We start from the raw sequence: 268,648 nt of genomic DNA on the forward strand, positions 1-268,648 counted from the left end.
AATCTGCTTAAGATTCTTTTTCTCTCACTGCTCCTCCCCCCTTTCCCTCTCTTAATTTTTTTTTAAATTGGTGAATTCAATGTGCTAGTATTTTGTTGAGTATTTTTGTGTCTATATTTGTAAGAGATAATTGCTTCTAGGACTTTTTCTATGTGATGCCTTTGTATGGTTTTGTTCTCAGTGGCCTCATAAATTAATGAGGAAGTGTTCTATTCTTTTTTTTTAAAGTTTTGTGAATAATTAGTATTAATTCTTCTTTAATCATCCTGGGCGTTTCTTTGTTGGGAGAGTTTTTAACAAAATTGTTGCTAATCCAATCTCTTCATTTGTTATAGGTTTAGTCAGATTTTTATATTTATTCTTGACTTAATTTTGGTATTTTGCATATTTCTAGGAATTTTTCCATTTACCTGCATATCCATTTTGTTGGACTACAGCTCTTCATAGTATAAACTCTCATTCTTTTTTTTTCTTCCAGGTTTTTATTTAAATTCTAGTTAGATAACATACAGTGTAATATTAGTTTCTGGTGCAGGGCTTAGTAATTCATCACATATATACAACAGCTCGTGCTCATCAAACAAGTGCCCTTCTTCATACCCATCACACATTTAATCAATCCTCCCCTGCTCCCCTCCAATAGTCCTTAGTTTTTTCTCTATATTTAGGAGTCTATTTTATGGTTTGCCTTTTTCTCTTCTTTCCCCCTATGTTCATATGGGTTCCTTAAAGACTTTATTTATTTATTTATTTATTTATTTATTTATTTATTTATGAGTAAGAGAGCATGAGTAGAGAAGGAGCAGAGGGAGAGTGAAAAGCAGACTTCACGCTGAGCATGGAGCCAGACATCGGGCCCAAACCCACAATCATGAGATCATGACCTGAACTGAAATCCAGAGTTGGATGTCTAACTGAATTAGCTATGCAGGTGCCCCATGTTCATCTATTTTGTTTCTTAAATTCCATATATGAGTGAAATCATATGGTATTTGTCTTTTTATTTCTTTTTAAAACTTATTTTTTTATTTGAGAGAGAGGGAGATATAGAGAACAAGTGTGGGAAGGAACAGAGTGGAAGGGAGAGAATATCTCAAGCACACTCTGTGCTAAGCTTGGAGCCCAATGAGAGGCTCAATCTAAGGACCTGATATCATGATCTGAGTTGAAATCAAGGGTTGGATGCTCAACTGACTGAGCCACCCAGCCGTCCCTGTTTTTTTATTTTTATAACATTAGTGGTAATGTCTCCTTCATTTCTGATTTTAGTAGTTTCATTAGTATCTCTTCCTTTTTTTGGTAATTTTAGCTAAAGGTTTGTCAATCTTATTGATCTTTTCAAAGAAGTATATTTTGGTTTCATTGATATTTATTCTTCTTCTGTACTCTTTGTCATCAGTGTCCACTCTAATCTACGTTATTTCATTCCTTCTATTTTCTTCTGTTTGCTCATCTTTTTTTCCTCCAGGACTATAAGGTGGACGTTTAGTGTATTGACTTAAGATTATTCCTCTTTTTAAATCTAAGAATTTACAGCTCTAAGTTTCCACTTGTCTTTCACACATTTTGGTATGTTGTGCTTGCTATATTTTTACTTATTTCAGACTATCTTCATATTATTTCTTCTCTTGCCCATTGATTTTTTTGGTAGCATATTGTTTAGTTTTTAGACAAGTTTTTGCATTTCCCAAATTTCTTTCCATTATTAATTTCCATTAAAGAGAAGCATCCTTTTATCAGTTCATTCCTTTTAAATTGATTGAGGCTTGCCTTATGAACCAGCATGTGGTCTAACCTAGAGAATGTTCCATGTGTACTTGAAAAGAGTGTATTTATTCTAAATAAAATTTTTTTTAAAAAAACGTATTCTGATGTTGTTGGATGGAGTTCTTTGTAGAGTTGTGTTAGATATAGTATGTATAGAATGTATAGACTGCTGTTTAAGTCTTATATTTCCTCGTTGATCTTCTGCATAATTGTTTTATACAGTATTGATAATGGGGTGTTTGTCTATTGTTGAATTATTTATTTGTCTCCTCAGTTCTATCAGACTTTGCTCCATGTATTTGGGGATTCTCTTGTTAAATGGATATGTGCTTGTAATTTATAAGATAATTTTTATAATATAAAACATCAGTCTTTAGTTCTAGTAATATTTTTACTTTATAGTCTATTTTATCTTATATAAGTAGCCACTATAATTTTCATATGTCTTTTCCCCAATTCTTTATTTTCAATCTACTTGTATCTTTGAATCTAAAGTGTATCTCCTGTAGGAGGCAGAGAATTGGATCATATTTTAAAAAATCAATTCTGAGGGCACCTGCATGGCTCAATCAGTTAAGTGTCTGCCTTTGGCTCAGGTAATGATCTTAAGGTTCTGGGATCAAGCCCCACATTGGGCTCTCTGCTCCATGGGGAGTCTGCTTCTCCTTCTCACTCTCCCTCTGTGCTCTCTCTCTCTCTCTCACTAAAATAAGTAAAAATAAATAAAATATTTTAAAATCAATTCTGCCAATCTCTGCTCTTTGAATGGAGAATGTGATCCATTTACTTTTAGAATAATGGTATGCTACAAAGATACATTTATCTCCAGTATTTTATTTGTTTTATGTGTGTTGCATAGCTTTTTTATTTTGGTCCCTCATTTTTCTATTACCACCTTCTTTTGTGTTTAGTTGATTTTTTGAACTCATATGTATTAAGTCCCTTATTCCATTTGTGTTTTTCTATAGATATCTCTGTAATTGTAAGGAGATTACATGCAACATTCTAAAGTGATAATGATCTCATCTGAATTGATATCAAGTTAACTTTAATTACATATAAGAACTCTACTCAAAAAAAAAAAACTCTACTCATGTGTAGTTCCATCTCCCCTGCTGTATGTTTGGTGTCACATATTTCATTTTAATACATGTGTGTCCAAAACATAGATTAAAATTATTTTAAAAAAATAAAATTATTTTTATGCATTGTCATTTAAATTATGTAGAAAACAAAAAGTAGAGTTAGTAGCCAAAATAACAATAGTATTGACTTTTATATATGGCCATTATTTTCATTTGCTGGATCTTCATTCAAATTCAAGTTACTGTCTAGCATCCTTTGATTTCAACCTGAAGGACTCTATTTAGTATTTCTTGTAGGGTAGGTTTAGTGTAATTAACTCGCCTGATTTTGTTTACCTTGGAATGTATTAATTTTCCCCTCACTTTTGAGGAACAATTTTGCCAGATACAGAATTCTTGGTTGGCAGATATTTCTTCCAAGGTTTCTGATAAGAAGTCAGTTGATAATTTTATTGAGCACCCTTTGTACCTGCTGACTAGCTTCTTTTTGTTTATTTCAAGACTCATTCTTTGTCTTTCAGCAGTTCAGTTAAAATGTACCTTAGTTTGGTTTCTTTTATTTTATCTTTCTTGGAGTACATTAAGATTCTTGGATTTGTAGATACATGTGTTTCATGAAATTTGGGAAATTTTTGGATATTAATTTTTTCTTTTAAAATTTATTATTTTATTTTAATTCCAGTATAGTTAACATACTGTCTTACATTAGTTGCAGGCATACAGTCACTTGACAATTCTAAACAATAATTAGTGATCATTGAGGTTAAATGTACTTTTAATGTATTTCACTCATCTCCCTGCCCTTCTCACCTCTGGCAACCACCTGTTTGTTCTCTATAGTTAAGAGTCTTTCTTTGGGGGTTGTCTCCTTTTCCCCCTTCATTTATTTGGTTTCTTAAATTCCACAGCGAGTGAGATCATATGGTATGTGTCTTTTTCTGACCGACTTTGGTTAGCATTATACTCTCTAGCTCTATGTTATTACAAATGTTATTCTTTTTATGGCTAAATAATATTCCATTGCATATACATACCACATCTTTTTTTCTCCCATTTTTGTTGTTGTTGTCTTTCAGTTTTGTTGATTGTTTCCTTTGCTGTGCAGAAGGTTTTTATTTTGATTTAGGCCTAATACTTTATTGTTGCTTTTATTCTCCTTGCCTCAGGAGATATATCTAGAAAATATATTTTTCTATATCTAGAAAAATGTTGCTATGGCCAATGTTAGAGGAATTACTGCTTGTCCTCTCTTATAGGATTTTTATGTTTCAGGTCTCACATTTACCTCTTTTTTTAAAATTTTTATTTATTTATGATAGTCACACACACAGAGAGAGAGAGAGGCAGAGACATAGGCAGAGGGAGAAGCAGGCCCCATGCACCAGGAGCCCAACATGGGACTTGATCCCAGGTCTCCAGGATCGTGCCCTGGGCCAAAGGCAGGTGCCAAACCGCTGTGCCACCCAGGGATCCCTCACATTTACCTCTTTAATCTGTTTTCCATCCTGGGATGCTGGATGGCTCAGTGGTTAAGCTCTGCTTTTAGCTCAGGGCCTGATCCTGGAGTTCAGGGATCACATCCCACATCCCAGCCTTCCTGAGGGGAGCCTGATTCTCCCTTTGCCTATGTCTCTGCCTCTTTCTCTCTCTGTGTCTCTCATGAATAAATAAATAAAATCTTTTTTAAACATTCACTTTCCATCCTTAATCCATTTTGAGTTTATTTTTGTGTATGATGTAAGAGTGGTCCAGTTTAATTCTTTTGCATGTAGCTGTCCAGTTTTCCCAAAACAATTTGTTGAAGAGACTTTTTCCCATCAAATATTCTTGCCTCTTCTGTCAAAGATTAATGACCATATAATCATGGGTTTGTTTCTGGGCATTCTATCCTGTTCTATTGAACTGTTTTGATAAAACAGCTTAAATAGCTTTGGCTATTTGTAGTCGTTTGTGGCTCTATACAAGTTTCAGGATTGTTTGTTCTAGATCTGTGAAAACTTCTGTTGGTATTTTGATATGGATTACCCTAAATCTGTAGATTGCTTTGGGTAGTATAGACATTTTTCAGTATTTGCTCTTCCAACACATGAGCATGGACTATTTTTCCATTTGTTTGTGTAATCTTCAATTTCTTTCATCAATGTCTTATAGTTTTCAGAATACAGGTCTTTCACCTCCTTGTTTAAGACTATTCCTAGGTATTTCATTATTTTGGATGGAGCTGTAAATGGGATTATTTTCTTAATTTCTCTTTCTGTTGCTTCATTATTGGTGTATAGAAATGTGATGGATTTCTGTACATTGATTTTGTATCCTGCCACCTTACTGAATTCATTTATCAGTTCTGGTAAATTTTTTTGAGGAGTCTTTAATGTTTTCTATATATGGCTTCATGTCTTGTGCAATTAGTGAAGGTTTTACTTCTACCTTACCAATTTGGATGTCTGTTATTCCCTATTCTTGTCTTATTGCTGTGGCTAGTATTTTTAGTACTTTGTTAAATAAAAGTTGTGAAAAAAAATAAAATAAAAGTTGTGAGAGTGGACATACTTGTTTTGTTCCTGACTTTAGGGGAAAAGCTCTTAGATTTCACTATTGAGTATGATGGTAGCTCTGGGTTTCTCATATATTGCCTTTATCATTTTGAAGTATGTTCCCTCTAAACCTACTTTGTTGAAGGTTTTTAAAAAAATCATGAATGGACATAATACTTTGTCAAATACTCTTTCTGCACCTATTGAAATGATCATGTTTTTAAAATATTTTTTTCTTATTGATGTGATATATTATGTTGCTTGATTTGCAAATATTGAGCAACTCTTCCATCTTGGAATAAGTCCCAATTGATCATGGTGAATGATTTCTTTTATGTATTGTTGGATTTAGATTGCTAATATTTTGCTGAGAATTTTTGCTTCTATTTTCATCAGAGATATTGACCTATAGTTCTTTTTTGGTAGTGCCTTTTTCTGGTTTTACAGTCAGGATAATGCTGGCCTAATAGAATGAGTTGGAAGCTTTCCTTCATCTTGTATTTTTTGGAACAGTTTTAGAAAAAGTACTAGCTTTTCTTTGAATATTTGGTAGAATTCACTTGTTAAGCCATCTAGATGGTCCTGGACTTTTGTTTTTTGGGAGTTTTGTGATTACTGATTCTATTTCACTGCTGTTAAGTGGACTGTTAAATTTTTCTTTCTTCCTTTTTTTATGTTTCAACTTTTTATATAAATTCTAGTTAGTTAATATATGTGTAATATTGGCTTCAGGAGTGGAATTTAGTGACTCATCATTTATATATAATATTCAGTGATCATCGCAAGTGCCCTCAATACTCATCACCCATTTAGCTCATCCTCCACCTCTTCCCCACCAGCAACCCTCAGTTATTATTATTACTATATGACTCTGTAGTAATAGTCTCTTATGGTTTGCCTCTCTCACTTTTATTATATTCCTTCCCTTTTGTTCATCTGTTTTGTTTCTTAAATTCCACTATGAGTGAAATCATTTGGCATTTATCTTTCTCTGCTTGACTTATTTCTCTCAGGATAATATATTCTAGATCCATCCACATTGTTACAAATGACAGATTTCATTCCTTTTGATGGTTGGTTAATTTCCATTGTATATATATATACCACATCTTCTTTATTCATTCATCAGTTGATGGACATTTGGGCTTTTTAAAAGAATTTTATTTATTTATTCAAGATAGACACACAGAGAGAGACAGAGACATAGTTATAGGGAGGAGCAGGCTCCCTGCTGGATAAACCTGATGCCGGACTCAATCCCAGGACTCCAGGATCATGACCTGAGGCAAAGGCAGAAGCTCAACCACTGAGTCACCCAGGTACCCCAACATTTGTGCTTTTTCCATAATTTTCTGTTTTGTTTTTGTTTTAGTTCATGTTTTGTTAATGTTTTGACAGCGATTTCCTTGAATGCAAGAAGCTAAAGTAAACTAAGAAAGAAAACAAAATTTTTTAAAGAGAGAGAAAAAGAACAGCCACCTCTCCCAGTATTGGCAGTTTGGCTCTTTGTTGAGTCACTTCTTCATCACTCAGCTGGGCTTGTTCTCTACATAGGGATCAGCCCAAGATTTTAGCTTAAGGTCTTCTCAGGACATTTCTGATTATGCATCTTGCCTGGGTATGCACATGGCTTTCTAAAGTTTCCCATATGAGAAACTGTTTTTCAGTGTCTTCCTTTCCAAAAAAAAAAAAATAGGTTCACCCCAGCTTCTCTTTCAGGTCCAGATGGTCTATTGTATGACACCATGCATAATCCTTTTACCCCAGGTGTCTGTGGGTTTGTGGTTCATCTTGCAACTTTTGTAAACCAGTGTCTACCACTTTTCCAACCTGCACTCTCTGTTATATTAAAGATATGATCAGGGATCCCTGGGTGGCACAGTGGTTTGGCGCCTGCCTTTGGCCCAGGGTGCGATCCTGGAGACCAGGGATCGAATTCCACATCGGGCTCCTGGTGCATGGAGCCTACTTCTCCCTCTGCCTGTGTCTCTGCCTCTCTCTCTCTCTCTCTCTGTGTGACTATCATAAATTTAAAGAATAAAGATATGATCACCTTACTTTAGTCCTTTTGGCATCCCCTAGACAGGTTAAAAAAAGACAAACCCAATAATTTCCAAATAAGGTCTATCATGCTTTCTCTGGTTCAAGGGGGGCAATTGGGAAGTGGTCTGCCATCTGTTCATGACTAAGATTGATGACCTTTCAGGGAGGAGGTGAGAAAAAGATGAGTAAAAACACAAAACTTTTCTACCATTTTGAGGATGGCTTTATTTTTTACTGATGAGGTATCCACTTGATTTCTATAAACCTTTGAGTATTTTCCAGAGCTCCTACAAAGTTGACCCAGACAGCTTCTGGTTATTTGTTTCTTTATTTATGATGTTTCTGTGGAGAAATGAGAACTTGAAGCCTTAAGGCTACCATTTTGCTGACATCACTTCTGATTTTTCAATTAAACTTTGTATTTGAGATAACAGTAAATTCACATGCAGCTGTAAGAAATAATAATCCTCTCTAGCCTTTACCCACGTTCCCCCATTGGCAAGATCTTGCAAAACTATAGTACATAACATACAATGATATTGACATTGATGTAACCAAAATACAGAACATTTTCATCATCATCAGGATCCCTCATATTGCCATTTTATACCCACACCCACTTCTTCCTTCACTCTTGCAATCAATAATCTGTTATCTAGGGACACCTGGGTGGCTCAGTGGTTGAGGGTCTGCCTTCAGCTCAGGGTGTGATCCTGGAGTCCAGGGATCAAGTCCCACATTGAGCTCCTTGCATGGAACCTGCTTCTCCCTCTGCCTATGTCTCTGCCTCTCTCTCTCTCTGTCTCTTGTGAATAAATAAATAAAATATTTTAAAAATCTGTTATCTATTTCTAAAATGTTGTCATTTCAAGAATAATATATAAATGGAATCATGACATATGTAACCTTTTATGACTGTTTTTTTCCTTTACTTGGCATAATTCTTTGGAAAATCATTCTTGTTTTTGCATGTATCAATAGTTAGTTCCAACAATGCCATGATGTGGTTGTATTATGTTTGCTTTATTATTCTCCCATTGAAGAACATCTGGGTTGTTTTCAGTTTTTTGAATACTATAAATAATATTACTAACAACATTTTTGTAAAGGTTTTTGTGTGAACATGTTTTCATGTTCATGTTCTCTGGGATAAATGCTCAGAAGTGCATTTACATGTCTATGTTTCTTTTTTAAAAATCTGCCAAACTAAAAAAAGTAAACAAAAATCTGCCAAACTGTTCTCCAGAGTGGCTGTAGCATTTTACATTCCCACTAGCCATGTATGGGTTAGCTACTTTCTCTACATTCTGCTTCCATTCAATGTCACAATTTTCTTTTCTTTCCTTTTTAGTTTAATTTTTAAAAAGATTTTATTTGTTTGTTCATGAGAGACAGAGAGAGAGAGAGAGAGAGACAGAGAGAGAGAGAGAGAGAATCAGAGACATAGGCAGAGGGAGAAGCAGGCTCCATGCAGGGAGCATCATATAGGACTCGATTCCAGGCCTCCAGGATCACTCCCTGAGTCGAAAGCAAACACTCAACCACTGAGCCACCCAGGCATCCCTCTTTTTTAAAATTTTAAACAAGAAGTTTATTTAAACAAGGCACTTGACTTGAAGAAAAAGCTACCTCGGATTCATTTCTTTTAGCGTAATTTATCTCTACTTAAAGACACTTTGTCCAACACGTAATAGCTATGTACAAAAATTTTTATAAAATTGTCCTCAGTTTTACAATGATAAAAGAGAAAAATTAAAGTTTTCCAATTTGAACTAAATATGCAAGCATTTTTATATTGTTCTTTTTTTGTTAAACAGTGAGAGCAAAATAACTTACTAAAATATAAAGTTAAGAGCCAAATGAGAGTGCCACTAATGGAGAAAGGGGGTATTTTCAAAGAACCAGTATTTTTCCCTATCCCATCTTTATTTGATGTTGATGAAGACATATCATTGGCCATTTAGGTTTTTTTTAAAAGAAGGCAATGTGTTTGTGCCCACACACAGTTACTTTGTGTACAATAAAGGAATGGGGAGAGGAAAATGAAAAATTAGAGAAAACTGTACTGTAGTAGTCAGGATATAGTGGAATCAAATTGCAGTTTTCTTTTTCTTTTTTCTTTTTTAAAGATTTTATTTATTTATTCATGAGAGACACACAGAGAAAGGCAGAGACATGGGCAGAGGGAGAAGCAGGCTCCATGCAGGGAGCCCAATGTGAAACTTGATCCGGAACTCTGGGATCAGGCCCTGAGCCAAAGGCAGACGCTCAACCGCTTAACCACCCCAGGCGTCCCTCAAACTGCAGTTTTCTAATTGAGAATGGCTTCTTGGTCTGGAGGAAGAGAGTTCTGAAGTAAAGTAGCAGATTCCCTTTTTAATAGATCCCTCCTGTCTGTCTGCTACTGGACCACATCAGTTGTATCTTCATCCTCCATTTCCAACTGTGTAGGTGTGTCTGTTTCATTGATTGGCTGCCCATCAAATCGGAATCTGATCCATCTCACTGACAAACTCTGTCATTCACAATATGCTTTCAATAGTTCATTGAGTGGTGTATGCCTATTAATCTTAATTAATAGGCACAGAATCATCCTACCCCACCACCTTCAAATTAATATGATTGCTGCTTGCTGCTCTTTCTCTTTTTAAAAGATTTTATTTATTTATTCATACGAGACAGAGAGGCAGAGATATAGGCAGAGGGAGAAGCAAGCTCCTCACAGGAAGCTCGATGTGGGACTCGATCCCGGATCAGGATCACGCCCTGAGCCAAACGTAGACGCTCAACCGCTGAGCCACCCAGGCGTCTCTGCTTGCTGTTCTCAATCTTGACTCCTTCCTTGGGCTTTTCATCAGCCATATCAAGTGCCAGAATCCTCTCAGTTGCTGCTTCCCAACAGAGAGGTACCAGGTCACACCAATTGAGAACACAAGCAATACCAGGGAGCAGTAGAAGCAATACCAGGGAGCAGTAGAAGAATGAGGCAGCAGCAGTGGAGGAGCTAATGTTACAGTTTTCATTTCAGCTATTCTGATAGATGTGTAATGATACTGCATTGTAGTTTTATTTATTTATTTTTTTAAATTTTTTTTATTTATGATAGTCACACAGAGAGAGAGAGAGAGAGAGAGAGAGAGGCAGAGACATAGGCAGAGGGAGAAGCAGGCTCCATGCACCAGGAGCCCGACGTGGGATTTGATCCCGGGTCTCCAGGATCGCGCCCTGGGCCAAAGGCAGGCGCCAAACCACTGCGCCACCCAGGGATCCCTGCATTGTAGTTTTAATTTACATTTCCCCAATAGCTACTGGTGTTGAAAATATTTCCATGTATTTATTTGCCCTCTGTGTACCTTTGGTTAAATGTCTCTTTATGTCTTTGCCCAGGTTGTCATTGGGCTGTTTGATTTTCTGCTATTGAGTTTTGTCTGTTATATATTCTAGATACAAGCTGTATGTCAGATATGTGCTTGCAATAATTTCTCCAAAATTTGTAGCTTTTCTTTTCATACTTTATTTATTTTTAATGTTTTCTTCCTGTATTTTTTTTAGAGATTTTACTCATTTATTCATGAGACACACACATACACACACAGAGAGAGAGAGAGAGAGAGACACGGGCAGAGGGAGAAGCAGGCTCCATGTAGGGAGCCCGACGTGGGACTCGATCCTGGGTCTCCAGGATCACGCCCCAGGCTGAAGGTGGCACTAAACCACTGTGCCACCGGGGCTGCCCTCTTTCATACTTTAAATGTGATATTTCACAGAGTAAAAGTTTTCTTAAGTTTTTTCATTTATTTTTATTTTTAAATTCAAATTCAATTAGCCAACATCTTAGTTTCAGATGTATAGTTCAGTAATTCTTTAGTTACATATAATACCCAGTGCTCATCACATCATGTGCCCTCCTTGATGCCCATCACCCAATTATAGCTCACCCCCAACATATTATCACCCCTAACATATCTCCCCTCCAGCAACCCTTAGTTTGCTTCCTATAGTTAAGAGTCTCTCGTGGCTTTTCTCTCTCTGATTACTTCCCATTCAGTTTTCCTTCCCTTACCCTGTGATCCTCTGTGCTGTTTCTTATATTCCGCATAAGTGTGGAAACATTTTTTAGTTTTAATGAAGTTCAGTTTATCAATTATTCCTCTTCTAGATTGCTTTTGGTATCATATCTAAGAATTCTTTGCCTTCCCTTAGAGCTTGAAGATTATATGTATATTTAAGTCTTAGAGTTTTATGTTTTTCTTTGAAGTTCATGATCCATTTTGGGTTTTTTTATTTTTTCAGATTTTGATCCACTATATTTTTGACATTTTGTACCTTTCATCTTGTGACTTATTCATTCCATGGCTGGAAGCCTGTATACCTCCTACTCCTCAAATGATCCATTTTGGATTAATTTTAAGATGTGAGACTTAGGTCAAGCAAGTTCTTTTTTTTCTTGTTTTTGTTGTTGTTGTTCTTCTCCTCCTCCTCCTCTTCCTAGTCTTCCTTCTCTTCTTCCTCCTCCTCTTTCTCCTGCTTCTTCTTCTCCTCCGTCTTCTGCTCCTCCCCCTTCCCTCCTCCTTCCCTTCCCTCACTTCTTCTCCTCCTTCTTCTCTCTTCCTCCTCCTTCCTCTTCTTCTTCCCCTCTCCCCTCCTCTTCCTTTTTCTTCTAATGCTCTTTGTAAACCTTTTCTCCTTCTCCTCCTCCTTCTTTTTCTACTTCTTTTTCCTCTTCTTCTTCTTCCACTTCTGCTTGTTCTTTGCCTAACAAAGTCCAGTTGCTCCAGCACTGCTTATTATCTTTTCTGCATTTGTGTTTGCATTTTTGTCAAAATTCAGTTAGTTTGACATATTTTCATGGGTCTATTTTTAGATTCTTTATTTTGTTGCATTGATCTACAGGTCTATTAATCTGTCAATAACACAGTCTTGATTTCTGTAATAAATCTTAATCTAGAGTACACTGAGTACTCTAGAGTACACTACTTTTTCCTTTTTTTTTTTTTTTTAAAAAAAGACACATTTATTCAGCGTCATGATCAGACTATTACATTTAGCAATCAACAGCATGGGTGCAAAAAAAAAATCTACATTAAAACCCTTTGTTGGAATGCTTTACACTTTCCACAGAACAGAAACTAAAATAACCTGTTATACAATTAGTCACAAATACAGTCCTCGAGTTTTTTGCCCATACACATGAGTATTGTCTAAAACATGTCTTCTTTGTAGCAGCTAGGCCCTGCCACCACTGTGCTTGGCTGAGTTCACAAATCTGTTGTAACCTGTAGCTTCCCTGTCACTTCTCTGGCTCTCCTCTCCTGCTAAGCTTTGTTTCCTGGCAGTAATTAAAACCTTCTGCCACTGCCATAGCTGCTGCTGCTGCTGGAACCGCCATAGCCACCTTGGTTTCGTGGTTTGGCAAAGTATTGGCCTCCACCACCATAGGGGCCAGAGCTTCTGCCTCCAAAATTTCCTCCTTTCATGGGTCCAAAATTTGAGGATTGATTGTTGTAATTGCCAAAATCGTTATAGCTTCCCCCACCTCCAAAGTTGCTTCCGTCGTTACCAAATCCGTTATAGCCATCCCCACTGCCACCGTATCCACCACCACCTCGACTGCCACCGAAGCCACCTCGACCACTGAAGTTCCCTCCACGACCAAAGTTGTCATTCCCACCAAAACCACCTCCACGACCACCACCAAAGTTTCCAGAACCACTTCGGCCTCTTTGGCTGGATGAAGCACTAGCCATCTCTTGCTTTGATAGGGCTTTCCTTACTTCACAGTTGTGGCCATTCACAGTATGGTATTTTTGAATGACAATCTTGTCTACAGAGTCGTGGTCGTCAAAGGTCACAAAAGCAAAACCTCTCTTTTTGCCACTGCCTCGGTCAGTCATGATCTCAATCACTTCAATTTTCCCATACTGTTCAAAATAATCTCTTAGATGATGTTCTTCAGTGTCTTCTTTAATGCCACCGAGAAAAATCTTTTTCACAGTTAAGTGGGCACCGGGTCTTTGAGAATCCTCTCGGGAGACAGCCCTCTTTGGTTCCACGACTCTTCCGTCCACCTTGTGCGGCCAGGCGTTCATGGCCGCGTCCACCTCCTCCACGGTGGCGGACGTGACCAACCCAAAGCCTCTGGAGCGCTTGGTGTTGGGGTCTCTCATTACCACACAGTCTGTAAGCGTCCCCCATTGCTCAAAATGGCTCCTCAGACTCTCATCGGTCGTTTCGAAGCTCAAACCTCCGATGAAGAGCTTCCGCAGCTGCTCGGGCTCTTTGGGAGACTCTGACTTAGACATGACGGCGGTGGGAGGGGAGACTTTAACGATGCTTACTCAGCGGCGTCCAGGGGCAGAAAGTACTTTTTCCTTTTTAAAGTTGCCTTAGGTATTGCAGTTCCTTTGCCATTCTAATTTTGCTGGAATTTTGGTAGTAATTGTGTCGTCTTTATATTAATTTGTGGGAAATGAACATTTCCTTATGATATGTTGAGTCATCCAATTCATGAATAGAGTATATCTCTACTCTGTTATTTGGAATTTCTTCAATTTCTTTTATCAGTGTTGTGTAGTTTTCCAAATACAAGTCCTGTATATATTTTGTTACATTTACATCTAAATATGTTTTCTGAGCTAATGTAAATATATTATATTTTAAATTTAATTTTGGTGTTTGTATTTTCATTATTAGTATGTAGGAATAATTAATTTTTTTGTATGTTTATCTTGTTTTCTTTTTTGTATGTTTTTGCTTTTTGTGATGTTGCTGAACTCACTTATTCTAGGAGTTTTTATTTATTTATTTATTTTGATTCCTTGGGATTTTAACGTGCACATCTGTGTCATCTCTAAGTAGGGAGAGTTTTATTTATTTCTCATCTGTATACCTCTTTTTTTAAAAAGGTTTTTAAATTCATTTATGAAAGACACAGAGAGAAAGGTAGAGACACAGGCAGAGGGAGAAGCAGGCTCCATGCAGGGAACCTGCTGTGGGACTCGATCCTGGGACTCAGATCACGCCTTGGGCTGAAGGCAGAAGCTTAACCACTGAGCCACCTGGGCTGCCCTGCAAATGGCAAGATTTTATTCCTTTTGATGACTGATTTCCTGTGTGTGTGTGTGTGTGTGTGTGTGTGTGTGTGTGTACCACATCTTCTTTATCCATTTATCAGCTGACAGACATTTGGGCTCTTTCCATAGTTCAGCTATTGTTGATAATGCAGCTATAAACATTGAGGTACATGTGTCCCTTCGAATCAGCATTTTTTAATCCTTTGAGTAAATAACTAGTAGTGCAATTGCTGGGTAGTAGGATAGTTGTATTTTTAACTTTTTGAGGAACCTCCATACCATTTTCTAGAGTGGCTGCCCAAGTTTGCATTCCCACCAACAGTGCAAGAGAGTTCCCCTTTCTCTGTATCATAGCCAACATTTGTTGTTTCTTGTGTTGTTAATTTTAGACATTCTGACAGGTGTGAAGTGATATCGCATCATGGTTTTAAAAAATATTTTATTTAATTAATTGAAAGAGAGAGGGAGAGAGCATAGCAGAGGAGAAAGGCAGAGGCAGAGGGAGAGGAAGAAGCAGACTCCCCACTGGGCAGGGAGCCCTATTTGGAGCTCAATCCCAGGACCTTGAGATCATGACCTGAGCTGAAGGCAGGTACTTAACCAACCAAGCCACCCAGGGGCTTCTCATCATGGCTTTTCAAAAAAAGTATGTATGTATGTATGTATGTATGTATGTATGTATGTGTGTTTGTTTGTTTATTTATTTATTTATTTATTTATTTATTTATTTATTTATTTTATAGAGTAGAGGGTCGGAGCAGAGGAAAAGGGACATAGAATCTCAGTGAGGAGCCTAATACAGGGCTTAATCCCATGACCCTGTGATCACTACCCTGACAGAAACCAAGTGTCAGATGTTTAACCAACTGTGCCACCTAGGCACCCCTCATTGTGGTTTTGATTTGTCTGTTATAATATTTTTTATCTCTAGCTTTTATTTTTGGTTCTTTCCTATTATTTCCATTTCTCTGTTTACATTGCCCACCTGTTCTTACATGCTGTCTGTCTACTTTATTCATTTGAGCCCTTACCATATTATTCATAGTTGTAAATTCTTGGTCTGAAAATTACAATATCCTTGTCATGTTGAGTTCTGATGTTCACTCTGTCTCTTCAAAATGTGGAGTTGTGTTTTTGTTTTTGGCTTTTGGTATCACGTGTACTTTTTTTTGATAGCTGAACAGATGTATCTGGTACAAGGAACTGATCTAAATGGGCCTGCAATAATATGGTGGTGAGGTGTGCAGAGAGGGAAAACATTCTATATTTCTATGATCAGGTTTCAATATTTTAGTGAGCATATGCTTCTGGGTTGTGAACTATGTAACTTTTCTCACCATCTCCAACCTTTAGGTAAAATGGAATAGCTACAATGCACTGGGGTTGGATATTTTCCTTTTTCCTCATGGAAAACTAGAGCCTGCTGGAGTTGGGTATTTTTCTTCCTGTAGGACAGATAAGCTCTGATAATAACCCAACAGGTTAGCATCTCACTGAAGTTTTCCCTGAGGGAAGGTTTTTTAAAGAACAGAATGCTCTGGATACTTCAAAATGGTTCCTTTTGCCTTCCTACTGCCAGAAGCATAAGGGGATTTTTCTCTGTTAATTACTGTGGGAATCTGGTCATGTTCCGGGAGATAAATCTCATAATTTTGTTGGAGTCCTCCATGACTGCTTTTCCCTGGAGTTTGCAACTGTCAGACTTCTCCACACTGAGCTTCCAGTGACTCATCAATTACACTTCAAATTTTCCTATTCCAGCACTGATTACCACAGTGGTTTTTGCTCTTGAGTCTCTATACCAGTAAGCTATACTCTCTGTATCCCCCCGTAATTCTCTAATCTTGAGGTCACTGATTTGCTCTGTATCCTCCCATCCTCCCATCTTTTACACATCCCAAAGAATTGACTTTCCAGTCTGTTCATCTTTTTATTTAAGGTGGAGCAGTGATTTCCAAGCTCCTTACATTCACAACTAAAAACTGGAAATCCTTGCAGTATCTTTTAATAGAAAATATTTTCAATTTTAATGAAGTATAATTTGTCTTTTATTTGGTTATTTAATTTTTTAAGATTATTTATCTAAGAAAAAGAGCGTAAGCAAAAAAGAGCATGAGTGGGGGAGGGACAGAAGGAGAGGGAGAAGCAGACCCCTCCACTGAGTAGGGAGCCCAATGCAGTCTCAATCCCAAGACACTGGAATCATAACCTGAGCCAAAGGCAGTTGCCTAAATGACTGAGCTGCCCAGGTGCCCTCTTTTATTGTTTATGCCTTTAATATATCCAAGAAATCACTGCCAAACCCAGTGTTATGCAGTTTTTCCCTTATGTTTTATTCTAAAAATTTTATAATTTTAGGTCTTATATTTACATCATGGATCCATTTTTTAAAAGATTTTATTTATTTATTTGAAAAAGAGAGAGAGAGAGAGAGAGGGAGAGAGAGAGAGATCATGAGCAGAGGGGAAGGACAGAGGGAGAAGAAGATTCCCTGCTGAGCAGGCAGTCCAATAAAGGACTCAATCCCAGGACCCTGGGATCATGACCCGAGCCAAAGGCAGGTGTTTGGCTGAGCCACCAGGGTGCCCATTATAGATCCATTTTGAGTTCATTTATGTATGTAATGTTAGGTAAGGATATAACTTCATTCCTTTGCATACTGTTTTACTAGCACCATTTGTTGAAAGACTCTTTTCTGCCACCAAATGGTCTTGACACCCTTGTTGAAAACCATTTGACCTTATATATGAAGACTTATTTCAGAATCTCTATTCTATTCCATTGGTCTATATGTTTGTCTTTATGGCAATACCACACTATTTCAATCACTGCAGCTTTGTAATAAGTTTTGAAATTAGCACGTGTGAGTCCTCCAACTTTGTTCTTGTTCAAAATTGGTTTGTCTCTTTCTTTCAAAAAATATTTTATTTATCTATTTGAGAGAGAGAGAACAAGCAGTGGGGCAGGGCAGAGAGAAAGAGAGAGAGAGAAGCAGACTCCCTGCTGAGCAGGAAGCCCAATGTGGGGCTGCATCCCAGGACCTGGAGATCATTACCTGAACCTAAGGCAGACCACCCAGGTGCCCCTGTTTTGTCTGTTTGAAGTCTCTTGAGAGTCCATATGAATTTTAGAATGAAATTTTCTATTTCAGCAGAAAGCATCATTAGGATTTTGGTAGGGATTACTTTAAACCTGTAGATCACTTTGTGTTGTACTGACATCTTTTGTTTGTGTGTGTGTGTTGTACTGACATCTTAACAATAATGCCATTCTTTGTTTCTTTGTTTCATATTCTCTCTCTCTCTCTGTATCTCTCTCTCTCTTTTACAGAGAGTAAGATGGGAGGGGGAGAGACAGTGGGAGAGGGAGAAAAAGAATACTTTTTTTAATGGAGCTTGTTTTTATTTTATTATTTATTTTTTAAAAAGATTTTATTTATTTATTCATGAGAGGCAGAGGCATAGGGAGAGGGAGAAGCAGGCTCCTCAAAGGGGGCTCAATGTGGGACTTGATCCCGGGAGTCCAGGATCACGCCCTAAGCCAAAGGCAGACACTCAACCACTGAGCCACCCAGGCATCCTGAGCTTATTTTTTATTTTTATTTTTTTATAATAAATTTATTTCTTATTGGTGTTCAATTTACCAACATACAGATAACACCCAGTGCTCATCCCGTCAAGTGCCCCCCTCAGTGCCCGTCACCCATTCACCCCTACCCCCCGCCCTCCTCCCCTTCCACCACCCCTAGTTTGTTTCCCAGAGTTAGGAGTCTTTATGTTCTGTCTCCCTTTCTGATATTTCCCACACATTTCTTCTCCCTTCCCTTATATCCCCTTTCACTATTATTTATATTCCCCGATAGGCACACAGTGAGAGAGAGAGAGAGAGAGGCAGAGACACAGGCAGAGGGAGAAGCAGGCTCCCTTATGGGAGCCTGATTCAGGACTAGATCCCAGGACCCTGGGATCATGGCCTGAGCCAAAGGCAGATGCTCAATCACTGAGCCACCCAGCTGCCCCTATTCAGATTTTTTTTTTAAAAAAAGACTGATTTATTTTAGAGAGAGAGAAAGAGTGTGTACATGAGTGAGGGGAGGGGCAAAGGGAGAAAACCTTCAAGCTGACTCCCTGCTGAGCGCCATGCCTGATGCAGGCTCCATCCCACCACCCATGAAATCATGGTCTGGGCTTAACTGACTGAGCTACCTAGGTACCCCAGGTCTATTCAGATTCTATAGTTATCTGCCCTGTGGTTACCATGGGCATTGCATTTAATATCTTAAAGTTATCACACTCTAATTTGAGCTTTTAACAGTTTAACTTCAATAATATACAAATACTCTGCTATTTTAACAGCTCTGATAACAAATTTTCCAGACATTATACTGTTTATTTTTCCCTTGAGGATAGTATTTCATTTTCATAATCACAACCATGATAATGTAATCCATGATTAAGGATTGTTTTAAGATTCAATTAAGTGCCATCTGATCATTGTGAATGACATTTTTCTAATGTTAGGAATATCTTCAAATTGAACAATTTTCATAAAAATAAAGAGGATGAAACATTAAAACATGACTGAAATCATAAAGATCATTGTAGTTTTCAACATTAGAGCTTGATAATTGTGAAGTTTTCAGTTAAATATGGATATGTTATGAAAAGTAAAACAAGGGGAGCCTGGGTAGCACAGTCAGTTGTGTCTGCCTTTGGCTCCCAGGGTCCTGGGATTGAGCTCTGTATCAGGCTCCCTGATCAGCAAGGAACCTGTTTCTCTCTTTCATTCATTCTTCCCATCACTTTTCTCTCTCTCTCTCTCTCTCTCTCTCTAATAAATAAATAAAATCTTAAAAAAATAAAAGGTAAAATAAGCTTTTAACTGTAGAAGACAAAGTATATTTAAACAGTTTTATGTTTGAAATATAGAATGCTAGTAAATTGTGGTTAGCATTTATTCTATGAATTCTTCATAGTAATAAATGCATAAAAGGAAATTTATACCCCATTGAAGTAACTTGCACATTAAAATATTGACAGTATTGTCTAAATCTACTGGTGTCTTTAAAAGTTCCAAATTCTGAATTTACTTCATTTTAAGAATAAGAAGATATTGGTGTATCTTATATTGTTCTACCTTTGTAGTGAAGTAATTACTACATTGGAACTACTATTAAAATTCTAAGCTGTTTTTTTAAAAAAATACTGTCATGTTTCATCTACATTTTAATTATCAAGTTAACAATGACTTGGGCTTTATGATTATGAAAATATATTAATCTTTATTAATATTAATATCCTTAAATATCCATGGTACTTAAAGCAGAAATGTTAAGGCCATTCTTTAAAAATTAACTAGTGGGGGATCCCTGGGTGGCGCAGCGGTTTGGCGCCTGCCTTTGGCCCAGGGCGCGATCCTGGAGACCCTGGATCGAATCCCACATCAGGCTCCCAGTGCATGGAGCCTGCTTCTCCCTCCGCCTGTGTCTCTGGCTCTCTCTCTCTGTGACTATCATAAATAAATAAATAAAAAATTTAAAAATTAACTAGTGATGGTTTATTCAGATCACATTTCTTAGTCAAATTTTGATGTAACTGTGGGGTTCTTTTTTTAAAGATGTTATTTATTCATGAGACACACACACACACACACACACACACACACACACTCACACAGAGGCAGAGACACAGGCAGAGGGAAAAGCAGGTTCCATGCAGGGTGACCGACATGGGACTTGATCTTCGTCTCCAGGATCAGGCCCTGGGCCAAAGGCGGTGCTAAACCGCTGAGCCACCCGGGCTGCCCTAAATATGGGGTATTATAAATTGGACTGAAGTTGAAAGAGAAGTTTACTAATAGGCTATTCTCAAATAGTTTTTTCTGGAAACCTAATCTTCACATTAAATTTATGCTTAAAATTGTGACTACAGATTATTATAAAATTCTCAGACGTGTAATTGATATTGAGTACAAATATTATACTTCCTGAAATATGACGTCTTAATAAGAAAAAAGTATTTTTTTTTCTGAAAATTTAATGTACAAATAAGGATCCAAGGGACACTAACCGAATTTGGAAAAGTGACTTTTGGAGGTCAAAGTTATTATTCAGCACTTAGATGTTATATAAGAAGCAACAAAGGGAAATATCCCAAATATCATCATTCTAGGATTTCAAGTATCAAAAAGTAATATCGTTGTTCATTAACACTGAGAGAATTTTAAATGTATTTATTTGAAATTTGAAAAAAATTCTAAAAATTTCATCTATAAGTTCCTGGTAGTGATATCATTAAAAAAATTAACACCCAGATATCCTAGAATAAGTTGAACTTTAGTGGTCAAAGTGACTTATTTTATTTTATTTTATTTTATTTTTTTAAAGTGACTTATTTTAAAGCTCCAGTATTGTTACAAATATTTATATGAGCTGATAAATTGTTTTAAATAAAAAGATGTGTAAGGTTCTTTGTGCATATCTTGATTTTCCCAAAATCGAATTGTAGTATCTTTGTTATAACAGCTAAAGGACAGTACTGAATTACATACTCTCAAGTGAGATTTGAAGTGTACCAGTCTTCAAAAAAACATAACTGAAAATTATTGCATTGAGTAAATTGCAAATACATAGATTTTGGAAATCAAAGAATGAATCTAAAATCTACACCATTAGCCACATGATGTCGCTGTATACCACAAAGTATGGTCGGCGTTAACGTACAACTCACCAAAAACTAAAGGAGGAAGCTCCATTTTGTCACAGCCTGAGAGACGACAAAACCGGCTGGGAGATACATTATTCAAGATATAAAGTAAAGAAAGTATGATTTTGATGTGAGAGAGCGGTACCAAAGGTGTAGTGGTTTTGCGATGCTGTTTCCTAGGCAAGGAGGCAAGGGATGCCTGCGTCTGCTGCTTTCAGTTCTATTCCTCGAAGCCTGGAAGGCGGGGAGCGGCCAGGTCCGCTACTCAGTCCCGGAGGAGGCCAAACACGGCACCTTCGTGGGCCGCATCGCCCAGGACCTGGGGCTGGAGCTGGCGGAGCTGGTGCCGCGCCTTTTCCGACTGGCGTCCAAAGGCCACGGGGACCTTCTGGAGGTAAATCTGCAGAATGGCATTTTGTTTGTGAATTCTCGGATCGACCGGGAGGAGCTGTGTGGGAGGACTCTGGAGTGTAGCATCCACCTGGAGGTGATCGTGGACAGGCCGCTGCAGGTTTTCCATGTGGAGGTGGAGGTGAAGGACATTAACGACAACCCACCAGTTTTCAGAGCGAGAGAACAAAGGTTATTTATTCCTGAGTCTAGACTGGTGGATTCACGTTTCCCGATAGAGGGCGCTGCTGATGAGGACATTGGTATCAACGCTCTTCTAACTTACACCCTCAGCCCCAGTGATTATTTCTCTTTGGACGTACAAGCAAGTGATGAATTCAGTAAGTCACTTTCACTTGAATTGAGGAAACCTTTGGACAGAGAAGAAACACCAGAACTTCATTTATTATTGACAGCCACTGATGGGGGCAAACCAGAACTAGAAGGTAGAGTTCAACTGCTGATCACAGTGCTGGACGTTAACGATAATGCCCCATTGTTTGCCCAGGCTGTGTACAGAGTCCATTTATTAGAGGGTACAGCAAATGGAACGTTAGTGACTACACTAAATGCCTCTGATGCCGACGAAGGTGTAAATAGCGAAATTGTCTTCTCCTTTGGCAGTCATGTTACAATAAACTTTCAAAAAAACTTCAAAATTGATTCCAGCTCAGGAGAAATTAGGCTAATTGGAAGACTGGATTATGAAGATACAAAATCCTATGAAATTCAGGTAAAAGCAGTTGATAAAGGAAATCCTCCAATGTCGAATCACTGCAAAGTTTTAGTAAAAGTGCTGGATGTAAATGATAATGCTCCACAATTGGCAATCACACCTCTGTCTTTGCCAGTGAGAGAGGACACTCCACTGGGCACCGTCATCGCCTTCGTCTCCGTGTCCGACCGTGACTCTGGCGCCAACGGGCAGGTGACCTGCTCACTAACACCCCAAGTCCCCTTCAAGCTGGTGTCCACCTTCAAGAATTACTATTCGCTGGTGCTGGACAGCGCCCTGGACAGAGAGAGCGTGGCGAACTACGCTCTGGTAGTGACCGCACGCGACGGAGGCTCGCCTTCGCTGTCGGCCACGGCCAGCGTGTCCGTGGAGGTGGCCGACGTGAACGACAACGCGCCGGCATTCGCGCAGCCCGAGTACACGGTGTTCGTGAAGGAGAACAACTCGCCCGGCTGCCACATCTTCACGGTGTCGGCGCGCGACGCCGACGCGCAGGAGAACGCGCTGGTGTCCTACTCGCTGGTGGAGCGGCGCGTGGGCGAGCGCGCGCTGTCGAGCTACGTGTCGGTGCACGCGGAGAGCGGCAAGGTGTACGCGCTGCAGCCGCTGGACCACGAGGAGCTGGAGCTGCTGCAGTTCCAAGTGAGCGCGCGCGACGCGGGCGTGCCTCCCCTGGGCAGCAACGTGACGCTGCAGGTGTTCGTGCTGGACGAGAACGACAACGCGCCCGCGCTGCTGCCGCTGCCCGGGGCGCGCGGCGGGGGCGGCGCGCTGAGCGAGCCGGTGTCGCGGGCGGTGGGCGCGGGCCACGTGGTGGCCAAGGTGCGCGCGGTGGACGCGGACTCGGGCTACAACGCGTGGCTGTCGTACGAGCTGCAGCCGGCGGCGGGGGGCGCGCGCAGCCCGTTCCGCGTGGCGCTGTACACGGGCGAGATCAGCACGACGCGCGCCCTGGACGAGGCGGACGCGCCGCGCCAGCGCCTGCTGGTGCTGGTGAAGGACCACGGCGAGCCGGCGCTGACGGCCACGGCCACTGTGCTGCTGTCGCTGGTGGAGAGCGGCCAGGCGCCCAGGCCGTCGTCGCGGGTGTCGGCGGGCGGCGCGGGCGTGGGCGAGGGCGCGGGCGCGGCGCTGGTGGACGTCAACGTGTACCTGATCGTGGCCATCTGCGCGGTGTCCAGCCTGTTGGTGCTCACGCTGCTGCTGTCCACGGCGCTGCGGTGCTCGGCGCCGCCCAGCGAGGGCGCGTGCGGGCCGGGGAAGCCCACGCTGGTGTGCTCCAGCGCGGTGGGGAGCTGGTCGCACTCGCAGCAGAGGCGGCAGAGGGTGTGCTCTGGGGAGGGCCCGCCCAAGGCCGACCTCATGGCCTTCAGCCCCAGCCTGCCTCAAGTTCCAGGCTCCGCAGAAGAAAGACAACAACCCTCAGAATCAGAACACTTAGGAAAGGTGAGTCTTTCCTGTCAATTCTAGAATTATTCTGTATCCTTTATTTATGATTCTATTATTTTGAATCATAGCTTTGCCCTTTTTTTTAAAAATCATTGTTTTATTGTGCAACATATGGTATGAAATAGAGGTGAATTTCTTGCATTGAGAACAATTGGTTCTCAATGGTTTTCTTATTATCACACTTTGTTTTTTTCATAATTAAGTTAGGTTTTCTTTTCCTTGTATTTGAAAGCAGCCTGAATGGATCTTTTAATGCCAGGACCTCCAAAAGTCTTAGGTCATTAAAATACATGACATCACTCAGGAATAATTTCTAATACTAACTATACCTTTCAGTAGTCAAATAATCTGTTGTTTGGGATTAAGATTTCACACTTGGAAAATCTGTAGATTTTAAGGCACAATAGAGAGTTCATTGATAAAAGAATCCCTTCTCTGCAGCGCCTGGCATAAGCTTGGGATTCTTAATTTCAGCTCAAGTCATGATCTCAGAGTAGTGGGATTCAGCCCTGGATGGGGCTCCACTCAGTGGAGTCTGTTTGTCCCTCTCCCTCTGCTCCTCCCCTCTTCCCAGTCCCTTCTTCCCTATAGGCACTCCCTCAAAATAAATAAATAAATAAATAAATAAATAAATAAATAAAATCTTTAGGAGAAAAGATTAGAATCCTCTTTCAATTTTGTTAAAATATCTTTTTAAAAAAGATTTAATTTATTTACTCATGAGAGATGCAGAAAGAAAGGCAGAGACAGAGGGAGAAGCCGGCTCCCCAGCTAAGAGCTGGATGTGGGACTTGATCCCGGGACCCCGGGATCATGCCGTGAGCAGAAGACAGAAGCTCGACCGCTGAGCCACCCGGGTGCCCCAATTTAAAATATCTATTTTTTTTAAGAGAGAGAGAGAGTAGGGGAGTGGGGAAGAGCAGAGGGAGAAAGAGAATCTTTAAGTGGGCTCCACACCTATTGCAGACCCCAATGTGGGCTGGATCTCACAACCCTGAGATCATGATCTGAGCTGAAATCAAGAGTGGGACATCCAGCAGATGGAGCCACCCAGGCACCCTAAAATATCTTAACATTAAAAAAGATAGGGGCACCTGGGTAAGCATCTGACTTCAGCCCAGGTCCTTGATCTCAAGGTCCTGGAATCATGACCCATATCTGGCTCCCTGCTCAGCGGGGAGTCTGCTTCTCCCTCTGCCTCTGCTCCTCCTCCCCGCTTCTGCTCACTCTGTCTCTCAAATAAATAAATAAATAAATAAATAAATAAATAAATAAATAATCTTTTTTAAAAAGGAAGTGGAAAAACATTTAAAAATGTCTTAAAATAAAAAAAAATACATTGTGGGGTGACCAGTTGGTGGAACTTTTTCCTGTAAAAGTCCTGAGTATTCTAACCTAGTTCTTATGTTAGTGACACATACTATGTTAGTGAGTTGCTTAGTCATCCTTCCCAGTACCTGTATCACCAGACTAATGTGCGCAGGACTCCCACTGTGCAGAAATGGATGACCTGCCTCTGGCACCACACTCTATGCCTGGGATAACATTTTCCACAATTGTGAGCCCACTTGCTTCCTCCTGGAAGCATACATATAACTAATGAAGCTGGAGTTTTCCTAAAAGGTGAAGACTGATATTGAATGACTGCATTTTATTGGGAACTCCTGTATTGGGTAAGTAAAACATAAACTCGGCAAATAAATGTTGCACTTGGAAAAGAATTTTAAGCTTCAAAAGAAGATGTCTTGGTGTGAAAAACTGTCTAAAACTGTCTTCTATTTGGTTCTTAGTTTTTTGCTGTTTTCCCCCCCATATGTATGTATATATATGTGGATATTGAATTGTAGAAATAACTTCCACTAAGAGATCTGACCTAAGCCATTCATTTTCATCTGAGATCTGCTTTTTTTAAAATAATAAATTTATTTTTTATTGGTGTTCAATTTGCCAACATACAGAATAACACCCAGATCTGCTTTTAAAGGAATTGAGAAGTTAGATGGGGAAATCTTCTAAGGATAATATGTTTCTATGGTAAACTTCTTAGCTCCTAACAGTTAATAAGTCTCAAAATACAGAACATATATATTGTCTGGGAATCAGAAAAGTTTATCTGAGGTTTTACAGAGAAAAAGAAGTGACTTGGGCAAATAAGGAAGAATCTCTTTCTTGGGAGGAGTCATCCTACCTTCAGTGTCATAGCTACTCATTACCTGAGTATGCAGAGAGTACGCATGGTTGGGTAGACTCTGTCCTACTAGAAGTCTGGCCACTACATTTGTACTATAGGTAAATGGTTAGCTTTTAAAACTATATCCAGATATACCCAGGCCTCCAGGATTCACAATCTATCACTTAAATTCTTATTGATTTCTTATTCATTATTTAGATTTTAAAATTAAGTTACCTAAGGAGATGTCTAATTGAGAGTAGATATTATTCACTGATACTTTATCCACACAATGGCTCAATCATCTAAATTGGTTGTTCTTTTGATATTACCTTTATTGCCTAATAAAAATTTTGGAGTCTACTCTGTCATAAATTTCCTGTGGCATTCTACTTTGCAATTAGCATACTCTTAAATGTCATGAAATGTATAGTATTATAACTTGTCGAGGTATTCCATTAATATGGTGTCCTTGATGTTTAAAAATTTTAATTGTGTATCTCATTTTATTTTTTAAAATTTATTTATGATAGTCACAGAGAGAGAGAGAGAGACAGAGACAGAGACAGAGACACAGGCAGAGGGAGAAGCATGCTCCATGCACCGGGATGCCCGATGTGGGATACGATCCCAGGCCTCCAGTATCATGCCCTGGGCCAAAGGCAGACGGTAAACCACTGTGCCACTGAGGGACCCTGTGTATCTCATTTTAAAACTAGCCACTACTTTCATGATTCTTCAAAGCACTAACTGACATACGATATCTATAATTATTTCCTTGATCCATGTTTTTCCAAAATAATTCTTAAATGTTTACTTACTTGTTCATGAACTAGTATAATAGAATCAATTAGAAATTATTGTAAGTTGGCTATTAACAAATATTAATATAACTTACCTCTTCTGTTGCATGAGAAAGTTTAAAATATTCATTTATCCATTAAAACATTAATTGATAATTTATTCTATTTTAATGTGAATGATAAAATATGAGTAAGTGGCAATCCTAGCATGCATTCTGTGAGTACATGGGAGAAAAAGATGATATGAAAACTTTTCTCCTAATGCTTAGATCATGTATTTGATTTTATATCAAGAGGCTCTAACACTAAGCAAAACTTTGGACATTCTTTTACCTCTCTACATTCAACCTCTGACTATGAATTTTCTCTGATCAACTTTCAAATATGCAGAGAACTCATTGTATTCTCACTGAATTCAGAGACCTTTAGAATATTACATTGCCTCATCTTTCAGATACTGAATAATGAATTACATTCCAAAGTTACTTTTCTCTTAATTGATTGGTTAAGTCACCAGTACTTTCAAGTAACAACTTTTTAGGGAACTAGAATCCAGAAATTCATCTAGAGTGGAGAGCAATAAAAACATAATTATTTCATATTGTGAACATATTAGGATATGCAGGTAAGTGGAAATGTATAAATGGTGTGGAAATTTGAGAAACAAACTCTGACTTGGTGTCATATGAATGTAACATATCTAAATCACACATTATTGTCATACAGTAAAAAACAAATTTACAAAAGAACTGCACTGTAAAAAAAACTGACTTCTGGAATCCTTATATAAATAACGTTTAAGATAGACAACAAGGGTATAATTATTCAATAAAGGACACAAGAATGGGTCATAGGCAGTCCATTAATTAATTAATTAAATTTATAAATTAACACTTGCCATCATAATATAGAAGTAAATATGTATGTATATACGGATATGTATATATACATATAGATACATTTTGTTTTTGTTAAGTAGGAGCCACATGCAACATGGGGCTTGAACTCAGACCCTGAGATTAAGAGTCACATGCTCTACCAACTGAGCCAAACAGGTACCTTTATATACCCCTACTTTCAATGTCTTGATGTTTTGGTGGTCACGAATATCAAAGGCTTGATTTTTCTATAAAATGAAGACTTTCAGGCCAAATCATAAAAGTTTTGGGTCTTGAATTAGATTGACATCCCACCCAAATACCACCAGTTAATATCATTATGTTACTTAACCAGTATATGTTTTCACTTCCTTGTTTGTAAATAGTGAATCTTTATTTCCCACTTTGGAGAGTTGTGAGCATTTAATGGAAAAAAAGAACTTAATGGGATAACCCCATTAAAACCCCATGCTTGTTACATGGAGAATATTTCCAGTAGATGTCCACTACTGTTATAACGTTAATCACTATTTACTGTATTTTACTGTGTATGGATTGGAATATTTGGAAGTGATGAATTAGCACAAAAGGTATAAGGATAGATTTTTATAAAATATAAAGAATTTGAAAAGTGCTCGAAGGAAATCACAACGAAAATAGAAATTTTGGGAAAGAGGAGACCTAATTGTTTAAGAAGGTAAGTACATTTATTTAATACTTACACTTTTAGCCACATGATGTCGCTGTCCACTACAGGCTGTTTCACCACAAAAGAAATGCGGGATGCCTTTTGCGCTCAGATGCTGTGTTTCCTTACCATTTCTGAAATGCGGGCATGGTAAGGTTATTTAAGAAGAAAATGAGGAATTCAAATTATTTTTTGAAGTTTGGACCGAGGCAAGAACGACACAATATTTGGAAAAGGCTTGCAATAGTATTTTCATGGAGAGAAGAAGGTTCAGGTGCCCGGGGACTACTGCTTTCACTTCTTTTCCTCACAGTCTGGAAGACTGGGAGCGGCCACGTTCACTACTCAGTACTGGAGGAGGCCAAACACGGCACCTTCGTGGGCCGCATCGCCCAGGACCTGGGGCTGGAGCTGGCGGAGCTGGTGCCGCGCCTTTTCCGACTGGCGTCCAAAGGCCACGGGGACCTTCTGGAGGTAAATCTGCAGAATGGCATTTTGTTTGTGAATTCTCGGATCGACCGGGAGGAGCTGTGTGGGAGGACTCTGGAGTGCAGCATCCACCTGGAGGTGATCGTGGACAGGCCCCTGCAGGTTTTCCATGTGGAGGTGGAGGTGAAGGACATTAACGACAACCAGCCGGTTTTTCCAATGGCAGTAAAAAAATTATTTCTTTTTGAATCCCGGCCGCCTGGTTCTCGGATTCCACTAGAGGGCGCATCAGATGCAGATATTGGAGCGAATTCTCTGTTGACCTACAGTCTTAACTCTAACGATTATTTTACCTTGGATATTAAAAGAAATGATGAGAATATTAAATCCCTTGGACTCGTGTTGAAAAAAGTTTTAAATCGTGAAGACACTCCTGAACATCACTTACTAATAACGGCAGTTGATGGTGGGAAACCAGAGCTCACTGGCACTACTCAAGTGAAGATCACCATTCTAGATGTAAACGACAACGCCCCAGAATTTGAGAGGACTGTCTACAAAGTCAGTTTATTTGAAAATGCACCAAACGGTACCCTAGCAGTGATTGTTAATGCCTCTGATTTGGATGAAGGAGTAAATAAGGATGTTGTATATTCTTTCAATACAGACACGTCAGCAGATACTCTTTCGAAATTCTACTTAGACCCAGTGAATGGATACATCAATGTAAAGGGTAATATAGATTTTGAGGAAACTAAGTTATATGAAATCCAGGTAGAAGCGACAGATAAAGGAACCCCCCCAATGTCAGGTCACTGCACGGTTCTGGTGGAAATTTTGGACACCAATGATAATGTACCTGAGTTGGTTATCAAATCACTATCATTACCTGTATTAGAAGATGCTCCCCTCGGCACTGTCGTCGCCCTAATCAGCGTGTCCGACCGTGACTCTGGCGCCAACGGGCAGGTGACCTGCTCACTAACACCCCAAGTCCCCTTCAAGCTGGTGTCCACCTTCAAGAATTACTATTCGCTGGTGCTGGACAGCGCCCTGGACAGGGAGAGCGTGGCGAACTACGCTCTGGTAGTGACCGCACGCGACGGAGGCTCGCCTTCGCTGTCGGCCACGGCCAGCGTGTCCGTGGAGGTGGCCGACGTGAACGACAACGCGCCGGCATTCGCGCAGCCCGAGTACACGGTGTTCGTGAAGGAGAACAACCCGCCCGGCTGCCACATCTTCACGGTGTCGGCGCGCGACGCCGACGCGCAGGAGAACGCGCTGGTGTCCTACTCGCTGGTGGAGCGGCGCGTGGGCGAGCGCGCGCTGTCGAGCTACGTGTCGGTGCACGCGGAGAGCGGCAAGGTGTACGCGCTGCAGCCGCTGGACCACGAGGAGCTGGAGCTGCTGCAGTTCCAAGTGAGCGCGCGCGACGCGGGCGTGCCTCCCCTGGGCAGCAACGTGACGCTGCAGGTGTTCGTGCTGGACGAGAACGACAACGCGCCCGCGCTGCTGCCGCTGCCCGGGGCGCGCGGCGGGGGCGGCGCGCTGAGCGAGCCGGTGTCGCGGGCGGTGGGCGCGGGCCACGTGGTGGCCAAGGTGCGCGCGGTGGACGCGGACTCGGGCTACAACGCGTGGCTGTCGTACGAGCTGCAGCCGGCGGCGGGGGGCGCGCGCAGCCCGTTCCGCGTGGCGCTGTACACGGGCGAGATCAGCACGACGCGCGCCCTGGACGAGGCGGACGCGCCGCGCCAGCGCCTGCTGGTGCTGGTGAAGGACCACGGCGAGCCGGCGCTGACGGCCACGGCCACTGTGCTGCTGTCGCTGGTGGAGAGCGGCCAGGCGCCCAGGCCGTCGTCGCGGGTGTTGGCCGGCGGCGCGGTTGCGGGCGCGGGCACGGCGCTGGTGGACGTCAACGTGTACCTGATCGTGGCCATCTGCGCGGTGTCCAGCCTGTTGGTGCTCACGCTGCTGCTGTCCACGGCGCTGCGGTGCTCGGCGCCGCCCAGCGAGGGCGCGTGCGGGCCGGGGAAGCCCACGCTGGTGTGCTCCAGCGCGGTGGGGAGCTGGTCGCACTCGCAGCAGAGGCGGCAGAGGGTGTGCTCTGGGGAGGGCCCGCCCAAGGCCGACCTCATGGCCTTCAGCCCCAGCCTGCCTCCGTGTCCCATTGGCGGAGACAGAGAACAGCTGAATGTGGAGGTTGATCTTTCTGCTAAAGTAAGTACTTTTTAAAAAATCCTTTCAAAATGTCCTTGTTTTTTAACTCTTCAATGTTTCTATTCTTTTAAGACATGTGGTTTTTGGTAATTAGTTTTCCAGGTTTTTGTAGTTACAATGTTTGAATTTCTTGTGACTAACGTTTTTTAATTGAATCAGCAATAAGTAATAAGAAGCATACTTGTAGTTTTTTGTTGTTGTTAGTAGGTGCAATAGTAGGATTATTTTATTGCTAATGTATGGATAGAAACTAAATATAGTTTCCTTGATGAACTGTACTGTTTAGAATATTTGATTCCAACTGTGGTGTACTAATCTTTGCGCAAGGCTTCAATACCTTTTGCCACTTCTCATTTGGGATTCTTATTAGAAGTTGGTATAAATGTTACTGGCCCAATTTATGAGTTCACCATAAATCTCACCACTTTATAACCTCAGTTTCAAATATTAGTTTATTAAGCCTGTTGTCTCTATGAGGCTTCTTTTACTCACTCATTTATCTGAAGTCTAAGCTCTTTCTTTCTACTTGAGTATAATTTATTTTAGTCTTTGTGTTCACATTTGGTAATACATTGTATTGTTGCTAGTTTTCTAGTTGGGTAAAGAAAACCACACACACCATAATAATAATTTTTTTGCTTTAGAATCATATCTTTATTTGTCTCAAGTTTCTCATTACTTTTATTAGTAAGCATTGAAAAAATCAATAGGAAGTGAAATTTTATATTCCCTTCAGCATATCATTTAGAAAATATTCGTTTTGAAAGTATGTTATTAATTTTATTATGATTATTTTCCATCAGGACAATTTGTTGAGAATATTACTCTATATCTAATTTAAAAGCTGTTAGGGGTTTTGGGTATTGCAGTTGGTTAAGCATCTATCTGACTCTTGGTTTCCACTTAGTCCATGATCTCAGAGTGGTGAGATACAGCCCTGAGTGGGGCTTGGTCTTCAGCCAGGAGTCTACTTAAGATTCTCTCTCCCTCTGCCCCTACCCCTATCCCATGCTTGCTCTCAAAAATAAATAAATAAATATTTAAAAAACAGTTCTACAAGCAAACTTATTAATCAACCTATTTCACAAACAGTATTAAGGATGCTAATGTCCCCAAACTCCAATAAGTTAATATTATTTGCAACTTTCCTCTAAATACCAATCTGTCCATTAATGTTATATAGTACATAAAAGCTCCAAATAACTGGAACCAAATAAAACAAAATGAGATTATTTTGTAGTCATTTCTGTATTTGGCATTTGATAATTTCTCCAAATAGATGTACTTCCATTCAAGTTTCCTTGCCACTAGAAACTGAAACTTAGCCATATTAGAGACTAGAAAACAAGCGATTATTTCTAAACCATGAAAGACAAAAAGAGAATACTAACCTTGTGGGAGGTCATTGGGTTCCAGTGTATACAATTATATGGAATATTTTTCTACACAGATTATAACTAGGACTTCCTACTTCCTGTACAAGCTTACTTTCTGAAACCTGGTTAATGCTCAGTAATATTGTGGTTGAGGCTAACATATACAATAGAGAAATCATCCTCTTTTTTCCCATTTTCATTTCCTTCTCTCTCACTATCCTTTTTTGGCCCCTGCCCATCAAGTGTTAGCCACAGAATGTCCAGCCTGAGTTCACATGTTATTTCAGTAGGCCTCATTTTCATCGTGTTGTAATTGATAGGGTCATCCAAAGTTCTTGTTTCCCAGGATATGGGACTTCAGTCTTTGAATTGAGCTCTTTTTCAAATTCTTGACTAACAAGATATCACATTAATAAGGCATTTTAAAGACTTTTGAGTTTTCTCCTTAGAGACATATTGCTACCACACTAGATGAATACTAATAGTTCTCACATAAATATCCTTTATATTCTGCATTCCTCATCTATACATTTAGTTATTTTCAAAGTAAAGTAAATGGAAAGGGACTCTTTTTTCAGTTTCTTCCAGCATGTTTGACATGTATAATCATTTTGTGCAAATCTACAGTTTGGGTCCTCAATCAGAGAATCTCCTTTGTTTGATGTTTTAATTTAGAAAAGATATTTGTGTGTATGTGAATGTGGGTCTTCATAGAATGGAAGCCTAAAGCTATTTTCAGTAGATTGATCCTTTTTTGTTCTAAACAAGCATGGGGGAAAGAGGTTTATGAATATAAGAGGCAAAGAAAGTTTGAAAATAATTACCATCGTGTCCTTTTATGTTAAGTCTCCTTATGTCAGGAAAATATATTGTGCTATATTTATCGACAATTTTTCATTGATTTTTTATATATAAAAAATTTTATTTACTTATTCACGAGAATACACAGAGAGGAGAGAGAGGAGAGAGAGAAGCAGGCTCCATGCAGGGAGCCCAAAGTGGGACTCGATCCCAGGTCTCCAGGATCAGGCCCTAGGCTGAAGGTGGCGCTAAACCTCTGAGCCACCAGGCTTGCCCTGTTCATTGACTTTTAAAACTCAGGATGTCTCTAAGGTCATGAATACCAAGAACTAGAAGGAAAATTAAGCTCAAGTCTAGGTTTTCAATATGGAAATTGAAATATATCTTAATTAGGGTAATGTCCAAGTAAAATATTTTTGCATCTCTGGAAAATTATAGAAGCTGCTGCTGAGACATAATTATTTTCCTAATTAGATTTGTGACCACCTTAATTGAATACATTTTATTAGGCAATTGAAGAGAACCAAACCATTCTAATATGTAAATATTCAGGAAATACTAGGTATGTATTCTGAGCTCTTAAACTTATAAGACACAGGGAAGCCCCAGTGGCTCAGTGATTTAGTGCCACCTTCAGCCCAGGGTGTGATCCTGGAGACCCGGGATTGAGTCGCACATCGGGCTCCCTGCATGGAGCCTGCTTCTCCTTCTGCCTGTGTCTCTGCCTCTCTCTGTGTGTCTGTCTCTCATGAATAAATAAATAAAATCTTTTAAAAATTAAAAAATATAAGACACAACTATTCTCTTTAAAAGTTTTTATTTCATAAAAGAAGGTTCCAATTATTTGGATCTTTGTACTTATGACATGACACCTATGACATTAGACACATGCCCAAATGACTACAACAGAGATAATTAATGTAAAAATGACCCAAGTGATTCCATCTGTATGCTATAGTATATAAAGGAAGATAAAGGTACCTGCTCAATTGGTTTAATCATGAAAGTCTTCATTTTATGAAAAGGTCAAGAAATTTTTAAATAGGTATAAAATGGGGGAAATTGCTTTATGAAGTATTTGGAAATGGTGAACAGTACTTAGGGGATGAAATGAGTATGTCTTGCTGAGTGAAAAATATTATTGAAAGCAGGAAATTGTCCACTTTCACTAAAATACATGAGCACTATAGAATAAAATAGAAGTTTATACATGTTAGACATTGGAGAACAGGCAAGTATTTATAAATTTAAGATACAAATTAAGAATACCAATCTTGCTTGTGGTATGTGAATGTATTTGTTAATAAAATTATGTGCAATACTTTCCCACACCAATTATATACCACAACATGCTACTTCCTTGATAAAACTCCTTGAACCTTCAGCCCTTAGATGAATTAATGAAGACTTTCAGTTAAATGCTGGTGATTTTTGCTTCCTTTCTCGAACATTGTTTTAAAGATTTAAAAAATTTATTCATGAGAGGGACAGAGGCAGAGACACAGGCAGAGAGAGAAGCAGGCTCCCACTAGGGAGCCCAACGTGGGACTAAATCCTGGGACTCCTGGATCATGCCCCAAGCCAAAATCAAACGCTCAACTGCTGAGCCACCCCGGTATCCCTTTGGAACATTTTTAAAAATTCCCTTTCAATGACTTATTCTTGGTATTGGAGGTTTCCTAGATGGGAGACTTCTCTCAAGTCTTCCACACCAGGAGTATGAAATCCAAAGATGAAGACTGTATCACCATTAATAACTACTTTCCTTGATTCTCAAGAACACATAAAATCTGTAATGAATTTTCCTAATCAACACTTAACAATTCTATGTTTACAAAGTTTATGTTAACTACAGCTGGGTCTCTATAAATACTTAAAACCTGTATGAAAAAATGATTTCCACTGAACTAAAAGCTGCACCTGTGTAAAACTAAGGATCACACTCAATCAACGGTACAAAACATGGACCTTAGCAGTATAAAATGTGTTTTATACTTAGAAGTATAAAATGGGTTTCTTTTTTCTAATGGCGTTAAAGTATGCGGAATGGCTGAGAGAGTAAGACTTACCGGTAGCAGAATCCATTACTTAAGGTTTGGAGCCACATGATGTCGCTCTGTACCATAAAATTGATCTTACAGAGAAAGAAAAAATCTCTTCGGTTCTGATAAAGAAGCTGCATCCAGCATCCAGACACTGAGAAATGGAGAATACAGTGGCATTGGACTGAACAGTTAGATTTTTCTTGATTTTGAAACAAGATCCTTTGATGAAAACAAACCACTGCGGGCTGGAGATGGAGTTTTCCTGGGGAAGCGGCCAGGAATCCCGGCGTCTGTTGCTCTCTCTTCTGTTCCTCGCAGCCTGGAAAGCAGGGAGCGGCCAGGTCCACTACTCGGTCCCGGAGGAGGCCAAGCGCGGCACCTTCGTGGGTCGCATCGCCCAGGACCTGGGGCTGGAGCTGGCGGAGCTGGTGCCGCGCCTTTTCCGACTGGCGTCCAAAGGCCACGGGGACCTTCTGGAGGTAAATCTGCAGAATGGCATTTTGTTTGTGAATTCTCGGATCGACCGGGAGGAGCTGTGCGGGCGGAGCGCGGAGTGCAGCATTCACCTGGAGGTGATCGTGGACAGGCCGTTGCAGGTTTTCCATGTGGAGGTGGAGGTGAAGGACATTAATGACAACCCGCCTCTGTTCCCTGGAACACAAAAGAATCTATTTATGGCGGAATCCAGGCCTGTTAACTCTCGGATTCCACTAGAGGGCGCATCTGATGCAGATATCCAGGCCAACGCTATGCTGACCTACACGTTGAGCCCCAATGAGTATTTCTCGCTTGATAAACCGTCCGAAGACGAGAGGGTGAAACATCTTGGGCTAATGTTAAGGAAGCCTTTAGACAGGGAGCAATCTCCGGAACTTCATTTATTGCTCACGGCCACTGATAGAGGCAAACCTGAGCTGACTGGCACCGTTCAGTTACTCATCAAAGTGCTGGACGCCAATGACAACGCCCCAGCTTTCGACAAAACACTCTATGCCGTGAAATTACCAGAAAATGTTCCTAATGGAACGCTGGTAATGAAACTTAACGCCTCAGATTTAGATGAAGGCTCGAATGCGGACATTATTTATTCATTCTCAACTGATATTTTACCAAATGTGGAATCCAAGTTTTACCTAGATCCAATTACCGGAGAAATTATGGTAAAGGGATATATCGATTTTGAAGAAAGCAAATCCTATGAAATTCTTGTAGAGGGTATTGATAAAGGACAACCCCCACTCTCTGGCCATTGTACAGTTATGGTGGAAGTGGAGGACACCAACGATAATGTCCCAGTAATGGAATTCAAGTCTCTGTCGCTTCCAGTCAGAGAAGACGCTCCATTAGGCACAGTAATCGCGCTAATCAGCGTGTCCGACCGTGACTCTGGCGCCAACGGGCAGGTGACCTGCTCACTAACACCCCAAGTCCCCTTCAAGCTGGTGTCCACCTTCAAGAATTACTATTCGCTGGTGCTGGACAGCGCCCTGGACAGGGAGAGCGTGGCGAACTACGCTCTGGTAGTGACCGCACGCGACGGAGGCTCGCCTTCGCTGTCGGCCACGGCCAGCGTGTCCGTGGAGGTGGCCGACGTGAACGACAACGCGCCGGCATTCGCGCAGCCCGAGTACACGGTGTTCGTGAAGGAGAACAACCCGCCCGGCTGCCACATCTTCACGGTGTCGGCGTGCGACGCCGACGCGCAGGAGAACGCGCTGGTGTCCTACTCGCTGGTGGAGCGGCGCGTGGGCGAGCGCGCGCTGTCGAGCTACGTGTCGGTGCACGCGGAGAGCGGCAAGGTGTACGCGCTGCAGCCGCTGGACCACGAGGAGCTGGAGCTGCTGCAGTTCCAAGTGAGCGCGCGCGACGCGGGCGTGCCTCCCCTGGGCAGCAACGTGACGCTGCAGGTGTTCGTGCTGGACGAGAACGACAACGCGCCCGTGCTGCTGCCGCTGCCCGGGGCGCGCGGCGGGGGCGGCGCGCTGAGCGAGCCGGTGTCGCGGGCGGTGGGCGCGGGCCACGTGGTGGCCAAGGTGCGCGCGGTGGACGCGGACTCGGGCTACAACGCGTGGCTGTCGTACGAGCTGCAGCCGGCGGCGGGGGGCGCGCGCAGCCCGTTCCGCGTGGCGCTGTACACGGGCGAGATCAGCACGACGCGCGCCCTGGACGAGGCGGACGCGCCGCGCCAGCGCCTGCTGGTGCTGGTGAAGGACCACGGCGAGCCGGCGCTGACGGCCACGGCCACTGTGCTGCTGTCGCTGGTGGAGAGCGGCCAGGCGCCCAGGCCGTCGTCGCGGGTGTCGGCGGGCGGCGCGGGCGCGGGCGCGGGCGCGGGCGCGGCGCTGGTGGACGTCAACGTGTACCTGATCGTGGCCATCTGCGCGGTGTCCAGCCTGTTGGTGCTCACGCTGCTGCTGTCCACGGCGCTGCGGTGCTCGGCGCCGCCCAGCGAGGGCGCGTGCGGGCCGGGGAAGCCCACGCTGGTGTGCTCCAGCGCGGTGGGGAGCTGGTCGCACTCGCAGCAGAGGCGGCAGAGGGTGTGCTCTGGGGAGGGCCCGCCCAAGGCCGACCTCATGGCCTTCAGCCCCAGTGTACCTGACTCTAGGGACAAAGAGGATCTGCAGTCAGCAACAGGAGATTCCCTTTCAAAGGTTAGTTTTAAATATTTTTTATTTAATCTGAATTATTTAATCTAAATTTTTATTTTCCTTTTTTTCTATGTTTCTTCCTAATTAAAAGAAAGTTCAGAATGAAATTTCTGATGTGTTTCTTTACGTCTTATATATTAATTTTAGCTAATATCTTTTAGTATTATAGGGCTCCAAGGCAATATATGTTGTTTTAAAAATCTTCATTATTCATTTCATATTTATATAACTAGTATTATAAATTATGTGCGTATCATCTTCACCTATTTATTTTCAGTTGTAATCAACTTTTAAGAGAACATTTTCGTCTTATTTGCCTATATACATCGAAAATTGCTCAAATGTAATAATAGAACTCGGTGAATTATTTGAAAGTGAAAGCTTATGTTACTTCGATTTCTTTAAGAAGGTACTTAAATGCACCTCCAAATCACTCTCCCTTTTTTGTTCTTAAACGTACTGTCTTAATTTTATAGCTGTTATTAATTTTTACTTGTTTCCTAAACTATCTAAATGGAAGTGCACTACATGTGTTAGTGTGTGACGGTGTTTATATGTTCTTTATATTTATCGTTCATCATTCTATGGAATCATCCATATTGCCTTGTGTAGTTGGAGTTCATTTAATTTGTTTTCTCTCCAGTAGTTTTTTATGACCATAGTATGAGTTCATTATCTCACTGTTGAGGATTTTGCATTGTTTGTCCTTACATCTTTTTCAAATAATGTGCCATAAATATATTTTTAAAATGTTCAGTGCCTATGTATGCAGTTTTCTCTACTATTTAATAGGATTGAAATTATAGAACATAAAATATGTACACACATTCATCTTGACTATATCAGCCTTCTCAAGTGTTTTTACCCATTTACACTTGTGTTGGCACTGTACCGCTTTATATCATCTCCAAAATATGCCATTATCAGATTGTTTACATAGTTGCCATTTTACTGGGTATGTTTAGTGTTTCCATTTTATGTTTCCTGATTTATGAATGAAGTTGAGCCCCTTTCTTTATTATCAGCCATTTTTTACATCTTATTTTGTATAACAGCTGTTCAAGTCTATGCCTATTTTTTTTAAAGAAAGATTTTATTTACTTATTCATGAGAGGCAGAGAGAGAGAGACAGAGACACAGGCAGAGGGAGAAGCAGGCTCCATGCAGGGAGCCTGACTTGGGACTTGATCCGATCTGGAGTCTCCATGATCACACCCTGGGCTGAAGGCGGTGCTAAATTGCTGAGCCACCAGGGCTGCCCTATGCCTATTTTTCTATTGTGGTGCATTTTCTATTGTTTTTCAAATTTTCCTTTATTATGGATATAACACCTTTCTTGCTTATATACTCTGCTTGTCTTCATTAGTTTTTTTTTTTTTTTGGTGAATAAAATGTTTAAATTCTAGTTAAGTTCAATGTATCAATCTTTTCATCTTTATTTTGTTTAATGAAGGTAATTTTTTTGGTATTTTTTGTTCATATTCTTGTTACATATACAATCCTTTTCCAATTTTTTTTGTCTTTTATAACATAGGGGTCAAGATTCATTCCTCCTAAGTGACTTTCAACTGAAGCAACACTATTTCTTAAAAATACATTTCGTATGTTTTTACAAAATAATTTTCCATTCTCTAAGTCTGATCTTTTTTGCTGTTCTAATCTACTAGACTTTTTAAAAAACTTTTTATATCAGTGCCATGTTGCCTCTTTCACTTCCACCTAAATTTGTATATAAATTCCATAAGAACAATTTGGTGAGATTTTTATTTGGATTGCATTGAATCTATTTAGAAATGTGCAGCAGGGGGTGCCTGAGTGCCTCAGTCGGTTAAGCATCAGACTCTTGATTTCAGCCCAAGTCAGAATCCTGGGGTCCCGAGATCTGGTCCCACATCAGGCTCTATGCTGAGTGTGGAGCCTGCTTAAGTTTCTGTCTCACTAGCCCCTGTGCCCCTCCCCTACTCACTCCTGCTCTCTCACTCTCTCTCTCTCTCAAAATAAGAAAATGGCGGGATCCCTGGGTGGCGCAGCGGTTTGGCGCCTGCCTTTGGCCCAGGGCGCGATCCTGGAGACCCGGGATCGAATCCCACGTCGGGCTCCCGGTGCATGGAGCCTGCTTCTCCCTCTGCCTGTGTCTCTGCCTCTCTCTCTCTCTCTGTGACTATCATAAGTAAAGAAAGGTTAAAAAAAAAAAGGTACATATTAATATCGTGTGTTTTTGTATTGAAATATTATTCAGCTAACTTGTTAAAATCGCTTTTGATTCTAATAATTTATCTTTAGGTGCTTTGTATTTTTCAATATAGATAATCATGCTGACAATAAATAATGATAGCTGTAGCTTTTTCCTTCCCAATTCTTATTCCCATTATATCTTTTATGTGCTTTAATGGCATTGAATTGGACCACTAGTATTATGGTAAATAGAAATGGCAATAGTAAGCCATTTGTCTACTTATGAAGTCAAAGGAAAAATGGCAATAGTAAGCCACTTGTCTATTTATGAAGTCAAAGGAAAATTTTAAATAATTTATCATTGACATGCCTGAGTGGCTCAGTCCATTAAGTGTTTGCCTTCTGCTCAAGTCATGACCCCAGAGTCCAGGGATCAAGTCCCAAGACCAGCTCTGCTCCTGCTTTTCCCTCTGGCCCTCCCCTTGCTCCTTCTTTCTCTCTCTCTCCCCAACACTCTCCCAAATAAATAGATAAAATCTTGTAAAAAAATAATTTATCACTAATTATGTTTTGTATAGTTTTTAAAAAATCTTAAAAATTCCTATTTCTCTTCCTTTTTTGTTTTTATCTGGGTTAGTATATTTTAATTACTCATTTTCTCTATTATCTTTGCAGTTATACAGTACATTCTTTTGCTAATTTATTTATTGATTTCCTGGATTTTAAAAGCAAGCATCACTGAGTTTTTAGAACTTAAATTAGTGCTTTTACTGCTTTCAGACAATGCTAGGACCTTGAATAATAACTCTATTTCCTACTTTTGTTTGGTGTTATGTTTTTCAGTTTTACATTTATTTTAGGTACAGATTACATTATTATTATGTTTTGTACAGTTACTTTTGTTTTTGTTTCTTTCTGTAATTATTTTTATCCTGAAGAAATTCTTTAATATTTCCTTTAGTGGTTGAAAGAATTCTCCAACTTTTTTGCATATCAGAAATATGCTTATTTCATCATCACTTTTGAAAAGTAGTTTTACAGAGTTATAAAATTCTGGGTTTGAAATATTTTTTCCCAAGCACTTTTAAGATGACATCCCTGGAATGAATGCCATTCTTGAAATAAATGGCTGTTAAGATTATTTTCCAGGTAGTGTGCCTTTTTTTTTCTTTTCTTCCAGCTGTTTTTTATAATCATCTTTGTTTTTGATTTTCAGTTTCTTTATTATATGCTCAGTTTTAGTTTTCTTTGATTTATCTTCTTTGCAGTATTGAAAGCTTCTTGGATATGCGGCTTGGTATCTTTCATCAGTACAGAAAAATATTCAGCAGTTCACCTTCAAATATCACTTCTGCATCATGTTTTTTTACCCTCCTTTTCTGTAACTCAAGGGCTATGTGTGTGAAATATTTTCACCCTAGCTCTCATATCTTCTATGTTCCTTTCTTTTTTTTGAAGGTATTTTTGATCTTTTTATTACATGCTGGATATTTATTCTGACCAATCTTCTAATTTACCATTTTCCTCTTCTTACAGTCTACTATTAATATCATTAATGGAATCAAAACTTCAATTGTGAAAATTTTTAGCTTTAGAATTGTAGTTTTCCTTTTGAAAATAGATTTCAGTTTTCTGGTGAAATTCTTTAATGTATTTATTTCAATGTGTAATAATATGTAATCACAGTTTATTTGTGCTCTATCTAACCATAATAATTAGATAATATGTGTGCCTCTTTTCTTGTGATTTTTTTTCTCATTATGTTCTTGTTGGTAAGCTGGATCATTTTGTAGTGATTTCTGGATATTGTGCTTGAGAAGGTATAGTTGCTGTAGATGTCATTATAGTCCTTAAAAGATAGATAACATAAATATCTCACAGATACAGATTTAGGGCATTTATGGAAAAGTTTTAATTGAAATAAATATGTTTTCTTTTCCTTTCTTATCTATTTTAATGATGCCTATTATTACAAATCTTCTGAATATTTTTTACCACTCACTCTCTGGTTCTATTTTGTAGTATATGAAATACAGTTAGTAGAATAAAAATTTTGTACTTTATCTGAAATTTTGTTTCTTTCTCCTCACCAATAACTCATGAGAACAAAGCTTATTGAAGTTTATTACTGTTTAGTTACCTTTCTTTCTTTCTTTCTTTCTTTCTTTCTTTCTTTCTTTTTCTTTACCCTGGACACTGGCTAATGCTATAAGAATCTTGCACCTCAGCAAGTTTCTACTCACTTGACCTAGGATTTTAAAATTGAATATGACCTAAAAGATCATAATTTCCCACAATTAGATGATGAATAAACTGTGGCTGAGAGACATAAAACAACTTGCTTGAGGCCACATGGATATTAATTTGATAACAGATAATAGAACCAAAAGTATTAAATTTTAGCTTTATTGTCACTTTCTACTTTTAAATGAGCCTATTTGATGGTAATAAAGGCAATAGGATTGTGAGTAAAAACTATATATAATGTACTTTACTTTTTCACTTAGAAGTATTTTGAAATTACTCTCAGATTTTTCTCCCCAGGATGGATATAAATAATGAATATTTTAGCACAGTATTTTATACAGAATATGAACCATTAAAAAAGTAATGTAAAGATATATATTATATGCACCAATATGTTCTCATAATTTTTCATAATTAACTTTTTAGTCAAATTTGATACAGCTACCTAAATTATTTATAAATCTTTAAAAGATTTATAAAAGAATGCTTCAACTTCACCTGTTATTTCTGGGCAGTGTGGTAGACCTATGTAAATTTTTACAGAAAGAAGGGAAATATAACTTCTTAAAAATTAATTCTGGCAGTTTTTAAAAAGATTTTATTTATTTAAGAGAGAGACGGAGAAAGCATGAGTAGGAGATTTGGGGGAGAGGCAGAAGGAAAGGAATAAGCAGACATCCCACTGAGCAGGGAGTCTGACCTGGGCTGTGGACCTGGGCCTTTGGCCCATCCCAGGACCCAAGATCATGACCTGAGCTGAAGGTAGACACTCAACTGGCTGAGGCACCCAGGTGCCCCTATTCTGGAGTTTTGTAGGTAATGAAGGACATCTAGACTCCAATGCAAAATTAAATTTTCTAGTGTAACATTTTGGAATGCTTCCTATTAATTAGAGATGCCTCAAAACTCTATCTGGTTTTTTCAACCTAAATTCATTGTCAGTGAGGGAGTTTAATTTCTGTAACAAGGCTTAAATATAACTAAAATTTATTTATTTATTTATTTATATTTATGATAGTCACACACAGAGAGAAAGAGGCAGAGACACAGGCAGAGGGAGAAGCAGGCTCCATGCACCAGGAGCCCGATGTGGGATTCGATCCCGGGTCTCCAGGATCGCGCCCTGGGCCAAAGGCAGGCGCCAAACCGTTGCGCCACCCAGGGATCCCAAATATAACTAAAATTTTTAAAGAAACAAGCAAGTGAAAAGATCAGTTAAGGTAATATATAATAATTGATTGAAAGAATAGTTTGGAAAAAGATTTAAGGAATATTATCTACCTATGGAGTTGTCTATGGGATCAAGACCAGAGAATTTATAGTTGTTGAGACTTAACCTCCCCCCAAATAGTTGAACATTGAAAGACAAATGCAAGTGATAATTAAAAAACTTAATGTTATCTAACAGATGCGAGGATGGGTCAAATGTCAAGATTCTTGTTTTCTTTTGAAATATCTATATATTTATTAGAAAAAATTACAAACCAAAAGAAGCATGTCATACTGTTGGTGCCATTTTTTCCATTGTGCATATTTTCAAAACGTTGAATTACATACTGAAAATATCCTATAAGTCACCATGCATACATAGTTAACATACACTGTCAGGTTGGTTGTTAAATACTTTTTCCAAAAGTAAATTTATTTATACTGTGGTTTTGGAGTTTCCCATCAGTCGTGGTTCTCTAATAGAAGGCAAATCAACCTTAACTGGTGATATTTTCAACACATTTATTATCATTTTTAAACTGGTGTATATTAGAATGTTTTCAAATTATTATCAGTTGCAGATAATGATACGGATACAGATAATAAGAATCTTGAAAATTTATTAGCATTCAGATTCTTCAGTGTTTGGGTGATCTGAGTGCTGTGGGGGACATCATATTAGTAGGCAGAGTAAGAATCTTAGAAAAACTAAAGGGAATGATAAACGTACTGTTAAATATTATATAAGCAATGAAACAAGTATCATTATTGTACTTCTTTACTACTTTGAATACTGGAAAGCAAATGTATTTCAGTTGATTTTGTACTTTCTAGTAATTTATTCTTTTTCTTCCTGCTATTTATATTACTATTTTTCCACATTTGTTTTATACATTGACACAAAAATGATAATTCAAGTCTCACATACAACTTAAACCAAAATTAAGGGATATATTTGAAGTTTATGTTTTACATGAAAATGTGTCAAGTAATAAAATTATTGATCTCCTAGACCCAGTGTCTTCATAGGTAAGGAGGATTTTGTGATATTTAAGGAATTCTAGGGAGTATATAAACAAACAGAAGGTTAATTTTTTTTTCAGTGGAAAAACTTGGTGACATTTTCTTTTGGGAAATTTTCTTCTGACCATATTATAAGTAAGTCTATGTTGTATCATGCAGTAAATCAAACAATTAAAAAGAGAAAATTAACATAGTCCAGTTAATAATGTGGTTTATTTTCAATGTTTTAATTTTTACTGGAACCCAAACGTTTTATAGAGTAGTACATCTACAAAAAAATTAGTGTTTTGATTTGCTGCATAAAAGCAAAGATCTATACTGTCACAGTTTATATCAAATTTTTAAAAGATTTTATTTATTTATTCATGAGAGACACAGAGAAAGAGGCAGAGACACAGGCACAGGCTCCATGCAGGGAGCCTGATGTGGGACTCGATCCTGTGTCTTCAAGATCACACTCTGGGACGAAGGCAGGTGCCAAACCGTTGAGCCACCCAGGCATCCCTGCTTATATCAATTGTGATTTATCAGTAGTTGTAAGTTGAAAAAATGCTGCCTAGATGCATCTAATTTGAAAAATGGTGTCAAGATACTGACCAAAATTGGATATGCGGCTATTGGATATGATCTTGGCCTCTAGAAAATGTAAATTTCCACATTATCATTTTATAGTCAACATTAAAAGTATGTGATGTAAGGAGAAATTAAAGAATGGAGTTTTAGCCATTAAAATATCAGACTTCAAACCAGTAACTCTGACAAGAATGCTATTCAAATCGTTTGTTATTTTGAAAATAACATCCACAAAAAGCCAATATCAAATGCTTGCAAATAGGACTGTAAATTTGTTTCATGAGTAACACAGTAGTGTACAAACATCCCATGAAAATAATAGAAAATAGTCGAGAAATTGAATAATATATGTCTAAATTTTGCAGTAAATGAAAACTAATACCTTTAATTTCAGTTAGGAATTATATAAAGCCACTCCCTAAATAGAATAGACCAATACAAATTACTCTAATAAAGATCGGTGTGGCATGAACAAAACGTATTGATTTTGCACTGTTTTAATGAAAACTGATGTCTTTATTATAATCTTAGTGGTGTATTTAAATTAGAAATAAGGAAAATAAAGAATACCTAAAAGTCGCTGAAATTTGGGAAATATTTAACTAATGTAAGGTAGGTTAGGCATAACAAAGTAAAAACTCACCTTTTCATCCACATGGTGGCGCTGGAAACCGCAAGTTTGGTGGTTGGCTTTTTTTTTCTTCCCCCAATAAAGGAATACAGTGAGTTTATTTTCCTTAGAAAGGAGAAGGCTACTCCATTTTTTACTCTGCTGCTGAAACTGAAAAGGTGAGCAAATAAAACATTATGGCTAATTGGGAATTAGGTTTCCAAAAGCTATCGTGTGGTAGTGCAACACACATTTGAAAATTGCAACGAATTAGCGATGGTATATTCCCAGAGAAGTCCAGGTTCCTGGCGCCTGCTGCTCTCGCTTCTGCTCCTCGCAGTCCGGGAGTCCGTTAGCGGCCAGGTCCGCTACTCGGTCCCGGAGGAGACCAAACACGGCACCTTCGTGGGCCGCATCGCCCAGGACCTGGGGCTGGAGCTGGCGGAGCTGGTGCCGCGCCTTTTCCGACTGGCGTCCAAAGGCCACGGGAACCTTCTGGAGGTGAATCTGCAGAATGGCATTTTGTTTGTGAATTCTCGGATCGACCGGGAGGAGCTGTGCGGGCGGAGCGCGGAGTGCAGCATCCACCTGGAGGTGATCGTGGACAGGCCGCTGCAGGTTTTCCATGTGGAGGTGGAGGTGAAGGACATTAATGACAATCCGCCCAGGTTCTTCCGACAGGAACAAAGATTATTTATTTTAGAATCAAGAATAGTGGATTCTCGGTTTCCACTTGAGGGCGCATCTGATATGGATGTCGGAGCAAATGCAGAATTGAGATACAAATTAAATCCTAATGAATATTTTGACTTGGATGTTAAAGCAAATGAAGAAGAAACAAACATTTTAGAGCTAGTATTGAAGAAAGCAGTAGATCGAGAAGAGATTCAAGAACATCTTTTATTACTGACTGCAATTGATGGAGGAAAACCTGAACTAACAGGTACAGTTCAATTATTGATCAATGTATTGGATGCGAATGATAACGCCCCAAAATTTGATAAATCAATTTATAATATCCGATTACTAGAAAATGCACCGAATGGGACATTAGTTATTAAGCTGAATGCCTCAGATGCTGATGAGGGCATTAATAAGGAAATAGAGTATCTCTTTAGTAATCTTGTTCTTGACAACGTCAAATCTAAATTTATAATCGATTCGAATAGTGGAGAAATAAGAGTAAAGGGAGAACTGGATTATGAAGATTGTAATTTATATGAAATTAATATTGATGCTGTAGATAGAAGTCCATTCCCATTAACTGGACACTGCAAAGTAATAGTAAAACTCCTGGATGAGAATGATAATACCCCAGAAATGGTCATAACCTCCATATCCCTGCCAGTGCAAGAGGACGCTTCAGTAGGAACCATCATCGCCCTGATCAGTCTGTCTGACCGTGACTCTGGCGCCAACGGGCAGGTGACCTGCTCACTAACACCCCAAGTCCCCTTCAAGCTGGTGTCCACCTTCAAGAATTACTATTCGCTGGTGCTGGACAGCGCCCTGGACAGGGAGAGCGTGGCGAACTACGCTCTGGTAGTGACCGCACGCGACGGAGGCTCGCCTTCGCTGTCGGCCACGGCCAGCGTGTCCGTGGAGGTGGCCGACGTGAACGACAACGCGCCGGTATTCGCGCAGCCCGAGTACACGGTGTTCGTGAAGGAGAACAACTCGCCCGGCTGCCACATCTTCACGGTGTCGGCGCGCGACGCCGACGCGCAGGAGAACGCGCTGGTGTCCTACTCGCTGGTGGAGCGGCGCGTGGGCGAGCGCGCGCTGTCGAGCTACGTGTCGGTGCACGCGGAGAGCGGCAAGGTGTACGCACTGCAGCCGCTGGACCACGAGGAGCTGGAGCTGCTGCAGTTCCAAGTGAGCGCGCGCGACGCGGGCGTGCCTCCCCTGGGCAGCAACGTGACGCTGCAGGTGTTCGTGCTGGACGAGAACGACAACGCGCCCGCGCTGCTGCCGCTGCCCGGGGCGCGCGGCGGGGGCGGCGCGCTGAGCGAGCCGGTGTCGCGGGCGGTGGGCGCGGGCCACGTGGTGGCCAAGGTGCGCGCGGTGGACGCGGACTCGGGCTACAACGCGTGGCTGTCGTACGAGCTGCAGCCGGCGGCGGGGGGCGCGCGCAGCCCGTTCCGCGTGGCGCTGTACACGGGCGAGATCAGCACGACGCGCGCCCTGGACGAGGCGGACGCGCCGCGCCAGCGCCTGCTGGTGCTGGTGAAGGACCACGGCGAGCCGGCGCTGACGGCCACGGCCACTGTGCTGCTGTCGCTGGTGGAGAGCGGCCAGGCGCCCAGGCCGTCGTCGCGGGTGTCGGCGGGCGGCGCGGGCGCGGGCGAGGGTGCGGGCGCGGCGCTGGTGGACGTCAACGTGTACCTGATCGTGGCCATCTGCGCGGTGTCCAGCCTGTTGGTGCTCACGCTGCTGCTGTCCACGGCGCTGCGGTGCTCGGCGCCGCCCAGCGAGGGCGCGTGCGGGCCGGGGAAGCCCACGCTGGTGTGCTCCAGCGCGGTGGGGAGCTGGTCGCACTCGCAGCAGAGGCGGCAGAGGGTGTGCTCCGGGGAGGGCCCGCCCAAGGCCGACCTCATGGCCTTCAGCCCCAGCCTGCCTCATGGACCCAGCTCCGCAGACATTGTGAGTATTAAAAATATTTTTCAAAATAATTTTCGTTATAAATGTTTATTATTTCCTCTATTATTTTCTTCTTTTAAATTATGGTTTTATATATGATTATCGTCTAATCATTTTAGATGTAAATTCTGTATTGGTACTACTTCATTTACTTAAAATTACAGTTATGCATAGAATTCACTTTAATTGGTTGCAGATGATCGCTTTGCAGTAATGAATTTATTTCAGTAACATTCCCACTTTTAGAAGATTTTCTCATTATTTTTTCACATTTTTACATTTAAATTCAATTTGCCAACATTTTTAAACGATTTTAAAAGTTGGTGTGAATGTATTACTTTTCTTTGCACCATAAAAATTGTTTCCTGAATTAAATTTTTAATAAGCATTTTAATTTTCAATCTTTGGGAAATGTAGGGAGATACTTGCATGACATGTTTGGAGTTATTTACTTTCAAATCTCATATTACAACCACAATGAAGTGTTTTAATAACACTATGTCATTTTGCCTTTTCTTTTACATTAAATATCATTTTCTTAGTGTTTTTATTATTACACCAATTTAATTTCCTTTGTAAGTAACATTTGTACACTGAATGATTCTTTTCAGGTTTCTCTTAACGATTGGCTTTTGCATACTTATGATGAATTTGATATTTATGATTTTTTAACTGTAGGGACTTCATTTATCTTTGAATACGAAATACACTTACATGTTATGCGTTGGCTTATCAAAGCCACTTAATATACCTCCTTAACTATTTTTAACGTTCTTATTTTTATTTTATTTTTAAAAAGATTTTATTTATTCATGAGAGACACACACACAGAGAGAGAGAGGCAGAGACACAGGCAGAGGGAGAAGCAGGCTCCATGGAGGAAGCGGGACATGGGACTGGATCCAGGGACTCCAAGATCTCACCCTGGGCTGATGGCAGCGCTAAATCGCCTGGCCACGGGGGCTGCCCTAAGGTTCTTATTTTTAACTAATTTCTACACCCAAGGTCAGAATTTGAACTCACAACCATAAGACAAGAGTCACATGCACTACTGACTGAGTCAGCCTGGTGCCCAGTGTTCCTTCACTATTTCAAACATAGCAATTTCTTGGTTAGTTTTCTACAGTTATTTTTACATACAAATAAACACCTCTCTTCTTTTTTTTTTTTAAATTCCTCTCTTCTATTTTAAAACATAATAGTCATATCACTTTTCCTCTTGTTTTTTTTTACTGAATAGTCATGATATATCAGTATGTGAGGAGGTTTCTCATTCTTTTCCAGATTTATGATGCCCCATTTTGAGATATATCAATTTTTTCACTTACTCTAACATCAGTACTTAGTGAAACAGTGATTAACTTTTCTCTGACTTGTATTTTTTTGATTGACAAATTACTATATTAGAGGCAATTTTGAGCTTGGGATTCTCTCTCTCCCTCTGCCTCATCCTCCCCTTCTTGCCCCACCACGTTCTCTCTAATTTAAAAAATATAGGGTTACTAAGGGACACCTGGCTGGCTCAGTAGGTAGAATGCATGACTCTTGATCTCAGGGTTGTGAGTTTGAGACACACGTTGGGTGTAGAGATTATTTTTAAAATATGGCTACTTGGGCAGCCCGGGTGGCTCAGCGGTTTAGCGCTGTCTTCAGCCCAGGGTGTGGTCCTGGGGATCCAGGATCAAGTCCCACGTCAGGCTCCCTGCATGGAGCCTGCTTCTCTCTCTGCCTGTGTCTCTGACTCTCTCTCTCTCTCTTTGTCTGTGAATAAATAAATAAAATCATTTAAAACAAGTTCTTTCATGAATAAAAAATAAATAAAATAAAATGTGGCTACTTGAAATTCTTAATTGTCCATTGGCTTGCATCATATTTCTTGCAGAGTTTAGCAATGTGTAGGTCTTTCACAAACTTGGCAAAAGTAGACTGCCTGAAATTAAATAAAACCCAGCAATTTATTATACTTAGATAAGACTGAATCATTATCTAATACTGTTCTAAGCTTCAATAACAAAATTCACCAGCAAAAATCTTCTAGACTCTTTTAAAATGGGTCTTGCCTTAGAACCACAATGATGAGTTTATCTATGTGCATATGTATATATGTAATGACAGTGTTATGTTAGTTTCGGATGTACAATATTGTGATTCAGCACTTCTATACATTATTCAGTACTCCTCATGACAAATGTACTCTTAATCCCCTATTTCACCCATCACCTCATCCACCTCCACTCTGGTAACTATCAGTTTGTTCCCTATGGTTAAGAGTCTGTTTTTTGGTTTGTCTCTTTTTTTTTCTTTGTTCATTTGTTTTCTCTCTTAAATTCCACATATAACTGAAATCATATGGTATTTGTCTTTCTCTGACTTATTTCACTTAGTATTATACTCTCTGGATCCATCCGTGTTATTGCTAATAGCAAGATTTTTTTTATGGCTGAGTAATATTTCATTGTGTGTATATATATATATATATATATATATATAAAACATTTTCATTATCTATTCATCTTTTGATAGTCACTTGAGTTGCTTTTGAAATTTGGCTATTGTAAATAATGCTGCAGTAAACACAGGGGTGCATATATCCCTTCAGCATAATGTTCATGTTCTTTGGGTAAATGCCCAGTAGTGAAATTACTGAATCATGTGGTAGTTCTATTTTTAATATTTTGAGGAATATCCATAGAGTCTTCCAAAGTGGCTGCACCAGTTTGCATTCTCACCAACAGTGCATGAGAGTTCCTTTTTATCCATATCCTCACTAACGCCTGTTGTTTTTTGTGTCGATTTTAGGTATTCTGACAGGTATTCTGACAGGTATAATGTGATATCTCATTGTAGCTTTGATTTGCATTTCCCTGATGATGAGTGATGTTGAGCATCTTTTTATGTGTCTGTTGGCCATCTGGATATCTTCTTTGGAGAAATGTCTGTTCATGTTTTCTGCCCAGTTTTAATTGGATTATTTGCTTTTTAGATGTTGACTTGTATAAGTTCTTTATATCTTTGGATACTAACCCTTTATTGGATATGTCGTTTGCAAATACCTTCTCCCATTCAGTTGGTCATCCTTTAGTTTTTTTTGTTTCCTTTGCTAAGCAGAAGCTTTTTATTTTGATGTGGCTCCAGTAGTTTAAATTCACTTTTATTTTCCTGGCCTCAGGAGACATCTAGAAAAAATGTTGCCATAGCCAATGTAAAAGAAATTATTGCCCATGTTCTTTATTGTTTTTTGTTGTTTTTGTTGTTGCTTTTTGTTTTCAGATTTAAAAACCAACACCATGATACATAATCCCCTCTTGGGTGTGTTGTTTACCAAAACAATTCTTTTAAACAAAGCTGTACATTTGATTCTACCAGAGGCAAGATCTCTCTCTGTCTTAAATACACATAATTGTTTTTCTGCACTTCTTCAAAAAACAATGTGGGTCTAGAAGGTAATAAATATTCCACATTTCATACGATAAAATGTTTATTTCCTTTTTATTACTTGGGCTATTTCTTGCATTCTCACATGTATTTAATTTTATAAATATACTTGTGTCATAGTATTTAAGTATTTCTACTGCCCTATTACTTTGAGGAAGTCCTATAAATTGAGAGGGAATTCCCGCCACTAAATTTATAGTTAACACTTGTCAGCTTTTAAAAAAATTAAGTTAATTTACTTGTAAAATATAAATTCTTTGATTTATAACTAAAATATTTATTTGCTGGGAGAGGAAGCTGTCCATAAATTGATTAAAGTTTTTCTCTACACAGTCTTCCTTGATTGGAATGAACTATTTGAGGAAATAAATGAACAAATATGTAAACTGCTTCTTATGAAAAGACCAATATTTTCCTTTTCCATGTTTATTTAACAGGAAGGATTTCAGTAACATTGCATAATTTTCTACCAGGGGCCAATAAATAGGATTATTACAAATATCCCTATTAATTGGATTAGATATCATATCACTCTTCCAGAAATTGCTAGGAACTGCAATAGAGATTTGATAGTTAAATTTAATTAGCTAATTTTAAAGTTGAAATTTGAAGAGACTCTTCACATAGCTCAAAATGTATGAAAATCCTAACCACTATAGAAAACTTTCAACAATAAGACTACAAGCTAGGAGCACCTGGGTGGCTGAGTTGTTTAAGCCTTGGACTCTTGATCTCAGTTCAGGTCTTAATCTCAGGGTCTTGAGTTCAAGCACTGCATTGGGCTTTTTAAAAACTCTGCAAACTAATATATCTTTTTGTTAAGGCTTATCTTCTTGGAAGCAAAGGGAAATTTCATTTGGGGGGATATCATTGGTTAGCACATGAACTATTTATTTACCCAAAATGGCAGCAATTCAGTGATAGAGAGTATTACACAGATCTGGGTTAATTAGTTTAAGATGAAGCTTCTCATAGTATTAGTTGTATTAATACAGCTTCTCTGTATTAGTTGTCTGTGAGGATTTTACAAGTATATCAGAACTTTGGGGGGTGGGCGTTGGCATAAGACCATTTTAAAAGTCTTTCTTTGTGATTTTCATTTTGAGGAAGAGTTTGATCATCTCCAGCTGATGACATTACAGATGAATTTACAGTAAAATTGACATTTGGGCTGAATTTTGATGTCAGGATAACATTTTTACAGGTAAAAATGGAATTAATTTTAGAAACAACTTAAACAAAGGTTGTGCTAGAGAACGAAGACAAGGAAGTGATCTATATTGTCTCAAAACACATTGGAGAGTAGTTAAAAATAAGTAACACTGGAAATGTTGGGTTGTGATTGCATCTCAGGTCATGTAGAAGTGACTCTAATGTCATGGAATTTCTACCTTTAGTTGTTATTCAATAATAGCTGTACTGATGAAGATAAATATGGTGGTATGTGAAAAGACAGATCGACTGTTTGAATTGGGCAGGTAAGGGAGGAGGACTAATAAAAATTTCATATAGGTGACATGCAGAATGTTCATGCCATTAATGAAAAATGAGAATTTGAAGGGTTTGAAATGATGTCTCTTCATAAACTTCAAATTGTAATCAAATTATTTTCTGAGAGTCTCTAGCATGAATGGGGGAAAATGACAATTAGAGGGACACTTGGGTGGCTTAGTAGTTGAGCATCTGCCTTTGGCTTGGGGTATGATCCTGGAGTCTCCAGATCGAGTCCCACATTGGGTTTCCTGCATGGAGCCTGCTTCTCCCTCTGCCTAGGTCTCTGACTCTCTCATGAATAAATAAATAAAATCTTTTTTAAAAAAAGAAAATGACAATTAGAACCATAGAAGGGAGGGTGTCTAGGTGGCTCAGTTGGTTAAGCAACTGCCTTCATTCAGCTCAGGTCATGATCCCAGTGTCCTGGGACAGTCCCATCTCAGGCTCCCTGCTCAGCAGGAAGTCTGTTTCTGCTTCTGCCCCTCACCCCCTGCTGTGATCTCTTTCTCTCAAATAAATGAGATATTTTTAAAAAAGAATATGCACTAAAAATTTCACCTTCCATTATTAAGTAAAAGAAACAGTCTTGGGAGTATTTCATATTCATTGAACAAAGAAAGAATGGACTTTGATAATCTATAAGATTTTAGAAATATGGATAAAATTTGTTAACTTAAAATTATATTCTTGGGGCAACTAGGTATCTCAGTCATTTCAGCATCTGCCTTCAGCTCAACTCATGATCCCCTGGTCTTGACATCAAGCCCCACATCCGGCTGCTTGCTCACTGGGGATCCTACTCCTCCCTCTCCCTTTGCCTGCTGCTCCTCTTCCTTGTGCTCTCTCCCCGTCAAATGAATAAATAAAATCTTTTCAAAAATAAACAAAATTACATTATTTTCCCAGAGCAAAATATAATAGCATGCCCTATAACAGAAATATATGTATGTTCTTCTCTACACAGAGTGTAGTATAGTTTGCACTTTAAATTCCCAGACCTACTTCAGATCACAAATTTTCTGAACTGATTGATAACAGTAATTAAATTATTGGAAGAGAAGTTTTGTGATGAATTATCTGATCCCTCACCCTACTCTACACTAGTAAAAGAAATCAGACGAGATGAAACTGGCTCTGCAAATTGCAAATATAAGGAGATTTATATTAAAGTAAGGCAAAACCGGTTGTTTTTTTTTTTTTAACTTCAAGAACTACAGCTTAGCGCGATTATGTGAATTCATTTCTTACCTTTGTAGCCGCATGATGTCGCTGTCTACCATGAAGTTAATCTACTTATTACAGTATGCAAAATACATTCCTCCGATTACCTCTTGGTTCCACGAGTGCTCAGTAATCGCAGGCGCAGAAGAATTGCATTAACAGACTCGGGATCATACAGTATTTCATATTAATTTCGAGACAAGATCATCTGGTGGAAATAAAACAAATATTTGACATGGTTATTACCCTGGAAGGCCGACTGGGATCTCAGCATCTGCTGCTTTCGCTTCTGATCCTCACAGCCTGGAAGGCGGGGAGCGGCCAGGTCCGCTACTCGGTCCCGGAGGAGGCCAAACACGGCACCTTCGTGGGCCGCATCGCCCAGGACCTGGGGCTGGAGCTGGCGGAGCTGGTGCCGCGCCTTTTCCGACTGGCGTCCAAAGGCCACGGGGACCTTCTGGAGGTAAATCTGCAGAATGGCATTTTGTTTGTGAATTCTCGGATCGACCGGGAGGAGCTGTGCGGGCGGAGCGCGGAGTGCAGCATCCACCTGGAGGTGATCGTGGACAGGCCGCTGCAGGTTTTCCATGTGGAGGTGGAGGTGAAGGACATTAACGACAACGCGCCGGTGTTTCATTTAAAGGAACAAAGAGTGCGGATTTCCGAATCAAGGCTGCCAGACTCTCTGTTTCCACTAGAGGGCGCGTCAGATGCGGATGTTGGCTCAAACTCCATCTTAACCTATAAACTAAGTTCTAGTAAATACTTCGCCCTAGATGTGAAAACAAACAGTGATGACAATACACAGATTGGGCTCGTATTAAGGAAATCCTTGGACAGAGAGGAAGTTCCCGAACATAACTTACTGCTGACAGCCACTGACGAAGGCAAACCTGAGCTCACTGGTACTGTTCAGGTGTTGGTCACTGTGCTGGACGTGAATGACAATGCTCCCAGTTTCGAACAGACTGAATATGAAGTAAGGATCTTCGAAAATTTGGGTAACGGAACAGTAGTAATCAGACTGAATGCTTCTGATCGCGATGAAGGAGTGAATGGGGAGATTTCATATTCTTTTAATAGTCTTGTTCCAGCCATGGTTGGTGACCAGTTTAGAATAGATCCAAATACTGGAGAAATAGTAACTAAAGGGAATTTAGATTTTGAAAAATTAAATTTATACAAAATTCGTGTTGACGCGACAGACAAAGGTCACCCACCCATGGCTGGTCATTGCACTGTTGTATTGAGAGTTTTGGATATAAATGATAATGTCCCTCAGATTGCATTGACCTCCTTATCCTTGCCTATCCGAGAGGACGCTCAATTAGGTACTGTTATTGCCCTAATCAGCGTGTCCGACCGTGACTCTGGCGCCAACGGGCAGGTGACCTGCTCACTAACACCCCAAGTCCCCTTCAAGCTGGTGTCCACCTTCAAGAATTACTATTCGCTGGTGCTGGACAGCGCCCTGGACAGGGAGAGCGTGGCGAACTACGCTCTGGTAGTGACCGCACGCGACGGAGGCTCGCCTTCGCTGTCGGCCACGGCCAGCGTGTCCGTGGAGGTGGCCGACGTGAACGACAACGCGCCGGCATTCGCGCAGCCCGAGTACACGGTGTTCGTGAAGGAGAACAACCCGCCCGGCTGCCACATCTTCACGGTGTCGGCGCGCGACGCCGACGCGCAGGAGAACGCGCTGGTGTCCTACTCGCTGGTGGAGCGGCGCGTGGGCGAGCGCGCGCTGTCGAGCTACGTGTCGGTGCACGCGGAGAGCGGCAAGGTGTACGCGCTGCAGCCGCTGGACCACGAGGAGCTGGAGCTGCTGCAGTTCCAAGTGAGCGCGCGCGACGCGGGCGTGCCTCCCCTGGGCAGCAACGTGACGCTGCAGGTGTTCGTGCTGGACGAGAACGACAACGCGCCCGCGCTGCTGCCGCTGCCCGGGGCGCGCGGCGGGGGCGGCGCGCTGAGCGAGCCGGTGTCGCGGGCGGTGGGCGCGGGCCACGTGGTGGCCAAGGTGCGCGCGGTGGACGCGGACTCGGGCTACAACGCGTGGCTGTCGTACGAGCTGCAGCCGGCGGCGGGGGGCGCGCGCAGCCCGTTCCGCGTGGCGCTGTACACGGGCGAGATCAGCACGACGCGCGCCCTGGACGAGGCGGACGCGCCGCGCCAGCGCCTGCTGGTGCTGGTGAAGGACCACGGCGAGCCGGCGCTGACGGCCACGGCCACTGTGCTGCTGTCGCTGGTGGAGAGCGGCCAGGCGCCCAGGCCGTCGTCGCGGGTGTCGGCGGGCGGCGCGGGCGCGGGCGAGGGCGCGGGCGCGGCGCTGGTGGACGTCAACGTGTACCTGATCGTGGCCATCTGCGCGGTGTCCAGCCTGTTGGTGCTCGCGCTGCTGCTGTCCACGGCGCTGCGGTGCTCGGCGCCGCCCAGCGAGGGCGCGTGCGGGCCTGGGAAGCCCACGCTGGTGTGCTCCAGCGCGGTGGGGAGCTGGTCGCACTCGCAGCAGAGGCGGCAGAGGGTGTGCTCCGGGGAGGGCCCGCCCAAGGCCGACCTCATGGCCTTCAGCCCCAGTCATCCACCCTGCCTAGTAGTGGGTGATATGAATGAGCATCAAGATTTAAATGATGAGCATTGTACCAAGGTGAGTCTGAATTTTCATAATTAACAGTTAATACATACTTGAAATGTTAAATGTGTTTTCCTAGTATTTCTCTTTACATATTTTAATTTTAAAAATTTGAATAAATTTACTTCATATACATCTGTTCATTTTTTCTGTTAACAATTGTTATCTATTTTTGTTTGGTTATTAGTCTTAATATAACCTGGAATCAGACATTATATCTATTTGTGGTACATTTTTATTTATTTATTTATTTATTTTTAATTTTTATTTATTTATGATAGTCACAGAGAGAGAGAGAGAGAGAGGCAGAGACACAGGCAGAGGGAGAAGCGGGCTCCATGCACCGGGAGCCCGATGTGGGATTCGATCCCGGGTCTCCAGGATCACGCCCTGGTCCAAAGGCAGGCGCCAAACCGCTGCGCCACCCAGGGATCCCTGTGGTACATTTTTAAATTGGCATAAGTAGTAGCATTTTTTCTAATTAATTCTGTAGAATTTTCATTTCTTTACATTTGATGCAAATAGCAGTTAAATGGAAATTCAAGGGAATCTGCACTTTGGTCAAGGCAGTTCATAAAAAACCTGCATTCCTCAGGCACTCCAAGTCTCTTACGTTTGAATTTTATTTGGTGTGTTGCTTTTCATGGAGAGATATTTCTTCATCTTTCAAAAAAAAAGTTTTATAATAGAGGTGCCTGGGTGGTTCAGTGGGTTGAGTGTCTGCCTTCAGCTTAGTTCTTGATCTCAAGGTCCTGGGATCCATCTCCACCTCCGGCTCCCTGCTGAGTAGGGAGCCTGCTTTTCTCTCTCTCTCTTTGCCTGCTGCTTCCCCAGATTGTACTCTCTCTCTGTCAAATAAATAAAATAAGATCTTTAAGAAGTTTTTATTTAAATTCCAGTTAGTTAACATACAGTGTTATGTTAGTTTTAGTGATTTAACACTTTCATGCAACACCTGGTACTTGCTACACACAAGTGGACTCCGTAATCCCTGTCATCTATTTAACCCATCTCCCACGTATCTCCCCACTGGTAACCATGTGTTTGTTCTCCATTATTAAGAGTCTGTTTCTTGGTTTGCCTCTCTCTCTTTCTTTTTCCCTTTGCTCATTTGTTTTGTTTCTTAAATTCCAAAATGAGTGAAATCATATAGTATTGGCCTTCTTTGACTTATTTTGAGTAGTAGCATAATACTCTGTAGCTCCATCCACGTTGTTGAAAATGGCAAGATTTCATTCTTTTTTACACTTAGTAATATTCCATTGTGTATACCACACCTTTTTTTAAAAGTTTATTTTATTTATTTATTTTTAAGTAAGCTCTGCACCCAATGTGGGGCCCGAACTCATGACCCCAAGATCAAGAGTCATGTGCTCTACCAACTGAGCCAGCCAGGGGTCCCACATCTTCTTTATCCGTTCAGCAATCAGGGGACAGCTGGGCTGTTTCCATAATTTGACTATTGTGGATTATGCTGCTATAAATATCAGGTCGCATGTATCTCTTTGAATTAGTATCTTTGTGTTCTTGGGTAAATACCCAGTAATGCAATTGCTGAATCATAGGGTGGTTCTATTTTTTACCTTTTTGAAGAAACTCCATACTGTTTTCCAGAAATGGCTGCACCAGTTTGCATTCCTATCTACAGCACAAGAGGGTGCCTTTTTCCATCCTGGCCAAACACCTGTTGTTTCTTGTGTTGCTGATTTTGACAGGTGTGAGGTGATATGTCATTGTAGCTTTGATTTGTATTTCCCTGATGATAAGTGATGTTGAGCATCATTTCTTGTGTCTGTTGGCCATCTAGGTGTCTTCTTTGGACAAATGTCTATTCATGTCTTCCTCCCATTTTTAATGGACTATTTCATTTTTGGGTGTTGAGTTTTATAAGTACTTAATATATTTTGGATACCAATCCTATATCAGATATGACATTTGCAAGTATCTTCTCCTATACTGTAGGTTGCCTTTTCTTTTTGTTGATTGAATTCTTCACCTTCTGGGAGCTTTTTATTTTGATGAAGTCCCAATAGTTTATTTTTGCTTTTGTTTCCCTTGCCTCAGGAGACATATCTAGAAATAAATTGCTATGACCCATGGCAAAGAGGTTACTGCTTGAGTTCTCCTCTAGGGTTTTTATGATTTCAGGTTTCACATTTAGGTCTTTAATCTATTTTGAATTTATTTTTGTGTAAGAAAGTGGTCCCATTTCACTTTTTGCATGTTCTTGTCCAGTTTTTCCAATACTATTTGCACTTGATCTTAGCCAAAAGGCCGAGAAGCTATTCCAATACCATTTGTTGAAGAGATTTATCTTTCCCCCCATTGGATATTCTTTCCTGCTTTGTCAAACATTAATTGACCATACAGTTGTGGGTTACTTTCTGGGTTTTCTATTGTGTTCTGTTGATCTATATGTCTACTTTTGTGCCAGTACCATACTATCTTGATCACCACAACTTTGTAATGTAACTTAAAGTCTGGAATTGTTACCTTTCCAGCTTTTCTTTGTTTTTCAAAGTTGCTTTGGCTATTCAGGGTCTATCGTGGTCCCATACAAATTATAGAGTTATTTGTTCTAGCTCTGTAAAGAATGCTGTTGATATTTTGATAGGGACTGCATTAAATGTGTAGATTGCTTTGGGTAGTATTGACATTGTAATAATATTGTTTCTTCCAATCCATGAGTAGGGGAAATCTTTCCATTTCTTTGTGTCATCTTAAATTTCTTTCATCACTGTATTATAGTTTTCAGAATACAGATTTTTCACTTCTTTGGTTAGGCTTATTCCTAGGTATTGGCCTTCTCGACTGACTTATTTTGAGTATTCTTATTGTTTTTAGTGAAGTTGTAAATGGGATTGATTCCTTAATTTCTTTCTGCTGCTTCATTATTGGTATAAAAACGCAACAGATTTCTGTACATACATTGATTTTGTATTCTGTGATTTTATTGAATTCATGTATCCATTCTAGAAAATATTTTTGGTGGAGTCTTTCAGGTTTTCTATATAGAGTATCATGTCATCTGCAAATAGTGAAAATTTTACTACTTCCTTGCTGATTTGCATGCCTTTTATTCCTTTTTGTTGTCTGCTTACTATGGCCGGGGCTTCCAGTACTACATTAAATGATAGTGGTGAGAGTGGACATCTTCATCTTGTTCTTGACCATAGAGGAAAAGCTCTCACTTTTTCCTCATTGAAGATGATATTAGCTGTGGGTTTTTTCATAAATTACCTTTATTAATTTGAGGTAAGTTCCTTTTAAACCTCCTTTGTTAGGGGTCTTTATCATGAATGGACATTATACTTTGTCAGATGCTTTTTCTCCATCTATTGAAAAAAATCATATGGTTCTTTTTTCTAAGATTTTATTTATTTTTTCATGAGACACACACACACACACACACAGAGATGCAGAGACACAGGCAGAGGGAGATGCATGTTTCCTGCAAGGAGTCGGATGTGGGACTCAATCCAGACCCCGGGATCACACCCTGAGCCAAAGGCAGATGCTCAACTGCTGAGCCACCCAGGCATCCCAAATCACATGATTCTTACCCTTTCTTTTACTCTTGTGGTGTATCATATTGATTGATTTGTAAATATTGAACCACTTTTGCAACCTAGGGATAAATCTTTCTTAATCATCATGGATGATTTTTTTTTTTTTTGTCATGGATGATTTTTTTAATGTACTGTTGGATTTGGTTTGCTAGTATCTTATTGAGAATTTTTACATCAATGTTCATTGAGGATATTGGCTTATAGTTCTCTTTTTTAGTGGAGTTTTGGTATCAGGATAATGCTGGCCTCATGGGATAAGTTTGGAAATTTTCCTTCCTATTCTGTTTTTTGGAATAGTTTGGGAAGAATAGGTATTAACTCTTCTTTACATATTTGGTAGAATTTGCCTTGAAGCCATCTGGCTCTGGACTTCTGCTTTTTGGGAGTTTTTTTGGTTACTGATTCAGTTTCTTTGCTGATTATTTTTCTGTTCAAGTTTTCTATTTCCTCCTGTTTCAGTTTTGGTACATTATATGTTTCTAGGCATTTATCCATCTATTCCAGGTTGTTCAATTTATTGGCGTACAGTTTTTCATAATATTCTCTTATGATTGTATTTCTGTGGTGTTGGTTGTTATTTCTCCTCTCTCATTTGTGATTTTTCTTGTTTGGATCTTTTTCTATTTTCTTTTTAGTAAATCTGGCTAGAAGTTTATCAGTTTTATTAATTTTTTCAAGAAACAGTTTCTGGCTTCATTGATATCTTCTATTTCTTTTTTTTTTTTTTTTAGTTTCTGCTCTAATCTTTATTATTTTCCTGTTTCTTCTGGCTTTAGGCTTAATTTGTTGTTCTTTTCTAGCTCCTTTAGGTTTAAGATTAGGCTATTTATTTGGGATTTTTCTTGCTTCTTGAGGAGGGTGATATTACTATAAAATTCCCTCGTACGACTGCTTTTGCTGCATCCCAAAGGTTTTGGACCATCGTGTTTTCATTTCACCAGTTTCCATATATTTTTTTAAAAAATCTCTTATTTGATTTCCTGATTGACCCATTCACTCTTCAGTAGCATGTTATTTAACCTCCATGTATCTGTGGTCTTTCCAAATGTTTTCTTGTGGTTGACTTATAGTTTCATAGTGCTGTGGTTAGAAAAAGTACATGGTATTACTTCAATCTTTCTGTATCTGTTGAGGACTGATTTGTGACCCAATTTGTGATCTATTCTGGGGAATGTCAAGCCCCACATCAGGCTCCACACTGAGCATGGAGTCTGCCTGAGATTCCCTTTCTATTTTTTAAAAAAGGTTTTATTTATTTATTGATGAGACACAGAGAGAGAGAGAGAGAGAGAGAGAGAGAGAGAGAGAGAGAGGCAGAGACAGGCAGAGGGAGGAGCAGGCTCCATGCAGGGAGCCTGATGTGGGACTCAATCCCAGGTCTCTAGGATTGTGCCCTGGGCTGAAGGTGGAGCTAAACTGCTGAGCCACGTGAGCTGCTCTGAGATTCTCTTTCTAAGCAAATCTTTTTAGAAATGGACAAGTTCCTCTGAGAGAGGAATACTGAACATGATGGGCATTCTTGGGAACAGATGAACTTAAGTAAATGAGTACACAGAAAATTGCAATGCGTCTAGAAACAGAATAGTCTACTTTGGTCAAAACATATGTTTCTTACAGGGAAGAGTATGGGATAAGGCAAGAAAAGTAGTAAGAGAAAAATCTCTTGGATAAGTTAGAATACTAGAGTAAGAAATTTTGACTCACCTCTACAATCTTCTGAAAACTGAAAGTATGAAACAACTGGGATAAAAGGTGTTTTTCAGAAAGATGACTTTCAGGATTTAGAAAAGGATAAATGAGGTTGTGGCAAGATAACACAGTAAGAAGCTATTACAATACTCCAGGATAGCGGCAATATTTAAAACTCATGTGGGCAGAGTCAGAAGGCAGAAGCTCAGAGGAAGACCAGAAGGTTGTAGACTCTACTGTTGGGCTTCCTTTGCTAGCATCTAAGTGGTCATATCCCTTAGAATGCCATCCCACAGCAAGGAAATCCCTCTTATGGCCCTAGTGATTAGTGCTAAATTCATTGCCACTGAAGATAGTTGGAACAGAAAATTGGAACATGTCAGCAAACCCTTCAGGACAAGGTTTTCAAAACAAAAACAGAGTTGCTATCTTGGCAGAACTGGACAATGAGGGAAGAAAATTACTAGTGTAATCAATCTTCAACCAATCATCTTGGAACTAGCAATGCACTCTAAGAGAGAGCTAGACTCTCTCTTAAGAAGGACTTTCAGGGGCACCTGGGTGGCTCAGTGGTTGAGCCTCTACCTTTGGTTCAGGTCCTGGGATCCTGAGATCCTGTCAACGCCTCAAGCTCCCAGAAGGGAGCCTGCTTCTCCCTCCACCAAAGCTCTGTCTCTCTTTGTGTGTCTCATGAATAGATAAATAAAATCTTTTTTAAAAAAGGACTTTCACAGGCACTTGGGTAGCGCATTCAGTTAAGCATCTGACTCTTGATTTCAGGTTAGGTCATGATCTCAGGTTGTAAAATGGAGCACAGTGTGGAGCCTGCTTAAGATTCCCACTCTCCCTGTCCCTCTGTCCTTCTCCCACTTATGCTCGTGTGTGCACATGCTCCCATGCTCTCTCTCTCTCTCTCTTTGGAAAAAAAAGGACTTCCAGGCCATGCCGAGCAGCAGCATATTGCAGCCCAGCAAAAGATAGCTTTGCAGCATGCATATGCACATTCATTTGGATGCTTCACAACTCAAGACTCTGCATTTGGGAATCATATTCTTCCTATTTTACCTCACTTTGACCTAGAATGAATAAAATATGTGTAATGAAAGTGACTGTAATATGAAATGCTAAAACTACTATCATTCGGAATTGATATTATCATTCAGAATTGAATTCAGTGACTTCCAGGATTTTTGGTGAACATTTATATTTTTTGCATATTCAAAAGAAAGGTTATGTGTAAGTCAAAAGTAAAGGAGGGTCACCAGGATGATATGAGCTTTGGAAGCTATATTATCTGAGTGGCTGATTATGTTACCTATGACTGTAACTTTTTTGTAATGTAGTTTGATTTCTTAACTCTAAACCAGGCTCTAATTTGGATGGTCACATAATTCACCCCTGTGGCCCCCAATTAGTTGGACTCATATGTCCACAATAGACTTTCAAGAACCATTTATAGTACTTAATTTTAAACAAATGAGGATGCTTTAAAAAATGTGAACCAGTAAGCTTAAATAAGTTATATTCATATTTACTAATTATAGAATTGTTATCTGTGTACCTTTTGAGTTTATAGTCAACATGCCATCCTGAAATACTATTTAACTCATAACTAGCTCCTCTATTCTCCATTTCAAAAGGACACCTAAGTTAAGACTATCAATCAGTCTTAAACATTTTTATCAACCTATACCACTATGAATTATATGACTAAATGGTATTAAAGACAATTAAGTATGAGAAATGTGGCCTAAAAATTTGTACATGCTCTTAGCATTAGTACATAAATGGTATGCCTATGTGGTTTTATTGTCCATCTTTGTGCTAATTAAAAACATATGCAAGTTGGAAAAAACTCATTTAGGCACATATCAAAATTGGAAAGTAATACATTCAAGAAAATTTGCTCTGTGAAATAAAATTAAAAAGGATAAAACACCCCAAGCTTGATTAAAGACTGCCCTAAGTATGACAGATGGGTACCAATATTTAATGAAATAAATTTGTTATGAAATAAATAATCTAAATTAAATTAAAGGTTGTAAAAAAAGGTAGATGTTCATGAAATGGGATTAGAAAAGATGGAAATAATAAAGAGATAAGTACTATGAACTTTTGGAACGGAGTTTATAAATTCTTTTTTTTTTTAAGATTTCATTTATTTATTCATGGAGAGAGAGAGAGAGAGGCAGAGACACAGAGACACAGGCAGAGGGAGAAGCAGGCTCCACGCAGGGAACTCGATGTGGGACTTGATCCTGAGACCCCAGGATCATGCCCTGAGCCAAAGGCAGATGCTCAACCACTGAGCCACCCAGTGGGTGAATTCTGATGAAAAGAGAAACAGAATACTTTCTCCATGCAAAATTCACTTAATACAAATGATTCCCCTTCAAAGATCTCCCAAACCTTCCCTTACTGCATTCTCTCAGGAAAAGTACATGAATTAGTTGCCTATATCCCTTGCATCCTAAAAACAAACAACTCTTCTGTGTTTTTCTTCCATTAGTAAATAGTTGAGATCTTGGGTCCCTAGAGAGACCAAGCAATTTCTTAACAGAAATCTAACTAAATGGAAATACGTAAACTCCGAAAAAAATTTTAAGACTTAATGTTTCTGCCATGACTCACTTTATTGTCAGATTTTAATTTTTATTTTAAAACTTGGGAAAACGTGTACCTCAAGGCATAAGGAGACCGCAGTTATGGTCACACTAAATATTTAGAAGTTAAGTCTCTTAATGCTTTCAGCAGGCGTGAGAAGTGTTGTCTTCTGCTGTAGCGAAACTGAAGGGGGGGGAATCAGAGGTTAAAATAAAATTTCACATTTATTAAAAAAGTTTGTAGTTATTTGTACTTAGTACTTACTATTTGGCCACATGATGTCGCTCTTTACCGCGAAATTTTCTCATTCAAGCCAAAACTAAGTCGTCCGTATTCATATTGGAAAGACTCCACTCTGTTTTTCTAAGCGGATGTTGAACAATGGCGAGCACTTCAGGATGGTAAGGAAGAGATACGATTCCTCCAAATTGTGAGACAAGTTACGATTTGAATAAAAAAAAAACAATTAATTTGAAATGGTGTGCTCAAATCAAGGCGATCGGGAGCACCGGCATCTACTGCTGTTTTTTATGATGCTCACAGCCTGGGAGCCCGCGAGCGGTCAGATCCACTACTCGGTCCCGGAGGAGGCCAAACACGGCACCTTCGTGGGCCGCATCGCCCAGGACCTGGGGCTGGAGCTGGCGGAGCTGGTGCCGCGCCTTTTCCGACTGGCGTCCAAAGGCCACGGGGACCTTCTGGAGGTAAATCTGCAGAATGGCATTTTGTTTGTGAATTCTCGGATCGACCGGGAGGAGCTGTGTGGGAGGACTCTGGAGTGCAGCATCCACCTGGAGGTGATCGTGGACAGGCCGCTGCAGGTTTTCCATGTGGAGGTGGAGGTGAAGGACATTAACGACAATGCGCCTGTGTTCCCCGAGACACAAAAGAATCTGTTTATAGCCGAATCTAGGATGCTTGACTCTCGGTTTCCACTAGAGGACGCTTCCGACGCAGATATTGAGGAGAATGCGCTGTTGACTTACAGACTGAGCCCCAACGAATTTTTCTCTCTGGACGTGCCAACAAATGACGAACAGGTAAAGCCTCTTGGACTTGTATTACGGAAGCCTTTAGACAGGGAGCAATCTCCGGAACTTCATTTATTGCTCACGGCCACTGATAGAGGCAAACCTGAGCTGACTGGCACCGTTCAGTTACTCGTCAAAGTGCTGGACGCCAATGACAACGCCCCAGCTTTTGATAGAACAGTCTATGCCGTGAAATTACCAGAAAACGTCCCAAATGGGACTTTGGTAATTAAACTTAACGCCTCAGACTTGGATGAAGGCTTGAATGGGGATATTATTTACTCATTCTTTAGTGACATTTCCCCAGATATAAAATCTAAATTCTACATAGATGCCGTAAGTGGAGAAATTATAGCAATAGGACATATCGACTTTGAAGAAAGCAAAACCTACAAACTTCGAGTGGAAGCAATCGATAAAGGCTCCCTACCACTAGCTGGTCATTGTACAGTTCTTGTGCAAGTTTTGGATGCTAATGATAATGCTCCAGAGTTGACTGTTACCTCCCTGTCTCTCCCTATCTTAGAGAATGCTCAGCCCGGCACAGTCATCACCTTGATCAGCGTGTCCGACCGTGACTCTGGCGCCAACGGGCAGGTGACCTGCTCACTAACACCCCAAGTCCCCTTCAAGCTGGTGTCCACCTTCAAGAATTACTATTCGCTGGTGCTGGACAGCGCCCTGGACAGGGAGAGCGTGGCGAACTACGCTCTGGTAGTGACCGCACGCGACGGAGGCTCGCCTTCGCTGTCGGCCACGGCCAGCGTGTCCGTGGAGGTGGCCGACGTGAACGACAACGCGCCGGCATTCGCGCAGCCCGAGTACACGGTGTTCGTGAAGGAGAACAACCCGCCCGGCTGCCACATCTTCACGGTGTCGGCGCGCGACGCCGACGCGCAGGAGAACGCGCTGGTGTCCTACTCGCTGGTGGAGCGGCGCGTGGGCGAGCGCGCGCTGTCGAGCTACGTGTCGGTGCACGCGGAGAGCGGCAAGGTGTACGCGCTGCAGCCGCTGGACCACGAGGAGCTGGAGCTGCTGCAGTTCCAAGTGAGCGCGCGCGACGCGGGCGTGCCTCCCCTGGGCAGCAACGTGACGCTGCAGGTGTTCGTGCTGGACGAGAACGACAACGCGCCCGCGCTGCTGCCGCTGCCCGGGGCGCGCGGCGGGGGCGGCGCGCTGAGCGAGCCGGTGTCGCGGGCGGTGGGCGCGGGCCACGTGGTGGCCAAGGTGCGCGCGGTGGACGCGGACTCGGGCTACAACGCGTGGCTGTCGTACGAGCTGCAGCCGGCGGCGGGGGGCGCGCGCAGCCCGTTCCGCGTGGCGCTGTACACGGGCGAGATCAGCACGACGCGCGCCCTGGACGAGGCGGACGCGCCGCGCCAGCGCCTGCTGGTGCTGGTGAAGGACCACGGCGAGCCGGCGCTGACGGCCACGGCCACTGTGCTGCTGTCGCTGGTGGAGAGCGGCCAGGCGCCCAGGCCGTCGTCGCGGGTGTTGGCCGGCGGCGCGGTTGCGGGCGCGGGCGAGGGCGCGGGCGCGGCGCTGGTGGACGTCAACGTGTACCTGATCGTGGCCATCTGCGCGGTGTCCAGCCTGTTGGTGCTCGCGCTGCTGCTGTCCACGGCGCTGCGGTGCTCGGCGCCGCCCAGCGAGGGCGCGTGCGGGCCGGGGAAGCCCACGCTGGTGTGCTCCAGCGCGGTGGGGAGCTGGTCGCACTCGCAGCAGAGGCGGCAGAGGGTGTGCTCTGGGGAGGGCCCGCCCAAGGCCGACCTCATGGCCTTCAGCCCCAGCCTGCCTCCGTGTCCCGGATCTCTAAATGCAACTGAAGATCCACAAGCTTCTTTGCAGTCCTCTGGAAAGGTGGGTTACTCAAATATTTTATTCTTTTATCTATTTATTTTTGAAGTCTGAAAAAAAATTCTTATTACCTCAGACGGTGCCTTTATAGTTTTTTTTTTCTCATTCTAGAGATCTGCAAGTATTTCTTATTTATTTTTCATAACTTAGCACTTTAAGTTTATAGCTGACTTTAGTGTTCCGTCTTCCAATTGTGAATCATTAAAAACCATACACTGAGGGCAGACCGGGTGGCTCAGCGGTTTAGCGCCGCCTTCGACCCTGGACATGATCTTGTAGACCCGGGATCCAGTCCCACGTGGGGCTTCTGCTATGGAGCCTGCTTCTCCCTCTGCCTCTCTCTCTGTGTGTCTGTCATTGATAAATGGATGGAATCTTGAAAAGAAAAAAAATTTAAATGAAAAATAAAAAAATACACTGAGTACGTATTTATTGGGTGCTGAATCTGAATTAGTTTCATTTAATACTTATCTGAAAAAAAACAAACCTATCTGAAAAGTATTCAGTGAACAATTTAATTGCTACACATTAAATATATTTCAACACCACTCTACCATGTATTCATTTCTGAAGTTTGCATGGTGCTTTAATATAATTCTATTGTTTACAAGAAGTCCCAAAGCAAAATGTGTAGTAACTGTTACTTAAACTTTGTAGTTTTCTACCTTTTTCTATGTGAGGCTGAAGACTTGGTTGGCCAGCCTTACTCAGTGTTTTTTATTTCAATGAGTAAATTTCAGTATACTCTAGAAAACAGTTACTTTACCTTAGGAATAGAATTCTGACAATAAATGTTAGAAATACAACTCTCATTCCAAGTTATGTAAAATATGTTTCTATATGCTTGACAACGTATTGATTGAAAATTTTTTCTATATTTAGAAAGTATTTTGAAATTTATAAAATTAAATTTTTATCTGATATTGGAAAAAAAATACTTCCTTCAGGTACTTTCTTCAGAAGACTTTCTCCTTTTTACTAAATTTTTGTTAGTATATAATGTTTGTGCATTAGAGATGTCTATTCTACACTTTGAATTCTGTTGAATTCATAGTCTATACTTTAAAAAGAGTTACCCCTGTCATTTGAGATGGTTTACTTTTCCCCTCAGTATTCTTTTTTAAAAAAAGATTTTATTTATTTATTTATTTATTTATTTATTTATTTATTTATTTTTTATGAGACACACACACAGAGAGAGAGAGAGAGAGGTAGAGACACAGGTAGAGGAAGAAGCAGGCTCCATGCAGGCAGCCAGATGCGGAGCTCGGTCCCAGGACTCAATCCCAGGACTCCAGGACCATGCCCTGGGCCGAAGGCAGGTGCTAAACTGCTGAGCCACCCAGGGATCCCCTCCTTTCAATATCCTGAAAGACAGAAATCTGGAGATGAGATTGCACCTTCAAATTCATTCCATGTTAAACTTATATTTTCTGAATTGTGGCCTGTGACTATCAGATTGGTATTTCTTCACACTCTGTCTTTAGTTGAAGCTTTTGTTTTCTAATTTATATTGTAGAAATTTCCTTTGTACTTACAGCGAGTTTTTGTTATGTGACTTATTCCAGTCTATTCCAGGATTTTTTATTGTGTTAGATACATTCTTTAATTAAAAACTCAGCAGAGCAAAATCAGAGTAGTTTTGAGAATAGAGCCACAGTATAACCATGAAAGTGCAAGTAAAATTCACTTAAATGATATATTTCAGTAATTTTTCTTTTTCCTTATAGAAGACATGTGTAGTATGTGTTCCAAAGCAATCAATTTTCATTATATTTCTTTTTAAAATTTTATTTATTTATTTATTTATTTATTTATTTATTTATTTATTTATTTATCTAACAGAGAGAGTGAGTAAGCACAGGGAGGGATAGAGGGAGAGGGAGAGAGAAGATTTAGCATACTCTTCACTGAGCCCAAAACCCAATGCAGGGCCAATCTCAAGACCTGAGCCAAAATCAAGAGTTCACCATTTAATCCACTGCACCCCTCAAGGGCCTCGCTTCATTATACTTCTTTCAAAACTTGAGTATTCTCTATGCTCCCGTGATCAATCCTATCTATGTCTGTCAGCATAACTCTTCTTACTTTTTTAAAAAAGATTATTTATTTATTTATTCACGAGAGACACACACACAGAGAGGCAGAGACACAGGCAGAGTGAGAAACAGGCTCCACCCAGGAAGCCCAATGTGGACTGGGTCCTGGGACCCTGGGACCCTGTCCTGAGCCAAAGGCAGAGGCTCAAGTACTGAGCCACCCAGGTGTCCCAGCAAAAGTCCCCTTAAATCCAAACTTATGCCTTCAAATATCTCTGTCCTTGCACTTTTTCAGGTGCAAGGACACCTGAATCAGAATTTGAATGGACTTTAACCTAAGGTCAGTCTAAAGAAGTAGAAAAGTATAAAAACAATTTAGTAGAACAGATGAATCAATGAATTAAATGAATTGAGCCCGGGTATTTGATTGTATGCTGTATGGATTATATGGACTGAAGAGTGCTAGAAATCTAACTCCCCTCCACACTCCCACTAGTTTCTTAGAGCTAGTATTATTTATTAAATACTTAATATATCTCCTATAACTATAAATTTTATTCTTTATTATTGATGGCTGTATTGATATAATTGGTAATTTTGTCCTTATATTAATATTTATTTTCTCATGAATACGGGCTATCATCATATGCAAATTTTCAGAAGATCAGTGAACATCTAACAATGAATTTATCTTTTGCATCATCAGAAAGCATGAGCACACTGGGATCCAGGGAGGTTAGGATTCAAAATAGCTTGGAAGTTCAAAGTAGAGAGGCAAGAGCATGGAAGACACTTCAGTATTTATTTAGTAGCTAGCTCTCTGTGTTTCTGCGGATAACACTCCTCAATTCAAGTAGCAATTAAGAAGCTAATAATGAAACTTCCCTTTATCAGTCCCCAACTTGTAGGCTAAATTCTGATCCTATCTGAAACTTGAGAGTGAAGGGACACTATAAATAAATACACAAGATCACAGACATAAAGGGAGTATATCCTAGGTAACTTGGGGTCGGTCTATGGTGAGCCTATCCTATCCTAGACCTGGTAATGCTAACTGCATTAGCAACACCTGGAGTCCTTAATGAACATTCTGGTTCCCAGACTCCACGACAACATTTTGAAATAAGTAGGACTGGCAAATTTGCAAATTTTAATAAGCACTCTAGGTGGTTCTTACTCAATTGAAGTTTTAGATCCAATAGCCCTATTGGGATGCTTGGCAAAGCAAGTTCCTATTATTTGACAGGATATAATTTAAGTATCCCCTACTTTCTATTCATTATTGAAGATTTAATTGGCACAGCTATGTTATTGCTTGCTATAAAACACACATTAATAGGAATGGAGTTTTGTATGTTTAATTCATGCTTTACAAGAAAAATAATCCTTAAAACCAGAATGTGAATGGACTTTAACCTTTAAGGTCAGTCTAAAGAAGTAGAATAGTGTAAAAACAATTTAGTAGAACAGATGAATCAATTCAATGACTCATTCCTATCTATTTTCTTGTTCATAAATGTTGCTCTTTTTTTTTTTTAGCTCTTAATAACAACTGAAAGGATTAAAAATTTTTTTGGCTCTTTTATAAATCATAATATCATTAAAGTAAATAAATTAACCTTTTGGATAAGACCAAAGGTCCTATTATTAAGTTTTCTCTTCTTGGAAAAAGAGAATTTTCTCTCTTTTTTCTTTCAGTAGTGTAGATATATTAATAGGGAATGTCAGTTGCTGAATATTTGATTCCAAGAACTTTGAGAAAGAGAAAATATTTTTACTGCAGGTGGTGATGAAAGGCTTTATTGATACTGATAAACTATTAGATAATTCCAAAACTGTTCATTTAGGGTACTTGAAAAGATTAAATATAATAAAGATGAAAGCACTTGTCCCTGCCAGTAGAAATCATAAATTTTTGAATTATTTTACTTAGAATAATAACTAAGATTATTTTTGCCCATGTAAGATGCATAGCAAAAAATTAAACTTCTCCCAGTAGTAACAAATTTCTCAATAAAAAGCACTTTTCTATTTTCCTAGACAAGAACCACCAATCAGCCTGTGCAGTAGTAATAGTAAAGGCATTGCAGAGTGATAAAATTCTATAGGCAATAATTTTTACCAAAAAGCCAATTGTGGTCTTGACACAATATGAAAAGAAATGTGGCTAAATTGAGGCCTGAGGATATTGCCATTTGTGAAGCACTTACTCTCCTTAAAGTACTGTCCTAGGCATTTAACTTATCATGATTGATACAATCACCATATTGTTACTTTATGAATGTTATAAAACTGGAAACAGAGGCAGAGAGAGTTTAAATTATTCTCCCCAAGTCACAAAACTAGTAAGTTTAAGAATAGGAATCAGAATGGAGACATTTCTGATGTCAAAGCCAATAATCTTCCCTCAACTATCTAGTGATGACTGAAATTTAGGAGTTTCAAACACCTCACAGAGAACTGATTCTTCGGATTAGTGTCCAGTAAGGCTTATTTAATCTCAAAATAATAAAAAAGAAGTAAATTAAGTGTCAACATTGAAGACATTTAGAGGCACCTACATTGCTCGGTAGGTTAATCCCCTGCATTTAGCTCAGGTCAGGATTCTAGAGTTTCGAGATCAAGTCTTGGCATCCGGCTCCCTGCTCAGTGGCGAGTCTGCTTCTCCCCCTCTCTGCTTCTCTCTGCTGTGGACTCTCTCTTTCTCTCTCAAATAAATAAGATCTTTTAAAAAGTTGAAGACGTCTAAATTTGTTACCCAGTAAAATACTGATACACTCACTATATACAAATACTAAGTATTTTCAAATGTAGCTAATGATAATCATGTTTGGGGAAGAAATTACCTCTCTGAAGTTCTGCACTCAACAAAACGCTGAATTAAGAGTAGATGATAATTACTATTATATATGAAAGAGAAATCACGTGAAGTTTTGAAGATCCATAGAGATACAAATACGTAAAAATAGAATTAAAAGCTATGAATACAAGTTGTTAAACTTATGGAAATGTACTTACACATTCAGCCACCGGATGTCGCTGCCTTCCATAAAATTTTTTACAACAAAGGCATAATCCTGTTTCTCAAGGACTAAAAAGGAGCTACATACTCAGATCTCAGGCATTTCGACAAAATTGGATTTAAGAAATAGAATAGGAAAATCCAGAGAGCATGTTTGTTTTAGACCGCTGATTCATCAATTTGTTAATCGACAAAAAGGTATGATGCTGGTCTACACACCCAGCAGCCTCATAGCCCGACACGGGCTTCTTTTGCTTCTGCTCCTCGCAGCCTGGAAGGCGGGGAGCGGCCAGGTCCGCTACTCGGTCCCGGAGGAGACCAAACACGGCACCTTCGTGGGCCGCATCGCCCAGGACCTGGGGCTGGAGCTGGCGGAGCTGGTGCCGCGCCTTTTCCGACTGGCGTCCAAAGGCCACGGGAACCTTCTGGAGGTGAATCTGCAGAATGGCATTTTGTTTGTGAATTCTCGGATCGACCGGGAGGAGCTGTGCGGGCGGAGCGCGGAGTGCAGCATCCACCTGGAGGTGATCGTGGACAGGCCGCTGCAGGTTTTCCATGTGGAGGTGGAGGTGAAGGACATTAACGACAATGCGCCCATCTTCTCAGTCTCAGAACAAAAGCTTTCGATACCGGAATCTCGACTGCTTGACTCCCGGTTTCCGCTAGAAGGCGCCTCTGATGCGGATGTTGGAGAGAATGCAGTGCTGACTTACAGACTCAGTCCAAATGAGTTTTTCATTCTTGATATTATAAACAAAAAAGACAAAGGCAAATTTCCAGTGCTTGTTCTAGGAAAAATGCTAGATCGTGAAGAAAACCCTCAGCTTCAGTTGTTATTAACGGCAACTGATGGAGGCAAACCGGAATATACAGGATCTGTTACTCTGCTGATCTTGGTGTTGGATGCTAATGATAATGCGCCTATATTTGACCGATCTGTTTATGAAGTAAAGATGTATGAAAATTCAGCGAACCAAACATTAGTAATATGGCTAAATGCGTCTGATGCAGATGAAGGAATAAACAAGGAAATGATATATTCATTTAGTGCTTTGGTTTCTCCCAGCATAAGAAGGAAATTTCTAATGAATGAAAAAACGGGAGAAATAAGAGTAAATGATGCTATTGACTTTGAGGATAGTAACACTTACGAAATTCATGTAGATGTTACAGATAGAGGAAACCCACCCATGGTTAGTCATTGCACCGTCCTAGTGGAAGTTCTGGATGAAAATGATAATCCACCTGAGGTGGTTATCACTTCTTTGGCTCTCCCGGTGCAAGAGGATGCTCAGGTGGGCACCGTCATCGCCTTGATCAGCGTGTCCGACCGTGACTCTGGCGCCAACGGGCAGGTGACCTGCTCACTAACACCCCAAGTCCCCTTCAAGCTGGTGTCCACCTTCAAGAATTACTATTCGCTGGTGCTGGACAGCGCCCTGGACAGGGAGAGCGTGGCGAACTACGCTCTGGTAGTGACCGCACGCGACGGAGGCTCGCCTTCGCTGTCGGCCACGGCCAGCGTGTCCGTGGAGGTGGCCGACGTGAACGACAACGCGCCGGCATTCGCGCAGCCCGAGTACACGGTGTTCGTGAAGGAGAACAACCCGCCCGGCTGCCACATCTTCACGGTGTCGGCGCGCGACGCCGACGCGCAGGAGAACGCGCTGGTGTCCTACTCGCTGGTGGAGCGGCGCGTGGGCGAGCGCGCGCTGTCGAGCTACGTGTCGGTGCACGCGGAGAGCGGCAAGGTGTACGCGCTGCAGCCGCTGGACCACGAGGAGCTGGAGCTGCTGCAGTTCCAAGTGAGCGCGCGCGACGCGGGCGTGCCTCCCCTGGGCAGCAACGTGACGCTGCAGGTGTTCGTGCTGGACGAGAACGACAACGCGCCCGCGCTGCTGCCGCTGCCCGGGGCGCGCGGCGGGGGCGGCGCGCTGAGCGAGCCGGTGTCGCGGGCGGTGGGCGCGGGCCACGTGGTGGCCAAGGTGCGCGCGGTGGACGCGGACTCGGGCTACAACGCGTGGCTGTCGTACGAGCTGCAGCCGGCGGCGGGGGGCGCGCGCAGCCCGTTCCGCGTGGCGCTGTACACGGGCGAGATCAGCACGACGCGCGCCCTGGACGAGGCGGACGCGCCGCGCCAGCGCCTGCTGGTGCTGGTGAAGGACCACGGCGAGCCGGCGCTGACGGCCACGGCCACTGTGCTGCTGTCGCTGGTGGAGAGCGGCCAGGCGCCCAGGCCGTCGTCGCGGGTGTCGGCGGGCGGCGCGGGCGCGGGCGAGGGCGCGGGCGCGGCGCTGGTGGACGTCAACGTGTACCTGATCGTGGCCATCTGCGCGGTGTCCAGCCTGTTGGTGCTCACGCTGCTGCTGTCCACGGCGCTGCGGTGCTCGGCGCCGCCCAGCGAGGGCGCGTGCGGGCCGGGGAAGCCCACGCTGGTGTGCTCCAGCGCGGTGGGGAGCTGGTCGCACTCGCAGCAGAGGCGGCAGAGGGTGTGCTCTGGGGAGGGCCCGCCCAAGGCCGACCTCATGGCCTTCAGCCCCAGTCTGCCTCCGTGTCCAGTACCAGATGTGGAAATGGAAGGAGAGTCTTCTGGAGGGGACTACTCTGGAAAGGTGGGTTATTACTTTTTTAATTTCCATATGTTGCTCTGTGAATAATTTATTAATCGCTTTTTGCCCTCATGCATATGTCTCAGAATATCTTCATCCTTTCTAATATAGCATATTGCTGTAAAATCTCAAATATTTCTACTAATGCTTAATATAATTTATCTAAAAGGTCGTTTTGGGGGTGTCTGTTGGCTCAGACGGTAGAGCATGTGACTCTTGGGGTGGTGAGCTCAAGCCCCATGATGTGCATGCAGCCTACTTTTAAAAATAAAAAAAAGTTCATTTTGTGTTTTGTCTATTGTACTCTGCATCATGTTTTTCTTGATACTTCAATTTTTAAACAGTTCAACTTGTTTTTAAGTATTTCTATTTCCAATCAAATATTTGAAGTCGTTTGTAGGTTTTGGTTTTTTCATAAAGCAGTCTTTTTTATTTTTAGAAGTATTTATTTGAATAGTTCTTTAAGTTTATTTAACTTTCAAATCTAAATTTTGATATGGCCATATTACTTTTAAAGACTGCTCTCAGGGGATCCCTGGGTGGCTCAGCGGTTTAGCACCTGCCTTTGGTCCAGGGCGCGATCCTGGAGTCCCAGGATTGAGTCCCACATCAGGCTCCTGGCATGGAGCCTGCTTCTCCCTCTGCCTGTGTCTCTGCCTCTCTCTCTCTCTCTCTCTCTGTGTGTGTGTCTATCATAAATAAATAAATAAATCTTTAAAAAATCATTAAAGACTGATCTCTGTTCTCTTCAGGATCAAAATGTGCCTTTTCTCCCTTATTAAAGAGTGTTTGGTGCCTGGGTGGCTCTGTAGGTTAAGCCTGGGACTCTTGGTTATATCAGGTCATGATCAGAGTCCTGGGATGGAGACCTGAACTGGGTTCCATCCATGGGGCAAATTGGCTTGAGGATTTCTCTTCCTCTCCCTCTTCGGTCCCTCCTCCCCACTCATGCAGGCTTCCTTGCTCTATCTCTCATAAAGAAATAAACCTTAAGAAATGAATATTATACTGCAGTATAACATAATAATACAATATCCTCAGTATTCCATGTTTACATTTTATTTTTAGTGGTACTCTATGTAGACTTGAAATTCATTCATAAATATCCTAATCTATGAAAATATTTTTAGATTTTAAAATGATTATCATTTTCATTTTAGTAGTGGTGGTACCTGTACTGATGTGTACTATTCACTTTTGTTAGCAGAAGATGAAGTTTTATAGTTATTTACATAATTTTATGCAGTCGCTCTTCATTACCTACTGCTTTGTTAACATAAAACATTGCTTATTATGTTCAAGTAGTAGTTTTTGCACTGTGAAGAAAGAGTATGATTATGTTTAATAATGGAGAACATTTGAAAATCACTTTTAATTTTAGGGAGGTTGGAGACAATTACTTTAGTCCAAATTAACATAAGAAATTTGAAGAGAGAAATGAATTGTTCTCTTAGAACGTTATCTACTGATTTGATATCATAGAGTACAATTTATAGTTTTTCTAGTCCTCTTAAACAGAATTGCGTTGAATGGGGTAGACTGAGAAATGAAGGACAATTAAATTGCAGGGTGCCAATGCTATCCTATTCATTATTCCTTTTTGAGACTGGTTGTTACCTGATACCTATGGTTTCATTTTTGCTTATTTTGTTAGGTCCAGTGTTACCATAATAGCAGTGCATCTAGTTTATCACCTTGACTCTGGTTCTTAGCAATGCTTTTTCCTTTCTGTATGCAGGCTGAATTTCTACTCCGTTTGTATTTCACAAAAATCTTCCAGTAAAACTTGGAATCTCTATCCAAGTAAGGAACATTGAGAAAGACAACTGTGGCAGGAATTTAAGCGTGGCATTGCCTTCTTATGCTAATACTTCCCATGGCCAGTTACAGAAGATAAGTTACACTAGAGTATTTCAACTTGTATATAGAATCCCTTTATCTTATATCTGCCCTCTCTTTCAGCCCTTTATAATGTCACTATGTTCCCCTTGCAGGAAAGTCTTATCCAAAAGCATCTCTTTTTCTGAGCAATTAATGAAATACAGAATTGTGCATTTACCAATTTAGTCCTATTTGTTTTACTTTGCTTTTTGGGGGGACATATTTAAAATACAAGTATTCACCAAAGTTTTAACATAACCAGTTAGCATTTTATCCAGTAATATAATTTTAAAGTCTTTGGAGGAAGCAATGCAGTAGGAGATGAAACGAGGTTGAGATGTCAGGAGTAGTTGAGAACTAGCAAGGACATCTTCCTCTGTCTCTGCTTTAAGATAAATATTTTAAAATAAATTTAATGGACAAAGTTTCTTTCATTCAATTCAGAATTACTGAAATTTAAGAATGAAACCAGAAAAATTTCCAAATCAAGGATTGCTTTTTAACATTCTTGCCAAAAAAGAAATTAGTCAATTTCTCTTAAAAGTATAGCATCTTAGGGGCGCCTGGGTAGCACAGTTGGTTAAGCACCCAATTCATGGTTTTGGCTCAGGTCGTGATCTCATGGGTCATGAGATTGAGCCCCACATTAGGCTTTGCAGTCAGTGCAGTCTGTTTGAGCTACTCTCCCTTTGCCCCTCCTCCCATGTGCTCAGTCTCCCTCTTTCTTTGAAATAAATAAATAAATGTAAAAAAACTATACCATCTTAATTTTATGATCATATTTAATATTCAAATGTGATATTAAAATGAGGCTAATCATGAGTACTCTATAGCTCTTGATGGCATTGTGTTTGTTATTGTCTATTTTAAGATGAGTAACCAACCCATAGCTTTATCAGTACACTGTATTTATTTAGCTAGATGATAACCTTAGAATTTGAGGGCTTTAAAAACTATCTTTAATGTGTACTTAACCAATGAGGCAATTCCTTAAACCAGAAATGGAATGGACCTTCAGCATGGTATATTCTCAAAGGGATTGGATTATTGAAATCAGCAAACACAAGGAAATTTAGTTCTTAGTCATGTCTTTTTCTGCATTTAGTAATCCCTATGTGCTAAAATTATTTTGGTCTTCTTTATGCAACTATGCTAGTCTTGCGTTTAAAGAAGAATTACAATTTAAAGAAGAATTACAAGTAGTTAGAACTATAAATTTTTTTCATAGATTTATAATCATTAAATCACTATTTTTTAAAGTGTTCCAAATGAATACTGAAGCTCACTTTCACATATGACCTAAGATTGGCTTGGATAGCTATTTACAATTTTTTTCATTAGAGAAGTTTGGGATTTTACCAATGGCTGCCATCTTATCAGAAGGATTTCAGATATTGGATTGTTGGCTTCTTAATAGTGTTGAGAATGATTAAAATATTTTTCTCTTTTAATATGACTGATAAGCTTTATTGCAATTGATAATAGTTGCTATGCAAATTTCCACTGGGTTTTTGCATTTGAGATAAGAACAGGAAAATAAAATTGAGTAAATGAATTATATTTAGTATGATTTTTATGCTCTAGTCTCTGGAAACCAATTCTGGCATAAAATGAGTATAAACAAACAGACAAAAATAACTTGAATTCCTGATTCAGTGGTTTTGTTGGGGGTGGGTTAGAAAGAAATTATTTTCAAATAGTAGTGGATATAAAGCAAATGTAAGTTATCCTTCAGGATGGAAACTATGACATTCACTCTGAGCAGACACAATAATTGAGAAAGCTTTAAAATGAGCCAAAGATAAATATGCCTTGTATTTCTAGGAGTCAGTACTTGGTAAATTCATTAACATCAAAGAAAATAAATCTTTGAATAAACTGATAAATAGCTTGCATATCAGCATTGATTTTAAAGACCATTATGTTGAGGCAGTAACTTAGAAAACTTGCATCTTGAGTTGTTCTCTGCACAGTTGAATTAAATGTTTAGAATAATTTAACATTATTAATCCTTATTATTAATAAGGATTATTAATAATGTAACATTATTAATCCCTACAGGATTAAGCAATAGAAATTATAGTGTTAGCAATGGAGTAAACTTAATAAAAGCTCATTCCAAAATGATCAATTTCTGAAAGTCTAAAAACCACAGCATCACTAGTAACCTACAAATATGGATTTTCGTGTTTATATACATGAATATAGTTGGTCCAGTAGTACATTCTTAGATGTCTATGTCCAAGGTAAAAACTCTGCTTAGGATTCTAAATTGTAAGACAGAAACCACCTTTACTTATTTTTTTTAATTTTTATTTATTTATGATAGTCACAGAGAGAGAGAGAGAGAGGCAGAGACATAGGCAGAGGGAGAAGCAGGCTCCATGCACCGGGAGCCTGATGTGGAGCCTGATGTGGGATTCGATCCCGGGTCTCCAGGATCGCGCCCTGGGCCAAAGGCAAGCGCCAAACCACTGCGCCACCCAGGGATCCCAACCTCTACTGTTTTGAAGTGCTACTTCTGAAAGTGAGGTGAGGGACTGTTCTAACTTAGAAACGGACTGCTCTAGTGCCCGTAGATCCTCATCTACAGCTGCCTGGAGTTCTATATGACGTCGTGAGCCCTGGATCAGAGCAGCTCCGCCAGTACCCACCCCAGTTGCGACCCCTAGTCCCAGCATAACGACTAGGGTTAGGGAGACAGGCTCGCGCTGAAAACGGGTGGGATGTCTGTCATACTGATTTTTTAGACAGAAACCACCTTTAAAGAGCTAGTGGTCACACACAAGTAACATATAAAGAATTAAAAGCCTACAAAGTAAAATATGGACCAATATATGAAGGAATTAGGAGAGAATCAATAGAAGTGGAAAAATAGTATACACACAAACGCACTTCCATTTTGAGCCACAGGATGTCGTTGTTCTCCAAGGAGAGGATTCTTTAAACAGAAGAAAATTGCGATTATTCACGGACCAGAAAGAATCTCCACTGTTCCGGTATTTTAAAGACTGTATATATCTATGTTGTTAAGATCAGTCGGGATCTCAGGAACAAAGACTCAAAAGAAAGATCTAAAAGGACTACCCCTTTCCGCTCATGAAATATTGCTTTATTAACCAGAAGCAAAGCAGGATGTTAGCTTCTGGACCAGGTGGCCAGGGAACCAATCATTTGCTGCTCTCGGTTCTGCTCCTTGCAGCGTTGGAGGCCGAGAGCGGCCAGGTCCGCTACTCGGTCCCGGAGGAGGCCAAACACGGCACCTTCGTGGGCCGCATTGCCCAGGACCTGGGGCTGGAGCTGATGGAGCTGGTGCCACGCTTGTTCCGGGTGGCGTCCAAAGGCCACGGGGACCTTCTGGAGGTAAATCTGCAGAATGGCATTTTGTTTGTGAATTCTCGGATCGACCGGGAGGAGCTGTGCGGGCGGAGCGCGGAGTGCAGCATCCACCTGGAGGTGATCGTGGACAGGCCGCTGCAGGTTTTCCATGTGGAGGTGGAGGTGAAGGACATTAACGACAATCCGCCGGTGTTCCCAGCACCACGAAAAAAATTGTTTATTTCTGAAACTACAGCTCTTGACTCTCATTTTTCACTAGAGGGCGCCTCTGATGCAGACATCGGGGCCAATGCTCTTCTGACTTACAGACTGAGCCCCAATGAGTATTTCTCTCTGGAAGTACCCACCAACGATGATCAGGTAAAACCACTCCAACTAGTGCTAAAAAAACCTTTAGACAGGGAGGTCGCTTCAGAGCTTCTCTTGGTGCTCAAAGCAACTGATGGGGGAAAGCCCGAGCTGACAGGTACCACAGAGTTTCACATCACAGTGCTGGATGCAAATGACAACGCCCCAGTGTTTGACAAAGTTGTCGATCGTGTAAAATTATTGGAGAATTCGAGAAACGGTACACTGGTTATTAAACTTAACGCCTCGGATTTGGATGAAGGTTCAAACAGCCATATTCTTTATTCCTTTGCAACTGATGTCTCCTCTAATACAGAAGAATTTTTCCACATAGATTCAGCCAGTGGAGAAATAAAAGTAAACGGAAAAATAGATTTTGAAGAAACCAAATTATGGAAACTTCAAATAGAAGCAGTTGACAAAGGAAATCCCCCGATGTTTGGTCACTGCACGGTCTTGATAGAAATCTTGGATATTAATGATAATGCTCCGGAGTTACTAGTGACGTCACTATCATTGTCTGTTCCAGAGGATGCTACACTAGGGACTGTCATTGCCCTAATAAGTGTAACTGACCGTGACTCTGGCGCCAACGGGCAGGTGACCTGCTCACTAACACCCCAAGTCCCCTTCAAGCTGGTGTCCACCTTCAAGAATTACTATTCGCTGGTGCTGGACAGCGCCCTGGACAGGGAGAGCGTGGCGAACTACGCTCTGGTAGTGACCGCACGCGACGGAGGCTCGCCTTCGCTGTCGGCCACGGCCAGCGTGTCCGTGGAGGTGGCCGACGTGAACGACAACGCGCCGGCATTCGCGCAGCCCCAGTACACGGTGTTCGTGAAGGAGAACAACCCGCCCGGCTGCCACATCTTCACGGTGTCGGCGCGCGACGCCGACGCGCAGGAGAACGCGCTGGTGTCCTACTCGCTGGTGGAGCGGCGCGTGGGCGAGCGCGCGCTGTCGAGCTACGTGTCGGTGCACGCGGAGAGCGGCAAGGTGTACGCGCTGCAGCCGCTGGACCACGAGGAGCTGGAGCTGCTGCAGTTCCAAGTGAGCGCGCGCGACGCGGGCGTGCCTCCCCTGGGCAGCAACGTGACGCTGCAGGTGTTCGTGCTGGACGAGAACGACAACGCGCCCGCGCTGCTGCCGCTGCCCGGGGCGCGCGGCGGGGGCGGCGCGCTGAGCGAGCCGGTGTCGCGGGCGGTGGGCGCGGGCCACGTGGTGGCCAAGGTGCGCGCGGTGGACGCGGACTCGGGCTACAACGCGTGGCTGTCGTACGAGCTGCAGCCGGCGGCGGGGGGCGCGCGCAGCCCGTTCCGCGTGGCGCTGTACACGGGCGAGATCAGCACGACGCGCGCCCTGGACGAGGCGGACGCGCCGCGCCAGCGCCTGCTGGTGCTGGTGAAGGACCACGGCGAGCCGGCGCTGACGGCCACGGCCACTGTGCTGCTGTCGCTGGTGGAGAGCGGCCAGGCGCCCAGGCCGTCGTCGCGGGTGTTGGCCGGCGGCGCGGTTGCGGGCGCGGGCGCGGGCGCGGGCGCGGGCGCGGGCGCGGCGCTGGTGGACGTCAACGTGTACCTGATCGTGGCCATCTGCGCGGTGTCCAGCCTGTTGGTGCTCACGCTGCTGCTGTCCACGGCGCTGCGGTGCTCGGCGCCGCCCAGCGAGGGCGCGTGCGGGCCGGGGAAGCCCACGCTGGTGTGCTCCAGCGCGGTGGGGAGCTGGTCGCACTCGCAGCAGAGGCGGCAGAGGGTGTGCTCTGGGGAGGGCCCGCCCAAGGCCGACCTCATGGCCTTCAGCCCCAGTGTTCCTCCTGCTTCAGGTTCTGGAGATAGTGGAGAACAACAGATTTTCCGGAATGAGGTGAGTACAGTAATTCTGGAATGTATTTCATTCATGTTGAGGTCAATCGCAGAGTATGTTCAGTGATATTACTGTAAGCTGATTGCTCCATTTATTTGTTTTTGCTTTGTTTTCTTGGGATAGCTTATTTTAAAACACAAGAAGTCTAGCCATTTTTATTACTTTTCACTAAAGTCTTCATGAACACACCAGGAACATTATTTATTTGCTGGAAGAAATAATAGTTGTAATAAGAGCAATAATGAAATAGATAGCTAAAGCTTTCTGTAAATGAAGCAGGCTAAGTCATGAGGGAAAGGAGCCAAGGATCACTGATGGGAAATGGAGAATGTAGGCAAAGCTTAAATCTTCTAGTTCTCAATTGTGTAGCAAGTTCATTCTTTTTATTCATATTCTTTTTCTAATGGTGTCCTCTACTCATTATGTTCATGTATTAAAAAATTTCTATAACGTAATGTAGAACTTCATAATTTAGTTATTTTGAGTTTGAAATGTGTTTGAATTATTACCGTCCTATAAACTATAAATTTATTTATTATTAATGGGCATGCGCTGTTGAGGTGGCTTCCTTTTATAAACAATTTTGTTTCTTTACAATCTTCTTTGAGATACTGGATTTAGTTTCAGCCTTACCTTTGGGATAAGGTGCTTCAGATAAACTACGTTTTTCCTTATTTCCTAGCATAATTTCAGCTTTGCTAATTGCGTGTTGAATCTAGTGCTGCTCTCTTTCAGATTAATTCATTGATTTCCTTTTTTTTATTTGGAAGATTTATTTGATATTTGATCATATTTATGTTTCTTCCATTCATGGTACCCATTGTGAGGCTGTATGGAAATATTTTAGGGTCGAGTAGGAAAATTCACTCTTCTTTGTGTTTTGTGTTTAAGAGAATCTTCCCATATATGGGGAAATATGGTCCTGCTGCCTGTGTGTCTACCAAGCCACTATTTCAAGGTCTTTGAAATGGCATTGATGTAAATAGCTTAAGCTAACAACCTTGGAATATCTATAAAGTCATTTCCATTTGGCAGTGGTGATGTTGATGGCATTTCACAATATAATACTGTATACTTTAAATACACTTGATGCAAACTCTTTTTTGCCCCAAAGCTATATGCATGTGAATTGTTTTCTTTAAAGAGATCACAGAGAACTTATATTTAGGGCTATAAGCATGTAAATCAACTAATGTGAACATTCATTTATTTATTATTTACTCCAGTGTACAAGTTAGAAACACTTTACTGTATTACTGCATGGAGAAATAAATTAATATATAATATATTTACATGTGGTGGAGAACCATGTTATGGATAGGGTAAAGTTAATAGGAGTGCTAAGAAGACATTAGTGGCAATTTTCTTTTTTTTTCTTTTTTTCTTTCTCTTTTTCTTTTTTTTAGTGGCAATTTTCTAGCCACAAAAAGAGGATGATTTCCATGAAGATGAACATTAGGAAATTTTCTAAAAAGGAAAACCATGCCCTAGTTTATCATACTGAAATTCTTTTCATCCATATCTACAAAATAAAATAAGAACAGTCACTAACTATAAATAAACCATTACTATTTGAACTATATCTGTTTATTAGACATTGTGTGAAGGACTAAAAATACATAATTTTATTTAACCCTTATATCAACTTGTAAACTACATGTCACTATCCAAATTTTATATTTTTAAAAGATTTTATTTATTTGAGAGAAAGGATGAGTGAGAGGATGAGCATGAACTGGGGGAGGGATAGGAAACAGCAGATTTCCCACTGATCAGGGAGCCTGACATGGGGCTCTATCCTAGGACCTTGGGTTCAGACCTGAGCTGAAGGCAGATATTTAGCTGACTGACTCACCAAGGCGCCCCTCACTATCCAAATGTTAAAGTTGAGCTAAGAGATGGTAAGATATTTTTCTCCTTTGTCTACTGCCATCCATCCAGTCCATGATAAAGATGATATTCAAATATATATCTTTTAGCCCAGAACCATTCTTTTATTCACTGTAAAGTTTTCTACATTAATTGTTTTCTCTGATCAGGCATAGTTCTGGCTAGGAAAACCAAGCAGAAAGTATATACAGGTGAATCCTTCTTTCCGTTTTGCTTAAGAAAAACTCCATGATTATCCTCATAGTTAATTTTGTACAGTGCCATAATTGAGATAAGAATTGAGATTTTTATGTTAAGTGATTTTTTCTCAGTAGAGTTCATGAACATTATTATCATTTGTCTAATGCCGCATTGAAATAGGTATTTACATCATTCAATCAGTATATAATGAAGAGCTGCCATTGTTAAGGACTGTGTATTCATTGTTTGAAAGTAGTATAAGTAAGAAGAATCATTTAATATATGAGAAAACCCAGAACACTGATCTGCAACAATCTACCAGAACACCAAAACCAAGTAACAAATATGAAAATTACCCTGTCCTTTTTATGTTGTGAATAAGGGTAATGTTTTGGGCAAATATAAGTGGTAATATGATTCTTTCCAGGGTCCTGGATATCATCAAAGGATTCAATAAGTGTTTCCAAAGTTGCTTACTTCAAAAACAGCTTTAAAGCTATATATTCCCCATGAAATCTTTTGAGTGTGTGTGTGGCTATTTCAGAATTCAGTCTGCTTCAGTCTTATTGTTGCCTGTGAGATTTGTGCTGACTGGTCAGATGAACTATGATCAAATAACTGTATACTTCAATAAGCTGTGAGAGCAAAGAATAAACATCAATCAATAAGCATATCCTATAATTTTGTTAATACAATGTTGGACGGTACTTCTAACTTAATGATTTTAAAGAACCTCCTGAGTTTCCAAGAATGGTTTCAAGATTTGTTTCTCTGTTTTACATTTCAATAATATTACTAGTCCTGTTATGCTCTATGATGAGGACTAATAGAATATTAAACCATGCACTCTATTATATGACTAGTAGGACTTACAGTTAAAACTAAAAGTAACCAGATTGGGGTGCCTGGGTAGCTGAGTCAGCTCACTGTCTGGCTTTTGGTTTCATCTGTGGTTGGGATCTTCCCCGTCATGGGATCCAGCCTTTTGGGGCCTCTTGTGGAGCCTCTCCTGGAGCCCTATGTTGGGCTCCATGCTCATCATGGAGTCAGTTTGAGATTCTCTCCCTCTATACCTCCCCCTGCACTCTCAAGCTTAAATAAATAAATCTTTTTTAAAAAGACTAACCAGATTTATTTAGTAAAGGTCAGGTACAAAGTTCCTCAGTGTTTCAATCAATTTTACAAAATCAATATTAATTAATGATATTGATGTGGGGCGCCTGGGTGGCTCAGTGGTTGAGCATCTGCCTTTGGCTCAGGTTGTGATCCTGGGGTCCTGGAATTAAGTCCTGCATTGGGCTCCCCACAGTACGTCTGGTTCTCCCTCTGCCTATGTCTCTGCCTCTCTCCGTCTCTCTCAGGAATAAATAAATAAAATATTTAAAAAATAACGGTATTATGTGAACTTCTTGGCATTAGCTTATTGCCAGATCTCAAGTTTATCCCCAAAGATGAGTTCAAAGATAACACAATCTCTCTTATTTGGACTAGTTGATATGGTGGTATCTGAAATATCAGAGCCAAAATGCAGAAGATGGGCCATTGGCTTATACAATATATCAAACTCTTTTATGACTTGGTGTTCATCCAGGTGTCCTTTCATATACTCAAAACATACCATATTACTGGAAAGTAATTGCTAAATTAACATCTAGTTTTAATGCAGACATATAATATTATATGTCTTGGGCAAACTTTCTGATGTTCATCCCTCTGTCTACCTTTGAGGACTCCATACTGCAGGTAACACCTCAATCCCTAATTTCTGTAATGGAGCATTTGGAGATCTCTTCCTTCCTTTTCCTCTAAAATAAATCTGACAGGCTTCAGATAGTATGTTAAGTCTACTGTTAGTGTAATCTAATGTTATATTTTGATTAGAGGACCTTATAACTGATTGTTTCACAGATGCAGAAGATAATTCAGTGTTATAAAAAGTGACAAGTCTGCATACCTTAATAATTTTTTTTAAAGATTTTATTTATTCATTCATGAGAGAGAGAGAGAGAGAGAGGCGTAGAGACACAGGCAGAAGGAAAAGCGGGTTCCGCCCAGGAAGCCCAATGTAGGACTGGATCCACGGACCCCAGGATCACGCCCTGGGCCGAAGGCGGCACTAAAGTGCTGAGCCACCCGGGCTGCCCATCCTTAATAGTTTTTTAAGAAAGAATTTACTAAGGGTTCTAGCAGGATGATAATATGGGGAAAAGAGTAAATTTGAAAAAAAATGGAACAGGATCTGAAATTAACTATTGTGTACGTGTGTGTACTCAAGAAAAGGAAAATACTAACATAATTATACCAGTAATTTTTCATATGCCATTTATATATTTTCAAACTGAAGATGAATAATCAAAATCACACAACTAAATACTCAAGCTAGAGTGATATTTATTCTAAATCACTCTGTACTTCTAACTTCCACTGTATCCTCTTTTGACACTTTGAATCCAAGGCTATGTGAAAAGACAAAGGACATATAACCAAATTACATCTTCAGGCAATAATAATTCATATCAACAATTCCCATTTTCTACTTGATATTTTATGAAATTAAATTTATACAAACATTAAGGTCATTTGCTACTTGGTTGCTTTGTTTTATTATTTTCTTTTTTTAAGTTTTTCCTTTTTTTAAAAAAAGACTTCTTATTTATTTATTCATGAGAGAAAGAGAGAGAGAGAGAGAGAGAGAGAGAGAGAGAGAGAGAGGCAGAGACACAGCAGAAGGAGAAGCAGGCTCCATGCAGGGACCCTGACATGGGACTTTATCTGGGGACTCCAGGGTCACACCCTGGACTTCAGGCGGTGCTAAACCACTGAGCCACCAGGGCTGCCCTGATTATTTTCTATATATATATTTAACACAGTATTAGGCATTTAGAGGAGGTATCATTAGAAATCCTTTCCCCAGTTTTGGATGAACTTATGGTCTCAAACCCAGAATTCTTTCAACAAGAAACAGGATTCAACCATTATTGAGTGCCTACTGTGTCCTGGAAATTCTGCTCTGTGCTAGCCCATCTCAGGTCACACCTACAATGCTACAACAGCTCCCTGCTGGTCTCCTGGCTTCTGGTCTTCTCCCCTTCAAACTGGCCTTGTGTATCTGGCCAGTCTCAGCCCTCTTAAATCTTACCTTACTTTTTTGCTCCAGCACATCTAATGGCTCTCCAGTGCCCTTAAGGTCAACTCCAGGGATACCTGGGTGGCGCAGCGGTTTGGCGCCTGCCTTTAGTTTTGGCCCAGGGCACGATCCTGGAGACTCGGGATCGAATCCCACGTCAGGCTCCCGTGCATGGAGCCTGCTTCTCCCTCTGCCTATGTCTCTGCCTCTCTCTCTCTCTCTCTCTCTCTCTCTCTGTGTGTGTGCGACTATCATGAATAAATAAAAAAAAATTTAAAAAAAGGTCAACTCCAATTCTTTAATATGATAATTAAGCCTTCCCTGCTCAGGCCTTGCTCTCTGTAATGGAATTTCCTATGTATTGTCTCTTTGATCCTCTCCTGTGCCTGGTACTCAGAGGTGCTTAATAAACATTTGTAAGGTGAATGAAAAAGAAAAGTCAGCTATTTTCATGAATATATCTTGACAGATAAACAAAAACCAACATTGATGACTTAGAAAGGCCAATATGGCACATCCATTTTTATGGTGACATTTATTTCATTGAATTGTAATAAAATTTATTTTATAATTGAAAGACACCTTCTTCCATATCATTGACACCACCAAAAAGTATCATTTTGATACCTCATATTATACTGTTAGCAGTGCAACTTACCTGATAAATCATGTGTGCCAAATATACATTTCATCTACATCCAAAACTTTTCCATTGTGAATTCTATGTATTAAAAACTAAGTTTGAAATTTTATTTTTGTTTTTCAGTGGATATAAAATTGCTTGTAACAAAAATGCAATTAAATGTAAATAACAAAAAGAATTAGAACTAAAGAAAATAGATAGGAAAGAAGGCAAATGCACATAGATAACACGCATAACCTAGAGTTGTTATTAAAACCTCAAATGTTGGGCAGCCCTGGTGGCCCAGCGGTTGAGCGCTGCCTTCAGCACAGGGTATGATCCTGGAGACCTGGGATGGAGTCCCACATCGGGCTCCCTGCTTGGAGCCTGCTTCTCCCTCTGCCTCTCTCTCTCTCTCTCTCTCTCTCTCTCTCTCTCTGTCATGAATAAATAAATAAATAATCTTAAAAAAAAAACCCTCAAATGTGTCTTTGAGTTTCCTAGAAGCCAAAGTAACAAGAGAGATTAGAAGTCAAACAATTCAAATTTGGTAGCATTTCAATTTTAGAAACAATATCTTTTTTATAATACTTTATTTTTTAAAAATATTTTATTTATTTATTCATGAGAGACACAGAGAGAGAGGTAGAGACACAGGCAGAGGGAGAAGCAGGCTCCCTACAGGGAGCCCAAAGCGCGACTCAATCCTGGGTCTCCAGGATCAGGCCCTGGGCTGAAGGCGGGGCTAAACCCCTGAGCCACCCGGGCTGCCCCTGGAAACAATATCTTTTTTTTTTTTTTTAGAAACAATATCTTTAGGAAATGTTTAACCCTAGTTTTTCATAAGGCTACCTGCAGAATTAAACTGTATATTATGTGGATATGTAAAAGAAGAATTGTAGAACTTCAAACATAGGAACAAAAATTTCATGTTAAGAATAAAAGATCATTTCCCCCATACCATCAGTTTCAAAATGACTTACAATAAGAGTGTTCCCTCAGTAAGCACTTTGGAAATATTGTTTTTAGTATATAATAAAATGAAATACGTGAAGTTAATTATATTTTTCCTTTAAGTGTACGATGTAGTTAGTGTACAGTACTCACTATTCAGGCGCAAGGTGTCGCTCTTTACTCGGTGGAAATAGTTCTTTCCAGGGTCTGTCTGAACAGCCAGAAACGCCCCAAACGAAAACGACTCAATCACGCCGAATGCTACCATTAAAGGATTCTTTGAAACTTCTCAAAAATTCAGCCAGATTTTCAACCCCAAACCGGAGTCTCTGGTACTGAGAGTGTACAGAACCTTATTTTGGAAGTCAAAGTCTTATGCGATGTTCGGCTTTCAAAGAAGGGGATTGGGCACTCGGCGTCTGCTGCTCTCGGTTCTGCTCCTCGCAGTCTGGGAGCCCGCGAGCAGCCAGGTCCGCTACTCGGTCCCGGAGGAGGCCAAACACGGCACCTTCGTGGGCCGCATCGCCCAGGACCTGGGGCTGGAGCTGGCGGAGCTGGTGCCGCGCCTTTTCCGACTGGCGTCCAAAGGCCACGGGGACCTTCTGGAGGTAAATCTGCAGAATGGCATTTTGTTTGTGAATTCTCGGATCGACCGGGAGGAGCTGTGCGGGCGGAGCGCGGAGTGCAGCATCCACCTGGAGGTGATCGTGGACAGGCCGCTGCAGGTTTTCCATGTGGAGGTGGAGGTGAAGGACATTAACGACAACGCGCCGGTGTTCTCTCTCAGAGAACAAAAACTGCTGATTTCTGAATCTAAGCAACCCGACTCTTATTTTCCTCTAGAGGGAGCTTCTGATGCGGATATAGGAGAAAATGCTCTATTGACCTACAGACTAAGTCATAATGAGTATTTTTCTTTAGAATTACCAACACAAAGTAAGCAGACTAAAAGACTGTCGCTTAAATTAAAGAAATATCTGGATCGAGAGACAACTCCAGAATTTAATTTGCTACTGACCGCTGCAGATGGGGGAAAACCAGAGCTCACTGGCACCATTCAGCTTTTCGTCCACGTCTTGGATATTAACGACAATGATCCGGAATTTGAGCAATCAGAATACAAGGTGAAACTGACGGAAAACGCAGCTAAAGAAACTTTTGTAATAAAGCTAAACGCCACAGATCCAGATGAAGGAGTCAATGGTGAGGTAACCTACTCCTTGATGTCAATTAAGCCCAATGGAAAACTCTTATTTACACTAGATGAAAATAACGGAGAAGTGAGGGTCAATGGAACTTTAGATTATGAAGAAAACAAGTTTTATGAAATTGAAGTACAGGCCACAGATAAAGGGAATCCCTCAATGGCAGGTCATTGTACAGTCTGGATAGAAATCTTAGACGCGAATGATAATGCCCCTGAAGTCACCATAACTTCCCTGTCTCTCCCAGTAAGAGAGGACGCTCAGCCCAGCACCGTCATCGCCCTAATCAGCGTATCCGACCGTGACTCTGGCGCCAACGGGCAGGTGACCTGCTCACTAACACCCCAAGTCCCCTTCAAGCTGGTGTCCACCTTCAAGAATTACTATTCGCTGGTGCTGGACAGCGCCCTGGACAGGGAGAGCGTGGCGAACTACGCTCTGGTAGTGACCGCACGCGACGGAGGCTCGCCTTCGCTGTCGGCCACGGCCAGCGTGTCCGTGGAGGTGGCCGACGTGAACGACAACGCGCCGGCATTCGCGCAGCCCGAGTACACGGTGTTCGTGAAGGAGAACAACCCGCCCGGCTGCCACATCTTCACGGTGTCGGCGCGCGACGCCGACGCGCAGGAGAACGCGCTGGTGTCCTACTCGCTGGTGGAGCGGCGCGTGGGCGAGCGCGCGCTGTCGAGCTACGTGTCGGTGCACGCGGAGAGCGGCAAGGTGTACGCGCTGCAGCCGCTGGACCACGAGGAGCTGGAGCTGCTGCAGTTCCAAGTGAGCGCGCGCGACGCGGGCGTGCCTCCCCTGGGCAGCAACGTGACGCTGCAGGTGTTCGTGCTGGACGAGAACGACAACGCGCCCGCGCTGCTGCCGCTGCCCGGGGCGCGCGGCGGGGGCGGCGCGCTGAGCGAGCCGGTGTCGCGGGCGGTGGGCGCGGGCCACGTGGTGGCCAAGGTGCGCGCGGTGGACGCGGACTCGGGCTACAACGCGTGGCTGTCGTACGAGCTGCAGCCGGCGGCGGGGGGCGCGCGCAGCCCGTTCCGCGTGGCGCTGTACACGGGCGAGATCAGCACGACGCGCGCCCTGGACGAGGCGGACGCGCCGCGCCAGCGCCTGCTGGTGCTGGTGAAGGACCACGGCGAGCCGGCGCTGACGGCCACGGCCACTGTGCTGCTGTCGCTGGTGGAGAGCGGCCAGGCGCCCAGGCCGTCGTCGCGGGTGTCGGCGGGCGGCGCGGGCGCGGGCGCGGCGCTGGTGGACGTCAACGTGTACCTGATCGTGGCCATCTGCGCGGTGTCCAGCCTGTTGGTGCTCACGCTGCTGCTGTCCACGGCGCTGCGGTGCTCGGCGCCGCCCAGCGAGGGCGCGTGCGGGCCGGGGAAGCCCACGCTGGTGTGCTCCAGCGCGGTGGGGAGCTGGTCGCACTCGCAGCAGAGGCGGCAGAGGGTGTGCTCTGGGGAGGGCCCGCCCAAGGCCGACCTCATGGCCTTCAGCCCCAGCCTGCCTCGGGGCCTGGATGGAGAAGTCGGAGGGGAAAGGCAGGAGGCAGGATCAAATCACCCTGGGCAGGTGAGTTCTATAGATTCCTCTTCTTTTGAAGTCTACGTTAAATTTTAAACAATCCATTTTATTTCATTGAATATATTAACGAATACTCTGTATTTTGGGTATTAATGTTTTAAACGAGTATAAATGTTTTAGAGAACAATTCCTGTTAGTGAAATGCGAAAAGATAAAAATCCAAGTTTAATCATGAGGAAAATCAGGTTTTTTAAGCTAACAAATGCCTTATTTCTCCTAATGTTTGGTCGAAAATGTTAAAAGATGAAAGAACCACTCTCCTGTCATCACTTTATTAGGTACAATTTCCAATTTTCCATGAAGTACCTGGATCACTTTATTTCTTCCGTAATCCTCACTATAGATAATTACTATGGATATTTCAATTTATTCATCCTTTTTGTCTTTTAACAGCCTTTTGCTTTAATATTTTCACATTATTAGATCACTTCACTTGTGTTATTTCAGTCTTGTATCGAAGTTTGAACTGTCTCTTCATTAAGTCTGAAAAGATTTGCCTTTTTTTCTGTAGTGTTAAACATGGATTGTACATTTATTGTCCATTAAATAATCTTTAGTTTTGCCTCAACTGATAAAATAAAACCTGTTTTTGGTTTTCTTTTTTATCGTATTTTTTAATTTAAATTCAATTTGTGAACATGTAGTATATCATCTGGTGCTCATCACATATGCCCTCCTTTGTGCTTATCACCCAGTTATCCCATCCCCCAACCACCTCCCTTCTGCAACCCTATGTTTGTTTCCCAGAATCAGGAGTCTCTCATGGTTCATTTTCCTCTCTAATTTTTAATTTAGTTTAACTTAATTTTTAAGTTTCTCCCTTTTCACTTATAGTCCCTTTCTTTACATTCCACATATGAGTGAAACCATATGATAATTGTCTTTCTCTGATTGACTTATTTCACTCAGCCTAATACCCTTCAGTTCCATCCACGTCAATGTAAATGGTAGGTATTCATCCTTTCTGATGGCAGAGTAATATTCCATTGCATATATGTATATATACATCACATCTTTAGTCATTTATCTGTCAAAGGACATCTTGGCCTCTTCCACAGTTTGGCTATTGTGGACCTTGCTGCTATGAACATTGGGGTGCAGGTGTCGTGTTGTTTCACTACATCTGTATCTTTGGGGTAAATATCCAGTAGTGCCATTGTTGGGTCATAGGGTAGCTCCATTTTTAACTTCTTGAGGAACCTCTACACTGTTTTCCAGAGTGGCTGCACCAGCTGGCATTCCCACCAATGGTGCAAGAGGGTTCCCCTTTCTCCATGTCCTCACCAACATCTGTTGTTTCCTGTCTTGTTAGACATTTAACATTGGTATAAAATGGTATCTCATTGTGGTTTTGATTTGTATTTCCCTGATGACAAGTGATGTGGAGCATTTTTTATGTGCTTGTTGGCCATGGGTAGGTCTTCTTTGGAGAAATGTCTGTTCATGTCTTCTGCCCATTTCTGGACTGGACTGTTTGTTTTTTGGGTGTTGAGTCTGATGAATTCTTTATAGATATTGAATGCTAGCCCTTTATCTGATATGTCATTTGCAAATATCTTCCCCCATTCTGAAGGTTGCCTTTTAGTTTTGTTGACTGTTTCCTTTGCTGCTGATAAAAAGCAGGAGCTTTTTATCTTGATGAAAACCCAATAGTTTCTTATTGCTTTCATTTCCCTTGCCTTTATAGACATGTCTAGCAAGAAGTTGCTGTGGCCAAGTTAAAAAAAGTTGTTGCCTATGTTCTCTTCTAGGATTTTGATGGATTCCTGTCTCACATTTAGATCTTTTATCTAGTTTTTATTTATCTTTGTGTAATGGTTCAGTTTCATTCTTCTACATGTGGCTCTCCAATTTTCCCAACACCATTTATTGAAGAAACTGTCCTTTTTCCAAATTGGATATTCTTTCCTGCTTTGTCAAAAGATTAGATGACCATAGAATTGAAAGTCCATTTCTGGATACAAGTTGTTTTCATATTATTCGCAGTTAAAAAATTCAGTCTTGTATTGTTGTATGCTGGTTTCATTGAAATTATGTAACTAAAAGTTTTATTGATTTTATTGCATGTAATGGGTACAGATTTATCTACAACAAACAGAACTCCCAGGTTTATGCTTACATAGTTTACTAGGCAAATAAAGTTATTTATATTACTTACCCAAGTCTTCAAACTTGTTGAAGACAAACATATAGGCTTATAATATCTTCAACATATGCTAGTTGGCAGTCTTCCTTAAGTTTTGTGGGTTCATCTAGAAAGGAAAATGTTAAGTCTATTAAAGTGAACTGAAAATTATCATTTCACTCATCTTGCATTTTAAATTTCCTGTCTTTAAATTCTTTATTCCTGGTGTTTGTGAATTTTTTTTTCCATGTGTTATAATCACATCTGATGATTCTACAAAAGGTCATTTACCCTTAGGTCATTCTTCTAGCTATTTGTATAGTGGCAGAGTCACTTCTTTCAGAATTTGATGAACATTTGTATGTGGCTATTCTCCCCTTAAAATTAGAGGCTAAAATTTCTTTATTCTATAGTAGGCAGCCAAATTAAAATGCAAAATGCTTTAGACGTAAAAGATTAAGCCATCACATCATTTATGAAACTGTAAACATAATAAATGAATGTTAGATAAGGCACACATTATTATCCATCTCCAAATGAAGTTCCTAGAATGACTGAAGACCATCTAGATTTAATAAATAAAGATACTGGAATGTCTTAAGCACATGTGAAAAATTTTGCAGATTATTACTTTTACAGTACATAAGCGGTTGATGCACATTTTTAGATAATTCCAAATTATGTGGGCTATTTTCTGCAGATTTTGTGTCTTTTATACTTAATTTCAGGATTACATTTAATGGTGTAAAATTATAATTTTTTAAAAGATTTTATTTATTTATTCATGAGAGAGGGAGGAGAGGTAAAGACACAGGCAGAGGGAGAAGCGAGAAGCAGGCTCCATGCAGGGAGCCTGCCGTGGGACCCAATCCCAGGACGCCAAGGATCAGGCCCTGGGCTGGAGGTGGCGCTAAACCGCTGAGCCACCCAGGCTGCCCTAAAATGATAATTTCAACCATTTTCTAGTTCAATTGTTTAAGTATTGAGCTAATTTTAGATGTTCCTATCTGTTTAAGTAATTTAATTATGTCTAACAGCATGTGAGGACTACATAGCACATTACTTCTTCAATAAAGTTCCTTAGTAATCATTGTACATTGATTTTTTTTTGAAAACAGATGATAGAAAATGAAGAAGTATGTTAGTGATATCAGACAATTTAAATAGTCCAATAACATCAAAATTCAAATGTTTTTTTGATTACTTAAAAGCCAGTTTTATAGTTGATTCAAGTTAACTTATTTTTAAAAATATTTTATTTATTTATTTATTTATTTATTTATTTATTTATTTATTTATTTAAAGGATTTTATTTATTTATTCATGAGAGACACAGAGAGAGTGAGAGGCAGAGATACAGGCAGAGGGAGAAGCAGGCTCCATGCAGGGAGCCTGACGTGGGACTCAATCCTGGGCCTCCAGGATCAGGCCCTGGGCTGAAGGAGGCGCCAAATCGCTGAGCCACCCAGGCTGCCCCAATTCAAGTTATCTTATACTTGTAGAACCATCATTGGTTATTATGTAATGATTCTATAAAGATTTCTTATCACAGTTCCCCTTGTTATTTTATGCAAAAGGAATGGTGACAAATCGTTGATTTAAAGATTTTGACTTGAATTTTATTTTTTTTAAAGATTATTTATTTATTTATTCCTAGAGACACACAGAGAGAGAGGCAGAGACACAGGCAGAGGGAGAAGCAGGCTCCATGCAGAAAGCCTGACGTGGGACTCGATCCAGGGTCTCCAGGATCTCGGCCTAGGCTGCAGGCAGGGCTAAACCGCTGCGCCACCGGGGCTGCCCTTGACTTGAATTTTAATGAGCTTATAAACTCTGTATTTATAACTAGCTGTGGCACAACTAGCTATGGCATCTTCTCTGTGTTTTGTTTTCCTCTAAAGCTGATCTTAATTAATTAATAAAGATCTGATCATAATTAATAAAATTATGAAATCATAATTAATAAAATTATGAAAAGTCCTTTGATTCTCCCATACCTTAGAGTCACCATTCTGATTTTCTGAAGAGACGCAGATTTTAAGTGACTGCTAACTGGCCTGAAAGGGAAAATTTAAAGGGAAACCAAAGGTTCATTGTGGAGTTTATTTTTTTTTAAGATTTTATTTATTTATTCATAGAGACACACACACACACAGAGAGAGAGGCGAGACACAGGCAGAGGGAGAAGCAGACTCCATGCAGGGAGCCGGAGGTGGGACTTGATCCTGGGTCTCCAGGATCACACCTCAGGCTGCAGGCGGCGCTAAACCGCTGCGCCACGGGGGCTGCCCTCATTGTGAAGTTTATATTCTTTTGATTTTGGTCAGTGACACTGGGCTTCAAAATATCTCACAGAACTATTTTGTATTAGGGCTTCACAGCCACTTTAGAATATTGTGAAATTTAGAGGCTTTGATTCAACATGTTACATGAAAATGCTTTCCTCCTGCAGGATCTGTAGCCAAGCCTCATTTTAACATGTTATAGGAATGAGAGCAATTTTAAGAAAAGTCATCGCATTTAAGCATCAAGGAACCAAAAACAATGACATTCCATATATATGACGTATTTTTATATCCAACAGAAGTATGAATAAAATAATTTGTATGAGTGAAATACTCAGTTAATAGAAATACTTTAGTTGGGTTTTTTGTTTTTCTTTTTTACTAAGTGTGGGAGTTCTTGAGTTTCTCCTAAAGTCCTACAATGAAGTGCTCATGAAGGATAAAAGTGGCAACAAGTGTGAATTGTAAGCAAAATAAGGTCGAGGGTGATGCATATTATTCATTTTATTCTCCATGATAGCCAAAGAGTAGCTTCTGACACCCTGTATTTCAATGATTGTTTTATGATAGACTCTGAAGCAGAATATTTAAAAAACTGCAGCATAATGGAAATGATTGTGCTTTGTTACTAATATTATATACATTAAATAAAAAGGCATTTGCAAACAATCTATGAAAATATCCAAAAGTCAAAAAATTTTAAGTGTTCCAGAAAGTGGCTAAACCAAAAAGAACCTCAGGATCTTTCTTGTACTTACATAATCAGTCACATGATGTCGCTGTACACTCAGAAGGTGAAAAGGAAAAATTTTGTCTCCGCGCCCAGATTCCACCCATTGACAGAATAGGATTGACTCCATACTCATAAAGGTTCGCAGGTGAGCGATCCCTTAAAACTAACAGTCCCACCTCAGAGGTCTTGTTAACTACAATGGTGTTTTCCTGGAGAGGAGGCCCAGGAGCCCCGCGACTGCTGCTCTCGCTTCTGCTCCTCGCAGTTTGGGAACCCGGGAGCAGCCAAGTCCACTACTCGGTCCTGGAGGAGGCTAAACACGGCACCCTTGTGGGCCGCATTGCGCAAGACCTCGGGCTGGAGCTGACCGAGCTGGTGCCCCGCCAATTCCGGGTGGCGTCCAAAGGCCGCCGGCACCTTTTAGAGGTAAATCTGCCAAATGGCATTTTGTTTGTGAATTCTCGGATCGACCGCGAGGAGCTGTGCGGGCGGAGCGCGGAGTGCAGCATCCACCTGGAGGTGATCGTGGACAGGCCGCTGCAGGTTTTCCACGTGGAGGTGGAGGTGAAGGACATTAACGACAACCCGCCGGTGTTCAGAGAAGGAGAACAAAAGGTACTGATTTCTGAATCTGCACCTCTGGATTCTCATTTTCCTCTAGAGGGCGCTTTCGATGCGGATATTGGCGTAAACTCTCTTCTGACCTATACGTTAGGTCTAAATGAATATTTTACTCTTAAAATAATAACGAAAAATGATAAAAGTATATTGCCTGAACTAGTTCTACGGAAGTCATTGGATAGAGAGGAAACTCCAGAACTTAATATATTGCTGACCTCCCAGGATGGCGGTAAACCCGAGCTAACAGGATCTGTTCAAATTAAAATAAGCATTCTGGATGTGAATGACAACGCTCCGGAGTTTGGTAAGCCTGGCTATAAAGTAGCGCTGCTTGAAAATGTCCCAAATGGCACGAGAGTGATTCAGCTAAACGCTTCTGATCTAGACGAAGGGGTGAATAGAGAAATTTCCTATGGAATCAGACTGATTTTGCCAGTGAGTGAGAAATGTACCTTTACGATAAATCCAGAAACAGGTGAAATCAGAATGTACGGGAAGTTGGATTTTGAAGAGAATAATGAGTACGAAATTCAGGTTAACGCCGTTGATAAAGGGATTCCTTCCATGGCAGGTCACTGTACAGTCCTAGTGGAAGTTCTGGACCTGAATGACAATACCCCTGAAGTTATGATCACTTCGTTGTCGCTCCCCATGAGAGAGGATGCTCAGGTGGGCACCGTCATTGCCTTGATCAGCGTGTCCGACCATGACTCTGGCGCCAACGGGCAGGTGACCTGCTCACTAACACCCCAAGTCCCCTTCAAGCTGGTGTCCACCTTCAAGAATTACTATTCGCTGGTGCTGGACAGCGCCCTGGACAGGGAGAGCGTGGCGAACTACGCTCTGGTAGTGACCGCACGCGACGGAGGCTCGCCTTCGCTGTCGGCCACGGCCAGCGTGTCCGTGGAGGTGGCCGACGTGAACGACAACGCGCCGGTATTCGCGCAGCCCGAGTACACGGTGTTCGTGAAGGAGAACAACCCGCCCGGCTGCCACATCTTCACGGTGTCGGCGCGCGACGCCGACGCGCAGGAGAACGCGCTGGTGTCCTACTCGCTGGTGGAGCGGCGCGTGGGCGAGCGCGCGCTGTCGAGCTACGTGTCGGTGCACGCGGAGAGCGGCAAGGTGTACGCGCTGCAGCCGCTGGACCACGAGGAGCTGGAGCTGCTGCAGTTCCAAGTGAGCGCGCGCGACGCGGGCGTGCCTCCCCTGGGCAGCAACGTGACGCTGCAGGTGTTCGTGCTGGACGAGAACGACAACGCGCCCGCGCTGCTGCCGCTGCCCGGGGCGCGCGGCGGGGGCGGCGCGCTGAGCGAGCCGGTGTCGCGGGCGGTGGGCGCGGGCCACGTGGTGGCCAAGGTGCGCGCGGTGGACGCGGACTCGGGCTACAACGCGTGGCTGTCGTACGAGCTGCAGCCGGCGGCGGGGGGGCGCGCGCAGCCCGTTCCGCGTGGCGCTGTACACGGGCGAGATCAGCACGACGCGCGCCCTGGACGAGGCGGACGCGCCGCGCCAGCGCCTGCTGGTGCTGGTGAAGGACCACGGCGAGCCGGCGCTGACGGCCACGGCCACTGTGCTGCTGTCGCTGGTGGAGAGCGGCCAGGCGCCCAGGCCGTCGTCGCGGGTGTTGGCCGGCGGCGCGGTTGCGGGCGCGGGCGAGGGCGCGGGCGCGGCGCTGGTGGACGTCAACGTGTACCTGATCGTGGCCATCTGCGCGGTGTCCAGCCTGTTGGTGCTCACGCTGCTGCTGTCCACGGCGCTGCGGTGCTCGGCGCCGCCCAGCGAGGGCGCGTGCGGGCCGGGGAAGCCCACGCTGGTGTGCTCCAGCGCGGTGGGGAGCTGGTCGCACTCGCAGCAGAGGCGGCAGAGGGTGTGCTCTGGGGAGGGCCCGCCCAAGGCCGACCTCATAGCCTTCAGCCCCAGCCTTCCACAGTCAGAAGTTTGTTTAAATACTTCCAGTGAAGTAAGTCATTCATATCATTTAAATATTTGTTTCCTTTCATAGCTTTTTATTAGGATATAAATACATCCTTTCTTTTTTCTTCCTGTTATCTTTTAAACCAGAGAACATCTTCTGTGGTATGATCATTCTTAGTTATTTTGAACTTTTTGTGTATATCATGTTCATTGAAACTTTCCTTTGAAAGTTCACTTGAACTTTCATGTATTAGTGATATGTGTAGATGAAATGGTGGTTATGGATCACCATATTTTAAACTGTCTTGTTCTATCATTTCTCCTATATGAATTATTAGCCTTGAAAAATATTAGTACATAAGAGTAAAAACTGCATAGGTGTTTGATAACTCTTAAGTTTGAACTTAATATCATGATCAGAGTACAAATAGTTTTCATACACCATGAACTGAATTCCTTTACTGTGCCTTAAATACATAAGCTTGTAAAATATCCTCCTGGTAACCACTTTAATTTCAGCACAATGTCCTTCAGATATTATAATAATAAAAATTATGTTATTAATTCTAAGGAATAATTTTGTTATTGTTCACACGGAGTGCCTTTTTCTTTTAAGTGAGATTGGTTACTTACTATCCTTATTTACATAAAATCAATCTCCTGTTATTTTCTAGGACCTGTGCTAAGATCTTTAATTGCATCATCTCATCTAAACACCAAATTAGCCATGGGGCACCTAGCTGGTTTAGTGAGTGGACTATGCTACTCTTGATCGCAGTGTTGTGAGTAGGAGCCCCATGTTGGATGTAGAGATTACTTAAAAATAAACCTTATAAAAAACCAGCCTTGGGGTGCCTAGGTGGCTCAGTCAGTAAGCAGTTAAGGGTCTGCCTTTGATTCAAGTCCTTATCTAAGGGTCTTAGGATTGAGCCCTGCTCAGTGTCTTCCTCCCCTCCTCCTCCCCCTGCTCATGCTGTGTCTCTCTCTAGCTCAATCTCTTTCTCTCAAATGAATTAAAAATTTTTTTTAAAGGAATGAAGATGAAGATGAAAGATATGGGGGCACCTAGGTGGCTCAGGCGGTAAAGCATATGACTCCATCTCAGTTCAGGTCTTGATCTTGCGGTCATGAGTTCCAAAGTGGAGCCTACTTAGAAAAAAAAACAACTTTCCTTAGTAGGGAAAGAAAAATGTTGGTATTAGAAGAGCTATCAAGTTCATATTTGATTACTTATCTCTCTGGGTAAATTTTCTGAGAATAAAATGGTGGAAATTAGGTTGGGGATTTGAGAAGAGAGAGAAGAAAATATAGAAGAATCTCTGTATGCAGGAGGAAAGAGTTAATTAGGAATTCATTTGAAAGCCCAAATCAAAGTAAATGTGTGAGTAAACTTGTAGAGAATATAGTGATCATGGCAAAGTGACATCCTTAAATGGAGAGGCTCAGTGAGAGAGAGAAAATGAACAGTTATATTGTGTGTTGGAAGCTAAAGAAAATGTTTGAGGAGTAATATAAGTGGGTGAGTACTTTGAGGATGTTTGACATAATTTACATAGTTGACTATGTAGTCTAGATTAGATGGAGAGAAAAGGGAAATAAGGTAGAGCTTGATAGACAAGAACAATCAGAAGGAATCAAGAGTCTGTTCTCAGGTAAGAGTAAAGTTATGTTAATGAAAGTAATGTAACAGGACTGGAAGATGGCGTTAAGAGAATATCAAATACTCAAATTTTCAGAGATGAGCAAAGATGCAGAAACAAACTCAACTATTGTGTCTTGCAGAATTGTGCACAGAACAGGCAAGGTAATTATTGGAGCTATACTGTGTCTTTTATAGCACTATTTTGTCTGGAAATTTGTGGCTTGGTAAAGATAGTTGTAACAATAGGTAAAAGTAATATTCCCTTCTTTTCTTTCTTGTTAAAGATGTGTTAACATCTCTGTTTATCTGTTGATGTTTGGAAAAATCAGAGTCAATTTTTAAATAATAGTAAGGTTTTCCCCAGGGATAGGGAGGAGAAGAGGGAAGTTTAAATTATTGGTATTAATTTAAATTCCATCAGATACATAGGATGTTTTTTCTTGGCATCTTTTATGCAAAGAAAAATGTAAAGCATTGTAATATCTTAGTGGTCTAAATTATCGTGTTTGTGCACAAACATGCTCACATGCAAACTCATACATTGACAGGACACTCCCTTTAAATACAAATATTTTATCTACATTTCAGTCATATTTTGGGGATATTGCACATCTAGTATATCATGTATTAATATTTTCCACAATCATCTGTTTTATTCTTTAATTGATTATGTTTTCATTTGGAGTTAATGGCTGTTGTGTGAATAGTTCTAAATAAATATTGCAGGAAAAAAGATATTCCCAACCGAAACCACCAGAGGTAGGCAGACTGGTTTCCAAAAGTGAATGTAGAATATTCCTCTTTTAAAATTCTGCATGGGGGTGCCTGGCTGGCTCAGTTGGTAGAGCATGTGACTTGATACTGATCTCAGGGTTGTGAGTTTGAGCCACATTGGGTGTAGAGATTACTTAAAAATAAAATATTTTTAAAAATTTCTGCATGAGAGTTTTACACTTGCAAAAATATATTTGTGGAAAATGGAATTCAACCGATTTTCAACTAGCATCCTATACAGACCAGAATACAGTGATTTACTGAGGTATGATCATTCTTAGTTATTTTGAACTTTTTGTGTATTTCATGTTCATTGAAACTTCCCCTTTGAAAGTTCACTTGAAATTTCATGTGTTAATTAGTGATATGTATAGATGAAATGGTGGTTATGGTTATGTTTTTCTGGAAAGAAAGACATTTAATCTTCAATTACGTATTTGCAGTGAAAAACATCACAAAATCTAAGGAAAAAATCCCCTACATCAATGGAAAATGTGAAGACCAAATCTTTTTTACAGTTACACATTCATGCACATGGTGTCGCTCTTCACTGAGAGCATTTCCCAGAAGAAGGTGCTCTGTTCCTTCCTGCAGAAAATTGGGCAGATATTGGAGAACCTCTAGTGACTCTTCCCGCAATAGAAGGCGGTGAGGGTCAGTTTGCGGTAAGGTATTACATATACTTCAGATATATTTGAATCCTTTCGAGTGTACTATGCTGTTTTCCTGGCGAGGAGACCCGGGAGCCCTGAGTTCCTTGCTCTGGCTTCTGCTCCTCGCAGTCCAGGAGCCCGTGAGCGGCCAGGTCCGCTACTCGGTCCTGGAGGAGGCCAAACACGGCACCTTCGTGGGCCGCATCGCCCAGGACCTGGGGCTGGAGCTGGCGGAGCTGGTGCCGCGCCTTTTCCGACTGGCGTCCAAAGGCCATGGGGACCTTCTGGAAGTAAATCTGCAGAATGGCGTTTTGTTTGTGAATTCTCGGATCGACCGGGAGGAGCTGTGCGGGCGGAGCGCGGAGTGCAGCATCCACCTGGAGGTGATCGTGGACAGGCCGCTGCACGTTTTCCATGTGGAAGTGGAAGTTAAAGATATTAACGACAACCCGCCTGTGTTTCCTGAAAGTAAAAAAAGGATTATCATTGCAGAATCTAGACCCCCAGAAACTCGGTTTCCACTAGATGGCGCATCCGATGCAGATATTGGAATAAACTCGGCCTTGACCTACCGAATCAATCCCAACGAGTATTTCGCTTTGGACACACAAAACAACCATCGTGAACAAACGTCATCGTTGTCACTCGTGTTGAAAAAATCATTGGACAGAGAGCAAATTCAGGAGCATAGTTTATTATTGACAGCCAATGATGGGGGTAAACCGGAGCTGACTGGCACAGTTCAGCTGCTGATAACAATTCTGGATGTGAATGACAATGCCCCAGAATTTGACCAATTTATTTATAAAGTGACAGTGTTAGAAGACGCATTTAATGGAACATTAGTGATCAAGCTAAATGCCACGGATCTGGATGATGGTACGAATGGAGACATAATCTACTCATTTAGAAGGCCTGTATCGCCTGCGGTATTATATGCGTTTATGATAAATCCCAACAGTGGAGAAATTAGAACAAAAGGTAAACTAGATTTCGAAGAAAAGAAGTTGTATGAAATATCGGTGGAGGCAACAGACAAGAGTAATATTCCAATGGCAGGTCACTGTACCATTTTGGTGGAAATACTAGATATAAATGACAATACCCCAGAAATTACCATCACTTCTCTGGCACTCCCCGTGCCAGAGGATGCTCAGGTGGGCACCGTCATCGCCTTGATCAGCGTGTCCGACCATGACTCTGGCGCCAACGGGCAGGTGACCTGCTCACTAACACCCCAAGTCCCCTTCAAGCTGGTGTCCACCTTCAAGAATTACTATTCGCTGGTGCTGGACAGCGCCCTGGACAGGGAGAGCGTGGCGAACTACGCTCTGGTAGTGACCGCACGCGACGGAGGCTCGCCTTCGCTGTCGGCCACGGCCAGCGTGTCCGTGGAGGTGGCCGACGTGAACGACAACGCGCCGGCATTCGCGCAGCCCGAGTACACGGTGTTCGTGAAGGAGAACAACCCGCCCGGCTGCCACATCTTCACGGTGTCGGCGCGCGACGCCGACGCGCAGGAGAACGCGCTGGTGTCCTACTCGCTGGTGGAGCGGCGCGTGGGCGAGCGCGCGCTGTCGAGCTACGTGTCGGTGCACGCGGAGAGCGGCAAGGTGTACGCGTTGCAGCCGCTGGACCACGAGGAGCTGGAGCTGCTGCAGTTCCAAGTGAGCGCGCGCGACGCGGGCGTGCCTCCCCTGGGCAGCAACGTGACGCTGCAGGTGTTCGTGCTGGACGAGAACGACAACGCGCCCGCGCTGCTGCCGCTGCCCGGGGCGCGCGGCGGGGGCGGCGCGCTGAGCGAGCCGGTGTCGCGGGCGGTGGGCGCGGGCCACGTGGTGGCCAAGGTGCGCGCGGTGGACGCGGACTCGGGCTACAACGCGTGGCTGTCGTACGAGCTGCAGCCGGCGGCGGGGGGCGCGCGCAGCCCGTTCCGCGTGGCGCTGTACACGGGCGAGATCAGCACGACGCGCGCCCTGGACGAGGCGGACGCGCCGCGCCAGCGCCTGCTGGTGCTGGTGAAGGACCACGGCGAGCCGGCGCTGACGGCCACGGCCACTGTGCTGCTGTCGCTGGTGGAGAGCGGCCAGGCGCCCAGGCCGTCGTCGCGGGTGTTGGCCGGCGGCGCGGTGCGGGCGCGGGCGAGGGCGCGGGCGCGGCGCTGGTGGACGTCAACGTGTACCTGATCGTGGCCATCTGCGCGGTGTCCAGCCTGTTGGTGCTCACGCTGCTGCTGTCCACGGCGCTGCGGTGCTCGGCGCCGCCCAGCGAGGGCGCGTGCGGGCCGGGGAAGCCCACGCTGGTGTGCTCCAGCGCGGTGGGGAGCTGGTCGCACTCGCAGCAGAGGCGGCAGAGGGTGTGCTCTGGGGAGGGCCCGCCCAAGGCCGACCTCATGGCCTTCAGCCCCAGCCTGCCTCCCTGCGTGAGTTCTAAGGGGGAAATAGGTGAAAGAGAAGACTACTCAGAACAGTTGAAAGAGGTGAGTTCGTATCAAAGTCTGCTTTACTCTTTTACCTCATTCACAGATTTATCGTTTAAGATTCTTCGTTTTCAGTGTAGCTTTATTCTTTAATATTGTGCGTCGTCATGGTATTTAATGAGTGTTATTGACCTCTTGGATTGAATTATTGTTCAGATGCTTGTGTCTGGGTGGCTCAGTCAGTTAAGCATTCAACTCTTGATTTCGGCTCAGGTACTGATCTCAGGAACGGGAGATCTAGTCTCCTCCAGTGGGTCTCACTCTGGTCGTTGAGTCTGCTTCAAGATTCTCTCTCTCTGCCACTCGCCGCGCGTGTTCTGTCTCTTTAAACAAACAAATAATTGTTCTGATTGAAATCTTTAAGTTAAAAAAGCATAATAAATTGCCTATAATGGTAGTTCGTGGGGTTTTTATTCGTATTACAGTTTGTAAGTATTTCCTATGTGAGCATTTACAAGAAACCACACTTTATGAATACTTAAGCATTTAGAAAATGTTTTTTTAAAAAAGTTTGCTTTAATGAGGCTAATGAGAATTTTTATACTTTAAATGTCTATTTAAAAAAATTTTTTTATTTAAAAATTTATACGTATGCTCATAGACATCTTTTAGGGAGTCATAACCTTTTACAAGAATGCCATTTAAAAGTTACTTTTCATTTCTTTAACGAAAACCTTTTTTATTTGGTCCCGCCTCATTTTCTTCTAGTCACATCACCATTCATGTCAGGTATCTGATACTAACAAGCTCGTGATTTTCTCTCTCTCTTTTAAAAATTTTCTCTCTTTTAAAATTTTTTTTGTTGGAGTTCAATTTGCCAACATATAGCATAACACCCAGTGGTCATCCCGTCAAGAATTTTCTCTTATTTATTTTCAGTCACTTAATTGCTCCACACGTGCATACATCTGGTGGGTTTTTTGTCATTGTTTATTTTAGAAAGTTTATTAGGATAGATAATGTGTTTTACACTTCTCAATCACCAATGTCTTTGGAAATCCCCACAAATCTGATACTTTTAATTTTTTAATTTATTTATGATAGTCACACACACAAAGAGAGAGAGAGAGAGAGAGAGAGAGAGAGGCAGAGATATAGGCAGAGGGAGAAGCAGGCTCCATGCACCGGGAGCCCGACGTGGGATTCGATCCCGGGTCTCCAGGATCGCGCCCTGGGCCAAAGGCAGGAGCTAAACCGCTGTGCCACCCAGGGATCCCAAATCTGATACTTTTAATAGCTGTATAATACCCCATAATGCTAGGTGAATCCTTTATATATTTAGTTACTCACGTGTTGATTAGCAATTTGTTTCAAGTCTTCTTTTGCCCTGATAAGCCCTGCTGTACTATCATTTACATATTTCTAAAATATTGGTGCTTTTATTTCTGTGAAATTCGCTTTCAGATGTGGAATAGATATATCAAAGGTTATTAATAATTTTTATTTAATTTAATTTTTATTTATTTTAAAAGATTTTATTTATTTATTCATGAGAGACAGAGAGTCAGAGACACAGGCAGAGGGAGAAGCAGGCTCCATGAGGGGAGGGGAGCCCGACATGAGACTGGATCCCAGATCTCCAGGATCACACCCTGGGCCAAAGGCGCTCAGCCACTGATCCCCCCGGGCTGCCCTAATTTTAATTATAAAATGCATTGTTAGAGTACTTTCTGAGAATTTTGTAGTTCTTTTAAATTCCACCAACAATCAGTAATGATCTTATATTCTGCCAGAGTGATATCTCATTGTTAGTTTAATTTTAATTCCATATACCACCACTGAATAGGTGAGCCACTGAGCACATTATTACTTGTATTTGGTTTTCTTTGATTTGTCAATTAAATTCTTTGCCCATTTTTATTTGAAAAAAATTTTGTTTTTCAGTTTACAAAGTTATCTGTAAAATTAGATATTAACTTTAATCTTCTACTTATATCACAAATATTTTTCCTCTTATGCAATTTATATTGATTATAATACATTTTTCCATATAAAAGTATTTTTATATTTTATATTAAATATGTCTATTTTTCTTTTATGGATTTTATAAAAAGTCTCCATAATTAGTTAGGAGGATCTTAATTTTTATATGGAACATCCATTAATTAAATTAACTTAATAGGTATTTATTTCTAATATAAGTATATTTGAAAATTCAAGTATAACTGACATATAAAATTATATTCATTTCAGATATACAATGATTTGATATTTGTATGTATTGGGAAATGATCACCACAATAAGTCTAGTTAACATCCATCACCATATATTGTTACAAGCTTTTTTCTCTTGTAATAAGAACTTTTCGGTCTACTCTTTTAGCAACCTTCAAATATGCAATTTAGTATTATTAACTATAGTAACTGTTCTGTATATTACTTATTTATTTTATAACCAGAAGTTTGTACCTTTTGTCCCCCTTCACCTATTTTGCCTATTCCCATCCACTGCAAATGACAAGCACCAATCTGATGTCTGTATCATTTAGTTTTTAGGGTTTTTTTAGGTTCCACATAAGTGAGATCATTTTTCTTTTTCTTTTTTAAGATTTATTTATTTGAGAGAGAGAGCAAGAAGGAGGGAAGGGCAGGCAGATAGAGTCTTAAGCAGACTCTGCTCTGAGTATGGAGCCCCACCTGGCATGGTCTCACAACACTGAGTGGAAACCAAGAGTCCAACACTTAACTGACTGTGCCACCTCCATGCCCCAACATCATTTTTCTTAATGTAGTTATCTATTGCTATAAATTTCCCTCTTAGCCCTGCTTTTTATGCATCCCTTAAGTTTTGGTACATTGTGTTTCAATTTTCACTGGTTTCAAAGTATTATTTCCCTTTGATTTAATCATTAACCCACTGTTTTTCAGGAATGTTATTTAATTTCCACATATTTGTGAATTTTCTAGTTTTCTTCCAGTTATTAACTTCTAGTTTTGTATGATTGTAGCCAGAAAAGCTACTCTGTATGATTTCAGTCATTTAAAGTTTGCTGAGACTTATGTTGTGACATAGCACATGATCTATCCTGGACAATGTTACTTGTGTGCTTGAGAAGAATGTATATTCTACTGAGGTTGGCAGGTTTGTTCTGTACATATCTGTCAGTTCCACTTAGTTTAAAGTAGAGTTAAACTTCAATATTTTCTTATTTATTATCTGTCTGGATCATCCATCCATAGATGAAAGTGGGGTATTGAAGTCCTCTGCTGTTACTGTAATGTCTGTTACTCCCTTCAGATATGTTAGTATTTGATTTATATATTTATGCGCTCTCATGTTGGGTAGATGTATAATAATTGTTATATCCTCTTGATGAATTGACTCCATTATTTTTACTTAAAGTCAGTTTTATCTGATATAAATATAGCTACTCCGCTCTCTCTTTTCATTTGCCTGGACTGTCTTTTATCTTCTCTTCACTTTAAACCTATGTATGTCCTTGAAACTGAAGTGAATATCTTGGAGGCAGCATATACTTGGGTCTTGTTTTTAATCCATTCAGCTGCTTTATGCCTCTGATTGGAGAATTTAATCCATTTTCATTTAAAATAATTATTGATAGGTAAGGACTTAACTATGTCCAACCTATTGATTGTTTTCTTGCTGTTTTATGGTAATTTTGTTCCCTTTTTCCCCCTCCTCTTGCTGTCTTCCTTTGTGAATTGATGATTTTCCATAGTAGTATAATTTCATTTCCTTTTCTTTATCTGGTGTGTATCTACTCTAGCTTTTTGTTTTATGGTTATCTGTGATTTACTTGAAGCCTCTTATAGATAAAATTCTATTTTAAGCTGACAACAACTTCGCTTTGATCAAATGCAAAACTCTATTCTTTTACTTCTTCCCATTTTATGTTTCTGTTGTCACAGTTTATGTATTTTTTAAAATTTTTATTTATTTATTCATGAGAGACACGGGGAGAGAGGCAGAGACATAGACAGAAGGAGAAGCAGACTCCTTGCAGGAAGCCTGATGTGAGACTTGATCCCAGGACTCTGGGATCCCAGGATCACACCCTGAGTAGATGCTCAACTGCTGAGCCATCTAGGTGTCCCATAATTTATGCCTTTTTATAGGGTGTATCCATTAACACCCTATTTGTAATATTTTTGTTCTATTTTAAATATTTTTGTTCGTTAACCCTTATAGTAAAGTGGTTATCATACTACCATATTACAATGTTGGGATATTGTGAATCTGATTCTACCCTTTACCTTTACTAGCATATGATATATTTTCATGTTCTCATGTTACTAGTTATCATCCTTTCATTTCAGCTTGAAGAACTCCTTTCATCATATCTTGTAAGGGAAGTCTAATGGTGATGAATTTCCCCAAGCTTTTGTGTATTTAAAAAAACCTTTATCTTGCCTTAATTTCTGAAGGATACCTTTGCTGTATAAAGTATTCTTGATTGGTGGTTTATTTTTATTTCAGCACTTTGAATTATATCACCCCATTCTATCCTGGCTTGCAGTGTTTCTGGTGATAGCCTAATGGGAGTTTGTTTGTTCTGAAATGTTTCTCTCTTGTTCTTATTTATTAAAATTCTCTCTTTGTCTTTGGTTTATACAGTTTTATTATAACTCATCCTAGAGAACATTGTTTTGGATTAACATTTTGGGGTAATCTTTTAGCTTTATGAACTTGGATGTCTAGATCTTTCCCCATATTTGAGAAGTTCTCTCCAATTATTTATTTAAATAAGCTTCCTACCCCTTTCCCTCTTCTCCTTCTGAGATTCCAGTGATAGTTTCTTTTAAAGGTGACCCATAAATCCCATATGTCCCATCAGGCTTTCTTCCTTCCTTTTCACTATTTTTTCTTTTTGCTCCTTAAACAGTTTTTTTAATTTAAATTCTATTTAGTTAACATATAGTGCACTATTAGTTTTAGAGATAGAATTTAGAGACTCATCAGTTGCATATAACACCCAGTGCTCATTACATCAAGTGTCCTCCTTCGTGCACATCACCCAGTTACCCTATCCCCCACCAACCACCCCTCCAGCAACCCTCAGTTTGTTTCCTAGAGTGCTCCTTTTGACTGGATAATTTTAAATGATCTTTTTGCTCCCTCTATTGTCTGCTGCATTTCAGTTTTCTGGTTCTACAGCATTGAGCTGTTCTCCCTTGTTCTTGGTGGTCATTAGGCATCCAAAGTATGCTGGTTTCCTGTCAGCACCCCAAGTCAGGTAAAACAGATACCAGTTTCTTAGACAGCTTTCCAAAACCCTAAAAGCCAGACACACCTTCACTTCTCTCCCTCCTTCCTTTTTTTTGTTTTAAAGATTTTATTAAAAAAAAAAAAAAAGATTTTATTTATTCATGAGAGACACAGAGAGAGAGTCAGAGACATAGGCAGAGAGAGAAGCAGGCTCCTCAAAGGGAGCCTGATGTGGGACTCAATCCCTGGACCCCAGGATCATGCCCTGAGCCAAAGGCAGATGTTCAACCGCTGAGCCACCAGATGTCCCTCTCTCCCTCCTTCCCAAAGGAGATGCTCCCTTAGTATTTTTTGTTCTCCATAGCCCCCAGGCATCCAGACTATGCCAGTTCAATCAGTTCTGATTGAGGATAGAAACCAGTCCTTAAGGCAGCCTTCTGAGAAGCTGATACACTGGACACATGCTATACTCTTCTCTCCCTTGAAGGTGAAGTAGCAAGCAGGGTGTTCTTTTCTGGTGCTGAGGTGTGCCAGCATGGGTGAGGGGCTGATGTGAGCAAAGTAAAATTATTCTTTGTATTTGTCCCAGTGCAGCTATTTCAGCTTTGTATTCACCTGGTGAACTTTAGCATCATAACTGGATTCAGGAATCAATTCAATTCAATCAATTCAATTCATAAAGGAATTTTGGCCCACATGTTGTTAATGGTATTTTTGTGGGGGGAATAAGGGCTGGAACTTCCTATTCTGATATTTTGCTGACATCATTTTGATACATTTTGAATTAATATTTGTAGATGGTGTGAGGTACTGGTCCAACTTCATACTTTTGCAAGTGGTTATCCAGTTATCCTGGCATCATTTGTTGAAAGAACTATTATTTCCCTGTTGGGGAACCATTGTTGAAAATCAGTTGATCAAAGGACACCTGGCTGACTCAGTCAGTAGAGCATGAGACTCTTGATCTCTGGCTTGTAAGTTTGAGCCCCAATTTGAGTATAGAAATTACTTAAAATGAAATATTTAAAAAGAAAAAAGAAAATCAATTGATTAATAAATGTGGGAGTTAATTTCTGGAATTCTGTTTCTATTCAATTGATTTATACATCTATCCTTATCTCAGTATCATACTCTCTTTATTGTAGTAGTTTTGTGGCAAGTTTTAGAAACTATTGGTTCTCCAACTTTGTTGTTTTTTCAAGATTGTCTTGGCTGTTCTGGTGACCTGCATTTCCATATGAATTTTTGGATCACTTTGTCAATTTCTGCAAGGAAACTAGCTTACTTTTGAAGGGAGTATGTTAAATCTATAGATCCATTTGGGCAATATTGCCATGTTAACAACATAAGATCTTCTGATCCATGAACATGGTATTTCTCCCCTATTTGTTTAGATCTTTAATTTACTTCAACAATGTTGTGTAGTTTTCAGAGTACACATTTTATATTTATTTTTTTTTAATTTTTATTTATTTATGATAGTCACACACACAGAGAGAGAGAGAGAGAGAGAGAGGCAGAGACACAGGCAGAGGGAGAAGCAGGCTCCATGCACCGGGAGCCGGACGTGGGATTCTATCACGGGTCTCCAGGATCGCGCCCTGGGCCAAAGGCAGGCACCAAACCGCTGCGCCACCCAGGGATCCCTCACATTTTATATTTCTTTTGTTAAATTTATTCCTTAATATTTTAGATTTATGATGCTATTGTAAATGGAATTGTTTTATTTCATTTTTTGTTGGTTCATTTTTACAATGGTTAGTGTGTAAAATATAACAGATGGATTGTTATATTAATCTTTTATCCTATAACCGCACTGATGTCATTTATTTAGCTTTTAGTGGATTCTTTAGGATTTTCAATGTACAAGGGCATGTCATCTGGAAATAAAGATAGTTTTAATCTTACTTTCCATTTCATTTGAATGTCTTAGATTTTGTATTCTTACCTGATTGTGTTAGCTAGAGCCTCTAGTGCAATGTTGAATAGAAATGGTTAGAGAAAACATTCCTGACTTGTTGCTGGCCTTGGAGCAAAAGAACAGTTTTTCACCTGTAACTATAATGTTACTTTTCAGTAGGTCAATAATAATAACCCCTGTTTCATTTTTGGTTTTGGTAATTTTAGTCTTGTGGCTCTTTCTCTTGGTCAATCTTGCTAAAGTTTTGTCAGTTTTGTTGATCTTTCAAGGAACCAGCTTTACCTTCATTGTTTCTCTTCTGTTTTCCATTCTTTGTTTCATGAATGCTCTGATCAGGATGAGGAAATTCCCTTCTGTTCCTAGTCTGTTGGCTGATTCTATTTTTAAGTTGTGTTGGATTTTGTCAAATGATTCGTCTGCATGTATTGAGATGATCATGTAGTTTTTGTATGTTAATCAGATATATCACTGTGGGCTGAATTGTGTCCCTCCAAAATTCATATGCTGGTATCCCAACCCATGTACCTCACAATGTATTTGAAATTACATTTGGAGATATTTTAAAAGAGGTAATTGAGTTAAAATTAAGTCATTAATTAAGTCATTAAGGTGGACCTTAATGCAATATGACTGATGTCCTTTTACAAAATTAGGACTTGGGGATGCCTGGATGGCTCAATGGTTCAGTGTCTGCCTTCAGCTCAGGGCGTGATCCTGTAGTCCTGGGATGGAGTCCCACATCGAGTTCCCTGTGAGGAGTATGCTTCTCTCTCTGCCTATGTCTCTGCCTCTCTCTCTTTGTGTCTCTCATGAATAAATAAATAAGATCTTAAAAAAAGAAATTAGGACTCTACCCCTCCTCCTGCTCACATATACTCTCTCTAAAATCAATCAACCAATCAATCAATCAATCTTTTTGAAAAAGAGGACATTAGATCATCAACATACACAGAGGGAAGATCATGTGAAGACACAGGGAGAAGATGGCCATTTACAAGCCAATGAGAGAAGCCTCAAAAGATGCTAACCCTGGTGACACATTGATCTTGGAATTCTAGCCTTCAGAATTTTTTTAAAGATTTATTTATTTATTTATTCATGATAGATGTAGAGAGAGAAAGAGAGAGGCAGAGACACAGGAGGACGGAGAAGCAGGCTTTACACCAGGAGCCTGATGCGGGACTCAATCCTGGGACTCCAGGATCGCGCCCTGGGCCAAAGGCAGGCGCCAAACCGCTGAGCCACTCAGGGATCCCCTCTAGCCTTCAGAATTATGAAAGAATAAATTTCTGTTTTTTTTTTAAATTTCTGTTGTTAAGTCACCTAGTCTTAGTGACTTAGTTTGTTATAGTAACCCGAGCAAACTAATATGTAAGATATATTATATTTATTTATTTTCAGATGCTAAACCAACTTTGCATTTCTGGGATAACTCTTACTTGGTAATAGTGTATAATTCCTTTTATATATTGCTGAATTTAGTTTTGTCGTATATTGAGTGTTTTTTGTGTTTATATTCATACAAGGTAGTGGTCTGTAGTGTTCTTTTCTGGTGATGTCTTTGGTTTTGGATATCAGTGCAATATTACCCTCAGAATGAACCAGGAAGTATTTGCTTCTCTTCTTAAAAAAGAGTTTATTTATTTATTTATAAGAAAGCAGAGGAGAGGATGAGCAGAAGGAAAAGGACAAGCAGACTTTATGCAAAGTATGGATGTGGGGCTCCATCTCAGGACCCCTGGATCGTGTCCTGAGCTGAAATCAAGAGTCAGATGCTTAACCAGCTGAGCCACCCCGGTGCCCCTTGCTCTTCTTCTGTTCTTTGGAAGAGTTTGTAAAGAACTGCTATTAAGGGCAGCCCAGGTGGCTCAGCGGTTTAGCGCTGCCTTCAGCCCAGGGCCTCCTGATCCTGGGGACCCAGGGTCGAGTCCCATGTCAGAGTCCCTGCATGGAGCCTACTTCTCCCTCTGCCTGTGTCTCTGCCTCTCTCTCTCTCTCTCTCTCTCTCTGTGTGTGTGTGTTTCTCATTAATAAATAAATAAAATCTTTTAAAAAAAGAACTGCTATTAATGGTTATTAAAATGTTTGGTAGAGGGATCCCTGGGTGGCGCAGCGGTTTGGCGCCTGCCTTTGGCCCAGGGCGCGATCCTGGAGACCCGGGATCGAATCCCACGTCGGGCTCCCGGTGCATGGAGCCTGCTTCTCCCTCTGCCTGTGTCTCTGCCTCTCTCTCTCTCTGTGACTATCATAAATAAATAAAAATTAAAAAAAATAAAATACCTTTAAAAAAAAATAAAATGTTTGGTAGAATTCATTCATGATGCCTTTTGGTCCTGTTTTTGTTTTCTGTGTAGTTCTGATGTTACTAATGCAATCTTTTTACTTTTCATAGGTCCATTTAGATTTTCTACTTTTTAAAAAACTCAGTATTTGTGTATTCTAGGAATTTGTTTCATCTAAGTTACTCATTTACTGGCATACAGTTTTTCATAGTATTCTCTTATCTTTTATTTCTTTAAGGTCTGTAGTAATGTCTCCTTTCATTTCTGGTTTTAGTAATTTTCATTTTCTTGCTTTTTGGTTAGTCTAGGTAAAGGTTTGTCAATTATGTTGGTCTTTTCAAAGAACCAGCTTGTGGCTTTGTCATCCTTTTCTCCTATTTTTCTTTTCTTTATCTATTTATGCTTTAATCCTAATCATTTCCCTCCTTCTGTTTGCTTTAGATTTGATTTGCTTTTATTTTTCGGGTGTCTTAAAGTAGCAGACGAGGTTATTGATTTGAGGCATTTCTTCCTTTTCAGTGTCAACATCACAACTATACATTTTCCTCTGAGCACTGCTTTAGTTGCATTCCATAAGTTTTCATATATTGTGTCTTTATTTTCATTCATCTAAGAGTATTTCCTAATTTTCCTTGTTCTTCTTTGACCCATTGATTATTTTGGCATAGGTGATTTAATTTGCACATATTTGTCAATTCCCCAAACTTCATTTTGTTATTGATTTCTAATTTCACTCCATTATGGTCAGAGAACAAATGTTGTATGATATCAGTCCTTTTTAAATTTTTTTTGTTTTTATTTTTTTTTATATCAGTCCTTTTAGATTTATGAAGCTTTTTTTTTTATGGCACAGTGTTGAGAAGGGCACTCTCATGTGCAGTCTTTCAACTTTCACTCAGTCATGTAAGAATGGGCCTTGGGGTTGGGACACTTCCTTACCAAGAAATGGAGTCTACCAGCCTGTGCTAGGCTTATCATCTTGTGTGAGAATATCTTTCCTTGTTTCAGGCTCACTGAAACTCTTTTGTCTCCAGTTGGAGCATGTGAATCAAGTGGCACCTGGCCAACCTCACTGTTTTATCTGTTCTCTGAGAAGAGGGGAAAAGGTCTTTCTACTGTGGCACAAGATGGGTGCACATAGGCGTATTGCTCTGCAACAGCCTCTAGGAGAAACCCATGGCCATGGAGTACTGATGCTCAATACTGAAGCTGATCTTGCTCTGTCTTTTCTCTGTGTAAGTACAATGCTGCTCCATCCTGCCTGACTATATTGTGTTTTTCTTGGCAACTCTGACACCAAGATGCAATGGGCAGCAGTATTAGAGTCCTCTCTTGGTGTTGATAACTAGTGCATAGTTATCTGCTTGACACTTAGTATGTGCCTGTTATGTAGAATGTTCTATGCATACTTGAGAAAAATATATATTGTGCTATAATTGGTTGAGTATTCTGTAGATGTCTTTTAGGTCTAGTTAGTTTACAGTGTTTTTTAAAGCCTTCCATTTCGTTACTGATTATCTACCTACTTGTTATCCATTGCTGGAAGTAAAGTATTAAAATCTCCAGCTATTAGAATTGAATTGTCTGTTTCTCCTTTCATTTATTAGCTTTTGTTTTATGTGTTTGGGTCTCTGTTGTTAACTGTCTATACGTTTATAATTGTTATAATTTCCTAATCAACTCTTTTGTTATTATGAAATATCCCTCTTTTTTCCTCGCAATATTTTTTAAAGATTTATTTATTTATTTATGATAGACACACACACATACACACACACACACACACACACACACACAGAGAGAGAGAGAGAGAGAGAGGGAGAGAGGCAGAGACACAGGCAGAGGGAGAAGCAGGCTCCATGCCGGGAGCCCAACGCGGTACTGGATCCCAGGACTCCAGGAGGCAGGTGCCAAATCGCTGAGCCACCCAGGGATCCCCTCCTCACAATATTTTTGTCTGATATTAGTATAGCCACTGCAGCTCTCTTGTACTTACTATTTTCTTTTTTACGTTTTTTATTTAAATTCGATTTGCCAACATGTAGTATAACACCCAGTGCTCATGCTATTTTCATAATATATGTTTTTCCATCTTTTACTTTCAACTTATCTTTGAATCTAAAGGTGCCTTCTCTAGATGACATAGATGGTTATTTTAACCTCTCGTCCAATAATTCTGCCCAAGAGTAAACCTAGGGATGTAGTAAGGAATCTCACCAAGTTCTCACAGTGAACATCCAAGAAAGATCCCCTTGTGGCTCTGGCAGTGAGATAGATGTACATGTTTATTTTCTAATATTTCTTATAGTATTTATGGAGGTCCTATTTTGACTTATTTTTAATTATTGCTCATTTAAAATTTTTTTGTATGTTTTTTTTATTGGAGTTCAATTTGCCAACATATAGTATAGCACCTACTGCTTGTCCTGTTAAGTGTCCCCCTCAGTGCCCATCACCCAGTCACCCCAGTCCCCACCGACCTCCCCTTCCACTACCCCTTGTTCGTGTCCCAGAGTTAGGAGTCTCTCATGTTCTGTCACCCTCTCTGATATTTCCCATTCATTTTTTAAAAGGAGTTCCTTCAAGATTAGCTGTCTGCAGGTGAAGAATGTAAATGGATGGGCTAGCACTTCTCTGGATTGACATGAACGTTTTCTTATTACTGTTTGGTAGAATGATTTGTGTGTACCTTAGCCTTTACATATCTTCAACTGATGAGAATTGGCAACTGCAGACCAATTTGTTATCCAGAATTTTCTCTTCACTGTGCTACATACATCCTTAGGTTCACTCTTGAAATAAGACTGCCTCTGCTGTCTGTCACATTTAGTCTTGCTTTCTCTTATATTTTGTGCTGACAAAGATGATTATAGGAGAATCCTGCCTGATTCAGCCTATGTGCCTAGATCTTTTTGTTCCGATCTGGGAAGGAAAATTTTTTCTCTATCCTTCAAAGTTGTTTTGGCTGTTCTAAGAATAAAATTAACATGATGCAGATTAACAGGAGAAAATAAAATTTAATTCCATACCTACTGGGAATCCCCATAAACATGAAAGATTCCAAAGTTAGGCAAAATGAAGTACATATATGACTTTCTGAACTAAAGAGACAAGGATAGGGCCTAAGGCTTCAAAGCAGAAGGCAATTAATAGGAAGAATGGAAAGAGTAAATGTTTGGTAAACAAATGTGTCTAAGAAAAAATGACGTAGGGAGGACTTTGATCAAACAGGCCTTGCTAGGTTCTTCCATGTCTAGTTTATATTATGCTGCAGTTATCTATGGTGATAGCTCCCTTCCCAGAGCAGGTCCTCTAAATTATTTTAGGCAGTTAGAGGAGAGACAGAAATGAAAAACTTCCGTTTCTTAAAAAAAAAAACCTAGCCTGTGGAGCACCTGGGTGTCTCAGTCAGTTAAACATCTGTCTTTGGCTCAGGTCATGATCCCAGAGGCCTGGGATTGAGCCCTACATTAGGCTCTCTGCTCACCCAGGAGCCTGCTTCTCCATCTCCCGCTGCCTGCCACCTAGCCTGCTGGTGTGCACGTGTACTCTTTCCCTCTCTTTTCAAGAAATAAATAAATAAAATATTTAAAAAATAACCAGCCTGTGATGAGTGCTGGTTGTCATATATAACTTTGAACTACTGAAGTCTATACATGAAATTAATATTGCACTGTATGCTAACTGGAATTTAGAAAAACTTGGAAAAAAATAACCAGTCCAAAATAATACACTAGCCAAAGAGACATTTTGGGGTGGCATATTTTGCTTCCCTGTAGTTCCAAACAAGGGGATCATTTGTTTTGCATCTCAATATGAAGCACCACTCTGGAAAACTCCAGTCCACCAGCTCTTTCCAAGTCTCCAGTGGCAGGAATTCACTCTTACGTGTTCTCACATCTTGGTCCAATTTTCATGGCACTTGGTAACTTCTCTTCATATATATAATGGTTGAAGTTCTAATGTTTTTACAGAGTTTCATCAAAGATGAAAGCTAATCATGTTACTGAACTCTTTTTAGTTCAAAATATTATTATTTAGATTTTATTTATTTATTTATGAAAGACAGAGAGAGAGAGAAAGAGAGAGAGACATAGACAGAGGGAGAAGCAAGCTCCCTGTGGAGAGCCTGATGTGAGACTTGATCCCAGGACCCTAGAATCATGCCCTGAGCCCAAGGCAAATGCTCAACCACTGAGCCACCCAGATGTTCCTAGTTTAAATTATTTCTTCATAAATTGTCTGGGATATTAGGAGTGGAAAATTATATACCTATAAACCTATCATCTAACAATATATGTTATCCTCCTTTCTAACACACACACACACTTCTTTATCTTGTGTTGTCTAGAATACCCAAGTTAATACTGAATAATAACTATGACATGAAGTGTCTTATTATGCTCATGATTTTTCGTGGAAAGGATTCTGGTGTTTTACTGTTTAAAATGAAAATAGTCATTGTTTTGTGACAGCTGTCAAATTTTTTATCAAATTTCTTTTAAGCATCTATTATAATGATCTAGTAATATTTTGTTTAGCATGTTTTGAAACTATAATGTGAGATTTGTGTAGAGTCCTTTTTAAAGAATGTTAACAGACTGTCAGATTTTTTTTTAAAGGTTTTATTTATTTACTCATGAGAGAGATGGAGAGAAAGAGACTGTCAGATTTTTATTTCAGGTTAAGCTGATGTCAGGAGCATTGGTTGGTAATGGTTGTAGGCCTTCATTTCAGCTACACCTGATGAAAACTTTCATCTGCAGTTCAGACGAAGATCTAGTGTGACTGCTTACCAAATATGTAGCAATACAAAATTTGCACATAGGTAAAATATATTATGTGATTGAACTAGCCTTTAACCCAATGATATTCAGCAAGTTTGAGTAAAAAGAAAAAGTGTAAAAGTCTAGGACTTTTGGATCTGTGGCTTAAGAGCATCTAGAAAAAATGAATTTTAGTTTTCAGTCCATCATGAAAAAAGTATGTGATGTGGGTGTTCAAGATTTAGATGCTGGCAGCCCCGGTGGCGCAGCGGTTTGGTGCCGCCTGCGCCCGAGGTGTGATCCTGGAGACCCGGAATCGAGCCCCGGATCAGGTCCTTGCAGGAAATGCTTTCCCTCTGCCTGTGTCTTCCCTCTCTCTCTCTCTCTTTTTTTCTCTCATAAAAATAAAATTTTATTCATTTATTCATGAGAGACACAGAGAAAGAGAGGCAGAGACACAGGCAGAGGGAGAAGCAGGCTCTCTGCTGGGAGCCTGATGCAGGACTCATCCCAGGACCCCAGGATCAGTACCTGAGCTGAAGGCAGATGCTGAACCACTCAGCCACCCAAGCGTCCCATCAGTGGCAGTTTAGACAGAAATGGGAAAAGGGGGGAAAGCCAGAAGTCTGAGAGGTATGTGAAGGGGGATGGGTTTTTGTCAAGATTTCCTCGTTGATTCTCAGTAAGAGTTTTTCCTTTTCCCAATTTACTAATTCGTACCAACACATACTTCCTCCTAGACAGAGCTCAGAAATTCTAAACCCAGTATCACTGGAAACTTGATCGCAGATCTTAAAATCAGCAGCCTTCCAAAAGTTGAGTGTGTCTCTCCAGATGCATATGCTACTAAGGGAAAAGGGAAAAGTATAAACTTTCATCCCAAACCCGTTAGCTTAGCTGGCAGCATTAAATGAAAATGAGGAAATGCAAATCCTAATCTGTGTTACTGAAGTAGATAATTAGTTTTGGTTTGAAATTTTGTGAATAAATTTAATTTTTATGGGTTATTTCACATCCTAATGAGGAATCCCAATGATGGCTATACTTATGACTCTACCTAACACTTCACTGGACTAACATGTTTTTGCTTTAATTTTTTCCAAGACTTGGTGTCACTGATTTTCTTGGTTCCTTAACTCAGAAAGACAAATTAGTCAAGGACCTTTATTACTTAAATTGCCTTATGTTGCTGCTTGCCCTGCTTCCCTGGGAGAGATAAGGGGTTGGGTTTGTACTGTCCCCAAGGAGGTGATTGGTTCTTACATAATGAATTCACCAATCCCACTTTCAGTCTTAAAACCAGAATGCTGAAACAGCTTGCTTCCCTCTACCCCCATTTTAATCAGCAGTTTTAAAAAGTATAACAATATTCAAACATACAGTAAAGAGACTTGCGTAATTAGCTCCCATGTAGCCAGCATTCAGCTTCAATAATTATCAACACTTGGAGGCAGTTTTCTGACCAGAAAATATATTGCCCTGAAAGCTTCAATTCTTGATCTGTATTCAGCTTTTGTCAAATTTTGGTTCCGAGGCTTTAGACTCTGCAATTGTACTAAAAGAAGTTTAAGGAATTTAGTGTTTAATAGTCATTGAAAGGCAATCTTTTTTCGGCTCGCCTCTCCGGAAAGCCGCAGGTTGTAGGGTGCAAGGCGAAATTTGGAGATGTTTCTTGTAGATGGGCGCTATTTTTCATAGAACTGATCAATATACCGATTTCCCTTCAGGAGACCGGCCTCAAAACGAAGTCGGAGAACATGTAGCCAGTTCCTAGCCAGTTCCTACCCTGTGCTACTTTCTAAATATTTACAGAGTAAATTTACAGAACAGTTTTCCTGGTTACACTCTGGAGAGAATCTCAGTTACTTTCTTCCCACTCCACTTCGCACCTCCTGTTGGGGATGAGTGTCAGTCTGAGTTTCAGGTGCTTGTACTGACTGGTTCCTAACCTCTCTCATCCAGTCAAGGGCCCCTTGCGAGGCACTCCCCCCATAGGGCCTTCCTGGGGTAAGGGGGAACTGCTGACCCACAAAAAGGCAAACGAACAGTTAGCCTTGCGCTCGCCCACCTGGGTGCCTTGAAAAGCCAGGGTCCCGGGGAAGTTTCAGGAGGACCCTACACCCCAATTTGCCCCTCGCTGGTCCCCTCCATTGAAATCTTGGATCCTGGTATATATAAGAAGGTAAAGGAGAGAGACTTTAACCCGCCCCGGAGAGGCTGGCAATCCAGCTGCAATGCGCCTCAGCCCTTAGATTGTCCTGTTTCCTTAAGCTTCGAAGGCATGGTCCTTCCTCGTCCCGAGTCCGCCTCTCTCCGCCTCCGCCCCGCGGTTTCTCTGGGAGTTGCGCCCTCTCCGCGGGCTCTGTAGGGTTCTGTGGGTCCGAGCCCCCGGAACTAGAGGTTGCGCTGCCCAACAGAGGCGAGGGGGAAGCCCAGCCGAGCTCAGCCCTGGTTATGAGCAATCTTCAGGCAGAGGCTGTGGAAGTGAAGACGGGGCGGTCTGAGGGCGTAGCTCTTAGAAACGCCGTTCGACGGAAGATGCGTTGGTTTCTGGGGGCGTCTTCCCTGCCCCGCCCCGCGCCGGCTGCCAGAATTCCCGAGAGATCCCAGCTAGCGGGGCATGGAGACGGTGCCTGCCTAGCCCGAGCGGTTTACCTCGTCTCTGCACCCCTAGGCGGCGCTGCGCCCCTCCGCACCGGCCAGCTTGGCTTTCCCAGACGGCTGCCAAACCTCCAGTCGGGCGAGCGTAGCTTCCAGCCAGCCGGTCCGGGCGATCCCAGTATATTCGGGAGGCCGAAGGTGGGCGGTCAGTGCACCTGTAGCTCGCTGTGGCGGGCGGCTGGCTCTCGCTCTCGTACGGTTCGCGCTCTCCGGGAGTCCGGAGCCTGGTCCTGGGGGAGCGAGGACGCCGAGAGGGAGCATGGTGGGCTGGAGGGTGGCGGTTCTCTGTCTGTGGGTGTCCTGCGGTCCTGACGCCAGACGGCTGGAATACTCAGCGTTGGAGGAGACTGAGCGGGGCGTAGCCGTGGGCAATGTTTCCGCGGACTTGAAGCTGTCAGCGGCCGCTCTGACCGAGAGGAACTTTCGCTTCCTTTCCAACCACCGCGAGCCCTACTTCGGGGTGGATCTGGCCAGCGGTAGCTTGGTAGTCCTAGAGCCCGCGGACTGCGAACGGCTGTGCGGCTGTGCGGCTGTGCGGGACCAAAGCTGCCTGCGTCTTGACCTATGAGCTGGTGCCCGAGGACCCACTGGAGCTACACACGATGCGAGTTCACGTCGTGGACAATGACAAGTCGCCTCTTTTCCCTACCGGCGACGTGCAGCTGCACATCCCCGAGTTCCTAATGCCCGGAGCCTGCTTTACCCTCCCTAATGCCCAAGATGCTGACGAGGGAAGCAACGGGGTCCTAAGCTATAGTCTGAGCCCCAGCCTGCGCTTTCACCTGGTGATGGGATCGCGGGTCGACGGCAGTGAATACCCGGAGTTGGTATTAGAGAAAGCGCTGGATCGGGAGCAGCGCGCCACCCACCAGCTGGTGCTCACCGCTAAGGACGGTGGGCAGCCCGCGCGCTCCGGAGACGCACAATTACCATCATAGTGGTGGAAACAAACGACAATGCGCCGGTATTTAAGCGCACAGTATACCGAGCCACGGTACCACAGACTGCACCCCCGGGACTGTGTTATTACAAGTTCAGGCCTCAGACCGATGAAGGCTCCAAAGGAGAAATCCGGTACTCCTTAAGCAGTAGCACGCAAGCAAGGCTGTGGCACCACTTTCATGTGCACCCTAGAAACGGGGAGGTGCGGGTAGCTGCTTCGCTAGGTTCACCTGAAACCTTGTTGGAGGCATACATTGAGGCGAGGGATAAAGGCACCTTCGCTTTAGCTAGTACAAACTGTTGGTGGAAGTGACATGTGAATGATCATGCCCCTGAGGTCAATCTCCTGAGTCTCTCCAGTTCAGTTTCCGAGGATGCTGTCCCAGCACAGCGATCACTCTTTGCAGTCTAAGGGGTGAGGATCTTGGTCCCAATGATAAGGTCATTTGTAGCATGTCCAGTGGAGGCCCTTTTAAGCTGAAGGCTTCCTTTGATAACTACTACAGCTTGCTGACTGAGGGGCCCCTGGACCGGAAGCAGGTCAGCGAATACCAGGTCCTGATCACTGCGTCAGATAGTGGCTCACCCCCATTGAGCACCCGCAGGACACTAACTGTGTTTGTTGCTAATGTGAATGACAATTGAGCTTTGCTCAACCACAACAGGAACTTTTTGTGGCTGAAAACAATGGTCCTGAGGCCTCTCTAGGCTGACTGTTTGCCCAAGATCCTGACCTGGAGAAGAATGGCCTTGTCTTCTATGAGCTGTTGGATGTTATCTCTGAAAGGCAGACAGCCTCTAGCTTGATGGCAGTAGAACCATCCAGCGGGGTTATCACTGCCAGAACTCCCTTTGACTTTGAGCAGCTCAAGGGGTTTCACTTCCAAGTGGAAGCCCAGGATGGTGGCATTCTTCCCAGAAGTACAACAGTGACTGTGAAGTTGTTTGTGGTAGATAGGAATGACAATGCTCCAGTCCTCTTGTTTCCCTTGCCCAGAAATGGCTCTGTTCCTGTGGAAATTGTGCCCTGCTCTGCCAGAACTGGACACTTGGTCACAAAAGTGGTAGCAGAGGATGCAGACAGAGGTTCTAATGCTTGGCTTTCCTACCATATTTCTCATACCATATTTCTCAGGCTTCTGACTCTAGCCTTTTCAGAGTTTCCTCTAGTATGGGAGAGCTCCATACCGCCCGCTTAATTCTTCCCACTGATGGAATGAAACAGAGAGTGGTGGTAGTAGTTAGGGACCGTGGAGACCCACCACTTTCCTCTTCCATCACATTGGGTATACTATTGAGCAACTGTGCGCCTCAGGTCCTTCCAGACTTTGAAGATACCTGGGAAACAGAAGGCCACCTTTCTACCCAGAACCTGTATTTAGTAATTGCCCTGGCCTGTATTTCCTTTTTATTTCTGGGGTGCTTGCTTTTCTTTGTGTGTATCAAGGTCAATTAGAGCCCAGTTTGTTGTTCTCAAAGCTGCTGTCACTCTCCAGAGGGACTGAGGTATGGGAGGAAGATGGCTTCGAATCCTCCTTGTATGACATCAGTGACAATAGATGTCACTACGGTTGAGAGACTCACTCAGACCTATCTCTATCAGGCATCTCTAGGACTTGGTTCTGATAATAACAGTTTGCTATTGTGTGGGGGAATACAGTGCTGCTGACCTGAGAAATCTGGCTGCTGGGGTAGGACTGAATTTGCCAGTATCCTGCATTCACATTCGGAATAGGAAAGAGGATACCATAAATGTCAATGCCAGGTTAAGCACATTTTGGGGGATTTGATTCCCTTGGCCAGGAGACGACTGCTAGCTATGTTCTGAAGTGCTTCTTAGGTGAGTCTTTCAACATTTAATCCTTTGAATTGGACACTCCTTTTTTTTTTTTTCAAGTGCACAAGGGTTTATTTACAAGCTTGAGCTTGGGTCCAAGTATACCCGACACAGCGGAGCAGGGACTTGGACCCCAAGACTAAGAGGCGTAGCGGCTTTATAGGGGCCAGTGGCCAATGGGATACGCAGAAAGTTGCACAGTCATTTCGGTCCACACGCAGGTGGCCAATTGAATTACATCTTACCCTATAGTATCCATTTGAGCTGGCTTATTACTTTGGTCAGAATCTGCACGCAGTTTTGGTGGGCACAAAGCAGGGTTACATTGTTATGAGCCGATTTCTGATTAGGGTGTGCCCAGCGGCTTGACTAGGGTGGGGCAGCACCTTAAGCAATAAGCAGGTCATGTGGGGTGATACAGGAGGTGGCAGGTGTAGCACAAAATGGAGTTAGTCCTGCTCTGCTTGAGAATTGGACACTCCTGCTAAGGACACTGTGCTAAGAATCCTGGAAGTATATAAATATTAAAAGACTATTCTTTTTTAAAATAAATTTATTTTTTATTGGTGTTCAATTTACCAACATACAGAATAACACCCAGTGCTCATCCCGTCAAGTGCCCCCCTCAGTGCCCGTCACCCATTCACCCCCACCCCCCGCCCTCCTCCTCTTCCACCACCCCTAGTTCGTTTCCCAGAGTTAGGAGTCTTTATGTTCTGTCTCCCTTTCTGATATTTTCCTACCCATTTCTTCTCCCTTCCCTTATATTCCCTTTCACTATTATTTATATTCCCCAAATGAATGAGAACATATGTTTGTCCTTCTCCGATTGACTTACTTCACTCAGCATAATACCCTCCAGTTCCATCCACATTGAAGCTAATGGTGGGTATTTTTCATTTCTAATGGCTGAGTAATATTCCACTGTATACATAGACCACATCTTCTTTATCCATTCATCTTTCGATGGACACTGAGGCTCCTTCCACAGTTTGGCTATTGTGGACATTGCTGCTAGAAACATCGGGGTGCAGGTGTCCCGGCGTTTCATTGCATCTGAATCTTTGGGGTAAATCCCCAACAGTGCAATTGCTGGGTCCTAGGGCAGGTCTATTTTTAACTCTTTGAGGAACCTCCACACAGTTTTCCAGAGTGGCTGCACCAGTTCACATTCCCACCAACAGTGTAAGAGGGTTCCCTTTTCTCCGCATCCTCTCCAACATTTGTGGTTTCCTGCCTTGTTAATTTTCCCCATTCTCACTGGTGTGAGGTGGTATCTCATTGTGGTTTTGATTTGTATTTCCCTGACGGCAAGTGATGCAGAGCATTTTCTCATGTGCTTGTTGGCCATGTCTATGTCTTCCTCTGTGAGATTTCTGTTCATGTCTTTTGCCCATTTCATGATTGGATTGTTTCTTTGCTGTTGAGTTTAATAAGTTCTTTATAGATCTTGGAAACTAGCCCTTTATCTGATACATCATTTGCAAATATCTTCTCCCATTCTGTAGGTTGTCTTTTAGTTTTGTTGACTGTATCCTTTGCTGTGCAAAAGCTTCTTATCTTCATGAAGTCCCAATAGTTCATTTTTGCTTTTGTTTCTTTTGCCTTCGTGGATGTATCTTGCAAGAAGTTACTGTGGCTGAGTTCAAAAAGGGTGTTGCCTGTGTTCTCCTCTAGGATTTTGATGGAATCTTGTCTCACATTTAGATCTTTCATCCATTTTGAGTTTATCTTTGTGTATGGTGAAAAAGAGTGGTCTAGTTTCCTTCTTCTGCATGTGGATGTCCAATTTTCCCAGCACCATTTTTGAAGAGACTGTCTTTCTTCCAATGGATAGTCTTTCCTCCTTTATCGAATATTAGTTGACCATAAAGTTCAGGGTCCACTTCTGGGTTCTCTATTCTGTTCCATTGATCTATGTGTCTGTTTTTGTGCCAGTACCACACTGTAAAAGACTATTCTTGACTTCAAGGAGTTTATAGTTTGTTCTTGAGAAACTCAAACCCATTAAAGAACAATAAAAGTAATATAGTATAATGGTCCAAAATTAGAAGTAAGGCACCAGTTTTTGGTACAGGTAATAAATGACCTTTTAGGAATTTGTTTAAGGAATTATTTAAAGCATAAATCTCTTCATTCAAAAAATATTTTGAGTCACAGATATGTGTAAAGCATTCTGATACCAAAAGTAGGAGTAAAAAATATGCAATACTCTTTGCATAACATAAGCATAGTATCACGGAAGATAGGACATTTGTCCAAACCATTACAATACACAATTTAACGATGATAACCTAAAAAATGTAAAAATTAATTACAGTGGAGAGAAGGGAAAGAGAGACTGTGAGAGAACATCTGGGAAAGGAGGGAGGGAATCAGAGAAGGTGTGGTAGAGAGGGCATTTGAATTTAATCTTGAGTGATACACAATTTGATAAAATGCAACATATTTTCTAGGTCATACGTTAAATAAATGCCATTTTGGGGAGGTAGTCTTTTGTGAGAATTACACTCTAAAACAGAACTAATAGCTCCACACATTATTTGTAAGTATATGGAAATTATAAGCTTGTCTTAGAACACCGATTTGTATTGATAGAAAGAAGATAAAACCATTGGGTATAGGACTTGACAACCTTTAATGTTGTGTTTTTATTGATATATTTCACAAAGAAGAAAGATGAACCATTGTGTTTTTAAGTTTACTTCCAGTTAACATATGGTGTTATATTCAGTTCAGGTGTACAATGTAATGATTCAACAATTCCATGTGTTACTCAGTACTTGAAAGAGGAAAATTATTACATCAGAAATATTAATATATTCAAGGTACATTTGCCATTCAAAGCCCATTCAAGTTGGATTTAATTTTCTTATTATTTTAGAGGGCAGTATACTTTAAAATATGTAAATACCATATCTGAGAGTAATGCATCTAATAGAAGTTAAGTTATTCAAATACTTAAATGTATCCATAGCGGCCCTCTGCATTTCAGAAACTTTTTAAATCAAATGATGACAGTCTTTAGCAGTTTTGCTATCTTTGGTAGTTTTGATCTCTAGAAGAAGACTTCTGACTTCTCATAGAGATCATGGATGCAAGGGAAGGAGGTGTGCAGAGATTAGGGAAGAGAACGGAAGATACCTTGTTTTACTATTCCAGGTAATAAGAGAAAAGCAAGTTATAAGTTATTCTCCTTCAAATAATGATGTTAACTGCAAATAAAATGACTTACATGCATTATAATTTTGCATATTTAATATTCTCACATAACATCACATAACATAATAGATAGTATATAAGATACAATTAGTAAATGTTTGCTGAATGAAATACTGAATACATTTGGCAGTGCATGAATGGTGTGGTATCATAGAGGGAAGAGTTCAACATCAAGGGAAAAGATTTAACTCATTTACCCACTTTACATGTATATATCTTTAACACTTTAAAGATCATTTTCAAATATATTATTTCAATGGTTATTTTCTTCCTCATGTATAATAATGAAACAACACGAAGTGGGATTTTCTGGTCCTAGAGCTTGCTTGAACAACCTCAGTGCTGTGTTCTGGCGCTAAATATGATGGCAGTTTCCATTGATGACAAAGTGATTATCAGGGATGCATGTCTTTGCATTGTGAAAGTTGAAGTGGACACAAAAGAGTGCATTTAATTTTAAGGGAGAAAATTGGTGCTTTATAGTGTTAATATTTCAGGTATCAAAACAGGGGATCCTTGGGTGGCTCAGGGGTTGGTTTGGTGCCTGCCTTTGGCTCAGGCGGTGATCCTGGAGACCGGGGATCGAGTCCCACTTTGGGCTCCCTGCATGGAGCCTGCTTCTCCCTCTGCCTCTCTCCCTGTCTTTCATAAATAAATAAATAAAATCTTAAAAAAAAAGAGTCAGGTATCAAAACACTTAATGTATATACTCTCTTCCTACCAAAAAATTCATAATTTATTTATTCTATTTCATTGCTTTCTATAACAAAGAGAGATGAGAATACCAGTAATGTCTGAAGTTTGGGAGTCGGGTATTGTTTGAAAAACACCTTTTGAGTAGACTTGAAAGGAATTGAATCTGGAAGTTGAAAAATTATTTAAAAGGAAAAATGTAGGGGTACCTGGGTGGCTCAGTCAGTTAAACATCCAACTCTTGATCTCAGTTCAGGTCTTAATCTCAGGGTTGTGAGTTCAAGCCCCACCTTGGGATCCATGTTGGGCATGGAGCCTACTTTAAAAAAAAATCTATCTATATACATATATATATATGGATAAATATAGTTAATAACAAAGAAAAGATCCCCTGCCACCAAATTTTTAAGCTTAAATAAGTGACAGTAGCAAAGATATACTGTTCATACATCCATTTGTGCCATCCCATTTGTCCACTTGAGCAATCTTTTTCCATCAATGTTAAAATTTCACTTTTTAGGTAGTCCATTGTCTGCTAGTAATTTTTGTGGACTGGATATTTCCTTACATTTAAGAAAAGTATGATGTATAAGAGCATGGATAAAATGACTTCTACATAGATAGAGTGTTTGTAATTCACCCAAGCGTTTTATTGTTTTCCTCTTCCTCTCCAATTGCATAGTGATCCAAACTTGATTCTTTAGAAAAGAATGCTTGTCATAGTGTTCACTGAATGCCTGAAACACAACAGAATTCTAGAAATAAAATATTTATTGCTTGAATTTTATAAAACAAAAATCATTTGAAGAGTGCAATTTCCGAACAATTTTAACTGTATGTCTGAGTCATACAGAATCGTGTTGATGTTTATGTGTTTATATTTCATTCAAATACTAAGTTCTTCTTTTAAAAATTAAGCTAAAAATTCAATTCCAGTGTAGTTAGCATATAGTAATGTATTAGTTACAGAAGTACAATATAGTGATTTAACAATTCCATACATTACCCAGTGCTCATCATGACAAGTGCATTCCTTAATCCTCATCACCTATTTCACCCATCCCTCTCACCCATCTCCCCTCTGATAACCATCAGTTCTCTATAGTTGAAAGTCCAATCTTGGTTTGTTTCTCTTTCCTCCCCGCCCCCCATCCTTTGCTCATTTGTTTTGTTTCTTAAATTCTGTATGTGAGCAAAATCGTATGTTATCTGTCTTTCTCTGACTGACGTATTTCACTTAGCATTGTACTCTAAATAATAAGCCCTTCTATCCTGTTTTAGCTTACAGTGTATATTAATGTATTTTACAAACTGGGGCACCTGGGTGGCTCAGTTGGTTAACTGTTTGACTCTTGATCTCCACTGAGGTCTTGATCTCAGGATTGTGAGTTCAAGCCCAACATGGAGCCTACTTAAACAAACAAACATATTTTACAAGTCTACTAGTATTTTACAATACTAAAATCTATCATTTAGGTAATTCAGAAAACATTTTTATTTGTATATCTCCTGTTGATAATATTTTACAGATATAAACAAAATTGATGTACTGAGCAACAAGTAGATAACATGTGTCTCATGTTAATTTTTTCTAAGATTTGTGATGAGCAATTTAATTTTGTTTAGATTGGTATCCAAGATGTTGTCTTATGAAATCTAAATCTCTGCTTACGATTTAAAATTAATTATACTGGCAAATTTTTTGGATAATAAGTATAATAATGTGGCAAAAATGTGCAACAGTGAACCACTGACTTAGGCATGAAAATTTTAGTTTGGACACATCAATGTTATATTATTGTATCGTTCATCTGGAGTTGAAGCAGTTTCCCCTTTGCCAGGATACTTAGGATGTAGAATGTTTCCTCTTTGAAGTGACATTCGTTAACAGTGATAGAATTTTTTTTTTTTTTTTTTACATTCTAGGTGTTTTTGTTTAAATATATGCCATTAGTAGACTTTCCCATTGGTTAATTATCTATTTTGACTTTGAAACTCATAACTGCATTTTGAAAATCATTAAAAGTGCTGTAACTAAGGAAGCTTGCTGAGGGCAGCCCGGGTGGCTCAGCGGTTTAGTGCTGCCTTCAGCCCAGGGTGTGATCCTGGAAACTGGGGATCAAGTCCCACGTCTGGCTCCCTGCATGGAGCCTGCTTCTCCCTCTGCCTGTGTCTCTGCCTCTCTCTCTACCTGTGTCTTTCATGAATAAATAAATAAAATATTTTTTTTAAAAGGAAGCTTGCTGAGCATATGAAATACATTCAGATTAAAAAAAAACCTATGTAGGCAGTACAATAGAATTTGTTGTATAATAGAGAAACCTCAAACTAGTAAAAGGGCAAGAAAAAAGAGCTTAATAACAAGTAGACAGAAGGAAAAAGCAATGCCTGGGAAATGCATGAATGGGAAAATTTTAACAGCATGTCTGATAATGTTAATGATCTGTTGGTTAAAATTTTTTTTTTTAATTTTTGCCTTCAATATTTACATTTAGAGGGAAACAATAATATTCCAGAAACTAAATGCATTTTGCTGGGTTGGGGTGAAGGTGGATTAAATTGCAAAGATGCTTTTACATTGCTCAAATGGATATAATATGAATATCAGAAATAATTAACATTTTGAAAAATGTCAAGTGAATGTGGACCATAGCCTAGGGTTCTGACTGAAGTATTATGGGAAATAAGGAGTTTGTTAGTAAAGATGATTTTTAAAAAAGATTTTATTTATTTATTCATGAGAGACACAGAGAGAGAGAGGCAAAGACATAGGCAGAGGGAGAAGCAGGCTCCATTCATGAAGCCTGAGGGACTCCATCCGGGCCCCCAGGATCATGCCCTGGGCGGAAGGCAGGCACTAAACCGCTGAGTCACCCAGGTATCCCAGTAAAGATTCTTTTTTTTTTTTTTTTTTTACATTCTTTTTTTTAAGAGATTTTATTTATTTATTCCTGAGAGAGAGAGAGACAGAGACAGAGATGCAGAGGGAGAAGCAGGCTCCATGCAGGGAGCCCGATGTGGGACTCGATCCTGGGGCTCCAGGATCACGCCCTGGGCTGAAGGTAGTGGCTACACCGCTGAGCCACCCAGGGATCCCCAAAGATGATTCTTAAAAACAAAAACTAAATCATAAAGGTGGCTACTCACTTTGTTCCCAGTTTTAATTGATAAGATAAAAATGATTCAGAATATAAATAAATTACGTGTCTCTTTTATACTGCATTTATGAGAAAGAAAAGAATTTGGATAACAATTTCCTCCTCAAGCTATAAACACAGGAGGTCATTATATATTCATCTGGAACTTGTCTTTGAATCTAAGAATGAATATGCAATCACATATTCTCTATCCTGCGTTGCAGAGAAAGAGAAAAAACTTTTCTGTCTCATCCTAAATTCTTGGCTGTTCTAGAACCATCTGGTAGCCATCTACATATATACTGTTTTCATAGGAAAACTGTAATGACATAGCCTCAAAAATGTTCTCTGAATTCTTGCACATTATGCTTATTCTTTAGAATCTTTAAGCTAAGATTACAGCTGTTTTATTTAGTCTAAAAATGATGTTCATACAAAATAAAAACAACTAGTTAAGACATCTTTGTAGTGTTTTTTTGCATTTATACTTAACACTCAAGATAGGCTTGTCATTTTCCTTTCTTATAAGTTAGGTGTAAAGTTATGCTGGTGCTATTAAATTCAAAGGGTTTCTTTTCCTTCTCTTGTCTATTCTCGGGACATGTTTATTAAGATTGGTGATATTTCTTTCTTAAATTAGTGGAATTCACTAGTGATGTTCTCTGTGCCTTAGTTTTCTTTGTGGAGAAGTTTAAGGCATGAAAATTAAATTTCTTTATTGGTAAAGAGTTATTTATAGTTTTATTCTTCTTGTTTTGTAAATTGTCTTTTCCAAAAATATGTTAATTTCATATAAACTTTTTTGGTAGAAGGTTTTTTTTTATAATATCCTCTTGTGATCTTTTTAACATCTGTAGGATCTGTAGTGATATTCCCCTTTTAAATCCTGATACTAGTTATTGTCACCATTTTTCCTGACTAGATTGGGAGGTAGTTTATTAGTTATATTAGCCTTCCCAAGAACTAATTTTTTTGGCTTTTAGAATTCTATTTCTTGTATATTTGCTTTCTATTTTATTAATTTCTCCTCTTACTTTATTTTCCTTTCCCCATATTCAGTTTTCCATTTGTTTTCTACCTGCTTTATTTAGCTTACCGATTTTCAGGTTTTATTGTTTCTAATATATAGATTTGAAGCAATAAATTTCTTAGGTGCTTGGGTAGCTCAGTTAGTTAAGCAACTGACTCTTGGTTTCAGCTCAGGTCATGATCTCAGGGTCTTGAAATCAAGCCCCGAGTTGGACCTGAACTCAATACACGGAGCCTGGTAGAGAGTCTCTCCCTCTCCCTGTGCTCTTCCTCTCTCTCTCTTTCTCAAGACAAACAAACAAATAAAGTTTTAAAAAACCTATAAATTTCCACTAAGCATAGTATTAGCTGCTTCACACAAATCTTACTTTAAATTTTTTTAATTGAAGTGTAACATACATAAAAGTTCATATATCATAAGTATACAGCTTCATGAATAATCCAAAGCCAACCAAATCATGTAACAACCACGAAGTAAGGAAGTAGAGAATTACCAGCAACCCACCCCTACCCCACCCATCTATAGTTACTCTCGTCTGAAATATAACCATTATCATGAGTTCTAACATCATAAAAATAGAATCATATAGTATAATTATGTTTTTATGTCTGGTTAATTTCACTCAGTATTGTATACATCTCCTTTTTCCCCTCAACAAAAATCCCAGTTTTCATTTATACCAGTGTAATTACTCATTTGTTACCGCATGCTACTCAAGCAACAGACTTAGAAAACAATACCAGCACTACATCAACAATATGATTATGGTATCGTGCTCACTTCGACAGCACATAAACTAAAATTGGAATGATACAGAGATTAGCATGGTGCATGCGCAAGAATGATTGGCAAATTCGTGAAGTGTTCCATATTTTTAAAAAATTAAAGAGGAAGACAAACCATGAGAGACTCCTAACTAGGAAACAAAGGGCTGCAGAAGGGAAGGTGGGTGGGGGATGGGGTAAATGGGTGATGGGCATTAAGGAGGGCATATGTTGAGATGAGCACTGGGTGTTACACTATATGTTGGCAAATTGAATTTAAATAGAATATTTTTTTAAATATGATTATCGTATCCGTTTAATACTGATACGATATTGTCATTATTATCACTTGTAGCATATTGTCATTATTTTCACTTGTAGCCTATATCCCACTAGGAATGTGCAAATTACTGTGTTTTAAAATATCTTGGAGGGATGCCTGGGTGGCTGGGCGGTTGGGCATCTGCCTTTGGCTCAGGGCGTAGTCCTGGAGTCCTGCATCAGGCTCCCTGCATGGAGCCTGCTTCTCCCTCTGCCTGTGTGTCTCTGCCTCTCTCTCTCTCTCTGTGTCTTTCATGAATAAATAAATAAAATCTTTAAAAAATATCTTGGAATAGTTCATCTCTGTGTAGGTAAGCTGCCAAGTACATACAGAGTTAGTTAGGTTCATTTATTTTAAGTTGCTTTCAAATATAGTCCTGAAACTAATATTCCACTGTATGTTAACTAACTGGAATTTAAATAAAAACTTTTAAAAATCGGACTTGCTTTTTAAAATTTAATTTTTTTAATTATGTAAAATATTACAATGGTTCCCAAATAAATTTATTAAAAAAAGTATATTTAGAAAAGTCTGGTATGTACTATTGCCTGTTCCTCTACTTTAGTCCTTCTTTCCTCTTATAGGTAATCAAATTTTATGGTTTATCCTTTTTACTATTTCTTCTTCTGATAGATATAAGCAAATATGTATGTGTGTATATCTTCTGCTTTTTAAGATAAATTATGACGTATAAAACATATTCTTCTGCACTTTAGTTTTTTTCACTTAAAAATATAAACTTGCAATCACTCCATAGTAGTATATAAAAGTACTCCGTGTTTCTTAATAATGTCTTTTGGTTAACAGGAACTCCTAATTTTTTAAATTTAATTTTATTTATTTATTCATGAGAGACAAACAGGGAGAGGTAGAGACACAGGCAGAGGGAGAAGCAGGCTCCTCGCAGGGAGCCTGATGTGGGACTCGATCCTGCTACCGGGATCATGCCCTGAACAGAAGGCAGACAGACGCTCAACTGCTGAGCCACCCAGGCTCCCAGGAACTCCTAATTTTAATGATATCCAATTTTTGATATTTTCTTTTTACTTAGTATTCTTTCTATCCTTTTAATGAAATGTAGCCTACCTGAAGGTCATGAAGATACACTTCTATATTATCTGCTAGAACATTGCTGTCCAATGGAACTCTGTATGTTGGAAATTTTCTATATCTACGTATATAGGACAGATGGCTACTGAGCACTTGAAATGTGGCTAGTGAAACTGCGGGGCTGAATTTTTAATGTTACTAAATTTAATTCAAGCTTATGTTTAAATAGCCATATCTGATTAGTGGTTGCCATAGTTCCAGCGGCTTTCTTGTTTTAACTTGCACATTAAGAATCTTAATCCATCTGAAATTGTGTATTTGAGTACATGGTGTAATGTCGGAGCTGAGATTGTTTCCATGTGTTAATCAGTTGGATTTTCTACATATACAGGACCATTTAATAAAAGACCACCCTTTTCTTACTACTCTGCAGTGCTACCTTTATCATAAACCAAGTGACTGTATATTTGTGCCTATTTCTAGACTCATTCTGTTTCATTGGGCTAGTCCTCTTCTTTGTGCTAATACCATTGTATATTGATGCGTATTGATATACAGTTGTGTAAGTTCTCCCACTTTGTTCTTCTGCTTCCAGATTAATTTAGCTCTTTTTGACCCTTTGCATTTCTATAGAAATTGTAGAATCAGCTTGTCAATTTCTGCCAAAAAACTCCTGCTCTTATTTCAATTCGTATTGCATTAAATCTGCAGAAAATACGAGGCATATTGACAGTTTGACAAAATTTTACTTGGATTTTTATTTACTGTATAAAAATATGGAATTTATTAACATAATGACTATATATCCATAAACAGCTGGTCTACTAACATGATATATCCTTCTATTTATTTTTTTTCTCTTAGTGCTTATGTGAATTTATGTGCATGTGGAGATATTTTGTGCAATTTCATTAGATGTTTGGTATTTTGATGCTATTATAAATGGCATTTAAAAATTTCATTTTATAATTGTTTTTGTTGCAGGTATGTAGATATAAAACTAATTTTTGTATTAGGTTTGCTTCCAGTGTCCTTAACAAATTTTGTTTTGAAAGCTCACATTTTTTTTTTCACATTTTTTTTTTCACATTTTTATATTATCTTACGTTTTCTACATACACTGTTATGCCATTTCCAATACTCTGTTTTATTTATTTTCTTAACTTTATTTAAAAAAAAAAAGATTTTATTTATTTATTCATGAGAGACACACAGAGAGAGAGGCGGAGACACAGGCAGAGGGAGAAGCAGGCTCCAAGCAGGGAGCCCGACCTGGGACCGGGGTCTCCAGGATCAGGCCCTGGGCTGAAGGCGGCGCTAAACCGCTGAGCCACCCGGGCTGCCTTTAACTTTCTTCATATAGCTTTTGTTTTATGTTTTGTTGCATTGTTGAAGTGATAATAGTCTTGTCTTAGTTCTTATCTAAGAGAGAAAGTTTTTTATATTTAATATGAGATACATTTTTTTTCCCTCAGAAGTCCTTTGTCAGGTTAAGGAAGCTTCCTTTCTTTTCTAATTTACTAAGAGATCTTTAAAAGATTATGAATAGGTATTAAATTTATCATATTATTTCTCTGTTTATTGAAGTGATCATATGATTTTATCCTTTATTTTATTCAAATCATAAGTTACATTAGTTGATTTATTAATAATAAACCAATATTGCATTCTTGGGATAAACCTTGGTTGATTGTAATTTATTATCCTTCTCTATATCACTGGATTTAGTTTTCCAACATCTTGCTTAGAATTTTAAACATATGTGTTTATGATAGAAATTGGCCTGTAATTTTCAATTCTTGTAATGTTTCTGTCAGGGTTTGATATCAAGGCTATGTTGGCTTCATATAGTAAGATAAGAAATTTTACTTCTTTTTTACTTCTTTGGAAAGTTTGTATAAATCAGTGGGTTTTTTTCTTCCATAAATATTTGGGAGAATTCAGAATTAAGCCTTATTGGATTAAAGGTCTTTTCATGAAAATATTTTTTTTTAATTTTTATTTATTTATGATAGTCACAGAGAGATAGAGAGAGGCAGAGACATAGGCAGAGGGAGAAGCAGGCTCCATGCACCGGGAGCCCGACGTGGGATTCGATCCCGGGTCTCCAGGATCGTGCCCTGGGCCAAAGGCAGGCGCCAAACCGCTGCGCCACCCAGGGATCCCATCATGAAAATATTTTTAATTATAAATTCAATATCTGCAAGAGGCACAGAGCTATGGAAATTTTATATTTCTAGTTGTGTCAGTTTGGCAAATTTTTCCCACATATTTGTGCATTTAATTTAAATTTCATAATGTAATATATAGGCTTAAAGTCATTCATTGTATTTCGCATTATTTTAATGTAGTAAGACTATATTTCTTTCTACATTCCTCATATTAGTATTTTTGCTTTCTCTTTGTAAAAAATAAGTTATGCCATAGATTTATTTATTTGAGAGAGAGCACATGAGCAGGGGGAGCAGGAGAAGGTGAAGCAGGCTCCCCGTGAAGTAGGAAGCCCAATGCAGGGCTCCATCCCAATATCCTGGGATCATAACCTGAGCTGAAGGCAGACACCCAACCAGCTGAGCCACCCAGGTACCCCTTGGGTAATCCTGTTTAAAACATTAAAAGAATATGTGGGGCTCCTGAGTGGCTCAGTTGGCTAAGTGTCTGACTTTGGCTCAAGTAATGATCCTTGGGATGGAGTCCTGGTTTGGGGTCCCTGCTGGGTGAGGAATCTGTTTCTCCCTCTCCCTCTGACCCTCCCCCCCTGCTCATGCTCACACATATGTACAAGTGCACTCTCTCTCCCTCTCTTGAATAAATTTAAAAATCTTTAAAAAGAAAGAATATGAGACCAATAAGTTATTAATGGGAGGACAGTAGGATAAAAATATACTTAATCTATAGGAAAGGGGGGGAAAGACAAATTAGAACAGATGCGATTTAAAAAAGTAATGACATTATATAAATTGAAGTATACCAGTAGTTACATTAAATGTAAACTGACAAAAAAATAATAAATAAAAAATAAAAAAATAAATGTAAACAGACTAAATATTCAAATTAATAAAAGATGGTCAGACTGGTTAGAATTAAACAACCATATGTCATTTATTGGAGACATATCTTTATTAAAAGATAAAGTTTGAAAGTAAAAGGATGGATAAAGATTATATCATGCAAACACTTATCAAAAGGAAACTGTATACAGTATTTGCTATACAAATATCACTTGTAGTAGACCTTAAGGCAAGAAACTTAATAGTTATAAGTACAGACATTACGTAATTATAAGAGGATCAGGAAGATAAAATAATTGTAAATTGCATTGTATACATTTGAATAATTATTATTTTATTTGGCTTTAGAACACCTAAGCAACTTGAATGTTTACAGGGGGGAAAATGCTGTGTTTTCTTCCTAAAATTCCTTTTATATTTTATAAGTCTGTTGAAGTTCTTGAAGTGATTTTTGCCTATTTCCTCATAGTTCTGAAATGAGACATTAGAACTGTTTCTACTTCTTTTAATCTTCTATTCCACTGTATAGTTCTTATCACTGCAGAAACATCTGCTCATACTCTCAGCTTCTAATATTGGCTTATTCTTTCTGTTGATGATTGTGATTAAGAATATTGTCTTAACTTCTCTGCTGCTGAATCTGCTTCTGGAATTGTTGTAAGTCATGAATTATTCTCTGAAACATAATTCTCTTTGGTTCCTATTTCTAGCCATAGTTGGGACTATTTTGGAAAATACTAAAAATAGTCCATCAGGTCTAATAATTAATCACAAGTTGTCGACTGAGGTAGATTGTCTCTAGTCTCCAACTTGGTACCTAGAAATAACATAGACACTCAGGAAGTTAGTAACAGGCCTGTTCTGCATTCCTGTTCTTTTGATTTGGAAAATGTCATGTAATAGGAAAAAAAGATTTTATATTTGGTTTCTTCTCTTAAAATGAGCATATTCTACATCTCCATTAAGGCTTCCATAGGATACCTTCCAAAGTTAACAACAGCCTGAGCAAGATAGTTAATTATTAAGGTGTTTAAGATGAAATGCATTTCCCAAGCACCTGTTCTCTACTACCTAAGATTAAAGTATTGGGAAGGTTATAAGGCATGCTGTCTGCATTTTGGTGCATTGTGAATCACAGTTGGTGATTTCGGGTACCTCTCAACTTTTATTCAACTAAAAATCTAATAGGTCTGAGTTATAATGATGCCCCTAGTAGCTCTGTGGAGAGCAAAAGATCTAATTTTGAGAGCTTAAGCATTTGCCTTTGCTTCTTATATAGTGTACTTCATAATCTATGACTCTTAGGCTCACAAAAAGTTTCCTCATACTGATTTTTACTACCAAACAGAATTTACCATCAGTGTAATAAGTGAGGAGTTGAAAGTAGTTTATATTCATATTTGTAGTTATGATATTCTGTATTCAACCTATTTAGATGAGCAGAGGGATAAATTGTGAAAATTTAATCTGTAGTTTAGGCATATTTCAGCTGCCATCTGCCTCCTTAAGGTTTGCCTGTCCTCTGAAGTACACTGTCCATTTTCATTCTATAATTTATTTATAAATTAATCAGTATTTTATCATTTGTTCTCATGAAATGTTCTACTGAAAGTTGTACCCTAGAGTGATTTGACTGAATTTATTTTGAGGCTTTTTTCTCTTTTTTGTCTATATAATGGCTGAATAGTCTCCTATTTAAAAGCTTCCTTGGGGTTTTTAGAAATCCAAGACCAAGAGAAACTTAAATCAGTTTTTGTGAAGATTTTATTTTCTGTTTATAACATCAGTAGAGTTTGTTTTACATCCTAAATAATACAAAAATATTGCACAGAAACTATAAATTCCCAGAATCTCCCCCTAGGTATTAAATAATCTAAATTTAGATATACAACTCTATGCAGTTAAAGAAATGGAATTTTCCCCCATTGTCATTTAAGATTGTTATCAAGTACCTCAAGGTAATTTGATTACGATAACAAACAAAGGGCCAGGATCGTTTTGTGGTTTATGAATCATATTTTTATAGTGATATTCAATGTATTGGGCTTTATTTTTATCAACTTTATTATAGTAGCTAATATAGACTGCATTCATTTAAAGTATATGATTCAGTGAGTTTTTTTTTTTAATTTATTTATTCATGAGAAACACACACACACACACACAGAGACAGAGAGAGAGAGAGAGGCAGAGAGAGAAGCAGGCTTCATGCAGGGAGCCCGACATGGGACTCAGTCCTGGGTCTCCAGGATCAGGCCCTGGGCTGAAGGCGGCGCCAAACCATTGGGCCACCAGGGCTGCCCTGATTCGGTGAGTTTTGATGATTGTATACACTCTTGAAATTACCATGAAGGTACAGAATATTTCCATCACCCCCAAAAGTTTCCTTTTATCCCTTTGCATTCATTCCCCTACCTCTGTCCCAGGCCTCAGAGAACAACTGATCTGCTTTCTCTCACTGATAGATTCATTGCGTTTTCTAGAATAATATATAAATGAAATTGTTCAATAGGGAGTTTTTGTGTCTGCCTTTTTTCACTCAGCCTAATGATTTTGAGATCGATATATGTAGTTGTATATATTCAGTAGTTCATTCCTTTCCATTGTTGAGTAGTATTTCCATTGTAAGGACATATCATATTCTTTTTTTTTTTTAAGGTTTTATTTATCCATGAGAGACACAGAGAGAGAGAGAGAGAGAGACAGAGGCAGAGGGAGAGGCAGGCTCCATGCAAGGAGCCCGATGTGGGATTCAGTCCCTGGGCTCCAGGATCACGCCCTGGGCCGAAGGCAGGCGCTAAACCACTGAGCCACCCAGGGATCCTAGGACATATCATATTCTTATTATCTACTTACTTGTTAATGGATCTTTGAGCTGTTTCTAGGTTTTGGCCTCTGTGAATAAGATTTCTGTGTACAGTTGTATGCAAATCCTTCTTTGAATATATGTTATTTCACTTTCACTTCTCTACTACCTCTGAGTACACTGATTGGGTTTTGTAGTGGTTTTATGTTTTAAGAAACTGACAGACTGTTTCTCAAAATATTCGCATCATTGGGGCACCTGGGTGGCTCAGTCGGTTGGGCGTCTGCCTTCGGCTCAGGTCATGATCCCAGGGTATTGGAATCGAGCCCTGGGTCAGGCTCCCTGGTCAGCAGGGAATCTGCTTCTCCCTCTGCCCCTCCCCTCCACTTGTGCTTGCTCTTTCTCAAATAAATAAATAAAATCTTTAAAAAACAAACAAGGTATTTGCCCCATTTTACACATTCACTAGCAATGTGTAGGAGTTTCAGTTCTATATCCTCACAAACATTTGCTATTGTCAGTCTTTAATATTATCCATTTTAATGGGTGTGAGTCATTACCTCATTGTGGTTTTGATTTGCATTTCCCTGATGACTTATGTTGAGTGTTGTTGTTGTTTTTTAATGTGCTTCTATTTGTATGTCATTTATGGAGTATGTTCAAATTGTTTGCTCTTTTTAATTGGTTTGCATGTCTTGTTATCATTATGTTGTAAAAATCTATGTATAAGTCCTATATCAGATATATTTATAGCAGATCTTTTCTTCTGTGGCTTGCCCATTCATTTTTTTTAAATAGTGTCCATTTAAGACCAAAGTTTTAAATTTCAATAAGGGTAAATAATTTTTTGTTTTATTATTATGTCTTCTGTGTTCTATTTAAGAAACTTTTACTTACCCCAGGTTCAGAGGTTTCCCTCATGTTTTCTTCTGGAAGTTGTGAACATGATTCCATGGGTTTTTTTTTTTTTACTGTATTATGAATAAAGGTAAGAATTTTTTAGACAAATCAAAAGTAAATGAATTGGCTTGTTTACCATTGATTGAGAGTATAAATTGGCTCAAAAATTGAGGGAGGCATTTTGTCCTATCTAGCTAAAAATTAAATGTGCATACTTTTAACACCTCTCAGGATAAACACACAGGCGTACACATGTACAAACTTTCAGAAATGCACCTAAATATTAAATCATGGAGTAAAAATAACTTACAAAATATCCATACATGGTTGGATCCAGTCTTAGCTGTTACTAGGAATCAACAGAATTATAGGCACTGACATGGAAGGGTGTCCATCATATATGTTAAATAAAAATGAAACAGCAAAATTCCATGATAGTGTATAGAGTAATATGGTTACATTTCAGCAAAATATATATCTACATATTTATATATGTATAAATAAAAGTCTGGAGGGACATACAATTACTATCAGAGGCATAGTCTACAGGAGAATAGGATTTGAAAGGACTTTGACTTTTTTGTTTTTTACAATTCTGGATGAAATTAATTTTGTACAAGGATGCATTATTGAACCAGAATTAAATAAACAGAAGACTAAAAAAAACTAAAAATAAATCACATAGGAAGTATAACCAAAGTTTATGCCTTTTAAAAACCTAAAATAGGGATCCCTGGGTGGCGCAGTGGTTTGGCGCCTGCCTTTGGCCCAGGGCGCGATCCTGGAGACCCGGGATCGAATCCCACGTTGGGCTCCCGGTGCATGGAGCCTGCTTCTCCCTCTGCCTATGTCTCTGCCTCTCTCTCTCTCACTGTGTGCCTATCATAAATAAAAAAAAAATTATTAAAAACCTAAAATATATGTATATATTGTATTCACTTATTCAGAAAGCATATATGTATATAATAGAGGCTCTTTTTTATGGCAGTATGGTCGGTCCCCAGATGTTTTTTCCTTTATTAGTTGCTTCTAAGAATATCCAGAACATCAAGTACACTTTGCTTTGGGTAGATCTTCTGTGCAATTTTGTATTTCAGGAAGGGACCTAAATATAAGAAATATGGAGTATTGTTATAACACAATGGGAGCTTAAGGCCATTTGGGTAGCAACTATTAAAGGGTAAAGGATACCTTTGCCACTTTACCCAGTGTCCACTTTCATTTAGAAAATATTTATTAATTTGTAATTTTAAATTCTTCAGCTCAGACCCTTCTGCTGAGTTCCAAACTCTCATATCTGATTGCCTAACTCTGCTTGGCTTTCTCACAGGCAGTTCACACGTGCCTAAAATTGATTTCCAAACCATCTCTTCCTACAGTCTTTTTAGAATCTGGTTCCATTATCCACCCAGTTCTTCACCCCGGAAGCTGGGGAGTCATTCTTGACAGCTTCTCTCCAAAGAGTAGCTTGTCGTTGCTCTTTAATGAATCAGTCCTATAAATTCCGCTGCTGAAACTTAGTTTACTGATATCCATCTTCAACCAGTAGCCATTACTTTCATCCACATCCCATCTTACCTCCCCTGGATGGATGCAATAGCCTTGTAACTGATTTTCCCGCATCCTTACCCCCTATATCTGTTCTCCTTAGATCATTCTCCATGTAGCAATTATGGTAGTATTTTTAAATATATACAGTGGATCATCTCATGAACCTTTCAAAACCTGCCATGACTTAGTACTTTGGAATAAATGGAATAAAATCCAAACTCTTTATGGTAATGTGCAAGACTGTAAGATCCCACCCCTGGTTGTTTCCCATCCATCTTATGCCACTCTCCCATTGCTTCCTATGCTTTAGCCACACTGTCTTTCTAATCCTTAGGCATGCCCTGATTTTTTCTACTTTAGTACCTTCATATCTGCTGATACCCCACCAGGGAATGCTCTCCCCACTAGTCTTTGCATAGATGGCCTCTTCCCATCCTTCAGGTCATGATTTTTAAATATCACCTCTTCAGAAAGGCCTTTGCTTATATCCATATCTAAGTATATTCCTTTGAGTGTCCTTTATTATAATTTCCTGATTGTTTCTTTCATGACATTTTCACTTTTCACCTACTTATTTTTTCACCTGTTTATCATCCAGCAACTTTATTGGACTACTCCATGATCAATACCATGTCTATTTCTTTTGCTATGGCTCCTCCAGTAGCCAGAAGAATGTCTGACACATAATAATCATTCAATATTTGTCACATGAATGAGTAAACTCTGTCCCTTAAACATGTTGAACAGGGGAGATATGTACACACCTAACCCTAATTTAATATATAAATTAAAACTATATATGAGAGGTACCAGGAAAGTGCTACTGAGGTTAAGTATTTAGTTCAGTCCTTGCCACAAAGTTAATGTTCAGTAAATGTTGAATGAATGAGAAGTTCCTGGCATCTAAACGTGGACATGTTTTCGTGTGTGTGTGTGTGTGTGTGCATGCGTGTGTGTCTAAACAAGTATTTAAAGTCATATATTCCAAACATCAGGAGAATAAACTATTGTTTAGAATGATTTTTATTCTATGTAAGAAAATCAAGAATATTACCTATGTGTGCTTATAGAATAAAAGTATTCCAATTCTACTTTAATAATTCATTCCAGTTCATTAACAGATCAGATATCAAGCAAGCTCTTTTTAAAAAAGTAAGCTCTACCCTCAACATGGAGCTCAAACTCACAACCACAAGATCAAGAGTTGTGTGCTCAACAAAATAGAGAATCCAGAAGTGGACCCTCAACTTTATGGTCGACTAATATTCAATAAAGGAGGAAAGACTATCTACTGGAAGAAAGACAGTCTCTTCAATAAATGGTGCCGGGAAAATTGGACATCCACATGCAGAAGAATGAAACTAGAGCACTCTCTTACACCATACACAAAGATAAGCTCAAAATGGATGAAAGATCTAAATGTGAGACAAGATTCCATCAAAATCCTAGAGGAGAACACAGGCAACACCCTTTTTGAACTTGGCCACAGTAACTTCTTGCAGGATACATCCACGAAGGCAAAAGAATCAAAAGCAAAAATGAACTATTGGGACTTCACGAAGATAAGAAGCTTTTGCACAGCAAAGGATACAGTCAACAAAACTAAAAGACAACCTACAGAATGGGAGAAGATATTTGCAAATGATGTATCAGATAAAGGGCTAGTTTCCAAGATCCATAAAGTGTCGCGAGCGTTGGGGGCGACAACCGTCCAGGGATGAGGGTAAGGGAATGAGGAAAGAAAGAAGACAGACAGAATGGGAGCAGGAGGGACATATGGCCGGATTCAGCCACAATGCCAACTTTATTTGTATTATTCACTATTTTATAAAGCAGGGTTGTATAACAAGCAGGATATTTTAAGCTTAGTTCTCCAGACATGTCCCTTCACAATAGATAGCAATAGTATGCGCCCTTGAATAGATAGCAATAGTATGCGTCCTTGAGCCACAAGCCTTTAACAACAAGGGTGAGACAGGTGGGCCACGGTTGGAAGAGTCAACAGAGAGCCATTGCTCGATCCATTAACCCCTTCCTGGCACGTGGCCCCCAACAATAAAGAACTTATTAAACTCAACAGCAAAGAAACAAACAATCCAATCATGAAATGGGCAAAAGACATGAACAGAAATCTCACAGAGGAAGACATGGACATGGCCAACAAGCACATGAGAAAATGCTCTGCATCACTTGCCGTCAGGGAAATACAAATCAAAACCACAATGAGATACTACCTCACACCAATGAGAATGGGGAAAATTAACAAGGCAGGAAACCACAAATGTTGGAGAGGATGCGGAGAAAAGGGAACCCTCTTACACTGTTGGTGGGAATGTGAACTGGTGCAGCCACTCTGGAAAACTGTGTGGAGGTTCCTCAAAGAGTTAAAAATAGACCTGCCCTAGGACCCAGCAATTGCACTGCTGGGGATTTACCCCAAAGATTCAGATGCAATGAAACACCGGGACACCTGCACCCCGATGTTTCTAGCAGCAATGTCCACAATAGCCAAACTGTGGAAGGAGCCTCGGTGTCCATCGAAAGATGAATGGATAAAGAAGATGTGGTCTATGTATACAATGGAATATTACTCAGCCATTAGAAATGACAAATACCCACCATTTGCTTCAACGTGGATGGAACTGGAGGGTATTATGCTGAATGAAATAAGTCAATCGGAGAAGGACAAACAGTGTATGTTCTCATTCATTTGGGGAATATAAATAATAGTGAAAGGGAATATAAGGGAAGGGAGAAGAAATGGGTAGGAAAATATCAGAAAGGGAGACAGAACATAAAGACTCCTAACTCTGGGAAACGAACTAGAGGTGGTGGAAGGGGAGGAGGGCGGGGGGTGGGGGTAAATGGGTGATGGACACTGAGGGGGGCACTTGACAGGATGAGCACTGGGTGTTATTTGTATGTTGGCAAATTGAACACCAATAAAAAATAAATTTATTATTAAAAAAAAAAGGGTTGCGTGCTCTATGGATTAAGCCAGTCGGACACCTGTAGTAAGTTCTTGGATGGAAGATCCACATTGGAGAGACAGCTGGGACATGTTTTCTTTTTTTTTTTTTTTCTTTATAAAAAGATTTTATTTTTACGTAATCTCTACACCTAGCATGAGGCTCAAAACCCACATATATATGGGTCCTATTTAATGTCTATGGATATGAATAGAGGGCACAGGAAGTTTTATTTAGTGACCAGAACAATTGTCTGGGATATCTATTATATGTCTCTACCCCACATAATATTTATTATTATTTTTCTTTTTTTTCTTTTTATTTTTAATTAATTTTTATTGGTGTTCAATTTACCAACATACAGAAAAACACCCAGTGCTCATCCCGTCAAGTGTCTGCCTCAGTGCCCGTCACCCATTCCCCTCCAGCACCCGCCGTCCTCCCCTTCCACCACCCCTAGTTCGTTTCCCAGAGTTAGGAGTCTTTATGTTCTGTCTCCCTTCCTGATATTTCCCAACATTTCTTTTCCCTTCCTTTATATTCCCTTTCACTATTATTTATATTCCCCAAATGAATGAGAACATACACTGTTTGTCCTTCTCCGATTGACTTATTTCACTCAGCATAATACCCTCCAGTTCCATCCACGTTGAAGCAAATGGTGGGTATTTGTCATTTCTAATGGCTGAGTAATATCCCATTTTATACATAAACCACATCTTCTTTATCCATTCATCTTTCGATGGACACCGAGGCTCCTTCCACAGTTTGGCTATTGTAGCCATTGCTGCTAGAAACATCGGGGTGCAGGTGTCCCGACGTTTCATTGCATCTGAATCTTTGGGGTAAATCCCCAACAGTGCAATTGCTGGGTCCTAGGGCAGGTCTATTTTTAACTCTTTGAGGAACCTCCACACAGTTTTCCAGAGTGGCTGCACCATTTCACATTCCCACCAACAGTGTAAGAGGGTTCCCTTTTCTCCGCATCCTCTCCAACATTTGTGGTTTCCTGCCTTGTTAATTTTCCCCATTCTCACTGGTGTGAGGTAGTATCTCATTGTGGTTTTGATTTGTATTTCCCTGACGGCAAGTGATGCAGAGCATTTTCTCATGTGCTTGTTGGCCATGTCTATGTCTTCCTCTGTGAGATTTCTCTTCATGTCTTTTGCCCATTTCATGATTGGATTGTTTATTTCTTTGGTGTTGAGTTTAAGTTCTTTATAGATTTTGGAAACTAGCCCTTTATCTGATATGTCATTTGCAAATATCTTCTCCCATTCTGTAGGTTGTCTTTTAGTTTTGTTGACTGTATCCTTTGCTGTGCAAAAGCTTCTTATCTTGATGAAGTCCCAATAGTTCATTTTTGCTTTTGTTTCTTTTGCCTTCGTGGATGTATCTTGCAAGAAGTTACTGTGGCCAAGTTCAAAAAGGGTGTTGCCTGTGTTCTCTTCTATGATTTTGATGGACTCTTGTCTCACATTTAGATCTCTCATCCATTTTGAGTTTATCTTTGTGTATGGTGAAAGAGAGTGGTCCAGTTTCATTCTTCTGCATGTGGATGTCCAATTTTCCCAGCACCATTTTTGAAGAGACTGTCTTTCTTCCAATGGATAGTCTTTCCTCCTTTATCGAATATTAGATGACCATACATTTCAGGGTCCACTTCTGGGTTCTCTATTCTGTTCCATTGATCTATGTGTCTGTTTTTGTGCCAGTACCACAATGTCTTGATGACCACGGCTTTGTAGTACAACCTAAAATCTGGCATTGTGATGCCCCCAGCTATGGTTTTCTTTTTTAAAATTCCCCTGGCTATTCGGGGTCTTTTCTGATTCCACACAAATCTTAAAATAATTTGTTCTAACTCTCTGAAGAAAGTCCATGGTATTTTGATAGGGATTGCATTAAACGTGTAAATTGCCCTGGGTAACATTGACATTTTTACAATATTAATTCTGCCAATCCATGAGCATGGAATATTTTTCCATCTCTTTGTGTCTTTCTCAATTTCTTTCAGAAGTGTTCTATAGTTTTTAGGGTATAGATCTTTTCCCTCTTTGGTTAGGTTTATTCCTAGGTATCTTATGCTTTTGGGTGCAATTGTATATGGGATTGACTCCTTAATTTCTCTTTCTTCAGTCTCATTGTTAGTGTATAGAAATGCCATTGATTTCTGGGCATTGATTTTGTATCCTGCCACGCTACCAAATTGCTGTATGAGTTCTAGCAATCTTGGGGTGGAGGCTTTTGGGTTTTCTATGTAGAGTATCATGTCATCGGCGAAGAGGGAGAGTTTGACTTCTTTGCCAATTTGAATGCCTTTAATGTCTTTTTGTTGTCTGATTGCTGAGGCGAGGACTTCCAGAACTATGTTGAACAGCAGTGGTGAGAGTGGACATCCCTGTCTTGTTCCTGATCTTAGGGGAAAGGCTCCCAGTGCTTCCCCATTGAGAATGATATTTGCTGTGGGCTTTTCGTAAATGGCTTTTAAGATGTCGAGGAAAGTTCCCTCTATCCCAACACTCTGAAGGGTTTTGATCAGGAATGGATGCTGTATTTTGTCAAATGCTTTCTCTGCATCTAATGAGAGTATCATATGGTTCTTGGTTTTTCTCTTGCTGATATGATGAATCACATTGATGGTTTTACGAGTGTTGAACCAGCCTTGTGTCCCGGAGATAAATCCTACTTGGTCATGGTGAATAATTTTCTTAATGTGTTGTTGGATCCTATTGGCTAGTATCGTGTTGAGAATTTTTGCATCCATGTTCATCAGGGATATTGGTCTGAAATTCTCCTTTTTGGTGGGATCTTTGTCTGGTTTCGGAATTAAGGTGATGCTGGCCTCATAGAACGAATTTGGAAGTACTCCATCTCTTTCTATCTTTCCAAACAGCTTTAGTAGAATAGGTATGATTTCTTCTTTAAAGTTTGATAGAATTCCCCTGGGAAGCCATCTGGCCCTGGACTCTTGTGTCTTGGGAGGTTTTTGATGACTGCTTCAATTTCCTCCCTGATTATTGGCCTGTTCAGGTTTTCTATTTCTTCCTGCTCCAGTTTTGGTAGTTTGTGGCTTTCCAGGAATGCGTCCATTTCTTCTAGATTTCCTAATTTATTGGCGTACAGCTGTTCATAATATGTTTTTAAAATCGTTTGTATTTCCTTGGTGTTGGTAGTGATCTCTCCTTTCTCATTCATGATTTTATTAATTTGAGTCTTCTCTCTCTTCTTTTTAATAAGGTTGGCTAATGGTTTATCTATCTTATTAATTCTTTCAAAGAACCAACTCCTGGTTCTGTTGATCTGTTCCACAGTTCTTTTGGTCTCGATTTCATTTAGTTCTGCTCGAATTTTAATTAACTGTCTTCTTCTGCTGGGGGTGGGGTCCATTTGTTGCTTTTTCTTTAGTTCCTTTATGTTAAGGTGAGCTTTTGAATTTGAGTTCTTTCCAGTTTTTGAATGGATGCTTGTATTGCGATGTATTTCCCCCTCAGGACTGCTTTTGCTGCATCCCAAAGATTTTGAATGGTTGTAGCTTCATTCTCATTAGTTTCCGTGAATCTTTTTAATTCTTCCTTAATTTCCTGGTTGACCTTTTCATCTTTTAGCAGGATGGTCCTTAACCTCCACATGTTTGTGGTCCTTCCAAACTTCTTGTTGTGATTAAGTTCTAATTTCAAGGCATTATGGTCTGAGAATATGCAGGGGACTATCCCGATCTTTTGGTATCGGTTCAGACCCGATTTGTGACCCAGTATGTGGTCTATTCTGGAGAAAGTTCCATGTGCACTTGAGAAGAATGTGTATTCAGTTGAGTTTGGATGTAAAGTTCTGTAGATATCTGTGAAATCCATCTGGTCCAGTGTATCATTTAAAGCTCTCGTTTCTTTGGATATGTTGTGCTTAGAAGACCTATCTAGTATAGAAAGAGCTAGATTGAAGTCACCAAGTATAAGTGTATTATTATCAAAGTATTTCTTCAGTTTGGTTATTAATCGGTTTAAATATTTGGCAGCTCCCACATTCGGGGCATATATATTGAGGATTGTTAAGTCCTCTTGTTGGATAGATCCTTTGAGTATGAGATAGTGTCCCTCTTCATCTCTCACTATAGTCTTCGGGGTAAATTTTAATTTATCTGATATAAGGATGGCTACCCCTGCTTTCTTTTGAGGACCATTTGAATGGTAAATGGTTCTCTAACCTTTTATTTTCAGGTTGTAGGTGTCCTTCTGTCTAAAATGAGTCTCTTGTAGACAGCAAATAGATGGGTCCTGCTTTTTTATCCAGTCTGAAACCCTGCGCCTTTTGATGGGGTCATTAAGCCCGTTCACGTTCAAAGTTACTACTGACAGATATGAGTTTAGTGTCATCGTATCTATTCAGTCCTTGTTTTTGTGGATTGTTCCACTGAACTTCTTCTTAAAGGGGAATTTTAAGAGTTCCCCTTAAAATTTCTTGCAGAGCTGGTTTGGAGGTTACATATTCTTTCAGTTTCCTGCCTGTCTTGGAAGCTCTTTATCTCTCCTTCCATTTTGAATGAGAGCCTTGCTGGATAAAGAATTCTTGGTTGCATGTTCTTCTCATTTAGGACCCTGAATATATCCTGCCAGCCCTTTCTGGCCTGCCAGGTCTCTGTGGAGAGGTCTGCTGTTACCCTAATATTCCTCCCCATAAAAGTCAGGGACTTTTTTTCTCTTGCTGCTTTAAGGATCTTCTCCTTATCTTTGGAATTTGCAAGCTTCACTATTAAATGTCGAGGTGTTGAACGGTTTTTGTTGATTTTAGGGGGGGATCTCTCTATTTCCTGGATCTGAATGCCTGCTTCCCTTCCTAGATTAGGAAAGTTTTCAGCTAGGATTTGTTCAAATACATATTCTGGCCCTCTGTCCCTTTCGGCGCCCTCGGGAACCCCAATTAAACGTAGGTTTTTCTTCCTCAGGCTGTCATTTATTTCCCTTAATCTATCCTCATGGTCTTTTAATTGATGGTCTTTTAATTGCCTGTCTCTTTTTTCCTCAGTTTCCCTCTTTGCCATCAACTTGTCTTCTGTGTCACTCACTCGTTCTTCCACCTCGTTAAGCCTCATCGTTAGGACTTCTAGCTTGGATTGCATCTCATTTAATTGATTTTTAATTTCTGCCTGATTGGATCTAAATTCTGTAGTCATGAAGTCTCTTGAGTCCTTTATGGTTCTTTCTAGAGCCACCAGTAGCTGTATAATAGTGCTTCTGAATTGGCTTTCTGACATTGAATTGTAATCCAGATTTTGTAACTCTGTGGGAGAGAGGGCTGTTTCTGATTCTTTTTTTTGAGGTGAGGTTTTCCTTCTAGTCATTTTGCTCAGTGCAGAGTGGCCAAAAACAAGTTGTATTGGGAAAAGGAGAAAAAGGGAGAGAAGGAAAGAAAAGAGAAAAAGAAAAAAGAGAAAGAAGAAAAAAAAAAGGGGGGGAAAAGAGAAGAAAAAGAGAAAGAAAAAGAAAGAAAGGAGAAGAAAAGGGGGTGGGGTGGGGGAAGCAATCAGAAATCAAGAAGAAAGAAAAAAAAGCACAAAACAAAACAAAAACAAAAACAAAAACAAAAAAAACCACGGGGGAGTATCTTCCGATTCTGTATACTTTAAGTCCCTTGACTTCCCCTGGAACTGGTCCGTGTCGCTGGTCTTCTGGGGGAGGGGCCTGCTGTGCTGATTTTCAGGTGTTAGCACTTGGGGGAGCTGCTCTGCCCCTGCCTGGTGCAGGGTTCAGTGGGGGTTGTTCACCCCGTGAGGCCCCGGGAGGAAGCCACAGTGGCGGGGCGGCAGCTCTGGGACCCTGGAGTCAGCTCCCGCAGTAACTCCGGGGCTCTCCGTCTGCAGGGCCTGGGGGCTCCCGGGCGGGGCGGCTGATCTGCTCAGCTCGGGGCAGGAGTGTCCTTGCTGTCCTGGGCCCTCCCGGCCTCTGCCTGTCCCTGGGGGAGGCCGGATCCTGGGCTGTGTCCCGGCGCCCTGTGCTCCGGGGCCTGCGCTGTTGGATTCGCGCTCCCGTCCTGCAGCCCCCTCCGCGGAGCCGCCGCCCGAGCTGCTCCCCGAGCCGCGCCGCCCCCTCCGCGCGGAGCTTCTTCCTCTGCCCGAGCCGCCGCCGCTGAGCTGCTCTCGGAGCCCCGCAGCCTCCTCCGCGGAGCCGCCGCCCGAGCCCCTCCGAGCTGTTCCCGGAGCCCCGCAGCCCCCTCCGCGGAGCCGCCGCCCGAGCCCCTCCGAGCTGCTCGGGGTCCCGCCGTGCGCGCTGCAGCCCTTAGGGAGCTCGGTGCATCTCCCTGGGGCGCAGTTCCTCTGTTACTGCCCCAGGGAGCCCGAGGGCATCCCCGCCTTTCTGGGGATCCTGCTCCAATTCCCCGGGAGGCCTTTCCCCCCGGGAAGGTTGGTGCAGCTCCTGCTCCTCCGGGACGGGGCTCTCCTGCCCTGGGGACACTCGCCCGGGCCTCAGCCCGGCTCCTCGCGGGCTCCTCCCCCTTGGAGGCCTTTTGTGTCTTTATTCCTTTTTCCCCCGTCTTCCTACCTTGATAGAAGCACGAACTCTTCTCACTGTAGCATTCCAGCTGGTCTCTCTTTAAATCTCAGGCCGAATTCGTAGATTTTCAGGATGATCTGAAGGTTTTCTAGGTAATTTGTTGGGGACAGGTGATTTGGGGACCCTACTCTTCCGCCATCTTGCCCCTCCCCCCCTGTTTTCTTTTAATAAAAGTACAATGAGATTGTTTTGTTCTGACTTACCTCTGCCAGTAAGATTCTTACACTCTAACTTAAGGCAATTTTTCTTTACAAATTCTGAGATTTAAAAATTAAAAAAGGAATAGACATAGGTAAAACTAAATGAAAATATCATGTACATATTTCTCAAAAGTTATGTTCCAAAATAAGTGTGTATGATGAATATTATATTTACATAATATGAAACTGGAAAAATCACATAAATTTTTCAAGTATCATGTTCCTAGTTGTATTGGTACCACCTTACAGAGAAATTCTCATGGATGCTAAAACCTGAGAGCCACTAAACTTATCTAAATCAGGGAAGAAAAGAAATTTCTGTATCTAGACGTTCAAGCTTTTCTATCTTTAAGATAAATGATGAATGAGGGTTTGTTGGAGAATTACAAAGTGTCTGCTTGCCTACTGGGTTTACTCCATACACTTTTGTGTTGACTAAATAATCTTGATGAATATTAAAATATTTCTTTATTGAGATTGGCACATACTAGATTATGAATGCTTCATGAATTTGAATTTAAATTTTGCTTAATTAGGGGCACCTGGGTAGCTCAGTGGTTGAGCATCTGCCTTTGGTTCAGGTCATGATCCTGGGGTCCTGGGAATGAGTCCCTCATCAGGCTCCTAAAAAGGGAGCCTGCCTCTCCCTCTTCCTGTGTCTCTGCCTCTCTCTGTGTCTCTCATAAGTAAATAAAATCTTAAAAAAATAAAAATAAATCTTGCTTAATTAGACCAACATACAAGAGTTTCTGAAATAGATGGAGATAAATGTGATTTCCTACTTCCTAATATTTACAAGTTGGCACTTCTTGTTTAATACCATTGAATCCCTTCATGATTTTTTTCAAAATATATTGGCCCTGGGAGAATTAAGATTAGGGAATAATTAATGATAACTTTCTGTGTCTTTCTGCAACCTACAATTGACAGGTTCTCAGAATTATAACCTGCTTTTTCATCCAGAGATTCAGTATTCATCCTTGTACCCAGGAAGTCACAGCCTGACTTTATCAAGATGATTGCTACTTTCTTAACACATCATTATTGACCCTTGGAAAGAATGACTTTTTGTAATTTGAAAATCCCCTTTATTTCTCAACTCTTGCTAGGTTAAGGAGCACTAAATCTACATGCCCTAGGAAACATAGCTGTCCAGTATATCCCATGTATATATTGATTTATGAACCAATAAATGTTTCATATATAGTTGACATTTTAAATGAGCTTATAATAATTGGATCAAAGGAATACTAGTCTAGTGTAAGAGTACTGTAGACAACTAATAATAGGAGGCTATGATGAAATTTTAATTGCAAAAGATATTGAAAATCCTAGGGTGACAACCCTGTTATAATAGATGTAACGTTGAATTGGAAAGAAAGAAATTTTACCCAGGTCTGCTTGAAATCAACTCTCTATTTCTAGTAAATTATTGAACCATCCTAAGCCTCAATTTTATATCTTTGTTAAAGTTACCACTCCACTGTCTTTGATTCACTGGATTTATTAGAGAATTTTCCAATAGATTTAGATAAAGAAAAGTCATAAGTTAATGTGTTGATGGGGGAGTTTTGTGTATATTTTTTTTCCTATTCACTGCTGGAAAGCTGAAGTTGGCATCAACCAACTTTAAGTTGTAGATGCATCAAGTTAAATGATTTTAAGATCTTTTGAGACCATTAATTCAGAGATGTTGTATAAAAAGAACCAGTACTAGATTTTCTTTTACTCTACTTAATTCTGTTGGTTAGGTAGAGTATGCTTTTTTTTGCTTGTAATATTAAAAAAGAGAATGCAGAAGATTGGATTTTCCAATTTTTTTTTTTTTTTTTTTTACTCATCCCTCCCTTCTCCTCAGGTTATTTGGTTAATTTTATGAGACTTCTATCCCTATGCTGGCCCCTTCTTTTTTCTGGCTAATAATCAATAATATAATAATTATATACTGAAAAATTTACATGCTATATCTCAATAAACGTTTATAGTAAATGCTATGTGTTTCTTATTATACTAAGCTAAGTTTTAGGGAAATTAAACAACTTTTCCTAGGACATATAATTATTAAACAGTAGAACTAGATCTTGAATCATAGAATCTGGTTTTACTTTAAGCAGAAGTACTAGAAGAGTGCCCTACCTAAGGTGCATGATCTCAGCATACAATGTGATTAAAAACCTTGAAGGAGCTGGGGGTATATAATTGCTAGTGGAATTTAATCCCAGATCTTACTACCTAAAAGATGCTTTGTAAAAAAATTCTTCATACAGAATTGAAGACTCTGTATGTTTTTCCTAAATAACTTTAATAAGTTTTTTAAAAGAGATTTTATTCATTTATCTGAGAGAGAGAGACAGAAACAGAGATAGCAAGAGAGAGCACGAGCGGGGAGGAGAGGAGGAGACAGAGAAGCAGGCTCCCTAGCTAGCAGGAGCCTGATGTGGGGCTCCAGGTGGGATTTAATCCCAGGTCTCTGGGATCATGACCTGAGCCAAAGTCAGACACTTAAACGACTGAGCCACCCAGGCTCCCCAAAAGGAGCTTTGATGAAGAAAGTTTATTAGATAAACTTAATTATCTCATTGAAATGCCTTAGAGGATCTTTTAATATTCATAGAAAACACACTGCAGCTTAATTTAGCTAATTTAGAGGATTTCTATTTTACCCATTTTATAATGTATTATGTACAGTACTGCTGAAGGAATTAAGTGACAAAATCTATCTCAAGGAATACATGAGTGGGATTTATATCAGAAAAGTCCAAATCATTTGTAAAACCGCATTTGTAAATTTAGGCAGAATATTGTAGCTAGAGGGACATATGAGTGGCTCTTTTTTAAAAAAGAATATTGTAGGTAGGAAAATGATACTCAAAGAAGAAGTTGGGGTATGAAATACAAATTTATTTTATATTACTTGGGATCCCTGGGTGGCACAGTGGTTTAGCGACTGCCTTTGGCCCAGGGCGCGATCCTGGGGACCCGGGATCGAATCCCACGTCGGGCTCCCGGTGCATGGAGCCTGCTTCTCCCTCTGCCTGTGTCTCTGCTTCTCTCTCTCTCTCTCTCTCTGACTATCATAAATTTAAAAATATATATTTTATATTACAAGTTTATCAAGTCCAGGTCTTAAAAAATTTTCAGAAGACTCAATAGGAGTCTCTAAAGGGAAAAAAACATTTGTAGTTATGGAAACAACTGAATAGGATCCCATATGAAATAATTGGAAATTAATAGCTCTTGAGACCAAATAAAATAATTCTTAATCAGGAATACATGAATAGTGGTCAGATGTTATAGCAGAATGTCAAGAACCAGAGGCATGAAAAAAAGCTTCCTGGTAAGACGCCTGGGTGGCTCAGCAGTTGCGTGTCTGTCTGTCTGCCTTCGGCCCAGGGTGTGATCCCGGGATACGGGGCTGAGTCCAGCATCGGGCTCCTTGCGGGGAGCTTGCTTGTCCCTCTGCCTGTGTCTCAGCCTCTCTCTGTATCTCTCATGAATAAACAAAATCTTAAAAAAAAGTTTCCTGGAGATTCTGATCCAGTATCTTCATCAATACTACCCTCACTGTGCTCTTGTGAAGATTTAATGAGGTGATATGTATAGAAATAATAACTGTTAACTGCTTAGGCATCAGGATGAAAGAGGGACCCAAAAAGCCAACAGTTACCTCATAATCTGAATAAATGAACAGATACTTTTAAGAAATATCTGAGAGGTGTAATTTTGTTTGTTTTTTTTCCAAGCAGCAAGCAAATTATGGCCTTCATTTAAACTGAACTCAGGGGGGATCCCTGGGTGGCTCAGTGGTTTGGAGCCTGCCTTTGGCCCAGGGCGCGATCCTGGAGTTCCGGGATCCAGGCCCGGGATCGAGTCCCACTTCGGGCTCCCGGCATGGAGCCTGCTTCTCCCTATCCTGTGTCTCTGCCTCTCTCTGTGTCTATCATAAATAAAAATAAATAAATACATCTTTAAATAAATAAATAAATAAATAAATAAATAAATAAATAAACTGAACTCAGGTCATATCTTGGAAAATTCAAGGAACCTCAACAATATGTACATTTTTTTTTTTTTGAGAAAGAAAAAAAGTATCTAAATCAATGAATGCTTTGGCTAAAACCCACTTGGGAACAAAGATGTTCTTTAGTGCCAGTTTCCCATCCAATTTTGTTCTATGGCTAAAATCCCAAGAATTATAAGGAGAAACAGGGCCAGACAAAGTTTTCTATTAAAATAAGAGGCTGGGCAGTCTGGGTGGCTCAGTGGTTTAGCGTCGCCTTCAGCCCAGGGTGTGATCCTGGAGACCTGGGATCAAGTCCCACGTCGGGCTCCCTGCTTCTCCCTCGCCTGTGTCTCTGCCTCTCTCTCTCTCTGTTTTTCATGAATAAATAAATAAATAATCTTTTAAAAAAAGAAACAGTCTGTCTTTAAAATAAAATAAAATAAAATAAAATAAAATAAAATAAAATAAAAGGCCCCAAATGATGAATGGCAACTTGGAACAAGTTTTAGTGGCACTTCTAGAAGCCAGATATTAGCTTAAATACAAACTTAGGAATTTTTGGCATGTATTGAATCTCAAATAGAATACTGGTACTAATTTTAGTGAATTAGAAACATGGCTAACCTAGGCAGTTGTTCTCATTCCAGAAAGCTCAACTTGTTGCTGGATTGGCCTGGACACTTGAGGCTTCCTTATCTTGAGTCATTGATAAAATATTGAATGGGAGTAAGACCAGTAGTGGATTGCTGTATTCACCCACTTAGACTTAACCTTCTGAAGCATTCCAGTAATAAACACTCTTTGGCAGTGTTAAACAGTTATGAAATCACCTAATTATACCATTTTGCAGCCTTTCTTTCTTCATGTTCCCTGCAAGGTTAATTAAATTGGGAGATTTTGTTTAACTGTCTCCATGAACTTCAGATAGATTTGCCTGAAGTATTTCCCTTAACAAAGATTATAGCAACTGAAAATCTAAAATACTAATGTGAAATATTTTTTAAGTCTGTGTAGTTGGTTTGATGTTACAGTTTTGTTAAGCCAAAGTAGTCTCTAGCATGAATGCCTTCATTTCTAAGTGCTCATAAACAATCGCTTTATTAATATTAGAGTTTTGAAAGAATTTATATCAAATCTAATGACAGTGTTTTTAAAAATAGGAAATTTGGTTCTCTGGTCACATCTGTAAGTTCTTCCATTACCCTGGAAGACCATTTCTCTTGTTAAAGACATTTGACTTACTTCTGGCACTGATCTTAAGGTTCAAGTTTGCTTAAACATTTCCTTCAATGAAAAATAAAGAATTTGGGTGACATACTTTTTAAATGTGTTTCAACCTTTAACATTCTATGATTTTTGTTAGGCTATCAGAGAGCCTAACATGGAGAACACTGATAGAGAAGCAGAGTTACAAGATAATTGAACAGTTTGACTTTATCTGTTAATATTAGTCCATCTGCCCCAATCCTTCTACCTATTCTCCCCTTTTATTGTTACTCCTCCAAAGGTAGTTTGAGTCTCTTGTTTATTCTAAGCAATTTTTAGATGCCTCAGTCAAGAATCAGCAATTTCTTTAGTTTCTCAGAACTAAAAATGTAGAAATCTCTCCCTGAATGCTAGTGCCTTTTGAAGGAAGGGGAATGTGAAAAAAATTTAGCTGTCATGTTATATGGAGAATCTTTTTATTTCTCCATCCACTGGATGCTATACTTATAGAGAATTCTGTAACCATATAGGAAAATATTTTACTTCCAGAGATGCCTAAAGATCAGAAATCCTATTCCTTTATAATAAAGTGAAAATGTTTAACAACTTTGGGCTGTGCTAAACATTAGGATATTCACGTGTCTCTGTTTTTGAATTATATGTCATGTGCTTAGTTTGTGAAACAACAGAAATATACATCTTACAAATGAAAATTAGATCCTTCCTGATTTGGCAGATATTCTCATGGTCAGCCCAAAGCCTGATCAAACTAATGGATTATGTCCCCTTGCCCTACGGCCAGAAGACTCCAGATGGTTTGGTTCTGATCATTTCAAAGTAAAATTATTTGTAATGATGCAATAATAAAGGAAAATTTAAGGGGAATTAGCAGAGTTCACTGAGTGCCAGTATTTTTCTTATAGGTTTAATTTGGTTGTGTTGTGATTGGTTTTGCTCTTGTGACCAGTGACCTCATGATAGATGCATTTCACAAATATGATTAAGGGATACAATTGAGGAATACTATTTGAAAATTATTGTCTACCATAAGGATAGACAAGACCATGCCCACCGTGGCACAAAACCTTGTCTTTTGTGGCAATTCTCTTAAACTGTCACTTTTCTTGTTAGTTCTAAGCAGCAAATACTTGTATTTTGTATTTTATAATCACAATATAAAGTAGAAAGAATGATCACATAATACTTTTGAACAGAGCCTCTTTTAGAGTCCAGAAACTTTATTAGTGGGATTAAGTTCTCCAGGGGTACACACAAATATGAAATACAAAGTATTTCAAATTTTAAAGGAAAAAATGTTTGGTAAAGTCATTTCAGACTCTTGAGACCTCTCTCCATTAGACAGGATCTGTGCATATACAACAAAGGGGGCAAGCCTGAATTGTAGCAGCTCTTCTTGAATTTGCTAAAAAGGATCTGAATAAAATGACACAAACATCATTTATTGAGAATTTATAAGGTTTTCCACACTCTGAAGAATACACAGAAATATAAGACATGGCTTCTACTTACAGGCTGCTTATAATTCAGATAAAGAAATAATTATTAAAGCACTTGGATGAATTAAAGAATGACACATGTTAGTATTCAGAAATATGTGGTGAAAGAGGAAGAAAAGGCATTATTATTAGAATAGACAATGTTTCTTGGATTAGATGAATTTTAAGATGGATTTTGAAATGTACATAAGACTTGGGAGAGAAAAGAAGAAGCTATTTCTATTTGAGAGGATTGCACAAGTTGTAAATTTAGTTCTGTTCAAAAAACATTAATTAAGTGCCAAGCACTGTACTATGTGCTGGAGATTACAGCATGTTTGAGAACTCTTCTGTACTCTGTTGCTGAAGTATTTTCATGTGTCCTAAAAAGGTGAATCTCTGGGGATGCCCGGGTGGCTCAGTGGGTTAAGCATCTGACTTTGGCTTAGGTCATGATCTGAGAGTCCTGGGATCCAAACTCTCAAGCCCCACATTGGGCTCTGTGCTCAGGGGAAAGTCTGCTTGTCCCTCTCCCTCTGCCCCCCATCCCCACTTGTGTGCTCGCTCTCTCAAATTAATAAATAAAAACTTTAAAAAAGGTGAATCTCTTGTGAGAAAGCAAATTCCTTGAAGGAATTCTCATGACAGAAGTCCATTTTCCTTAGTGATCTAGAAAAGGACTGGTTTTTGTTTTCAAGGTATAGGATAGGCTCTAGAAGTAATTGGAAGAGCTTAACTTTGGTACACACCAGCTTCCTATCATCACTGACTTCCTCCATGCTACCTAGAGACCTAAGGTATTATCTGATAATAAATTGTTGGATTTTAGTAATGATAATAGTTATACTTGGCAGTCACTATGCAAATAGCTTTAAATACATCATCTCATGTAATCATAACTACCCAGTGTGTTTTACTTAATACTTACTGCCTGTCTTCCCCCATTAAAATGATTAAACTGAAGCTTAGATTCCAGTGCATGTCAAGGCTACACAGTCTGGCAAGTGTATGACTGACTCTAAAGTCTGTGCTCCTAAACACTGTGTTCTGCTTTTAAATAGGGGTTCTTGATGGTTCCAGGAAGGGAGTACCTAACAGGGGAAGCAGTGGTCAAAGAATTAATATTCATATTGTAGACAGGATACCTGCCAGCAGTCTATGCAATTTCATTCCACCAACTGGGAAGGTTGGCAAGAGGGTAAGTACAACAGTGTGAGGAACAAAATCATTGTAGTGCCAAATATAGTACAATCTCTCTAGTACTATGTTTTTGAAAAGATGGCTGACTTGTGTTGGCTTTCTGTTTGCCTTCTCCGTCACCGAGGGAGTAAATACTACTTGAAGCTTATGATCCTGACACATCAAAATGGACAACCTGGCAGGTGTCCTTGCTGAAAGATGACAAAAATTACTAAAAGACAAGCCTTGTTTTTTCTCAAGAGATGTGACACTTGGGGGCTTCCATTAAAAACTTCACCAAGCCTTTGTCACCTTAATCTCTTCCTTAAGTGCCTGTGATCTTTTCAGGGGCACAGATCCATGCATGGTCAGTACCCAGTGGCCAGCTTTCTGAGCTGTGGGCAGAGGTGGCAGTGATGGTCAGGGCCTGGGAGGACATGAGAGAAGAAAAGTTCACTCTTCCTGACAACTTATAACTTGATTCCACTTATAGGCCATTTATTTTCAGAAATAAGTAATGGGTGAAGACACAGGCCAGGCCTACAATTCATGCACTTGAGAGTTTAAGGCTTTCTGAGATCAAATTACCATAGCAAACCGAGACAGTTATTGTAGGGACATTCGGAGAGGAAGCAGACAGAGAAGGAGAAGCCAGAGACCTAAGAAAGGAGACAGGAATAGAAGGTGATGGAAATTGCTTCCCACTCTGCACCCTTGAGGAAACAAAGAGGACAAATAAGAAGCAGCAGTGATAGGAGGAATCTGGGAGCGTCTCTGGAATAAAATTGGTTAGTTTGTGGAAAGTTGTCAGCAGGTACACTCAGTGGCTGGAAGGAAGGGATGTGCTAGTTCAGGCCTTTGAAATCTGGGTGTCAGGATCATTGCCTTGGCCCTCCTCACCTATCCCCTCAAGGAGGGAAGAATGCCATATGTCAGCTCTCATCTGGCTTTACTCCAGCCCATAGCTAGAAAATGGCCCACAGAGGAAGATCTAGGAGTGAGAGGAGGATGGGCAATAAGAAAGGGAAAGGACTTTTTGGCCAGTGCTTTTTGCACGTTGGGCAATGGATTGTAAATTCCTGTGGAAGAGATGAGGCCTGGGAAGAGTGGATGTCTGGAACAGAGAAGCAGAGGCAGTGACACAGCACAGAGACACTTCCTCTGATCCTTTTGCCTTCATGTTCACTATAGAGAAAATTTGGTTGTCTTTTTGTTGTCTCTGTAGCAATACAAAGTTGAATCTTAGGAGAAAGGAGGGCCAGAGGTGTAAAGGAACCTCATTTATGGTAGGTGAGCTGCAGCCATTGAAACTGCTGCCTGCTGTAAAGGTAAATCCCAGTCTCCCACATCGCATTTTGCTTCATAGCAGATTTTTCACTGCAAAGCACTAATGGAGTCCAAATTCCAGCCAGGCTTGGGAGATCAAGAGTAACTCTCTTGATGAAGTGGTTTTGCAGGCTCTTGAAGACATTGTCATTTGTTAAAGAAAAAAAAAGTAAAAATCAGTCTTGAAAGAACAAAGAAAATGTCTTAGATGATAAATTAAAAAGATTTGGAGTAAAAGAAGGAAAAGCTTGAGGGAAGAATTTTTTAAAAATTTTACCAGATTTCCCCACTATGATATAAAGGGGTCAAACTTAGCCTGCAGTTTCATGGAGCCAATTTCTAAAAGAAAATTTTAAAACTTGAAATACTGGTTATTTGCCAAGGTACACACCAAAATCAAGCGCCACTTGGCTACTGGCAGAACTGAGTATTGGGATCCCGGGATGTTAGTTTTAGGCGTGCTCTGCAGGAGAGGACCGCACTCACCATCTCCCCTCCCTTTGCCCCTGGAGTTGAACACTTTCTGCACTACGTAGGAGTGATGTAGGGAAAATGTTGGGGTCAGGTAAATAATACCCAACATCAGCAACCTCGGAGCACCTGCCTTGCGTTTCTTTCGAACGTGGAGCCGCCGCCCAGGTGCCCATACTTGGCTGCGGCCCTGAGTTTGTTTTCTTGAATTGCGCTTGAATTCCTGGGAATGTGATAGCCCAAGTCCTAGGGACATAACTGCTTGTCCTAGAATAATCTCCCTACAGCCGTTACAGCCGAGGGACCGTGCAGACTGGCTGAACAGGGAGATGGGGGCAGGGAGAAAGGGAGTGGCCGCGTTCCCGCGGTCTGCCGGGATCCTGCGGGTCCAGGGTGAACGAGCCGGGGCTGGAGGGGCTGGAGCGACCCATCACTCCCTGTCGCCGTCTGCCACCTCGGTGCGGAACCCGAGCCGGACTCGCTGAGTCCTCCCCCTCCCCTTCTGCTCCCTCTTCCCTCCCCCTGGAGCGGCGGCGGCGGCGGCTTGCCAGCAGGCAGGCAGGCGGCGGAGCCGCGCTGAGCGACCCCGAGGCGAGCGGAGGCGCTGGGATATGGGGGGCCCGCGGGGACGGCGGGGCCAGGCGCCCTCGGGAGGGCCGGCGAGGGGAGCGGCCGCCGGCGTTTGCTAGCGCGTGAGCGGCGGGGCGCGGGCGCAAGGCAGCACGAGCGGGAGGCGGAGGCGGGGCCCGGGCGTGGAGCCCGGCGGGGGAAGCGGCTGCCTCCGGCCCTGCCCGGCTACTACCTCCACCGCGGCCGGTGGCTATGGAGCTGGCGGGCACCAGACCCGGGGCGACTGAGCATCCACGACTCCGGCCGCCCCTGTCCTGGCTGCCGCCGCCTCTCCTGCTGCTACTGCTGCTGCCGCTGCCGGGCCCAGCGGCCTCCCAGCTGCGATACTCGGTGCCGGAGGAGCAGGCACCCGGCGCGCTTGTGGGCAACGTGGCCAGCGCGCTGGGGCTGGAGCTGCGGCGCTTGGGGCCGGGCTGCCTGCGCATCAACCATCTGGGTGCGCCCAGTCCGCGCTACCTGGAGCTGGACCTCACAAGTGGAGCGCTCTTCGTCAACGAGCGCATTGACCGGGAGGCGCTGTGCGAGCAGCGGCCTCGCTGCCTGCTCAGCTTGGAAGTGCTGGCGCACAGCCCCGTGGCGGTGAGCGCCGTGGAGGTGGAGGTACTGGACATCAACGACAACTCGCCCCGCTTCCCGCGGCCCGACTACCAGCTTCAGGTAAGCGAATCGGTGGCCCCCGGAGCGCGCTTTCACATAGAGAGTGCGCAGGACCCTGACGTGGGCGCCAACTCCGTGCAGACTTACGAGCTCAGCCCCAGCGAGCACTTCGAGCTGGACCTTAAACCCCTGCAGGAGAACAGCAAGGTGCTGGAGCTGGTGCTGCGGAAGGGCCTAGACCGCGAGCAGGCAGTCTTGCACCACCTGGTTCTCACAGCTGTGGACGGGGGCAGTCCAGCCCGCTCGGGCACCGCACAGATCTCTGTGCGTGTCCTGGACACTAACGACAATTCTCCCACCTTCGACCAGTCCACTTACCGCGTCCAGCTTCGGGAGGACGCTCCCCCGGGCACATTGGTGGTGAAGCTGAATGCCTCGGACCCGGATGAGGGCTCCAATGGTGAGCTCAGGTACTCCTTGAGCAGCTACACCTCGGACCGGGAGAGGCAGCTCTTCAGCATCGATGCCAACACTGGGGAAGTGCGGGTAAGTGGAGCACTAGATTACGAGGAGGCCTCTTCTTACCAGATCTATGTGCAGGCGACGGACCAGGGTCCAGTACCCATGGTGGGTCACTGCAAGGTATTAGTGGACATCGTGGATGTGAATGATAATGCGCCAGAGGTGGTGCTGACCGACCTGTACAGCCCAGTGCCTGAGGATGCTGCATCCAATACCGTGGTGGCCCTCCTCAGTGTCAATGACCAAGACTCAGGCCTCAACAGGAAGGTGAGCCTTGGCCTGGAGGCCTCACTGCCTTTCCGACTGAATGGCTTTGGAAACTCCTACACGCTGGTGGTGAGTGGTTCCTTGGACAGGGAGCGGGTGGCTGCCTACAACATCACAGTGACAGCCACTGATGGGGGCGTACCACAGCTCACATCCCAGCGGACACTGCGGGTTGAGATCTCTGACATCAATGACAATCCACCAAGCTTCCTAAAGGACTCCTACTCCATCTACATCCAGGAGAACAATTTGCCAGGGGTGTTGCTCTGCACCGTGCAAGCCACAGACCCAGATGAAAAGGAGAACGCAGAGGTGACCTACTCCCTCCTGGAGAGGGAGATTCAAGGGCTACCAGTCACCTCCTATGTCTCCGTTAACAGTGCCAGTGGCAGCCTTTATGCTGTCAACTCCTTTGACTATGAGAAGTTTCGGGAGTTCTTTGTGACTGTGGAGGCCCAGGACAAGGGGAGTCCACCACTGAGCAGCACTGTGACCGCCAATGTGTATGTGGTGGACATGAATGACCATGCCCCTCACATCCTGTACCCTACCTCAACTAATTCGTCAGCAGCCATTGAGATGGTGCCTCGAACTGCCCCTGCTGGTTATTTGGTCACCAAAGTCATAGCCATGGACTCAGACTCTGGCCAAAATGCTTGGCTCTTCTACCATCTGGCCCAGACTTCTGACCTGGACCTCTTTAAAGTAGAGCTACACACAGGGGAAATTAGGACTACCAGAAAGATGGGAGATGAGAGCGGAACTACTTTCAACCTGACCGTGGTGGTCCGAGACAATGGAGAGCCATCACTGTCCGCCTCTGTGGCCATTACAGTGGCTGTGGTGGATAGAGTCTCCAAGATCCTCCCAGATACTCAGAGACACGTTAAGAGTCCTCGGACATACTCTGAAATTACACTTTATCTAATAATAGCATTAAGCACAGTGTCTTTTATATTTCTTTTGACAATCATTGTTTTGAGCATCATCAAGTGCTACCGCTACACCGCGTATGGTACTGCGTGCTGTGGGGGCTTCTGTGGAGTGAGAGAGCGGTGTCCGGCTGAACTAAACAAACAGGCCAATAACAATATTGATGCCAGGATACCACATGGCCTCAAAGTGCAGCCTCATTTCATTGAAGTGCGAGGGAATGGCTCCCTTACCAAGACCTACTGCTACAAGGCCTGTCTGACCACAGGCTCAGGGAGTGACACTTTCATGTTTTATAACACAGGGGCACAGACAGGACTGGGGCCTGGGGGAGCCCAAGCAGCAGCGAGTGACAGCAGGCACCTCACAGGCCAAAGTGGGCAGAGTGCTGGGAACCTGATTATTCTCAAAAATGATGCTGTTTCTCAAAACGAGGTGAGATAGCAGTCAAGAGATTCTTCCACGGTCATGTGTTTTCACACATCCCCTCCCCCCACCAGTATCAGTGGCTCTATTGAGTTACTAACAGTAACAGCAGTGATCTGGAAAACTGCATATATACATACATATATATGTATGTATATGTATGTATGTGTGTGTGTGTGTGTATGGTGCCTGTGACTTGATTATAATCTACTTTGTTTCCACTCTAGAAAAATAACATCAGAGAATTGTTTTGTTTTATTTTCAGATCTATGAAGCCTTAAGCATAACATTGTTGGAGAAATAAGGATTAGACTTAAATATTTGATGTTAAAATATAGCTCTGCAGAAGAATGGAACAGGTTTGAGAATGAGATGATGCCATTCTGGTTAATGCTTTGAGATTGAAGAAGAAATGGTCTCTGCTGTATCATCTACAGGGAAAGTTCTCTTTGGAAATGCTATAGTAGTGGGGGTTTTTTGTTTTTATTTGTTGTTTGTTTGTTTGTTTGTTTAAAGCTGTGAGACCTCTAGGGGTTGTGGTGGTCAGCTCTGCATGCTGTCCTTGTTTATACCTTGAAAATTATCCTGTTAATATTTCCAGTAATTACACTAAACTGAGGTGGTAGGGTCTTCTGGAACTTTATGTCAGAGGTGATAAAGCCAATAAAGCCATAGACTATGGATCTCCACCTTGAAGCCAAAGTTTGCTTTGGCTCTTTGATGTGGTAATTCTTCTGTTTGGGGCTGTCAGAGGAGATAAAGGATGGTAAGGCAAAGAGACCACGAACCAATTTGTCTGGTTGGGCTAGGGAGATATTAGAACATGTGGGGATGTGGTGAATACCAGGACAAGTGGGGAGAAAGAGAAGGAAATACTCATCTTTCTTTACATAATACAAGTTCATTGTAAGATGATTTTCCTGTGTTATGTTAAACACAACCTGTAATCTCCTGATTTCCTGTTGACAATTTCTAAGCTTTTAATGAGATGTGAAGTAGCCTCTCAAGCCCTTTATATCTTTAAGTTAAATGGCAATATTTCAAACAACACTCCAACATACTCAAAGCACATGTTCATTTTCAGGTTCTAAAATTTAGTTTACAATAGCTAGAAAAGCCTTAGAAAATGGATGGCTTGCTGTATGTGAAAGACAGGTGTTAGTAAATACACGGGTTTTAAGTTTTGTTTTGTTTTTTAAGACTTATTTATTTATTTGAGAGAGTATGGAGCTGGAGGGTGGAGGTGGGGGAGGAGCTGAAGTAGAGGGAGAGAAAGACCCAGGCTGACTCCAGTGCTGAGTGTGGAGTCCCACTCCAGGGTTCGATCTCACAACCCTCAGATCATGACCTGAGCCAAAACCAAGAGATGAACACTTAACTGACCTCAACACCCAGGCACCCCTTAAGTTTTAGGTAGGCATGAGGCCAGCTTGTTCTTTATTATGAAGAATGTATATAAATTGGACAGTGCAAGAATGTGAAGATATGTTTGTGTAATGTGTCTCCATGTGTATGCTTGAAAATAGACATCTGCTTTGTGATACCTCAAAGTTGTATTTCAGAAGCCAAAATTTTGTTCCACCAATAGTAATGAATTGTCATCTTCCCAAACAACTACTTTTGTAGCTAGGACTTTCAGAGGTACTACAGAAGAAATTAGTAATATTTGTCCCTCCTATATTTTTGTGATGTATTTTTAGTGACATATTGCTGTCTTTTTATTAGTTTGTAGTTTCACATTCTAAATTCATGCTAAGCTTGAAGAAAGTTATGCATAAAATACAGGAAAAAACCCCAGATGCCCCAGATGGATAGAGAGTATTTCCCAGATACATTTTACGCAGATGTGTTAGAGAAGCCTGATTTTAGCCAATACTGAGCAGCCACAGGAGGCAGATTGCAGATTACAAAAAACTGGGGGACAAAATCAGGGAGTTTCCAGAAATATTTAGATTGTAGCTCTTGGAAGCTTGTAAAAAGGCTTAGCTTTAAATAAGGACGCTGTAGACATTTGCTTAACAAATTTTTGTGCAGCCCTTTGGGGCCTGGAGTGGGCTGCAGGTGGTGAAGAGGCTGAGAGAGCAGGCCAGGCAAGCTTTGCCACCAGCTATGAGCAGGAAGCTCAGCTGAATGACATCTTACCCTCCTCCTGGCTCAAAGTGTAGGGCACTTTGACACATGAACTATTTCTGTCTTACACCGACCTGTGTGTAAATACGTACTTTGGTACACAAAGCTTTAATTGAGGGAGGAAATTATGTCAGAAAAGTGCTTGCTCTTGCGGGATTTTGCCAGGACAATGCATGCATGATTGTAATAAAGGCAGATTTCTGCCAGCCATGTTGAAAATCCAGTGAAAGCCCTAAGGTCTCTAGCTCCTGAAATTATTACAGTTATGAGGAAAGAGTGAGTCAGGTCAACATGGCAAAATGGAAACAAAAATCACTCAACTCTGAAAGTCATGACTGCTAGGTCAGCCTATTAAACTTCCAGGTTAGGCTTTCTCTTTTCCCTACCTAGTTACTGCAGATGGCAGAAGAGTCCTAGCTGCACCTCATGCCATGTGTGTTAAATTAGATGAAGATTATAAAGGATGAGTAAGGAAATCTGCACTCATTGACCACGATGCTATATAAAAATGTTCTGCTTTGTGTGATTTCATTTCTTGTAAATCATACATGAAAGAAACCTTTACCGACATCTAACATGTGAGGAAATAAGCTCAGAGAGGTTAAGTAACACACACAAGTCATTCTGTTAGTCTATTTTAAGTCCTGTTTGTCTGAATCCAACAACTCTGCTGTTTGAAATAATATGAGTGGACAGAAATCCCAATGTTTATACTCCTTTTGTTAGGTGATATTTTGGCATTTTGGCTACCACTGGTTCATCTAGCAGTGTAAATTGACTGCTTTTGGAGAAAGAGTAACTCCTTGCATAAAAGTAGGTCATAAATGGGAGGATCAATGAGTAAAAATATTACTACCAGGCTGATATATTTTTATTTGTTTATCTGTTTGACTTTGGCATAGCCTGTTATGATCTTTCATCTCTGTTCTTTTTCTGGTTTCTCTTTTGTTGCTTATTAAACAGCAATTTAACACCAGACTCATCTTTTGATAGATTTCACCCCTGGTGAGCTTATTTCATGAGCCATTTGTGCAATGAGATTTTTGAAGTAACTTTTTGGCAATGGGGCAGAATTTCTCGTTGGAGATTTCTGAAAACCTGATACTGAATGTGGTTAACTCCCCTTTTAGAGCCTCCAAGAAAAGGTAACCAAATCTTAAGGTAGATTCTGTGCATTTATGGGTCTGTGACTGCTCATGAGTCACTCTGAGTACTCTGGGCAGATTTGCCCAACTGTGCTTCCATGGGACCAGGTGGCACACAATGTGGAAATCACAAAAGACTAACAGAAATAAGTTTGCTGACATTTATTTTCAAGCAATTTGTAACCATCAGATCTTCAGTATTTCTGCCCCTGTGTATACACATTCACCCTAATTGCAGATGCCATGATCTGAAAGAGTTAACCTTTCTTTTAGTGGCATCTAATTTTTTTCCCCTAGGACTGACTTTTCTATCTGGTGACTCTGTCCTGTGTCAGAATTTACACTTGGTACAAAATGACATGGTGGTGAATTCATAAAAAGTGTGTGATGGTCAGAACAGGCAAACAAATTCTGTGAACTTCCATTCCAGTGTTGCATCCTCTCATTGTCACTTTTAAGTGGGTGGACTGCTTTGTTTTGCCATTTCCATATTGGTTATAGGACTGTTCTTCTGAGAAAAGGTTTATTTTCTTTGGTCTGGTAATATAATAATTTCTTCAAATTACCTCCTTCCTCCCTTTTTCTGCAGATCTGCTGAGCCAGATGAAATTATGGCCGAGCTCTTCTCAGTCTCTGTATCTTGCACATATTCTGACTGATGAAGAAATCTATTTATTGTAGCTTGAATGTCATTGGCCTATCCTTTCCTCTGACCCAGGAGCGAGCTGTCACATGGGCATCTGGTCTACCTCCAAACACTGCAGGGACACAGCCTGGCATATTATAAATTGCCTATTGGCATGCTGTCTGCTTCACAGAATAGCAGAGTCAGTTCTGAATACTTGCTTTGGTTTGCCACCAGTTTTTGCTCTCAATGAGAGGTTAGGATGATGTCAGTTTGCAAATATTTGAGGAAAACTTGCCATCACCAAACCCAGAGGTTTAGATGAATTTAATGGAGATTTAAAGGTTTCTTTGAATATGACTTTTGTTAGGAATTCACCTGGTTCAATTTTCCTGTGCATATTAAGTATGAATATAAATTTAGTTTAGCTGAATGATCATATTTTGAGCATTATAATCTATAATCATGATTTCAAAAATCAAAAGTGAGAGGATTCCTTAGCAGTATTTCAAATCTTTCAAATCACCTAAAAATGAAAAAATTTTCTTTCAGGAATTTGAGGTTGACAAGTGCAAAGAAATATTTGACATTGCAAAGTTGAAGGAAAATGTTAGTTCCTTGGCACATAAGCAACATCAGTTCCTTTCTGGCCTTGCAGGGTCAGAACTCTGGGCTCTGGGGAAGTAAAACTGTGAGTGAGGGAATAACCCCTGTGCTAACAGGCTGTGTGTCCAGAATTAAGCGAACCTAGCTCTTTCTCTTGTACTGGAACCCATTAGGTATGTTTCAATATTATGTTTATTTTATTTTCCTGCTTCATGGATTGGGGGTTGCAGGTGACTTCAGAGGAAAGTATTTCACTTAGAATTCTCATATTTATCATCTTTTCAGTTTGCTTTACTAGAAGACTAATATGCGGGCAGCCCAGGTGGCTCAATGGTTTAGTGCTGTCTTCAGCCCAGGGTGTGATCCTGGGGATCCAGGATCGAGTCCCACGTCAGGCTCCCTGCATAGAGCCTGCTTCTCCCTCTGCCTGTGTCTCTGCCTCTCTCTCTCTCTCTGTCTCTCATGCATAAATAAATAGAATCTTAAAAAAAAAAAGACTAATATGCCACCCAGGCGCCCCAGCAGTGATTATTTTAAATGTTATACTCCTTTTTGCCTTATTGACCAACAGTTTATATATTCATTTTCTATTGCTTTGTAAGAAATTACCACAAATTAGTGGTTAAAAACAACTTCCACTTATCTCAGAGTCCTGCATGATGTGAGTAGATTCTCTGCTTAGGTTTTCACAGGGCTGAAATCAATATGGCACCTTGGCTGAGTTCTCTTCTGGAGGCCTTGGGGGGATAATATGCTTTCAAATTCACTCAGGCTATTGGCAGAATTTACTGCTGCCAGAATTTACTTTGTGGACTACATACTTAGATACTGGTGGCTGGAGGTCACTCTCAGTTTCGGTTCCTAGGGGTTGTACTCAGGTCCTTGCCTCATGATCCTCTCCATCTTTAGAGCTAACAATGGAGAACATTCTCTCACATGGAATCCCTCTCATGCTTCAAATCTCTCCAATTTCTGTCTCTGATCTCTAGACCCAGATTTAAAGGGTTCGTGTGATTAGTAGGTCAGTCCGGCCCAGATGATTTGATTTCCCTGTCTTAAAGCCAAATGTGTCATATAACATAACCTAATCAGAGTACGATCCATCATATTTATTCTTGGAGATCATGCAATGCATATACACCAAGATATGAGGATCTTGGGGGACATTTTAGGATTCTGCCTATCATAGTTCATATCAATGTTCACAAAGTATGACTGTGAAAAATCTTGAGTAGATACATCCTTAATAGATGGATAAAAAGGAGAAGGGGAAGAAGATGCTGCTTATAGTTTCATGTCTCAGAGGGCCATTTACTGATAGCTTCAACATGGATTTCCATGACAAAGAGTGTCATTTCCTGAGTGATCCTATGATTTTTTTTTTTTGACAGAGATAGGGTATTTTAAGCCTATTTTAAATTTGTCCCAAAAGAGGTGATTCATCCTTCTGTAGTTCAGATATTCTATGGTATAAATAATAAATAATACCGTTACAAGATACATTAAATCTTTGCTATAATTTTGATAGAAACTGAAATGGCTTCTTGTTCTTCATTAATGCTACATCACCTATATGGACTACCTAATTCATTTTTTCCACATCTGGAGTTTTGTGGCTGTTAGTCTCCTGAAGGACTAAGCTTTCAAACAACAGAAGAACAGAACATCTCTCCAAGTGTTAGACGAAACAATCACACTTCATTCAAATCCTTAGTACATGTTTCTAATGTGTCAGGTATATCAGTAGTCAACCTTTAAACTTGAGTTTTTCCAACTTTAATCAAGTTTTTGTGAAACCCATATACATTTATTACTTTAAATTTGTATCATTTAAAAATAATATCTGGGAAACTCAGATATAACAAAGGGGAAAAAGGGAAGTACAGTTGGCCCTTGAACAACACAAGGGTTAGGGGTGCCAGGCCCATGTACAGTTGAAAATCCAAGTATAAATTTTGACTCCCTAAAAACTTCACTACTAATTTCTTACTGTTGCCCAGAAGCCTTACTGAGAACATGAACAGTTGGTTAACACATGTTACATGTATTATATACTGTATTCTTACAATAAAGTAAGCTAGAGGAAAGAAAATGTTATTAAGAACATCATAAGGAGGGGAAAATACATTTAGAATACTATATGGTATTTATTGAAAAAAATCCACATATAAGTGGCCCCGTGCTGTTCAAACCTATGTTGTTCAAGTGTTAACAATATATGTCATTCCATATAAATAAAAACACAAACTTTTGTGAGGTGCCTGGGTGGGTCAGTCGTTTAAGTGGGTAACTCTGGTTTTGGCTCAGGTCATGATCTTAGGATCATGCCCCACATTAGGCTCTGTGCTCAGAATAAAGTCTGCTCAAGTTTCTCTCTCCCTCTCTCTCTCTGCTTGCCAACCCCCCTTCATATGCTTGCTCTCTCTCTCTCAAATAAATAAATCTTTTTTAAAAACCCCACAGACTTTGGTGTTAGGGAGACCTAAATGGTAACAATCGGCCACACTCACCAATCAGGCAAGTAATCTAATCTTTCTCAAGTTCAGATTTCATATTTCTATAGATTTAAGTACATTAATGTTATCATGAATGACAGTTCACTTGTTCAAAAACATTTTAAAGGCCTACCAAATGCCTGGACCCTGCTAAGATCTGAGGACATAGATATGTATTATGAATATCTACAGCTATTCATATGTTTTATGAACAAAAGAGATATCCCTTTTATAGAATTTATGGTGTTAAAAAAAGTGTTAGGATACTTGCAATAATATATAAAGTGCTTACCCCTTTGCCTAATATTGTGTGGAGACTTAGAACATTCTATATTCTTCTTTACCTTTTCCCTGCCCAGTCTTACTATCCTAAGACATGTCATAAGTATGATTCTGGCAAATGAATCTGAGAATCACCTTGTTGCTGATGGACTATTTCAGAAAATAGCAGTATGACAAATTATCATTGAGGAAGTGGGGTTGTGTAGCAAACTGAGTTCCTTGGTTAGTCCTGTTAGAACTGTGCCTTTCAGCAAAATGAGGTTGATGCTTTCATTCCAAAGATCAAGTTGCAGCAGTGTTCATCATGAATGTTACCCACTCACAGAAAAATTGGGAACACTTACCTGGCAACAGATGTCCAAGTCTTTATTAAAAGAAGGTTCTCACAATTGATACTAGGGCTGCTGATGGTAAGGGTGATGATTGGGTTAATAGGAAATATTTCAGTCATAGTTCCAGGTTTACAGAATGATTTGCAAAGTTTCTCTTTTGTTCTCTGCAGCACCACCAGTAGAAAATGAGAATCCTTTCATGTCATCTGTAGAGAGTTTTATGCTACTCTATATGGTACATCCATATAGCACACTGTGAACTTAAAAACCAAGGATGAAGCAATTTGCATATTCATTCATATCTTGCCAGCAAAGTGGAAGGGACCAGAGAGGGCAGTTAGTGTATGGGTACATTTGAGGTAAAGTATCTTAGAGTTGTAGCTTTTTCTGGGCCTTGACTTTGGCTAACTCTCTAAATACCATCTAACCTCCCAAAAGTCTGTCAGGAAGTAGAGATGTGAATTACTTCTTTCCTAGGTGTTGTGAATAGGGGTGTTTATGAAATACTCTGCTTTCTTTGAATAAACAATAAAAAGGATAAGAACAAGAATTATTGACATTTTGAAGTAGTGTATTGATATTACTGTGGCTTTGTGTCTACCAAATATGATCATTATAATCCAGAGGAAATTATAGAATACAACCTCCATCTCTTCATCTTTCCATTCAAATAGACTTCAGTGTTCAGTGACAGAGCCACTTTAATCTCTGCCCATGAAAACATCTATCACAGGTTTTTTTAATAACTAATTTTTGCTAATAAATAACGAGATAGTTATTTTGTCCGCATTGATTCCTGAGTAGCTTCTATGCAGCCCATGACTCCTCAAACAGTCTTTGGGGGTGGGGCTATAATTTCCTTTGTGTCCCCTCCACTTTGAAGTGACAGTCTGTGGACAGAGGACAGCAGATCTTTCTAGTACACAGGTGGTGCAGAGTGAGCCAGGTGCTTCTTGGGTTTCAGCGACTCCCTGTTAAGCAATCAGAGCTGAGTGAACAGTAATTGAGTGAGGAGGCAAAACACTCAGAAAAGCAGGGAACGAGTACAATTTTATGAAAAGGATTATGTAGCAAAACAAGATCAAACTCCCGTCGTGGTGTGTTTTCCTCTCCCTGGTATTCCTCTTCAATCAGCAGAAGGTTCTCGGACGCTGGAGTTCATACCCGTTCATCCATCCTGGGTCAAACGTGCTGCAGTCTGCAAAGCCAGCAGCAGATTGCAGTCCTCTGCAGTCCAGCCAGACCAGCAGAACTTCTGTGGCTGTGTACCCTGTTAGATCTAGAATACCAAATTGAAGATGTTCCTTTAGTAAGACATTTGAAAGCAAAAACAATGAAAGCTTTCCCTGTCTCAAAATAGACTGCCCTCCCCACAGTGCTGCTTTAGGAACAGAGACCTGTTTTGAGCAAAGCAAAGCCACAGCTGGTCCTCACAGCATCATTAAATCTGGTTTTTCCATGGTCTTGAGTCTGTGTAAAGACCCTGATGAGCTAATTTTCTCCTCAAGCGCTATATATACAGATATCATCTTAGAGTTGCACATTGCTCCTTCAATACTTTTTTCAGATCCATGGAAATATTTTAGAAACAGCTAATCAATCACTGGGAGATCATTGTTTTGCCTTATTAACAAAACCCCCCTTTGTGATTTTACAGCCACGACAGCCCAACCCTGACTGGCGTTACTCTGCCTCCCTACGAGCAGGAATGCACAGGTATGTATTTCCTTCCTTTTTTCAATCAGAACAACTAACTTTGCATGGCTCAGACACGTTCTGTGTCTAGAGGCTGGAAACTGCTGTCAAACTGAGAAGCTTTAGATACTTTGCTAGGGGAATATAGTTCCTTTTGTCTCCAAGTCTATTCCTTGAAACATTGGAAATAGTGCCAAATGTTTATCAAGTGCTGGCAGGTGAGAACTCCCTGCAAAATTACAGAGACAGGCTGCTGCGTATATTCCTTCATCAGAATTCTATGAGGAAATAATGATCCCTTCTCATCTATACTTTATGTCCCTCCTTTAGAAATTAATACCTGATGCATTTAGACCTAAGTATAGGTACGTGTTGTCTACTTTGGTTTTCTGTCACATATCAACTCTTATATCTTATCAACCACAATAATTGGCTGTTTTTCTTGTTCGTGTTCACCCATATTAGAACTCCTTTTCCATCTTGTTACTCTCTCATTGCCATCAATGGCCTGGGCTCTTCAGAGGATGAGCCTTGTGAAAGGACTTTATTGAATATCTGGAGACCAAATATATCTTATTTTAAATGAACCTATAGTAATAGCATTACTCTAAGATTCAGATTAAGTATGATTTTGCTTTCTCTACTTTGTCTCTTTGACAGTAATTGATTAACTACCATTATTCCCAGAGCTGATTTAATGCCATAGGGCCAAATAAAAGATTCCTTATTTTTGAGTGCCTGAAAACCAAGAAACTAATGATCACTACTACCAACAGGATTTAGTTTTAAAGAATGAATAAACTCTAAACTTAAGCCCCCAAAATGTCTGGGTAACACATAACTAGATCTTTACCAAACTTACATCAATTTCTAAAGAGAGAGCTCACATGGTATGTGTTAAGTTAATGAAAAATTAGTTTTAAAACCATTTAAAAATGCATTAAAGTAAAATTAACATATTCTCAAGCCTTACATTACAAGTTAGGCAGAAATCATTATAATGGGGGCTATTTCTGAACAAGAAGCAACCAGTGAAGGCCAGAAGATTAGTATTGGCATAGTGAAATGTCACATTGGAAACTGGGTTGCAATTTTAGTCCAGAAATACTTGGGCAGATGCTGTAATGTGGTGTCAGGAAGACTCCTTTTTTTTATTCATGAGAGACACATACAAAGAGAGAGGCAGAGACACAGGCAGAGAGAGAAGCAGGCTCCATGCAGGGAGTCTGACATGGGACTCGATCCTGGGTCTCCAGGATCATGCCCTGGGCTGAAGGCGATGCTAAACCGTTGAGCCACCTGGGCTGCCCAGGAAGACTCTTTATATTTGTTAGTGACTGGTTTCTCCTTTTGCCTGCATCTGAGCTAGTGTTGCAAACTGTACAGTAGGAAAAGGCATAGTTTATCATACCAGCTTTTCCGTCCTAGTTGAATTAGTGCTGTACTTAAAAAGTATCAAAGCCATGAGATGTACCTTAAAAACTATATTTGAAATAAAATGCTAAAACCCACTACATCCTTATTCCATTTTCAAATGGGGAAAAAAAAAAGGCAAGTGTGCTCCTATTCAAATTTCAATTAAGATACCATGAGATATAAGTAAGATAAGAAATGAAATAAAAATTGAAGCTGGGCAGCCCAGGTGGCTCAGCGGTTTAGCACCATCTTCAGCCCAGAGCGTGATCCTGGAGTCCTAGGATCGAGTCCTACATCGGGCTCCCTGCATGGAGCCTGCTTCTCCCTCTGCCTGTGTCTCTGTCTTTCTCTCTCTCTCTTTCTCTCTCTGTCTTTAATGAGTAAATAAATAAAATCTTTTAAAAAATTGAAGCTAAATATAATTTATTCCTCACAGTATAATACACTGAACATGTATCCGAGCTGTAAACTTAAAGAATACTCTTCTCTTTTTACACATGTGCTTGGCTTCTTGGCCATTCCAGCCTCAGACACCATATAACTGTTCCTTTGAAAATTTCTGCTTTGAGTTGAGGTGGTTCCAGGGTAGTTATATCTTCAGAATGAATCTGATTGAACCCATATAATTTGCTGGTAGAATCTGGGAACACATGAAGGATATTAATATTTGGGGGAAAAAAGAAAAGATTCTAGGATGTAGATGAAGGGAAGAATAACAATAGGACAGAGCTTAATGAATCAATTTTTATTAGATATGTTATTCAGAGTCACAAGTGAAAGTATATGTAATTGATAGTTGGGCTTCCCCCACTATAGTTCAAGATTGTCTGCTCTGCTGTCTCATATAACCCCTTTAGACAATAGTATAAATGTTGTTTTAGTAACTTAATTTGCAAGATGAACCAATGTCTTTTTGAAAAGAATACTGATTCTGGTGATGATTTTCTTGTATGATGTTTACTCTTTGGATTCCATTTGTTTTTTCCTTCATTCATCCATCCCACAAATACATGAAGGTCTACTATGTGCTAGCATTATGATGTTTGCTCCATCCTTGAATTGTTTATGTTCTATCTCTGTTTGCCTCTAAGGGTGTCCCAGTTCATGTCTCCCTGCAATATCTGATGCTGAATTAATCTCTTCTGAATTGGGATCTGGGGGTGGTGGTGATAGATTTCCTCAAGTCCCAGGAAATATAGAGTGGGTTGTCTATCTATTAAGTAAAAGATACAGAAAGTAAAACAGAAAATAAGCTTAAGAAGTAATTGGGCAACTAAATTGGAATAATGCTATAGTTGTCAACAAATGGTTTTCATGTGTTTTTGTCTTTGCTATAGATGACTCAGAAACAAAATCAGCAAGAGAGGCCTGGGGCTTCTGAGAACAAGCTCTCTTCATCTGCTGCAGCATTAAGATGTTAAAACGGCATTAGCCCTCTGATGGGCTTCCTGTTAGATTTAGTGAACACCACGTGGCATTAATGACAACCAAAATTGCCATAAAGATAAAACGTGTTTATTGCCAGAATAGTATAGCAAGCAGTAAGTCAGCAGTGCTTTTGCTGTTTATGTAAGGTAACTGCTCAGCAGTAATTGCTTCAGTTCAAGTATGAGTAGAATGTGTTAGCTGGAGCCCTGCCTTCAGAGATGCATGTACTTTCTCTGGGTGGAAGGAGATCTGGAAAGTCATTTATGGTCTAACCATTATCTGGGTCTGTGTGTTTACTCAGCTCTGTGCACCTAGAGGAGGCTGGCATTCTACGGGCTGGTCCAGGAGGGCCTGATCAGCAGTGGCCAACAGTATCCAGTGCAACACCAGGTAAAGACCCAGGGTCTCTCTCTTCTTGATTGGGTTCTCAAAGGCAATCAGATGACTTGTTTTTTTGTTTTTGTTTTTTTTTTTGATGACTTGTTTTTTTAAGACCAAAAATGTTAATGGCTTTCTTTCTAGTTTTTCTTCTTTTCCTTACATGTATGACTTCCTTACATATACCCATGATTATTTTTATTTTCTACTTCATTTCCTTCAAGAATTGAAACAGAGACCATAAGTGTGTGTGTGTGTGTGTGTGTGTGTGTGTGTGTGTAAGTTCTTTTATAAAATAACCAGGCATCTTTCATGTGCTTAGGCTGTCTGAGCCACGTGGAGAAGATCCACGTCTTCATTCACAGAGATGACACTGTTAGCAAAGATCTTTTGGTTGAAGACAATAGAAACCCATTCAAAGTGGTTAAGCAAAAGGGAAGGAGATACATAGAGAGATAAAGAGATATATACATAGACAGATGCAGTGGAGTTTCTCATGGAAGTGGAAAGTTATGAAAACCAAGGCACCACTCTCTTTGACTTCAAGTCAAAGTCAGATCTGCTTCTTTCTGCTTATCTACATCATTCTGTAGACCGATTTTTTACTGTCTTGATATGTACATTTGCACACATGACCATCTCATAGTTTCTTAGTTTAGAGGACCATTGGGGACTGATTCCTAATCCATACTTTCAGGAAATAGAATCTGCCAGATTGGACCAAAAACCCAATGGCTGGGTTTGATGAGAGCATAGAAAAATTCTTTTAATTCACATTTCCTTAGTTTTCTTATTCTGGCCTAATCAATAAAGTAATGTCATGTAATAAAAATATGGCCTTGTAGGCCCATCCCTGTGGTAGTTTTTTCAGAAAGGAAGGATTACAGAGATTGAAAATGGTGTCTATCATAATCCTCTATTAGTAGAACATCATGATGATGATAATAGTTACTAATTGTTGAGCCATAATCTACCCGGACATGTGCCAAGCACATTATATGTCTGATGTCTTTTATTCACCATGACAATCTTGCAAGGGATTTATTATGTCTATCTTACATATGAGAAACTAGAGACACAGAGAGGGTAAGAAACATAGCCAGGGTCATGTAGTTTGTAAGTGGCAGAGGTAGGATTCAAACTCAAGTATGTCTAGCTCCAAATCCACGTGTATGTAGCACTTATATTCCTAGCATGGGTGACTTGCAAGAATCCATCCAAATTCAAATACATACATAGATACATTACAGATGACATAAGTGTGCGTGTGAAACATTCTTTCCAAAAATAACCAGGTGCCTTTCAAATGATTCTGCTATCTGAATAACATGTGTAGCTAAGGGCCCATTTTTGCTGGCAATTCTAAGGACTTTTGTTGATTCTAATCAGCCAGCATTTGCTATTTATGAATGTTGCATGATTCAACTAAAAGTCACATTTGTAAAAAAAAAAAATACACAAATTAAAGCAATTCATTAGAGAGTTAATATTGCCAGATGGCAAGGAGAAGAACATTAAATAGTTCATTGACAAATCTGCAACCCCAATGCTAGTGATAGAGTGAAGAAGTGATGGAGGAGGAAGTGGTATTGGGCTGCCAAGTATTGCAGGATGGGAGGCATCTGGAATGGTAAGAGCCTTCCTGTGAAAGTGGCTACAGCCATGCCCTGCTCACCTGCCTTAATTTCAGGGCTTTTCTTGCTCTCACAGAGGCTTTGTAGGTCAGTCTGGTGAGTGAGCCAGGAACTAGGTTTGAATACATTTTCCCTTTCACCAGTGATGCTGGGGGAAGGTTGTATATTCCTAGGCAAATGTATAATAGGAACCATCTGCTGATTATTTCATCTGCCCCTGGCCCAGGTCTCTCCTTCAGATTTGAAAGAATGTTAGGAACCCATCTTCTGGACAGAAGATAAGGAAGGAGTCTCCACTACTTCCCTTACCTATTGTCTCAACCCCTCTTGTCTAAACCCTTCTTTCCAGGCTGTGATGGCTTCTGACTCATAAGTCACAGTCCTCATGGACTGAGCTGGACAGAGCTTATATCTTTCAAGTACTCATTCATGGATGACCCAACCATACTTTTCAACACACTTCCCCACCAGTGACATGAAGTCAAAGGGGTGTGCCTCTGCCCTCTGCTCTGTCCTTTTGACACTTTTAGGTTTTAGAATTCAAAATATATTCTGCACCGTTAGTAGGGAATATGCATAAGGATCAAGATCATGATTTGGAATCAGATCTGAATTGAATTGCAAGTCCAGACTTCCTTGCTAGGTGAACATAAGAAAATTGTTTAAATTCATGTTTTCTTAATTATCCCATCTGTAAACCTGGTATAATGATAATACCTATCTTAGTGAGTTGCCATGATAACTAAAGAAGAAAGAAAGAGCTGAAAATAATGCTTGACATATAATATTAATAAGTGCCTAATTTTCTCTCTCTTTTTTTTTCCGGAATAGTTTTGTGCAATCTGTGATGTGGCCTTGGCTGATAACCTAGTGGCCAGAATTCAGTAATTCTCATTTCTGGACCCAGATACCACCCTCTAAGGTTGTCTGGATCATCCTGACATCTCTACAGTGCAGGCACTCTCCCTAGCCCCTATGCCAGCTGCCCTCTGTAGATGGAATAAGGAGGCTTCATTAGTTTTGCCCAAAGAAAAGGAAACTCCTTCAAAAAACGTGGTTGTTTCTGGTCCCAAGAGCTTTCCTTTCATTGATTCTTTTGCTTAGTGCTTCAGGATGAAGGTGCAGTTGCTTCCAGAAGGCTTCTTCCTGTTGCCTGGGTCACCTTACACTTATGTCTGCAACCCCCTCTAAGGAACCACTACCTTCTCACACCTAAAATAGCTGTAGCCCCCTGCATGAAGACAGCCTGCTGTGCACCAGTCCTCATTCACATGTCTTCTTGGAGTTCTTTTTCCTGCATTGATGAATTCTTCTGCTTTGTCATTAAACTGTTCATTTATCTTCACAGTCCACAAAAAAACCTAAGAGAAGATGTCTGAAAGGATCTCTGAAAGGATCAATGGGGACATCACCAGGTGATGTTTCCTGCAGGATTAACAAGTCAGGCATCAAATGGGGTTAATCCTGATTACTGGCCCTGTTCTAGATCCAGCCTCTCCTTGGTGTGAGCAGACCTGGACTAAAAGGGCTTCTTCCTTAGCACCTTCCAAGGAGACTGAGCAGAGAAAGAAAATGGGCTGAGAAGGGAGAGCCTGACCTCCATTTACAGCCACTTCTTCAGAGAGGGCTGTGTTTGTCGGGGAGGGGTATTAAAGGGCCAGTCAGTCACGTTTACAACTCACTTTCTCAGGGTGAATGTTCTGAAGAGGTTTTAATGAGTGCCCTCTTGTGATCAGTTCCTAGAGAGAATCCCGAGAGGTTATAAAAAGACTACTAAAAAGACTGGCTTCAGGGCACCAGGCTGCTCTGGTAACTCTTACCAGTTCTTCTGGCCCCCACTTTCTACATTTCATTACCTAAGGCAACAGTAGATTATTTCTGGAGTGGGAAATAGTATTTTCAAAAGAGCTCAGGGAATTCCAAAACCACACAGCACTGCCAAAGATAACACTTGGGGCTTATCAGGGAAGACCCCAGGGGATCCGGGACTTAAGCAGTGAAAAGATTAATTAGGCAGGCAAGGTGACTAAGGCAGTGAGACTTAGGAGACCTCAGTTTAGAGTGACCAGACAGTGGTTCTCAAAGTACAATACTTGGAGCAGCCACACTAATTCCTACTGAATCAGAAATTCTCAGAGTTGGGCCCAGAAATCTGTGTTCAACCAGCCCTCCATGTTATACCGATGTACCCCCAAAGTTTAAGAGCTGGTGTAGAATCAAGGGTAAATATTCCTGAGCTTGTCTGATATATTTGAAGGCTCAGAAATCATGTGAGGAAGGCATCGGCTTACGATTCATGCAGGAAGCAGGAGGCCTTTCCTTACATCAGAGAAAAAATCCCTAAGAATTCAGGCTCCAGAGTAACCCTCCTTTGAATTCTAGCTCTGCCACTTTGCAGTTCCAAGTCCTTTATTTAACTTTTCTGATTCTAATTTCTCTGTAAGATGGAGATAATGGTAGTGTCTACCTAATAAGGTTGTTATAAGAATTAAACGAGATAATGCACATATGTTACAGGACCTAGAGAATAATGGTTGGTAGATGGCAATTATTTTTGTCATTTTTCAAGGTATGAGTCTACCTTTCACATTGAGAATTTAGGTCTGAGTTGTTCTCAGTAGTCTCTATTCTAGAGATTTTTCCTTTTTTTTCTTTCTTTTTTTTTTAAAGGATTTTATTTATTTACTTGAGGGATAGAGAGCGAGAGAGACAGGGTGAAAGAGGTAGAGCACATGAACAGGGTGGAGGGGCAGAAGGAGAAGCAGACTCCCTGCTGAGCAGGGAGACTGATACGGTCTCTGATCCCAGGACTCTAAGATCACAACCTAAGCAGGAGGCAAACACCCAACCCGACTGAGCCAAGCAGGCGCCCCTCTAGATATTTTTCTTTTTTTTTTCTTTTTTTGATATTTTTCTTAATGAGCCTGTTTTGTTTTGTTTTTTTTTTTAATGTTCCTGGGGGATTGTTTTTGCCGTAGTTTGCCATATCTCTTTGTGGAAGATGGATACAGTTTACACACCTTAGTTTTGTGGGGGGATTCAAGCTTTTATTTGTTTTAGGGATTCCTACCTCTCTGACAAAATCAACTTTCCATGAAGGGGCTTTGTGTAGACTCCATCTCTGATTCTTCTCCACAAAGAAGCCACGATCTTTAAGTTTTTTGGAATCCGTTTAGGAGCGCTGCCAACATGAATTTTTCCACTTCATGAGTGAGTGCAGCCTTAGGCCTTGTTTGAGAATTTAGAAGCTTGTTGTTCCACTAACCTGCTCTCCCTCAACTTCTGCTGTTGTCATGGTAATGACAATCCTGGGAGGTGTGTACAGATCCTTATTAGGAAAAAAAATGAGATCAGCCATCTGTGCGTGTGAGGCAGCTCCCTCATTGGCATCCTCCACTCCCACCTGCATCTCAGGGCCAGAGTGCCAGCCTGGCTTAGAGGTCTCTAGCTTAGAGGAACAGGAGTCCTTAGAAGATGCACTTTAACTTTCTGAGAGTCTGGTGCTCATCCTATCTGTTGGAGTTCTCTGTGTAGTTTATGTTTTGTGTTCTGACCTGGCCTGGGTAGAGGGAACAAGATAGGGTGGGAAAGGACAGTTAGAATCTTCTACCTAGGAGAAGCTATGAAGCTTAAGTCTTTGCTGGCTTCATTCATTCACCTTTGCCTCCTCCTTAGAAGAACAACCTGCACTTTGTATTTTCAATGGTCATGTAAATAAAAAACTAGAATGAAAACTTCCCAGTTTTTCCAAAATTAAACATTTCTGCTTAATAAATAGATTCTGAGATAGTTCCTTCCCTCCACCCTGTGTTTCTTTCACCTCTCTTACTTTTTCTACACCATTTTTTCCAGGATTGGTTAGCTCTGGGCCAAATACAGTCAGGGTTGGGACCATGATACATAATAAATAGATTTCTTCCTTAAACATGGCTCCAAACAGAGTTCCTATGCTTCCTGAAAATACAGTCCCGTGTGCACTCCAGTGTATGTCCCTGGGCATACATTTTAAAGGGTATAGTGAGGAGAGAAGAGTAGCAAGAGCTGTTCCCTCTGGCTCCATTTTCCTTCAAATCCCACAGATGCAGGCAAGCAGCTATGCAGGGTCAGGAAATGGATACTCATTATAGTTCCTTAGGTTATCATCGATCCATTTAATGTGTCACTGGAGCATACAGTCTGGCCCCTAAAAATTTCATCATGAGAAACAACTTTAAATAATGTCTTAGGAAAATAATACACATTTATCTTTCTTTTGTTTAAGAGTGTTGCACGGGACATGAGTTTCCAAATTATCTTTTCTTCTAGTGTTGTCTATACACCATAGTTTGTAGATAAACTTTTAAGCCCCTTATCCACAGGGAAATTCAGGTTTCTACTGGGAAAATTCTAGTGTCTCAAAAGACCAAGGAAGGGTGGGAGTCACCAAGTCTGCCACCTGACTTGGCTCAAAGATGACAGGTTACCTGTGTAGCCTGGGAGCCCTGTGGCAAAGTAGAAGTGGAGGGTGAGAGTCTATACTTCAGAAAGATGGCTTGGATTGTTTGATGTTTGGAATTCATGGGCATACTGCCCCTCCCTGGGAGGTGCTTGGACAAAAAGGACCTACTTATAACCTGGGTTGAAGGCAGAGGAGAGCTAATGGCTTGTAATTACTTTAAGCTTTGTAGCTCTATCAAGTGTTGCATGAAGCCTTCACTGATTCTAGTAAACTAGAAATGAAAGCCTGTCCCCAGCATTAGCAAGGATCTTTAATGACAAATATTTTCAGAGAAACAGCCCAGATTCCAAAAGAACTTGAAGTATTCATTTTCACAGAGGCTGTCAACTTTGAGTTGAGAAGGTCATTGCCTAATTCGGAGAAACATATTCAGGTCAAGCATTGGCTAGAGCCTAGGGGCCTCTAGGGAAGGGTCATAAGAGAGTTCATTGCCAGGAGACCTGGACTTGAGCATGTGGACTGGAGAGGAGCCTTTTCTGCCTCTGCATTTAGAGCTTGTTACTCACAGTTCACAGTCAAAAAAGCAGAGGGAGGGTGCCTGAGTGACTCAGTCGGTCAGGGAGCATCTGCCTTCGGCTCAGGTCCTGATCCCAGGGTCCTGGGATTGAGCCTCACATTGGGCTCCCTGCTCAGCAGGGAATCTGTTTTTTCCTCTCCCTCTGCCCCTGCTCTTGCCATCTCTCTCAGTCACTCTCTCTCAAATAAATAAAATCTTTTTAAAAAAAAAGAAAGAAAAGGAAAAGGAGAAGGAGCATAGATCATCATAGATCAATGCCATTCCACTCTTATCTCAGTAGGACCAAGAGTTTGCTCAGTAGTAGCCTTGCCTGGTCTATCTCCAGGAGAGGGGACTAGGTGAAGGATTGGAGAAGGCAGTCCTGAGGATGGCAGTACCAAGAGAAATAAAAGCAAAAAGGAGTATACCTGAAACTACTATAACACTGTATGTTAACTATACTGGAATTAAGAGAAAAACTTAATCAATTTTAAAAAGTATGTTTGTACCAGTATGGAAACAGGAAATTGGGAGCTTTGTAAAAGACAGACTCACAGATGTAACTCTATAAGGTTAAAGTATAAAAAGGTAACTTTAGGGGATCCCTGGTGGCGCAGCTGTTTGGCGCCTGCCTTTGGCCCAGGGCGCGATCCTGGAGACCCGGGATCGAATCCCACATCGGGCTCCCGGTGCATGGAGTCTGCTTCTCCCTCTGCCTGTATCTCTGCCTTGTCTCTGCCTCTCTCTCTCTCTGTATGACTATCATAAATAAATAATATAAAAAAAAAAGGTAACTTTAAGTAACCAAATTTGTATCCACAAGAAAACAGGGATGATGAGAAGCTTATTGCTGTTACTAGAACTGTGGCTTTTGATAGCTGAATCTCAAATAGTGTACTTGGGCCTCTCAATTACAGCTGCTAGTGAATATTGTAAACAACCAAACAAACTTTAAAAATGAAGAAAGTCTAAACAAACAAGTTTGTTGTTGATGGTGCAAGAAAGTCTGCCAGTTTGTGCTTACTTCCAACACTGGATCAACCCTGTGTCCAGAGCTGTTGCTCTACACAGCATCATGGGCCAGGCTGAGTAAAGAGGTGATGTTTTTCAAGTCTTCTCTTTTATGTTTTTTGACTCTGCACTATAGATATAGTCTTATCCAAAACACATGTGTCACATCTCTGTTCCCATAATCCTCTAGGGTCACCCAAAAGTCTGTAGCAAGGCTGAAAGTCTCAGCCTGTGTGAATGATTTACATTACATGATGCATACCAAGCTGCATGTCAGAGAGTTTTTTGGGGGAAAGGGTAACACTAGAGATATAGACAGCCCTGAGGTAGACATTTTGGGTCTGTGAGATTGGCTCTGTGTTTGATGATGCGCCATGGGGTACAGATAACTATTAACAAGGAAGTATGTATGGTGATGAGAGGGTCTTTGTTGTTGAAGTTTCAGTCTTTAAATCCTTTGCTGTTGCCCCCTATTGTAAAATAGTCTTTAGAATAAGAAAAAGAAAGACTTGCTAAGTTATTATTTATTGAACTGTGATAAGCACTTTATTTTTTTTTATTTTATTGGAGTTCAATTTGCCAACATATAGCATAAAACCCAGTGCTCATCCCATCAAGTGCCCCCTCAGTGCCCATCACCCAGTCACCCCCACCCCCTGCCCACCTCCCTTTCCACCACCTCTTGTTCGTTTCCCAGAGTTAGGAGCCTCTCATGTTCTGTCTCCCTTTCTGATATTTCCCACTCATTTTCTCTCCTTTCCCCTTTATTTCCTTTCACTATTTTTTATATTCCCCAAATGAATGAGACCATATAATGTTTGTCCTTCGATTGACTTATTTCACTCAGCATAATACCCTGAAGTACCTGGGGATCCTTGAGTGGCTCAGCGGTTTCGTGCCTGCCTTTGGCCCGGGGCACGATCCTGGAGTCCCGGGATCGAGTCCTGCGTCGGGCTCCCGGCATGGAGCCTGCTTCTCCCTCTGCCTGTGTCTCTGCCTCTCTCTCTCTCTCTCTCTGTCTATCATAAATAAATAAAAATAAAAATCTTTAAAAAAAAATACCCTCCAGTTCCATCCAGGTCGAAGCAAATGGTGGGTATTTGTCGTTTCTAATGGCTGAGTAATATTCCATTGTATACATAAACCACAGCTTCTTTATCCATTCATTGGTAAGCACTTTATATGCATTGCATACTTAAGAGAGAAACGCATTCTTATTCCCATGTTTTAGATAAGGAAATTGAGACTCATAGGAATTAAGTAACTTCTATACATTTACACATTTAGTGTTTTTTCCTTACTGTTATATTTCCAGTATCAAGCAAGGCATCTGGCACACAGTAGTGCTTAATATTTGTTAACTCATTAATGAATACAATGGCAAAGGCAGTATTTGAAATCATGTCTGCCTGCTGGTGAACCCTGTGTACTTAACTAACACACTACTGATACTTTGTCTCACATACCAGATGATGGGAATAGTTTGGTAACTTGGAGAGGACTATTAATTGTCTGAGTTCCAAGTTGACTGTGGGATCTGTGTTAGTTTCTCATTACTGTTATAACAAGTTACCACAAATCTCATGGCTTAAAGCAATGCAAATTTACTACTGTACAGTTCTGAAGGTCAGAAGTTTTACAAGCTAAAATCATAGTGGATTCCTGTTTTTTTTTTTTTTTCATAGTGGATTCCTGTTATAACAAATATCCACTTTCCTTCAGTCTCAAGTAACCTGTTTCTCATTTGCATTAAAGCTGTCAGTGACAGCCCCTTTAATGTCCAAATTTCTACTGACATTCTGTTCATAATGACAATTTAGGTATTCCCTGAGATGATGATATGTTCTAACACTACTTCTTTCTGAGTTTTCTCTAGCAGAGTCTTAGTATCTACTTTTCTACTAACAATCTGTTCTGGGTAAGCTAGGCACTTTATCTCATGCTTCTCCAAATTCTTCCAATCTTTGCCCATTACCCAATTCCAAAGCCACATCAACATTTTTAGATATTTGTAACAGCAGGACCCCACTTCCAGGTTCCAAAATCTGTATTAGTTTCCCACAGCTGCTGTACCAAATTACCACAAACTAGATGGCTTAAACCACTACAACTTTATCATCTCATAGTTCTGGAAATCAGAAGTCCAAAATGTGTTTCCCTGAACTAAAATCAAGATGTCAGCGGGGATCCATTCCTTCTAGAGACTCTAAAGGAGGGTCTCTTTCCTAGCCTTTTCCAGCTTTTAGAGGCTGCCTGCATTTTTGGACTCCTGGATCCTTCATCTTCAAAGCCAGCAGGATAGCATCTGCAAATCTCTCTCTGACTCTGACTTTGCTACCTTCCTCTTTCCCTTATAAGGACCCTTGTGATTACATTGGGCCTACTTGGAACATCTAAGATAACCTCTCCATCTCAACTTCCTCAGTTTAATCACATCCGAAAAGTCCCCTTGCTATGTAATAGAACATTCACAGGTTTCAGGAATTAGGATAGATGCATCTTTAAGGGATCATTATCTGCCTACCAGAGAGTCTTTTCATGTTCAGGCAGATGTGGCTGTGTGCATCTGTGTGTTGTAAACTTCAGTAGAGATGAAGGTAAAATAAAGTGCATATTAGGACCAGGAAGAGCTTTGAGGAGAGTCCAGTGTGGACGTGGCTTTGAAGGCTATTATTAATTGTCAGAACTTTGGTAGAGACTAATTAATCACCTCCCTTTCCCTCTAAGTCTTAACTAATTAAGAATAGATGCAAGGAGCCAACTGAGGAATCAAAGTTTAGAATTAGATTTATTATCGGTAAAGATGGTCTGGAGAATATGGCAGGACTTCCACCTCCCAAATACAAGGGAGGAAAATCAAGAATGGCAGACCACTCCCCTGGCAAGGAGTGGAAACTATCCTGGTTTGATTACCAAACAGAGCTAGAGCAGAGAGTGAAAAAGAGAAGAGAGGTATATCATGAAAAAATGGACTGTTAGTGCTAACTTTGTCCATCAAAAAGCACAAGCTGGTTGAAATGTGACTTATGGTAATCTCCCCAACTGAACAAATAACTTTTCCTTCTTGGGAAGGGTAAGTATGGAAATGGAGCTAAAGGCGAGAGCCCCCTTCCAAGCATATTCCCCAAGGATGGAAGTATTGGTTGCTGAGTGTCTCTTTTCTATGGGCAGAGGTGAAAATGTGAAGACAGAGGAAGTGGTACATTGTTATGTTAAAAGCTAAAAGATATTGTTCTGTCCAAGGCCTAAGAGTATTTTCCCAAGAGTTAGCAGTCAGGAGAGGACAGAACTCTTTGGATCACCCACAGCCTGATCTGGAAGGAGTCAATTAAGGATGCCTAGGTGGCTCAGCCATTGAGCATCTGCCTTAGGCTCAGGGCGTGATCCCGGAATCCCACAATCGAGTCCCTATTGGGCTTCTTGCATGGACCCCGCTTCTCCTGTCTCTGCCTCTCTCTCTCTGCCTCTGTGTCTTTCATGAATAAGTAAATAAAATCTTTTAAAAAAAAAAACATTAAAAAAAAAAAAAGGAAGGAGTCAATTAAAGGGTGTGGTAGCTAGTGGAAAAGTCACTGTTCTCTAGGTGATGCCAGAAGATAGGGATGATGCATATTGCCTGCCCTGTGTATGCATCTAGCATCCGTGTCTAGGTGAAGGCAGATTAAAACATATATTCAGGACTTCCCTGAAGAAGAAAGTACAGAGCCTGATTCGTGTGCATGTGTGTGTTGGGAGTCATGGGGAATTCAGGGGAGGAGATATACTTCAGTCAGTATTCACTTGCTTTTCCTGAGTGTGATGTCCTGAATCAGGGCCATGGGTTAGTGTGGTTGCAGGCCAAGGCTGTGCATACAAGGGACACAGGATTTGTTTGTTTGTTGTTTAGGAGCATTTTGCCTAACAGACCTAGTCTCATAGTAGCTACCTCCTTGAGACCCAGACAGGCTAGGCACCTCCAAAGCCGAGAGACTCTCAGCACTCTCAGCAGCTCTGATGGGAGACCAGATCACTCCCCAGGCCTCTGACTATGATTAGGCATGAGACCTAGGACAGAACATCCTTGGAGGCCAGCATCCCTTCTGCAGGGGATTGTGTCACCAAGATGTTAATCCAGCTGTTGTCACTGCAGTCTGCGGGGTTGTATTTAGTCAGTCATCAGGGCCACATCAGTTTCCCCCTGTTGAACCAAGGAGAACTTGATTCTAAATATTTGCTCTGGGGAAGCCCCAGTGGCTCCGAGGTTTAGGTGGCTCAGAGGTTTAGCGCTGCCTTCAGCCCAGGGCGGGATCCTGGAGACCTGGGATCGAGTCCCACATCGGGCTCCCTGCATGGAGCCTGCTTTTCCCTCTGCCTGTGTCTCTGCCTCTCTCTCTCTCTCTCTCTATCTCTCTCTCTGTCTCATGAATAAATAAATAAAATCTTTAAAAAATAATAATAAATAAATATATTTGCTCTGGGGAAATTTCTTTAGTAAGAATGAACTCTCTAAATCTAGGGATTTAGAGATATAAATTAGCCACCTTTGTCTTCTCTCACTCAGGGTTGCAACCCTGCATTTAGGATACTAACCCTTTAAATGGTTGTAATTTGAAGAGTACTAGGAAGATCCTCACAAAACCCACCTCACAGGCAGGTTCCTAAAACTCCACCATTAACCACTACCATAAGCATTCTCTTTTAGTTTTTATTTATTTATTTTTAAAGATTTTATTTATATATTTGACAGAGAAAGAGCATTCACACGCAGGGGTAGTGGCAGGGAGAGGGAGAAGCAGGTTCCCCACTGAAGCTTGATGTGGGGCTCAATCCTAGGACCACACCCAACCATGACCAAAGCTGAAGGCAGATGCCCAACCAACTGAGCCACCCAGGCACCCCCAGCAGTCTCTTTTAAATTCTTCATTCATCCATTCATTTGTTCATTTATTCTCTCTCGCTCTCTCACACACTCACAGACACACACACACGTGAAGTACTAGAGTATCCTATCCAACAGTGCTTTCCTTGGCTTGGCTTTAATACAGAATTTGGTTAGAACCCTCTATACGGTCATTAAACAAACAGTAAGCACCTACCTAGGTTGGTCTGTAGTCTTGGTGATGCCAATATAATGTTAACACACAGTCCTGTCATCATAATTTAGTGGGGGAAGATAGAAATGTAAGGAAATAAGATAGAAATATTAGGGATCCCTGGGTGGCGCAGCAGTTTGGCGCCTGCCTTTGGCCCAGGGCGCGATCCTGGAGACCCAGGATCGAATCCCACATCAGGCTCCCGGTGCATGGAGCCTGCTTCTCCCTCTGCCTATGTCTCTCCCTCTCTTTCTCTCTGTGACTATCATAAATAAATAAAAATTTTTAAAAAAAGATAGAAATATTATAGTGTCATGTGATGAGGACCGTGATAGTGCCATGCAGGGCCAATAAGGAGGAAGGAAGCTAGGACAAATGACCAGAGCCTATTCGTCCAGAATGGGACCCAAGGTCCATCTATATTATAATCAATACAAACTACATGTAAATGTGATAAACTGGTCCACCTTTTCTGAGAGGGCCCCCAAAATTGTTTTCACAGGGCCTAAACCCTGCCTCAGCAACTGTGAATACTGGATGTTGCGGGAACCCAGAAGATGGAATTGGGGATTTAGGGATACATCTCAAAGATTGTGACATTTAATACTGGGTATTGAAGGATGGTATGTAGGATGTGGGACAAGAGAGTTCTGGACAAAGTGAACAATACATGTAAAAAAAAAAAACCCACCAAAAATCAGGGTGGCTCAGTCAGGTTAGCATCTGACTCTTGATTTCAGCTCAGGTCATGATTTCAGGGTCAGGATCTCAGGTTTGTGAGATCGAGGTCTGTGTCAGGGTCTGTGCATGTGTGCTCTCTCTCTCTCTCTCTCTTGGTCTCTAAAAACAAAAATAACACCCCCAAAAAAGAAAAATACAACAAAAATCAGAAATATATAATTTAGTTAATTAGAATGAGTACACTTGATGGGTAGAAGGGATAGAGGACTGTTGGGAAATGAGATTAGAAAAGCATACAGGAATTAGATTTTGTAGAGCCTTTAAAATCCTGCTAAAGAACTTGGAAGTTTCATCTGTTAACAGCGGAGAGCCACCAGAAGGTTGGTTGGTTGGTTGGTTGGTTGGTTGGTTGGTTGGTTTTTAAGGCAAGATGCTCTACTGAGCTCCCTTAGTTTCAAGTGTATAATATAGTGATTCAGAAATTCTATACAGGGGATCCCTGGGTGGCGCAGTGGTTTGGCGCTTGCCTTTGGCCCAGGGCGCGATCCTGGAGACCCGGGATCGAATCCCACATCAGGCTCCCGCTGCATGGAGCCTGTTTCTCCCTCTGCCTGTGTCTCTGCCTCTCTCTCTGTCTCTCTGTGACTATCATAAATAAAAAAAAAAAAAAAAAAGAAAGAAATTCTATACATTATTCAATATCATGATAATTATACTGTTAATCCCCATCACCTATTTCTCCCATTCTCCAACCTACCTCTCCTTTGGTTACCATCAGTTTGTTCTCTATATTTGAGTCTCTTATTTTATCGTCCCTTTTCCTTTGTTCTGTTTCTTAAATTCCACATATGAGTGAAAGCATATAGGATTTGTCCTTCTCTGACTTCTTTCACTTAGTGTTATACCTTCTAGATCCATCCATGTTGTTGCAAATGGCGAGATGAGTCTTTTTTATAGCTGAGTAATATTCCGTTGTACACATATACTGCATCTTATTTTATTTATTTATTTATTTATTTATTTATTTATTTACTTATTTTTATTGGAGTAATTTGCCAACATATGCCATATCACCCAGTGCTCATCCTGTCAAGTGCCCCCCTCAGTGCCCATCACCCAGTCACCCCAACCCCCTGCCCACCTCCCTTTCCGCTACCCCTTGTTCGTTTCCCAGAGTTAGGAGTCTCTCGTGTTCTGTCACCCTCACTGATATATACTACATCTTTTAAAATTTTTTAGGGGCACATGGGTGGCTTAATCGGTTAAGTATCTGCCTTTGGCTCAGGTCACAATTTCAGCGTCCTGGGATCAAGGCCCATGTCAGGCTCTTTGCTCAACAGGAAGCCTGTTTGTTTCTCTCTCTCTCTTTCTCAGGTAAAGAAATTAAAATCTTAGGATGCCTGGGTGACTCAGTAGTTGAGTGTCTGTCTTCAGCTCAGGGCGTAATCCCGAAGATCCAGGATTGAGTCCCGCATTGGGCTCCCATAGGGAGCCCTGCTTCTCCCTCTGCCTATGTCTGTGTGTCTGTCATGAATAAATAAATAAAATCTTTTTTAAAAAAAGAAATAAAAATCTTTAAAAAAGGTCTTACTGATATCAAATAAATAAATAAATATAAAACAATTTTTTAAATGTCTTTTTTATCCATTCATCTGTTGATGGACACTTGCGCTGCTTCCATAATTTGGCTACTGTAAAGAATGCTGCAGTAGACATAGAGGCACATAGATCTTGAATAAGTGTTTTTTTAATCTGGGTAATACCTAGTAGTAGAATCACTGGATTAAATGGTAATTCTATTTTTAATTTTTTGAGGAAGCTCCATACTGTTTTCTTTTCTTTTTTTTTTTCCATACTGTTTTCTACAGTGGCCACACCACTTTTCATTCCTATTAACAGTGCATGAGGGTTCCTTTTTCTCCACATCCTCACCAACACTTGCTATTTCTTGTGGGTTTTTTTTTTTTCAAGATTTTATTTATTTATCCATGAGAGAAGCAGAGATATAGGCAGAGGCAGAGATATAGGCAAGTGGAGCCTGTTGTGGAATTCGATCCCAGGACTCCAGGATCACGACCTGAGCCAAAGGCAGATGCTCAACCACTGAGCCTCCCAGGTGCCTCTTTGTGTTTTTGATATTAGCCATTCTGACAGATGTGAGGTGATATCTCATTGTCATTTTGATTTGCATTTCCCTAATGATAAATGATGTTGAGCATCTTTTTCTGTGTCTTTTGGCCATCTGGATGTCTTCTTTGGAGAGATGACTGTTCATGTCATCTGCCCATTTTTTAATTGGATTATTTGGGTTTGGAGTGTTGAGTTGTATAAATTCTTTATATATTTTGGATATTGACCCTTTATCGAATATGTCATTATTTGCAGGTATCTTTTCCTATACAGTAGGTTGCCTTTTAGTTTTGTTTGTTGTTTCCTTTGCTGTGCAGAAGATTTTTATTTTGATATAGGCCCAATAGTTTATTTTTGCTTTTGTTTCCCTTGCCTCAGGAGACCTATCCAGAAATATGTTGCTATTGCCCATGTCAAAGAAATTATTGCTTGTGCTCTCCTATATGATTTTTATGGTTTCAGTTCTCACATTTAGGTCCTTAATCCGTTTTGAGTTTATTTTTGTGTATGGTGTAAGCAAGTGGCCCATTTTCATTCTTTTGCATGTTGTTATCCAGTTTTCTCAATACCGTTTGCTGAGGAGACGGTCTTTTTCCCAGTGTATATTCTTGCCTCTTTTGTCAAAGACTAATTGACCAGATAATCATGGGTTTATTTCTGGGCTCTCAGTTTTGTTCCATTGACCTATGTGTTTGTTTTTGTGCCAATACCATCCTGCCTTAATTACTAAATCTTTGTGTGGTGTATCTTGAAATCTGGGGTTGTTGTACCTCAGTTTTGTTCCTTTTTTTTAAAGATTTTATTTATTTATTCATGAGAGACAGAGAGAGAGGCAGAGACACAGGCAGAGGGAGGAGAAGCAGGCTCTGTGCGGAGAGCCCGATGCGGAACTCGATCCCGGGACTCCAGGATCACACCCTGAGCTGAAGGCAGGTGCTTAACCACTGAGCCACCCAGGCATCCCTGTTCTTTTTTTCAAGATGATTTTGGCTATTCAGGGCCCTTTGTGGTTCCATACAAATTTTAGGATTATTCTAGTTCTGTGAAGAATGCTGCTGGTATTTTGATAGAGATTACATTAAATCTATAGATTGCTTTGGGTTGTATGGACATTTTAACAATATTTCTTCTCCCAAACCATGAGCATGGAACAATCTTTCCATTTGTGTTATCTTCAGTTTCGTTTACTGGTGTCTTACAGTTTTCAGAATATAGGTCTTTCAACTCTAAGTTTATTCCTAGCGGTTTGTGTTTTTGTTTTGTTTTGGTTTATTTTTTTGGTGCAATTATAAAGGGGATGGGACTATTAATGTCTTTTTATGCTCTCATTATGAGTGTATAGAAATGTAACAGATTTCTGTATATTGATTTTGTATCCTAGATTTTTCAGTTCTAGTAAGATTGGAAACTGAGTGTCTAGAAATGTGGAACCAAAAGGGAGGTGATTACAGCATTTTTTGTAAAAAGGACTGTCCTTGGTAATGTTCTTAGCTAATTCTGGTGGCCTTGATCTGATCTTGCGTGAGCAAATGTGTAGAGTGAGGCCAGGTTTGTTTCAATTTTGCCTTGGTTTGCTTCTTAAGGGAGGCAGCAAGCACAGCATTGCACAGGGCCTCAGGCTCTTGTTGGGCCGCTCAATCATTGCTCCTCAGATTTATTAGTGTGTAAAAGAAGAAAGACTCTTGGCTGCTCTAAGGATTCATTGAGACAGTGCGTGCAGAATGCTTAGTGCAGTGCATGGCTCATGGTAAACATTTAAAAAAATGTTATCATTTACTCAGTTTAATATTCCTGGCACTTAGCACAACGCCTGGCACACAGTAAATAGGATTCAAAATGGTTTTGCTAAATTAAACGAAATGGTACAGACTTTAAGTGCAAAGTGTGGGATAGTGGTGGTGGAAGAGGGTTTTCCCCAGATGACACTCCACTTCCTTTCTTCTACTGCGGTATTCTGACGGCACCTCCATTTTATACCCTCAGTGCAGGGAGATCACTGCTTGTCTAGAAATGGTTGCTCAAGGCTCAGAAGTGACACAGCAACACAGAGCCTGGGATTGCTGCCAGAATTTAAGAAGCACAGATTGCAACAAAGTGAGGGGGAAGGGTAGAGATGAAAAGTTTGAAAACCCAAGCAGACCCAGAAGCAGTTTTATTGTTGGGTGAAATGGTTGTGCCTCAGTTTCCAATAGGCAGAATGAAAACTGTAGAAAGAGTCCCTGTGGAGTTGTGGTGCTGAAGGAGGGGCCCAGGGCAGCCCGGGTGGCCCAGTGGTTTAGCGCCCAGGGTGTGATCCTGGAGACTCGGGGTCAAGTCCCATGTTGGGCTCCCTGCATGGAGCCTGCTTCTCCCTCTGCCTATGTCTCTGCCTCTCTGATGAATAAATAAATAAAATCCTAAAAAAAAAAAAAGAAGGAGGGACCCAGCAGGGGGCTCTGGGGTCCCACCGAGGCTGCTTCATGGGGTCTTGGTGCTTAGAAAGGCCTCTTTGGTTTAATATTATGCTGTTGCCATTTTTTAGTACTTAATGATTTTTTACGGGCCCTACAAATTATGTAGCTGGTCCTAGATCCAAACTATCTAGGGCAGAGATGTTTTGTTTCAGCTAATTTTTCAGCCAGTTTTTGAATTCGCAGCTGATTAAGTAGGGGCTGGGCTAGTCATCTTTTTAAATCTCTCTCTGACTTAATTATAACAGGCCAAAAATTGTGACAAATTAAATCTGTGCAAAACTAAAATAAAATGACTAGTACCTTACCTCCTATCTCCCGTCAAGCTCCCAGAAAGTAACCACTACCAACAGCTTAGTGTGTATCAAGTTCAAAGAAATGTAAAATAAAATATGTAATTATATTGTTGATATGAATATTAAACCATACAACATCATTGCATGAAAATGTTTCCCTCAATCCCACTCCTGCTCAGTGAAGCAACCACTGTTAACAGTTTTGTGGGTATCCTTAAAATATTTTTTTAAATTAATAGACTTTATTTTTTAGAGCAGTTTTAGGTTCACAGAAAAACTGAGTGGAAAGTACAGAGAATTCCCATATGGCCCTGTCCCCACACCCACACAAGCGTTCCCCACTATCCATGTCCACCCCCACTGTGGTCATTTGTTACATTCGATGAACCTACAGTGACATGCATTGCTACCCAAAGTCGATAGTTTACACTCGGATCTGCTCTTCCAAATATTTTTCAAAATAATTTTTTGTCACATAATTGATTATACAATTTTTTTTTTTTTTTTAAGATTTTACGTTTAGGTAATCTCTACACTCAACATGAGGCTTGAATTCTCAACCTCAAGATCAAGAGTTGCATGGTCTTTAGACTGAGCCAGCCAGGCACCTCTGAATATTTTTTGCTTATTAAAAAAAGTAGGTTTTTTAGGGATGCCTGGGTGGCTCAGTGGTTGAGCTCTACCTTTGGCTCAGAGCGTGATCCCCGTGTCCCAGGGCATTCCAGGATGGAGTCCCACATCAGGCTCCCTATGGGGAGCCTCTTCTCCCTCTGCCTGTGTCTCTGCTTCTCTCTGTGTGTCCCTCACAAATAAATAAATAAAATCTTTAAAAAAATAAAAAATAAAAAATTTAAAAAGGTTTTCAAAAAGTACAATGAGATGTTATGCATGTTAATATACAGCTTTGTTTTTTAACAAACACCTTTTCAAATCAGTACACGGAGACCCACCTCATTTTTTTAGCTAAGGACATACTATATTGTATGCCTATATTATTATTTATTTATCAACTTTCTTATTAGTATCTATGTTTTTTAAACAATGCAATATACATTTTTATATATTTTAGGCACTACACAAGTGAGATTACTGGGTTATAGAGTATGAAAATACCAAATTGGCATGTTCTAATCTAGGATTGGACTGCATGTGTTTTACACTTCCCTCTGACCCTCATCCCTAGCTAGTACTATATTATATGTCACTAGCACTTAAGGATCACACCATCAAGGGGCTTAGCCCTCAGGCTTGAGAATACTGGAACAGAGATATAAGAGAATTTACTTGTGAATAATGATAGTAATGGCTTACCTATATTGTACATTTAAACCATGTTTTGTTTACTTAAGCCAGGCACTGTTCTAAGCACTTTACATGTATGATCTCCTTTACTCTGTGTAACCACCCCGAGATAACACTATATTATACCCATTTTAATTCCTAGGAAATTGAGTACCTAGGGTTAAGTAAGGTCACATACCTGTCTAAAGTGTTGGGGACAAGATCTGAAACAGGGCTCTTTAACTTCTGAGCCATGCTCTTAACCTCTGCACACACTGTCTCTAGAAAGTTTAATGCCATCTTTATGCCAGAGCTCTTTACCTTGTTTATTCCTTATGTAACTGGGGCCCAAGGGTGCAAGAGCACCTGGTGCTTTGGGTAATGGGGCGTCCCAAACAGACCAAATTCTCTGGGTCACTCACCGCTGCTGACAAAATCCAAAGGCAAAGAACCCAGGGGTGGTGAAGCAAGAACAGAATTTATTTCAGGAAGGCCAACACCAGGACAGCAGACTAGTGTATCAGAGACTGTCTCCAGAATGCTGCTGTCTCCAATGTAGGGCAAAGGGCAGTGGGTCGGTGTGCTGGGCAGTAAAGGTCAGGTCCGCCACGGTGTTGGGGTCAATCATGCAGGGTGTTGCTGGAGTCAGGGCATTAGTTAATGCTTGAGGGGGCAATTTCAGTTCCCACCACAAATGCTTTGCCTGCTGGGAAAGATGAGCTGGAAAGAAGAACTTAAATCAGTTAGAAAGTACAGACTGAGGTCACAGTAGAGGTAGTGGAAGTCCCCTTTCACTTAAAACAATATTGTCTTTATTCATTTGTCTTTTTCTGCACTTTAACTCTTTGAGAGCAGGGTTCCTGTCCTAATATTATTCATATCTCTGTCCCTAATTCCTAGCACCATGTCTAATTTATTGTACATAATTAATCAATTTAGTTGCATAACCGTGTCTCTCAGGAGGTTAGCTACTCTATCCTTGTTACGGGTGAAGAAACTGTAAGTTGGTGTAGTAGAAAAGAGTGGAAAGCAGAATGGTAGAGCTGCAATTTGAACCTGAGGCTTTTGATGCCTCCCTCATCTGGTGTGTGGTCCACCAAGTCCAGACTGCCTCCTTCCCACCTGCCTCGCTCAGAGGGCTCTGGAGAATGGTTCCTTACCTAGCAACCAGTTCTAAGCTGGAAAACTTCACAGCTAGACTTCTTTAATGATCCCTAGGAGGGGCAGGGGCAGATGGGAGGAGGGCCCCTGGAAAAGAGAATTCTTGGAAATACTGCATTCAAGAATAAATGGATTGGGGGGGGGGGGGTGGCACCGGAAGTCAAGTTCCTCAGAGGAATGCTGCACCATAATGATACCCATCCTCTGATTTCTGCAGGCCGGCCATTGTTCCTTGTGATTTACGAGCATTGTGTCTTCTTAATGCTCACAGTCCTTTAAGGGGAATATTATCATCTCTATTTTACATATGAAAGAATGCAGGCTGAGAGGCCTACTGACTTGCCCAACGTTACACATGTGAGTGATGAAGCTGAGATTCCAACTTAAATCTGTGTGTCCCCCAAACTTTCATTTTAAGCATTCTGCTACCCCTAGGCTATAACAGTTGGCTGAGGCTGGGGGCATTGTAAGAAGAAGGCTATAAAGGGAAATTGCCCTCTGGACTGCGGGAGACTTTAGCAACCAGGAATAAGGTACAGAAAACCTCATAGTTTGAGCCCTGCTGGGTTATGGGGTCAAGGAAAGAAATATGATTTTTTTATTCCAATTTTTGAATCTGGGTTCACAGCACATGATATCTTTATACTCTTAACCTAGAAATGGTAGAGTTATTTTGGGCACAAAGCAAGAGCTGTGGCTTTAAAAATATGCCACTGTATTTATCTCTTCCGCTCCAAGATTACTGAAAATTAGCCCAGCTGTGGCCTGAGGCAACAAACATCCACAAAATCTCCTTCCAGATCATGCAGCCTCCTCCCCACCACATCACCTCCCCCCAGCAAAGGAGGCAGAACCCCGGGGAGTGGCAGCCTCTGAGGAGTGGATTCACATGAGCCCGCCTCCCATCACACTAACCCTGTCTCCTCCCAGCTACTCTAGGGGTCAGAATGCTAGGTCTGTGAATGAGCTCAACTCTGCCTCCTCCCTCATCCCCAAGGCTTCACAGGAGTAAAATAATAATAACAAATCTATTACTGAGCTGGGGAGTCCACATGAGAAGAATTTTTCAGCTCTATTACCAAATCCCTGTGTGATTCAGGGCAAATCACCTTGCTGTAATTTAAGCCCTCAGCTTCCTTACCTATAAAATGGAAACCCTTTTACATATTTTATATATCTATAAATATATATAACTTAACTTATATATACTTTAATTTATAATTATAATTTATATATAAATATAGATATAAACATATAAAGATATTATCTCCTTTGCATATGAAAACTAAGATGTTAAATGATTTGCTAAACATCACATAATTTATATGATGTTGCCATATTTAAACCTATTCTGATTGTAGAGCCTAATACCTTACAGAGAACAAGCAGTATATTTTTACATGGTCTTGTTTCCATGGAAAATTCTTTCCACCGTCATTTGAAGATCTAAGAAGCAGTGGGAAATAAATGATGGAAATGCTAACCCAGGTGGTTTGAGCTTTCTCCTCCTCTCTCTGATCCTGGACAGGATTTGGGTTGCAGACTATGGTTCTCCTGTGATTTGTGGGCTGTAATTACTCAGATTAACATTGCCCAATTCATAAAGGCTGAGTGAGCAAGAGAAGGTGGAGCTTGTTCTAGTGGCGCGGCAAGTGGAGGATGGGGAGGGGGAGCTAGGGATGTTGTTCAGCCTGGTCTTGCAGCAGGTTTGATGGCGGATGGTTTTTGCCTTTTGGTCAGGCTGAGCATGTATGACTGTACAATCTGCCAAATTCTGCTACACACACACACATACACACAACTGAGAGACAGACAGATGCATGAAATGGTTGCATAAAAGCCAAAAGGGTGCAAACAAAATCAGAGCTGCTTGAGGCTGCAGCGGCTGGCTGCAGTGGGGAGAAGCAGGGTGTCCCTGCACAGAAAGCCTGGATGTTCACCTGCAAACCCAGAATCTGCAGAACCACCCGTGCTCTGTCTTTTCCCTGGGCATCCAGAGGCAGCAGCAGCAGCCCGCCAGAGAATGAGCAATCCAGGGGAGCTGGCTGGCTGGGCCGGAAATGGCTGTAATCATTTAATAGCCTTTGCTGGCTGCACTGACCTAGCGGGGTGGGCGGGAGGCATGCTCCAGAGTGCTGTCTGGCAAGATAGCCTGGGCTTTAATCAAAATGATGGGTTTTCTGGGAGCTCTTTATTAACCTCAGGACCAAAATCCCAAAGATGGCAACAAAGGGATGAATGGGGAGAGAAGGGGAGGGCAGAAACCTGCAGAACCGGGCTGTGATTTTCCTGAGCTTGTCACTCCCGCTTCGTGCCCCTCCCCCAGCCTCCACTCCTTTCTGATTCTTCTTTTTTTTTTTTCCTTTCTGTTTCTAGCTTAGAAGTTCCTGCCTGCATCTCTGTCTCCCAAATGGTGGCAAGGCAAATGTAATCAAAATAATTGCTACATTTGTATAATGCTTCAGAATTTTCCAAGGGCCTTTATACACAGCTCAGGATGTGGTGGAGTGAGACTGTCCAGATTCCATCAGGTCCCGGGTTCTACAATTAGTAACCTCAAGACCCTTGGTCCTTAGTCTCTTCATTTATAAAACAGACATATCCATAAAACAGACATGGATATTGGCAATATTTACTTCATGTGGTTCTTGTGAGGAGCAAAAATTATATTGCATGCAGATCTGCTTAGCCCAGTGCCACACACATAGGAAGATCCCAGTAAATCTAAAATACATCCATAATCCTGTGGAAGGTGATCATCTTCATTTTATGGATGAGAAAACCATAGTTCAGAAATATTTACGTAAATTGAGCAGGCCTGTGTACTATTAAGTCCTAAAGTCAGAGCAGGCTCTCAAGTTCAGAAGAACAAAGCAAGATGAACAGAGGAAAAGATAATTTAACCACCCTCCCACATTCTCCAGCCTGTGCCCTCCAAGAGCGTTCCTGAAAACATTGTCCTTGGTCAAAATGACTTGGTGTTGTTCTTTTGGAGGAAATCAGTGTAAATCAGAAAACTGCTCTGCTGGTGTTAGTTGATTGTCGACAGCAGTTGAGAATGAGTTGGGGATGAGTTTACAAAGTCTGGCATTTGCTTCACAATTTTCAGGACCTTCCCCAGCATCTGCATTGGCAAAGCCTCCAGCCAGCTCCTCCGAATCCCTGAGGCCAAACTCTGGCCAGTGTTCCTTTAGCTGAAAAGAGGGATGTAGGGAATGTTGCCAAAAAGACCATGGGCAGTGCCAAAGGGAGGTGTCTAAAGTAGTTTATAGGGGCACCTGGGTGGCTCACTGGGTTGAGCACCTGCCTTCAGCTTGGGTTGTGATCTCAGGGTCCTGGGATAGAGCCCTGTGTAGGGCCCCCTGCTCAGTGGGGAGTCTGCTTCTCCCTCTGATCCCACTATCCTGCTCTTTCTCTCTCTCTCTAATAAATAAATAAAATCTTTAAAAATAGTTTATAGTATTAAGTGAAGTGGCCAGCTACCTCCAGAGGGCAATTTTTTAAGTTGCAGATCTGTACACATTTTTAAAAATATGTATATTGTTCTGATTTTTAAATGTATTCCTACCTATGGTGGAGAAATCAGCCAATACAAAAAAAAAAAAAAAGCCATTTACTGTAGTTATGATTATATTCTATTAAAGCTTTTATAAATTCCATTGGGTTGAAATCTGAATGTCAGGGAAGGCTCTGCCTAAGAATTCAGACCCCCACCTACTTGATGTGTACCTGAAATCCTCTTTCTGGAGTCTGGCAGAGTCTTGACTGCTTGTCAGTCTCATCCTTGCCAGGGAGCTAGGTCCCCTGGGACCAGAGGAGAGAGACTTGTGGCAAGTCACAAGAGGAGGAAGGGAAGCAGCACCAAAAGAGGAAACATTCCCTTAACTGACTGTGTGCTGGTCCTGGCCCTGGTGTCTCTTCCTTTCTCATCTTCTTTAAGGGGGAGCATCTCCTTGATTCTGCCCTCAAAGTCCCAGCATTTCACAGGCAAAGCCAGCCAAGGGTCTTTAGTGCTCTTGGCCAAAAGGGACTCAAGATTAGGAGGTCAGTAAATGTTGTTTGCCAGATCGTGAAGCTATTATTTCACCTGAATGAGCCCTCAGAGACAGTTGCTTACACATCAGCCAGAACAGGTTAGACACAGTGGTCTGTGAGGGATTCCAGAAGCTGGATCAGAGGAAGATGCACCAGAGTGGATCTCTGCTTCTTGGAGTCTAAGGCTGAGTCAGACCAACCAGGACTCCCAGCAAAGGCCGAGAAGCTTAGTGACATGTAAAAAATCTCATTAACTCTTAGCAGTCCTGCTGTGAGGGGGTCCCAGAGCCATTAATGTCCTTTAATTCTGTAAGATAAAGATATCTCTGAGTTCTGCATCTCCAGATGACAGTTCCAAGGCCCCATGCAGAGTCCTGGCTGTGGTTGGAAAAAATTTTCATCCTGGCCTATGTGAGGGCCACTGAAGGACCATGGATTGGTACAGAAGCCCAGTTCTCCTAGATGCCAAATCCCAGGCTTTTCAATACCAGTCTTGCTTTTGTCTTCATCTCTCAGGGTCAGGGCTTGTATTTTAAAGGTAAACAGGCAGGTTCTGGCTGAGCTCAATTGCAGATTTATCTCAGATGGCTCAAAGAAATGAGTTTTAGTCTCAGAGAAAAAGCATCGAGATGGCCCTATGTCCAAAGAGCTATAGAGTAAGCTTCACTGGGGGAAGCATGCTGTAGGAAAAGGGATTTGGTGGAAAGAAGAAAGCTTCCTTTCCCTACTGCATTCTGGTAACTAAATTTACATTATTCTAACCTGCCTTCCAGCCCCGATATATATATATATATATATATTGCCCGTACGTGATTCAGTTTATTGGGCTCTTCCATCGCGCTGGCTATCAGGCTTAGCACTTCACACGCATTACTTCACTGTCTTCAGGGACAGCAGAGTGCAGTAAGCAGAGAGCTGTTGGATCTGCTAGGGTGGCTGCCACTTCTCATACCTGTTTTTTCATTCAGCCACCTAGCAAGTATTTAGTTAAACACCTGTTACGGGCCAGGAATCACACTAGACATCAACAATTAGTGGTGAATAAAACATATATTTTCTGCCTCTGTGGATGTTACAGTGACAGATGGAGGTAAAAGGGTTGTGCTTGGGTAGAAGGGTCATAGAATACCTCTGCCAGGGGGTGACATTTCAGCACAGACTTGAAGAATGAGGAGTCATGCTAAGAATGGAGGGGAGATCATTCTAGACAAAAGGAAACTGTGTGTATACAGTTCTTGAAGCAAAAACAATCACAAGGGGTATTGAAAAACTGAAAGAAGGCCTATGTGGTAAGAGGGAGACTTGTAGATGCGATTGGAGAATAAAAAATAGATTTATTTAAGGGCGTTCTATACCATGTTAAGGAGTTTGACTTTTTTAAAAAAAATTTTATTTTTTGTTAAGGCAGTAGAAAGCCTCTGAATAATTTTAAACAGGGGAGTGATGTAATCTGGCTTCTATTTTTGTAGGATTTTACTGTATGTATGCTATACTTCAGGGGATTTGTTTTGTTTTGTTTTGTTGTTGTTTTTTAAGGAGAAAAAGAAAAAAAATAAATGGAGGGAAAGAGTAGGAATAAAGAGAACTCTGGCTCCTGGGTGGAGGGCTAGAGAGAAGCCAGTGTCAAAACAGGCAGCACAAGGCAATTGTTGGAATTTATATTCTGGATAATGGTGCCCTGAGAAAAAGGTAGTGACAATTCAAATGGAGAGAAGAGGACCAAGTCAAGGTATATTTAGGAGGCAGGAATGACAGGTCTTGATGGATGATAAATGGGGAACAGAAAATAGAAAAAAAAAATGGACACTGGCTCTGAAGTTTCCAGCTTGAGCATTAAAGTGAGTAGAGTGCCATTTATTGAGACTGGAGAGATTTAGAAAGAACTAGACAAGAGGAATCAGGAGTTCCTTCAGCTTGAGATGCCCCATGAGACTTTCAAGAGAAGATACAGGATAGGTAGGTATTAGGAGACGTGAGACTGGAGCACAGAAGGATGGGGGGTCTCCACATAGAAATCTGGGTCTCAGCAGTACATGTGGACAGTATGCATACCCATGGACCTGGCTGAAATCCCCACAGGAGTTGAAGAAAAAGAAGAGAAGGTGGTCTAAGGCCAAAAGAGAACGTCAGGAGAATGGTTTGACAGGGAACTGATAAAAACCAGTGTCTCCAGAAGGGACTGACAAATGCTCCCAAGGGGTTCCCGGCAGCACAGACTGAATTGTGACCACTGGCTTTGGCTATTATATGATGAGTGGGTTTGACATGAGCAGTATTACAAAAGTAGTGCTTAAGGATGCCAGATTCAAAGAGATAGGGCAGTGATAGATCAGGAGATGGAAAGAGCAGATGTAGAAAAATCCCAAAATGCAATCAAACATAAAGTTTTTCTGGCAGAACTTTTTTTTTTCACGATGCCACCGAAGGAGCAGTGTCCGATACAAGGACACTACTCTGATGTCAAAGGGTTTCGATGTCATGGCCACTGGGATTACTTTGCCCAGATAGACCATTACTCTTCCTCTCTAGCTCTGACCTCTACTCTTCTAGAAGTCATTGTCTTCCAGCTGGACTCTTGGGAAAGTCTTGCATCAAAAACCCCTTTGGGGGATCCCTGGGTGGCGCAGCGGTTTGGCGCCTGCCTTTGGCCCAGGGCGCAATCCTGGAGACCCAGGATCGAATCCCACGTCGGGCTCCCGGTGCATGGAGCCTGCTTCTCCCTCTGCCTACGTCTCTGCCTCTCTCTCTCGCCCTCTGTGTGACTATCATAAATAAATAAAAAAAAAAAAAGAAAAGAAAACAAAAACCCCTTTGGATGCATAATAATTTTCTCCAGTCTCACTGCAAATTTCATCTTTTCTCTGGAATCTCCTTTGACTTTCTCAAGTATAATTAATAATTTTATCCTCTGAAATCCCCAAAACATTTCACATGTACCTTGGTCATTGCATTTATCCATTAACCTGGGGCCTTATAATCACTTAAGTGTCTGTCCCAACTAGACTCTGAGCACCCTGAGGGAGGAGTGTAAGGTTGGCTCCCAGTGCTTTTCTCAAATAGACCTGTATTTACAACAGAATCCCATACTCCTATCCTGGGCAATATCCCCTACACCCACACATCTTTCCATCTCTTCTCTACTTCATCCCACCACTCCTCAGGATGATTGTGATAGACTTGGGATCAAATAATTGAATCAACTAATTTATCTTTTGTTTTGGACAGAGTAGTTGTCAAAATGTGTACCCAGAGTGTTCTTTAATTCACATGCTATTAATTAGCATATTCTTCTTTTCCTTCTTTTAATATCTGAAACTGCATCATGTACCTCTAAATTAGGTTTTTGGTTTTTTTTTTTTTTCCTCCATTACCTGAAGACAAAGCATTTTGAGTATAATTGCAGACAAGAGTTCTGAAATCCCTTGGCAGTTCTTAGTTTGGGGGTTGGGGGGGGGGGGGCGTTGTCCAGGTAATACAAAATCTACTTCTTCAGCTGCCTTTTATGTTACCAGTGTTATTGAAACCTCCATTTGAAAAATTATGACAGAAAACTTGAGATCCCAGAGGCCCTTAGAACTGGCTTGAGAAACAGTAGTGTAGTACCTGACATCAAATGAGATTCAAGTATTTCAGTTGTGATTAGAAGAACAAATGCCCAGGGCGTCTTTCATTGTGGAAAGGCTAAAAAAGTTACAGCACTAATTGCTGCAGGGAATGCCCTGTTTAGCTCTTAGAGCCTCAGGTCTTTTGGTTTTTTCCTCTCTCTCTCTCCTCTTCCCTGTGCACCCGTCCTCTGCCCCCCCTAAAAAAAAAAGTTCTTTAGCAAAGAATAAAGAGTCTGAGACTGTGGTGGTTTCCCTTTGGTTTCAGGTAATGGTTAGTATGCCAGGGCAGGGAGAGGTCATCCTTTTTTTTTCTTAAAAGCAGGAGATGAAATGCATAATGAAAAGTATCTATCTTTGTCAAGATAAGAATTATCTTCCTTCTTTCGGCTGGTAGTGCAGTCTGCTAGGAGTGGTATACGTGAGAGAGCTCCCCTCTTTAGAGCTCCTGACTCCATTTTTTTTTTATTTTTATTTTTTATTTTTAAAAGATTTTATTTATTTATTTATTCATGAGAATACACAGAGAGGAGAGAGAGAGGCAGAGACACAGGCAGAGGGAGAAGCAGGCTCCATGCAGGGAGCCTGACGTGGGACTCGATCCCAGGTCTCCAGGATTGCATCCTAGGCTGTAGGCAGCGCTAAACCACTGAGCCACGGGGGCTGCCTCTCCATTTTTTTTTTTAAAGGAAGCCCTACTTGCAACCTGGGGCTGAACTTACTACCTGGAGATGGAGTCTCATGCTCCAAGGACTGAACCAGCCAGATGCCCCTCCTGACTCCATTGTATTTTATTTATTTTTTAATTTATGTTTTTAAAGATTTTATTTATTTATTTGACAGGGAGAGAAAGAGTGAGAGTGAGAGTGAGAGAGATCATGAGTGGGGGGGAAAGGGCAGAGGAAGAACCAGACTCCTTGGGAGTAGGGACCCTGATGTGAGACTTGATCCCAGGACTCTGGGATCATGACCTGAGCAGAAGGCAGATGCTTAATTGACTGAGCCACCCAGGCACCCTGACTCTATTTTAAATGAGGGTTTTGTTTGTTTTTTTTTTACTCATTTTTACAATATATACCACATTTCTTTTATCCATTCATTCATCTATGGACACCTAGTTTGTTTCTGTATCTTGGCAATGTAAATAACATTGCAGTGAACATAGGGATGCACATACCTTTTCAAGCTAGTGGTTTTTTTTCTTTTTCTTTTTTGTAAAAAAGATTTATTTATTTGAGAGAGAGAGAGAGAGAGAACCAGGGGAGGGGTACGGGGTTGGAAAGAGAGAGAGTCTTAAGCCAACCAAATCTGCGCCGATCGCAGAACCCAACATGGGGCTCAGTCTTACCACCCTGAGATCATGACCAAAGCTGAAGCCCAGAGTAGGAGGCTCAACTGCAGCACCCAGGGGCCCCAAGCTAGTGTCTTTATTTTCTTTGGATCAATACCCAGAAGTATGATTACTGGATTTACAGTATTTCTATTTTTATTTTTTTGAGGAACCTCCATACTGTTTTCCATAGTGGCTGTACCAGTGTACATTCCTACTGACAATCCACAAGGGTTCCTTTTCTCCATGTCCTCACTAACACTTGTTATTTCTTGTCTTTTTGATGATAGCCATTCTGACAAGTGGGAAATGGTATCTCATTGTGGTTTTGATTTTCATTTCCCTGATGATTAGTGATAGGTGTCTTTTCATGTACTTGTTGGCCATGTGTATGTCTTCTTTGGAAAAAAGTCTATTCAGATCTTCCGCCTATTTTTTAATCAGATTGTATGTATTTTTGCTGTTGAGTTGTAAGAGTTCTTTATGTATTTGGGGTATTGACCATTTATCAGCTATATGATTTACAAATATTTCCTCCCATGCAATAGATCGCCTTTTCATTTTGTTGATGATTTAGTTTGTTGGGCAGCAGCTTCTTAGTTTAAAAAGCTAATTTTTGCTTTTTTCACTTTTGCTTTTGGTGTCAGATTCAAGAAGACCGATATCAGGGAGGTATTGCCTATGTTTTCTTTTAGGAATTTCATGCTTTCAGGTCTTACATTCAAGTCTTTAGTCCGTTTTGAGTTTATTTTTGTGTGTAGTGTAAGACAGGGGTCAGGTTTCATTCTTTTGCATGTAGCTGTCCAGTTTTCCCAACACCATTTACTGAAGAAACTGTTCCCCCACCCCACTGTATATTCTTGCCTCATTTGTTGTAAATTAATAGACCATATATATGTGTGGGTTTACTCCTGGGTTTTCTGTTCTGTTTCATGGATCTAAGTGTCTGTTTTTATGCCACTACTATCCTGTTGGATTACTATAGCTTTGTAATATAGCTTTAAATCAGGAAGCACGATGCCTCCAGCTTTGTTCTTTTTTCTCAAGATTGCTTTAGCTCTTTAGGGTCTTTGTGGTTCTGTACAAATTTTAAGATTGTTCTATTTCTATGAAAAATGCCATGGGAATTTTGATAAGGATTGCATGGATTCCATAACAATATTAATTCTTCCACTCCAGGAGCACAGAATATCTTCCCATTTATTTGTCATTTCTTCAATTCCTTCCATAAATATCTTCGAGTTTATAGTACAGGTCTTTCAGATCCTTGTGAAATAAATTCCTAGTTCTCTTATTGCTACTTCTGCTTTAATCCAGTACATTTCCCATTAGAATAAGTAATCACAACTGTATTCTTTAGGAAACTCTTCACAAGGAACCAAAAATATGTCACTAGAAAATTAGATTTACCGACCTTCTGGTGAGAAAATCTGCCCTCCTGATTGTTTCCAAACACTGACCTTGGCCTCAGGCTTGAAGAAATAACCCCTGAGTCCTTGGGAGCCAGGCTTATCAGTACAGCTTCCCCTGTAGTCCAGTCACTAGTGTGGCCTGTAAGGCTTGTGTTGACTCTTATTGACTTGTGATATTCTGTCTTTCAGAACCAGAGGCAGGAGAGGTGTCCCCTCCAGTCGGTGCTGGTGTCAACAGCAACAGCTGGACCTTTAAATACGGACCAGGCAACCCCAAACAATCTGGTCCCGGTGAGTTGCCAGACAAATTCATTATCCCGGGATCTCCCGCAATCATCTCCATCCGGCAGGAGCCCACTAACAGCCAAATTGACAAAAGTGACTTCATAACCTTCGGCAAAAAGGAAGAGACCAAGAAAAAGAAGAAAAAGAAGAAGGGTAACAAGACCCAGGAAAAAAAAGAGAAAGGGAACAGCACGACTGACAACAGTGACCAGTGAGGTCCTCTCATGGAAACAAGCCACTTAGCCAGTTTTTGTAATAATGGCAAATCTCTCCCATGTAGCAACTCCCCACACCTTTCTCCTCTCTCCATGAGCCCTCTCTTCTAGACCTCAGAAATCTGCAGAAAGTTCCCCATGTCTGTGTAGATCACATTGAACAGGTTTTTGTCTTAAAAGCTTTACTAAGTCTGGTGTTAACTCTTTCTCTCCACTCTGGCTTGTTTTCAGAACCTAAAAAGCAGACCCAAGTTTCCTTTCTCCTCCGCCGCAAATGAGAGGCTTTCCAGTCCCGCCAGTGAGAGGTTGGACTCTCTGCCCTGTGCTCCGGGGATGCTGTCTTGATGACACTTGCAGGGCAGGCTCAAAGATTTTGAGATTGAGCAGCTTGGGTGTCTGTGGCCACTGGGTTTGTGTGGTCACTGGGGGCGTGTGAGTGCCAGACATCGGCTGGGATGGGCCAGGTGAGACTAGCTGGTACAAGGAGGGCTGGTTCAAAGAAAGGCAAAGAAACAGTGGGAGTTGCCAATCCAGGGGGAACACGAAACTAAAAGGGACCAGACTTTTTAAATCTTACAACTTAAGAGGCGGTAGCCACCTTCCCACAGACAAAACTACCCCCACTGATAAGGCTTTAGGAGGCCTCAAGTCTGTTGGCTGTGGTGTCATTATTCCTAAAACCTTCATCACACAGGCCAAAGGCTCAGTGTTGAATGAGGCCAACCGGGGCAACAGAAGCAGATCTGATGTGTTTGCTGTGTATGTCCTTGTACTCACTTTATTAAAAATTCTTTTGCACACAATGTTTATGAAAAGGCCAGATCCTTTTCCAACACATATGCAAAAGCAAACGTGAAAGAAAACCCCAACACCTCATTTTATGCTGTTTGTTGTTTGATAGATTTATTTAAAAAAGAGAAAATCTATAACTATAAATCTTTAAAGAGAAATATGATGACTACAGTTCCCCCTCAACTCTCCTCAAAAGAGAATCCAGTCTACAGCCATTTAAATGATCATGCTGCTACAGAAGTGCTTTAAGAGAATTGCCTGAAACATCTGTATTATACTGGCCACCTGCCAATCACAGCTTTACTCTTTCAGGTCACTCTGGGGCTGCCTCTTGCATGTATTAATGACTAAGTGAAAGGATCTTTCTCTCTCTCTCTCTCTTTTCTAAGAAACAATTATGTGCACTTTGAATACACAGCCTTCTCTAGCTAACTATTTCAAGACCCCGAAATTGAAGAAAAATAATTGTTTTCTCATACACACAGTGAGCCGGCTTTTCAATCCTCGAATTCTGTGATTTGTCTTGGTGTGCTAGCCCACACCTTCTCTTTGGTTTAGTTTTCCTTTTTTAGAACACTCTGAATTGCTAATCTTGCTAACACCTATGACGTTACCTGAAATCAATCTCCCATATGTATGCTGTATGCTATTATAAGACTCCTGAAATATACTTACTCTGTGCTTGTGTATGTGAATGTTAATGCAACTATTACCTAGAGTGAACTTTAAGCTTTATTGTTGAATGTAATTCCATTATATTTCCTTTTGTACACCTGTGAAAAAGTGGAGTAATGTTTTTTTAACCATTGTTTAATCAGCTTTTGTGTATAAAAGGCACAGTAAAATTTCTTTCTTAAATCAAGACACTGGTGATTCAAGGAATTTTATTTATGGTCAGCCAAGAGCTGTCTCTTGCCAAGACTCCTGCTGGCAAGGGAATGAATAAAGCTGTTTTTTTCTAGTAACAATTCTGGAATGAATACCGTAGTTACAACCTGAGAGTATGCAAGCACAAAATTTACCAATCTGACCTCGCTGAAGTCGCAGAATGCTTTGAAACTCTAATGACATCTGGAATATCAGCTCATAGAGAAGAATAAAATTTACTGTCACCTTAAATAAGAAATTTTAATTTTGTTAAAATGTACAAGTTTAACTATATTATCTTTTCAAAGTTATCATAAGAGAGGTAGGAGTCTGTTATTAAAACAAAAACATTAAATCTCAAAACAAAAGCCTGTTTTGTCTACTTTTAGCTTCATTCTCCCATATTTTGAAGGGTGTGTAACTTCAGCTCTGCAGGATTGCATGGGGTAAAACTTGTTGCCAACACATGTGAACCATTGCTACATTGTAGGTTGTGATCATTTTGCCCCATTGAACCCATGTATCTGACCTTACGTGCCTTTTGAATACTAGGAGAATCGGGCTAATTTATTAATGATGATAATTATAATGTATCTGTACAGCACTTTTTACATTTGCAAAGTGCTTTCCAGTCCATGTTAGTTACTAGTTATTACAGCTGTAAGGATAAAACACATCATGTGGATTCATTTTTAATTGGTGCTATTGGTATTTATTCTGTTATTGCTAATAAATGGAAAATGGTGGTATGAAAGAAATGGTGGTCATTTCTAAGTATAAGAGTAGGAGGAAATAGAACACTGATTATCATTAGCTGTTGTCACTGAAGAAGTTTATGATACGAAACTTACAGTGTCATTTTCTGGCTACTTCCACTGGCTTCTGTGTTCAGCACTAAGGCAAAACACCCAACAGAATTAAGACTCAGACTCTACAATTTGACCAGAATGGGCAGCCAGGAGGCTTCTTGGTCACTTCCCAGTACACTCTATCAGTTTTCTGTAGTAAGAATTACAACAAACCAATTTTTATCGCTAGACCCCTCCAGTCATCTTAATCATTACTTGCTTAGCCTTTGGTCCTCTCTATACTTGGGCAGTCAAATAATGCCCCCAGGAAATACACTTTCATTGAGCAGCGTATATGCTAGCCACTCTACGAGGTAGGTTCAGTTCACAGCATATGTTCTGTAACAGATTATTTTTTCCTTCTGTAATTACATTTTATGAGCACTTCTCAACTGGGAGCAATTTTGCTTCTCAGGGGACATTTGGTAACATCTGGAGATATTTTGGGGGGTTTTGTTACTTGGATGGAAGTGCTACTGGCATCTGATGGATAGAGGCCAAGGATGCTGCTTAACACCCCATAATACACAAGACAGCTCCCCACAACAAAGAGTTTTCCAGCCCAAAATGTCAATAGTACCAAGACAGAAAATTCTTGAGATAGAGTGACCATATAATTTGTTGTTGAATCCATTTTTGAGATGGAAATAATCAGGATACAAGATGTAAGCTGGGACTATCTCAGGCATACAGGGATGTATGGTGAGTCTACTTATAGAAAGAAAGAGAAACTAATATTACACTATACATTAACTAACTGGAATTTAAATAAAAACTTGAAAAAAAAAAACTGAAGAAGAAAGAAACAAACCAGTATCGTTCTGTCACTCATTAGCTGGGGACCCTTGGGCAAACCATTGTGTCTCTCAGTTGTTCAGCCTCAGTTTCATCATCTATCAAATGGAAATAATTATAGTACAACCTTATAGATTTGTGGGGCTGATACAGCAAGAGAATCTCAAAAAGTTTTAGCATGATGTCAGGCACACCACAGTGCTCAGTAAAGAATTATTAGTCTTTTTTTTTTTAGATTTATTTATTTATTTATTCATGATAGAGTAAGAGAGAGAAAGGCAGAGACTCAGGCAGAGGGAGAAGCAGGCTCCATGCTGGGAGCCCGACGTGGGACTCGATCCCGGGACTCGATCCCGGGACTCCAGGGCTGTGCCATAGGCCAAGGGCAGGCGCCAAACCGCTGAGCCACCCAGGGATCCCCAGAATTATTATTCTTAATAATCCTTTTCTTCCATCTCCTCACACTATTCCCCCCCCCCTTTTTAAGATTATTTATTTTGGAGAGAATATGCATTTGTGCAAGGGGTAGGGTGTAGGGTGGTGTGGGATGGGATGGGGTCAGGGGAAGATAAAGGGAGAGTGAGACAGAGAATCTTAAGCAGGCTCTATGCCCACAGTGAGTCCAACGTGAGGCTTGATCTCACAACCCTGAGATCATGATCTGAGCTGCAATCAAGAGTTGGACGCTCAAGTGACTGAGCCACCCAGGTACCCCCATCTCCTCACTTTTTTTTCAGAAATTTAGCTATTACATTCAGGACACTTGTCCTACTGATTAAAATTCAAGTGACAGATTATAAGTCAACATAAACTTTTTGTTTAAAATACAAATATTTTTACTCCATATTTTTGTTCACCTCTCAAGGAAAAGCAGTCAGGTCAGTTTCATAACACTACCTACTTCTATCATGAATAATAATCAGGTCTCTAAGTGGTCAAGCAACCAGTCTGTTTACAGCTGTACCATGTTAATGATCAGTATCTGAAAGCCAGAGACCAAAAGGCTTAGAAGTCACTTTGCATCTTCCAATGAATAAATTCCTTGTGAGCCTAAGTGCAACAGCTTGAGAGAGAAAAAGGAATCACCTCCAAATACTTCTTTTGGCAGGTAGGCAAAACACCAAAGTCCACAAACTTGCCTAGTGTCCTACAGCTAATCAGGAACAAACCAAATGTATCCCTCTTAAGCACCAGGCTGCTTGATATGGGCCTTATATACAGAGAGAGAGTGCAGGATTCATTCCTTTGAAGAATTACAATTCACCTAATTTTAAAGGATGAGGCTCCTCGATGCATGTCAGTCTTTCCCCTTGGCTTTTAGCCTAAAGTAAGATTCTAAGTCACAAGATGTCCTATTACTCTTTTGTAGGTTTTATAAATTCAAAACTCAATCCTAAAGCACAAATGTAGTTGACCAAACACTAAAGCAATTCTAATGTTAAATCTAGATTTTAGGGGCACCTGGGTGGCTCAGTAGTTAAGCATCTGCCTTTGGCTCAGGTCATGATCCTGGGGTCTTTGGATTGAGTCCCACATCAGGCTCCTTACATGGAGACTGCTTCTTCTTCTGCCTATGTCTCTGCCTCTCTCTCTGTCTCTCATGAGTAAATAAATAAAATCTTTATTTTTTAATCTATATTTTATTTTTTTAAAGATTTTTTATTTATTTACTAGAGATACAGAGAGAGAGAGAGAAGCAGGCTCCATACTGGGAGCCTGACATGGGACTCGATCCCTGGTCTCCAGGATCACACCCTGGGCTGAAGGCGGCGCTAAACCACTGAGCCACTAGGTCTGCCCTTTAATCTAGATTTTAAAACTTCCAAAACAAGAGGTATGCTAAAACAAACACAAAAAACTACAGGTAAGCTTCTTCTTTAGGATTTGAAAGCCTCAATAGCTTACCTAAAAAATGGCAAGCTGGCCAATTTTTGACCTGTTTCATCACTTTTATATGTATTTCCTCTCCTTGTAGAAGAAGCAGATCACATAATTTCTTTCAGAAATTAGCTTGGCTGCTGGCTAGCAGGACATATATTTACAACCTAAGGTACCCCTTCTGATTTTATGCAGACGTACGTACACACACAGACAGATCCTTCTGTTATAACAAAGCAGGGGGCTCTAGTAAATGAGCAACATGCTCTTTCTTCTCCCTTTGAAATTGTGCCTAAAAGTGGTATACATACACCATAACCTCATTGTCAGTACCAGTAGGTGAAGTGTTTATTGGTTCCCATTTTCTCATGGGGTTGTTCCATGGGGAAATGCCGCGGGGGGGGGGGGGGGGGGAGGGCAACACGACATCTTAAGTCTTTTGCCTCAAAAAAAGTCTATGAGTTTATCTTTGAGCTTAAGTTCCTTTTTTTTTTTTTTTAAGATTTTATTTATTTATTCATGAGAGAGACACAGAGAGAGGCAGAGACACAGGCAGAGGGAGAAGCAGGCTCCATGAAGGAAGCCCGACATGAGACTCAATCCCAGGACCCCAGGATCAGGCTGACATGAGACTCAATCCCGGGACCCCGGGATCAGGCCAAAGGCAGGCGCTAAACCACTGAGCCACCCAGGGATCCCCTGAGCTTAAGTTCCTGTGAGACAGAGACTGCTAGATTTACTCCATAACATGGAGTCTAGTCTGCACAAAGAAATAAGGGAGATTAGGCAGTGAAAAACATACAGCCCAGCAGTTTGTTAGGTTATGCAATAATCCTGTGACTGAGGAGTCATCAATCCACAAAGAACATGAACAATTCAACCACTCAGCCAGCAGCTAGTCTTAGAGCAGAGCTAAAGAAATTGACAACTGAGGCATAAACATCCAGGAGACTTAATTAAACAGCTCCCATTTTTAAGGGTGGTTTTCACTAGCCTAACTTGATTTAATTTTACTTGGCGCAGCGGTTTGGCGCCTGCCTTTGGCCCGGGGCGCGATCCTGGAGACCCGGGATTGAATCCCACGTCGGGCTCCCGGTGCATGGAGCCTGCTTCTCCCTCTGCCTATGTCTCTGCTTCTCTCTCTCTCACTGTGTGCCTATCATAAATAAATAAAAATTAAAAAAAAAAAAATTTTACTTGACACTGAATCTTTACTATAAAAGCACATGTTCTTCTTTATAAATCAAATAATCTTACAGTTCTCCCTCACTCAGGTATCCGATGTCAACATGTTCAAGTGTGTTTTTCCTATGTGCGTGCACTCGTGTGCATGCACACAGACACATACAAACATTCATAGTTAGGAAGGAGACTACTAGTCATTGAGCATGGTGCTCTTTTCCCTTTGAAGTTGTGCCTAAAAGTGGTCTATAGCAACTCTACTATCATAACCAGTTAGGTAAAATGTAGAAAATCAAACTTATGTGATACATGTGATCACGTTCACCTAAGTGTAATTGTTTTCTTTTTCAAAAAAAAAAAAAAAAAAAAAGATAATACCACGCCCATCATCCAAAGCTTTTTTTAAGTATCTACAATAACATGGAGATTTCTCCAGTTTAACTCTAAATCACTCCTTTTAATTCCTATACAAATTTCATATAATGGCCAGATCATAATGAATTTGCCTATTCCTTTATTAATGGATGTTTAGGCTAATCCAGATTTTCACTACCAGAAACAAAAAATGGCAGTTATGTGCAATGAGAAACTCAGTACCTGAGCCTTATAAAATCTGGTCTAGGTGTATCCCAAAGAGGAATTTTATAAGGCTTTTATGAACTTTATGTGACTTCCTCCATAATAACCACAATCCTCCATCTGAATACATACTCAGTTTTGGTATTCAATGGTAAATTGTGGCTCTATCTATATAGATGAATGATGAAAACAGAAGAGACATTCACATGAGAAAGACAGAAGTAAGAAAAATTTGTTTTCAATTACTTACCCAAAATCATTTATTGGGAGCTCCATCTCACCCAAAAGACTTTTTTTAATCCAATTACAGATTGGAATGCATATATGGAAGAGGGAACCTAAAAGACAATTCAAATACTTGCTTAGACCATCTAGTTGAATACTGCATTGAAAGCAGTCTAATTGTCTTCAAGGTTGTTACATATTAGCTGAGAAGTAGACATATGAATTTAGTATCTGTGGAACAGATTTCATTTTAAGAAAAATAAATTGTTAATCAATAATGACTCTGAGACAGCCAAGGATCAAGGTAGCCATTCATGTGTTAATCTCAGTTTCAAAATCATCTGGCTTAAACCTTTGAAAGACTGGTCTCACTAAATTATTGATACAAATCAGCCTTTCAAGAAAGAATTAACTCTCATGTCCTTAGGTTTATTCCATTCTCTATGGCTAACAGCATTTATTATCCAGATGAAATATACATTTCTTCTCAACTGCAGTAACTTTCCAGATCACTTTCCTCTTTGTCTTCCTCGGTCCTACAGCCAATTTTCCAAGAGCAAGGGATCAGTCCAAGAGAAGTATCAGTCTTCCTTTCACATCTTTCACAGTGGACAGCTAGCTTCAAGCCCTGTCAGATGTCTGGCAAGCCAGTTCTGGAACATAAGTTGGGTGATGCACATGTTTGGGAGCAATAGCTGGAATAGGCAGTGCTAGATCTAGCCTGGGGATGCTTGTAGGGCAGGGAGATGGGTTTCTACGGCTGAGCTTACATCAGAAACATAGGAGCATTCAGTTACTTTCTTCGTATAGATGTGTAATGAGAGGGCAGAGGGGCTGTGGGACAGGTCCATTCTGTTGGCAGGGATGTGCATTGTAGAACAGACTTTTGGTTGAAAGTGAAATAAACCAGCTTCATCTAGATTAAGCTAAAAAGGACAATTTATTATAAAGGCACAGGATGTCTCATTGAAACCAAAAATGGGAATGCAGCTGAGCCTCTAGAAGGGACCTAGAAGGCAGAAAGCCACTGTTTTTTGTTTGTTTAAATTTCATCTTCTCTAATTATCTTTCTTAACCTGCTTCATTCTTCTCTATCTCTATAGACTGTTTTTCTCTCCTCTTTTCCACAGCTTCTAAATGTATTTATTCTTGGTTCTAGTGGCTCACAAAAACCTACCTTCTCTTTCTAAATACCCATTCTAAGTTATTCATGGAGACAAACACTGACTGGATTGCCCTGAGTCGGATGGTCAAGTGTTGTTCTATTAGCTATGGGCCAGTGGGCTGGAGAAAGGAAAGGAAAGCGATCTTCCCCAGAAAAGGGAAGATCAGACATTTAGAGACAACTTTAAAAGTTTGTCGACTGCTGATATTCCTCAAGGGTAAACTAAACCTAAGTGTATACAATCTTAGAAAGGGCCTACCAGAAACTCGTTTAACAAGTAAAAAACCAAAGAAGGGAAATGTCTCATTCAAGGTCACAGCTAGTAAGTGACAAAGTCCTTCTTTTATTATCAGGGACTGCAAGACCAGAGGCCACTGAGAGTGAATGACAAAACCCATTGTGGGACCCAGGAAATTTAACAAAAATCCCCTACCCCTGGACAAGCAGAGCAGGACTAACTCCATTTTGTGCTGCACCCACCACCTCCTGTATGACCCCCACATGACCTGCTTATTGCTTAAGGCGCTGCCCCACCCTAGTCAAGCCGCTGGGCACACCCTTACCGGTAACAATATAATTCCGCCTTGAGCCCCCCAAAACTGCGCGCCAATCCTGACCAAAGTAATAGGCCAGCTCAAATGGATACTATAGAGTAAAATGTTATTCAATTGGCCACCTGCGTGTGGACCGACATGACTGTGCAACTTTCTGCGTATGAAAGAATCCCATTGGCCCCTGGCCCCTATAAAGCTGCTACGCCTCTTAGCCTCGGGGTCCAAGTCCCAGCTCTGCTGTGTTAGGTATACTTGGACACAAGCTCGAGCTTGTAAATAAATCCTCGTGTGTTTGCATCGGTGTGGGCTCCTTGGTGGTTTCTCAGATTCGCAATCTTGGGCACAACACCATTTCATAATATCTTTCATACCCATAAATAGTATAATTTAAGGAAGCCTTATTTATTTTATATAGAGAGTAAGAACATCATTGTTATTTCTCTTTTTATTCAAAATGGAAATATCAATATTGATTTCTCTTCAAGAGAAAGTAAAAATGATACAAAATTATATATATCTTTGTCTCTCACATATATATATATATACATATATATATATGTATAATCTTTAAAATATACAGAAGCCTAGAGTTTGGGAAACAGCAAGTTCAGTATCTACAGAGAAGTACCATGAAGGGTTTGGAAGCTACTCTTTCATGCCCTTTTCAATGCATATATAACTGGGTGCCTGAAGGACCCAATAAATGCAGCCTTCTTCCTTGTCCAGAGTAATGAATAAATTGATAAACAAGACAAATTACTTTTATTAATGATAAAGATGGGTCAGAGGATGTGGATCAGTGTGAGTGCCAAATTTAGGAACTAACTGAATCTCCGTATTAGGGCTTCCATCCCAGTTTCAGGCAGAAAAGATAGCATGGAGGAGAAGAGAACCAGTATTCCCAGCAGGCAGCTCAATTCCAAGAAGCAAAGGGACAGAGTCAAGCCAAGTATTAATAGTTCATTCTTTCCAGATTGCCAATCAAAATAAGTCACTCCAATCCCCTGAGGCAGAGTGAACAAGGGGCACAGAAAAGCTAAGAGCGGGATTCTGAGTCCCCTTTGCATTGAAGGGAGTGAGAAGATGCATTTATCTGTAAACACACACACATATATATATATATGTATATAATAAATTTATAATCTTTAATAAATTAAAGATTTATTAAAGATTTTATTTATTTATTCATGAGAGACACACAGAGAGGCAGAGACATAGGCAGAGGGAGCCTATATGGGATTCGATCCCAGGACCCTGGGGTCACTCCCTGAGCCAAAGGCAGACGCTCAATAGCTGAGCCACCCAGGGGCCCCATATATATATTTTTTTAAAGGGTAGTACTAGTCTTACTTTCTGTAACTTGCTTTCCCCCCACATATATACACATCTTTTAAATTACTTGCATCTATTTCCTGATATGGTTATACTATAATTTATTTATAATAATCGATGTTAATGGATATTAAAGGTTTTGCATATTTTTACCACTGTAAACAGTGCTACAGTGAACACTCTTGTACCACATTTGGCGCATTAGTCCAATACTCCTACAGGAGAGGTTCCAAAAAGTGGAATTACAAAGTAAAAAAATATGGTCATTTAACTAAGGGACAGGTAAGGCTAGATAGGGAGAGATAGATAGGGGACTATGGGATCAGGCTCATGGAAATCCCAAAAATGCTGAGATGTGAGGAAACCAGAGATAAGGGGACAAACCAGACCACTCTGCCCTGGGTGTGGGTGGGGAGGATTTTTTATTTTTTTATTTTTTTAATGACAGTCGCCTGTGACCAACAAAGAATAACCAGACCCCAAAGGAAGCCATTAAAGATGTTCTCACCAGTCCTTACTGAACCAAAACATCACAAGAATAGTAAGGCCACAGCTCCCTGATCAGTTCTAAATAAAAGACTGGAGGCCCATGTTAGCAAACCTGTCGGAATCCCTCTCACTCCTGAGAGCTTTCTCCACCTCACTTAATAAAACTTGATTTAATTTCACTTGCCTTTGTCTGAGAGATTCATTTTTCAAGTCCATGAGACAAGAACCTAGATCTCCTGCTTCAAAACCTTTTATACATATTACCAACTAGGCCCCTTGAAAATGCAGTATACTCCTACCAACACTTTATGAGAATTTTTTTTTGCCTAATGGATACTATCATTCCTTCTCATCTTTGAAAAGAAGATAAGCAAAACATTGTGATTTAATTTGTAGGTCTTTGATTACCAAAGAGTTGCACTTTTTTTCCTACCAGAAGATTGTGATTTCACTCATCTTTTTGGTTGTTGTGTATGCTAAGTGGTAGCTGGCTTTTCTTTTTGTTATGCAATTGCCTGACTTACGCTTTCAATGCTGAGGCATTCACTTTGAGAAAGGCCTCCACTGCAAAGATGGCTAGCTCAAGTAACTGCCTGCACAAGTCACAAGACTGGAAAAAGAGCTAGGCACTGCCCTCCACCCCCATCTTGGTTGATTGCCATACCTGACCCTTATGGTAGCTGGTTTTTTCTCTCCCCATGCTCCCATGCTTTAAATTCTCGTTCTTATATTTTATTATTTATTTATTTATTTATTTATTTATTTATTTATTTATATTTATTTATGATAGAGAGAGAGAGGCAGAGACACAGGAGGAGGGAGAAGCAGGCTCCATGCCGAGAGCCCGATGTGAGACTCGATCCCGGGACTCCAGGATCAGGCCCTGGGCCAAAAGCAGGCGCCAAACCTCTGAGCCACCCAGGGATCCCCTCGTTCTTATATTTTAAATTCCCCAATAAAGAGTGAGGCCACAAGAAGCTCGCCAGCAATGAAAGCAGAACCCCAGGTCTGCACGCACACTTGCATACGCTTGCACACTCTCTCTCTGCATATACTTGCGACTTTGCCATTGACCCCAGCGATGCCACATGATTTTCAGTGTCTGTAAGTAATAAAGTTCCCCCGGCCCCACCCCACCACAAACACACACAGTTTCCTTATGGTTCTTGCTGGGGGTGTTTTGCAATCACAGGAACTACAGGAGCTTGTCCAGCCACAACTGTGGTTATTATTGATAGGCTGAGATCAGCACAGAACAGGTGTCAAATATTTACTGGGATACAAGATGCCTTTAAGAATCCAAGCAGCAAATTTGGCTTCAAAACGGTATAAAAAATTGATGGAGTTATTTGGCCCAGTAGATATGTTAGACAGATTACAGTATGTGATCCCAAAATCAATATTCAGTCCATATATTTGTGCAATAGTTACTCTAATAAATGCAGACTCGACATTTCAGTAGAAGGATGCATTAGGCCTGTGTCTCAGGGGGCTTGCTGGATAAGGAGCTTGGAAACCATGGAGTACAGTGGGCCACCTGCCTTTCTTCTAGACTTCTACCCTTCAGTCTTTATAGTGACTCAGACCAAACCAGAACATGCAAGATTTTGTCTTCCAAACGCCTCCAAAGGAGCCCACATATCATTGTTCCTGGGTCTCTGAGCGCATTAATAGAAGTTTGACTAACTCCCCAAGAAGCAGTCCTGGAACCTGTTAGGTGTGGTTCTTAGATGTATTGAAAGAGTTGGAAATGCACTTTAACAATACAAACAAAGGGGCGGGAGAAGAGAAAAATCATAATAATATTAAAAGCAAATGTGAAAAGAAAGCAAATGTGATTGTATCAGGATTAGTGTAGGTTAATATATTTTTTAAAGACTTCAATATATTTTCAGAATAAGAATGATAGAAGTTATATCGCTCTCATTAAAGAAGTCTAGGAGGTCAAGCTGATAGGGTAGCCTTACTACTATGTCATTAGGAACCTTGGGTCCTATCTTCTGCTCTGCCATCTTCAGCATGAGACTTCCCATTGTCAGGGTCTTCCAGAATTCAATATGGTTGCTAGACCTCCAGCCATTTCAGGAACAGGAAGGAAGGGAAATCTTTTAAGAAGATTTCCCACAGGTCCTACCTAACATTTCTGTTTACATCTCATTGGCCAAATCAATCAATCAATCAATCAATCACATGCTCAAAACTAAATGCTGGGATGTGAAAAAAAATTAAAATAAGAATAAATAAATGCTGGGATGTGTGTGACCAACTAAAAAGTGGGGTTCTTTGTCTAAGAAGAATATCAGGGCTATAGACTCTACCACAGAACGGATACATTTTAAAAACAATCTCAAGGTGGGGAAAGATTTTAAAAGCCTGACAGAATACTGAAATGATAAAAGATAAAATAATTGATATAGACAAATTTTTTAAAGTGGCATTGTAAGACAACTGTGAGCAAAAATCAAAGGATTAAGTATCTTTCAATTAACGTCATAGATAAGAACTAATTTCTATACATAGAAGTAGCTCCTACAAATAAATAAGCAAAAGCACTCAAAGCCAATAGAAAAATGAGCAAAGAACATTTCATAGAAATGGAAAATACAGCTGTTTCAAATATAGTTCAAACAAATTCAAAATAAAACTCCTTTGGGGGGAAAAAAAAACTCCTTTGAGATAAACTTTTTTCATCCATTGATTAGAAAGGGTTATGAAGTTTAATGCCACTGTGTGTCAGCAAGGGTGCTGGTATCCTCATTTGCCATCTTTCAGATACTTCCTGTCCCTTCCCTCATGGCCTCTAAACTTCACTTTTGGTTCTGCCTCTTTTGGCAATAAACAAATGAGGCTCAGACTCATTTCTGGCTGACAGGGTCCTGGTTCAAACATGCATTGAAGTCTTTTGCTTTCTTTCCTAGGGCTTTTCTGATATCTTATCCCAGGACACTGGTGCTTGAAGGTACAGGTATCCCTAGAAGTATGGGACTTACCACCTCTGGGTCAACCTTTAACCAATGAGTGATAAAAAAAACAAATGCTTCTTCCAATTGATCCTTGGGTGAACAATTGCAAGAGACATCCTACACCCCTCTCTAATCTGGCTGTTGGAGCCTCAGTTGCTCACAGTGGCGATCTCAATACTACATCTTGGATTGGTTTTTTTTCTGTCTCACTTTTCCTGGTCCTTTGGGTCATCTTGTGACAATTACCTGTGCACAAACTCTTCCCTCAGGCTTTTAGAGAGTAAATTGAGCTCAGACATATTGCTAATGGGATTTGTATTGGTAAGGGTAATTTGACAGTTTGGGGGCACCTTGAGTGGCTTACTCAATCGAGCCTCCAACTCTTGCTATCAGCTGGGGTCTTGATCTGTAGTACCGACCCTGCATTGGGCTTCAGGCTGGGTGTGGAGCCTACTTAAACAAACAAACAAACAAACAAACAAAAAACCCAGGGTACCTGGGTGGCTAGTCAGTTAAGCATCTGCCTTCCGCTCAGGTCACTGATCCCAGGGTCCTGGGATTGAGACCCACATCAGGCTCTCTGCTCAGAGCCTGCTTCTCTCTCTGCCACTCCTCCTGCTTTTGCTCACTTGCTCTCTGTCAAATAAGTAACTAAAATCCTTTTTTTAAAAAAAAGGCAAACTACTTTACAAAGAAATTTTTTAAAAAGAGTAATTTGACAGCTTTTACTATAATTTTTTAAAATACTGACCTAACAGTTCCACTTTAGAAGTTTATTAAAGATATATGCTAGTATTTTAGCATGTGTGAAGTTATGGTTGTAAAAGAATATGAATTACGGCATTGTAAAATGGCCAGGATTTTTTTTTAAACCCCACCGAATCCCAAAATATGAGGTTGCTTAAATAAATGCAACATAGGGGATCCCTGGGTGGCTCAGCAGTTTAGCACCTGCCTTCGGCCCAGGGCATGATCCTGGAGTCCTGGGATCAACACATCAGGCTCCCTGTATGGAGCCTGCTTCTTTCTCTGCCTGTGTCTCTGCCTCTCTGTCTCTGTCTCTCATGAATAAATAAATAAAAATCTCAAAAAAAAAGTGCCAATATATCCGTACAGGGAAATAGCAGGTAGAAAATAATGAGGTAGCTTTATATGGAAAGACCTTTAAAATCTGAGAGGAGTATATAGAATAAGTTATCATTTTGTAGTATATATGTGCATGTTTATATATACTGGTGTATGTTTAGAATATCTCTGGAGAGACACAAAGACGTGACATTAGTGGGTTATCTCTAAGGAGAACATGGCTGCGGACCAGTATGTAAGAGATTTTAATTTTTTTTGGTTATTAATATGTCACAATTTAGTATTACTTTGCTATTTGGAATACTGAATCCTGTCCAGATGTCTGTCTGAAGTGTCAATTACATCTATTTACTGGGAGGGTTTTTTGTTTTGGTTTTGGTTTTTTAAACTGTATCAAAAGCTTCAATTACATGGGGGGCCTGGCTGGCTCAGTTAGTGGAGCATGTGACTCTTGATCTTGGGATCATGAGTTTGAGCCCCATACTGAGGGTAGAGATTACATTTAAAAATTTAAAAATAAAATTTAAAAAAAGTTTCAAAGACATGAATTGGATGAATTGTGCAATGAACCCTCATGTGCCCATCATCCAGCTTTGAACACTTACCATCATCTTGATAATTCTGTTTTATTTCTCTCCCTACTTCACCCCCTGGAGTGTTAAAGCAAATGCCAAATATTTATCATTTCATCTGTAAAAATCTGTTACTTTCAAAGCTGCAGTGCTTCACTAATTGGATCTGATATGACATGTTTTAAAATTCTAGTAAATGCACAAAGGCATACAAAACAATAGCAAATAGCAAAAAGGAAGTAAATACTCAAAAGGGTTAAATTGGATGAATCAAATGAAGCCTAATATATTATACATATATGAAATAAAATATGAAAATAATATTTAATAGTTCCTTAGAAGCTAACAGGCTAAAAGTGAATCCTTGAACTGCTTAGAAATGGGAAAAACTTACTTTTAAAAAGATGCAAAATGGGACGCCTGGGTGGCTCAGTGGTTGAGCACCTGCCTTCGGCTCAGGGTATGATTCCGGGATCCAGGATCGAGTCCCACATCGGGACTTGCATGGAGCCTGCTTCTCCCTCTCTCTGTGTCTCTGCCTCTTTCTGTGTCTCTCATGAATAAATAAATAAAATCTTAATAATAAAAAATAAAAAATGCAAACTTATTCAGAAAACATTAAATAAACCCAGTCCAATCTGTATGGTCTACATAACTAGAGCCAATCCTGGCTAAAACTAGAGTTACAGGTAGAGTTGCCAGATTTAGCAAATAAAAATATAGAATAGCCAGTTAAATTTAAGTTTTAGGTAAATAATGAGTAATTTCTTAGAATATGTACCATGTAATATGTCCCATGCAATATTTGGGATATATTTATATTAAGATATTATTATTTGTTTTTATCTGTATTACTTGTTTACCTGATAATGCCTGGGTTCAACCACAGGCAAAATGAATCAGAATTTCTGGAGTTGGGGATGCCTGGGTGGCTCAGCAGTTGAGTGTCTGCATTTGTCTCAGGGTGTGATCCTGGGGTCCTGGGATCGAGTCCCACGTCAGGCTTCCTGTGAGGAGCCTGCTTCTCCCTCTGCCTATGTCTCTGCCTCTCTCTCTCTATGTCTCTCATGAGTAAACACCTAAAATCTTTAAAATAATAAAAAAGAATTTCTGGGGTTGTAGCCCGGGCATTCCTTTTTAAAAAATTCCCTAGGTCTGGGGCACCAGGGTGGCTCAGTGGTTTAGCATCTGTCTTGGTCCCTGGGTCCTGGGAACAGGTCTCACATTAGGTTCTCCGCAGGGAGCTTGCTTCTTCCTCTGCCTGTGTCTCTGTACCTCCCTGTGTCTCTCATGACTCTAGGTAAGAATTACCTATTTCACATCCAAGATTAAGAATGACTGCTCTAGAAAATGCTAATTTTAGCCAAATCAATTAGGTCAATTGGCATCAGGAGAATTGACTTTACATGAAATAGTATCAGGTGAACTAAATCCTCATCGCCATTTTAGCATGCTGCTTAGAAAAGGTGTCCATCCCTCTTGGTGCGCTATGTCCTTCTAAGAATCTGATTCATTTTGTAGACATTACTTGCAGGGTCCCATCTTGATTTTGGCATCTACATCTGGTTCTCCTCTTTGCATGAGTGAAGCCACTTCTGAGAGGAGCAGTTTTTGTTTCTTGCCTATTAGCCAAGGCCTAGAACTGAAGATGTGAACATTCTTTCCACCCTGGAGTTTGAAACCCCCTGGTCTCAAGTCAGCAATGGCTCAGAAATCCCCTAGTACACTTCTGGGCAGTTTTATTTTTCACTTGCATACATGGAGAAGCTGTCAGAGTAAGCTGGTGACTTGTAAGTGTCAGGGATAGAACCAGAGGCAAACTAAAGTAGTCTAAGTCCTACTTAAGTTTTGATTTAAGAAAAGGTAGCAATGAAGAGATTTTCTAATAAGGTTGCTCAGAAAAACAGACTTTTACATTTCTAGACTTTTCCCAAAACAAAACGTCACCTGAAAGCACTTCTTTCTCCTTCTCTGTAGCTGAGATGCTATCTCTTTCCTCATCAGCTCCCAGTGGCCATGTGGCAGAGAAGAATGGGCTGTTATTTGATGCCAAATTGAATCTGCAGAGATTCAGTGAACTAAGACCAGAAAATTATTACAGTGACTCAGAATGAGTGTGTCTTGTTGTGATTTTTAGCATTGATAGCAAGCAAGACTTACTTTTAATTTCCTTTTAAATATTAGGATGTTTCAAAATGTCCACGGTTACTGATTAGGCCAATGGGTTTCTGATCTTGGTGATAGAAAGTAGCCAACTTTTAAAGTAAAAAAAAAAAAAAAAAAAAATTTCTCTGGGAAGCTCTAAGTGAACTTCCATATTGTGAGAGTACCCTTCTGCTAATAACTATAGTGAAAACATGAGTACTTTTCCCTGAAGGCTACTTTTTTTTTTTTTTTTTTTTTTTTAATGATAGTCACAGAGAGAGAGAGGCAGAGACACAGGCAGAGGGAGAAGCAGGCTCCATGCACTAGGAGCCCAATGTGGGATTCGATCCCGGGTCTCCAGGATCGCACCCTGCGCCAAAGGCAGGCGCCAAACCGCTGCACCACCCAGGGATCCCTGAAGGCTACTTTTAAGATATTCTTGTTGCCCTTTGGTTGTCACAGGCCATTGCTCTGTGTGAGAAGAACTGGCAGCATTGGCAGTACAATTATCATCCCAGTGTTCTGGTCTTTGGAGAAGCGTGGATTTCAGGAGTGGGTTTGAGTTCAAAATGGGTAGAAAGCCAGCACCTTTGATTCCTCCTCTTGTGGGTAATATCCAGGGTAGTGGAAGGAAACTCTCATGTTAGATGGCAATTGCTCCATATCTCTGGCCTCCAAACCTGCATTGGCAGGGGTCGGAGGGCGTTTCCATGTGGCCTTGTGCCAAAGGGAAGACACAGTTTTAGTTACATGAGAGCCCAAGAATTCTGAATGTTTCCAATGAGACTCCCTGCACCTTGTCCCTGAAGCTCATCCTTACCAATGCTATCTGCCATTGCAACCATCAGAATTAACTTTACAATTCATGTCAGTTCCTAGAAGTTCAGAACTCCCCTATCAACTCTTTGCCCCCAGAAAGTAACTTCCACGTTGTTCTGTGGATTTCTTTTCTTTTTTCCAATATGATGTCCACCTTCTTCCATTCTTTGTTGTTGTTTTAGAGAGAAAGAGAAAACAAGCAAGCAGGGGGTGGGAGGTGAGAGTGTAGAGGGACAGAAAGAGAGGAAGATAAAGAATCTTAAGCAGACTCCATGTTCAGTTCGGGGCCGACATGGGTCTTGATCTCAAGACCCTGAGATCATGACCTGAGCTGAAGTCAAGAGTGGGATACTTAATCGATGGAGCCACACAGGTACCCCACACCTTCTTCCACTCTTGAAATGCTTCCACTGTGCCCTTTGGTCAGTCAGCAAAATCCCCTATATTCTCAGCCTCTTTTCTGAAAATACACCTTCTAACTAAAACCTAGCTCTTCCTGAAGACATGACTTCTATTTATTTTTTTCATAATGTAGCTGTGGCTTCTCTTTAGCCCTAACACTACTGGACCTAGAAAGAAGAAATTCTCTTCCTGCCCATCAGTATCACTTCCATATCACTCTACCACCATTCAGCTTGGAATCTCATGTCATAGAATTTTCCCACCCTCTACCTCTCTTTGTGGCAGTCATTTATTGACCCTATGTCTCTCATCCTCATTTCTTGAAGACTTTTTTTTTTAAGATTTTATTTATTTATTTGACAGAGAGAGAGCACAAGTAGGCGGAGTGGTAGGCAGAGGGAGAGGAAGAAGCAGACTCCCTGCTGAGCAGGGAGCCCAATGCAGGGCTCAATCCCAGGACCCTGGGATTATGACCTGAGGCCAAGGCAGATGCTTAACCTGACTGAGCCACCCAGGGACCTCCTTGAAGATTTTAACTGTTGACTCTTCATCATCCTCTCCAGTGTTTTCCCAGTCATAATTCTTGGTGACATTGGTATACACATAGGTCTATTTCCCAATAGCCTCTCTCCATCCCTTGATCTTCTCCCCTGCAATTAGCCAGGGGTCTACCTACTTCAGCCACTTACTCTCAATTAAAGTCAGATATAGACTTCATGTTATCAATACTTAGAATTTCTCTTTTAGCCTTTTTAAACATCGGACTATCTGCCACACCCTCCAACTTTTCTAGCTTACTCCCTATAGTATCCTAACCTCAGAAATAACTTCAACCACTCCAATACATGAAATCCATTAGTCCTGCCATCTTTTCATCATCCCTACTACCCCTATGTCTTTACTTCTCTTTATCCAGCTAAAAGCCTGTGGCCAGTTATTATAATCATTCTATATTATACTCCCTCAACTCCCTGATCTTCTTGCAATTTAATATACATGCTTCTAAAAATCCTACTCTTCATAAATCCGAAACTTGGTCTATGCTAGGCCTGTATTCACATTGATTAAGGTGATGGGAGTAGGGTGTGTGGCTGGCTCAGCTGGAGCACGTGACTCTTGGGGTTGTGTGTGAGTTCAAGCCTGAAGATGGGTATAGAGAGTACTTAAAAGTAAAGTCTTTCTTTTTTTGAGAGAGAGAGAGAGAGAGAGACAAAGAATGTGTGGGCATGGGGGGGGGCAGTTGGGCAGAGAGAGGGAGAAAGAGAAACTTAAGTAGTCTCCATGCTCAGTGGAGCCAGATGCAGGGCTCGATCTCATGACCCTAAGATCATGAAAGCATGAAAGCAAGAGGAAGATGCTTAACTGACTGACCCATCCAGGCAACCCAGAATGAAATCTTTTTTTTTTTTTTTTTAAGATTTTTATTTATTTATTCATGAGAGACAGAGAGAGAGAGAGAGAGAGAGGCAGAGACACAGGCAGAGGGAGAAGCAGGTTCCATGCAAGGAGCCCAACCTGGGACTCAATCCTGGGACTCCAGGATCACATCCTGGGCCGAAGGCAGGTGCTGAACAGCTGAGCCACCCAGGAATCCCCCGGCCCAGAATGAAATCTTAAAAAAAAAAAAAAGATAAGAAAAAAGATCACCCTATTTCTGGCTGTTCTCACATTCTACTTGTAATTATAAGTTTCAAACGGCCCTTAATGCTGCCTGGTGATCATACTGTGTTTTCCTAGTTCATAAGCCCTCCTACCCTCACCTATTTGCTGTGACCACTTCATACTCTGCTTACTTCTCAACCTTCATCACACTCCCCGCTTCTCTATTAGTAGAGCATCTTCTTTACTCATTGATAAATGAAGCAATCAGAAGACCATGTCTACAAACTCCACCACATTGACCTTCTGATTTGTCTTTGTTCCCATATACCCTATCTGATACTCTGTGACTATTAGATAAACTGTCCATGCTCCTTGCTAAACCCATCCTTCCTCAAGTATTGCAATCCCTTCCCATGTCAAATATTTAAAGACATTGCTTTCTACCACCTCTGTATTATCAATTTTCTCCTTTCTAAGAGATCTTTCCCATCAGCATACAGGCATATTGTTTTTTCTCTCATCTTAACCATTTATTGACCTAATTTTTCCTTCTAGTTACTGCTCATTTCTCTCTTCTTTTTTTTTTTTTTTTCCTTAGGCAGATGCTTAACCGCCTGAGCCACCCAGGTACTCCTCTCTCTTCTGTACCAAAAAATAAAAAAAATAAAAAAAAAATCATTGGAAGTGTTTCCTCTACTTATCACCTCCAATTCCTCTCCTAATCTTTTTTTCAAAGTTTTAAAAGTCACATGTAAAGAATTAATACTCATTGGGGCACCTGGGTGGCTCAGTTGGCTAAGTGTCTGTGTTTGGCTCAGGCTATGATCCCAGGATTCCGGATTCAAGCCCCCCTGTCTGGCTCCCTGCTCAGCAGGAAGTCTGCTTTTTCCTCTGGCTCTCCAGCTCATACTCATTTTCTCTCTCTCTCTCTCTCTCTCTCTCTCTCTCTTTCTCTCTCTCTCTTCCCCTCCCCCCTCTGTCAAATAGATAAATAAAATCTTTTAAAAAAAGAATTAGTCCTCATAGCTACTTGGTAATAAATTCAAATTGCTTCATTTGAAACCACTGTTACTCATAGAAGTACCTAGCCTGAAGAGAAAGTCACAATGGCTCAGATTTATTTTATTTTAAATTTTATTCTATTTTTAAAAAATCAAACCTATTAAAAAGTTGACAAATTATTAAAGTTAAAAAATAAAATTTGGCATTTTCCATAATAGTGAATAATCAATTTCAATGTGGTTTGAAAGTCACTAAGAAGTATTGGGGCAGGTCATCCTAAAGGAGAGAAAAATAATGATAAAGTTTATTCTGTTGCTCACAGAGTTCTTCAGATGCACTATCCTTCTGTTATTTCCTTGTCTCTAAACCTCTGTACATGCTTTTCCCTATTACTAGTCATTGTTTTCCTTCCTGGATAACTCTTCATCTTTCAGAGTCCAGTCTCCCCCCACCCCCAACCTTTTAAAAAAAGATTTTATTTATTTATTCATGAGAGACACACAGAGAGAGGCAGAGTCACAGGCAGAGGGAGAAGCAGGCTCCCTGCAGGGAGCCCAATGTGGGACTCCTTCCCCTGACCCTGAGATCACCCCCTGAGCCAAAGGCAGACACTCAACTGCTGAGCCACCCAGGCATCCAGAGTTTTGTCTTTCCTAACTTTCCACCCCCCACCTGCCGTTTTGAGTTATTCTATTATCCTATAGTCTTCTTCTGATAGTCTGTAACATATTGATTCTAACAGTTTAATCACCTGTCTTACCTGTTAGGATCCAAGTTTTGTGAAGGTGGAATGGTGCCCATTTCATTCAATATCATATTTTCTGATCCTAGAAGAGGCCAAACACATAGAAGATGCTTATATTTAATAACTGAGTGACTATAGTGTTGTTAGGGGAAATGAAGCACTCTTTAGAAGTTTCTCAATTTAACACTTCCGTGAAAAAAACTGGCACAGATTATTTAGAGATTGCATTCTAAAACTTCCTTACTGGGCCCATGCAAAGGATTTATAAACTCTGTAAAGTGGACACCTGGTGAGATTAGGAGACCTAAGGATCACAATAGCGATTATTGGAAAAAGCTTCATCATGGTATAAACACAAGTAATACAAGGAGCTAATTTGTAACATCAATGTATCAAACGCAGGTATTGGAAAATGCTTTGAAAGCCATTGGTTTATATAAAATAGGAAGTTTAACAAAAAAGCTATCAACAGGGAAGTTTATTATTATTATTATTTTAGATTTTATTTATTTATGTATGAGAGACACAGAGAGAGTGGCAGAGACATAGGCAGAGGGAGAAGCAGGCTCCACGCAGGAAGCCCGATGTGGGACTTGATCCTGGGACTCCAAGATCACACCCTGGGCCAAAGGCAGGCGCTAAACTGCTGAGCCACCCAGGGACCCCCAGTTTCATTGCTTTAATTATAGTTTTCCTAATCTTTACTCTAAGATTCCTATTTCTAGATGTGATATCTCCCCTAACTCCTCAGACCCAAATGTTCCATTGCCCAATCAATATAATTTAGAACTTTAACAAGCCTTTAAAATTTAACATCTACAGAATTCTTGATTTTTCCATCCCCAAATTAACTCCAACTTTCCTTATGTCAGTAAATGGCAACACCAACCACCAAGATGCTCCAAATAAGCTGAGGGCCATTTTTTTTTTTTTTTTTAGGGCCATTCTTTATTATTTAACATTCCACATCCAAATCCATCATCAAACCATGTCAATTTTATCTTGAAAATATCTCTCAAATCCAACCAATTTTTATTAACTCCGGTATCATCCTAGTTTGAACTATCATTGTCTTCTGCATATTAATTTACTGCAAAGTCCTTCTAACTGGTCTCCCTTCTTCCACCCAGACAACAATCAAACTTCTCTTTTTAGGACATAAATCAAATATCCATTCAAAACTTTTTTTTCTGGGGACACCTGAGTGGCTCAGTTGGTTAAGTGTCTGCCTTTGGCTCAGGTCATGATCCCAGGGTCCTGGAATTGAGTCCCATGTCGGGCTCCCTGCTCAGTGGGGAGCCTGCTTCTCCCTCTGTCCCTCCCTCTGCTTGTGCTGCCAAATAAATAAACATTTTGAATAAAACCACAAACTTTTCTTTTTTATAACTCTTGCCATACCTTACGTAATATGTATCAATTTGTAGGTGCCCTAAACATAGGGACTTTGTATGATGATACTGTGTACTCAGAGCCTAGAAGAGTACCTGATGCTTAATAGATGATCAATAAATATTTGTTAAGTAAATAGATGAATCACCAAGTATTAAAAAAAACCTTTGGTAGGGCAGCCGCGGTGGCGCAACGGTTTAGCGCCGCCTGCAGCCCAGGGTATGATCCTGGAGACCCGGGATCAAGTCCCACATCCGGCTCCCTGCATGGAGCCTACTTCTCCCTCTGCCTGTGTCTCTGCCTCTCTCTTTCTCTTTCTCTCTCTGAATAAATAAATAAATAAATAAATAAATCTTTAAAAAAAGATTAAAAGTAAATTAAAAAAAACCTTTGGTATCTGATATTATAATCTGGTAAAACAGACATAAACAATGATTATCTGATGATACTTGTCTTTGTAACTGTATCCTAGGATCCGACATAGAGCCCCATGCACCAAATTTTTTCTCACATGATTATAACAAAGAATTACAACCTTTCATCCTTGATGATCTTTTCTTCAATGGAATGAGCCCTTTGATATGCTATTTTCCAGGAGAAGGTACCCTTATAAACTATCCTTATAACTATCCTTATAATAAGTCACATATATGTATGTCACATATAGGGGCCTCTATATATGGGCATTGTTTTTTTACAGTGAGTTAGTATGATGGAAAGTCTGAAAAATCTAGGTTGAAATTCCTCCAGAAATTCCCCTCCTGCTAAGACACAATATATATTTTTATATGAGAAGGAAAGATAAAAATCAAACAGAGCTGTTTAGTGTCAAAACATAAATCTAAAATCATAATCACTTATTTATTTTTTCCACTAATACTTTTTGAGCTCCTACAGTGTGCCAGGCATTATGCTAAGCACTGGGGAAACAAGCTAACTAGATGGATAGATAGGGTCTCTGCTGTCATAGAATTTACATTAGAGTGAACAAGTGAACAAGTAAACAGATAAATAAAACAATTAAAACTTGTGATTAGTGCTCTTGTGGAAATAAACATGATGCTGTGCTGGAAAAAAAAAGGGAGACTGCAGTAGGCAGAATAATGCTCTTCCAAAAGACATCTCCAGAATTTTAAATATTATATCGCATAGCAAGTGGGAATTAATGTTATTAATCAACTGACCTTGATGTCAGGAGATCATCCTGGAGTACAACCTTATCACAAGAGTAAAGAAGAGAGGTGAGAGAAAGAGTGTCAAAGTCAGATTTTAAGATGCTGCATAGCTGATATTGAGGATGAATGGAAGAAGGGGCCACAAGCCCAGACAGGCAGGTAGCCTCTAAAAGCTGGCAAAAGCTTGGGGATGAGTTCTCTACTGCCTCCAGAAGGAAAGCACTCCAGCTGATACCTCGTTTTTAGCCCAGTGAGACCCATTTTAGACTTCTGACCTCAGAAGTCTAAGATAATAGATTTGTGTTATTTATTTATTTATGATTTTATTTATTTATTCATGAGAGACATACACAGAGAGAGGCAGAGACACAGGCAGAGGGATAAGCAGGCTCCATGCAGGAAGCCCGATCCTGGGACCCCATGATCATGCCCTGAGCCAAAGGCAGATGCTCAACTACTGAGCCACTCAAGCATCTCCCTATTTATTTATTTTTTAAGGTTTTAAACATTTATTCATGAGACACACACACACACAGAGAGAGAGAGAGAGAGAGAGAGAGGCAGAGACATAAGCAGAGGGAGAAGCAGTCTCTATGCAGGGAGCCCAATGTGGGACTCGATCCCAGGACCCCAGGATCATGCTCTGAGCCAAAGGCAGATGCTCAACCACTGAGTCACTCAGGTGTCCCTAGATTTGTGTTATTTAAAGCCATGAAGTTTGTGGTAATTTTTTACAACAGTAGATAGAAAAATATCACAGGGGCTTTTGATAGGAGATTCAAAGAAAGCTTCTCTAAAAAGATGTTATTAATCTGAGAGTGAGAGGGTTATAAAAGGTAAAAAAGCATGTAATGAAAAAAGCTGGCAGTAATGCACTCCAGGCAGCAAACAGCAAATCCAAAGCCCCCAAGATTGAAAATAGATTGTTATGTTTTAGACATTGATGAAAGGTCAGAGTAATTCAAGTGTGATAGTGGAGGGAGAAAGTGGTTAATAAGAGATTATAAATTAGGTAATAAAAAAATAAACTAGGTAAGATTCGTTTATTCAGGGCTTTATAGGTAAATTAAGGAATTTACATTTTGCTCTCAGTGTGATAGGAAGACACTGAATGATTTTAATTATGAAATGATCTGTCTTGTGGTTTTTTTGTTACTGCAGTATAATATAATTAGCACATACAAATCATAATGGATAGGTCATTAGATTTTTAGAGGGAACACACTTGTAACCATCACCCAGGTCAAGAACTAGAATATTACCAATACCCTTGACGCTTCCCTTGAGCTCCCTGCAGAATTTATCTCTACCAAATGGAACTGCTATTCTGACTTTTATCATCTTAGAGTAGGTTTTTCAGTTATTGACCTTTATATAAATAGAATCATACAAAATGTTTTCTTTGGTTTCTGATTTTTTTCTGCTGAACGTTATGTTTGCAAGATTTATACATATTGTTGCTATAGTAGTGATCTTAAAAAATGTCAGTACTGTACATATTTCTGTATTTGGTGATAATAATACCTTTTCCATTCTACTATTGAGATACATTTGGAGTGCTTCCAAAGTTGAGCTATGATGAACATTCTTGTACATGTCTTTTTTTATGCACATATAAGCATTTCTATTGAATATATACCTAAGAGTGCAATTACTGAGTTGTAAGGTATACGTATATGAAACTTTACTAAATGCTGCCAGCTTTCTGGAGTGATTGTACCAATTTACATTCTACCAGAGTGTGTGATAGTTGAAGTTATCCAATCCTTTCCAACATTTGAAAATTTTAAGTTTTATTATTAATTAATGAATTAATTAATCCATTCTCTTGGGTAGGTAAAGACATTTTATTGTGGTTCAGAATTCCATTTCTTTGATAATTATCGATGTTGTAAAATTTTTCATATGATTATTGGATATTAGGGTATTCTCTTTTATTAAGTGTTTGCTGACTTACTACTTAGGTTTTTCAAATATAATATTAATTTCCATGGGGAGATTATAATTATTATACAGCCAATTTTAAGCACTCATTTGGATCTTGGTACAACCAAATGAAATTTGGTATATGCATAGAAAATTTATATTACAAGTGTTTATGTAAAGAGGGAATGCTACACATAAAAGAGACATAAAAGAGAGGGAATTCTACAAAGACAAAGTGTCCAATATATCATCAAAATACAATTTATCTCTAAGATTAATCATGAAACTGAGTCAACTCATGCTTTCTAAAAAGCGTTGATCTATCTTGTTAAGATATCTTATTCTTGCCCCCTGCCATAGCCAACTTTAAGAGTTTCATACTCTCTCAGGAGTCGAATTAAAAATAAGCCTTACAGAAATGTAACAATTGAAGGAGAAAAAATGCGATGCCATGTAAGACTCCGTTTAATGGCCTCCAAAAAAATTAATTTTACTAGTTTGAAACTGAGTTAGATGAATTCTGAGACACAGATATATGTAGGAGAAAGGACATGTCCAATTAATGGGATTTCTGGCTGCCTGCCCAAGGGGATTCTGCAAAAATCCTACAATACTAGGTAAAACGCCCCTGTGGAGCAAGTAGTATGTTTGTCCAGAATGTGGAGGGCTCTGTCCAACAGTAAATTAACTTCGTAGAGTATGCTTTATTTCTCTGCCCTGCATTATGGCAGGCTTTCTCTCATTGTCTCTCTCCCTGAGTGGCTTGCTTCACTTGTTTTGTATTAAAGATGAGTCAGCCAGACTCTTAGTCTTTCCTCTCATCTTCTCCTTTCCCCAACCCCCCATTTTTGTTCCTGGATTATCAAAGCCAGAGCAGAGCCTTTTTTGTTGATGTTTCAGAATACTGAGTTATTAGTCCGAAACGTACACTGCTTCTTTTCTCTTTGGAACCTCCATAGGTTACATTCCTCCTCTAACTAGGCTACCTCTGGTCCTCTTAATTCTTGGAAGCTAGGGGTCCCATATATCCAGTTGCTGGAATGGGGCTGCTTTTCATCCCTACCTCTCCCTGGAACAACCACTGCAATCCCCTTTGCAGCCCCAAGCAAGGAGACCCAAGAGCAGCCACAGATCCAAGGGAGACCGGATGGGCACTCTGCCAAGTTCTGTGTCTTTCCACCACACCTTCCTCAGCTGGTGTATATTTGACAAGCCTACTAAATTAATTTCTCTGGGGCCAGGGCAGAGGCGTAGGGGTAGGGGGACGGGAGGAGGGAGTGTCCTACGGGCAAAAAAATGCAGCCAATCCGCCCTCTGCTGGTTAAAGATCTGAATGATCGCCGCCAAGACAAAGTGGGAAAGAGAAATCGGTTTAACATGGATAAATTACCGCTAAAACTAGGTCTAATTTAATTTATTTGTTAATCCTAAACAGCTACTTGTTCCTATTTAGCCCTACCTGCTGCTGCCTCAGGACTGAGATTTAAATTAGACTATGATTCTAATTCCTACTCTCAGTTAATATGTTATGCTGTTCTGAGCCCATTTTTCATTCGCCCTTGGGTGTTTGCCGTTCTGAGACGAGAATTAAAACCCGCCAACATGCTCTTTTTGTCTAATGCATTGCTAAGCAACCGGAAACACAACACTTAAACTGCCACTTCTTGAGCACACTCTTTGCCTGAAACAGTCATTTCATGCGAACAAAGATAGCTGCTATTTGTGTTTTCGAGAGTAATTAATAGGAAACCAGTGCAGAAAAAAAAGTCCATCTTCACGCTGGTTTCTTAGAAAAACTGACAAACAGCTTTGTACAAGATGAGGCATTGGCCGCCATAACTCACACAGACTTTTGCACCGCCTTTGCTGTCTTACGCATTTTGTTGGAATAAACCAATACACCAAGGTTGGATGATCTAATGTCTGTCACACACACGAAGATAGCATTTACAGCATGCACTTAGGATCCGGCAGTAGTAAGAGAGAACAAAGTTGGCATTTTGTAATAGGGAATATTATTTAAAGCCAGCTGGTGTCCTTGCCAGCCTAAATATCCAAAAATCAAGGGGTTTTTACCCCCCTCCATATCTGGCCTTGTAACTTAGTCGGTCACGAGCCCCTTGGAGCCAGTTGGGATTGGCCAGCTCCCTTGTCAGGTGAAAGCCTCTGTAACAAGTCATGAGACTAAACTGGGCGGTGTCGCTGTCCGCGTCTAGGGTGCTGAACTCTAGGCGTGGCCAGAGGTTTCCTTTAATGACAACTTCCGGTAGGGCGGGGTCGGGCTCTTGCGCCAAAGAATGGATCCATCTGCCACCTGGTGGTAGAATGGGAAATGCTTTTGATAAAGTTCAAAGAGGACTTCGGATTGAGACCCTAAACTGAAAAAACAAATCGGAAAATTTTGGGATCTTAGACTTCCAGAGGTGGTTTTTGGGAGATCTGCCTCTTCTTAAAATCCATACAGATGTATAGGGAAATTGAGAATTTCCAGAGTGATCTCTCACTTCTATCCAAGAAAATAATGTACAAACTGACTGAAATTTTCTCAAGCATTTCTTCCAACACATCCTGTCAGATAGGTGTTTAAGAAATATTTGGATATATAGGAATTTAGAAATATTTACTAAAATATTCAGAGTACATTTTACTGGAAGAAATGCTTTATATTGTTAGCCGAATACTTCCAAGAGAGCATAGTTGGGAGTACTGCTCTGATTTCAGCTTGTGGGAGGAAAATGTTTAATTATATTTAGATGTGGCAAGAAGTAATACGAATATAGGAGTAAATTTTTTTTCCTGTTTTCTTCCTGTGCTAGTATACAAGCTATCAGAGAGGTGAACATAATAGGATTTTTTGGTATGCTTATTGTTTTTACTCTGTGTATTTTGCAGCTTTTACCCTTTGTATTTTGATATAGAGATGATTAAATCACCATGAATTAATTATTCAGTCTCAGATGGGGATCCCCTTAGGTTGCTAAGTAAATAGATTCTTTGATAGATTGCAAGAAGAAAACAGGAGAAAGAGGTAATGAAATGCCTCACTGAAGTGTTATTTTGATTTTAAAAATACCGTAAAAAAGTAGATGCACATTTTAAAAAAGATTTTATTTGTTCATGAGAGACACACAGAGAGGGAGAGGCAGAGACATAGACAGAGGGAGAAGCAGGCTCCATACAGGGAGCCTGATGTGGGACTCGATCCCTGCACTCTGGGATCACGCCCTGAGCCAAAGGTAAACGCTCAACCACTGAGCCACCCAGGAGTCCCAGTAGATGCATAATCATAGGAAACAAACTGAGGGTTGATGAAGGGGACAGGGGTGGAGGGATGGAGTAACTGGATGATGGACATTAAGGGCATTAAGGATGGCACATGATGTGATGAGCACTGGGTATTATATAAAACCAGTGAATCGCTGAACTCTACCTCTGAAACTAATGATATATTATATGCTAATTAACTGAATTTAAATTTAAAATGCTAATAAGTAAATGAAAGAAGCTATAAAGTCAAATTTCATGTCAATTAATCATCCAATTTCCATGTCTCCACTGGTAAGCTCTCCTTCTAATTAGTTTAATATCATTCTTCCATCTTTTGAAATAGGTGACTGCTATATAGCCAGAGCCTTACTATATATATATGTTCAGATGCATGGATTACAGTGTAAAATCAATTCTAGCAAGTTGACAATAAAATAAAATTCTTTCTCAAAGAACAAATTTATCAATCTCAGAAAGAAAAGACCTATTCAGGAAATACGCTTAGCTTTATCAGCCAACCCAGTTAATATTTAGTATTTTTTAGATAATTTTCTCATTTGCTGCTCTGTGGATCTTAACATAGAAAATATAGTTATTGCTTCTGTTTCAAGGTATAAAACGTATTCAAAATATTAATTTCAACAAAAAATTGAGGTACTGATTTGAGGTCATTATGTGAATTGTCTTTGATTATAAAAGGGAGAAATTGGTCAGAGTTCAATGAAGAGAAAAATTACCACTCTAGCCTAGGCTCCATTTGATTAAATTGGGAAGTTTCCCAAACACTTGTCAAATTTCATGGAAAGGCACCTGTAACCTATGCCACCAGAATCGACATGGAAAGCAAATAAGCGTGAATAAGGGCATGAAAGCCATCTGTTTAAAATAAGAATGTAATATAAATCTGGACTATAGATGGTATTGGTTTATATTATGCCTTCTTATGTTACTGTGAAAGACTGAAACATTATATGCATATGCACATGGTGAACAATAAGGAGTATTGTCATTCAAAGCAACAGATGGTAGATTAAGAGCAGCTGCGGTGCATTGAGCTGCCTAAGAAAGACTTCTGGACCCCTAAAGCCTCATGTTTCTGCCAAATGAATAAGAAACCTAAATGCATGAAAAGACGCATGAAAGAAAAGAATTCTAAAATAGTACTAAAATCTAAAACAGCAGATGCGACCTCAGTGTTTCAAAATACATTGCCCCCCCAAATACGGTTTTTTCCAGATTAAGGAAGGAGTATATATGAAAGAAAATTGAGGGGATCCCAGATATTAATATAATATGACTATAACAAAAAAGTATAAACATTACAACTCTAAGACAACTTGAAGTTTGGATGCAATAATAGAAATAATCTATTGTTTCTGTCCAAACATTGGACAATCTCTCCAATATCCTAGTTAGATAGGGTATTTTTTTCTGAAAGAGGTTGAAAACAGTGACAAAATTCTCAACAGAACAATTTCAGAAGCATTTAGATGTATGGTATAAAGGTAAATAAGTAAACATAAGTGACACATTTTGCATAAATATTAGAACAGATTTTAATCTAAACTAATTTTATAATTAGGAAATACAGAGTTGTATAGGATAGAACATGGGATAATAAGAATTTGTTATCCAATGTGAGTCTAATTACATTTTTCTGGCTTGCCTGAGTAGATTTTCAAACAAACAAACAAACAAACAAACAAACAAACAAACATGGCACTCCTGTAATAGTGTTAAGTCCAAATTCCCAAATTCTTTTTTTGTGTTTATTTTAAAAAATAGTTGGTTTATTTTTTTTAAAGATTTTATTTATTCATGATAGACACACACAGAGAGAGAGGGAGAGAGAGAGGCACAGAGACACAGGCAGAGGGAGAAGCAGGCTCCACACAAGGAGCCTGATGCGGGCCTCCATCCTGGGACTCCAGGATCACGCCCTGGGCTGAAGGCAGGCACCAAACCGCTGAGCCACCCAGGGATCCCCTACTTTATTTTTTCTGGTGAAAAAATTTATATTTAGATTTATAGCGGGCTGGACTCAGTTTAGACATCCCAGTTTTGTTGGCAACATCCAAAGCATCATAGTCAGGAGCTAGTCGAACATTTGCTTTCTTCTTTCCATCAGGCCTGATCAAGGTGTTGACCTTGGCCACATCAATGTCATAGAGCTTCTTCACAGCCTGTTTGATATGTGCTTATTGGCTTTGATATCCACAATGAACGCAAGTGTGTTGTTGTCTTCTGTTTTCTTCATGGCTGACTCAGTAGTCAGGGGGAACTTGATGATGGCATAGTGATCAAGCTTGTTTCTCCTGGGAGCACTCTTTCAAGGATATTTGGGCTGCCTTCTGAGACGCAGGGTCTTGGGTCATTGCAATGTAGGTGACGTAGGGATCTTCTGTGTGTGTGTGTGTGTGTGTGTGTGTGTGTGTGTGTGGCTGTGCACGCCTTTCAGCACTGCTTTCTTAGCTTTCAAAGCCTTTGCTTTGGCTTCGGCTTTGGGAGGGGTAGGGGCTTCCTTCGCTTTAAGCGCCATCTTCGTGAAAGGGATTTCTAAGGCTTGTTTTCACGGGCTTATAGAGCTGAGTCTCCAAGACTTTATTTTATTTATTCATTTATTTTTTGATTTTGTATCCTGCAAATTTATTGAAATTATTTATGAGTTTGACAGTTTTCGGGGGGGGGATCTTTATGGCTTTGGACATATAATTTCATATCATCTGCAAACAGACATAATTGTACTTATTTCTTTCCAATTTGGTTGCATTGTTTTTTCCCTCCTAATTATTATTATTATTTTTCAATTCCGTGACTGTAAGGCTAGATCCCAGGACCCTGAGATTGTGACCTGAACCAAAGGCAGACACTTAACCGACTGAGCCACCTGGGTGCCCCTCATCACTGCTTTTAAACACTGTCTGGAAAAAAAATTACCTGGAAAAAAAACCCCAAAAGATTGCCTGGAAAAGGAGACAAAGGTATACTGCTTAGGAAGAAAGAAATAAAACTTTGTTTGCAGATTACATGAATAGGTATATAGAAAAAATAAAGTCTCAACAAAAAATTCCTGGATCTAATAAGTGATTATAGCAACACTGCAGAATATGAGCATCATATAAAAAAGTCAATAATTTTTCTATATACCAGTAACAGACAAGTGAAATTTAAAATAAGAAACACAATACCACCTACGTTAGTACCCCCTAAATGGAATACTTAGGAACAAGTCTAATAAAATATGTACAAGATCTATATGAAGGGATGCTTGAGTGGCTCAGTGGTTGAGCATCTGCCTCCAGCTCAGAGCATGATCCTGGGATCTGGGATCAAGTCCCACATCGGGCTCTTTGCAGGGAGCCTGTTCCTCCCTCTGCCTATGTCTCTGCCTCTCTCTCTCTCTCTCTTTCTCTCTGTCTCTCATGAATAAATAAAGAAAATCTTTTAAAAAAGATCTATATGAGAAAATTCTTATGAAAGAAATAAAAATAAATAAATGGAGAGATATTCCATGTTCATGGATAGGAAGACTCAATATTGTCAGTCCTTTCCAACTTGATGCATAGTTAATGTAATCCCAATACAAATCCTGGGAGGATGTTCTGTGGATATTGACGAACTGATTCTAAATTTATTTAGAGAGGTTAAAGACCCAGAAGAGTCAAAACAATATTGAAAAAGAACGTAGTCAGAAGACTGACACTGGCTAAGTTGAAGACTTCTTATAAAGCTACAGGAATCAAGATATGGGCCAAAGAATAAACAGATAGAATAGGATAGAGAGCCCCAAAATAGACCCATATAAAACAAGTCAACTGCAGGGGGTTGTGCACCTGGGTAGCTCAGTCTGTTAAGCTCAGGTCCTGATTTCAGGGTCTTGGGATGGAGGACTCCATGCTCAGCAGAGTCTGCTTCAGATTCTCTCTTGCTCCCTCTGCCTCTCCCACTGCTCATTCTCTCTCTCGAAATAAATAAATAATTAATTAAAATCTCTTTAAAAAGTCAACTGTCTGACTCTTGGTTCCAGCTCTAGTTGTAGTCTCAGCTCCAGTTGTGGTGTCGGGGATCAGGCGATCTACCAGCATCAGGTGCACACAGCACAGTCTGCTTGTCCCTCTCCCTCTGCTCCTCCCCCCACTCACACATGCTCTCTCTCTCTCTCTAAAATAGTTAAATAAGTGAAATCTTAAACAATAATAATAAAAAAAAACAGTCAACTGACCTTTGACAAAGGAGCAAAGGCAATGCAATGGAAAAACAAATTTTCAACAAATGATGCTGCAACACATGCAGAAAAAAATAAATCTAGACATAGGCTTTATACACTTCACAAAAATTGTCTCAAAGGAAAAAGGGAGCACCCGAGTGGTTCAGTTGGTTGCGTGTCTCTTGATTTCAGCTTGGGTCGTAATCTCAAGGTTGTGAGATCAAGCCCCACATCAGGCTCTGTGCTGAATGTGGAGCCTGCTTAGGATTCTCTCTCTTCCTCTCTCTCTGCCTTTCCCCACCCGTCATGCATGTGCTCTCTCTGTCTCAAAAAAAGAAAAAAAAAAAGAAAAAATACCTAAATATAAACACAAAACTATAAAACTCAAAGAAGATAATATAGGAGAAAATCTAGATGATCTTGGATGTTGAGATAAATTTTTAGATACAATACCAAAGGTATGACCAAACAAATAATTGACTAGTTTGACTTCATTAAAATAAAAAACTTGGGGGTGCCTGGGTGTCTCAGTGGTTAAGCATCTGCCTTCAGCTCAGGGCATGATCCTTGGAGTCCCAGGATCGAGTCCCGCATCAGGCTCCCTTCAGCTGCTTATATGTCTGCCTCTCTCTGTGTGTGTCTCTTGTGAATAAATAAATAAAATCTTTTTAAAAATGTTTTTAAAATATAAAAAATTTGGGGACACCTAGGTGGCTCAGTTGGTTGAGTGTCTGATTCTTGGTTTTGGCTTGGGTGGCAATCTCAGGGTCTTGGGATTGAGCCCCATGTAAGGCTCATTGCTCAGTGAGAATCAGCTTCAAGGGCAGCCCGGGTGGCTCAGCGGTTTAGCGCCGCCTTCAGCCCAGGGCCTGATCATGGAGACCTGGGATCGAGTCCCACATCCGGCTCCCTGCATGGAGTCTGCTTCTCCCTCTGCCTGTCTCTCTCTCTCTCTGTCTATGAATAAATAAATAAAATCTTTAAAAAAAAAAGAGAGAATCAGCTTCAAGATTCTCTCTCCTGCTCCTGCGCGCTCTCTTTCCATCTCCCAGATAAATATATAAATCTTTTAAAAATTTAATTTAAAATTTATCATCTGCAAAAGACATTTGCAAGAGATAAAAAACACAAGACACAAATTGGGAGAAAATATTTCCAAGAGACATATCTGATAAATGACCAAGGTTCACAACTATTCAAAATATACAAAAAAAAATACAAAAAAATTAAAAACTCAACAATAAGGAAACAAATAACCCAACTAAAAACTGAGTCAAAGACCTTAACTTGGGCGGGGGGTGGGGGTGACTGGGTGACAGGCACTGAAGGGGGCACTTGATGGGATGAGCACTGGGTGTTATTCTATATGTTAGCAAATTGAACACCAATAAAAAATAAAAAAAAAAACAAAGACCTTAACAGATACTTCATTATATAAAGATACAAAGATGGCAAATAAACATATGAAAAGATGCTCCACATCATATGTCATCAGGAAAATACAAGTTAAAACAACAATGAGATACTACCACATACTTATTATAATGCCCAAAATCCACAACACTGAAAACACCAAATGCTGGTGAGCACTTGGAACAACAGGGACTCTTACTCATTATTTGTGGGAATGCAAAATAGTCCAACCACTTTGGAAAGTAGTTTGGCTGGTCTTACAAAACTAAAAATTCTCTTTACCATATGATCAAGCAATCATGCTCCTTGATATGTACCCAAAGGAGTTGAAAACATGTCCTCACAAAAACCTGGACATGGATGTTTATAGCAGCTTTATTCATTATTGCCCAGACTTAGAAGCAACCAAAGACATGACTAAAGGACATTGTGATTAAAGCTGTTCTAAACATCTGTGTGCAGCGCTTTGAAGGACACAAGTTTTCATCTCCTTTGGTAAATAACAAGGAGAGTGATTGCTGGATCTTATTGTAAAAGTATCATATATTTTAAGATTTAGGTAATAAGCAAATATATTGATAATATTGGGAAGCAAAGATTCTCACTTTGGTACAAAGCTAGTACAAATACAAATTGAGGATGGAAATTAAGAAACCTGTGTTAATGAATTAAAAGTATAAGTACTATGATTACATTTATATAAGTATTTGTGTATACACACACTTATAAGATGTTAGTTAGTACAGGTATGTACTAATTCAGGTAAGTATCACCCATGGATGTTGGGAAACACTGACTCATTGTTTTGGAAACAGCATATCACATAGTTTTGAAATATCTCTCCACAGATAACTAATTAATTATGAAAAGAATTAAATGGTACCTTTCCAATTGAGAAATTCGATGTAAGCTACTTTATAATGTAATTATCAAACTTACTATCACCCATAATGGAATAAATGACATTATATACCTTCTGATGTAGTGTATTGAAAAGGATACAACATCACCTGTGTGATGTTGATGTAAAAATATTTCATCTGAATCTAATCATTAAGACATGGTAAAAATTCCAAATTGAGGAATATGCTGTAAAATGATTCTTTAAGAATGGAAGTTTCATGAAAAAATCAGTTGTAAAAAATGCATTCTTTAAACTGTTGCAGTTTAAAGGAACCTGGAAAAATATGACAGTTAAATGTAATGTGCAATCTTTGGTTGTATTCTGGATTTAAAAAAAACAACCACAAAAGGCAATATTGGAACAATTCAGGAAATTAGAATATGGAATATATATTAAGTATTAGGATTGCATTCATGTTAAGTTTCACTGAATTGAGAACTGTATTTGAAATTATGTGGGAGAATGCTCCTGTTCATAAGAGGTACCTGTTGAGATATTTCGGGACGATGTATCATGATGTCTGCAACTAACTCATAGCAAAACTAAATGTTTACATATTGTATCTGTCAGCTATTGTCACATAAAACAGTGTGACAAAACACCTCAAAATTTAGTTGCACAAAACAACATTAATTCCCACTCATGCATATAGGAGTCAGCAGACTTAGGCTGAAATCAGCTGTGCTTGATTCAATATGCAAGCTGTGTCCAGTGCTGTTCCAGCCTCATCCTTGGGTCAGTGGGCTAAAATGAGAATGTTCTTATCAAGGTGACAGAAGAACAAGAGGTTAAGCCCAATTATTATAGTATATTTTAAGCCACAATTTGGTTTACCCTGTGTATTAGTTTCTAGGACTGCCATAACAAATTACCAGAAACTGGGAGTCTTAAAAATTATAAATTATTTTTTTTGATATTTAAAATTTATGGCTTTGGAATGCATTATTTGAAAATTGATTGCACTAAGACTTTAGTTAATAATGACTATATAATAATACTATAGTTAATAATACTATATTGTATATTGGAAAATTGCTAGAAAATAGTTCTTAAAAGTTCTTATCAGGGGAGGTTAGCGGGGGGTTAAGTGAAATAGGTTGGGAAAGAGGAGCCTATGTGTTGTGATGAGTACACCTGAAACTACTATAACACTCTTGACCATACTGGAATTAAAATAAATTTTAAGAAGTTCTCATAACAAGAAAAAATATTCTAACTCCATGGGGTGATAGATTTTAACTAGACTTAGCCTGGTGATCATTTCATAATATCTACAAATATGGAATCATTATGTTGTACATGTGAAACTAACATAATGTTACATGTTAATTACATCTCAATTTTTAAAGATTCCCTAGGATGTCATAAGCTTCTGCATAATGTGTGAATCACTGGGAAAAATATCTTCCTTTTAAAAATTTTTATTTATTTATTCATGAGAGAGAGAGAGAGAGAGAGAGAGAGAGAGAGAGAGGCAGAGACATAGGCAGAGGGAGAAGCAGGCTCCTTGGAGGGAGCCCAGTGTGGGACTTGATCCCGGACCCCAGGATCACACCCTGAGCCAAAGGCAGACGCTCAACCGCTGAGCCACCCAGGTGTCCCAGAAATATCTCCCCCGCTTTTTTTGAAATATCTCCTTTTTAAACAAAAACTCTGTGGACATATATTGACTAAAGATAAACATGTCTCATTCTCTCACTTACGATGTTCAGGACTCATATTCAGAATAGATGAAGAGCTACAAATCAACAGAAAAAAGGTAAATGATCCAATGTAAAAACTGGGCAAGAAACCTGAACAACCCTCCCTTCACCCAAAGGATAACCATGTGACTAAAGATATACTAAACAGTGTCGGATCCTATTGGCTAGTATCTTGTTGAGAATTTTTGCATCCATGTTCATCAAGGATATTGGTCTATAATTCTCCTTTTTGGTGGGGTCTTTGTCTGGTTTTGGAATTAAGGTGATGCTGGCCTCATAGAACGAATTTGGAAGTACTCCATCTCTTTCTATCTTTCCAAACAGCTTTAGTAGAATAAGTATGGTTTCTTCTTTAAACGTTTGATAGAATTCCCCAGGGAAGCCATCTGGCCCTGGATTTTTGTGTCTTGGGAGGTTTTTGATGACTGCTTCAATTTCCACCTGCACCCCGATGTTTCTAGCAGCAATGTCCACAATAGCCAAACTGTGGAAGGAGCCTCGGTGTCCATCGAAAGATGAATGGATAAAGATGTGGTCTATGTATACAATGGAATATTACTCAGCCATTAGGAGTGACAAATACCCACCATTTGCTTCGACGTGGATGGAACTGGAGGGTATTATGCTGAGTGAAATAAGTCAATCGGAGAAGGGCAAACATTATATGGTCTCATTCATTTGGGGAATATAAATAATAGTGAAAGGGAATAGAGGGGAAGGGAGAAGACATGGGTAGGAAATACCAGAAAGGGAGACAGAACATGAGAGACTCCTAACTCTGGGAAACGAACTAGGGGTGGTGGAAGGGGAGGAGGGCGGGGGGTGGGGGTGACTGGGTGGCAGGCACTTAGGGGGGCACTTGACGGGATGAGCACTGGGTGTTATTCTGTATGTTGGCAAGTTGAACACCAATAAAAAATAAATTTATTACTACAGAAAAGAAAAATAAACAGTGTCCTACCTCATCAATAATTAATCATCAGAGAAATACAATTTAACCCATACTGAGATACCAAGAATGGATAGACTTTAAAAATATAAGTAATGCTAGGTGTTGGTAAGAATTTGAACAACTGGAGTTTACACTGCTGATGAGAGTATAAACTGGTACGACCTCTTAGCAGTTTGACAATAAGAAGTAAAGCTGAAAAGAACATACCCCATGACATCAATGCCTCTTTTGGGTATATGCCCTGTTACCCAAAATACATATACATCTTTACAAAGTGACACATACAAGGGCACACTGCTATGAACAGTAGCAGTTCTCAATCAAATGTGCAAATGAGTTTTGCTATATTCATACTGAAAAAGACAAAAGCAATATCTGATAGCTAGTAGCTGATCTGATACTCCAAGCTGGGCCATGGTGTTTGCCTATTGAACAAAAATAATTTCATAGAACACCAATGTTACACAATGCCACTCTGTGACTGTGATGGATCAAATTTCAGATAAGAGCACGCCATAATCATGTCTAAACACAGACAAAAAGAACACTATCCAATGCACAAAAATGATCTATCCTGGCTAGTATGAATGATCAATCACAGCTTTTTTGCCAGTCCCAGCTTTACCTCCTCCTTTCTTCTCACTTTCTACCTAAGAATTATTAATATATCCAATCATAGTATCAACTCCATTTCTGGCAGTATCCCATCCAAACAAAGTCCTATTTCACCACCTGAAATCATTTTCTGACACTCTCTTACTGAGATGTCCCATGATTCTCTGTGGTGTGCACTTGGAAGAAAATTTGCATTGAGCATATTTATTCCAGTAAGTCAGAAAATACAACTCTTTAACTACAGGTGCATTCCTGATGCCCTGTGGCCAAAGGGTATTGACAATACTCTGGAATTCTATACAGCAATGGAATGGATGAATGAGAACTAAACACAACAACATCAGTCTCACATTGAGCTAAATAATGAAGGAAAGAAATTGGATTCAAAAGATTATTCACGGGGATCCTGGGTGGCTCAGTGGTTTGGCGCCTGCCTTTGGCCCAGGGCGCGATCCTGGAGTCCTGGGATCGAGCCCCACGTAGGGCTCCTGGCATGGAGCCTGCTTCTCCCTCCTCTTTTGTCTCTGCCTCTCTCTCTATCATAAATAAATAAATAAATCTTTAAAAAAAAACAAAAGATTATTCACTGTAAATGTCATGTGTTTTTTTAACCATAGTAAAAAAAATTACCTTCCATATACTTTATTGTATTTCTTTATATAGTTTTTTAAAGAGGCAAAATTAAGCTGTTTAGGGATGCACACTTAAGCCAAATGGTAAGATTTGTAATGTAGATTGAGGGATCCATCTTTTTTGAGGTGGCTTATCATTCTTAAACCTTCTATGATCCTATGATTGTAAAAGAAACTCTGAACAAATACCTCCCAACTTTCTCTCAGGTCGTTTTTAATATATGTAAGTAGTCTGTTATTTCATTTCCTTTCTAATCCAATGCCAAACAACTTCATTTCATTTATCCACCATGTTATCTGGGAAACAGTAATGTACTAATTAACAGCATAGACTCTGGAGTCAGACAAAATTAAATTGAATTCCTTCTCTAATATTGATTAAGTTAGGGGGTCTTAGGAGAGTGACATAACTTATCCAGTCTCAGTTTCTTTGTAAAAAAAGAAAAAAAGAAATACTGATGTGTGCTTCATGAAGTTGTTGCAAGGATTTAACTAGATAATGCACGTAAACAACACAGTACCAGCGCTATATGGAACCATACTCAGTAAATATTAATGCCATCAAAAAATACTAATACCATCATAATCATAAGTGCCAAACCAACTGTTTCCTGAGTGAGTGTTCTGGGAAAGGAATGGATTTATGCAAATCAAAGCCGGTTACTCTATCAATGGACACCAGGTTCCTGAAGGAAACCTGAAGGAAACCTGAAGGAAATCTGTCTGTCCCCTTTCTTTTTCCTGCTGATCACTGTCTCAGATTTTCCATCCCTCTCTGCCCTCCTGCCATCCGGCTCCAGGACGTTTTTGCCTCTCCCTGGATCTCAGGGTGGACTGTGTGGAGTGTTCAGAATAGCTTGCTTACTCCTCAGTGTTTGCCGGTTGCCGCAGCGGCCCCAGCCGGCTGGCTCGCAGGTAGGTGACTTCAGCTTAAGTAACCTCATCGGCTTTTTAATTCCCAAGGACTTTTTTTCTGAAAGGGAATTAAAAGGCGAGTCAGCCGTTGCTTTGGCAACGACTTTCATCCTCTACCTGATCTCCGGAATGAGAACATACCTATTAATACAGTGGATAGACTGGGGAGTTGAGTTGCTCAATGCAAATTTTCTTCCAAGTGCAAAACAGCTTACCGGGCGTGGCTAGCGGTTGATGGCTCTGGGGTTAGAGCCGAGCAAAGCTCAGCGCCTGCAGTTGCAGGAACCTGTCGGCGGAAAAGTGAAGTATATCCGCAACAGGTGGTGGCTGCTGCAGAGAGTACACTTGTGAGAACGGATGGCGGTTGCGCGCAGAAAATTCTTGCAGAGCAGGCAAGTAGGGTCTCTTCTCTTTTTGTTGTGCATATCTACGGGGAGCGCGGCCACTATCCGCTATTCGGTGGCGGAAGAGATGGAGAGCGGTTCGTTTGTGGCTAATGTGGCCAAGGACCTGGGGCTGGAGGTAGGGAAGCTGGCTGCGCGCGGGGCGCGACTGGTTTCCGAAGGCAGCAAAGTGCATTTCCGGCTCCACCGCAAGACAGGGGATCTGTTCGTGAAGGAGAAACTGGATAGGGAGTCGCTTTGTGGCAAAGCTGACCCGTGTGTGCTGCACTTTGAAATAGTTCTGGTGGAGCCGCTGCAGTCCTTTCGTGCGGAGGTCAGGGTATTTGATATCAATGACAATGCCCCGATTTTCCTGAACAAGCAGCCGCTTTTAAAGATTCCGGAGAGCACACCCTTGGGTTCACGTTTTCCTCTGCAGAGCGCCCAGGATCTGGACGTGGGTCTCAATGGTCTTCAAAACTACACCTTGAGCCCCAACGCGTATTTCCACCTGCACACCCGTTTTCGCAGCCAAGGGCCCAAATATGCCGAGCTGGTCCTGGATAAGCCTCTGGACAGAGAGGAGCAGCCTGAAGTCAACCTGACCATTACGGCGGTGGACGGCGGGTCCCCACCCAAATCTGGCATCGCCCACATCCGCGTGGAGGTTCTGGACGTCAATGACCACGTACCTCAGTTCTCTAGACTGGTGTACCGCGTTCAGGTGCCGGAAAATAGCGCCAATGGTTCTTTGGTGGCCACTGTGAGTGCCACAGACCTGGACGAAGGTTCCAACAAGGAAATAACGTACTCCTTAGCTCAAAACCCAGAAACAATTCTCCAGACATTTCAGATTGACTCTCAAACTGGAGAGGTTCGACTAAGAGGGCCCCTAGATTTTGAAGCAATTGAAACATACGATATTGACATTCAAGCCACCGACGGAGGGGGCCTCTCTGCCCACAGCAAAGTCCTGGTGGAAGTGGTGGATGTGAATGACAATCCACCTGAGGTGACAGTCTCCTCTGTATCCAGCCCTCTCCCCGAAGACTCCCCACTACAAACTGTAGTAGCCCTTTTCTCTATTCGAGACCGGGACATTCAGGTGGGAGGAAAAATCATCTGCTTCCTCAGAGAAGACCTTCCTTTTGCAGTCAAACCTACTTTCCGGAATTCTTACTCACTGGTTACTGACAGAGGCTTGGATCGGGAAGAGGTTTCCGGCTACAATGTCACTGTTGTTGCCATGGATACTGGGCCACCCAGTCTATTCACAGAAACTGTGATTGAGGTGCTAATATCTGACATTAATGACAACCCCCCAGTATTTCAGGAAGACTCCTACATTTTGACTGTTCGAGAAAACAACAGCCCAGCAATTTTTATTGGCAAAGTTCATGCTGAAGATCTAGATTTGGGTGAGAATGCCCAAGTAACATATACTTTGCTGCCTCCAAAAAGTGGAGATTTAGCCGTGTTTGCTTATATCTCCATAAATTCAGATAACGGGAAGCTCTATGCACTGAGAACCATTGATTATGAGGCCATTCAAGATTTTCAGTTTGTGGTAAAGGCAACTGATGGGGGCTTCTTGTCATTGAGTAGCCAGGTTACTGTCAGAGTGGTTGTTCTGGATGACAATGACAACCGCCCAATGATCTTGTACCCACTGCAGAATGGCACCTCACCCTGCAATGACTTGGTGCCCAGGTCTGCAGATGTGGGCTACCTGGTAACCAAGGTAGTGGCTGTGGATGGTGACTCAGGTCGGAATTCTTGGCTCTCATATCATCTCCTTAAGGCCACTGACCCTGGGTTATTCTCTGTTCAACAACAAAATGGGGAAATCCGTACATTGCGGCAGATATCTGAGAGAGACCCTATGATTCAGAAACTGATCGTTCTTGTTCAAGATCATGGCCAACCAGTTCTTTCCACTACTGCCTCACTCAACATCTTGCTGGTAGATGGATTTTCTGAACCTTATCTGCAATTCCGGAATCCATCCAAGAATCCTACAAGGGTAAATCCATCCACTAAATATTTGGTCATTTCTCTAGCTGTGCTTTCCTTTCTCTTTCTCTTGTCTGTCACAGTGATCTTTGTTCTTCACATCTACCAGAAGGTTAAATATAGAGAAAAGTTCACAGTTCAAGAGCATTTCTATGATGACTGTAATTTCCCTAACAACCTGGTACAAGGAGGGGCCAGTGGGTCTTTATCTCAGCCGTGTCCCTATGAAATGTGCTCAGCCACCGGCACCAGCAATAGTGAGTTTCGGTTTCTTAAGCGCTTTATGCCCAACTTTCCCTTCCCCCATGGCACTGGAGAGGCAAAAACAGAGGCTTGCTCCAGTTTACCACCAGATTCTGAGAGGAATAGGTCTCAGGGGTCAGAGGATCATGGTCGAGTATCTGACAACTGTATGTAGCTCTTACTTATGAGCTATATGCAGCCATTATTTATGTCTCCCTTGGGTTCATTACTCCTGGCCCTGGAAATGCTTAGTTGCATAGAAAGATCTGGTTATTTTGCCTTCAAATTATTTTCCAGTAGACAGTTATGCATGCATAGGGAAGAAAACTAGGTTCTAGTTTTGATATATCAGGAAGCATTAGATTTGAGGAGCAGAAATATAGTTTATCATTACTCAGACGTTTCTAGATTTTTGTGCCTCAGTATGTGTAGATCATCTTTGACTCAAAATCTTGCATGTCATCATTCATAATAACACGAATGCCTGGTGAATGGTGTCCTCATAGACAATCAGGAGGAAAGACAGGTAAAAAGAAAAAAAAAGGATTGACTTATTTGAGAAGGTGAATAAAGGCAGATATAAGACTAAAGAGATTCAGTTCAAGAATGTTTTCCAAAGTTAAGTTATATGTGAGTTTTTAATGGCTGTTTATGGCCTAAGGCAAATTTCAAACTTCTCTTTATACCCAGATGTCCATTCCATTCCTTATCACAGAGCAGGTATTTGAGTGTGGGGAATGAAAGGTAGGTAAGGAAAAAAAAAATTAGGCTTACTATAGTTAACAAGTGCTAGCACAAACTATAAAATAAAAAGATATTAAGGAAAAAATGATCATGAATACCAATTAAGTGGCCTTAAGAAAAGATACATTTTCACATATTACTAGATTTTATTTTTTTCAACTTTTTCAGTTTTATTGAGATATAACTGTAGCACTATATAATCTCAAGGTGTATGTATAATTACCTTACTTACATGTATTGTGAAACTATTACCATAATAAGTTTAGTTAACAAACATGCCCCTCAGTTTCAGATTGTCCTTGTCTTCTTTAGGTTAGATTGATGTTCTGCATTATTGGGAAGAATACCACAGACATGATATTGTATCCTTCTCAAATTGTCATTATCAGGGGGTACATGATGTCAATGTGTCCTATTGAGCAGTAATATTAATCTTTTAAAACATTGTGGTTAGGGATCCCTGGGTGGCGCAGCGGTTTAGCGCCTGCCTTTGGCCCAGGGCGCGATCCTGGAGACCTGGGATCGAATCCCACGTCGGGCTCCCGGTGCATGGAGCCTGCTTCTCCCTCTGCCTATGTCTCTGCCTCTCTCTCTCTCTGTGACTATCAAAAATAAATAAAAATTAAAAAAAAATAAAAAAAATAAAACATTGTGGTTAAAAGCAACAAAAAATTTACCACATCAAACATTTTTAAGCGTACAGTTCAGTAGTGTTAAGGTAATACTAATCCTCATCACTTACTTAAGGTACTATGTCAAGTATCTCCACTGTACAGTTGCTATTTTTCTCTTTGTAATTAATAAGTACTTGGAGAGAGACACTTTGAAATTATGCAAATATCATGTTTCTGCTTAAATTTTTGCTCATTAATTTTAGTAGCTATTGCTGGCTACTTCTGATGGCAATTAACACAGTGGCATTTGAGTGGTAATTTTCTATTTCCCTGATTCCTGTATATATAGACTCATGGATATTTTATTATTTAGGTTATAATCCAGTGCTATCATTATTTATTTTGTTGTTCAGCAAACTCTTTTATCTGGGATGAAAAGCAGATTTTTAAGACTGGAATTATCCACATAGAACACATTTTGACCAAAATAAGTATTTCTTTGTAACCCTATGTGCTATATGATCTTAAACAAGTATAAATTTCCTAAATCTTATTAAGGTTTATTCATAATGATGTTTTAACTTTAAATGAAAATTATGTTAACTTGATTTGAAATTTCCATTACAACTATAAAACTATTAAATAGATACTAAACTATGAAAAATTCAAATGTTATTATATGGGCATGTTTATAGATTTGTAAGCTATGTATAATAGAGATGTCAGTTAAAACAGATTTATATGCTGAAATTAGACATACAGATATATAAGAAATGGTATTTGTCTATCTGGTTTTGTTTAGTTATCCTAAAATAAGTAAATACATTGCTTTCTCTGTCATGTCTCTGTATTTTGTTTTTGGTTTCTATTTAAAGATGAACTTTCTCTCAGGGTGCCTGGGTGGCTCAGTTGGTTAGGCATCAGATTCTTGGCTCAGGTCATGATCTCAGAGTTGTGAAATCCAGTCCTGTGTGGGGCTCTGCAAATGGGCATGGAGCTTGCTTGAGATTCTCTTATCCTTCTCCCTCTCTCTCTACCTTTCTACTCGCTGTCTCTCTCTAAAAAAAAAATGAATTTGTCTCATTCATGGAAGCAAAATTCATCTGTGTAAGTCTCTCATATAAAGTCTATATTCTCTACAGTTGAACATTATCAAATTATGCGACTAATTAAACAACTGTTCTCCAACCAAAAAATTGACTTTGTTTACAAATTTATGTGACACTGTAAAAATAATAACAAAGTAGCGGTTGTATTTATATTATATTGAAACAAAATATTAAAAAGTAAAAATAGCATAGTTTTCTGTTAAGCTGGTGAAGCAAGCTCATATGAATGCAGAAAGAGATAAAATTTAAAATAAAAAATTAGAAAATACAAAACAAAAATGGAACAAACATAAAATGGTGAACAAGTATGAAACCCTGACATTTCTGAGTTGCAAAATGGGAAGTTGGCATCAGTTGCAATAAGTTTGGCTCTTATGGGCTATTGGGAAAAAAATTCTCCATGCAAGATGGAGAATAAAAGCAAGGGTAATTGCTTACAGCCAGAAGGTATAATGGTTCTATCTTGTTCATGAAAAAAGGTTGAAAAACCACCACCAAAATATTTCTAAAGTTATGACAAACACAAATGGAAAGATATTCCATGCTCATATATTGGAAGAACAAATATTGTCAAAATATTTATACTACCCAAAGCAAACTATAGATTCAATGTAATCCCTATCAAAATACCAACAGCATTTTTCACAAAACTAGAGCAAATAATCCTAAAATTTGTACAGAACCACAGAAGACCTTGAACAGCCAAAACAATCTTGAGAAAGAAAAGAAAAGCAGGAATTACCATGATTTCAGATTTCAAGTTACACTACAAAGCTGTAGTAATCAAAACAACATGGTCATGGCATAAAAATAGACATGCAGATAAAAAGAACAGAATAGAAAGCCCAGAAACAAACCCACGATTTTACAGTCAATTAATCTTTGAAAAGAGACAAGAATATACAATGGGAGAAGGACAGTTTCTTTAACAAATGGTGTTGAAGAAACTCACAGCTATATGCAAAAGAATGGAACTTCACCACTCTCTTACACCATACACAAAAATAAACTCAAAATGGATTAAAGATCTAAATGTAAGACCTGAAATCATAAAAATCCTAGAAGAGAGCACAGGCAGTAATTTCTCTGACATCAGCAATAGCAACATGTTTCTAGATGTTTCTCCTGAGGCAAGGGGATAATAAAGCAAAAAACTATTGGGACCAAATCAAAACAAAAAGCTTCTGCAAAGATAGGAAACATCAACAAAACTAATGGACAACCAACTGAGAGAAGACATTTGCAAATGAAATATCCAGTAAAGAGTTAGTATATAAAATATATAAAGAACTTACACAATCCAACATCCCCAAACCAAATAATCCAATTTAAAATGGGCAGAAGACATGAACAGACATTTGCCCAAAGCAGACATCCAGATGGCCAAAAGTCACAGGAAAAATGCCCAACATTACTTATCATCAAGAAAATACAAATCAAAACTACAAGGAGATATCACCTCGTACTTGTCAGAATGGCTAAAATAAAAGACAAGAAACAACAAGTGTTGGCAAGGATATGGTGAATAAGGAACTTTTGTTCACTGTTGGTGGGAATACAAACTGGTGCATCCACTGTGTAAAACATTATGGAGGGTCTACAAAAAATTAAAAATAGACTACCGGGGATCCCTGGGTGGCTCAGCGGTTTGGCGCCTGCCTTTGGCCCGGGCGCGATCTTGGAGTCCCGGGATCGGGATCGAGTCCCGCGTCGGGCTCCCAGCATGGAGCCTGGTTCTCCCTCCTCCTGTATCTCTGCCTCTCTTTCTCTCTGTGTCTATCATAAATAAATAAATAAATCTTAAAAAAAAATAAAAATAAAAATAGACTACCCTATTATCCAGTAATTGCACTTTAGGCATTTACCCATAAAAACACTAATTCAAAAGGGTATATGCATCCCTATGTTTATTATAGCATTATTACAATAGCCAAATTATGGAAGCAGCCCAAATGTCCCCTGATAGATGAATGGATAAAGAAGAGATTTTATATATATATATACATATATGTATATATATATAGTGACATCTATATGTATATGTGTTTGTATGTGTATATATAGATACATGTACCTAATGGAATATTATCCAGCCATATAAAGAATGAAATATTGCCATTTGCAAAACATGAATGGAGCGAGAGAGTATAATCCTAAGTGAAATAAGTCAATCAGAGAAAGACAAATAACCATGGGATTTCGTTCAGATGTGGAATTTAAGAAATAAAACAAAGGAAGATAAAAAGAAGAAAGACAAACCAAAAACCAGTCTTTTAAAAAAAGATTTTATCCATATGTTTATATGATAGAGAGAGCACTTTGCCTGCAAGTGGGGGGAGGAGCAGAGAGGGAGGGAGACAAACAAGCAGACTGCACTGAGCATAAGCCCAATGTTGCACTCCATCCCATGACTCCAAGACCATAACCCAAGCTGAAATCAAGAGTAGGATGCCCAACCAAATGAGCCACACAGATGCTCCATCAGACTCTTAACAATAGAGAACAAACTGACAGTAACCAAAGGGGAGGTGGGCAGGAGGATGAGTGAAACAGGAAATGGAGTTTAAAGAGTACACTTACATGATGAACACTGAGTAATGTATAGAATTGTTGAATCACTATATTGTACACCTGAGAGTATTATAGCACTGCATATTAATTATATTGGAATTAAAATTAAAAAATTAATAAAATTTAAAAAAGAAAGTCTCAGTAAAGAAACAGAAAATACGAAGAAGAACCAAATAGAAATTTTATTTTTTTTTATTTTTTTTTTTATTTTTATTTTTTCAAATAGAAATTTTAGAACCAAGATGTACAATAAAAAAAATAAAAAGCTTAGTGGATAGGCTTAACAGCAGAATGGAGGAAAGAGACAAAAGAATCAGTTGATTGGAAGAAAGAACAATAGTTACCCAAACTGAACAAGAAAGAAAATATACTAAAAAATAAATGCACAGAGCTTCCCAGACGTATGGGAAAATAACAAAAGATGTAATATTTGTGTCATTGAAGTCTTAGAAGGAAAGGAGAAGGAAGATAGGGCTGAAAAATACTCAAATTTGGCAAAAGACAAGAATGTGGATATTTAAGAAGCTGATCAAACTCCAAACAGGAAAAATCCAAAGAAATCCACACCAAGACATATTGTAGTGAAACTTAAATATTTAATTTATTTATTCATGAGAGTCACACAGACAGGCAGAGACATTGGCAGAGGGAGAAGCAGGCCCCCTGCAAGGAGCCTGATGTAGGACTCAATCCCAGGACCCCCAAATCATGACCTGAGACAAGGCAGGTGCTCAACCACTGAGCCACGCAGGTGTCCCTGTAGTCAAACTTCTGAAAATTAAGGCAAAATGTCCTGAAAGCATCTAGAGAAAAATGACACATTACCTACAGGGTAAAAACAATGTGAATGATAGAGGATTTCTCATCAGAAATGATAGAGGCCAGAAGCAAGTAACACGATGTTTTTAGTGACTGAAAGATACAACCCAGTATCCCATATTTAAAGTATCCTTCAGGGATCCCTGGGTGGCGCAGCGGTTTGGCGCCTGCCTTTGGCCCAGGGCGCGATCCTGGAGACCCAGGATCGAATCCCACATCAGGCTCCCGGTGCATGGAGCCTGCTTCTCCCTCCGCCTGTGTCTCTGCCTCTCTCTCTCTCTCTCTGTGACTATCATAAAAAAAAAATAAAATAAAAAAAAATAATAAAGTATCCTTCAGGGATAAAGAGGACATCAGGATATTCTTAGGTGATGGAAAACTAAAAGACTTTGTCATCAGCAGACTGATCCTAAAAGAATGGCTAAGAGAAGTTCTCTAAACACACAGGAAATAATTTTAAAAGGAATCTTGGAACATAAGGAAGGAAGAATGACCACGGTGAGTAAAAGATGGGTGAATATAGTAGACTTTCTTTTCCTCTTGGGTTTTCTAAATTATGTTAAAAAATGATAATACTGCCTGATGTGGTTCTGACTGTGGAGTAACCAAGACAATGTTATAAATAAGAGAGAGAGAGAGAGAGAGAGAGAGAGAGAGTAAGGAGACTATACTTCATTCAAACATATGAAATGATGACACTAGTAGACTATGAGAAGTTATTTGTACATAATATAATAACTAAAGCAGCCACTAAAAAGCCTTATAAAGCAATATACTCAGAAACACTATAGATAAATAAAAATCAAAATTTTAGAAATGGTTGAGTAATCCACAGAAATACAGAGAAAAGGAAAGAAGAAACAAAACAAACAAACAAAACAAACAGAAAACAAAAAATAAAATAGCAGGAGTGCCTTCCTTGGTGGCTCACTTGGTTAGGCATCTGACTCTTGATTTGGGCTCAAGTCATGACCTCAGGGTCCTGAGACTGAGCCCACATTGGGCTCTGAGCTCAACTGGGAATCTGCTTGAGATTCTCTCTCCTTCTTCCTCTGCTCCTCCCCCTGTGTGTGCATGCGCACGCACACTTGCTTTCTCTAAAATAAATAAATCTTTAAAAAATAAAATGACAGGCTTAAACTGTAGCTTATGAATAATTACATTAAATGTAAATGATCAAAATACACCAGTTAAAGACAGAAGATGGTGGAATGGATTAAAAAACATGACTTCAGTATATACTGTTTGTAATAAATTCACTTCAAACATGATAATACAAGCTAGTTAAAAGTAAAAGGATAGGAAAAGATATATCATAAATATGTTAATAAAAGAAAGCAGGTATGGCTATATTAGCACCTGAGATTTCAGAGAAACATAATTGCCAGAGGCAGAAAGGAACATAATAGTGATAAGAAAGTCAGTTCATTAAGAAGACATAGTGATCCTAAATGTACATGTATGAAACAAAAGAGCTGCAAAATATGTGAAGTAAAAACTGATAGAACTGAAAAGAGAAATAGACAAACTCACAGCTGTCGTTTGGAGACCTTAACACTTCTCTTGACCATTGACAAAGAAGTAGATCAAACTCAGCAAAAATTCAACAATACCATCAGCTAACAGGATCTAGGAGACATTTATAGAGCACTACACTTGAGAGCACTTCACTCAAGAAGAACAGAATTATACCCTTTCCAAGTGCTCACAGAACATATACCAAGGTAGATTTTATCCTGGGCCATAAAACAATCCTCAACAAATTTAAAGTAATTAAAATGATACAGAAGGTGTTCTGCAACCACAATACATACAAACTAGAAATCAATAATAGAAGGATAATATGAAAATCTCCAAAAACACTTCAAACTTAAATAATACACATCTAAATAATATACATGTCAAGGAGGAAGTGTCAAGGGAAATTTTAAACTCACTGAGTTGCATGAAAATGAAAATACAACATATTAAACTTTGTGGGACATAGTTAAAATAGTGCCAGGAGGGAAATTTATAGTACAAACATTAGGATAGAGAAAAACATTAGGATAGGATAGAGTAAAAAAAAAAGCCTCAAATCAATAATCTAAGCTAGCACCCAAGAACTAGACAATGAACAAAATAAATCCAAAGCAAGAAGACGGACATATATAATAAGAATAAAAGCACAGGGGTGGCTGGTTGGCTCAGTCAGTAGAGCACGCAACTCTTGATCTCAGAGTTGTAAGTTCGAGTGCCACATTGGATGCAGAGATTTAAAAAATCTTTTAAAAAAGCATAATAGCAGAAGTCAATGAAATTCAAAACATAAAAATAATAGAGACAATCAGTGAAACAAAGAGCTTGTTCTTAGAAAAGTTCAAAGCAAAAGAGAAAACACAAAATACTAATAACAAGAATGAAACATTATTACTACAGACTCTGCAAATACTAAAAGGATTATAAGGGAATACTATAGATAATTATGCACTCATGAATTTGATAACTTAGATAAAATGGACTAATTTCTCCAAAAAAACAAACTACCATAGTTCACCCAACATGAAATGGTAATTTGAATAGCCCTATAACTATTAAGGAAATTGAATTTGTATTTTAAAATATCTCCCTCCACTTCCCATACCTGCTATCAAAATCTGATTGAAATAACTGGAATGATATTATTTATGCCTCACATAATTACCATTTTTGTGTGTGCTTTGAGTACATTTAAGATCTGCTTTCATGGAAACTTTAAAGTTTATAATACAATATTGTTAACTATAGTCGGCATGCCATACATAAGATCCCCGGAACATGTTCATCCTATAACTGTAAGTTTGACCAACATTTCCTCATTTCCCCCACTCCCATCCCCTGCCAACCACCATTCTATTCTCTGTTTCTATGAGTTTAGCTCTTGTTACATTCCACAAATTAGTGAGAACCTATAATATTTGTCTTTCTCTGTTGGAATTATTTCACTTAGCATAATGCCACTAGGCCCATCCATGTTTTCACAAATGGCAGGAACTTCTTTGTTTTTATGGCTGAATAATATTCCCTCATATATATGTATATGAGGGTCGTGGGCTGGATCCCACGACCCTAAGCTCATGATCTGTGCTGAAATTAAGAGTTGGGCGCTGAGCCAACTGAGCCACCCAGGCACCCCATTTTCATCTTTTTTTAGGAACCTTTATACTATTTTCCACAGTGGCAGTACCAATTTACATTCCCACCAACACTGCACATGGGTTCCCCTTTAGGAGTCATTTAGGCTTACATTTGTTTGAAGGAGCAAACAGGACTATAGATAAGTTACTGTTTATGTAATATTACTGCTAATAATTGTTAGCATTTATGAAACACTGTGATGTTCCAAGCCCTAGGCTGAACATTTCATAAGCACTGTTTCACTGAGGTCCTTGGATGGCTCAGTCTATAGAGCATGCAATTCTTGATCTCGGGGTCTTGAGTTCAAGCCTTATGCTGGGCATTGAACCTGCTTAAAATAATTCTCACAACTTCATGAAGTAGAGAACAGTATTATAGCCGCTTTTTTTTTTTCACATGAGGAAACTGAAGTTTAGAGAGATTAAGTAATTTTCTTAATATAAAATATGTGAAGTAGTAAAGCCAGGACTTTATTATGAGTCCTTTGACATAAAAGCCCATACTCTTAATCACCACTTTAAAAAATGATATTTTTACACAACAAACCACCCACACGTGCACACATTCAAGCTGCAGGACTCTCCTTTAAATTGGGTATTGGTTACCAGGACCAAATTCAAATTGGAAAACAGGGTCATCTCTAGTCTTTTAGTTCTCCAACTGCTACACATCGTGCAAGGCTCTGTGCTGTTGACTTGCTGAAAGACTGCGCATTTCACATACCCAGCTTTTGAGAAAATCTCATTTCTCGCAAAATCACAAGTATTTCACCTATAGTAGAAAATAATTTCAATGGGTTTGTGTTTAAGTTGATACCATAAAATGCAACTAGCTCAAACTTCACCTCCTCTGGGAATCTTTCCTGATACCTCATTTCTGTTCCCACATAAATTTCCCTTTTGAGAAGTTATAGTGCCTGTGTAAATTTCTCTTCGCACTTACCTCCCACTATTGTAAATGTCTCTTTACCTTCTAGGCTGTCATGTCGTGGGGTGTAGGCACCAGGCTTTATTCAATTTTATGTCCCCAATACCACTCACAGGACTTGAATATAATCCCAAACAAACAGCTGCTGATGAAATAATAAATTCAACAGATGCGTGACCAAATGGGTGACCCGTCTGAAATGTCAGAAATCCAGCTCAAGTCACTCTCAAAAGAAATTGCACAGCTATGATAATATAGTAAAATAATCGATAATTAGAAATGTGATCATAAAACCATACACTAATTATCAAATGTTTTTGTCCACACTGGTCAAATCAAAAATCGGAGAAGTAATACGAAGAAGTAATTTAAGAACCTTCCCACCAAACGACGTGGCGATGAACAGATTTTGACCGTTTCTGATGGAAAGCGCTGTGTATGCCAGGTTTTCAGTACAGACGCCTGGTGGTGCTACAGGCTAAAGAGTAGGAGGAGGAGCCTGGCATTTCCGCAGACTCCATCTTAGAAAAGACAAAATCTGAAAGGCACTGGAGGCTTGGACGCGGCGTGGGGAAGCGTCGGCTGGAACCTCAGATTTCAGACTTTTCTTCCAATGGATGAGGACTAGACGTACGGTGACGTTATTTCTCTAACAAGACTTCGCAAGGCTTTTTTTTTTTGGTTAAAGACAACGTACTCAGAGGATGTGCAGGAAATTGTGCGGGAGAAAATTTGGCAGAAAAAGCAAGTGGTGAGTTTTGCTTCCCTTCCTGTGCGTATTGCAGGCGGCCTCGCAAAAAGAGGGCGGCTCTTAATGGCTAGAGGTCCCCGAGATTTGGCGCCGGCTGCGGGAAGGGAAGGGTCGGTGTACCTGTGGGAAGACAGAGGGGAGCAGGGTGGTTTCCAAACTGATCCAAGAATGTTTTAGATACACCTAAAGAACAGGCTTTTCTCCGGAGTAGGAAACCAGACCTGTAGGACCTCGGCTTCCAAGTATCACCTTTAACTCTTTTTTGGCTTTCTGCGAAAAAGGTATGAGTCCAAGATGTTCCCTCTTTGAAAAATTCTTCCGAACATTGCAGAATGTGCACCGGGGACATGCATGATGAGATTTAGGTGACTTTTCTGTTATTGGAAACAACACCATCAGTTCAATGTCCATTCTCACAGTAAATGTGAAGTAATAGTGGGGTAAGTAATTTGCTCATTCGTTGGGAAAAAAAAAAAAAAAACACTGGATGAAGAACAACCCAAGGTAAGTTTAACTGTTGCAGAAAGGAGTGGTAGATATCAGCAAGAGTGTGGGACCTCCTGGGGCCAAATGGTGACAACCAGTGACAATCCTTCAGATGCATGCCCCTGGGCAACCTGGTTGTGAGAAGTCTGCTGAAGATTTAGTCTTAGTAAAAAATTAAGAAACGGCTCGCTGAATTCTCCAGGCTCACTAAATCCTCCAATATCTGGAAAGTACTCACCAAACATTTTAATTACTGCTCATATCTGTGCATTATAAAAATGTACTGCAAGAAAATTACCAGGCAATTTCAGGGCTACATGGCAAATGCTCAGGAAATTCACAGCAGAAATACTTTCAGAAATCTTTCTCCCTGTGAAAAGTGTTGGATGACACTCTCGTTGGATGACAATTCCATAGAATTGGTCATGTTGACATTTCCCTGCTCATCCTGAAAAACTTCCAGAAACAGACTTCACCCCTTTAAGGATCATAATCTAAATACTCTGGACTAAAAAGAAAATGACTCGATCTTTCCTTCCAGAATTTTTTCTCCCATTAAACATTAAAAATATTCCCTACACTACCAACCTAATGCAGGACAGAGAGAAGAGAGATACATGCAGGCAACATCACTTCATCTTAAATGAAATTAAGTTCTTTGAAGCTGAAAACAAGACATCAGCTATCATCCTTGGTATTCTTGCTTTTGGGCCTTGGATAAAAAGTAGAAGAAAACATTCCTTTTCGGGGATCCCTGGGTGGCTCAGCGGTTTGGCGCCTGCCTTTGGCCCAGGGCATGATCCTGGAGTCCTGGGATTGAGTCCCACGTTGGGCTCCCAGCATGGAGCCTGCTTCTCCCTCCTCCTGTGTCTCTGCCTCTTTTTCTCTCTCTCTGTGTCTATCATAAATAAAAATAAATAAATAAATCTTAAAAAAAAAAGAAAACATTCCTTTTCTGAATAGCATAGCTGTTTTATGGCTCTACCTTTAGTAGTGTTTTCTTTTCTTTTGAAGCATAGCTAATGCTCATTTATGGTCAACAAGTACTGATGATTTAGTTATTTTTATCTTTTTATTTACCTCACAAAGGTCTTGGTTTAGAAGCCAGTAGCCTGGGACGCCTGGGTGGCCCAGTGGTTAAGTGTCTGCCTTTGGTTCAGGATCCCGGGAGTCCTGGGATTGAGTCCCACATTGGGCTCCCTGCATGGAGCCTGCTTCTCCCTCTGCCTGTGTCTCTGCCTCTCTCTCTCTCTCTCCTTCTCTGTCTCTCATGAATAAATAAATAAAATATTTTTTAAAAAAAAGAAGCCAGTAACCTTTTTATTAAGTACAGAAAAAGAATGCATTGTTTTCTCCAAAGGCCTAAATTCCTTTGATCTTTCACAAAGGTAAAATTACCCCTAAAACTTTGTGTGGACTATCCTAGGAGGTATCCAATGCTTGACAAGGAAACTCATCCCAATGTATCCATAAAATGATAGTCTTCGAGAGAGAAGTCTTCTCAGGGAAGGCCAGACTATGTGTTTTGTCATTTTTTGTTTTTCTTGATATTTCATAGATGATGGCCCATAAACTGTGATAGTCTTCTTTTCAGCAGACTGCTGTCCATCTACCAAATTCAAATAACTATTTATTTGATTACTATTACATAGTTTTTACTTGTTTGTTTATTTAAAATATTTTATTTATTTATTCATGAAAGACAGAGAGGGGGGAGAAGCATAGGTAGAGGGAGAAGCAGGCTCCCTGCTTGAGTCCAATGCAGGACTTGATCCTGGACCCCCAGGATCACACCCTGAGCCAAAGGCAGTTGCTTAACCACTGAGCCACCCAGATGTCCCTACTTCTTATTTTAAATAAGGTCATTTTATTTTCATGATATTGATGAGACAAAATCAAATACAGATATAAACCACAGGGGAAAAAAGTAATTGATAGAAATAAATGTCTTTTTCATTATTTAAGGTGTAAATCACTGAGTTGCTATGTAGCTTATTTATTACTATGCTAAATTTGTATGTATTAATTTTTGCTAAGTTTTCTTATTAACCTCAAAAATCATTCATTCTTTAGTGATTAGTATCTCAGCATCTCCAGTACATTAAAAGGAAATCCATTTAACATGGAGTGGCAAAACAATCTCATCTTTCTTCTCTTTACATCAATGTTTAATACTCTCTGATATAGTTTAGAATAATCAAAGGCAGAGGATACAAAAGCATGAGATGCCTCAAATGAGATATAATTGTTGATTTTTTATGTATATGAATAGTTGATGAGAAAATAAAGATACACATTATTCAATACACTGGATAATAATAGCTATATTACATAAATGTGAAATATCTGATATTTCCATTTGCCTTTCTAAATTTCCTTCTTTTTGTGGAATTTGAAAAACTAAAAGGCCAGATGATGACACTGCAGATTTAGATGGTAAAGCAACCCAACTGCATATATAGTACTGTATACTCCATATTACACTCCCCTGACTTTGAGAGTTGTACTGGAAGCCTGAGACTATGGTGGTATAAATACCAGAAAGAAATATTAGTGTGATAAAGCTTTGATTATGTAAAGTCATATTTGCTAAGGAGTTAGAAGGAATAATGGAATACATAAAGCCTAACCTAAGGCAAACTTTTATTCTATTTTACTTAGCATATACTAGAGGAAACCGAATTCCTGCAGAATTCTGTTCCAAAGGCACTGTAGAGTAGTTCCTTCATTGCTAATTTCACAGATATTTTCGGCCTGAGAGTGGAGAAGCTATTTGGTGGTAGTTGCGGGTGGAGGGAAGAATGAAGGGTAATGAATATTTCTAAAGATAAAAGCATTTTCAAACCAACAGACTCAGGATTTGTGACTAATAGAAATTAGGAGGTACCTGGGTGGCTCAGTTGGTTAAGCGTCCAACTGTTGATTTTGACTCAGGTCATAATCTCAGGGTCGTGAGATTGAGCCTGACATTGGGCTTGTCCTGGGCTTCAAGCCTGCTTAAGATT

At 40.5% G+C, this 268,648-nt stretch overlaps 12 protein-coding genes, 1 non-coding gene and 1 pseudogene across 13 annotated transcripts; 13 read left to right on the top strand and 1 right to left on the bottom strand.

Annotated features, from left to right (window-relative positions):
* Positions 1-12,768: 12,768 nt before the first annotated feature.
* LOC121498097 (heterogeneous nuclear ribonucleoprotein A1-like) lies at positions 12,769-13,731 on the bottom strand. The gene has a single exon (XM_041768096.1). It carries the CDS (start codon positions 13,729-13,731, stop codon positions 12,769-12,771), a length of 963 nt encoding a protein of 320 aa, XP_041624030.1.
* Positions 13,732-21,372: 7,641 nt separating this feature from the next.
* Positions 21,373-23,842, top strand: LOC121497766 (protocadherin alpha-1-like). Its single transcript, XM_041767485.1, is given in 2 exon segments — positions 21,373-23,783; positions 23,785-23,842. Coding segments are annotated over 2 exon segments (2,469 nt in total).
* Positions 23,843-28,467: 4,625 nt separating this feature from the next.
* On the top strand, positions 28,468-175,897 carry LOC121497767 (protocadherin alpha-3-like). The gene is given in 3 exon segments (XM_041767486.1): positions 28,468-30,846; positions 30,848-30,966; positions 175,839-175,897. Coding segments are annotated over 2 exon segments (2,472 nt in total). The 3' UTR covers positions 30,941-30,966; positions 175,839-175,897.
* Positions 35,359-51,121, top strand: LOC121497768. The gene is made up of 3 exons (XM_041767487.1): positions 35,359-37,839; positions 45,890-48,316; positions 51,113-51,121. Exons 1-3 carry the CDS (start codon positions 35,413-35,415, stop codon positions 51,119-51,121), a joined length of 4,863 nt encoding a protein of 1,620 aa, XP_041623421.1. The 5' UTR covers positions 35,359-35,412.
* LOC121496924 (protocadherin alpha-6-like) lies at positions 54,699-57,083 on the top strand. The gene is given in 2 exon segments (XM_041765818.1): positions 54,699-56,984; positions 56,986-57,083. Coding segments are annotated over 2 exon segments (2,355 nt in total). The 3' UTR covers positions 57,055-57,083.
* On the top strand, positions 62,727-63,435 carry LOC121496925 (annotated as a pseudogene).
* LOC121497769 (protocadherin alpha-7-like) lies at positions 65,386-67,801 on the top strand. Its single transcript, XM_041767488.1, is given in 2 exon segments — positions 65,386-67,722; positions 67,724-67,801. Coding segments are annotated over 2 exon segments (2,370 nt in total). The 5' UTR covers positions 65,386-65,430.
* Positions 73,107-75,575, top strand: LOC121496923 (protocadherin alpha-10-like). The gene has a single exon (XM_041765817.1). The coding sequence runs from the start codon at positions 73,107-73,109 to the stop codon at positions 75,558-75,560; it is 2,454 nt and encodes an 817-aa protein (XP_041621751.1). The 3' UTR covers positions 75,561-75,575.
* Positions 97,812-100,215, top strand: LOC121497770 (protocadherin alpha-12-like). Its single transcript, XM_041767489.1, is given in 3 exon segments — positions 97,812-99,691; positions 99,693-100,136; positions 100,138-100,215. Coding segments are annotated over 3 exon segments (2,370 nt in total). The 5' UTR covers positions 97,812-97,843.
* Positions 103,308-213,051, top strand: LOC121496920 (protocadherin alpha-13-like). The gene is given in 6 exon segments (XM_041765814.1): positions 103,308-105,381; positions 105,384-105,731; positions 175,839-175,897; positions 179,022-179,110; positions 210,377-210,478; positions 210,919-213,051. Coding segments are annotated over 6 exon segments (2,712 nt in total). The 5' UTR covers positions 103,308-103,314; the 3' UTR covers positions 210,966-213,051.
* Positions 122,788-125,260, top strand: PCDHAC1 (protocadherin alpha subfamily C, 1). Its single transcript, XM_041765816.1, is given in 7 exon segments — positions 122,788-123,039; positions 123,041-123,452; positions 123,455-123,847; positions 123,850-124,110; positions 124,113-124,573; positions 124,576-125,115; positions 125,117-125,260. Coding segments are annotated over 7 exon segments (2,463 nt in total).
* LOC121498301 lies at positions 134,162-134,265 on the top strand. The gene has a single exon (XR_005989697.1). It is a non-coding gene; the product is annotated as a U6 spliceosomal RNA (small nuclear RNA).
* Positions 163,979-166,584, top strand: PCDHAC2 (protocadherin alpha subfamily C, 2). Its single transcript, XM_041765815.1, has one exon. The coding sequence runs from the start codon at positions 164,014-164,016 to the stop codon at positions 166,582-166,584; it is 2,571 nt and encodes an 856-aa protein (XP_041621749.1). The 5' UTR covers positions 163,979-164,013.
* Positions 213,052-252,184: 39,133 nt separating the features above from the next.
* On the top strand, positions 252,185-254,641 carry PCDHB1 (protocadherin beta 1). The gene has a single exon (XM_041764970.1). It carries the CDS (start codon positions 252,185-252,187, stop codon positions 254,639-254,641), a length of 2,457 nt encoding a protein of 818 aa, XP_041620904.1.
* The last annotated feature ends 14,007 nt before the right edge of the window (positions 254,642-268,648 follow it).

The sequence above is a fragment of the Vulpes lagopus genome, chromosome 8 (genome assembly GCF_018345385.1).
Source record: "Vulpes lagopus strain Blue_001 chromosome 8, ASM1834538v1, whole genome shotgun sequence".
NCBI classification, from domain to species: Eukaryota; Metazoa; Chordata; class Mammalia; order Carnivora; family Canidae; genus Vulpes; species Vulpes lagopus.

What these genes read in the sequence shown, in the direction of transcription:
- PCDHB1 (XM_041764970.1), top strand. Translation starts at nt 252,185, where the DNA reads ATGGCGGTTGCGCGCAGAAAATTCTTGCAGAGCAGGCAAGTAGGGTCT.
- PCDHAC2 (XM_041765815.1), top strand. Translation starts at nt 164,014, where the DNA reads ATGGAGCTGGCGGGCACCAGACCCGGGGCGACTGAGCATCCACGACTC.
- LOC121497768 (XM_041767487.1), top strand. Translation starts at nt 35,413, where the DNA reads ATGAAAACAAACCACTGCGGGCTGGAGATGGAGTTTTCCTGGGGAAGC. An exon ending in CAGGAGATTCCCTTTCAAAG is followed by an intron (nt 37,840 to 45,889) that starts GTTAGTTTTAAA and finishes ATTGGGAATTAG; the next exon opens with GTTTCCAAAAGCTATCGTGT.
- LOC121496923 (XM_041765817.1), top strand. Translation starts at nt 73,107, where the DNA reads ATGCTGGTCTACACACCCAGCAGCCTCATAGCCCGACACGGGCTTCTT.
- LOC121498097 (XM_041768096.1), bottom strand. Translation starts at nt 13,731, where the DNA reads ATGTCTAAGTCAGAGTCTCCCAAAGAGCCCGAGCAGCTGCGGAAGCTC.